The 247,001-nt window shown below is 43.3% G+C and overlaps 2 protein-coding genes across 8 annotated transcripts; one reads left to right on the top strand and one right to left on the bottom strand.

The window, feature by feature from the left end:
* Window positions 1-11,696: 11,696 nt before the first annotated feature.
* LOC141148862 (lysosomal dipeptide transporter MFSD1-like) lies at window positions 11,697-44,121 on the bottom strand. 2 transcript variants are annotated; one of them, XM_073636676.1, is made up of 14 exons: window positions 43,896-44,121; window positions 43,705-43,742; window positions 30,522-30,622; window positions 29,209-29,330; window positions 24,747-24,802; window positions 23,953-24,096; window positions 20,925-21,083; window positions 20,116-20,231; window positions 19,397-19,497; window positions 19,199-19,310; window positions 17,841-17,978; window positions 16,654-16,793; window positions 15,894-16,005; window positions 11,697-14,478 (listed from the first exon to the last, which is right to left on the bottom strand). In XM_073636676.1, the coding sequence occupies exons 2-14, from the start codon at window positions 43,724-43,726 to the stop codon at window positions 14,362-14,364; spliced, it is 1,440 nt and encodes a 479-aa protein (XP_073492777.1). In that variant the 5' UTR covers window positions 43,727-43,742; window positions 43,896-44,121; the 3' UTR covers window positions 11,697-14,361. The 2 variants fall into 2 exon arrangements, with proteins under 2 accessions (XP_073492777.1, XP_073492776.1); XM_073636675.1 differs by having other exon boundaries at window positions 43,831-44,120.
* Window positions 44,122-62,188: 18,067 nt separating this feature from the next.
* On the top strand, window positions 62,189-231,760 carry MAPK8IP3 (mitogen-activated protein kinase 8 interacting protein 3). 6 transcript variants are annotated; one of them, XM_073636674.1, is made up of 32 exons: window positions 62,189-63,585; window positions 119,686-119,806; window positions 121,212-121,282; window positions 122,665-122,760; window positions 130,621-130,758; window positions 135,790-136,024; window positions 141,948-142,050; window positions 142,150-142,268; window positions 144,309-144,320; window positions 149,722-149,739; window positions 153,141-153,198; window positions 158,421-158,573; window positions 165,867-165,921; window positions 168,142-168,290; window positions 171,813-171,869; window positions 177,736-177,906; window positions 180,878-181,004; window positions 184,883-184,978; window positions 185,089-185,247; window positions 186,536-186,701; window positions 187,915-188,100; window positions 188,972-189,155; window positions 191,985-192,104; window positions 193,295-193,375; window positions 198,033-198,100; window positions 198,193-198,341; window positions 198,979-199,150; window positions 200,243-200,356; window positions 210,293-210,331; window positions 217,426-217,608; window positions 219,542-219,688; window positions 226,544-231,760. In XM_073636674.1, exons 1-32 carry the CDS (start codon window positions 63,277-63,279, stop codon window positions 226,666-226,668), a joined length of 3,981 nt encoding a protein of 1,326 aa, XP_073492775.1. In that variant the 5' UTR covers window positions 62,189-63,276; the 3' UTR covers window positions 226,669-231,760. The 6 variants fall into 6 exon arrangements, with proteins under 6 accessions (XP_073492775.1, XP_073492774.1, XP_073492770.1 ...); XM_073636673.1 differs by lacking the exons at window positions 62,189-63,585; window positions 119,686-119,806; window positions 121,212-121,282; window positions 122,665-122,760 and having other exon boundaries at window positions 130,601-130,758; window positions 180,845-181,004; window positions 187,915-187,983; XM_073636669.1 differs by lacking the exons at window positions 62,189-63,585; window positions 119,686-119,806; window positions 121,212-121,282; window positions 122,665-122,760 and having other exon boundaries at window positions 130,601-130,758; window positions 180,845-181,004.
* The last annotated feature ends 15,241 nt before the right edge of the window (window positions 231,761-247,001 follow it).

Raw genomic sequence — 247,001 nt, 5'->3', positions numbered from 1 at the left:
AAGAAAAAGTAATATCTAGGCAGCGCAGGAGTATTTGTGTGTTTTTTAGTTTAGGGAGGGGAATGATTTGTGTGTGTATGTAATACACACGGAGGAGTTGCACAGATAACTGGGATATCTTCTGGATGGATGCACTGGACCATGGGAATATGTAGAATTCTCTAGACAGTGTTGCAGGATCTGGAACCGTTGGGAGATGTAACTACATGCTGGTCATGATTAAAGTCTTTGGGAAAACTTTTTTTTTTCAGTTCAGAGTGACATGGGGGAAGGGTTGGATCCTCTGTCAGGCTTTTATTGCTGTGCTGGGTCCCCATTGGGAAAATTCACCCCTCTCTTTATCCTCATGCCTGCTGTCAGGGAAAATGCAAAATGCTAGAGTTGTCCCCAAAAACTAAAGGTAAAAGACATTTTTCCAAAGGAGGCACCTGTTCCTGGGACATCTGTCTAAGAAGAGAATTATCCTTATTTGGGGAGATTTCCTCTAACTTCCTGTCTCTGGAACAGGAAGTGAAGGGAAATCTGACAAATGGTATACAAACAGCAAGAAAATAAAAAATAACTCGGGGCTTTTAACTAGAGGTCGACCGATATGGGTTTTTCTCTGGCCGATGCCGATATTTAGAAATCTCGGTGGCCGATGGCCGATATGTGATGCCGATTTTTTGGGCCGATATATTAGGCCGATTTTTTTTTTTTTTTTTTTTTTTCCTTCATCTCATAAAATTTAACAGTTAGACCCCTTTCACACTGGGGCATTTTTCAGGCGCTTTTGGGCTAAAAATAGCGCCTGTAAAGTGCCTGTAAAACGGCTCCCCTGCAGTCTCAGTGTGATATCCCGAGTGCTTTCACACTGAGGTGATGCGCTGGCAGGATGTTAAAAAAAAGTCCTGCAAGCAGCATCTTTGGAGCGGTGTATACCACCACTCCTGCCCACTGAAATGAATGCGCACCACTGCCAAAGCGCCTGCAAAGCGTTTCGGCAGTGGCGCTTCAGGGGCCCATTTAACCCCTTCCTCGGCTGCTAGCTGGGTTATAAGCTCCCCGCTAGCAGCCGAATAGCGCCGCTAAAATGACGGTAAAACGCCGCAAAAACTAGCAGCGTTTTACCGTCAACGCATGCCCGCTGCAGTGTGAAAGCAACCTAAAGTGATACAGAAAATTTTTTACATTTAAACATTTATTAAACAAAACAAACCTCCAATCAGTTCACTTGTATGTAGAATTTAGATAAAAAAAAAATATAAAAAAAAACTATATCTTAAAAATAAATACACAAAAACAGGTAATCAAAACTTTTGGACGAAAAAAATGGGCTAACTTTACTGCTTATTTTTTTTTTAAATTTATTAGTGTATTTTTTTATTTTTTTAAATTGCGTTTGAAAGACCGCTGCGCAAATACCGTGTGACATAAAATATTGCAACAACCACTATTTTATTCCCTAGGGTCTCTGCTAAAAAAATATATAATGTTTGGGGGTTCTAAGTGATTTTCTAGCAGAAAATACAGGATTTTTACTTGTAAGCAACAAATGTCAGAAAAGATTTAGTCTTTAAATGGTTAAACTGAGAGCTTCTACACACAGAGTTCAGATTTGGCAGGCTGCCCAGAGAGGGGGAGAAGTCGCTTCACAGGAGAATACAGGCAACTTGTATTGACTTCAGAAGTCATTTGCAAGTCGCGCTGAGTTATATCGTTTTATCAGCACAATCAGCCGATGCCGATTAAGAAAAAAACACCAAATATCGGCCGATATATCGGTCGACCTCTAGGCAGAGGAACAAAGGGAACTTGCAGAATAATTATTATGAAAGGGACAGTCCTTTGAGTTGTTCTGCCAGCTATCGTTGGGGCCCTTTAAGATCATTGGTGCACTTAATAAATGTCACAGTTAACTTGCATGCAGTATAAGTATAGAATAGGTTATGGTATAGTCTCAGCAACCGTGCAAGGTAGATGAGGTTGAGCAGTGGTGTATTTAGGTTTTGTGCTGCCCTAGGCCTGACTAAACGCATGCACCCCCCTAATTTAAATACGACCCACCCCATCCTGCCGAGGCCACACCCTTTCCTGTTTAAGACCCACCCTATCATCTGTAAACAACACCCCTTCCTCTTTAGGCTCATTTGGCACCTTTCAGGGGGGAACGGGTACCTGTTTCTGACAGGTACCCTTCCCCACTTCCGGGAGACTGCGCTGTCCCCTCTGAAGTTTGCCCCCCCCCCTCCTCCTTCCTCCACTGGGCCATTCAGAAAGTGCAACGCGCTTCGCACATGTGCAGTAGGGAACCGGTCGGTTTCCCTTACCATGAATGATAGTGGCAAAACCCGAGAGCCAATCCGAAAATCGGCTGAGGTGTCGACATCGCTGGATCCCTGGACAGGTAAGTGTCCTAATATTAAAAGTCAGCAGCTACAGTATTTTTAGCTGATGAGTTTTAATGCTATCATGGGGGGGGGGGGTCTCACTGTGCCCCATCAAATGCTGCCACTGTGCCCCATCAAATGCTGCCACTGTGCCCATCAAATGCTGCCACTGTGCCCATCAATTGCAGCCACTGTGCCCATCAATTGCAGCCACCGTGCCCATCAATTGCAGCCACCGTGCCCTCAAACGCAGCCACCGTGCCCTCAAACGCAGCCACCTGTGCCCTCAAACGCAGCCACCGTGCCCTCAAAACGCAGCCACCGTGCCCATCAAACGCAGCCACCGTGCCCATCAAACGCAGCCACCGGGCCATCAACGCAGCCACCGTGCCCATCAAACACTGCCAGTGCCCATAACACTGATATACTTTATTAAATCATTGTACCTGCTGTCCTGGGGGTTTCCCTCATGCTCCTCTCTCTCCTCCTGACGTCACAGCCCCAGGGCCGAGGAGAAGATTCACTGCAGGAAAGCAGGGCAGGGGAGGGTAGGCGGAGCTTAAGGCTCCCCCCTGTCACCTGTTGCTTCTGGGGGCGCGAGTGACACACGCCGCCCCCCCGCATGAGAGAAAGCCCCCCCACCCGTCTTGGCTGATTCCCGGCTCCCGCTGCCGCCTCCCGCACACATGCAGCCCACGGCGGCCGGCTTTCTGTAGCGGCGCCGTGGTGTATTGGCGTGCTTGTCAGAGAGTAGGGGGGCGTGACATACACGCCCCAAACCTCTGCCAAGCACGCCCATATAGTGCAGTATGGTGGCTGAGTTGTTAACGCATTTACCCTGTGGCTCTAGGATCCTGAGATAAATATCCACCAAAGATGCTATCTGAATGGAGTATGTACATTTCTCCCTTTGTATATATCAATTTCCTCCTACAATCTACAATACAATATACAATCCCAAAATAATCATACCCCTTGAAATTTTGCACATTTTTGCCATGATACAACCAAAAACATAATTAATTTTACTCAAAGCCTCTTTTGGCAGCACTCGACTTCCTCCCCATCAGCAGAACAGGGAATTGTCAGTGAGAGAGAAAAAAAGTGAAAAATTAACTGCGCATCAAAAATAAATAATATTGACCATCTATGCTGCAGAGTCCTATATGTGACACAAACACACAGAAATCAAGTGAGAAAAATATCAATATTTTTCTCAATTGTCAGTGAGACACTAATGTGTTCCAGTTTCAGAATTCCCCACGCCGTACCTGCACTGAGGGGGAGGCACTGTGCCCCCACACATTGTAAAAGATGGGAAACATTGTTTGGTTCTCTAACTTTGCTGTAGCTGCAATCGTCAGCTTTTGTAAAGGGGAAGAGATTAGGTGCAGTGAGGTACAGTGGTGGGGCAGTTGAGAAAGGGGTACATTGATGGGGCAGATAAGCAGCAGGGTTACAGTGGTGGGACAGAAGAGCAAGGAGGTACAGTGGTTGGGCATATGTGCAGGAGGTACAGTAGTGGGAGGGATGAGAAGGGGGTTCAGCAGTTTGACAAAAAAGCAGGGGGGTACAGTGATGGGGCAGATGAGCAGGGGGTTACAGTGGTGGGACAGATGAGCAGGGGGGGTTTACTGTCGGGGCAGATGAGAAGGGGGTTCAGTGATGGGACAGATGAGCAGGGGGGATTCAGTGTTGGGCCAGATGAGAAGGGGGTTACAGTGGTAGGAAAGATAAGCAGGGGGGCTTCAGTGTTGGGGCAGATGAGAAGGGGGTTCAGCGGTGGGACAGAAGAGCAGGGGGGGTACATCGGTGGGGCAGATGTGAACGGAGGTGCATTGGTGGGACAGATGAGCAGGGGGTTACAGTGGTTGGTCAGAAGAGCAGGGGGCACAGAGGCGGGGCAGATGTACAGGGGGTACTGTGGCAGGGCAGAGGAGAAAGGAGGTACATTGGTGGGACAGATGAGCAGGGGGAACAGAGGTGGGACAGATGTGCAGGAGGTACATTTTGGTGGGGCAGATGAGAAAGGGGGTTACAGTGGTGGGGCAGATGAGAAAGGGGGGAACATTGGTGGGGCAGATGAGCGGGGGGGGGGGGTTGTTACAGTGGTGGGGCAGATGAGCGGGGGGGGGGGTTACAGTGGTGGGACAGAAGGGCAGGGTGGTACAAATGTGGGGCAGATGAGCAGGGTGGTACAGTGGTGGGGCAGATGTGCAGGGGGTTACAGTGGTGAAACAAATTTGCAGGGGGGACAGTGATCTGAGGTGTGAGTGCAGGATGTTAATTTCTCACTACTACTCAAGTAGTTTACAGCATTTACTTTATAAAAAAAATCCTTTTCGTGATGGAGAGTGTGAAGTTAACATTTTTTGTTATAAAATCGGCACTCTCAATTCCTTTGAAAATATTTTTCGGCACACTGTGCTCAAAAGGTTGCCTACCCCTGGCTTAAGCAATAAACTTGCCTTTCCTGCTGCTGATAAAGATTATTTATGAAACAAGATTACTTTAAAAGGGACTGTCACATGAACTGTACCTAAAACTCAAATGGAAGCCATGGTTCGCAGACTTCAAGATAAGTTATGGGTCAGTGATCTTATTGACGCTTCACAATTACAGAAGCTTGGTTTTAAAAAATGGCTCCATTTGCAATCAGAGCCCTGTCTCTTATTTTATTAGCTGATAATCTCTAAAAACATTATGTAGTTACATAGTAGGTAAGGTCGAAAAAAGACACAAGTCCATCAAGTCCAACCTATGTGTGTGATTATATGTCAGTATTACCTTGTATTTCCCTGCATGTTGTCGTCGTTCAGGTGCTTATCTAATAGTTTCTTGAAAGTATCGATGCCCCCCGCTGAGACCACCGCCTGTGGATGGAAATTCCACATCCTTGCCGCTCTTACAGTAATGAACCCTCTACGTAGTTTAAGGTTAAACCTCTTTTCTTCTAATTTTAATGAGTGGCCACGAGTCTTGTTAAACCCCCTTCCGCAAAAAAGTTTTATCCCTATTGTGGGGTCACCAGTATGGTATTTATAAATTGAAATCATATCCCCTCTCAAGCGTCTCTTCTCCAGAGAGAATAAGTTCAGTGCTCGCAATCTTTCCTCATAACTAATATCCTCCAGACCCTTTATTAGCTTTGTCGCCCTTCTTTGTACTCGCTCCATTTCCAGTACATCCTTCCTGAGGACTGGTGCCCAGAATTGGACAGCATACTCCAGGTGAGGCCGAACCAGACTCTTGTAGAGCATGAGAATTATCGTTTTAGCTCTGGAATGAATCCCCTTTTTAATGCATGCCAATATTCTGTTTGCTTTGTTAGCAGCAGCTTGGCATTGCATGCCATTGCAGAGACTATCATCTAATAGGACCCCCATGTCCTTTTCCATCCTAGATTCCCCCAGAGGTTCTCCCACCTGTGTATAGATTGTATTTATATTTTTGCCACCCAAATGCATTATTTTACATTTTTCTACATTGAACCCCATTTGCCATGTAGTTGCCCACCCCATTCATTTTTTGTAAGGTTTCCACATCCTGCAGAGAAGTTATTGCCCTGCTTAGCTTAGTATCGTCCGCAAATACAGAGATTGAAATGTTTGCCCCATCCTCCAGGTCGTTTGTGAACAAATTAAATAGGCTTGGTCCCAGCACAGAACCCTGGGGGACCCCACTACCCACCCCTGACCATTCCGAGTACTCCCCATTTATCACCACCCTCTGAACTCGCCCTTGTAGCCAGTTTTCAATCCATGTACTCACCCTATGGTCCATACCAACAGACCTTATTTTGTACAGTAAACGTTTATGGGGAACTGTGTCAAATGATTTTGCAAAATCCAGATACACCATGGCTACGGGCCTTCCTTTATCTAGATGGCAGCTCATCTCCTCATAGAAGGTTAATAGAGTAGTTTGGCAGGAATGATTCTTCATGAATCCATGCTGAATGTTGCTAATGATACCGTTCTCATTACTAAAATCTTGTATATAGTCCCTTATCATCCCTTCCAAGAGTTTACATACTATTGATGTTAGGCTAACTGGTCTGTAATTTCCAGGGATGTATTTTGGGCCCTTTTTAAATATTGGTGCTACATTGGCTATTCTCCAGTCAGCTGGTACAATTCCAGTCAGTAGACTGTCAGTAAAAATTAGGAACCATGGTCTGGCAATTACTTGACTGAGTTCCCCAAATACCCTCGGATGCAAGCCATCTGGTCCCGGTGATTTATTAATGTTAAGTTTCTCAAGTCTAATTTTAATTCTGTCCTCTGTTAACCATGGAGGTGCTTCCTGTGTTGTGTCATGAGGATAAACACTGCAGTTTTGGTTACTGAAGCCCCCCCAATTCCCTTGTGAAGACTGAGGAGAAGAATAAATTCAATACCTTTGCCATCTCCCCATCCTTTGTAACCAGATGTCCTTCCTCATTCTTTATGGGGCCAATATGATATGTCCTCCCTTTTTTACTGGTTTACATACTTAAAGAATTTTGTGGGATTTTTTTGCTCTCCTCCGCTATGTCCCTTTTATTTACATAGCTGTGAATGCTGGTAGTAGGGATGAGCACAGGCATGCTCAGATCCTAGTCCAAACCCACCTGAGTGAGCCAGGCAAAAAGCTGTCACTATACTGGACCAATCCATAAGTAGCCAAGGCATTCCTGATCTCACAACTGCACATATACACACCCCTTGTATACATACAGCTACGAAGGGAGGAATGCCCTGGCTGCAGATGATTGGCCCAGTACAGGTGACTGCTTCCTGGTGGGTTCGGACTAGGATCTGAGCACACCTAAGCCCTGCTTCACACTGATGCAATGCGGGAAACTCACAAAATTTGCTGTTTCGCCGCATCGCACTGCATAGCAATTGCACGGCGTCCATGCGATCTGCAGCAGGTGTCCATGTTAGATTAACGACACCCTGAAACAGATCGCAATACGCAGTGTGATTGCCAGAATCGCATCTCACAATCGCAATAAATGCGATTCAGGTTCCTGCCCCATTTGTGTGGATGTGATGTGATTTGAGCTATACAAAATGTATGGCTCAAATCGCACCACACAGACATTGCATGTGATGTGCATAGGAATGCGGTGTGATTCCTGTGTGAATCACATGCGGTGTTCCGCACACACTAGTGTGATTTCAGGCTAAGATCATCCCTAGTTGGTAGCTTTTAATATAAGCCAAGTGCAAGATAGATTTGCTGAATCAAATCATGACACTATACCCTGCCCATATGTCTTCATTCAAATGATTCTCAATCACTAGGAGAGGCTATAGGTAGACCAAGTCACACCTTTTTATCAGGCATACTACAGCAATGCAAATGTTTGTTAACTCAAGGTAGCCAATTAAATTGTATTTTGCAAATGCTATTAACCGTGAAAGTGCCTGAGTGTCACTGTGTGATGTGATATAGCAATTCAGACCAGTACCTGCATAAAAATTTTAAAAATGGATGTAATTCACCTCTATACCTGCAGTATTTGCTGTCCTGCAAACTTCACATAGCAGTCGGAAATCTGAATCTGCATTCTCAGTTATCTGATCATAAAGCACCACCTACTGGTGCCATTGGACATACCCGTTTATCAGAGGCCTTAGTCTTGCTGGGCATGTATTATAGTCTGTTATTTTGCTGTATACTGAATGTACAGGTGCTGCTGTTGTGATATTTTTTGCATTTATCAGCCTGATGCCATTTATACTGTTACCATAATGCACCTATTAATAAACAATGTATTTTTTTTAATAAAATGTGTGTGAACTTTCTTAAGACTCCAAAACAAAAACACATTTAAAGCACCTTTTATTTAGTAAAAAAAAAATCCCTTTTTTCTAAGTAAAAAATCACTATAAAACCAAATATTTCCCCTTAGAGGGATATAGAACACTGAATCTAAAGAGGTGAAGGCACTGCCTACAGCAGAGTTCCCAGCCAGTGATATTTGGACCCCAGAGGAGCAATTCTGTATATTGTAGTTAATTCAACACAACGGTAAGTTTTGTAAACTGGTAAACCATACAAAACATATCAATTACAGTAAGATAAAAACATAATGGATTATTTGGAAAACTAACACAGGATACTGGTAGTACATATGCACATGTCAAAGTAAACCTATGCTATCTATGCAGAGCATACAGACTGGTTTACTTTAAAATATATGTATTTACAAAACATTTTGTTTTGGATAGAGTAGGGGGGGGGGGATTAGAACCCATGCAAGGTTTTTATTTCTCAGAAAGTAGTAAGAGTGAGGTGCTGGGCACAAACTTACAGATGATAAAAGGGATCCTTGCTTGATCCTGATCATTCATATTTGGCAACTCCCCACCAAAACAAGGAGGTGGCCCCAGATAAATCAAACAAATGAGAGCACCAAACTGTCTTGGGAGTCCAGTGATTTTAGTAATTAAACCAGCTACAGTAAAAATAAAAAAGGAGGTATCAAATGCATTTTGGGCCCCCCCCCCCCCCAAAAAAAAAAAAAAAATAGTATACAGGAGTGTTTGGTGGCCTCAAAAATAAGGCAGACCAATCTGTAGCAAGAGCAGAACTAGCAGTTCATGATTATGCCAATGTCAGTGGGCGAATGGTAAAATCAGAGGTTGTGGTGTGCCGATCAAGCAAGACAAGATACATGTGAAAAGGGAAAGAGACGGGAGAGCCTGAGATACTCCCAGACCTGATAACATCATCGCTCAAAGCTGAATATGCTCGTTTACACCCTGAACTGAGAAAGTGATGCAAATTAAGCCAAGAACACACATTTTATTTGGTCAAATAAAGAAACTACCGTATATACTCGAGTAGAAGTCGTTCCGAGTATAAGTCGAGACCCTAATTTACCACAAAAAAATTGGAGCTGTATACCTCCCTGTGCATATGTACCTGTGTCCTGTGCATATGTGCATGTACCTGTGTCCTGTGTATCTGTCATGTGTATATGTACCTGTGTGCGTGTCTGTGTGTGTGTATCCTACCTGTGTCCTGTGCATCCTCCGTGCGCCGCTCTGCACCGATCACCGTGTAGTATTCGGCGGCCATTCACTGTTCAAAAGCCGCGCCGCCTCCTCGTCCAAAAAAATCAATTTCCCAGCAGTCAGCGGTCAGCCAATCACGGACATTCTCTCATCCTCATACCACAGACGAGGATGAGAAAAATGTCCGTGATAGGCTGTACACTGACTGCCTATCACAGACAAGGAGGCGCGGCTTTTAAACTGTGAGAGCCGCTGCCGAGTGCTATGTAGCACACGCTGGCCGCCGTCTGCCTGCATGACACGCTGATCATGTAGGCAGACGGCGGTGACTCGTGTATAAGTCGAAGGGGGCACTTTCAGCCCCAAAAAAGGGGCTGAAAAATTCGACTTATACACGAGTATATACGGTATCTGCTCAGTAAAGCTGAAAACTCCTACCTGTTTTTACAAATCTTATTCCAGGCGCCTTGGCCGATCGGACTACCGAGGGGTTCCTTTTCCCAAACTCCTTTTGCATACAACCGATGGAATGGTAAAATCACTGACCGATCGTTCTGCAAAGTCCTTGTTAAAGATTTACCTGTGTTTCATCAGAATCGGCGAGCCATCAGAAATTCTAACCACCATCTTGCTACACCCCACACTTGGCCACAGGAAAACATACAATGAGAAGGCGGGAAGCGGACCTCTCGTTACGCCCAATGGAGTTATACATTTCACTGTTATTTTTAACAGTTAAGTCACACGGAATTGTAAATACTATATTTCACAATATAAGCTGAGTTTGCTGTTAAAAATACACATTTCACTGTTGACTCCATTAGGTGTAACAAGATGTCTGCTTCCCGCCTTTTCACTGTGGCCGAGTGTGGGGTGTAGCAAGATGGAGGTGACGGAACGTCACTTCAGTTACAATTTCTGACAGGTCGCCAATTCAGATGAAACACCTGCCCAGGAGGATTTTCCAGTCCACCAAACACTTCAGTTTATTGTTCTAAGCCCACCTGTTGAGGGATATTTTCTGGCCCCCAAAATGAGTTGGTTTAATTTCATCTTTTTAAATGTAACTGGTTTAATTATTGACCTTTCAAGACATTGGTTTGCTGCTCTCAATGGATTGATTACACAAGGTTTTTTAATGCTATCCATGTCCCTGCTGAAGGGATCCACCCTACTGGTCCTGGTGACCATCCATGATCTCCAGTGCTGAAAACTGACAAATCCAAAATATTTGTCACAGGAATTGGGGGGACATTTCTCAATGTTGAAAATTCTTCTCCCTTCGGGTAGAGGTAAGGCGAGAAGTATAAGCTGCTGCAAGTGCTGGCTGTAAACTGGACCTGTACTGTTGGCAAAAAATAATAAGATTAGAGAGATTAGAGGACTCTCACCTCGGTGGGGGGGGGGGGGGGGGGTTACTTTGTAAACAAGGGTCTGTAGCAGCCAACAATGAGAAGCCTTTCACCTCTTTGTTAAAAAAAAATATCAACTGAATTAGTTGTTATAAGATTGAAGATAGGACTCATCCTTTGCACAGGTTGTTCGACAAGGTTGATCTTAGTGCAAGAAGTGCACCTAGTACATAAAGTGATGAGTGAATTACAACATATTATGGCCAAAAGCAATCATGCTCCTCTAAGTTTGGCACTCACTCCAAACACTCTGATCACTTTGTGGCTGAAATGCCTTATTCTTTCACCTTTTTTTTTTTTTTTTTTTTTTTAAGAGGACAGTTCCATCCAAAACAAATTTAATTATGGAATGGTTACACTTTAATACCAAAAGTATTGGGACACCTGCCTTTACACACACAAACTTTAATGGCATCCCAGTCTTAATCCGTAGGGTTCAAATTCTGAAATGCCTTATATAATGGCTACATCAGATGGCTGCTACTGCTATCTTTTTTTTTTTAGAAGAGAATTCCACCCAAAACAAATGTCATTGAGTGGTTGCTCTTACATGCCAGCTGCAATATAACCAAACAGAATCCCAGATATTGGCCAACTGCTGGATTAACCACAATGCGGAATAACCAATATGGCTTTGCAGTAGAAGACAGAGGCAGAATTACTTTAACCGCTTCAGCCCTGGAATATTTTATCCCCTTCCTGACCAGAGCACTTTTTGCGATCCGGCACTGCGTCGCTTTAACTGCCAATTGCACGGTCGTGCGACAATGCACCCAAACAAAATTGACGTCCTTTTTTCCCCACAAATAGAGCTTTTGTTTGCTTTTGGTGGGGTATTTGATCACCTCTGCGGTTTTTATTTTTTGCGCTATAAACAAAAAAAAGTGACAATTTTGAAAAAAAAAAAAAAAAAAAAAAACGCATTATTTTTTACTTTCTGCTATAATAAATATCCCCCAAAAATATATATAAAATTTTTTTTCCTCAGTTTAGGCCGATATGTATTCTTCTACATATTTTTGGTAAAAAAAAAAAAAAAAAAAAATTCGCAAGAAGCGTATATTTATTGGTTTGCGCAAAAGTTATAGTGTCTACAAATAGGGGATAGTTCTATGGCATTTTTGTTTTTTTTTTGTTTTTTTTTTTTTTTACTAGTAACGGCGGTGATCTGCTGATTTTTATCAGGACTGCGACATTATGGCGGACACATTGGACACTTTTGACACATTTTTGGGACCATTGGCATTAATACAGCGATCAATGCTATAAAAATGCATTGATTACTGTAAAAATGTCACTGGCAGTGAAGGGGTTAACACTAGGGGGCAATCAAGGGGTTAATGTGTTCCCTAGTGTGTGTTCTAACTGAAGGGGGGAGGGGACCGTGCAGGGGAGATGACAGATCGCTGTTCATACTCTGTATGAACAGACGATCTGTATGTTCTCCCCTCAGAGAACTGGACACTGTTTACACACACAGATACCGGTTCTCCGTGTGTCAGTGGCACTCGCATCAGCTTGGGGGGGGGGGTGAGCACACTGCTAGTGGCCACAGGGCGAAGCGACGTTACATAACGTTGTTTCGCCCAGCCGTGACATGCTGCCGCAGTACAACTTCGGCGGCTGGTCGACAAGTCGTTAAGCATGGGTGCTCTGTGGCTTTCCAGCTCTTGGGAAATTACAAGTCCCATGAGGCATTGCAAGGCTGACAGTTACAAGCATGACTCCCAAAGGCAGATGAACCCATCAATTTCAACTGTAACCTTACGATAATCAAGCCTGCTAGAATGTTTTATAGTAGGGCCCTTGCTCTGTGTGGGAGCAGTGTTCTCTCTGCAGAGGTGCAACACCAACCAAGGTTGTCAAAGGATAATAAGTTCACCTTTACAAAAAGAATAAAAAATGCATTTTTTTTTTTACATGCAAAAAAAAAAAAGGCATTTATTTTTTTTGTAATGGATACGTAAAGCATTGTACCCACAATCAGAAAATCTTGGGTGTAATGCCACGGTCCTGCAGACTGTCTGTGTATCTGTCTGCCCGTACCTCCGTTATGGTCAGGCAGTTACATTGTGACAGGAAAACTTCATGAACTACCACAGCGCTCAACAGTGCCCACAATGGCTGTCTGACCTTGTAGTTTTCCCATTCACAGAAAACTGTGCATGGATGATGTAGCCAGAGCTCCGCAAATTGTGACAGCTAGCAGGGGGAGGGGTGGGAGCGAAGAAGATCCCCCCACTACCTCTCAGAACAAGGGAGCGGGGGCTGGTGCATCTGTAACATGTTACACCCTGAATATGGGTGTAACATGTCAGAAAACGTGAACTTAGCTCTTACAGTTCACTTTCTTTAGAAGGCAGCCACAACCTGGATAGAAAAGATCATCCCCTGCTGGCATTCTGCAGAGAAGGACCTTTGCTTTCTAGTGGAAGCAGCAGTTTCCCTGCAGAGCTGCAGCCAAACAGGATTTGATCACCTGCAAGGTTTTCATTGCTACCAACATCACGGTGGATTTCCAGAAGAATATATGAACAGTGGACACCAGAAAATGGGCACAATCAATCCAGCTGACAGCAATACCCTGTGTGTCAACGAGACAGGAAGTAAAATGGAATAGGGAAGAAAATTACAGGCCAGCTAACTCATCCCACTCCTTTCAATCAAGCCGTACAAAATGTATACACCCTGCTAATAGTAAACGTCTCTAGCTAGCCCATCCAACCACAACACTCATTCAGCAAAGGTGCAATTTGTACTGACTGTAAAATTTGTAATTAATATAAGGATTCTAGGGGGCAAGTTAAAAAGCAGCAGTACGGCCATAAAAAAAAAAAAAAAAACAAACAAAAAAAAAAAAACACACAACACACTGCTTTACAGGCTGTGGGGATCAATATACAACAGAAAGTAGTGATAGCGTCAGGTTTCCTGAACTGTAAAGTTTTTGCTGGCACAAACCCAACTACGTTGGTGACAGTGGTGGTTTGTAAACAATTTCCCGGCCGCTACAGCAGCCGGGAATCTGTTTACATTTTTACTCCTGGCTCCCAGCTTTGTAGTAGAAGTGTGCAGCCTTCCAGTCACTTCTACGTGGCACTGGCTTACAAGTGTCATTATGGTAAATACAGCCCGGCACATGGATGGGAGTTGTGTCTACTGTTTCCTCAATTATTACACCTAACACTTCTGCGAACTTGTATAGGGAAATGATAACTGATTTGCTGAGCAATACTATCACTGCCCTGCCTTATGTATTGTTGATTAAAAAGGAGCTATGGAGGCATTAAATGCACCGGTCATGTGATAAAAGATGCCGGCTGCCATTGCTGGTCCTTTTCTGCAAATGCTAATTGTCTGTTTTTAGCACCAATGCTTCCATGACCTGGGCCAGCAAGGCAGCAAATGATAATCAGAAATCCTTAAACCCATACTTGTTTCCAGTCTGTGACTTGAAAGAGTGAAGACCAGGGTCAGCATGAATCTAGGGAACTAGCATTTTCAGGAGATATCCGCAAAAGCAACCTTCGTATATATCTCATAGCGGGTTTCCTTTACTGTGAGACTAATTTAGTTGATAGAGTTGCGATCATCCTCATCATTCAGGAGAGATGTTCTGTCAGTGTCATCTCTAGATTCGTGCTCCATCTGAGGTCTTCGCTTTGACATCTTGTTCAGTGTGCCTCCCTGGTGACATGCAGAAAGGAGAGATCAGCAAAAGACTTAATACATGGTTATACTTGTCACGAGTCACTCAGCAGTGCAGACTGCTTGCCTTATGCCTCGTACACACGTTCCGATTATCGTACAACGTATCGGTCGCATTTTGTTGCATAAAACTAATATCGAATACAACAGTGCAAAATCTGCTCTACAAAAAGTATGATTTTTGTCGTACGATTCTGGAAAAACCTTCTGCTGTGCATAGCTACGTATTTGAAATGATGTCAAATACGTGTGACCCATGTGTCCTTCTGTTTTTTTTTAGTGTTTCTGATCATGTGTGGTGTTCGTCTCTCGATCTTTAGCAGACGCACACTGTACTGATTAAAATGATTGTCGTATGATGGGCTGTCGTCCAAACAAAGTTTTCGTGTTTGTCCCTTTGGATTTTGTTGGACGGACTGTCGTGATCGGCTGTTGAAAGCTGTGTACTAACAATCAGATTATCGAACGATCAATCCGAAAGCGATTTTTATCATCCGATAATCGGAACGTGTGTACAAGGCATCACAGTTTCTGTTGCCAAGAAAACAATAAACCTCCCTCAATGAAAGGTGTGTGTCACCACGACTACAGCATTACTGCCCCTGAGCCATCGGCTTTTTGCACACCTGCTCCAGTACCTGATCATGTTATCAAATGCAACTTTTCATGATTATATCATACCAGTAATCTGTAGCTGTATAAAGTATTGTAGCCAGCAGTAGACTGCCACAGAAAATAACCCAGAGAGAGACAAAACTGCAGGTGTGAACGGACTCTAATGCTGACCATGTGCATAGATACATTCATCTGATGTAATGATCAATTAGATCAAACTGTCATAACTTTCAGAAATCAATTAGACCAACACATTCTTTGATTAGTACACAAAATCAATTTTCTATGCAGGTATTGGTAGATTCCCTGTGTTCTATACAGTGGCTGGTTGCGCTCATTTTCCTATATAGTGTCTACTTGCGCATATCATTCTATAGAGTGTTTCAGAGTTCTATGCAGTCATGAATCGGCGGTCTAACTCTAACAGCTACTACCTGTTTCTTCAAAGCAGAAAGTAAGCCGGCAACTCGATAACTCCTTGGTAATATCCTTTGACTACATCATATACACAGGATCAATACTGACATGTTTGGCTATTACAGCCTTATTCATAGCACTCAATGCTAGGAGTAAAGCTGTAATAGCTGAAACAGGTCAGCATTGATCCTGTGTATATGATGTAGTCAAATAAAGGATATTACCAGGGAGTTATTGAGTTGCCGGCTTACTTTCTGCTTTGGATGTTCGAACATGGGAGTGGGGATTCCCCAGCCTAAGCACAGAATCTCAGCAAGTATTTCTTGTGCGGTTGAGCTTGGGTATCTTCTACTTGTAATTACCTGTTTCTTATCCACTATGTTTAAAATCACAGAGGTCACTATACAAGCAATGGTATTCGCCAACATGAATATCATCATATGCTGCCAGCGCCACAATGGGATTTTCGCTTCACTAGAGACAGAAGGAAATCGAATAATTAGAACTGAACAATTTCCACCATGACTTTATCAACATTGTATTTACAAAACCCCTTTACCCTTATGTTTATACAAACTTCCTGGGCAGCACATTGGCTAAGGGGTTAGCACTTCCTCCACCTGGCAGCACTAGGGTCATTGGTCTGAATCCCAACTATGGCACTACCTGCCTGGATTTCGCATGTTTGGCATGTTCTCCATGTGCCCGCGTGGGTTTCCTTTGGGTATTCCAGTTTCCTCCCACACTCCAAAGACATGCTGGTAGGTTAATTGGCTCCTGTCTAAATTGGCCCTAGTATATGTATGTATGTATGTATGAATGTGAGTTAGGAACCTTAGATTGTAAGCTCCTTGAGGGCAGAGATTGATGTGAATGTACAAAGTAAAGCACTGCATAATTTGAACAGCACTATATAAGTACCTGTAATAAATAAAATAAATACGTCTTCCCTGCACCAATAAGATACAGGTACAGTAATTGACCTCTTCACAAACAACACCTACCGCCTATGTGTGTATGATGGTAGCAAGATTGTTAAAGTATAAGCTACACATGGACAGGGACTGATGTGATGGTTCTATATAAAATATCAATGCCATATATAGATATTTTTGGACACACCTGGATTTAGTTCCAAGGATTCTGCCAACAATAAGATTAGAAGTTCCAATACCAATCATCTGCACAGAGGTAGCCAGGCCCATGGCTGTTCCGAGGGTCGCTTGTGGGACCACAAGAGGGATAGAGGGCCACATACTGGCCTGAGGGTAGAAAACAAACATCATCAGCTGGGAAGCAGGTGAACGCTGGATGTAGTAATATATTAGGGTCATAAAAATTAACCAACACTCATTTTAACATAAAGCTGTACTACCAGTCTTTATGGACCATCAAATTAAGAATAACTAGGAAACAAAATATTTCTTGGAGAAATGCAGCTCCAGGTCCCTTCTTGTACCACTCAAATAACCAACAGTCTAGAAATTGGGTCATGCAATCTCTGTGAAAGGGTTAATTTAGCCAATCTGACCTATACCTTCCACAGCGATCACATGACCAAATTCCTAGTCATTTTAGATGCATACCGTCAATAAGTGCAATACAGTATGAAACTAATCCTGTAACCGATTTATCTTTGCAATATTTTCAGGATCCACCTGGCTGCCTGACTGACAGCTGACTCCGCCTTTCACCGCATCGCAGAGAGCCAGAGCTAGACATGCCCCCCTTTCCAGAGTTCAGCATTAAAGTCATATAATTTTTTTTAAAAAAAAACAGGTTTCACAATTATCTGCAATCCTAACACCATCCCAAAAAAATTCAATCATGTAGGCTGACTTGGGATCAAAAACTACCCTTTCGTGGACTTTGCCAGAAACCCATAAGTCATAATTTCACCTTTGTCTTCCAAATTCACTTAGGGTTGAGATCCAGCTCTCCCCAAAGGGTCCTATCCCCACTACCAGCCAACCCTATCCCCTCTCTACCTCTCTCCCTTATCTTATATCCCCCTAATTGTATTATTCCCCCTTGATTTCTCCAGTTAAGGTAAACTTCCTCTCCACTTGCCAGCAATGACACTCCACTCCATCGATTTGCTTTACACCCAATACCCTTACACACTGGATGACTGGCTGATTTTAGGAACTTTCACATTTCCCAGAGCTACCTGTCCATGATACCTTTTGACTTGACAGAATTTACCCTGATATTGTCATCTGGTACAGTAACTAAATTACACCCACAGGCTTACTTAAATTGTCCTTGTGAATGGCATGCTGTAATTAGGGGAACCATTATAGCCTTACCGCAGCAAAGGAATATGTCACCCCGAGCCACAGGGTAGAGACCAGCGGAGGGACAAAGGTAAAAGCCAGGAGAGCAAAAACTGGCAACGTGAAGACCGCACAAAGGACAGCCAGTATCCCTCTCATGCCCACATAGTCCTGAAAGAGAAAAACACTCTGATGTAGGCCAAGCAACAAGGGCACAGAACCTGCATGTATAATCAATGCAATGGCAAAAAGGTTTACTAATACCAATTCCCTTGTTTTTGTTCCTGCAAAGTACATATGAAGAAGTACAGTGGATAAGTGATTAGCACTTCTATCTAGCAACACTATGGTCTTTGGTTCACATACTGACTATGGCACTACCTGCCTGGAGTTTGCATGTTTCCCTTTGCCTGCATGGGTTTCCTCCCACACTCCAAAGACATGCTGGTAGGTTAATTTTCTCTTGTCTAAATTGGCCCTAGTATGTGTATGTATGAATGTGATTTGGGGACCATAGATTGTAAGCTCCTTGAGGAGAGGAACTGATGTGAATGTAAAATGTACATGTAAAAGCGCTGCTAAAAATTGACAGCGCTACATAAATACCTGTAATAAATAAAATAAATTATGGATCTTCTTTAATGCGTCCAATCACAAGTCATCTTTGTGACTTTAGAAACCGAATTCCATATTGGTTGCTATAAGTTGCAGCACTGTGCCATCATTGCCATTTTCTGCACTGCTATAAAATTTCAGAATTAAAGTGAATGTAAAGACAAAATCTTTAGCTCTGGAAGGAAAGGGTTTGAAACCCTGTCACGTTTTTATTGCCGTCTGTGTTCCATCTGGGAGGATACCCCAGTCTATTCATCCTGGTGATCGTTGTCTATGGTACAGAAAATTATGATTAAATCAAATTTTTTGAGCTGGCACAGAAGAGAGGGAAAATCTTCCAATAGAGACACCTCTCCTAGGGACAGCTAGCAAAGTGAGAATCCCCCCTCGCTTTGGAGACACAACCTTTTACTTTCTGCCATGTCTCTGGGACAGGAAGTAAAAGGAAATCCCCCAGAAAATACACAGACAGGAAAATATGAACCTGACAAAAAAAAAAAAGTTGGCTTTACATAGCATTTAAAAATGAATCAATACATTTCAAAATGATGGAAAGCAAAAGCTATAGAGATTATAATGAACATTTCCGATTATGTAATTCAGAGTCAACTTCCAACCACAGCATTAGGGGCACTATGTTCTGATTACCGGTATGTTGACAAAAACCACATGGTCCAAATATGATCTACATGCAGGTTGGGTTGCAGCCACAGTGCAAATATGACAACACAGCCCTGTATCAGACAGCTGCATAAAGGATATTACACGACACTTACAATCAGTATTCCCACAATTGCAGATAGTACCAGAGAGCTGTCATATACAGCTCCCGCAATATAGGACGCTGTCTGCTGGTCATATCCTGGGTATTTGTCTTGAATGAATTTGCTGGGGAATTAGGGAAAACAAACAGTGTTAGTCTTTAACAAGGAGAAGCGCTCACAATCTAGAGATATATGCAGCAAGGTATTTACCTGGCATCTGCCACAAATGGAAAGACCCCATTATAGAAGAACATAATGGTAAGGACTAGCAGCCAGTATCGTAGTGGTAATCGCCGAATGTCCTGCACTCGCTGTACAGTGAGAAGAAAAATAAATGTCACTTTCAGTTATTACTACCACCTAATACAGTAAAATCAACATGCCATACTGAAAATTATAAGCTTAGCTCCTACTTTAGAGTTTTCCTCTGTTAGAGAGGTTGAGACATCACAGTGGTCCTCTATCCTTTTACGGTTTTCTTTCTCCTCTTCTAGCCCATTTTGGGTATTTTTCTTTTTATCACTTTTTTCCCCCAATTAATGATACTTTGCACTACAATGCTCCAGCTGCTTTTCGATACTTGAATATCTGCATTATATATTGTCAACGTGTACTCTATGTTGCCTATACTACTGGCCTCCGTTGAGGCACCGCTTCATGGACTAGGCCTGATTGTCAAAGTTATTCAGCATGTCCTTCATATGCTAGGATTACAACCTGTAACTGCTCCTTGTAAATGAAAAATCTAATAATCTAATAAAAATTGTTATAGAAAAAAAAAATACTAATGTTAGCTAGCTGGATGTGGGCTGGAACAAGACAGTGGGCCTGGGAGAAACCAGAAGTAGAAATTTGGCCCTAAACATAGGTGGTGCAAAGGTTTGTGGGAAATCCACATAAATACCTGGATTGCGGGAACTACTACTTACAACTTTTTTGGACGCTTCTTGGATGGTTCCATCAAGACCCAACTGTTTCATGCCCACTTTATCTAATACACTGACAGTGACAGCGGAACAGAAACCCAGGACACATAGAATGGTTCCTGCAAACAAACACAGCTAAATAAGCACTGCAAGAAATCTCCTATGTTGTGTATGCCACAAAACAAAGCACCTGTGCCAATATGGTGAAAGTAGCTGCTTTTTGACAGAGGGATGGCAAGCCAAGTTTGGAGCAGTGTGGACAAAGGGGACACCAGCTGGATCAGACCACGTCAGGGGTCACCAGCTGGATCACACCGGGACAGGGGACAGCAGCTGGATCACACCGGGACAGGGGACAGCAGCTGGATCACACCGGGACAGGGGACAGCAGCTGGATCACACCGGGACAGGGGACAGCAGCTGGATCACACCGGGACAGGGGTCACCAGCTGGATCACACCGGGACAGGGGTCACCAGCTGGATCACACCGGGACAGGGGTCACCAGCTGGATCACACCGGGACAGGGGTCACCAGCTGGATCACACCGGGACAGGGGTCACCAGCTGGATCACACCGGGACAGGGGTCACCAGCTGGATAGGACTGAAGAAAGGGCACCAACTTGATAAGACAGAAAAGAGGCACCAGATGGATCAGACTGAGACAGGGGGCACCTCCCTGTCCCAGCCTGACCCGGCAGCATGACCGTTCACTGTAGTACTGAGCTTGAATTTGCATTCAGTTATTTTATCTTAATAAAAAACAAACAGACTCAAAACAATTATAGGTTACCTTTAAAAAAAACACTCACCTCCCCAAAGTGTCCACTGGATTCCAAAGTGAGCTTCAAACCTCTGTGTGAGGAAGAAGTTGAGAACACTACCCAAGCGGGAGAATGACAGGGTCAAACCAAAGGCCAGTGCCAGCTCTTTGCCTTTGAACCAAAAGGCTGTGATACGATTCTGTACAACTGAACATATCAAAGAAAACCAAGTTAACATTGGTGGGCATTGGGTGCAACAAAAATCATCTATTGTCCATTTATACATACACCGTCATGTGAAAAATTAGATACACTGCATGAAAATTGTTGACTTCTTCAAACACACTTGAATAGGCAAGCATTGGGTCTTTTATTCAAACAGTGCCTACGGATGAACAGTTGCATGACCAGCCTGTTTCAAAATCCTCTTACAAAATGTCAATGGAAATCAAAATCACAGCTTTGACTAGGGCAGTCTGTAATCTTCTATTTCCTCTTTTTGAGCCATTCATGAATTTGCTAGCGTGCTGATTATAATGTTGAAAGACTCATTTCCACTTCAACTTTTGCACAGATGGCATCACATGCTCATTAAGCACACTTTAATATGATGCAGAATGTATAGCTGACTCAATGAAAGCAAGATGCCCATGTCCTGAAGAACCAAAGCAACTCCAAACCATAAAACATTCCCACAACCATGTTTTGCAATGGTTATAAGGTTCTTCTCTTAAAATACTGTCTGTGGTTGGCATGTCTACTGTTACTGAGACCAAACATCTATCATTAATTGATCATTCTTCAACATACTGAAGAAGGCCTGGTTTCAGCCTATATGTTCAATTGTAAACTGTAATCTTGCCTGTTCTTTTTGGACAGGAAAGGCTTTTTCTTAGCACAGCTCTCATGCAGGTTGAATTGGTGCAATTTAATTGTGACTGTAGATGCATGTACTTTGACCCCAATTGTTGCAAGTTACCTAAATACCCGCTATGAAATACTGGGGTTCTTGCAGACTTCTTTAGCAAACGTTCAGCTCTTGGGCTTACTTTGTTAGGTTCGCCAACCTTGGACAAATGAGCAATTTTGTTACAATCAACATAACTTAGATTATTTTCCCTACAGTGGAATGATCAGAATATTTGGCAATCTTTTAAAATCCTTTGCCAGACTCACAGGCATCCATATTCTTTATGAAGAGCCTTGGAGAGCTATATTAATCTCGGCATGATGACACCACACAGATGAATAGCAAAGAAAACAACAGACCCTAGATTTATTACAGGTACTTATATAGCTCCATCAATTTATGCTGCGCTTTACATACACAGTGGGGACGAAAAGTATTCAGACCCCCTTAAATTTTTTACTCTTTGTTACATTGCAGCCATTTGCTGAAATCATTTAAGTTCTTTTTTTTCCTCATTAATGTACACACAGCACCCCATATTGACAGAAAAACACAGAATTGTTGACATTTTTGCAGATTTATTAAAAAAGACAAACTGAAATATCACATGGTCCTAAGTATTCAGACACTTTGCTGTGACACTCATATTTAATTCAGGTGCTGTCCATTTCTTCTGATCATCCTTGAGATGGTTCTACACCTTCATTTGAGTCAAGCTGTGTTTGATTATACTGATTGGACTTGATTAGGAAAGCCACATACCTCTCTATATAAGACCTTACAGCTCATAGTGCATGTCAGAGCAAATGAGAATCATGAGGTCAAAGGAACTGCCGGAAGAGCTCAGAGACAGAATTGTGGCAAGGCACAGATCTGGCCAAGGTTACAAAAACATTTCTGCTGCACTTAAGGTTCCTAAGAGCACAGTGGCCTCCATAATCCTTAAATGAAAGACGTTTGAGATGACTAGAACCCTTCCTAGAGCTGTCTGTCTGTATATTATAGATTCACACCAGTCCCTGCCCTAATGGAGCTTAAAAATCAAAATGGTCCCAACTCACATTCATACATACACATACTAGGGCCAATTTAGATAGGATCCAATTAACCTACCAGCATGTCATTGGAGTGTGGGAGGAAACTGGAGTATCCGGAGGAAACCCACGCAGGCACAGGGAGAACATGCAAACTGCAGGCAGGTAGTGCCGTGGTTGTGATTTGAACCCAATTGCTACCAGGTGGAAGTGCTACTACCACTTATCCACTGTGCTGCCTAGATATCTGAGGTTTAAATAAGACAGGTTCCACCTGCATACTCCCTAAAGAGGTACAAATCATTGGCACCTATCAGATTCTAATTTTATGGATTTTAAGTGGTGCTAAATGAAGGGGCCTACTTGCATTTCCATATGACAAATCTACATTTTTGTTAAAGGGGTTGTAAACCTATGTGTTTTTTCACCTTAATGCATCGTATGCATTAAGGTGAAAAAACACCTGGCAGTGACCGGCCCCCCAGCCCCCCCATTTTACTTACCTGAGCCCTAGAACTTGACCCACTGGGACATGCTGTCTCTCTGCCCGGGGTTCTCGGCTCTTGATTGGATAGACTGATAGCAGTGCAGCCATTGGCTCCCGCTGCTGTCAATCAAATCCAATGACGCGGGCACCGGGGGGCGGGGCTGAGTCCTGCATTCAACCTCTATGGACGCCGAATTCTGGACTCGGGAGCGCGCTTCTCCCAGGGGGTTATCCGATGTGGGGAGGAACAGCGAGAGCCGCCGAGGGACCCCAGAAGAGCAGGTTTGGGGCCACTCTGTGCAAAACGAGCTGCGCAGTGGAGGTAAGTATGATATGTTTGCTATTTTTTTTTTTTTTTTTTTTTAAACGAACCTTACAATCACTTTAATTTATATCATGGAAATGAGTATAAAGAAATATTATGTGTCATTTGTTCAAGTAGATCACATTTATCTGTAGGCACTATTTGAATGAAGGAGCCAACATTTCCATGGGGTGTATTTACTTTTTCACGAGTGTAAATGTTCTCTCATCTTGTGCCAGGAAACAAACAAGAAATGTCACCAAAGCATATTTTTTTTAATTTTGCATTTATAAGGACAATACTAGATCTGTACGGCCTGGGAGAGTTTTATAGCACCTTACTTGTCAGTGATCCATTCCCGGAGCCAAACAACAAGCGTCCAGTTAACATCAGAGGCAGCAAGTAGGGGGTTCCTTTAAAGTGTGATCCCAGCGCAAAAATAGAGGAGCCCAGCACAGTCAGGAAGGAAAAGAGGAAAAGCCCAACTAGAAAAAGTCAAAAGCACACCTTTTTAAAAAAGAAATGTAAATGGCTTTGTTTCTTTTATAACCCTACACATTCAGCTATCGTTTCAGTTAGCAATCGCAATAAGTAGAACATCTGATTTGTTAAATGTTGTCTTTTTTTTTTTTTCTTATGGCCTCCTGTATTTGAATAATTATTCAATATGTCTATTCCATCCTGGAGCAGAATGAGGGCACAGCAGATTTTAGGAATATCTACCAGGCATTCATTCTTGGTAGAATAAAATTGAAGCCAAACTCCAGGCATACAGCTAAATACACTTGAATTACATATACAGGAGTGGATATACTTGTAGAGGGTTTGTAATTCTGTCCATTTAGTTTGTAGATTTACATAGATGTGCCACACAGCGCAACCAGGTTGGCCAGTGGGGTAACACAACTAGGTCTGTGATTGGACTGTTAAAATGTAATTGGGCAGTTAAAATGCTGCAACTGACTAATAAGCTCTTGGCATGTTGGCACACATGCATGCAGCACACCTGATTGGCTCTCAGTGCCTCCCTCAGCTGCATGTGTGTATGTATGAATAATTATATTCCATAACTGAGATTTAAATTTACAGAAGAATCAATATAAACATATAAATAAATAAATACTTTAGAACTCACATCTGTTCCCTAGCTTGTCGATGAGAAACCCCGCCAGGATCACAACCAACGCATTGCTGAGAAATAAGAGAAAAAAAAAAAAAAAATCATTGAAAAAGCTGAAATGTGGAACTTTGTGAACAAATTTTAGAACCATGTTTGTTTCAAACAAGATTTAGCTGGTTCAGAGTATAAATGTAGAGTGAAGTTTTCTAGATATTGTGCGGTGTCCAGTGTGGTTCAGCCTTACCCCGTATAGCCTTTTATTGCCATTCACATGTATGCAAAGGACAACGTATTGTGCAAGAGTTGGCCTCAAGCTACTCCCAGTGCAGGTACATTACTAGCAATGGTCCCGAATGTTTCAAGGCACCTGAAACACTTTGAATCAATCTATTAGAGAAGCCTGCTATATTGACACAGATGTGGGGTACATTACAATCTGTCTCCTGGGCATAGAATGGTACAAAGCAAGACAGATCTGCATTGGAGTATATTAAGCATTAGGCACAATAAAGGCTCCAATCCACAACACAAAGAATGAGCATTGTTTGTTATGCCCCATTCACACTTGGGCGAGAGGTGCGTCGGCAGGAAAGCGCCGCTATTATTAGTGTCGTTTTAGTGGCGGTATTCGGCCGCTAGCGGGACGGTTTTACCCCCCCCGCTAGTGGCCGAGAAAGCGTTAAAAACCACTGCAAAGCGCCTCAGCAGAGGCGCTTTCCCGGCGGTATAGCCTCGCTGCCCAGGGGCGTAACTACCACCATAGCGACCCATGCGGGCGCTATGGGGCCCGCAGCCGAGTGGGGCCCAGTGAGGATAAGAGCACCGCCGGCACAGTCTCCCAGCCAGGGGAAGAGAGAGGAAAGGAAGAGGCGAGCTGTCCGTATCAGCAGAGAGCTGAATTGCCCGATGTAAGAGCTTTCATTAGAACTTCCAGTGTTCCTGGGGCTCACGTCACATAGCTCCACCTTTTGGCCCGGCGCCTTTGATAGACAGAACGCCGATCCAATGCGGGACGTGTGACGTCATCAAAGGCGTCGGGCCAAGAGGTGGGGCTATGTGACAATGAGCCCCGGAAAGACGGGAAATTCAAATGAAAGCTATTACAGCGGGTAATCCCGCTCTCTGCTGATCTGGGTGGCTTGCCTCTTCCTCTGCATAGGTGGGGCTGTATGGGGCACAGGCAGACCAGGCTGTATTGGGCACAGGTCACGCTGCATTGGGCACAGATCACGCTGCATTGACACTAGGGCAGCTGTGGGGGGGGGGGGGTTGTTTGCAGGGGGGCCCCATACAACATTTTGCTATGGGGCCCTGCTATTTCTAGTTACGCCCCTGTCGCTGCCCCATTGATTTCAATGGGCAGGAGCGGTGTATACACCGTTCCTTCACTGCTCCGAAGATGCTGCTAGCAGGACTTTTTTCCCTGTCCTGCTAGCGCACCGCTCCAGTGTGAAAGCTCCCGGGCTTTCACACTGGAGACACAGCAGCTGCTGTTTCGGGTCAGTTTGCAGGCGCTATTTTTAGCGCAATAGCGCCTGCAAACCGCCCCAGTGTAAAAAGGGTCTTAGGGTACAGTGCAGGGGAAGTGTCAGACCACTGGAGATCAAGACTGCTCTGTGTGAGAGCAACAGTCCAGATCTTCACCATACTGCCAGCAGAGAGCAGATTACTCTCAATTCCATGGAAACATAGATCTCCACATTATATCCCTTTGAAGCTGCAGTGGCTATCTTGAACCTTCACTTAATGCCCAAATGACATCAATCATTAACAATCCCAGGCTCGTCCTGATCTATTCTGACTTTGCCCACTTCTATCAGCTATTGGCATTCTCTGCCTTCATATTGTTCCTGAGCATTATATGAAGGAAAGTATCCCCAGCATACTTTGGTGCCTTCTCAAGCAACTGAACATCAGATTACACAGTCTTCAAACACTGAGTGGCCAGCAGAAAGGAGCATGCACATCTAAAGGGATACTAGAGAGGTGTTCTTTCATATAACACTCTTCAAAGAAGATCCGAGACAGCATGCTGTGGAGTTTACAGGAGCCGGTCAGCCCTTTCCACCAAACTCTGAACATTGACCAGCAAACAGAGCCAGTGATGGCATCACTGGGTCTCAAAAGAGATATTTATTAACCATTTACCCACTGAGTACTTAAACCCCCTTCCTAACCAGACCAATTTTCAGCTTTCAGTGCTCTCACATTTTGAATGACAATTACGCAGTCATGCAACACTGTACGTATATGAAATTTTTGTCCTTTTTATCACACAAATAGAGCTTTCTTTTGGTGGTATTTAATCACCGTGGGTTTTTTATTTTTTTGCGCTATAAAAGAAAAAAGACTGAAAATTCAGTAAAAAAAAAAAAAATTATTTTTCTTTGTTTCTGTTATAAAATTTTGCAAATTAGTAATTTTTCTTCATATATTTTGGCCAAAATTTATACTGCTACATATCTTTGGTAAAAAATAACCCAAATCGGTGTATATTATTTGGTCTTTGTGAAAGTTATAGAGTCTACAATCTATGGTGCCAATCACTGAAATTGATCACACCTGATGCACTGACGGCCTATCTCATTTCTTGAGACCCTAACATGCCAGAAAAGTACAAATACCCCCCAAATGACCACTTTGTTGAAAGTAGACATTCCAAGGTATTTAGTTAGAGGCATGGTGAGTTTTTTGAAGTTGTACATTTTTCCCACAATTCTTTGCAAAATCAAGATTTTTTTTTTCTTTTTTTTTCACAGAATTGTTATATTATTCTCCTACTCCTGAGTACGGCGATACCACATGAATGAGACTTTTCCACAGTGTGGCCACATAGAGAGGCCCAACATGCAGGGAGCACCGTCAGGTGTTCTAGGGGCATAAGTTTCAAATCTAATTTGACTACCTATTACACTTTTGTGAGGCACTCTAGTGGCATGGATGAGAACTGATGTGGCATGGATGAGCATGAATGGGGATGGATGAGCCATGGATGGGGATGGCCGAGTATGGATGGGATGACTGAGCATGAATGAGTATGGCGGAGTATGGCCGGGTACGGCTGAGTACGAATGGGTACAGCTGAGTATAGATGGGATGGCTGGGTACGACTGAGTATGGCTGGGTAGGGCTGGGATGGCTGAGCATGGATGGATGAGTATTGCTGAGGATGGATGGAGGAGTATGCTGAGTATGGATGGCTGAGCATGGATGGATGGATGAGTATGCCGAGTATGGATGGCTGAGCATGGATGGATGGATAGAGGAGTATGCTGAGGATGGATGGATGAGTATGCTGAGTATGGATGGGTGAGCATGGATGGATGAGTATGCTGAGTATGCCAAGTATGGATGGCTGAGCATGGATGAGTATGCTGAGTATGAATGAGTATGGATGGGTGAGCATGGATGGATGAGTATGCCGAGTATGATTGGCTGAGCATGGATGGATGGATGGATAGAGGAGTATGCCGAGTATGGATGGCTGAGCATGGATGGATGGATGAGTATGCTGAGTATGGATGGGTGAGCATGGATGGATGGCTGAGTATCGATGGGTGAGCATGGATGGATGAGTATGCTGAGTATGCCGAGTATGGATGGCTGAGCATGGATGAGTATGCTGAGTATGAATGAGTATGGATGGATGGATGAGTATGGATGGGTGAGCATGGATGGATGGATGAGTATGCTGAGTATGGATGGGTGAGCATGGATGGATGGATGAGTATGCCGAGTATGGATGGGTGAGCATGGATGGATGGATGAGTATGCCGAGTATGGATGGGTGAGCATGGATGGATTAGTATGCAGAGTATGGATGGGTATGCTGAGCATGAGTGGATGAGTATAATTGGATGGATGGAATGGGCACATATCAGCGCTGTGGGCACTACACATCCAGCCCACAGTGCTGCTGCCACTGATCTCTCCCCTCTCACTGTACCGATCGGTACAGAGAGGGGAGAGAGGAACCGGACGTGACGTCGGTTTGTTTACAAGTGGAACTTCGTCATTTGACAGAGCGATCAAATGGTAAACGCCGTTTGCGGACACGACAGGGGGCGCGCAAGAGCGGGATTCTGGGAGGACGTCAATGTACGCCCTCCCAGAGTTATCGAGGCGCACTGTAGCCATCATTCGGCTATAGCGCGGTCGGCAAGCAGTTAAAAAAAAAAAGATTATATAATTTGAGTAATTGCACATTTCATTTGAAAGGGGGCTTGTGGGACAAGAGAAGATATTAAATGTGTACATTACACACAGGTTTAAGCACTTGCCCATGATTAAAAAAAAAACACATGTTATTTACTTGTTATGCAGTCTGACTGCATAACAATAATGAAAGGCAAGACTTCAATAGGGCTTTAAGGCAAATTGATTGCCAAGTGAACCAAACTATTTCCTTTCCTCTGCTTTTCATCCACAAGCCTGATTATTAAATTCAAAGCAGTGTAATAATGTTCAGTATACTCACGTCCAGGCGTATATAGCGTACAGCAGATTATACTGCTCTGGAGTCATGCCCAGTCCCTCCACACAGCCAGTGCTGCCATTATGGTGCGTGCCATTTGGCTGACTACCATTACATGTCAGATTCTGGAAACAATGCAGAGATGTGAGACAACAACGTTACTGAGAGTTACAGGAATGGCAATGTATACATAAACATCCATCCAATATGTCATCTAATGTGCAATGGTAACATTCAAAGTGCAACGAAACTCTGGCTGTGTGCACATGTGTTCTTTCGGTAATGTCAAAATGTAAAGATATGCTGGCCATACACACTTCGATAAATCGATTACTTCCCCAATCAATCACATCCAATATGAATAATTGATCTATAGTCATCAACCCATTTAATCGATATGAACACACACAGCAAAGTGGATTTTGAATGGTTGGTATGGTCCCATTCGTAACTTACAAATGTAAGTCATAGATCACATCTCTGTTCCCACCATGCATTCTCATACTCTGATCAAACAAGGTATATGAAAAAAGTATCTCAGTGCTGCTGATCAACGCAAAGCAATTGATAATATTCGGTCTTGACCAATTGATTTCGTTTATTTAACCTGATCTAAATTGAGTTTATAACGTTCGGAAAAGAAAATTCTGGCTATTTAATGGCTTAAAATCACACAACAATCTGATAATAAAACTGAAGTATGTATGACCACCATTAGACAGATTTACCCTAACTGCTTGTCCTGCTCATGTTTTACGAGACAGGAAGTGAAGGGAAATCTGCAAGAGAAGCACACACAAAATTTTAACAGGGGTTCTAGCCTTCCTATCTTTTTTCAATTTGTGTTGTTGTAGGAGAGTTCCGCTCACTTCCTGTCTGATAAAACATTAGCAGGACAGGAAGCGAGGGGAAATCACTTTAACAGAGTCCTCTATAGCAGTGAAAACCAGACAGAAGTCTGGTTTTTAAGCAGCCCATAAATGACTTGATTGTTTTTCCTTCAAACACGAGTGGAAGGAAAGAAAATTGCTTAATTCCGCCATCAACACTGGCCCCCGCTGCACTACTGTATTCTGACAATGGGGAGCACAGGGAGCCTTCCCGGTCGGCAGTAATCAAATGAAAAGAAAAAAAAAAAAAATTCTACAGGCCAGTTGTACCCAAATCAATCAATAGATCGGACTTGTGTTACAATCAGCCTGCCCATACAGAGATTGGATCTCAGCCGGTCCAATGTATCTACAAGTTTTGGATGGACACTCACATTAATGTTAGAATAGTTTTATTACGTCTTTGAAATGAATCTCAACACTTACCCCTTGGAATTGGTCCTGCAGAACGCTGGGAATATCAAAGCAGAAATAGGAGCCAAAGGTGAGCATGCAGTTGAAAAAGAGAACCACAAAGCGGTAATACCCTGAAAAAGTGAAAGGGACAATTTTATTACTGCACAGACTACACCAACTGAATACAATTCAGGGATCTGATCCATGCACTGGTCCTGCTCAGATGTACACTGCAGCTGTCTGTCTATCATTGGTTTCAGAAGGCTGCCTGCACAGAACACCTGTGCGGGTATACACGGCCCTTTGCTCGGGTATAGGGAACAGTACCCCTATGTGAATCAAGCCTTAAAATAACGGAGAACTATTATAATTTCTATCAGGTTTTTACTGCTGTCCAGGTAAGAGGATGAGAACATGGCCAACGGTGGTAGAGTCATGTATCACAGGAAAATAGGGTTTTTATAACAGCTTACCTGTAAAATCCTTTTCTTCGAGTACATCACGGGACACAGAGCCACAGTATTTACTGAAGGGGTTATATAGGCACCACTAAGTGATGGACACTGGCACACCCTAGACAGGAAGTTTAGCCCCCTATATAACTCCTCCCCTTACTGAGTACCTCAGTCTTGTAGCAAAGCAATACACGTGTATTAGAAGAGGGGAGGGACCTCTGTTTCCCATGATGTACTCGAAGAAAAGGATTTTACAGGTAAGCTGTTCCAAAAATCCTATTTTATTTGTCGTACATCACGGGACACAGAGCCACAGTATTTACTGTATGGAATGTCCCAGAGCAATGCTATCTGAGGGGAGGGAGACACAAACAAAAGTAGGATGCAATCAGACCTGAGGAGCTTTTACCACTGCCTGCAGCACACTGCGCCCAAAGGCGATATCCTCATGCCTGCTTACATCCACCTGATAGAATCTGGTGAATGTAAGGACTGAAAACCAAGTTGCTGCCTTGCAGATTTGGGCCATGGAGGCCTGGTGATGCACTGCCCATGAAGCACTAACAGCCCTGGTGGAGTGCGCTTTGATTTGAAAAGGTGGAACTTTCCTCTTCAAACTATAAGCTTGAATAAATACCTGCCGAATCCACTTAGCAATAGTAAATTTCAACGCTGCCTGTCCTTTTTTAGGACCTTCAGGCAACACAAACAAAACATCTGTCTTGCAAACCTGAGTAGTCGCCTCCAAATAGGTTTTGACCGCTCTCACTACATCCAGAGAATGTAGTGACTTTTCTTCCCTAGAACAGGGTTCTGGAAAAAATGAAGGCAAAACAATACCCTGGTTTCGATGAAAACCTGAAACCACCTTCAGTAGAAAGCTAGGATGAGGACACAATACTACTCTATCCCTATGAATAATTAAATATGGCTCTTTACAAGAAAAAGAGCCACCAATTCTGATACCCTTCTTGCAGAAGGAATGTCTACCAGAAAAATTAGCTTCCTTGTCAAAAGGACCAAGGGAATACGTTGTATTGGCTCAAAAGGCTGTTTCTGTAATGCCGATAGAACTAAATTCAAGTCCCAAGGGTTCAGGGGAGCTCTAACCGGTGGATTAAGCCACGTTACCCCCTGTATAAAGCTTCAGACCAAAGAATGCGAAGCAAGTGGACGTTGAAACAATACTGACAAGGCCGAGACCTGGCCTTGATAGTACTCAAGGCCAGCTTCATCTCTAAACCCATTTGCAGAAAAGCAAGGATTCTCCCTATGATATACTTTCTGGGATTCCAACCCCTGGATTCACACCAGGAGACATATGCCTTCCAGACTCTATAATAAATGACTCTGGAAGCTGGTTTCCTTGCATTAATCAAGGTAGAAATCACTGAGCCTGAAAGCACACAATTCTTCAGAATGTGGGTTTCAATAGCCAAACCATTAAATTTAGCATTTGTAAGGTAGGATGGAACACTGGTTCCTGCGATAGCAGGTCTGGAAGTGGTGGTAGGGTCCATGGGGGCCCTACCGCCATCTTTACTATTTCTGCATACCAAGATCTTCTGGGCCACCAGAAGCACAGACTTCTTTTCCTGCTTGATCCTGCGAAGAAGTTGTGGTAGCAGCAGAATAGGAGGGAATGCATAAATCAGTGAAAACTGATCCCACAGAGTCACCAAAGCATCTGTCCCGCATGCAAGTGGATCCCTTGTTCTTGACACAAAGTTGTCGATCTTGTTGTTGAACCTGGACGCAAAGAGATCTACGTCCGGGATCCCCCATCTTTGGCATATAGCCAGGAAGATGTCGGGGTGAAGAGACCATTCTCCTGGGAACAACTGCTGCCCAGATTAGGATCCGGTTTACCTCTCCCTGTGCTGCATGACTCCTGGTGCCCCCTTGGTGATTAATATAAGCCACTGCTGTGGCATTGTTGGACTGGATCCTGACAGGACAACCCTGCAAATAAATTAGTGCGCTGCACTTATTTATTCACAGTTTTTGCTTTTTGGCTACAAGCTGTGCTGGCTGCTAGGTTGCAGGTTCACAGCGCAGTATTCCTTTAACTTTATTTTTAGGACAACCCTGCAACCTGAATGTCCATGCCTTTAGGGCTAGATACGCCGCCCAAATCTCTAGAATGTTGATGGGTAAGGTCCTCTCGGTTTTGGACCATTTCCCTTGGACAGTCGTCTCTTCCAGAACCTCTCCCCAACCCGAAAGGCTGGCATTTGTTGTTACCACCTTCCAGGTAACTGGTAAAAAGGATTTCCCTTTCCCCGCAGATTCTCGGGTACCAACCACCAACTGAGGCTTTGACGTAATATTGGCGACAAACGCATCTGAAAATCTAGCGCCTGGATTTTCTTGTTCCAGGCAGACAGGATACGGTTTTGCAGCAGTCTTGAATGAAACTGAGCATAGGGAACCGTTTCAAATGAAGCCACCATCTTTCCCAACAACCTCATACAAAAGCGAATAGAAGAACCCTTCTTTGCCCTGAGAACCTTAACCAGCTCCTTTATGGCGCTGATTTTTGCCTGGGGTAAAAATACCCTCTTCTGGGTTGTATCTATAACCAGACCCAAGTACTCTAGTCTTCTTACTGGTTTTAAAGAAGACTTCTCTAGGTTGAGGACCCATTCTAGGTATTCCAGGTAGTTGATTGTGGTGACCAAGCTTTAGTCTAAGCGGGCTACCGACCGGTCTATTAAAAGCAGGTCGTCTAGGTACGCTATAATCGTTATACCCTGGGCCCTTAATCTGGCCAGAGGAGGAGCCAGGACCTTTGTAAACACCTGAGGTGCAGTAGCTAGACCAAAAGGTAGAGCTACAAACTGAAAATGACGTTTTTCCACTTTGAAACGCAGATATTTCTGATGAGCGGGGAAAATAGGTACATGCAGGTATGCATCCTTGATGTCTTTTGATGCCAGAAGTTCTCCTTGTAGAATGGAGACTACTGATCGGATTGATTCCATGCGAAAAGATCGAATTTTTAGGAACCGGTTTAGATCTTTAAGATCTAGGATGGGTCTGACATCTCCATTTGGCTTTGGCACTGTGAAAAGATTTGAATAAAACCCCAAACCCTACTTTTCCATGGCAACTACCATGATTACTTTTTGCGACAAAAGACGCTCCAATGCTTGAAAGAGAGACTTCTCTTTCTCTGGGTCTTTGGGAACATTTGATCTGAGGAAACGAGGAGACGGGAATTCTCGGAACTCTAGTTTGTAACCTAGAGTTATTGTGAAGACCACCCATCTGTCCTGAAAATCCTCCTGCCAGATTCTTGAGAACTGTAGCAGTCTTTCCCCCACTCGAACGAGCGGGGGCGCCCCTTGATAAAGAGGCTTTAGCATTCTGTCTTGTAGATTTCCTCCCCCAGGACTTCTTTTTGTCCCTAGGTTTGACTCTAAATTTTACCTCTTGAACCTGACGGTGGAGGCCGTCGCGACTGCCTGGAGGCTGATGCCTCTGGTACTAGAGAAAGAGCCCATTTAAATGAGGGACGTTTACTCCTTTTCTTAACTGGCAAAAGGGTACTTTTCGCACTTGAGATTTTTTGGATAGAACTGTCCAAATCATCCCCAAACAGCCTTACACCACGGAAGGGGAAACTAGCCTGGAGCTTTTTGCATGGCGTTTCGGGTGACCAATTTTTCAACCATAAGATTCTACGCATACGCACCAACCCAAGCGTAAGGCGAGAGGTCTGAGTATAGAATCTCTGATTGCATCAGTTGCAAAACACAAAGCCGCTGGCAGGTTGGCTAATTTCTGGGCCTGCTGTTCAGGGAAAACCTTGAGCACCTGCTTCAAGTGATCTCTCAAGGACTGACATACCCCAATTGCTGCCACTGCAGGTTGAGCTACTGAACCTGCCAAGGAAAAAATGTTTAACAGGAATTCCAATTTTTTATCGGTTGGATCCCTAAGCATTTGAGCGTTGTCAACCGGACCAAACTTTTATTCACAGAGGATATAGTGGCGTCAATTGCCGTCTTTGTGAATTTTTCCTCAATAGGATAAAGTGTTGAAAACTTTTTAGGAGGGAAAAAATGTTTGTCGGGTGATCCCACTCAGAATAAATAAGCTTTTCCAGCAAGGAATAAACAGCAAAAGCATGCGTAGCTTAAGGGGACTTTAGTGAACCCAAACAAGACGTGGGCTTTTCAACCGACTCAGTTACGGGTAACTTAAATGTGGAGTGGACCATTTCAGTAAGAGATTGCACCAGTAATTTCGAAGATGCGACTAATGCCCCGTACACACGATCGGAAATTCAGCCAGCAAAAGACCGATGAGAGCTTTTGGTCGGAAAATGCGACCGTGTGTATTCTCCATTGGACTTTTGCTGGCAGAATTCCAGCCAGCAAAAGATTGAGTGCAGGTTCTCAATTTTTCGGTCGGAAAAAGTTACAATCGTAATTCCGATCGTCTGTACACATTCCGTACAAATTCCTACGCATGGTCGGAAGCATTGAACTTCATTTTCTCGGCTCGTCGTAGTGTTGTACGTCACCACGTTCTTGACGGTTGTAAGTTCAGCAAACTTTTGTGTGACCGTGTGTATGCAAGCCAAGCTTGAGCGGAATTCCGTTGGAAAAACCATCCAAGATTTTCCGATGGAAAACCCGCTCGTGTGTATGCGGCATAAGACCATTAATCTTTCCTCCACTTATGGTTGAGGAAAAAAACTCCTGAGTAATATATACAGGGGCTGAAATGCCAGATGCAGTTGCAGCTCCTGACCCCAACGGCTCACTCTGACCAGCCTCCCTAGGTCTTTCAGGGGGAGATGGCATTGCAGAAGGGGGTCCTCAGAGCCTGAGGGAGATCCCTTTGAGCCCCTAATTTTCGGGGTATTTGTACCTCCCCTTCTGCCCATAGTGCTAAGCACAAATGTAGAGGTACTATCAGAAATGCACCCACTGCTGAGCAAAATAGTCCAGCAACTGCCGCTGTTATCAAGGGTCAATCAGATGCTAAGTAAATGTTGCCTGTGAATGCCTGTGTCACCCACACTCACATGCCATCCATCTGCTCTGGGTCCCTCCTTGAGCTGTGTGCACCTGCAAAAAAGTGCACCTTTATAGCCGTGTATAGCCCGCGTTAAACCACGCCGACGTTGCGCTAATGCTCCCCCCTCCTCAGACCACCCCTTACAACCCCCCCTCGTCTTTTTTTTAAAAAAGGACAGCTTTTCCCGCGCAAGCCGAGGGCTCCAATCGGATCGCACATGGAGGGGAGGCTGGGGCGGAGGAAAGAGGAGGGCCAGTGGATGAAGAGCAGCCGTAATGGCGGCGGGAGGCAGTGCGGCATACCGCCGACTAACACATGGCCTCTAGATTGAAGGAAGCTGTGGGGGGACATTTCCGGAAAGAACCCCCCCCCTTCCCACCTCCTACCTGGAGCATGGGCTCGGAGGAAGCATGCGGCTTGTGACACAGAGAGGAGACTGACAAGCATGGAATCAGGTATGTGCTCTTGACAGCCCCCGGTGGCGACTTTGGACATAGCAACATTTACTTAAAGGAGAAACCCCACAAGAATTAGAAAAATACCTTAGGAATCTCCCTTACCTTATCCAACTGCAGGGTTCTGTGGTAACAGACCCGCTCATGGTGGACTCTGTTAAAAAACCTTCAGGAACCGGGGCCCCTTGTTATCGGGGGTTCCACTCTCCTGGGCCTGTAAAGCACCCGCCAGGAAAACATGGCTAAAAAAAAACAAATACTGGATCCCGGGGTCCAGCTCTCTAAAAAGAGAAGCATTGCAGGCAAAACCTTGTTTCTTCGGACACAAGGCCCGGGTACCATTCAATTCGGCCTCGAAAAGGCACTTTGGATGGATCCGGTTGCATGGCCTGCCCCAGCAAAGATTTCTCTAGCGGAGCTCAGCACAGCACATGTTTACTCGTGACCAACATCTTAGACACTGGTGTAAAAACTGAGGTACTCCCAGTAAGGGGAGGGGTTATATAGGAGGCTAAACTTCCTGTCTAGGGTGTGCCAGTGTCCATCACCTAGTGGTGCCTATAACCCATTCAGTAAATACTGTGGCTCTGTGTCCCATGATTTACATTTTTTTATTTATTAAAAGAAAGACCAGAATAAAATTCAATGCTTCTGCTTCAAACGGCACCTTCTGTTTTCATCAGCAGGGCATCTGATTGGACCACAGCAGGCGGATGACAGGTCTGTGTCTGCTCAGTTTATGCAGAGCGGACATGGACAGAGTCAATGTTGCTCTATGGACAGCCGGGAGTAAACAGAATCCGCTGTCCATTTACACGTGACTACCTCCGATCCAATCTGCCTGCACAGAGGAGAACAAATCGACTTACGTTTGTTTTTAGCAGACCGGATCGAGGAAGGCGGGTGTATATGGACGCAAGCTTATTTACACCTTCTGGTCCATAGGTGTGATTGGACCATCTGATCAGGTCCACCTGAAAAACTGACAGGTGGACCTGATTTGAACGGTCATGTCCTACTTACATTTGGGGCTCTTTTTAACTTCATTAAAGTGATAGTAAACTCTGTTACACCACTTATGCCTACAGATAAGCTTATAATAAGGCTTACCTGTAGATACTGTGAATATCTCCTAAACTTGCACTGTTTAGGAGATATTCAGAGTGCATGCAGCCGATGATGCCATCGGCACATGTGCTCTGACGGTCCGGCATACCATGCCAGAACTTTACAGCTGGGGCCAGAAACGACAGCTCCTGTGCACATGCGCAGGAGTGACATCATCGCGCCCCTGGCCACTCATGTAGCCGGATGCATACTAGCACATTATGACATTGCCTTGCAGGTTTTTATCTTTATTTTTCACTAACTGCGGTTTACTACTGCTTTAATTTCCTTACATGCCCAATGGATCTAGCTTTGTCCTCTCAAACTGACATCTTTTTTACATCACGGGGAGCGGTCTGTCTCTTCCTGGTTCTTGCAGCCGACTCCCAATGATACGGCACCAGATCTCAAACATGCACAGATAGAGATCTGGAGCTGTGTTTATTTACATGTTGTTCTATGAATACTTCTGGCATACCAATGTCCCAGGAATAATGACTTTCCGCCATTCATAGAACAACAAGCAAACAGACGTGGCAGCAGATTTGCCTGCACAATTGTGAGATCTGGCACTGATAGGATTTTCCGATGGAAAATGTGTGATAGGACCTGGTTGTCGGAAATTCCGACCATGTGTAGGCTCCATCACACATTTTCCATAGGAATTTCCGACACACACAAAGTTTGAGAGCAGGCTATAAAATTTTCCGACAACAAAATCTGTTGTCGGAAATTCCGATCGTGTGTACACAAATCCGACGCACAAAGTGCCACGCATGCTCAGAATAAATTAAGAGACAAAAGCTATTGGCTACTGCCCCGTTTATAGTCCCGACGTACGTGTTTTACGTCACCGCGTTCAGAACGATCGGATTTTCCGACAACTTTGTGTGACCGTGTGTATGCAAGACAAGTTTGAGCCAACATCCGTCGGAAAAAATCCATGGATTTTATTGTCGGAATGTCTGATCAATGTCCGACCGTGTGTACAGGGCATTACTGTTACCATGTTTTTTGAACGGTGAAAAGTAATGTGATTGGTGATGCCAATTTTCACCCAGGTAAAAATAATGTATTTTATACATTGGAGGATGGAGGATTAGAATGTAATTTTTCAGTGAAGGTCTGCATGATAATCATATGAACAATGTTTCAGAGACATGCAGAGTAGGTCCTCCTTCTCAAGGTGACATGGACATTAAAAATTGTGGGCAGCAGAGTCATAAAAATCCTTCCTTTGCAGTAAATTACTAATATCACGGTGAACCCAGTCAATCTATGAATCATTATCTATGCAATATATGAGCCGTAGAAATATTAAAAAAAAACAAAAAAAAACACCCAAACAGGGCTGGCTGAAATCAGGATGATGCTAAGGTAATCAAACATGACCATGTTCGAATCAGTGCTCATGATTGTTGCCAAGTGACCACCACACTCTATTAAAGCGGAGTTCCACTAAAAAGTGGAACTTCCGCTTTTCCATCCATCCCCCCCCCCCCCCCCCGGTGCTACACTGTTTTTGACAGGTATCGATCCCCACTTCTGGAAGACAGGGCTGCGGCCCGGCCTCTCGGAAGTTCGGCCCCATCCTCCTTCCTCAGCCGCTGACTTAATTTTTCGTGGGAGGGCTGGACCTTCTCTTTAAGTAAATGAAGGACTGAATTAAATTCTGGTTTTCTGGCCTTTTTTCGCTGCATGGTGCAAGAGACACATGGGAAGGCACCATCACACTTCCCTTTCCCAATCAGGATCTTCCCTATGCAGATCTGCCAAAGAGATCTTCCAGAAAAAATTGAAGAATAGCGCTGGAACATTAAAACAAGTGCCTTGATTCTTGTCAGGTTCCCTTTAGTGGGGGGTAGATCTCTGTCCCTGTCCTGGGTTCCACAGTTCAAAAGACACAAGGGTTACATCTCAAAGGAGCAGCAAAATCAGCTTTTAAAAATGCAGATTTTACAAAAACCAGCAAAGCTTTTCTGCCTTTGACCTGTCAACACGACAACCAGATGCCGAGGCAGCAAAATACACAGGAAACCCGTCTGCAGGGTGATCCTGCTTCTAAAAAGCACTTTACATCAATATACATGTATGTACAATAAGAACGTTGGTTTAATTGGTATGAGAACACAAAACACTGACAGCTGAAATCATTTTAGTGCAGAATATAGATGAATGGGAATATTAGAATATCTATTACATGGGCAATACAAAATTAGTAAGGGCACTTTCACACTGACAGCGCGGGGGCATCGGCGGTAAAACTAGCGGCGCTTTACCATCGTTTTAGAGGAGCTTTTTGGCCACTAGCGTGGGGGTTAAAAGTGCCCCGCTAGCGGCCAAATAAAGGGTTAAAAGCGTCCGCAAAAATCTGGAGGGCAGATTAAAATGTTAGTGCAATGAGAATATTTTAGATATATTTATATATCTATACATCAGATCTAAAATAGGGACATCAGAGGGTGGGGAGAGAGGACTTTGATTCCTAAAGAGGGGCTGTCTTGCAAGCAGCATCTTTGGGGCACTTTAGGAGTGGTGTATACACCGCTCCTGAAGCGCCCCAAAGATGCTGCTTGCAGGACAGCTCCCAAGACAGCCCCTCTTTAGGAATCAAAGTCCTCTCTTCCCACCCTCTGATGTCCCTATTTTAGATCTGATAGATAGATAGAGATATATATATATATATATATATATATATATAAAAAACACTTTCTGTTAATCATCTAAAATATTCTCATTGCACTAACATTTTAATCTGCCCTTCAGATTATTGCACTGGTTATTTTTTAAAGCTGAACTTCAACCAAAAACGATATTATGACATGTGCAGTGTAAGAATAAATCCACACTACTGAAGGGTGTCCCATGTGTCTAGGTGGAGGTTACGTATAACTTGCTTTAGGCTGGCCATACACTAATAGAATTTCCTTCAATTTTTTTCATTTTAAGAGTGTTCTTTTGATTTTCTAATTTTTAGTGGAGTCCAATCAATGTTCGTTTTTGACCGCAGTGACAGGAAATTCAAAAAACTTGGAAAATTTTTCTCAAACGATCAAATTTCTAACTATGTTGTTTTCGTTTAGAAAGGCCCATTAATGTCAAAATCGAATGTTAAAAGCAAACATTCTGAAGTACTTTTGAGCGACATTAGTCAAGTAATCAAATGCACGAACAACTATCATACGAATATCCGTACGAACATTTGTTTAAAAGTCTTGTAGCGAATGGCCATCTTTACCCTCACCCCTGGTACGGTGCATTCAGCGCCTAATGTTGGGTGCGAAGAGTTCCTGTTCCAGTTGATGTCCTCGGATCACATCAGACTGCTCACACCTCAGAATGTAAAGCACTCTGTGATTGGTGGAGGGAGATCATGATATTCAATCACACTGCACCTTGCATTCGTCGCAGCTTAGGCACACTACAGATCCCCCATTCAGTAAAGGTCTCATTTTCAACAAATGCAAGGTGCAGTGTGATTGGAGGAGGTGCTGATGAACGTCACAACGTCCCCTCCTCCAATCACAGTGTGCCTTGCATTCATAAAAAAAAAAAAAAAAAAAAAAAAACCACACAGTTTACAGAATGGAGGAGCTACAATGAAAGTACCCTGCTGTGATCTGCGTACTCCTGCCAAAACAAACTAACTTTCATTCAACTTGTACAAAGTAATCAGCCCCAACTGCACTGTACAGGTGAGTGGAAGTCAGAGTTGCACGTGGCACTACAGCCTAGAGCAGCCTTACCCAACCTTTTAAACACAGGGGAGCCTTTGAAATAACTTTCTGGTCTCAGTGTGATGGTAAGTGGGAAAAATACTCCTTACATGTGTGGTCATTGGGAAGAATTACCCAATCGCAGATAGATAAAAAGATCAATGGTGTCAGTGGGAACTTATCTGAGAGTCAGAAATTGCTTATTGTTTAAGGAACCCCGAGCAACCTCTGGAGGAACCCTGGTTCAGAAACCGTGGCCTAGACACATGAATGCCTCCTGGGATATGTAATGTGCATATCTCAGGAGCAAAACGTGTCACTCACCTAGGCGGCAATGCAGGATGAGGTTTGGGTGCGTAACATACAAACCATAAAAAAGGTAAACAAAAAGGGGAGGTCTTCATGGAGTGTTCCTGTGCAGTACAGCTTCAGCAGCCCATTAAATTCTTCTTGATTGCGGAGCCCCGAGAGCGCTGGGATTGGTGGTGATGTCTGCACTACACAGAGAGGCCGCTCTGTGACCCCTGAAAACATAAGCGACGAGGATTTTTGTCACTTCCGGCTTTTTGTTTACCTGGCTGTTGGTGGCGAGGAAAGCAGCCGATCAGACCGATCTGTGCCTGACTGGCTTCCTGGTGGGTGCGGGCACATGGAGTTGCGAACACGAGCTCTTCCTTCAAGAGGACCTGTCACAGCCCATGCTGTCACAAGGGATGTTGCTCATCCCTTGTGGTAGCAATAAAGTTAGTAAGAAAAAAAATGAGTGAAAAAAAAAAAAAAACACGTTTTAGATAAAAAAAAAATAAAAATGAAAGCGCCTCTGTCCCTACACACAAATGTGAACGCATAAGTAAACGGTGACAGCACCACACTTGTGAGGTATTGTTGTGAACGTCAGAGCAACACGTCTAGCCCCAGACCTCCTCTGTAATTCTAAACTGGTAACATGGAAAGGTATTTAAAGCGTTACCTATGGAGAATTTTAAAAACCGTACTTTGGCACCATTCCATTTGCGTGCAGAATTTTAAGTGTGACAAAATTAATCAAAGTGTTTTTTTTTTCCCCAAACAAATTGTGGTTGAAAAAACGCTGCACAAATACACAGGTCAATAAAGTGACATGACATTAAAAAAAATTGCAACACCCACCATTGTATTCTATAGGGCCTCAGCTAAAAAAAAAAAATATATATATATATATATATATATATACACACACATACACACACACACACACATATATATATATATATATATATATATATATATTAGTTATGAGTAATTTTCTACTAGCCAGGCCTCAAGAGTTACTTGCCACCAGTTGCCCCAACCAACCCCTACCCTGTCCCGCCCTTAATTCCACCCCTAAACACGCCCTCATAAATTATCTCATGAAATGACACTTAAATGTTTTATGCAGAATTAAGCAACTTTATCCGTGTCAACCAATGCAGCCTCACCGTGTCCATCATGCCGCCTACCTGTGTCCATCATGCAGAGGAGAGGAAGAGCATTGCCGGCCGGATGATAAGAGCGCGAGTGACATCTCTGAAACAGCTTTGATTTCAATTGCTGTGTACCCGCCGCCCCATACAGTCCCGTCCACTTGCCCGGGGTACTTTGATACACGTCACACGTCCTGGGATTGGATGGGTGATCTGTCTATCAAACTCCCCAGGACCAGGGGAGTGCAGGGAACACTCGGCTATTGAAATGAAAGCCGCTAGTGATGTCCCTCGCACTCTGAATCATCCAGCCGGCTCTCTCCTCCCCTCCACGAGCGCTGGGAGAAGGACTCCTATACAACCGGCCCACGGTGCTCGTCCCCCCCCCCCCCAGGCAGCCCACCCTCGCCAGCCCTCAAAATCCACTTGCAAAATGTGAGCAGGCAAGTGGAATTTTTGAGGGGTGTGTGTGTGTGTGTGTGTGTGTGTGTGTGTGTGTATATATATGTGTATGTATGGATGGATAGAAGTAATTAAAAAATAAGTAAAAAAAATATAGGTTTTGTACACGTATGTGAGAAGTGTCAGAAATGGTCTGGTAGGGAAGTGGCTAGAAAGGTAGTGGGATTTGGCGCACATTGCACCACTTTTAGAACCTATACGAGACACCTTTTGGTAAATCTGTCGGTGTCGGTCTTTAGGGACGGACATTGCGGACAATCTGCCATTGGAATAAACTTGTGATGAATACTATGATATGGTGAATACACTTTTAATGTCTCCATCACAATCCAAGGAGATGGTGGGAGTCCTCTACTATGCAGATCCTGCCAGCCCAATATTCCCACCATCATCCTATCACTACAATATAAAGCGATCCCCGGATCCCTCCCTCCACCTTCTCATCAGCCACACTCATCCAGCTCACGTGACTATAGCCATTTGAACTGATCACATGACCGCGCAGTCACATGGCCTGAGTTCTGCTGAAACCCATCACTAACCTCTCTCTGCTGGTACGGCCATGGCTTCTCCGTCCTCCCTGCACACACAGAACAACACATCAATTATAGATCAACAACATTGGAAGTCTCATCACACTATATACAATGTCCTCCCATCAGTCTCACCCCGACACAGCCAAACCAATCACTTGATCCCAGCAGAATGCCCGGCCTATATCCCACAGATGCACCTCTACTCCCTGACTCCGCCCTCCTGGGGATGATAGACAGGCACAGAGTCTCGCCCAGGGCGGTGTCACTCTGATCACCCCGCCCTCCTCTCCTACATACAGACAGTGAGAGCGCCGTACTGAGCATGGCCACTAGAGGGCCAAGGAGACCATTCACAGCCCGCTGTACTATACATGTCCTCCTGAGGGCGCGACTACTTCGTGACCATTCAAAGTCAGAGGAACTTAGCAATGTCCACCAGAGGGCGCGCCTGAGGTAAAAACGCTTTATTATGTGTGTGGCTACTGGTATAGCTAGTCCAGCCGAACGTGTCCACCAGAGGGCGCACATGCTCTTTATGCTATTAACCCCTTCACACCTAAGGGGAAAAGAAATCTAAAAACCTAAACTCAATTTTGCAACTTCACATGTGTTAGTAAAACTGTACACAGCTACTTAGTGTATCCAGGTGGATTATACCTTTTTTTCAGGGCAAATTGGGCTTTCTTTTTTTGGTAAATGGTAATGGATTTCCCCTGATTTTTTTTTTTTTTATTATCAAAGGAAAACTGGCCAAAATAGTAAAAATAAATTAATAAATAAAATCAAATTAAATTTAGTTGAATATTTCTGGCTTTTATGATAATTTACCAGCAAAGAACAACCCCAAAAGAATTTTTCTGCTCCTGACGATCGCAGTGATATCACATATGTGAATGTTATTTGTTGTTTGTACCTATACAGCCCAGAAACAATGGTGCGCATTTAGCATTTTTTATCCCGTCTAGAACACACTGATACAGAGAACAATTTTTTTTTTTTTACGCTACACAAAATAAGCTGACCGTGACCTTTGACCCCAACCTCAACCTTTGATCCTGACCTTGACCCTAACAATAACCCTGGCAACCTTGATTTTGTTTTTTTTTTTTGTTTTTTTTTTTAATATATTTTTTATTCTTTATTGTTATTAGATTTTTTAAATTTTTTTACACACTTGGATTGTTTACAATTCCTCTCCTGCAAGCAGAGGAAGATACAATGTATCATTCTCTTCATTCAGAAAAGGAAGAAAACCCAGGGGCTGGCTCACAGTGGCTGATGACTGTGATAGCCAATCAGAGGCTATCACAGCGATCATGTGACACAGTCCAGAGTCCTGATCATTAGTACGAGACCCGTGGCTCTCGGTGAGACCCCGGTGCTATGTGGTGCGCTCTCAGCACAAAGGAAGGTACGCACATATATGCTGCCCCATGGAAAAAAGCCCCCTTCAGTGAGGCCGCATGTATGTGTGTGGTCAGCGCGAAGGGGTAATTATGGCCGATGACGCAAAATGTATTTTTGCAGTGCCTGGTGCACATTATGAGATTATCGGACGAATGATCGTACTTTACTGGTTTACTAAAGTTATGAAAATTCTCATACACAGAATAAAAATCCAGACGTGATGTAATGTGTTGAAGTGTATTTGTATTGTGTATTACAAAGACAACTGTACTGATTAAACGAAAATCATACGATCTCGTGCTTGTCCGATTGGATAATATCGGATGAACTGTCGTGATCGGCTCCCAAAAGCTGCGTACTAACGATCAGATTATCATATGATCGCTTCAAAAGCGGTATTTTTCGTATGATTTTCTGATCGGCAGTATGGGTCTTAACTGCTTCAGATCCGCGCTATAGCCGAATGACGGCTACAGGGCAGACCTACTTTGCCGGGAGTACGTCAATAGACGTTCTCCCGTGCCCGAGCAGCCTTGCAGGGCGAGTGCGGTGCGCTCTGTGATCAGCGAGTCTATGAGACTCGGTTGATCACAGATCGGAGTAAGGGGTCGATCTCAAACCCCTTACCACGTGATCAGCTGTCAGCCAATGACAGCTGATCATGTGATGTAAACAGAGCCGGTAACTCTAATAGTGTGAAGAGAAAAAAAAAGCCGATCACGGCGGCTCTCAGAGGGACATTAATCCCGATCAATGAGAGCTCCCGCCAGCTCATCTGTGCCACCTGCCAGTGCCACCTACCAGTGCCCACAGTGCCACCTATCAGTGCCCATCAGTGTCACTTACCAGTGCCCATCAGTGCCATCTATCAGTGGTACCTATCAGTGCCATCCATCAGGGCCCATCAGTGCCACCTATCAGTGCCCATCAGTGCCATCTATCAGTGGTACCCATCAGTGCCACCCATCAGTGCCATCTTATCAGTGGTACCCATCAGTGCCACCAATCAGTCTCACCAGTCAGTGCCTCATAAACAGTGCTGCCCATCAATGTCACCTACCAGTGCCCATCAGTGTCACTTACCAGTGCCCATCAGTGCCACCTATCAGTGCCATCTATCAGTGGTACCTATCAGTGCCATCCATCAGGGCCCATCAGTGCCACCTATCAGTGCCCATCAGTGCCATCTATCAGTGGTACCCATCAGTGCCACCCATCAGTGCCACCCATTAGTGCCATCTTATCAGTGGCCATCAGTGCCCCCTTATCTGTTCCCATCAGTACTGCCTTATCTGTCCCCATCTGTGCCTATCAGTGCCGCCTTATCTGTGCTTATCAGTGCCCATCAGTGCAGCCTATCAGTGCCCACCAGTGCAGCCTATCAGTGGCCATCAGTGCCGCCTCATAAAAAGAAAAAAATTACCTGTTTGCAAAATGTTATAACAGACTATGAAACATGATTTTTTTTTCAAAATTTTCCATCTTTTTTTGTTTGTAAAAACCCCAGCTGTGATTAAATACCACCAAAAGAAAGCTCTATTTGTGTGAAAAAAATGAAAAAAATGTAATTTGGGTACAGTGTTGTATGACCGTGCAATTATCATTCAAAGTGCGTCAGCGCTAAAAACTGAAAATTGGTCTGGGCAGGAGGGGGGTTTAAGTGCCCAGTAAGCAAGTGGTTAAAGTGATATTAAACCAAGAAATGTAATATATTGCAGCTTACCAATCCTTTAGGCCCCTTTCACGCGATCGGACTGTTCAGGTCCGCCTGTCAGTTTTGACGGCGGACCTGAACGGGCGCTCCATGTTAGTCTATGGAGCGTCGGATGTCAGCGGAGACATGTCCGCTGACATCCGACCTGGTCCGATCCGCAAAAAGCAGACGGATGGCTCTACGTCCAGGTCCGTCACTGGCGGATCGGATCGGGTGAGATCTGATGAAAACGGACATGCTGTCCGTTTTCACCTGATCCCTCCATAGGCGGCAGCGGCGCCTGACAAGCCCCTCCCCACTCAGTGAGCAGAGAGGGACCTGTCATCCGCCGGCTCAGCGGAGATCAATGGAGAGATCTCCCGCTGAGCTGGCGGACCGAGGCGGACTCCGTGGAAACGGAGTCCGCCTCGTGTGAAAGGGGCCTAAATGTGGTGGTGTCATCACTACTCTTTTTTAGGCTTTTTCCCTCTATTTTCACCTGGTGCTCTGGCCAGTAACACACCTCCTGTATTAGAGCGCCTCCATTCTGGATGAAGGAGCAATAGACCCACCTTTAAACAGCAGCAATGTTATTCTGGGGGGAGGGGAGTGTCACACTTTGAATAACAATTGCGTGTTCATGCAACACTGCACCCAAACAAAAAAACCCCAAAATGTTGAAAAAAAAAAGTTTTTTCTTAGCTTCTGTTATAAAATTTTGTAAATAGGTAATTTTTCTCCTTCACTGATGTGCGCTGATGAGGCTGCACTAACAGGCACTGATGAGGCAGCACTGATGAGGCTGCACTGATGAGCACTGATGAGGCTGCACTGACCGGCAATGATGAAGCTGCACTGAGGGGCACTGGTGAGGCAGCACTGATGAGGCTGCACTGATGGGCATTTATGAGGCTGCGCTGATAAGGCGGCACTGACGGGCACTGATGAGGCGGCACTGAAGGGCACTGATAAGGTTGCGCTGATAAGATGGCACTGACGGGCTCTGATGAGGCTGCGCTGATAATGCGGCACTGACGGGCACTGATGAGGCAGCACTGATAAGGTGGAACTGACAGGCACATATTAGGGCAGCACTGATGGGCACTGATGAGGCAGCACTGATGAGGCTGCACTGACGGGGAATGATGAGGCTGTGCTGATGAGGTGGCACTGATGGGCACTGATGAGGCTGCGCTAATGAGGCTGCACTGATGGGCATTGATCAGGCTGCACTGACGAGCACTGATGAGGCTGCACTGATGGGCACTGATGAGGCTGCACTGATGAGGCTGCAATGACGGGCACTGATGAGGCTGCACTGACGGGCACTGATGAGGCTGCGCTGATAAGGTGGCACTGACAAGACTGCACTGATAAGGTGGCACAGACAAGACTGCGCTGATAAGGCGGCACTGACGAGACTGCGCTGATGAGGCTGCACAGACGGGCACTGATGAGGCTGCACTGACGAGCACTGATGAGGCTGCACTGATGAGGCTGTGCTGATAAGATGGCACTGACGAGACTGCGCTGATGAGGCTGCACTGATGAGGCAGCACTGATGAGGCTGCACAGATGGGCACTGATGAGACTGTGCTGATGAGGTTGCACTGACGGGCACTGATGAGGTTGCGCTTATAAGGCGGCACTAACGAGCACTGCGCTGAGGCTGCGCTGAGGCACTCACGGGCACTGATGAGGCAGCACTGATAAGGCGGAACTGACAGGCACTGATGAGGTGGCACTGATGAGGTGGCACTGATGGGCATTGATGAGGAGGCACTAATATGCAGCACTGATAGGTGGCACTGATAAGCAGCCCTTTGGGCATCACTAGTGAGCACTGACAGGCATCTCACTGATTACTGTGAGGAAAGCCGCTTATTGGCTCTCCTCTCCTCACCTGTCAGTGGCCTACTGTACATCATAGGCTCTTTTTCGTGATCAGTGATGCAATGTTTCTGAGTGACACACCACATCATGGATCGCCGCGCACACGAGCGTTCGTTCAGAAGGACATGACATGGGATACACTAACAAATTGAAGCCAAACTCCAGCTCACATTGCAAGTACACAAGCAGTTACAGCAGCAATATTTTTGTTCCTTTTGGGATAAAGGTTTTACATAAACAAATAAAAACTGATCATTGTAAGCACCCCATCAGTGGTAAATGGTTTGTCCCAACCCTCTAATTGCTACATCTGCAGGACAGCTTGTTCTGTTGAAAAACAACAGACTTACTAGCCAGATTACCAGGTAAAAATAAAAGAAATAGAGCCTGAAAAGAAAAGTAATGCAGCCATCACATCTAAGAATTGGTAAGCTGCAATAAAATAAATGTTTGATTTGGGGTTTTATACTACTTTAATAGGTAGGATTCTTGGTAACGTCTTTGAGACTTCTACCTAGCTGTCACATCAATCTAATGGCTTTTGTTACTCTCAGTCGCTGACCCATAAAGAGTAAAGACCCCCAACATTCTAGTTTGTTTTTCTCCAATTTTCATTGTGTACATGCTTGTTGTGGTTCAGTGACCTGGAAGAAATGGGGTCAGACAAGTATGTTCATATTAGCTATACCAACACCCAATATTTACAGACTTGATTTGGGTCAGGAGCACCTCAACGTCATTTTCAATCTCCCATATGCCTGTACACCGTGCTTGTGTTTACCATAGTATTCAGGAGTACAGCAGTGCACAGACATTCATGTAAATGGCAGTCTGCTGTACTCTGAGGAAATACCATAAGAATTACACTAAACAGGCTCAGCCAGCCTGTGTGCAGGATCCCTTAACCACTTCAGCCCCGGAAAAGATTTGGCTGCTGAATGACCGGGCCATTTTTTGCGACACGGCACTGCGTCGCTTTAACTGACAATTGCGCGGCCGTGCGACGTTGCACTCAAAGAAAATCGACGTCCTTTTTTTCTCACAGAGCTTTCTTTTGGTGGTATTTGATCATATCTGCGTTTTTTATTTTTTGCGCTATAAACAAAAAAAAAGCGACAAAAAAACACACACAATATTTTGTACTTTTTGTTAGAATATACATCTCCATTTTTTTTTAAAAAAGATATTTTTTTCTCAGTTTAGGTCGATATTCTTCTACAAATTTTTGGTAAAAAAAAGGCAATAAGCATTTATTGATTGGTTTGCGCAAATGTTATAGCGTCTACAAAATAGGGGATAGATTTATAGCATTTTTATTATTATTATTTTTTTTTTACTAGTAATGGCGGCGATCTGCGATCTATTTTTATCGGGACTGCGACATTATGACGGACACATAGGACACTTTTGACACATTTTTGGGACCACTGGCATTTATACCTCGATCAGTGCTATAAACATGCACTGATTACTGTAAAAATGTCACTGGCAGGGAAGGGGTTAACACTAGGGGGCAATCAAGGGGTTAACTGTGTTCCCTGTGTGTGTTTCTAACTGTAGGGGGATGGGACTGACCTAGAAGAAGTGACGGATTGTGGTTCCTAGCTATTAGGAACTCAGGATCTGTCTCTTCTCACAGAACAGAACAGGGACTTGTGTGTTTACACACACACATCCCTGTTCTGCCTCTCGTGCCCGCGATCTCTCGTGGCCAACAGTCATCGCAACCGTCGGCCACGAGCATCGGCACCCCCCACAGTGCAGCGGGCGCGTGCGCCTGCTATCCCGCTTAAAGGAGCTGACGTATAGCTATGGCTGGCGGATCATGCTGACCTGCTGCAGTATAATGACGGCGGGTGAGACTTCTCGGATCCCATGGTGACGCTCTGTGACATCACCAGTGTCTACAGAAAGTGTATTTGAAAAAATGTTTTTATTTATTTTTAGTTTGGAAGGGTCAGTTTTTATTGCTGTCTGTGTCCTATAGAGATTCATCCCTGTGCAGAGGCATTTCTAGCATAGTCAACCTCACCATTGCAGCTGTATTGCTGGGACTAATGAGAGGGCATTGCTGTCATTAACCTGTTGCTGCTAGTAGAGATTGGGACATATAGGGACCTCGCATTTGATTAGAAGCATTTACAACTGAATACAGACTTACTAGAACTGTACTTACATGCACCGTCATAAAGACTAGGCCCCAACGCTAGCTGGCTGAAGAACTAGGGCAAAAGGCTGTCTCCACAGGTAGCTGCTCTACAAGGACTTCAGCACGAATATTTATTGCCATTACTGTCACCTGTGTTATTGCTTAATACAGGTTTGGATATTACCATTGACAGATATAGTACCTTATTCTAAATTGCTGCCGTATAGTAATTCCTTTGTCAGAAATTGTGTTTTAGACAAAGTCTGACAGCTCTTTATGAACCTCAGCACAATCAATTTTACATATGCTTTTATGCAACACTTTCTCTGAGTCTACCTTAAAAAAGAACTTTATCAAAATAGTTAGGGACTGCTTAGCAACCAGCAACTGTGGAGACAATGAAAACTTTGGTCAGAAGTACGTCATGCACAGTATAGTGTATATCGTGCAGGAGTTTGTATTGCACAGAATGCTGTGGTCAGTGCCAGGTTTGGCAGTACATAATGCACAGAGTGCAGAGGTCAGGAGTATGTAAAGCACAGAGTGCAGAGGTCAGGAGTATGTAAAGCACAGAGTGCAGAGGTCAGGAGTATGTAAAGCACAGAGTGCAGAGGTCAGGAGTATGTAAAGCACAGAGTGCAGAGGTCAGGAGTATGTAAAGCACAGAGTGCAGGGATCAGGAATACATAACTCACAGAATACAGGGGTCCGGAACATGTAAGTCACAGTGAAGGAGTCAGGAATACTTAACGCTCAGAGTGGAGGAGTCAGGAGCATGTAATGCACAAAATGCAAAGGTCAAGTGTGTATAACATCATGTTCAGGGGTCAGGAGTATGTGATGCATAGAGTGTAGTGGTCAGGAGTACAAAAGAAAGAAAAGACAGGAGTTAAGGTTGTGCAATGTACAAAGTGCAGGGGCCAGGAAAGTACAAATCCCCCCTTGCAAGCAATACTCTCCCCCACTTTCCCACTCAGCAAAAATTCCCCCTCCCCCAAAAAAAATCCAGTACTAATATGTATATTCACCCCCTTACCCACGAGCACAAGTTCCCTCTGCAAGCCAAAATTCTCCCCAAACAAAAATACTAAAATTCCACCCACCTCTCTACAAATCTCTCTGCTGGTAACAACACAATTTAGCATACAAAGTGATTAACAGAAAGGACTAGGCATTAGATGACATTTGGCATCCAGATCGGCATGGACGGTAGCAAGGCCACCTTAAGTGCAGCAGTGCGCAGAAATTAAATCTACAGTGTTCTGGAACTATACTACCAGAGCGCATTTATGGCAGCAACGCTAGTCCTAGACCGACTGGATATGCACTGTCCAAAATAAAAGGAGGATGGTAGAGGAGGGGGGCAGGGGAACAAAGGGAACTTGCAGAATAATTATTATGAAAGGGATTTTTCAATTTTATTGTGATTTTATGTGATAGGCCAACACAAAGTGGCACATAATTGTGAAGTGGAAGGAAAATGATAAATGGTTTTCAATTTTTTTTTACAAATAAATATCTGAAAAGTGTGGCGTGCATTTGTATTCAGCCCCCTTTACTCTGATTCCCCTAACTAAAATCTAGTGGAACCAATTGCCTTCAGAAGTCACCTAATTAGTATACAGAGTCCACCTGTGTGTAAATTAGTCTCAGTATAAATATAGCGGTTCTGTGAAGCCCTCGGAGGTTTGTTAGAGAACCTTAGTGAACAAATAGCATCATGAAGGCCAAGGAACACACCAGACAGGTCAGGGATGAAGTTGTGGAGAAGTTTAAAGCAGGGTTAGGTTCTAAAAAAATATTCCAAGCTTTGAACATCTCACGGAGCACTGTTCAATCCATAATCCGAAAGTAGAAAGAGTATGGCACAACTGCAAACCTACCAAGACATGGCCGTCCACCTAAACTGACAGGCCGGGCAAGGAGAACATTCATCAGAGAAGCAGCCAATAGGCCCGTGGTAAGCCTTGTGGGGACACAGCAAACATGTGAAAGAAGGTGCTCTGGTCCGATGAGACTGAAACTGAACTTTTTGTCCTAAAAGGAAAAAGCTATATGTGGCAGAAAACTAACACTGCACATCACCCTGAACACACCATCTCCATCATGAAACATGATGGTGGCAGCATCATGTTGTGGGAATGTTTTTTTCAGCACGGACAAGGAAGCTGGCTAGAGTTGATAGGAAGATGAATGGAGCCAAATACAGGACAATCCTTTAAGAAAACTTGCTATGCCATGTACACACGAGCGGAATGTCTGACAGAAAAAGTCAGACGGGAGCTTTTCATCGTATATTCCGATCGTGTGTATGCCCCATCTGACTTTTTACGTCAAAAATTCTGACGGACCTAGAAAGAGAACATGTTCTAAATTTTTCAGTCGGAACCAATTCCTATCAGGAAAACTGATTGTCTGTATGCTGTTCAGACGTACCAAAAACGACGCATGCTCTGAAGCAAGTACGAGACGGAAGCTATTGGCTACTGGCTATTGAACTTCCGTTTTCTAGTCCCGTCGTACGTGTTGTATGTCACAGCATTCTGGACGGTCGGAATTTGGTGTGACTGTGTGTATGCAAGACAGCTTGAGCGGAATTCCGTCGGAACTCCGTCAGAAAAACCTTCAGAGTTTATTTCAACGGGAAAACCGGTCGTGTGTACACGGCATAAGAGTCTGCAAAAGACTTGAGTCTGGGATGGAGGTTCACCGTCTAGCAGGACAAGGACCCTAAACATACAGCCAGAGCTACAATGGAATGGTTTAGACCAAAGCATATTCATGTGTTAGAATGACCCAGTAAAAGTCCAGACCTAAATCCAATTGAGAATCTGTGGCAAGACTTGAAAATTGCTGTTCACAGACACTCTCCATCCACTCTGACAGAGCTTGAGCTATTTTTCAAAGAAGAATGGGCAAAAATGTCACTCTCTAGATGTGCAAAGCTGGTAGAGACAGCCCCAGAAATACTTTCAGCTGTAATTGCAGTGAAAGGTGGTTCTACAAAGTATTGACTCAGGGGGGCTGAATACAATTGCATGCCACACTTTTCAGATATTAATTTGTAAAATAATGTTTAAAACCATTTATCATTTTCCCTCCACTTCACAATTATGTGCCACTTTGTGTTGGTCTATCACATAAAATCCCAATAAAATACATTTATGTTTTTGGTTGTAACATGACAAAATGTGGAAAATTTCAAGAGGTATGAATACCTTTTTAAGGCACTGTATACAGGTAGGTTAATTGTCTTTCATTTTAAATACTGGCCCTCTATTGTATATATAATGTGGTACAAGTTACATTAGACTGTGAGCGTCTTATGGAACAAGGACTGATGTGAAGCAGTGAGTTAATCTTAATGCAGGATCAGGAGCTTGTGGGAAGGAGACAAGACTTGTGACATCATCATCAAGCTGACGGTGACTAAATTCCTCCTTAATTGCTCCAGACCATCCCTGAATGGAGAATGCAGAGCAATATTCATCTGTTACAGACAGGGGCATTGCTAGGGGGTGGCTATTGGGGCTATAGCCCCGAATCTGGAGCCCATAGCCCCGAGTCTCATGCTGCAGGCTCCCTGCCTAACCAGCGGGTTGCGGCTGCTGTGGCGGGCAGGCTGGCTGCATGAGAAAGGCAGGGGAGAGGAGAAAAGCGGGAGGACGAGCAGAGATGATATCTCTCTCCACCCGCTCCACATCAGCGCTCTTCACAGCCTGGCCTCTTCAATCTGAGAGCGAGGTGCGGCGAGTGGCAGAGAGATGACATCATCTCTCACTGGCCGCCACACATCAGCGCTCTTCCACCCTCACAGCACGGTGGAGTGGAGGTCACATGCTTCCTGTCATTGTGGAGCTCCACTTTGCAGCCAGACCTCTTGCTTCAATGTCGGAGGTGCGGCGGGGAGCAGCGAGATTACATCATCTCTCACTGCCCACCCCACATCACCGCTCTCCTGCTCTCTCTAAATGGACCAGTGGTGTCAGCCTGCCACCAATGCAGCGTCAATACACATTTGGTGGAACTGGCTGGCATGGCAAGTGACAATCCACATCAGTTGGCAAATGCCAACCCACATCTGGTGGCCAGTGACGTGGCAAGTGACAATCTGCAAATGGTGGCAGGAGATGTGGCAATCTGCAAATGGTGCCAGTAGACATGGCAATTGACAATCTGCAAATGGTGGCAGGTGACGTGGCAATCTGCAAATGGTGGCAGGTAACGTGGCAAGTGGCAATCTGCAAATGGTGGCAGGCGACATGGCAAGTGACAATCCACATCTAGTGGCAAGTAACACGCTGCATCTGGTGACAGGAGATGTGGCAAGGGCTCCCACTGATTCTGCAGTATGGTGAGTTGAACCACTTTATTATATATTAGAATGTAACAATAGAAACAATGCACTTCAATCACCCTGACACAATATCAACCATGGTACCATGATGATTAAAGCTCCAACACCAGCCATCGCCCGTGAAAAATTGCTTACCACCTCCCCCCCGCGGGCATACAAAAAGGTTGGTGACCGCTGCTATATGCTCTAGCTCCAGATCTTTTGCAGACCTAGCAACGCCCCTGGTTACAGATAAGCCTATTGCAGCAGTGTCTCTGTTATCTCATAATTGGCACAGAGTAGATCTCTTACAGCCTGTGTGACCTTGAGCTGGACCATAGAATGAAATTGGTACTAGACAAGACATCATCTGTTGCGTCCTATACTTATCCTTTAGCAGGCTTTGTTGTGGATGTTTAAGCCATCCCCACAATGTGAGTTACACACATATGCTTGATATAAGACATTCTCTAGCAAAGAGATTTACTTTCAAATGAGTGTCAAGATTTAGGATTGAGCATTAGTGCCCAGCTGCTGGAGGAAACCTTGCCTTACAGTAAGTTGTTTGGCACTCCTATCACTGGACCATTGCACCCCACCAGGCCTGCATTAATATTTCCTGGCCTCCCTAGGCCAGCTATATTTTGCCCCTACCCCAGTAGACTAGCTCACACTAACAACACTGGACATCGTAGCCACACAAGGCATACTAAGGCTGGGGATTAAGAGTCTGAAAAGACAGTTTGCCCACTGTGCATCACTGTACTTAGAACTAATAACTAGAAGATCAAGCTATCACCCTACTCTGATAGCAGTTCAGTTATAAGTGCTCAAATCTATTCTACTAACAAAAATTGTGTAGTGGCGGAAATAATGAATCGGCTGGACTGCACTGGCACAAATGGAAGCAATCCGAAATCTTGTATTATACAATGGAATGTTTTACTGGGTATATACTACACCTGGTTGTCATGTCGCCTTAGGTTGCGGCCTATGTTGGCTATTCAGAAATATAGACTTGCTTACCACGTTGACATTTGCCTTAGTTGGAAAGCCATTGCCACTGGTTCTATCTACCACCAATTGCCCAGAAGGTTTACTGAACTGTCACCTGGCATTCTGGGTGCAGTGGCTTTTATAAGAGCACCTTTCAAATTGCAACTGCAGTAGCTCCAACCTCCACATGAAGGCTGGAAATGTCTACCAAGAGGGTCAGTGTTGCCCCATTTATAGGACAGGCAGATTAGGTCTCTCCATATCCATAAGAGCTTCCCAGTAACTGGATACCTGTGTGCTTATTTAGGATGAAACCAGATCAGAAAGTATAATTTTCTACTTTTCAAAAGAAAAGCAACATCTGGGCATTTCCTTCTGCTAGTATTTATTCCACCAGATCACCCCAGTTCACTGTAGCCAGACAAGGGGTTATTTACGAAAGGCAAATCCTTTTTGCACTACAAGTGCAAACTACAATTGCAAAGTGCACTTGAAATTGCACTGAAAGTAGCACTTGGAAGTGCAGTCGCTGTAAATCTGAGGGGTAGATTTGAAATAAGGGGAAGCTCTGCTGATTTTATTATCCAATCATGTGCAAGCTAAGATGCTGTTTTTTATTTACCTTGCATGTCCCCCTTGGATCTACAGCGACTGCACTTCTAAGTGCACTTTCAGTGCAATTTCAAGTGCACATTGCAATTGTAGTTTGCACTTGCAAAGTGGATTTGCCTTTCGTAAATAACCCCCTATGTCACTATTCTGTTGTGTTTTGCCTATGTTAATTGTTATAGTATAGAAGTACTTTAAATATTTTGGTTGATCTCTGCAGAGGTTGGGTCATGTGTGACACATCTCCTGTGCAGGTACGTCACTTCCCCTTAGAAGGGCATAAACGCAGGGGAGCCGACCTCATGGGAGAGTCTGGTATGGTAAATAGACCTGTGAGGACTGGTGCTATGATGTATTGCATCTTCTTCTCTGTAACCCCTTCAGTAGGGATCCACGTTCTTTATTGCTAATGGACTATTATCCATCTAAGGTATGAGCTGCCAATGTTCTCTTTGCACCTACACTGATGCCGCGTACACACGAGCGGACTTTTCGACCGGACTGGTCCGACGGACTTTCGGCGGACTTCCAACGGACTTTCCCAATGAATAGACTTGCCTACACACGATCACACCAAAGCCGACGGATTTGTACCTGATGACGTACGACCGGACTAAAATAAGGAGGTTTACAGCCAGTAGCCAATAGCTGCCCTAGCGTCGGTTTTAGTCTGTGGGACTAGCATACAGACGAGCGGATTTTTCAACCGGACTCGAGTCCGTCGGAAAGATTTGAAACATGTTTTATTTCTAGGTCCTTCGGACTTTTGGGAAAAAAAAGTCAGCTGGAGCCCACACACGATCGAATTGTCCTACGGAGTCCGGTCCGGCGGACCTAGTCTGCTGGAAAGTCCGCTTGTGTGTACACGGCATAAGTATACCCATAAGGGCTACCGAATGTAGATGGGTTTACCAGCTACAGTCCGAAATGGGCCAATGGACATTACAAAGAGCTTCAGCTATTGGGGGGCGGGGGGCGGTGGAGGAAACATGGAGTCACGCTCCTGAAGCACATTTTTGCTGACGGGAAATTGCGTCCTTTCTCTGCATTGAGGGAACAGTTTTGCCTCCCCCACTCAATGCTCTTTTGCTATATGCAACTGAGGCATGCAGTGGCGGCGCAGTCAAGCGGGGCTCCGTGGGTCCTTTCTCCGACGCCGGTTTTCCATTATATGGAGGAGGTGTCTTTGTTCAGAGGCTTTATATCTAGATGCTACTCCATGATCCATCAAACTCATTTAGAGAGCTTCCCTCAGGGGGCAGCGAGTTCATGGGAAAAAGACGTGGGCACCTTCGAGGAAGAACAGTGGGAGGGGGCGTTACAGGCTGTACAGCTTTGCTAACTCAACGTGGCCCAACGACTGTCCCAACTGTTCTTTGTCCTTAGAGTCCACTATACATCGGCCAGGCTATTCAGAATGGGGGTGAGAGCAGACTCAAACTGTCCTAGATGTGCGAGAGACCATGGTGACCTTATACATCTGCTATGGCATTGCCCCAAACTGCATCGGCTCTGGACAGTGGTCGTGTCCACGATAAATAGTGCCTTTCAGGTCACGGTGCCGATGTACCCGAAGCCCTGTCTGTTGGGGGTTGTGGATGACATCCTCACAGTTGATGATCAGAAGCAGGCCATTGCTAGAGCCTTGTTTCAGGCTCGCAAATTAATCCTTAGTCACTGGAAGGCCTTACGTAGGCCTCCATTATGGAGATCTATGCCTGGTCACTTAGTTAACGGAGTGCAGAATCTGGTGCAGCTCTGCATAGAAACCAATCAGCTTTCAGTTTTTTTTTTTTCAAAACTTAATTGAACAAGCTGAAGTTAGAAGCTGATTGGCAACCAGGCACAGCTGCACCAGATTTTGCACTCTCCAGTTTTAGTAAATCAACCCCTCAGTGTAGGAGTGTTCTGGAGCTGTCAGAGTGGGGAGCCACCTACCACTGTGTCTGGTCAATCAGAACGCTTTTCGAAGTAACGGCCAGGCCTCCTTCCTCAGCTGATCTGGAAAGCACCTACCTTCACTAGCATTATGTAAGTGCACCTTATTAAAGTAGAAATTGTTGAGAGTATAAGGTGCACTTTTATAGCGCTAGTGAAGGTAGGTGCTTTCAAGATTAGCTGATGAATGAGGCTTGGCCATGCCTTCGAAACACGTTCTGATTGGCCAGACAGAGTGGTAGGCAGCACCCCACTCTGACAGCTCCGGAACACTCCTACATAGAGGGGTTGATTTACTAAAACTGGAGAGTGCAAAATCTGGTGCAGCTGTGCCTGGTAGCCAATCAGCTTCTAACTTCAGCTTGTTCAATTAAGCTTTGACAAAAAAAAAAAAAAAAATGGAAGCTGGTTTCTATGCAGAGCTGCACCAGATTCTGCACTCTCCAGTTTTAGTAAATCAACCCCTATGTTACACAGCCGGCGTCCTCCCCAGGTCCTTTGAGGCTTGAGCTTCCTGCTGAAACACGGCGCTTGTGGACTCTTCAACGGGGACACCCCGGCGGCTCTTCTGTGATGCTGGATCTGGAAAGCACCTACCCTCACTAGCACTATGTAAGTGAACAGTACCGATCCTGACCTCCCTGGGGCCCTAAGCAAAATTCTGCTTAGGGGCCCTCTACCTGACCCGTGATGCCGTGATCCCCAGAGAGCCTCCCCTTACATCAGGGTCCCCAGAGAGCCTCCCCTTACATCAGGGTCCCCAGAAAGCCCCTGCTTACATCAGGGTCCCCAGAGAGCCCCCCTTACATTAGTGTCCTCAGAGAGGCCCTCTTTACATCAGGGTCCCCAGAGAGCCTCCACTTACACCAGGGTCCCAAGAGAGCCTCCCCTTACATTAGTGTCCCCAGAAAGCCTTCCCTCTTACATTAGTGTACCCAGAGAGCCCCTCCTTACACAGGGTCTCCAGAGAGCCCCCCCTCTTACATTAGTGTCCCCAGAAGGCCCCCTCTTACACCAGTGTCCCCAGAGGGCCCCCTCTTACATCAGTGTCCCCAGAGGGCCCCCCCTCTTACATTAGTGTCCCCAGAGGCCCCCCTCTTACATCAGTGTCCCCAGAGAGCCCCCCTCTTACCTTATTGTCCCCAGAGGCCCCCCTCTTACATCAGTGTTCCCAGAGGGCCCTGTCTTTACATTAGTGTCCCCAGAAGACCACCTCTTACGTCAGTGTCCCCAGAGGGCCCCTTCCTTACATTAGTGTCCCCAGAACCCCCCCTCTTACATCAGGGTCCCCAAACAGCTGACTCCCCCCTTGCAGAGGTTCCCCTGTACCTGGCTGGTGGAGGTGGGAGGCGGCGATCGACAGCTCTATGGTGTCCACAGGCAGGGGACTCTCACTGAGGCTAGTAGTTCTATCTCCAAATTTATACAGCGGAGAGGGGAGGGGCCTCTGACCCGCGCATCAGCAACAGTGTTCAAGCAGAGTGAAAGTGAAACTGATACCTGCCCGGGTCAGAGGCCCCTCCCTTCTCCTCTCCACTGTATACACTGACACTCGAGAGAGTACTACAAGCCCCAGTGCGATCCCGCCGCCCACACAGGCACCATAGAGCTGCCAATCACCGCCTTCCACCTCCTCCCACCTCTCCCCACTGCACTCTAAACGGCACCCTATACCCCACAGCGGTACAACGGAAGGGCCCAGTCGCAAACGCGACTGCAGCGACCCCTAAAGTTCCGCCACTGGATGTTGTAAACATTAATTGACGCGCTATGACACGAGGGGGAGGCGGGGCCTCAAGTCATTTGCGGGGCCCTACTCCGCTTGCGTAGTGTGCGTATAGAGCGGATCGGCTCTGTAAGTGCACCTTATACTGTCAACAATTTGTATTTTAATCGAATAAAAAAATGCTGCACTAGGATTTGCCTGGCCCTTCTCTTCCTTTTTTGCCTTCCTTTTCCCATAGGGATTGGCTCCCCAAGCCCACGCCTGAAGCAGCCTCGCTCCCTTTGCAGCATTTGTTTCAGAGACTCGGAGTTGACAGGGGCGCACCCCTAGAACGCTATGTTCAACTCGATTATTTCAGGACTTTGATCGATCAATTTTTTTTTACAAAAACTTTTGTTTTTTATTTTTTTAATTCTATTTTTACCTCTACAATATATTTTTATTGTTGCTATTGATGAACCAGCATACTTATTTTATACATGTTCTCCCACTATTTTTTTTAAATCAGGAGTTTCAGCGCTGAGCGTTACACCAGTGATTGATGTGTGTGTGTTTTTTTCTAATGTCTATATGCGCAAAAAAAAAAAAAAAAAAAAAAAGGACAATCATTCATCCGATAATCTCATCGTGTGTACCAGGCATTACATGCCCCTTTTTTTAGTAGTACAAGAAACTAGTGATAGATGAGAAAAGTAAAAAATGCTACATAGACATAAGCGGATCGGACGTAAATGGATGTAATTTATTTACATTTGTCTGTGTCCACAAAAATAGAAAAGGGCGCAAACCTTTTCCATTTTTTTTCTGTGGCCAGAAACTGACGTAGGACCGTTTACATCATCCCGCCAATAGACATAAATGGCGATTCAGTCTAGATCCGTCAGGTGGGTCCAGATCGTGTGAAAGGGGCTTACGGAGAATGGAGTTATGCTCCGTACACACGGTCGGACTTTGTTCGAACATTCCGACAACAAAATCCTAGGATTTTTTCCGATGGATGTTGGCTCAAACTTGTCTTGCATACACACGGTCACACACGGTTGTCGGAAAATCCGATCGTTCTGAATGCGGTGACGTAAAACACGTACGTCGGGACTATAAACGGGCAGTGGCCAATAGCTTTCATCTCTTTATTTATTCTGAGCATGCGTGGCACTTTGTCCGTCGTATTTGTGTACACACGATCGGAATTTCCGACAATGGATTTTGTTGTCGGAAAATTTTATATCCTGCTCTCAAACTTTGTGTGTCGGAAAATCCGAAGGAAAATGTCCGATGGAGCCCACACATTTCCAACAACACGCTACGATCGGACATTTTCCATCGGAAAATCCGACCGTGTGTACGGGGCATTACAGAAACCTATTTCAAAGCCAACGTCCTATGAGCAAACAGTGATCTGGAAACTGCCAGGAATGTACGGTCATCAAGGAGGGATGAGTCTTCTGTTCAACACTTTGAATATTATTTTACATTTTGGCCACTTAAAAATTTTATTTATTTTTTATTTTTTGAACAAGATGCAGCTTCCTGCATTCTTCATTAGTGACACTTGCATAGCTAATGATGCATGTGATGGTATCTGAGGCTGCACAGGGAAGGATCTGGTTAGGTACCAGCAGCCAGCCTCCCCCCTCCCTCCTGTCCCTGGCCTCCAATAGTAAACAGGCAATGGCTTTGCAGTGCGGGAGATGCTGGGAGTGAATCAGCTGTATTCTTTACCCATAATGCAGACAAGCCTGACGTCAGATCAGCAGCCTTGTCAGAGGAAGGAGGGGAGAGCCCTGCCTCCTATCCCTACACACAGCAGAGCTGGGAGGTGCCTCTGTTTGCTGGGACCACCATCACCTCTATAATGAGATGGAGGGGTCCCTGTGACACCTAGGCAGCAACATCATCATCATCAGCAGGATCAGCCCTGGGACCGCTGCAGGTGTGTTCTATCCATTTTTTACAGACAGAAATTTGCATCCAGGGTGGGGGAGGGAGAGGAATCAGGTGCACGGATCCTATACCAGAAAAGGAAGATGCATCTATTTCAGGGCTCTGCCTTGGCGACCATCCATACCATGGACGTAACCTCTGTATAAACAATTACCCTAATTACCAGCAGGGATGGACTGTTAGGATCTGCCGTCAATCAAGTACTTGTACGTAGGCAAGGATGCCCTAACCCCCCCGCTGATTCATAAATCTTGCATGTTCTTGGTGGGTAAATGATTGCACTGACTGTATTTGCAGAAAATTGGTGTTCTTGCACGTCATCTTGGCTTGTTGTTGCTGCTGCCGGGCCCATCAACAAGACAGCTATGATTGTAAAGGGTTCTGAAGAAGAGGAACGATAAGAGATTTGCACAGATTTGGGGGCAGCGAAGTCAGATGGAGAGCGGTCCTGCAATACCTTGGCGCAGATATAAACCCTTATAGCAATAGCAGGCCACGTCAAGGTTGCTTGTATATACTGTACATGGAGACGCGCATGTAGCATTTGATGTAGACATTTGCCTAAAGTATCACCTTAAGTGAAAATAAGTGGACTGTCCTTTCAAGAATTTAACCTTTTATTTATTTTTTATCTTATATATATTGCACTAATAACAAGAAGAAAAAAAAGAACAAGGACACCCCAATTCATTGATAGACAGTCAACTCTGTACTGATTCCATATTGTCTTAAAAAAAACAAATCAATGCACCTGATTCCTTTTTTAAGGAAAGGATAGAATAATCTAAAAAGGGATTTATTTCCCTGGAAATCAAAGGGACAGATCTAAAAGGTGGTACACTTCTTTTATTGGGTGCTATACCTGGAGTACCAGACCAGCTGCCAAGATGATGGAGATACAGATAGACGATGGGGTGGTGTACCAGGATGACTACTGTTCGGGGTCGGTTATGTCAGAACGGGTGTCGGGGCTGGCCAATAGCATCTACAGGGAGTTTGAGCGTCTGATCCAGTGTTATGACGAAGAGGTGGTCAAAGAGCTGATGCCCCTGGTGGTCAACGTGTTGGAGAACCTGGATGCTGTCTTGACTGAGAACCAAGAACATGAGGTGGAATCTGAGCTTCTGAAGGAGGATAATGAGCAGTTATTGACGCAGTATGAACGGGAGAAGGCTCTCAGGAAGCAGGCGGAAGAGGTGGGTGCAGATCTTCTAAATGGCCAATGTTGTATCGTGACTGCTGAGTCACTGGTCTACACAGCTTACACTCTACTGTGCTTGTCAGAGCTCTCTTACCTTTGTTGTAAGTTTCGTGATTCACAAGATAACTAATCTTTTGACACCCAGAATAACTTTGTTAATGGATAAGTAAGCTTTTGAGTTCTTGGTTGTGTCAGATTTCAGGATTTGGGGAAAATAATGTACAATGATGTTGAATCTTCGCTATATATATGATTGTATAACTCAATATAGAGCAACCATTCTCAACCAGGGTTCAGTGGAACCCTAGAGTTCCCCCAGAGCAGTCTTTCTCAACCTTTCTACCCCAAAGGAACCATTGAAATTATTTTCGGGTCTTGGGAACCCCTTCTAAAACTAAATCATTTGGGGTCAATGGGAAAATTGTCCCTTGGTGACTAGTGGTCATAATGCCACCCTTATAGACAGTTATTGGTGTCATGTAGTTGGCTCTGCCAAGGAACATTGGCCCTAGAACTATGCCGGCACCATCAAATAGGAGGTTTTACAGCTACAATACAAGGAACCCCTATCAACCTCAGGTAGAACCTTAGGGTTCCATGAAACCCTGGGTAAGATTGGCTTCTCCCAAGGTTGCCAAGGGTTCCTTGAGCTGTAGGCCTCACACTTGAGGGTCCCTGCATATTTCTGGGGCCAACACCAGCTGGCACAGCCAGGGAAATGACACCAATGAACTACTAGGGCTTGAATGGTCACCTTTCATGGCACACAAAGCTTCTGATTGTATAATCATTCTGGTTGCCATAGAGAACATTCTATAAAACTGTAGACCGCACACACTCAGCCCCTCTGATCTATTATAATCCTCATTCAATTAACTTAATCAAATTGTATGATTGACCTGGTATGTTTGTGAACCCCACACACGTAAAGATTTCTGTAGAAGTCAGTCTAAACGTATCACTGTGTACAATGAACTCATAACATGATTGTAGTAATTTGGTTTTACTTATTGACCTCTGATGTTCAGATTTATATAGATTCAACTTACATAGTAAAATTATAGTCTGATTGCAGTGTTTATGGCATTTAGGTCAAAGTGTGCGAAATCTGTGAGCACACACATGATATAAGTCAATTGGAGATATGCAATCGTATTCTGTAAAAAAACGATTGCATGACTTGGAATCTTTGAAATTTGTTTGATACAGCCGTAATGCAATGTGTGTGTGTAGTTGTAGAACTTTATAAATAGATCCCTGTAAAACTCAGCATACACGTTACAATCTGACTGAAAAATATCTGTAAAATCTCATTTGGTTTACCAAAACTGTAATATAAAGACCTATCTAGACTAGCCAATCAATGTATATCCAATCAGGCAGGCTCTTTTATTGGTAGATACATTTGTGTGATGCAGGTGCTGCTAATTCTTGATGGCACCCCAACACAACTGGCTAAAATTCTCACTGCTGTGCGATTTTGCCCGTAGGCCCGTTTGCACATCTATGCACACCTGCATAGATGTGCATGCAGCCTTAACCTGGCCATAGATGGTTTGAATCTCGGTTGGTTCAGCGGGGACTGGCCAAGATTTGATCCATCTATGGGCAAGTGTACCTTGATTGTCAATCCATCGATCAACTTGGATACAACCAGCATGTTGTATTTTCTAGCATGCAAATATTGCTAGCGGCTTTAATATCATCGTGTTCTCCCGGCAGGGGTGGCTCCCTGCCACCCTCCACCCCTGCCGGGAAAACACAATAGCTCAGTGGGAGGGATTGCAGGAAAGAAACAGACAGTGTTGATGGGGGAATCAAGTGATTTTCTTTCCTGCAACCTGTGGTTGCAGGAAGGAAAATCGCATAATCTATGACCAGCTTTAAGGGGATTGTACAATCGAATTGTAACGTGTGTGTTGAGGCTCCTTTCACACAGATGCTCCGATCGTGTCCATCTGTCAGTTTTTCAGGCGGACCCAATCAGAACCTCCATTCTTCTCTATGGAGCGACAGATGTCAGCAGACGTGTGTCCGCTGACACCCGCCGGGATCAGATCCAATCCTGTCTGGTGAAAACCGACCGATGGGGGATACGTTCCCCATCCGTCCGGCGGATCAGATGTCGGCCGGATGGAAACGGACAGGCGGTAAGTTTCTATCCGACCACCCCATAGAGAACAGCGCGCTGTGTCCGTGCCCGCTCTGCATGAGTAGAGCGGACACGGATCTGTCATCCGCCTGCTCAGCCGAGAGATCCTTTGGTGAGCGGGGGGATCTGCTGCCGGCGTCTGACCCACGCAAAAGGGGCCTTACAGGGACAAGGATGTACAATCACAATTTGTGTGTGTATGGGGAAATGTTTTGCTCTTTAGATATAATCCTTTTAAATGATTATCACTCTAAATTCTGTCTTTATTCTCTCTGGAGGATTAAGCATACAAATGAAATATAGACATATGCATGTATTATTATTTCATGTGCGTACCTAAGTAAGACTGAAACATGGAACTAGCATTAAAGGAAACTTGTAGGCAGCTATTGCTGGGCTCCTGAAAATGCTAGCTGCCTGGCTGCCTCTATGAGCCAAAGACTGCAATACTTTTGGTCAATGACAGACCCAGCATGCAGATCAGATGATCAGACTTCACTTGCTGCATTGCTGGTTCCAGGTCTGTGACTCAGAATGTACTAAAGCCACAGACAGCCAGGTATCTAGCATTTTCAGAAGAAGGTCAGCAGTGAGGCTTTGTTTATTTCCTTTAGGACAGGTTTTTGCTTTAAAGATATTGATGGCCTCCAGCTTTATAGCTGTCTTAGGACCACAGGTCCCAACATGACCTGCTGGTGACCCTGTCACTAACTACACTGTATAATTTGGGCATAGATCTCAATTAAATGACAGATCACTAGCAGTTGGGTGGGTTGGGGGTGGTAAAACCCAGTGGTTGAGCTGCAATTTTACAGTCTCCTTTCTCACCTTTTCAGATGCAGCATATGATGCGGCCGTGAGGCTTTGCTTTGCGATTGCTGCAGGAGTTATACCCCCTGCCGCTTTGGGTTGATCGCGACCCATTCCAATGAATAGGGCCACTGTGCAAGCAGTGCAGCGTGCTAGTGCAAGAGGTTCAGGGGGTAAAGCAGGAGGTGATGAGGCGATACAACACCTCCTCGCTGCCTGTCACCTCTAAAGAGCGATCTGAGCGTGGATCCCTTTTCAGGGTAGCGGCACATGTGAACGAGCCCTTATGGATTTTCAGATTTTTGAACTCCAACTTGATCTAAACTTGATATTTCAGTTTTGTGTGGATGCCGGCAGAGCTATTTTAAATACGCATTCCACCTGTAAGAGCATATTCCATGTTACACCCATATTTAGGGTGTAATGTGAAACACGGTGAAACACGGTTGCACTTCCCAACCCCAACCACCCACACGACTTACCTGAATCATGGGGTGATCTCTCTGCAGTCTTCTGTTTTTGTTTGAATATGGCACAGCTGTGAGTAGCTCCACCTGTACAGCCGTGTCCTTCATTTAGATCTTTGATTGGGAAGACTACAAGTCCCATCTGTCACCAGGGCACAGGGACTCACAGATCTCATTGGAGCATCACTGTACTTTCAAGCTGGCCATAGATGGATCGAAATTCGGCTGGTTCAGCCGGGAGGATTCCTCCATCCAGGGCCGGGGCAAGGGGTGGGCAGGAGGGCCGGCTGCCCTGGGCACTGTGGTATCATGTGAGGTGGGGGGGGCGCCACAAGGAGATTGTGGGGGAGGGGATTTGTGTTAGAACTGGGATTTTGGGGGGTGGCACAGGCTAAGTATTGCTCTAGGAGGGGTGTTAAGAGTGGTGATCTAGGGGGATTTGTGTTTGGGAGGGGGGATGGTGGGAGGACGATTTGTGCTAGGAGGGGGGCTTTGGGGGAAATTTGGACTGGGAAGGAATTTAAAGTGGGGGGGGAGGTGTAGTAGGAGGGAAAGTTTTAGGGACAGAGGATTTGTGCTGGGAGGGGTGACTTTTTTTTCGGAGGGGGGGGGGGGTTTTGAGCTGGGGGGGATGGGTGGGGGCAAAGATTTGTGCTGAGGGGGGATTTCAGCAGGGGGCGGATTTGTACTGGGAGGAGGAGAAATTTATTCTTAAGGGGTAAGCATGCAGATTAGTAGTCAGTGTTTTTGTGTGTGTGTGTGGGGGGGGGTATTTTGCTGACACAACGTTCATACAGTACATATTGGGGGGGGGGGGGGGTGTAGTTTTCCATGTTTGCCCTGGGCTCTACGTGATCCTGACACTGCCTCCATCCACTTCGCTTGTGTGGATAGAGGAATCCATTTTTTTTTTTTCGATCAGCCCGCTGGCAAATCAATAAAAAAAAAAAGAGTTGTCTATGTCCAGCTTCGGTCCATTAGTTATTTCCACCTGCCCTAGGGCTCATTCACATAGGCAGAAAAATAAAATGCTGCGTTTAGAGACGTTTAGAGACTGCAGGATCTTGCGTAAATTATACGCCTAAAGTATTCTTGTTTATGTGCGATTAAACGCCTATAAGCGTGTTTATACACATATGTGCGTATAATCTGCAGATCTACGTGTGTAAAATCTGCGGCTGTGTTCTACATGTTCTGTGCACCACTAAACGCAGTGCATTTTTTTCATATGTAGATGCAGCTGTGTGCACGGGCCTGTTGATTATTATAGTGCTGCTTTTAGGCTCGGTTCACACTGGTGCGATGCGGGAAACCCTGCGATTCCCGCATCGCACCTGATTCCCTCATTCCAGGCAGTTTACATTGACATCTGCGTGTCAATGTAAAGTTAATGACACCCCTAAATCGGTTCGCATTGCCAATTGTGAAATGGTACAGGAATCGGATTGCATGGGTATGAACACCCATGCGATCCGATTCCAGTACGGACCAAAAAGAGGGGCCTGTACCATTTTGGTGCAAATGTGATGCATTTTCAGCTATACATTTTGTATGGCTCAATTTGCATCGCACAGACCCCCGCATGTGATCTGCACAGCAATGCGATGTGAACAGTGGCGGTGCGTCCATAAGGGCGCACGGGCGCTGCCCCCTCACTCCTGCCACCCCTCTATCACCAATAGATAGATTCATGCATTGCATGAAACTATCTGCGGCCACCGCTGCCACCCCCTATTCAGGTCCCCGGCCCCTTTTTGGGCGCAGGGTGCCTAAATTACAGCGGCGGTGGGGGGGTGGTGGTGTTTTTGAAGCACCTGATTAGAGCCATAGGCTTTAATAGGCGTCAAAAAAGGTGACCTGCGAGCGCCATGCTGAACACTTGCAGGTCACTCAGCTGTGTTAGAAAAGCGAATGAATATTCGCTTTCCTAACACTAAACCGCCTCTCCGCCAATCAGGTGCTCAGATCTGTTACCCGTCACCTGATTGGCTGAAATGACAGGCGGTGTGATTGGACGCCAGGCCAATGTTTTGGCCAGGTTGCATGTTTTGTGTTACAGAGGAGATCTAGGGCTAGAATTATTGCTCTCGCTCTACCGATTGTGGCGATGCCTCACATGTGTGATTTGAACACCATTTTCATATGCGGGCGCTACTCATGTATATGTTCGCTTATGTACGCAGGCTCGTCGGGACAAGGCGCGTTTAAAAAAAAATAGTTTTTTAAAATTTCTTTTACCTTTTATTTTTTAGTTTTACACTGTTCTTTAAAAAAAAATGGTGTCACTTTTATTCCTATTACAAGGAATGTAAACATCCCTTGTAATAGAAAAAAAGCATCATAGGACCTCTTAAATACGAGACCTGGAGTCAAAAAGACCTCAGATCTCATATTTACACTAAAATGCAAAAAATTTTGAAAAAATAAAAAATAAACATCCCTTTAAGGTGGAAGTGACGTTTTGACTTTGCTTCCGCCCTGTAATGATATGGAGATGGGTGGGGGCCATCTTCCCCTCAGCAAGAGGACGCGATCGCTTACCGGAGCTGTCGGTAGCGGCGGAGGGCACCCGAGCGTGGCAGAAGGGGGGGGTCCTCTTCCCGCCGCCGATAAAAGTAATCTTGTGGCGAATCCGCCGTAGAGACCACTTTTATCTGAAGGCGGACCGCCCATTGAAGAAGAGGATACCGGGGTTATGGCAGCTGGCTAGCTGCCATAACAGCGATATCCCTCTTCAAAGTAGTGACGTAAAACGACAGCGGGAGGTCCGTAAGTAGTTAAAAATAATCAGCTTGGACCAGAAAGAACGTCATGATGTCGTTCCGGTCCTCCAAGGCCATTCATATCTACTCTTTGATCGCCTATGGGAGCAGCCAGCCGCCCCATCAAATCATTTCTGGGACGAACCGGTGGAAACAGTAAGGAACATCCCCTCCCTCCGCTTCAGAAAGCATTCTAGCGGTTCATGAGTCGCTCAAAATACTTTCATGAGAAAACCAGCCGCCAACTGCAAGAAACGGTTCAAGGGTTATGCATAGCTCCCAACTGTCCCCTGATTTGGAGGGACTGTACCTGATTTGTAACAATGTCCCTCTGCCCCTCTTTCCTCCTCATTTGTCCCATTGCCAAAACTAAACTTCAATTTTGCATTGCTGTGTGCAGAGGTATTTTTGCTCTATAAACATAAGTTTGTAACTTCAAACTTTCACTCTCTGAATTGACTTTTTTTTATTCTTCTGCTGCTACCAATAGTAAATAGATAGGAAATTATATTATATTTACTCCTTTTAACCCTTTCATGAATAAGCCTATTTTTGACATTTGGTGTTTACAAGTTAAAATCCATATTTTTTGCTAGAAAATTACTTAGAACCCCCAAACATTATATATATATATATATATATATATATATATATATATATATATATATATATATTTTTTTAGCAGAGAATCTAGAGAATAAAATGGCGATTGTTGCAATATTTTATGTCACACGGTATTTATGCAGAGGTGTTTTAAACGCAACTTTTTGGGAAAAGGGACACTTTCATGAATTAAAAAAAAAACGAAACAGTAAATTTAGCCCATTTTTTTTGTATAATGTGAAAGATGATGTTACGCCGAGTAAATAGATACCAAACATGTCACGCTTTATAATTGCACGCACTTGTGGAATGGCGACAAACTACGGTACCTAAAAATCTCCATAGGCGACGCTTTCAATTTTTTATTACGGTTACCAGGTTAGAGTTACAGAGGAGGTCTAGTGCTAGAATTATTGCTCTTGTTCTGACGATCGCGGCGATACCTCACATGTGTGATTTGAACACCGTTTACATATGCGGGCACGACTTCCGTATGCGTTTTCTTTGCTGCGCGAGCTCGCAGGGACAGGGGCGCTTTAAAAAATTTTTTTTTTCTTACTGATTTTATTTATTTTTATATTAATAAATTGTGTTTTAAAAAAAAAATTGATCACTTTTATTGCTGTCACAAGGAATGTAAACATCCCTTGTGACAGTAATAGGTGGTGACAGGTACTCTTTATGGAGGAATCGGGGGGTCTAAAAGACCTCCAATCCCTCCTTTGCACTTCAAAGTATTCAGATCGCCGTTTTCGGCGATTCTGAATACTGTATATTTGTTTAGAACCGGCGCCATTGGCAGCCGAGTAAACGGGAAGTGACGTCATGACGTCGCTTCCGTGTTTACATTCAGGAGACTGATACGAAGCCGTTTCTGGCTTTGTTCCAGTCTGTGGCTACACGCCGGAGGCAGCGGATTGTTGATCGGGTCTCCCCGTGGTTTGGGAGGCCCGTTGAGAGCGGCTGGAGGCAGCAGGAGGGGGGACGTCCCCTCCCGCTCCTCCGGTATAACAGCTGAGCGGCTTTTAGCTGCATCGGTTGTTATCCCTGGAAAGCCGATCGCCGGCTCTAAAAAATGGTACCGGGATGATGCCTGCAGCTGCAGGCATCATCCCGGTATAACCCCTGAAAGCTGAGGCCGTACATCTGTGTACGCTCAGCGGGAAGGGGATAAACATTTTTTACCTCAGTTACTTCCTGGCCTAGGTAAATGATGTCATCCATCCCAGGAGTCTTCAGGAGGGGAGGAGGGGCTTTCTCTTGCTTTCTCAACTAAGCACATCCTCCTGCCTATGTTCTATCAGATCAGCAAATGGAAGTGACGTTCGGTCAGCTACGCATGCGCTCCACGGGTTCGTGAATGAATGAATGATTTGTAAAGCTCTGCAAATGCGAACCAAATCGCCTCAAGGCGCTGATGCGTTTGTGTTGTCAGCTTCATTAGAAGAGGTAAGTCTTGAGTTTTTTCCTGAAGGCCAGATGGTTTTCTTCCATGCGGATGTGAGTCGGAAGAGAGTTCCATAGCCGAGGTCCCTGCACTGCGAATCTTCGTTCTCCCCTTGCTTTGTAGCGGTATTTGGGAATGAGGAGGAGGTTTTTGGCTAGATGATCGCAGATTGCGATTCGGTGTGTAATGTTTTATTTTCTCTTGGAGGTATTGAGGGGTATTACCATGTATGCATTTGTGGGTGAGGCAGAGGGTCTTGAATGTGATCCGATTCTTTACTGTTAGTCAGTGTAGGCTCCTCAGGGATGGGGAGATGGACTCCCAGGGTTTTTTTCCTGTTAGCAGTCTTGCCGCTGCGTTTTGAATGGCCTGTAGGCGCGCAAGCTGATATTGGGGTAATCCTATGTAGAGTGAGTTTGCATAGTCGAGAAGGGAATTGATGATTGTTCCAACTACTGCTGCTTTGTCATCTTCTGGGATGAAGGGGATGAGTCTGCGTAACAGGCGGAGGAGATGGTGAGATCCGCTAACTACTGATACTATTTGTGCATCCATTGTCATTTCTAGTCAAAGATAACTCCAAGAATTTTGGCTTTGGTGCTCAGAGAGATGGTTTGTCCAAAGATGGCGGGAGGTGTCCATGGAGTCTTGGTTTTGGGATTTTGGTTTGCGTGTAGGTAGAGAAGTTCTGTTTTTGACCCGTTGAGGTTGAGGGAACTAATGGTCATCCAGTCATCTATTAGAGTGAGGCATTTCTCTAGTTGCTGATGGTGGTCTTTTTGTCCGGTGATCCGAAAGTAGATTTGGGTATCGTCAGCGTATGAGTGGAAGCAGAGGTCTGATTTTTTGATGATTTTGAGGAGAGGGCGGATGTAGATGTTGAATAGCACTGGTGACAAGGGTGAACCCTGAGGGACTCCATAGGAGATTGCCTGGGTTTCCGAAGTGAATGCTCCTAGTTTCACTGTCTGCGAGCGATTCTCTAAGAAGGATGCGAACCATTTTAGAGTAGAATCTGTGGCTCCTGCTACTTCGTTAATCTGATTAGAACAGGGGCATCGGACATCCTACTACACCCAGCTACGGCTTGAATTTCTATATAAGTTTAGCAATAAAGTGAGCGTATATAAATAAATATATTGCATATTGGCATCTGTGATGCTGTTTCATTTTGAAAGGCTAAAGGTTTAGCCTTACCATGTTGTACCAACATGGCCTCCACCACCTTCCTACTGCTGTCGTCTAACTTCTTTCAAAATGTAACATCAAAACAGCATCACAGATGCCAATATACTATATTTATTTATATACGCTCACTTTATTGCTAGAATTACTCTGAAATTCAAGACGTAGCTGGGTGTAGTAAGATGTCTGCTGCCGCCTTCTGGTTTCAGGTGTTCTGTCAGGTTAGCAAACCTGGTAGCGGTGGAAAGCATGCGCAGCTGACGGAACGTCACTTCCGTTCGCTGATGGGCTCGCTAATCTGATAAAACATCTGCATGCCTGAGCTAAGGGCAGATGGATTCCAGGAAGTAAGTGCTACTGTATATGCATCTGCCCTTACTCAAGATGGCCATGGCCAGAAACGCTAGGGCAGTGGTTCTCAACTCCAGTCCTCAGGACCCACCAACAGGCCAGGTTTGCAAGATAGCTGAAATACATCACAGGTGATATCACTTGCTGCTCAGTGATTGCAGTATTCTAGTCTGCAACTCCCCAAGGTAATACTTAAAATCTGGCCTGTTGGTGGGTCCTGAGGACTGGAGTTGAGAACCACTGCGCTAGGGGGTGACTTCTCAACAAAATAAAGCATGGAAATATGGGTGGATGAGGGAGTTTGGACCACTTGCCCACCAGCCACCGTCATTATACTGCGGCAGGTCGGCTCGTTCCCCTAAATCGCCATAGGTGTACGTCGGCTCCTTTAAGAGCCATAGGGGGCACGTGCCTGCTGCACAGTGGGGGACCCGATGCACATGGCCGGCGGCCACGATGTCTGCCGGCCACCTGCGATCGCAGGAAAGAGAGCCAAATTGGGGATCTGTCAATGTAAACAGATCCCCGTTCTGACAGGGGAGGAGAGAGAGATCTGCTGTTCCTAGTGATTAGGAACAGCGATCTCTCTCCTCCTCCAGTCCGTCGCATCCACCCACAGTTAGAAACACCTCCCAGGTAACAAGGTAACACATTTAACTCCTGGATCACCCCTAGTGTTAACGTTTTCCCTGCCAGTGACAGTTACACAATAATATAGCACTGATCGCTATTTAAATGTCAATGGTCCCAAAAAAGTGTCAAAAGTGTCCGATCTGTCCACCGCAATGTTGCAGTCCTGCTAAAAATCGCAGATCGCCACCATTACTAGTAAAAAAAAAAAAAAAAGAAGAAGAGAAATGCCAAAAATCTATCCCCTGTTTTGTAGACGCTATAACTTTTGCGCAGGCCAGTCAATATAAGCTTATTGCGATTTTTTTTTTACCAAAAATATGTAGAAGAATACATATTTGCCTAAACTGTTGAAGAAATTAGTTTTTTTGGGGGGGGGATATTTATTATAGCAAAAAGTAAAAAATATTGTTTTTTTTTTTCAAAATTGTCGCTCTTTTTTTGTTTATAAAAAGTGCAGAGATGATCAAATACCACCAAAAGAAAGCTCTATTTGTGGGAAATAAAGGATGTCAATTTTTGGGTACAGCGTTGCACGACCGCGCAATTGTCAGTTAAAGCGACGCAGTGCTGTATTGCAAAAAACGGCCTGGTCATGAAGGGGGAAAATCTTCTGGTCTGTAAGTGGCTAAGTATTAAAAAAGGGAGTTGTGGTGCTCAGATTTAGTGTAGTTCTGCTTTAAATATAAGCAAATTGATTCTAAGAATCAAACAAGACAGCAACCTGCAATTTTTTTGGATGTGACTGAACATATGGCAGTAGATGTGTCCAGTCAGCTAAGATTTATGTTTTTTTGGCTGAGGATTGTATTCAAGCCTGGACCGGCAGACTGTCTTTGGACCAGACGGTTCTTCATGCAGATATCCAGAAGAATAGAAAAACTTGTCATTTGGTTATTTTTTTGCTGATTGGATCATCACTAATTGTAATAAATTGTCACACTCCATTTACTATGCTGCAACTATTTGCATAATGTATGCTGAATTTCCCCAGACAGTGACAACTTATAATCCGATTTACAGTACTTGTAATATAGTCTTTGAAGGTATTTTTGGAATTGCGGTCTATCCTGTGTCTCCTTTTTGCCTCTCTGGGGACCTTCCATAGACAATAGAGGTGGACACGAGAGGTTCAATCCTGCCCCCATTAGGCTCCATTCACACATATGCGGGTCAGGGAACGCTGATTGCATGCATTCCCTGACTTGCAGGCAAAATACACTGCTCTTTAGCAGACACCTGGGGGTTCCATGAATTCTTCATGGAACCCGCAACGCATCGGAAAATGTGAGTTTTCAGGTGAGCTGCAGCACCTTGCGGTTCCTTGTGGCTGTACCTTCGTGGACTTTCCTTGCAGGTACAGCGGTCCATTTAAACAAATAAGTTACTATGCCCTGCGCAAACGCAGCATGCAGGACCCGCATGTGAATCTAGCCTGACCCTTATACGAAGATGGGCCATCTACCGCTTCCTTAGGTGGTAAAAATGAGTGCTTCTGATAAATGAAAGGGCTTAATATTTTTCACAAAGGTTTTACGCTTTGTTGTATGTAGCTCTAACCCCCTAAAGCTGGCCATACACTAGTAGAATTTTGGTCGAACATTTTTGTTTTCTAGAAAATTCGAAGGAGCAAAATAGACATTTTTTTTTAAACACTTTTCTAAGGGTCCTTTCACACTGGGGCGGTTTGCAGGCGCTATTGCGCTAATAATAGCGCCTGCAAACCGACCTGAAACAGCCGCTGCTTTAATTCCAGTGTGAAAGCCCTGAGGGCTTTCACACTGGAGCGATGCGCTGGCAGGACAGTAAAAAAAGTCCTGCCAGCAGCATCTTCGTAGCGATGAAGGAGCGGAGTGTATACCGCTCCTTTACCGCTCCTGCCCATTGAAATCAATGGGACGGCGCGGCTATACCGCCGGCAAAGCGCCTCTGCAGAGGTGCTTTGCGGTGGTTTTAACCCTTTCTTGCCCGCTAGCAGGGGGGTAAAACTGTCCCCGCTAGCGGCCTCATACCGACGGTAAAGCGCCGCTTACAATAGCGGCGCTTTACCGCCGACAACGCCCCCGCCCCAGTGTGAAAGGGCTCTTAAACTGTGACTTTCATTTGGGAAATTGCATTCTTTACAAAATCAAATATTAAAAGAAAACAAAATTTTGAAGTACTTTTGAATGACATTTCTCAAGTTTCTGATGGCATTATCGAATGTACTGATGACATTTCTCGTACCAAAGTTCGTACATAAATCTACCAGTGTATGGCAAGCTTAAAAGAGAAGTATTGCATTTTTTTTTCTTTTTTAAAGAATTATACTTACCTAGGTGGATGCTGCATTGATCCGACGCTGCATCTGACCCCCGCCGGATCTAAGACTGAGAACCGAGCGATCAAACGCCGCTGATCGCTCAGTTCTTAGAGCTCCATGAGCAAAGAGTTGGTGACTGTCAATCACTGCTGTCTGCTCTGCTCCCCCTCCCCCCGTGCACCCACTGGAGCGCTGGGCTGTGGAGGGGGCAGGAGCGGCTGGCTCATGCCCTTGCTGAGAGGTTGAGTCAGGTGCCGGTCCAGGGTTGTGGGTGGATTCCAGCCATATTGTCTTGATCTTGCTCCAGCCTGGACCGGCTCTGTGACGTCAGCCGACAACAGGCCTCAGCCCGCTGTCTGCTGAAAACGAGTCTGAGTTTTGGCTGTGATTCACCTCAAGTGCTGAATTTTATGAGCCTTCCTAACGTTTCCACCAGTGACGTCCCACCAACCTACAGGCAGACTTCCTTCTCTATCCAAAATGAAAATAAAGCTGCACCAACTCACTTTTCCTTCACTCCTCCGCCAATCTGCTAAGCCTACCTAGTAATTGTAGCTTTGGAGACTAAAGACTACAGTGACTAATGCTGATGGAATGGCATCAGGGCAACTCTCTGAACTATTACACATTGTGAATGCTGGGTGGGGTGGTGGGGCCCCCTCAGGAGGAGGGTTCATGATGCCCTGCACTCGCAATGTGCTCTCAGGAAAACTGAGGACATCTTGTGGTTAAAAGAGATTACTGCGGGGACAACTCCAGATTGAAGGTAGTAGAGCCAGAGCTGATTTTGTTTTCACCTACTTAGGGACGTTCAGAAAACAAAAAATTACAATAGAGTTGGGATTGAAAGTTACTGGTAGTCATTAGGAGTCATGTTGTGTCTGTACGCACACCCAATGGCATCTTTGAAATGCTGAGGAATTGAAACATCCACTCAGAGTATCTTACTGCCTTAGAAAACTCAGACTTAATAAGCAGAAATAATCAACAGCATTTATTTGTTGAAGAGGGAGACTTTTTTTCGTTAATGATGTTGAGGATCTGTGACAGTTTGGATGCAGAAAGAGCTTAGCCATTTGTTTTCTGTCTCCTGTTTGGCATTGCCACCTTTTTGCACCAGGGTTGGCTACTTATCAGCTAGAGGCAGATAAGGATGCCAGCAGCAAAGCATTTCCATTTGATCAAAAATCTGGCAACCCGAAAGCTTCTTCATTATGGAACTTAATTTGAGCACTTACAGCAATTGCAACATCATTAAAATGCTAACGTGTGAGTAAAGCTTCGGCCGAAACGCGTTCGAATTTTAATGATGTTGCAATTGCTGTCAGTGCTCAAATAACGTTCCATAACGAAGAAGCTTTTGGGTTGCCGGCTTTTTGATCTCATGAATTTGCATTTAACGTTATAGCCTGAGCACCGACACTCCACTCATATATCTTCCAGTACCAACACAGCGGTAGAGCTTGGGTGAGTTTTCTTTGTATTTCCAGGCTTATGTTCACAGTACCAGGGCCTTGGGAAGATGATAGTAGTCATGACGTTTCAACAACTTTATTTTCCTACAACAACAGAATAAAAAATAGGATTTTCCTTTCCAGGAAACTGTGAACTGAAATCAATAAAATGTCCTTCTGTGGGCGTGTGACATTGATGAAATAGCAATATAGATAATGTAAGACAACTGCTTTACACTGTTGTATTGCCTAGATATATTTGCAATGGTAAATGAAGCTGTCTAGTCCTATATTGTCTTGTCGATGGTTTCTTAAAGTGTATGTTAAAGTGTTTTTAAAGCCCAAAAATATATTTTTTTAGTGGTGGATATAGTAAAAAATGATTAAAACCCCATCATGTTTTTTGTAGTTTTTTTTTTTTCAATCTGTCTGTGTACAGTAGGGGTGATTTCATTCACTTTCTGTCCTAAAGATACAGCAAGAAGTAAGGGAAAATCTTTCCAAAGCGATAAGATACTGTATATACTCTTAGTATATGCATTCTAAGCATGAAGGTAAAAAACCTTCTGTGTGCAGCAGCCCCCCTAATACTTACTTGAGCCCCCTCTCGATCCCAGGATGTCCTCAAGAGCCTTGCCTCTCTGGGGACTCACACTCCTGATGAGCTTTTGGTAGCAGCGGGAGCCATTGGCCAGTGAGCCATTGGCCAATCACAGCCATTGAGCCAAACATAAGATGTAGGGGACAGGGCCGAGCCGCGGCTCAGTGTGTAAATGGACACACACGCAGCCATGGCTCGGGAGCGCGCCTGCTTGGATGCCCCCACAGCAAGCTGCTTGCTGTGGGGGCACCCGGCTGTAAGGAGGGACCAGGAGCACTAGTGTGGGATCCGAGAAGAGGAGGATGCGGGTTGCTCTGTGCAAAACCATTGCACAGAGCACATAGGTATAACATGTTTGCTATTTTGAAAAAAAACAAAAAAACAAGGCTTTAATTTTGCTTTACCAGGGTGCAGTGTGCTTATTTATTTTAAGGAAATAATCTAGCAAGGTCACATTAAAGTGGTTGTAAACCCTTACACACCACTTCTCACTACAGATAAGCTTATAATAAGGCTTACCTGTAGGTACCGTGAATATCTCCTAAACTTGCACCGTTTAGAAGATATTCACTGTATTCGCATGTGCCAACGCCATCGGCACATGCGCACTAAAGAAACGGCTCACTGTGCCATGACCGGGTCCGGCCAATCACAGCGCCGGAGCCCGTGAACCCAGAAATAACTCCAGAGAGACATGTCACCGGTCACAGCGGTGTACGGGGACCGCTGCACCAGCTTTGATCTAAGGTAAGTATTTCATAATGAGCTAATATGCGATGCTCAGTAGTATCTAAGGCTAGTATGCGATGGTCAATAATATCTAAGGCAGAGTTGAGGGGTCAGGACTAAGTAACACAAGGCTCAGCAGTCTGTAGTATGTAATGAGGAGTGCAGGAGTCAGGAGTACGTACCACAAAGTGCAGAGATCAGTAGTATGTAACTTACTCACAGAGTAAGTAATGCAGAATGCAGGAGGTCAGGAGAATCTAACACAGTACAGGGGTATGTAATGCACAGTGCTGGTTTCAGTAGTATGTAATACAGATTTCAAAGGTCTGGAGTAGGTACTGCAGAAGACAGGGGTCAGCACCACAGCAAAAATTCCTCCCTCTCCCTGTAAAATTTAATTTACTAGATGTTAGATGCAGCAGCAAGCGCCAAAGTGAAGAAAGTTCTCCAAGGTCTCCCCTCAGCTGTATTATATGAGATGTCAGAGTTGAAATGGAGCCTAGGACTTACCTTGGCTCTGCATTCAAACTGTCACTCTGACTTGAGGTCTGAGAGGCAACAAGCAGGATCAGGAGCTGGCGGCACAGCAAGATTGGAGTCTATCTATCGCATAACCTCCAACGATTGACTGGCGGCTTACGCCCCCCGATTAGAACAACATCTATTGGCTGACGTTGAAGAATGACCAACAGTTGAAATGTGAATTTCCAACCTTTGATAAGAAGCGTTTAAAGAACGCTGCACCGATATAAATAAGTAGGCTGTCACTGCTGACTTCCTTGTAAATATACTACTTGACAGGTTGTGACCTTTATCAATACTTTCTGAGACACTTGTAGGATAGGGTGCAGCGTGGTGTGGCAGCAATAATTCACACAGTCAGGTGCAATGGGAAACTTGTATTGAAGTAATACAGCAACAGCTTACAACAAATCTGCTGGGACAGATACCCAGCCGGGTGCACTCACAGTTCCAATAATGTGAAGAAACAGGTACCAGCTGAACTGACAGCGTCTGTTGAGAGGGGACAGAATGTGGCCTGGGCATTTCGTGCTCAATCAGGAAGGTATCCAGAGAGATGCGACCCTACGCTTTCCCTCCTCGTCAGGAAGCTCCCCCTATCGCTAGTACTGTCCCCCACAGACAAAGTATCTTTCCCTACTCTACAAACTCGCACAAAGCGCGACAAACCCAGGGGACAGGGTCTTAAATAGACTCTGCCACACCTAAGATGGCTGCCAGAGTCACATGGGTGGCCAGCATCCAATTGGATCGTTACCCCAGTGACTCAGGAAACATGTACAGTATCTCACAAAAGTGAGTACACCCCTCACATTTTTAAAAATATTTTAATATATCTTTTCATGTGACAACACTGAAGAAATGACACTTTGCTACAATGTAATGTAGTGAGTGTACAGCTTGTATAACATTGTAAATTTGCTGTCCCCTCAAAATAACTCAACACACAGCCATTAATGTCTAAAGTGCTGGCAACAAAAGTGAGTACAACCCTAAGTGAAAATGTCCAAATTGGGCCCAATTAGCATTTTTCCCTCCCCGGTGTCATGTGACTCATTAGTGTTACAAGGTCTCGGGTGTGACTGGGGAGCAGGTGTGTTCTATTTGGTGTTATCACTCTCACTCTCTCATACTGGTTACTGTAGGACACCTCATAGCAAAAAACTCTCTGAGGATCTGAAAAAAAGAATTGTTGCTCTGAATAAAGATAGCCTAGGTTATAAGAATATTGCCAAGACCCTGAAACTGAGCGGCAGCACGGTGGCCAAGACCATACAGCGGTTTAACTCAGAACAGGCCTCGCCATGGTCAACCAAAAAAATTGAGTGCACGTGCATAGCGTCATATCCAGAGGTTGTCTTTGGGAAATAGACAAAATAGTGCTGCCAGCATTGCTGCAGAGGTTGAAGGGGTGGGGGGTCAGCCAGTCAGTGCTCAGACCATACGCTACACACTGCATCAAATTGGTCTGCATGGCTGTTGTCCCAAAAGGAAGCCTCTTCTAAAGATGATGCACAAGAAAGCCTGCAAACAGTTTGCTGAAAACAAGCAGACTAAGGACATGGATTACTGAAACCATGTCCTGTGGTCTGATGAGACCAAGATAAATTTATTTGGTTCAGATGGTGTCAAGCGTGTGTGGTGGCAACCAGGTGAGGAGTACAAAGACAAATGTGTCTTGTCTACAGTCAAGCATGGTGGTGGGAGTGTCATGGTCTGGGGCTGCATGAGTGCTGCTGGCACTGGGGAGCTACAGTTCATTGAGGGAACCATGAATGTCAACTGTGACATACTGAAGCAGAGCATGATCCCCTCCCTTTGGAGACTGGGCCGCAGGGCAGTATTCTAACATGATAAGAACCCCAAACACACCTCCAAGACAACCATTGCCTTGCTAAAGAAGCTGAGGGTAAAGGTGATGGACTGGCCAAGCATGTCTCCAGACCTGCACCCTATTGAGAATATATGTGGCATCCTCAAATGAAGTGGAGGAGTACAAGGTCTCTAACATCCACCAGCTCCATGATGTTGTCATGGAGGAGTGGTAGATGACTCCAGTGGCAACCTGTGAAGCTCTGGTGAACTCTATGCCCAAGAGGGTCAAAGCAGTGCTGGAAAATAAAGGCAGCCACACAAAATATTGACACTTTGGGCCCAATGTGGACATTTTCACTTAGGGGTGTACTCACTTTTGTTGCCAGCGGTTTAGACATTAATGGCAGTGTGTTGCGTTATTTTGACGGGAAAGCAAATTTACACTGTTATACAGGCTGTACACTCACGACTTTACATTATAGCAAAGTGTAATTTCTTCAGTGTTGTCAAATTAAAAGATATAATAAAATATTTACAAAAATGTGAGGGGTGTACTCACTTTTGTGAGATACTGTATTACAGAATTCGGAGTGGTAATTCTAGACACAGCAATACAGAAGAATAAAAAAAAAACAGACAAAAAGAAGAACTACAGTAGATATTCCACAGAAAAGGGAGTAAACAACAGAAGTCAAGGGGTGAAGGTCACTGCAAGGATAAGTAATACCACTGAATTAATATGAGATACATATTAACAACCTAACGTCCATACACAGCCAGATATAAGTGACAAAGGGCCGCACCCAGAAAACCAAGATAAATGATCAGTAGTCAGGAATCAGTGCAACTTGGCCATCAATTTCTAAAGAATAGTACATCCAGCTGGACCAGATATCGTAAAATTTCTCATGTTTATTTTTAACAGTATAAACCTATTGCTCTGCTTTCATTACTTTATCTACCTCCCGCTTCCAATCTTGTAGAGTAGGGCAATGGGTTTGTTTCCAAAATTTGGGTATTAAGCTTTTAGCAGCATTTAGAAGGTGCTGGGTGACACTATTCCTGTAGGACTTAAAAGAGGAAGGAGTGGCATGAAACAGATAATGAAGAGAAGTAAATTGTATTGATTTAAGCGTAGTTTTTTGGACCCAAAGAATCAACATACTTGAATGAGGTTAGAAAAATTATTGAAGATATTGGCAGAATGTGACAGGCATATTTAGTCATCTTTTAGAGCTACTCTTTTTTTAAAACAATATCTTGATTTTTTTAGTCTACAGTTCTTTAATAGCCTTTTTCTCAAGAGTTCTTTTCTAGTAATCTGGATGAGGGTTGCACTAACTAGTTAATAGTATAAAGACTTCCTTGACTACTAATTAAAGTGGGATGCCCATCTTGATTAATATATACTATATGGTCAAAAGTATGTGGATACCCAAGCAAATTATTGAGTTCAGGTGACTCCAGTGAAGTGTACTGTTAATGCCACAGTGTGCAAAGAAATTTTTGACAATTGTGCTCTTCCAACCTTGTTTGGGGAAGGCCCTTTTGTCTTCCAACATGACTGTACCCCTGTGTACAAAGCCTGAGTTTTCTGTGGAGGAATTCAAGTGTCCTGCACAAAGCCCTGACTTCAACCCTAATGAACACCTTTCCGATGAACTGAAACGCTGATTGAGAGCCGGGTCTTTTTGTTCTTTATGAGTACTTGATCTCACAAATGCTCTTTTGATTGAACAGGTAATAATTCCCACAGACACAATCACAATCTTGTGGAAAGCCTTTATGAAAGAGTATAGACTACTGTAGCCATAAAGAGGGAGTCAACCCCATAATATGGTCTATGTTCCCGTTAGGTAGATTGTGTTCTGGCCCTAATCACTGTCACTTGACGGACCGCCTGGCACCCAGCATGGGTGCTTTCCTCAAGATACAGATTCCTCCACTCTGGAACCTGGAACCAGGCATTATAGCTGAGAATTGCACCCAAGAACTAGACGACACTAGCTTAGGTACAAACTGGAACTGACTTTATTGTAAATTCACAAGAATGTATAATACACAAAATCAGGTAGGAGCTTGATCACATTACCCTAAACAATGCTAACTGTAAACAGTAATATCATCAGTACATCGGAAAGTACATCTAATAAACAGTTAACATAAACAGTAATCTTATTAAACAGTAAGCTAATTAACGACTAGTCACCTAGACAAGCCTAGGTGATTCAGGTCAATGTCCACCCAGACAATTCGGGACCCGTGCCCCAGAAAGAAGACCCAGGGCTGTCCAAATCTCATTAACCAGATTTCACTTGTGTAATCTGTCCACTAGACAAGTCATCATTAGACAAAACTCATACAAAGTTCCAGCAGTCTGAAAAAGTGGAATTAATCTATATTCATAGATTTCTTTAGGGATATTGGGGGTTATTTACTAAAGGCAAATCCACTTTGCATTACAAGCAGGGCTTTTTTTCTCAGAGAATAGGTGCAAGAACTGCCCCTTCTGAGTCACTTCTTCTGAGCACCGTTCCTTGGTTTCATCCCCTACCCACCTCTCAGTACTGCCCCTTTTAGAGAGTACAGAGCCAAGTATAATTTTGTGGTGCTAAATAATTTGTATGAAATTTGTTAATGAAAGCAAGAAGTAGTAAAATAGATTCCGCACAGCCAGCAGCAATAGATTTACTCAGAAACAATAGACCCCCCCTAGCAATAGTGGACCCCTACAACAAAATACCACCCAGCAGCAACAACAGATCTCCCAGCAGCCAGCATCAATAGACTATCCAGCAGCCAGCAACAATAGACCCCCTCCATCAATAGTAGATCTCTTCTAGCAATAATTGACCCACCAGAAACAATAGACCGCCACTCAAAAATAGATCCACTCCAACAACAATAGACCCTCCAGCCCACCCCAGCACCCCTTGCCAACTGCGTTCCCCACGTTCCCGCTGAAAAAATGCCCTGATTACAAGTGCACTTGTAAGTGCAATCACTGTAGATAGCTGTAAATCTGAGGGGAAGTTCTGAAATGAGGGGATGCTCTGCTGATTTTATCATCCAATCATGTACAAGCAAAAATGCTGTTTTTTATTTTCCTTGCATGTCCCCCTCAGATCTACAGCCACTGCACTTCCAAGTGCACTTGTAGTGCAAAGTGGATTTGCCTTTAGTAAATAACCCCCACTGTCTTTATTATTTTATTCGGAGAATGAATCCAAGCCTCATTCTCTGCGTTCATCGTGTTGTCCATCATTAGAGAATGATCTGCTCTCTCCATGGAATCAAAGGCTAAACTGAGCTCTTTTCCATGCTCTGACTGGGAGAAGCAGACAAAATCCCCAGTCTCCTTCATGGTCCATAATAGGTGGGTAGAAGGCTAGCCCCTAGTCCCCTCCAAAAGCCCCTGTCCTGGTTGGGTTTGTCATAGTCACCATGATCGATAAGTGAGGGAAAATCCAACATTTTTAGTTGCCACCAGAACGGCAATAGAGGGGACACCTTCTAATGAAGAAAAGTGTTCTGGTGACAACTGTCTAAGAGGAAAGTTTCCTCACTTTGGAGAGATTTCCTCCCACTTCCTGTTGTGTCTACAGGACAGGGTGTGAAGGAAAGTCTCCCAAATTGGACAAAGATGGTAAAATGTCTAAAAGAGGTTTTAAACATTTCATATTCTAAAACAAGGGAAAAAAAGGGTTGGCTTTAGATATACTCCAGATTTGCATATAACAAAAAGTATAGCTATAGATAGAGACACTGCCACCTTGTCAATTCAAGGGCATGGTGACAGTGCAAAAAAAATAAAAATATACATTTTGCACACTTGATATTTATTTATATGATCCAAACAGTTTGATGAGAAAAATGATTGAGGGATAAAATAACGAGCCTGGTTAAAGCAGCCTTCTGCTCTAGGCACCCGGGAGACTATTCCTATTCTTTTGCTCTCAGCCTGGGTTTTGTGTGTCAGAAATTGTATTGACTTTTCCCACAGGATTCTGCATTTAAATATTCATCGGCTGGGTAATAATAAGTAAATACCTGGCAGTGCTTGTATTTGGATTAATCCCCATCCCTGTCATTGTGGATTACTGAAGCATAGGCAAATCTAACTATATTGGCCATTTGCCAAATCCTAGGCAGGTGATGGGGGGATTTAGTTTTCTGATGACCCCTGTATGTGACCAGGGTAAAGCCTGTGTCATGCCGTGTGGCAGTCTGTGTCTTCTTACTATTTGCTCTACTGATCATTGTCACCAGAATTGATACCAAGTAAAAAAAAAATTAGTTGACACCAGAACAAATTAATAGAGTGGTTGTCAATTTATGAGCTAAAGGAAACCTCAAATGCAGCCCCCGACATCACCAAAGGAGCGCACATAATGTTTAGTATATGTAATGCTTGTGGGGACTGTCAGAAACGGCAGACCTAAGAGAGGAAATGAGGGTCAGAGAGTATGGACATGCTTCATTTTTGGCTGGAGATATGCTGCATATAATATTACATGAGGCTAGTAGAGATCAATGCTATTATCCTAATTAGTATTCCCACTACAGAATGCTGCACATCATTTAGCAGGGGTTTTTTAAATACTTATATGAGAGCTGTTTGACCTCCCAAAGTATTTGTATTTCTGTCCATCCAGTCATGATATTTACACAGCTCTACCACATAGCTTAGTCCTGTCTTCCAGGGCAGGAAGACCTGATATTATTCTGCTGCAGTTGAGTAACACTTACAAGTCTTGTCCCTCCCCCAGTCTGTGACTGGACAGTGAAAGGAGAAGCAGCAGACTGATGAGCTTTCTCGTCACTCTGCTCTCTCTTCTTGTCAGAATATCCCTTGTTAGCACATGATCACTGCATCACAACTTATTGGCTTTTAGTGCCACTTCTCTTGCATTTACAAGAATACATTTAATGAACGTATTTATTGGTGTACAACACACACTTTTTCCCCCTGAAAATAGGGGCAAATCGTGTGTGCATGTTATACGTTGATATTGTATCTGGCTGCCTCAGAGGGGAAGGGTGGGGTGGGGTGGGGGGGGGGGCAGCGTGATCTGTGCCAGATTACACAGAGGGATCTCCTGTGTACTCTGCGCTCGCAGTCACACACAGTCCCACCTCCTGGACCGGCTCTTAAGATAGATGTCACATATCCCAGCATTGGACCAGTGTTCTGTCTATCATAAGAGCGGGTCAAGGATGTGGGACTGCGTGGGACTGCAAGCGCCGAGTACACAGGAGATCCCTCTGTGTAATCTGGTACAGATCAGGCGGCAATGATGGACAATGGTGGGGCTGCATATGGGCACAGATCTGGCTGCATTGATGGGCAATGGTGAGGCTGCATATGGGCACAGATCTGGCTGCATTAATGGACAATGGTGAGGCTGCATATGGGCACAGATCTGGCTGCAATGATGGGCAATGGTGAGGCTGCATATGGGCACAGATCAGGCTGAAATGATGGGCAACTTCCCTAATAAAATTAAAGTGTGTGTTATATGCCGATAAATACGGTATTTGTGAATATAGAGTTGTATTTTGTGTCTTTAATATTTGCCTGGAGTTCAGTTTTAATAGTCACATTATTTTTCCATTTATTACCCATTTTATTTTCTGTCAACCCTGTTTCTGGTTAAGAGTGCTGACAGATGTCATTTGGCAGTAAAAAGCCAGAAAATGTTAACTGATGGATGTGAAGGGTTTAAGTGCTGTTTGAGCGATTTTCATCAAAAGTCGATTTGTTTGAGGGAAATTAGCTCTGTGGTTTCATTAAAAGAAAGCTGGACTGAGCAGACAGTATAGACTGCCATTTTTCTGCATGACAGTTGCGGTGATTGTTTGTCTATATTTTCAATCCTCTTCAAACTTTAAATGTACCTAAACCCAAGAATAATTTTTTAAAATATTTTTAGCTCACCGGTCCTTAGATGTGCTGGCTGCTTTAGTTCTTTCAGCATTTTTTCCTTTATTTTTATCTGGTGATCCTGCCAGTAATACACTTCCAGTCCTAAGACAGGATGTGTTTTATGACTACTGAACAACTCCCCCTTTTCTCTTCTCCATTACATGGGTGGCGTTCTATAGTCCACCAAGAGAGCTGAGAACAAGGTTAAAATACAGTTATATACTTGTAGCGCTCGTAGATTTTTGATCTACCATCTGATAGGTAAATTTAGTGGGCTGCTTGTTAGAGGAAGTTAGATTTGCCTCTGTTCTTGCGTGTAGTTCCACACTGTGCCGATGGGTGTCGTTGTTACCATTAGCTGGTGTCCCGGAGACAACTCGGCGGAGGTGGTTCTCCGAGTTGCATTCTGGGAGGGGGTATTTATGGGGCAGACGCCATGTTTTGGGGTTCATTTTCAGCCACCTGCTGGCCCTCCTGGCCGACAGGTATGCGTTAGAGTACCACCTCGTGGTCCTCCATTCCGGAGGCCCATGTCGGTGCGGCGCTGGGTGGGCCCAGAAGCCTGTCTGGGGCCTATCACGGCAGCAGAGGAATGGTCCTGAGCTGTCTATCCAGAGTGAAGAAGCTGGACAACCAAGGAGATCCCAGGGGAGGACCCGTCATGGAAGGATCATGCAGAGTGCTGGTCTGGAGAGGGGCCTGGTGACTCGGTTGGAGGACGTATCCTGAAGTAGTCTTACTGCATAGTACTGCCGGGTTGGCTTAGAGGTCCAAGTACTGTGTCTGACATTCACCGCAAACCAATACATCCTGTGGCAGAGGATCGTACGGGTTTTATTCCAAGCAAGTCTGTGGCAGAGACTTTTGTTCGTGCTACATACTGGCTTCTAGGCAAGTGAGAGAGGCCTATCCAGGCAAGCAAAGATCGTGTCGCAAAAGGGGATTGCATTCAATTACAGTGTTCAACTCTAAAGGACGTTATAAAGAATCCTAAAGAAAGGTATTTGAGCTTCCCTGCAGCTTTCCTCCCGCCTCTTTCCTGCTACTTCCTTTGTTACTTGGTTCATTAAAGCATTGAAAACATACTCAAGTGTTGGTGCTTATGTCGTCCGGAGGTAAACTCAACTGAACCCTAGACCCGGTGCCGGTGAGGTATCGAGAGTGAAGGTAACAAGCCCGTATAAACCAGCAGCTCCACCGAGAGTTATTGCTACATACTGTATACCTAACTAAAAAGAAAAAATATATATAAGCGCGCTTGTGCTAAAAGGCCCCTTTCACACGGGCACCGTGAAATGGGATCCTCTTACTTAGCGGAGGGATCGCCACTGATCCCTGCTGAGCAGGCAGATGACAGGTTCGTGTCTGTTCCGCTATGCAGAGGGGACACGGACACGGTCCGCTCTCCTCTATGGGGCAATCAGATGGAAATGAATCGCCTATCTGTTTCCATCCGATGCCATCCGATCTGCCAGACGGATGAGGAATAGGTCCCCCATCCGTCTGTTTTTGCCGGACAGGATTGGATGTTGGCGGGTGTCTGTGGACATGTGTGGAGACTGGAGGGACCGATCAGGTCCACCTGATGAACTGACAGGCGGACCTGATCGGATTGCCCGTGTGAAAGGGGCCTTGGTGAACAGCAACAAGGATATCAAAACAATAAAGTTCATATGGTGTAAAGCGATCCACTCCAGTTGTGCAAATTACATCCATACCCTTGCATCCAAAATATCTGGATTATATCATCACTCAACAACTCTATCCAAATCAATCCAGGAACCTGGGATCCAAAGGAACGCTGCCTAGGTTTACACTTGTATAGCCACTCCAACCTCCAGTATATATTCTCTCAGAGGAAGGAAAACACACTCCATAGTGTAAAAACTTTTAAAACCTAGCTTTAATAAAAAGTATTGCACTTACGCTCAACTGTAGATAATTGCGCATTGTATAAAAAGCAATCCAGACAGGGAAAGAAAACGAGAGATTGTTCCCTTCCGATTACGCAGTGACGTCAGCAGGGGGCTCCGCCCGACGGATTTCGTCATAAATGACTTATGGGGACTCCGGGGCACGGAAGAAGATGTAATTCATCCTGAAACACGTCGGAAAGAGCCCCATGTTGACGTCACTGATCGGAAGTGAATAATCTTTTGTTTTGTTTGCCAACTGGATTGTTTTTATTTTCTTGTTGCCGTTCACTAAGGGTATATTTTCTTTGCACATTTTCTTGTGATATAAATCAAGTATTAATCTTATACTTAGTGCAACAGATTTATTTACGATATGTTTCACACTAAAATATGAACTTTATTATTTTGATATTCTTGTTGCTGTTCACTAAGATGAAATTTTCTTTGCACATTATCTTGTGATATAAATCTAGTATTAACCATGTAATTAGCGGAACAGATTTATTTACGATTGTATATCTAACTAACCTTAAAGGATAACTTCATATTTGGGAACATGTTACCTGTTCCACCCATTTTTAAGGTGAAACATGTAACATGGTCCCACTCCTGCAGCCACTCCCCTATCCACTGCATCTAGTGACAGCAAGCTGGTGATCTTCTCCCCAAACTCGCTGTCAATATATATAAAAAAACGCATCCGCCGACTGCGTCATTCATTCACAGAGTTCTGTGAATGGGAGAACTACAACTACATACAGCCTTTGCGGCTGTCGACTTGTAGTTCTCAGTGGATTACCGGGGTGCTGTTGAGGGCTCTAGGTAGTTCATTGTCTTTTCCTGTCAAGGTGTAACTGCCTGCCCGTATGAGGTACTTATTTAGGGGACATTTTAAAACAAAGTCCAGAGTTTGGCTATAATTGCAAACATACCTTGCTTTTTAATGTAGGTGCTAAAATATGCCATTGCAGCAATTGCAAGCTAAGTGTGTGTGTGTGGGGGGGGGGGGGGGGCGGTTGAGCCTGCTGAATTTACATGATCAATCTCAGAGTTGCAATAAGGCCTCATTCACACAGGTGTACCAATTTGTATCCTGTGCAAAGGGCCATCTTCACCTGCTAGGGATGCACAGGTGTTCCATGCAGCCGCGTGCAGGCAGCCTGTTGAAACCAATGGCCGACGGCTGGCTGCATGGACCTACACTTATCTTCCAGCTTATTCCAGCAGTTGTTCATGCATGCTGGACTGATGCATGGATCACAACACAGTCTATCTTTATGCTGATCGGTGCATTGGACCCACACAGATGTACACATCAGGATGCACTTAGAGATCCATGCAGGTCTGTGCAGCTGGCTGCCCATCATTGATATCAACAGCTTCCCAGCAAGCAGCTGCACAAGAAAACCATGCATCCTGCCCATGTGATTGCGGCCTAATAGAAGCATGTCATCCTCAGCACCCCTGTTCATGAAGGGGTTGTAAGCAGGTTGAAATAGCCAGTTAGCCCGTATGCAAAAAGGTAAAGCCCCGGGCCCAGACGGATACTCGCTGACATACTATAAGACGTTCGGGGGTATCCTGACACCACACTTTCTTGCGGCCTATAATGACACTGGGGAGGGGACGAGTCTCCCTCAGGATTCATTGCGGGCATTCATTTCGGTGATTCCAAAGGAGGAGAAGGATCCATTGCACTGCCAGAATTATAGGCCTATATCCCTCCTTAATGTGGATCTAAAGATCTTTACCAAAATTCTATCCATGAGATTATCGGAATGGATCCCGTCAATTATCCACTCAGATCAGGTCGGATTTGTACCCTCCAGAGAGGCGAGGGATAACACCACGAAAGCAATCAACCTTATTCACGCAGCACGAACGAAGGGAATCCCGATGCTACTTCTCTCTACCGACGCCGAAAAGGCGTTCGATAGGGTGAACTGGCCCTTCTTGACCGAGACCCTATATCACATAGGATTGGGACAGAGGATGATGAACTGGATGTTAGCTATATATTCCAGACCATCGGCTCAGGTGAAAGTAAACGGACTGTTGTCCTCCCCTTTTGATATTGCCAATGGGACAAGACAGGGGTGTCCCTTATCCCCTTTAATATTTATCTTAGCATTGGAGCCCTTTCTCCGTACAGTGAGAGACAATCCCAACATATCAGGGATACACCTGAAGGACTCCTTGTCTCCCAAAATAGCGGCCTTCGCGGACGACCTGCTCTTTTTTATATCTAATCCCCTAATCTCCATACCTAACTTGATGTCAGAGCTCAGGGCATACGGTAAATTATCTAATTTTAAAGTTAACTTCCAAAAATCGGAAGCCCTAAACATATCCATGCCGAACTCATTGGCTACACTGCTGCAAGCAGACTTTCCCTTTAAGTGGGCGGATTCCTGTATCAAATACTTGGGCATCCGTTTACCAAAGAAGGTGGAAGACGTATTCACTTTTAATTTTCCCCCCTTGCTGAGAGACATTAAAAAAGATCTGCAGAAGTGGCAGTCGGGTTTGTTCTCCTGGTTTGGTAGATGTAGCATAGTAAAAATGAATGTTATGCCCCGCATTTTATACTATCTCCAGACTCTACCCATTAGGATCCCAAAGGCTTTCCTAAGAGCAGCAAATAGGGAGTTGACCCTGTTTATTTGGGCCAGAAAGCCCCCGCGGCTCGCTCAATCAATCCTACGGTTGCCAAAAATGCTCGGTGGAATTGCTCTTCCAGATGTGGCTCTCTATCATTCAGCCTGCCATTTGACAAGAATAGTTGACTGGTGTCGCCATGGGACACTAAAACAATGGATTCAAATTGAGAAGTGCTTGACGGGTATGGAGCTAGAGGGATTGCAGTGGTGTCAGCAGAATCTACCAGTCCGCATAACGGATCATCCCACAGTGGGTGAGACGTGGCGAATGGCCCAAAAAATATTTAGAGAACACTCGTTTGTGCCCGCTCCCTCACCACTAACCCCAGTAACGGATAACCCTGCCTTTAGCCCAGGAGTGAACGAATCCAGATTCCAAGCTCTTAAGGGATGTAACAGATCGCAGCTCCGTCACTTCATTAGGAATGGGAAATGGATGACCAGGGAGGAACTAATGGATGATCCCCTCCTGGCGAGTCTTTCTTTTTGGCAAAAGGTCCAATTAGCGCATTTTCTTAGAGCACAGCACTCACCGGCACCTTTCTTGCGAGCATTGACAGCATTCGAACTTCTTTGTTCGGAGCAGGAGCCGTTGCGCCATGCCATTTCATTAACTTACCAACTCCTCATCTCACCCCCCGAGGGATTTAGACCTCCTTATCTAGCTAAGTGGGAACGTGTCTTGGGAATAAAGCTAAACGAGAGACAGGCAGAGAGAATATTTCTCTTTACCTATAAGACTTCGATCTGTGCGGCCCAACAGGAAGCGGGGTTCAAGGTCCTATCACATTGGTATTTCACACCAGACAGAGTGCATCGGATGTTTCCTCAGAGCACGGATATTTGCTGGAGATGTGGGGAGGAAGAGGGCTCTCTTCTTCACATATTCTGGTCTTGTAGGCTTCTTGCACCTTTCTGGTCAGAAGTACACCGGATCACACAGAAGTTTACAGATAGGGAGTTGCCCAGGACCCCCGAATTCTTTTTATTACACCATCATGAAATACCAAGCAAAGCATACAGGAAATCAATCCTGCCCTCATTGATTACGGCGGCGAAAAGTTGTATTCCCCTATTCTGGAAAAAGACGGAACCCCCGGGTATTGCGGTATGGTTGAAAAAGATAGTGGATATCCACAAAATGGAGGACCTGGTGGCCATTGACCAGGGACGTAGAGAACAGTTCTCTAAGAAGTGGTATTACTGGCTCCAGTTTTTCTACTCAGAAGAGTATGCAAGGCTGACGGCCTAGATATTTAGTAATTTGGAGAAATTGAAGGTGGAGACACTGCGGGTGTGGCTGGAGAGAGGGTGCTCTCCCACTTCCCCCTCCCCCCCTCCTTTTTTTTTTTTTTTTCCCTCTTTCCCTCTCCTGCTCTCTCCTCTCTTTCTCATCCCTCTTCCCCTTGCTCTCTATACTTTCCTTGTCCCCTTCTTTTTCCGTTCTTAGTCTTTCTTTGTTCGCATACTACGGTATGCAGATAAGGGAAAAGGAGGGAGAACATAAAAAATTAAGAAAAGAAAATACAACAAGAGGTAATACGTAATAGTAAACCTGGCACAGCGGGCCTCCTTGAATTGTAAACCGGTCAACTAGGGTGAAATTGTATAGGAGTATACACGTTATCAGGTTATATTGCTAGTCAGTAAGGATTAATCAGTAGAACTGTATGTAAAATGTGGAGAATTGATGTGCCCGTACTATTGATGTTTGTATATTGCTGTTTGCATGCCTCTTTGCAAATAAATAATTTAAAAAAAAAAAAAAAAAAAAAGAAATAGCCAGTTAGGGGCTGTATGGTTCTGATGATCGCCCGGTCGTGTACCATATCCAAAAATCCCACCCCACCCCTATTATGTTTAGACTGTGGCTATTGTTATGTGTATGTTAAAGCGGGGTTCCACCCAAATTTTGAACATTATCTCTATGCATTCTCTTCCTTGCCTAGATGCTGACATGCTGTGTAAAAAAATTTAAATCGCCGTAATTACCTTTTTTTTCTAATCTTCTTTGCACTTCCTGATTTTCCTCCCATGGGAGTAGGCGTGTTTCTAGCCTCTCCCAGACCTCCCACAGTCCCTGGGAGCTAGTCTCAGGCTTCCCAGCATGCATTGTGCAACAGCGTCATCACAACATCTCTGCTCCCAGCATTCACCGCATCCAGGAAATACATGCTTGTGGGCTTCAAATGCCCACAGTGAAGATGGAAACCGCCTTCAGTGAATTTTATAAGTTATTCTTTACAACGAAATCGGACACAGGCGGACTTATTACACAGAACATGTGAGTAGATAATCATGAGAAGAAAAGTTTGTGAATGAACTCCAAAAAAAAAAAAACGATAGATAGGTGGACCCCCGCTTTAAGGCACTTTTATTGCCATGTTACTGTGGGGATCTCTGTCAGGCTTTGATGCAGCCAAGACGGCTTGCGTCTAAGGTGGGAGGAATGTAAGCAGGTTGAAATAGTCAGTTAGGTGTTGTTCCAGATGGGAGGGTAGAAGTTATTGCCTTTCCTGATTCTTTGGTCTTTTGGTGGATTCTTCTTTAGGTCCAGCCCACTAATCCTGTGATATAAATATAGGACAGTGGTGCAGTATGAGGAGTCCCCCAAGAGAAGCCCAGCAAGACAATCACATACAGCTAATTTCTGGGCCATTCTGTCATTAAACAGTACAAAAAAATGAACGTTTTTTTTGCTGTAATATAAAATCATATGTAGCTACAGAATAAAAATGAAAAGGTATTTTTTAAAAATATTATTGAATAACGAAATGGAATACTGTATATACATCATATATATTGTGTATTTTTTTTATAACATACTGTATAATAAGACATGATGAGCTACAGTATTTGATTCTATAATTATCCTTCTTTTGGGTTTCCTTCCTGGCCTGCTGTGTGGATGGTCTCTGTAACAACAGGTCTGGTTAATGTATATTGTATAGATTTGTTTTGCAGCAGCAGTCAGTGGTGCGCCACCTGCTGCAGAGCATTCTGGGAGTGAAAGGGTTGCAGAGAGCAGTAATATGATACGATGGGAATAATGCATGAAGGTCGATGCATCAGTCCCTGGAGACACTCTGGGCTGGGTCTGTCCATTAATCCACTTTAGAGCAGATTTCCAGTGTATCAGGCCTCAAGCCATTGTGTTGGACAAAGTAATATCCGGATACGATTTTGTTCATATGGATGTTTCTCAGTTAGGTTTAATTGCCAAATATTGATGTTAAAGAGTGGAATGAATTATATGTAAACCCAATCACTAAAATCCTCATATAAGCTTTAGCATGCTAAAGTCATTCAAAAGTCATTGTTCATTTTTAAATTAGCAGCTTTCATTGAAATAATATCTGTTGATCCTGCCATGTGACAGCGCTCTTTTTACTGTTTTGCAATTGTGCTCCCGCGTTTTCGTCCTTTCTCATACCTGGAGACTACAAGTGACTTCTCCAACACAGAAAACACAGCTATGTTTCATTATTTATACCATCCAGAAACCTGCCCTGAGAAATGATATGCAGACATCCCAACCTGCAAAAACTCATTTCAGGGAGGTGGCAAGCTCATTGCTGGGAGGTCACGCTCCGTGCCGACAACCCCCCTCCCCCCTCATTCATAATAAAATACTATAATAAAATAATACTTTTAAGATAATTAATAATATAATGCCATAATAAAATAATACTTTAAAAGATAGTGTTGTGTCACACTCACCAACAATGCACCCTCACTGTGCCCATTTGCAGCCTCATCAGTGCCAACAATGCAGCCTCACTGTGCCAACAATGCAGCCTCACCATCTACAGCCTCACTGTGCCCATCTGCAGCCTCACTGTGCCCATCTGTATCCTCATCAGTGCCCATCTGCAGCCTCACTGTGCCCATCTTCAGCCTCACTCTGCCAACAATGCAGCCTCACTGTGCCCATCTGTATCCTGATCAGGGCCCATCTGCAGCCTCACTATGCCCATCTGTATCCTCATCAGGGTCCATCTGCAGCCTCACTGTGCCAACAATGCAGCCTAACTGTGCCGATCTCTATCCTCAGCAGTGCCCATCTGCAGCCTTACTGTGCCCATCTGAAGCCTCACTGTGCCCATCTGTATCCTCATCAGTGCCTATCTGGAGCCTCACTGTGCCCATCTGCAGCCTCACTGTGCCCATCTGTATCCTCATCAGTGCCCATCTACAGCCTCACTGTGCCCATCTGCAGCCTCACTGTGCCCATCTGCAGCCTCACTGTGCCAACAATGCTGTGCCCATTTGTATCCTTGTCAGTGCACATCTGCAGCCTCACTGTGCCCACCTGCAGCCTCACTGTGCCCATCTGTATCCTCATCAGTGCCTATCTGGAGCCTCACTGTGCCCATCTGCAGCCTCACTGTGCCCATCTGTATCCTCATCAGTGCCCATCTACAGCCTCACTGTGCCCATCTGCAGCCTCACTGTGCCCATCTGCAGCCTCACTGTGCCAACAATGCTGTGCCCATTTGTATCCTTGTCAGTGCACATCTGCAGCCTCACTGTGCCCACCTGCAGCCTCACTGTGCCCATCTGTATCCTCATCAGTGCCCATCTGCAGCCTCACTGTGCCCATCTGCAGCCTCACTGTGCCCATCTGTATCCTCATCAGTGCCCATCTGCAGCCTCACTGTGCCCATCTGCAGCCTCACTGTGCCCATCTGTATCCTCATCAGTGCCCATCTGCAGCCTCACCGTGCCAACAATGCAGCCTCATTGTGCCCATCTTTATCCTCATCAGTGCCCATCTGCAGCCTCGCCAATACCTTGATTACACACAGTGGGTTTCTCCCTTTGTGTCATGCAGCTGCAGTCTTAACTGTTCGGTGGCCGTCCATTGTAACAAAGCCCCGCCTCCTTATCCATGATAGACAGTCAACTGAACACTGATACAATGCTGGGAAATTGAATCAGTGTTCCACCTATCATGGATGAGGAGGCGGGGCTTTGTTACAGTGGACGGCCGCCGAACAGTTAAGACTGCAGCTGCATGACACAGCGGAAGACACCCGCTGTTTGTGATTACTCCAGGCTGAGTGGCAGTGCAGGCTCAGCCGGGAGATCGTGCCGAACTCAGGGGTGTCCGTAAGCCCGCCGTCAAATGCGGGAGACTTGAGATGTCTGGACATGTAACTTTAACGCTTAGTCCCTTCCCTCCCGCCCTGGCATTACTTTAAAGCCCCGTACACATGGGCTGAATGTCGGGAGACATTGCCGACATTCTGCCCATGTGTATGCCACCCTGTCCTACAGAAGCCGGCCTTTCGGCCAGCTTCTGTTGGACGAGCATGCTGGAAAACCAGCAGCCGACCGACTCCGATTAGCGCTCTCAGCCAATGGCGGGGCCAAAGGACCATACCCCTGTCAGAGCACAACAGCTCAGCAGAGGGGATTGCTATACTAAATTTGCATAATTAGTACAGGGGCTCTGACCGGAGCTGATGGGTTTGAATGAAAAAAAACTCATAGTGTGTACCAGGCTGTAATGGTTTGGACGACCCAGGGGGGCGGGAAGGATCTGCAATCATGTGACTACTGTCACATTGGTCACATGATCAATAGCTGGTTCCACTGGCTACTGATCTCTAGTCTGAACCGAGAGCTGTCTTTGACAGCTTGGTTTTTGTGCTGGGATGCATATGTGCATTAAGGCCCACCTTTTTGCTACCGCACATATGTGTTGGGTGGTTGTAAAGGACCCCCAAGGAGCTGCTGTGTTGATCAGGTCATCTGTCCTGTACCAATAGTGACCCACCTAGAACTGACCCAAGACTCACTGACACACTTCATGGATTTCAATAGGCTTTATTAATACATAAAATCCTGCAAGAAGAAGTTTGGTTAGAGCAATGACAACAGTATAATAGCACAACATATAGCAATGTAAATTAAAGGGAAAAACACATTATACTGTTATACGGGCTGACTAAAGAAGACAAAGTCCCTGATTACGTTACTGGCCAGTAGTGCTGAAACCTAGTCCTGCTGGCATTAAGGCCAAAGCCCTTGGTAGGTGCTCTATATTAAAGTATTTTTGTAATCCTAAATGGGGGAGGGTGTTGCCAAAAAAAAATGGGTCCAAGGTAATCCCTGAGAAGGGGCAACACTATTCCACAGGGAGCAGAGAAATTTAGTGGCCAAGAGGCCTGTCACTACTGTAATTGGTCCCTTGGTCCCATGCAATCCCACGATGTCCAGTGAAAGGCCCCCCCCCCCCATGACCCCCTCTCAAGCGTTACTAAACCCACAACAGTAAAATCAGTGTGTATATGCAGTAAAGCATGCTTGTTATACTCACTGTGGAACCTAAGGGGTTAACCTCTCTGATCCTCCCCTTCTATCACTGTCCCCAATCCATCGACTGGTAAGACAGAGCCTTTGGGGTCACTCTGCACATGCTCAGTTTGGTGCGTATTGCTAGAGAGTTTTTTTTTTTTTTCTTGGGAGGGTGCATGTGATCGGCACAGGGCCAATCAGCACTGTCCAGATAGAGGGTCAGGGGTCCTGCAGCCTCATGAAAACTCCGGTGTAGAATGAAAACTCCTCCTACAAGCTTTAACCAGACATTTCCATGTTCTGTGTACTGTGGGAGGCCAGATATAGTGAATGCAGGGTCCTGGGTTTAGGTAACAGCAACCACTAGCAGTCGCCTAATTGATTCAGACATGCCACGGATTTTCCAACACATCACACTACTGTGAGATTTTGTGTGTTGTGACACACTTCAACCAATGTGTCTTGACTTAGTGCATTGAGGTGCTGTTCAAAATTAATTTCACTAGTGGAGAATTGCCCCTTATGCCGTGTACACACGATCGGAAATGCCGCCAGCAAAACTCCGATGAGAGCCTTTTGTCGGAAAATGCGACCGCTTGTATGCTCCATCGGTCTTTTGCTGGCGGAATTCCAGACAACAAAAGATTGGGAGCATGTTCTCTAATTTTCAGTTGGGAAAAGTTCCTATCCGAAAATGCGTTCGTCTGTATGCAATTCGGACGCGCAAAAAAATCACGCATGCTCGGAAACAATTTGACGCATGCTCGGAAGCATTGAACTTCATTTTCTCGGCTCGTCGTAGTGTTGTACTCCACCGCGTTCTTGACGGTCGAAAGTTCAGAGAACTTGTGTGACCGTGTGTATGCAAGGCAAGCTTGAGCGGAATTCCGTCGGAAAAACCATCCAAGTTTTTTCTGACGGAAATTCTGATCGTGTGTACGCAGCATTAGGGTTTATGTCTAATTTAATAGTAGTGGTAATTTATTTTGTCTGCTTATTTCTCTTTAGTAATAGAGTGTTGTACTTTTTTTTTGCTGATCTAAATCTTATTGCACCACAATCCAACTGCTGACAGAGTTTTTTGGTAGAGAAAGATAGATAAACCTGTACATTGTTATTGCTCCTCCCTTGCTTCATTACTTAAAGCATGACTCTAAACATTTTTATTCTTTGTTTTGGATAGAGTGGGTAAGAAATAAAATATCTGTCAGGGTTTTAGACACCAGTCTGTGACCCCTTGTGAGATTTTTCTTATAATGTGATGATCATGTAATGTTTGAATTGGTCTAAAGTGCCACTCGCTTCTTCTGCATTCCAAGTCTGTGAAGGAAACTTGTGATGAGAGGTGTGGCTGTTACTCATCTCTGCCAACACAGGGCACTGCAGAGTGGGCAAAAAGCAGTATTTTCACTGAAATCACAAAATGTAGGGGCTCAGAACTATAGGGTTATAAAAAAGCATTACATTTTTAATTTGACTTTTAAAACACACAGGCAGGACTTGTAGCTTTCTGCAGGATGTGCTACAAGAATTGCTTCTGAACAATAAAAGTGCATCTGGCTAAAGCATAGAAACAATATTGCTCCCTATAAATGATTTGACGATTGATGGAAACATGGTTTCTTATTGCTAGTGATGCTTGAATCGTTCACATCATGTATGACCTTACTAAATCAATAATGAGGTGTAAAAAAATCATTAAAGATGACCTTTCTGGAGGTAAAAAGGTTATTCTATCTAGCAATTAGCAGCAGGCTGTGGGACTCACTGTAAAGCCTCGTACACACGATCGGATTTTCCTGACGGGAAAGCTGTGATGACAGGCTGTTGGCGGAAAATCCGACCGTGTGTATGCTCCATCGGACAATTGTTGTCGGATTTTCCGCCAACAAATGTTGGATGGCAGGTTTTAAAATTTTCAACGGACGAATGTCTGTTGTTGGATTTTCCAAGGGTGTGTACACAAGTCCGTCAGACAAAAGTCCAAAGTACAAACACGCATGCTCGGAAGCAAGGATGAGCCAGAAGCGGTCGGTCTTGTAAACTAACGTTCGTAATGGAGAATTAACATTCGTGACGCGGCAAATTATGAAATCTCGAAATGCAGCGCACAATTCTCTTCTTCTTTAATGGGATAATAATGAAGCTGCTTTGCTGGTGATACTGATGGAGTTATTGCAAACACATTTTCAAAGGCTTTTTTTTCTAGTGATATCAAGAATAATATTATTATGCTTTTTTTTTTTTTGGGCAAGTTACCACAACACCATTATCCTGTAGTTTTTAAGATCAAGGATACAACAATGTTGGTGTCCCTTGTCAATTTTTATTTTTTTAAATGTAACTGCCTACTCCCAAACTGTCATTTGAAGTAAAACACATAGACAAGAATTATTCTACACCATTTTTTTATTGTGCATTAAAAAAAGAAAACAAATAAAATTAGACATGCTATCTGCCAATAGAACTTAACCAAAAAGTGCATTCTATGCATCCAAAAATCTAGAAAATATTCCAAATAAAATCATTATTCAACTAACAAAAATAATGTCAAAGCAATAACTCCAAGGCCAATAATACATAACACGTTATCTCCTCCGATTCCGCAACATGGCTGGTTGACGAACGGCCGTTCAGAAACGAACTGAAAAGCGTGAACTGAAAAGTGTGAAATGAAAAGTGCGAAATTAAAAGAGCAAATCAACATTCACCAAACTTCAACTAACACGAAATTAGCAGAAGGAGCCCAAAGGGTGGCAATAAAGAGCTGAAAAACAACGTAGTACGTCACTACGTTTGTATTTGTTGGCCGACAATTCCTTGCCGTTTGTATGCAAGACAAGTTTGGGCCAACGCCCTTCGGACAAAAGTCCACGGTTTTGTTGGCCAACAAGCCGATCGTGTGTACGATCATGTGTACGAGGCTTTATAGTCATTTTTTTTAATTTCATATAGGGAGAGTCCACCCAAAACTGATATTCCAGCTACACCACTAGTGTTTTTTCAGGAGGGGGGGGGGGTTGTATTTAAGGTAGTTCATTTTATTTTATGTTTGTTTGTTTTTTTTTTGTGTAATTTCAAATTATTAGAATTTTTTTACATTTACTTCTGTTTTCCTGGCCTTTTTTCTGGGGAAAAAAACCCATAAAAGGATAAAGGTAATTAATTATCAGGCTAGCAAAGGGGGGGGGGGGTTACTACAAGAACTGGTACTGGTTAGCAAAGAAGACCTCTCTTAACTTGTCTTCCCTCTTAAAGTGGTTCTAAAGCCTAAAGATTTTTTATCTTAATGTATTTCACCCCCCCCCCCGTTTACTTACCTGAGCCCTCATTCAATCCAGTGCTGTGCACGTTTGCAGCTCTTCTCTCCTCTCACTTCCGGGTCTTGCTGACTTAGCTGGGGCATCGAGATCCATTGGCTCTCAGTGCTATCAATCAAAACCAGTGACGGGGGGGAGGGGCCAAGTCCCGCTGTCTGTATCAATGGACGCAGGAGCGGGGCTCGGCAGCAAGCATGCATGAGTGGACAGAGAGGAGGCGCCAGGTGCGCCGGCGGGAGACCCGAGAAGTGGAGGTTCGTGGCTGCTCTGTGCAATTCCGGCAGGCAAGTATAGACATGTTTGTTATTTTTTTTTTTTTATTCCTACCTTTATAATCGCTTTTAAGCCTAATGCACTTTGCTAAAATGGTGACATTTGCCAAAATCTTCCTATGTTTACCAAAATTAAAAAAAAAAACTTCCTATGTTTACCAAGAGCTAAAAACTCCCTATTTTGCTCATTTCTACACAGCAGGTGGCTGAGCACCATTACCATAATATCATAGGGAATATTTTGTTGATCTGTGCATATGGCAGATGTTTCATATAGAAATAGTTATATACTTTAATTTACTTTGTGATCTAAATGAACAAAAATGCAGATTTGTCATATTGAAAAAGTAAATACACCCCACCACATCAAATCCACAAAAGCAGGGATATACAGACAACCACTATAGTCATCTCAGCATATACAAATTTACATATAAAATAATCAAAATATAAAATTGCAAGCAAGTAAAAATTGGGAATGTCACCAAAAATTAAATAAAGTCCATCTTACCACTGCTGATAAATATATTATTTTATTATAATAGGGGAAAGGGGTTTTAATCATTTAAAATGTGCCCTTCTGGAAAGCTCAATTTAAGTGGAAGTGTAATGTCAATCTGTCCCCACCCATTAGTCACTACTGATACTCAGTAAAGCAAGTAAGGTCAAACATGTCTTATGGGGCCCCATTACTCCATGTCTCCATTTATTACCCTCCAGTCCACTTCTATTCAGTCCCCAGCCCTCAGCACTGCCAGAAATTCAATTTGTAGTTTGGCCATTACAGAATTTTAGTAAGCAGTGTTCATACATGGGGAGCAATGAGAAGCGATGTACGGGGGTCAGTTTCATGAGTGGAAACGAGTGCAACAGCAGACCCTCCATCATCCTATAATGAACAGCTGCATTTCATGTTGCAGTAGCTTCAGGCTACATATCAAAAATGAGTGATGGTCCTGGAATGTTTCACTATCTGCAAAGCCTAAGGAGGGCTTTTAACAGGCTGCAATTACGGGAGTCCAATGGAATGGCAATTCTTTTATAAAGAGCACCTGTCAGCAACATAATGGTTGTGCTAAAATTTGGGTTAACAAAAGTAATTGTACTGTTGGTTTCCTTGTTTGTCTAGCCCAGTAGTTGACTAGCTTTATAGTAGGTAGCAAATGGATACACATACTTCCTAAGGTGACTATACTCCCCTTTCTGTCCATAGTAACATAAACAGAACTTTGTAAGGCCTTGTAAGACCTCCGGCAAAGAAAACAGATTACTTATATGTTTTATAAGATTAAATGAACTCTGTAAGCTCTGCCCAAAAAAATGTGGGTAGAGTACAAAAGACTAGTCACCAATATTCCATGTGGTCTCATTGCAGCTGTTTTTTCCCCTCTACCCACTTACCATGTTTAGTTCTGCAAGGTATCTCTGTACGGAAATCTTGGTAGGGGCAGGGGTTTGCTTCCTTGTGTCAGGACCTCCAACACTGAGCAGCACAGTAGTGACATCACCAAATGTCATTCCAAATCTCCTGTGAATAGGAATCAGAGGCAACAGTGCCAAACTTGCACTGCAGATATGAAGCTGTAGACGCAGCAGAGCCTAGGCACCCTCACATAGTTTGGTTTTAACCCTAAAAGAGACATTTATTAAAACTGAGCTTCCAATAGACAAAAGTCGCTTTTATAACTGGGACTCCAGTGGTATGTTTGATGCCATCAGTTTGCCATGAATTTAAGACACTTCTGAGATAATCTAGAATTCATTGACAAGCGTAGTTGGCCTGCTTTAAGTGGATTTTGAGACTTGTATAGAAACTCAAAACCCATCTGAAGCATTGATACATGTTCTAAAGATGACAAAATCTCAATTTGGGGCTCCCAGTGCCCCACATGGACCTCAGGACTATTGCATTTTATTCTTGGGCATGTACAGGCGTATCCAAATGAGTCCCTTTCCTTCCTGGCAGGTCAGTAGTAGAGACTCCTTTTGCACACAAGTGATGACATTCTCGCAGATTCAGTGTAATGACATCATTGTTCAACAATCATCATTACACCAGCCCTGAGTGTATATGCATCTCACCCTCCTCACCACCTATCAGATACGGCTGAACTGCCCCCAGAAGCAGCTGTGTCTGATAAAAGGGTGTAACCCCCTGCTCCCCATCCCCCTATTCCTTGCTCTCCCATAAGACAATGCCGCCCCCCTGCTCCTCACCCCCAGATGCTGTTGCCCCCCCAGTGGCATCAGATGGGGAGGGGGGCAGCAGTGCCTGATGAGGACAATGACTAGGGGGCATCCCCAGCTCTGCACCCCACTGTTCCTCGCCTTCTCATCAGACACTACTGCCCCCCTCTCCTCAACCCCTCAGATGGCACAGCCCCCGAGGGTTCAGCAGGGTCTGACTGGGGATGAGAAGTGAGGGTGCAGCTGTTGCCCCCCACTCCTCGCTCCCTTATCAGATCCTGCTGTTCCCCTTCTCATCATCCCCCAGCAGACACTGCTGTTCCCCCCACTCCTCACCCCCCAGCAGACACTGCTGTTCCCTCCACTCCTCACCCCCCAGCAGACACTGCTGTTCCCCCCACTCCTCACCCCCCAGCAGACACTGCTGTTCCCTCCACTCCTCACCCCCCAGCAGACACTGATGTTCCCCCCACTCCTCACCCCCCAGCAAACACTGATGTTCCCCCCACTCCTCACCCCCCCAGCAGACACTGCTGTTCCCCCCACCCCACTCCTCACCCCCATCAGACACTGCTGTTCCTCCCACTCCTCACCCCCCATCAGACACTGCTATTTCCCCCACTCCTCACCCCCAATCAGACACTGCTGCTCCTCCCACTCCTCACCCCCCATCAGACACTGCTGTTCCCCCCACTCCTCACCCCCCCCCAGTAGACACTGCTGTTCCCCCCACTCCTCACCCCCCCAGCAGACACTGCTGTTCCCCCCACTCCTCACCCCCATCAGACACTGCTGTTCCCCCCACTCCTCACCCCCCCCCCAGTAGACACTGCTGTTCCCCCCACTCCTCACCCCCCATCAGACACTGCTGTTCCCCCCACTCCTCACCCCCCAGCAGACACTGCTGTTCCCTCCACTCCTCACCCACATCAAACACTGCTGTTCCCCCCACTCCTCACCCCCATCAGACACTGCTGTTCCCTCCGCTCCTCACCCCCCCATCAGACACTGCTGTTCCCCCCACTCCTCAGACATCAGACTCCACTCCTCACCCTATTCCTCCTCATCCTCTCTATTCTCTTGCCCTGCCCCCCCCCCCCCCCCCCACCGCCACTTTCTCACCTTGACCACCAACTCCCTTATCATGGCCTCTTCGCTCTTTGTCTCCTCTCCTCTGCTTTCTTCATTTTTTCCCCAGTTCTGCTGCATTCCTCTCCCTGTCTGGTTTCACCACTTGTAGTATGTGACAGTTCTTCGGAACTCCACCACTAGCTTCTCTCTGTCTTTATTCACCACCCACCTCAGCCTTTGTTCCGCTGTCTGTGGCATTCTCCTGTTCTCCGGTCTCCCCTGTCTCCTCCTGGCCTCTTCCCTCCTTCTGGCCTCTTCCCTCATCCTGGCCTCCTCCCTCATCCTGGCCTCCTTCCTCATCCTGGCCTCTTCCCTCATCCTGGCCTCCTCCCTCATCCTGGCCTCTTCCCTCATCCTGGCCTCCTTCCTCATCCTGGCCTCCTTCTCCCTCATCCTTGCCTGTTCCCTCATGCTGGCCTCCTCCCTCATCCTGGCCTCTTCCCTCATCCTGGCCTCCTTCTTCCTCATCCTGGCCTCCTCTCTCATCCTGGCCTCTTCCCTCCTGGCCTCTTCCCTCATCATGGCCTCCTCCCTCATCCTGGCCACTTCCCTCCTTCTGGCCACTTCCCTTATCTTGGCCTTCTGTTTAATCCAGGCCTCCTCCCTCATCCTGGCCTCCTCTATTATCCTCGCGTACTCCCTTCTCCTAGCCTCCTCCCTTGACCTTGCCTTCCACACTATGTCCTCTCCCTTTAAACTGGCCTCCTCCCTCATTCTGTCCTCCTCTTTTATCCTGGCGTCCTCCCTTTTCCTGGCCTGCAGCCATGACATTACCTCCGTTACTATGTCATCCTCTCTTATCCCGGCCTCCTCTCTTATCCTGGCCTCCTTCCATTCCCTGGCCAGCTCCCTTGACCTTGCCTTCCTCACTATGGCCTCTGCCTTTATCCTGGCCTCCTCTTTTTTCTGTTCTCCTCCTTTATCCTGGCCTCGTCCCTCATTCTGTCCTCCTCTTTTCTGACTTCCTCTCTTATCCTCTCCTCCTCTCTTATCCTGGCCTCTTCCCTCATCCTGGCCTCCTCCTCCCTCATCCTGGCCTCTTTCCTCATCCTGGCCCCCTCCCTCATCCTGGCCTCTTCCCTCATCCTGGCCTTCTGTCTAATCTAGGTCTTCTCCCTCATCCTGGCCTCCTCTATTATCCTCTCGCACTCCCTCACAATGGCCTCTTCCTTTATCCTGGCCTTCTCTTTTTTTCTGTTCTCCTCCTTTATTTTGGCCTTCACCCTCATTCTGTCCTCCTCTTTTCTGTCCTCCTCTCTTCTCCTATCCTCCTCCTTTATCCTGGCCTCCTTCCTCATTCTGTCCTCCTCTTTTCTGTCCTCCTCTCTTCTCCCCTCCTCCTCCTTTATCCTGGCCTCCTCCCTCATTCTGTCCTCCTCTTGCCTTTCCTCTTCCTCCCTATGTTCCACTAATTTTGCCCTTTCATCCTCGGAACCAAATCTGCGCCTCTATAAAGAAAAAAAAAGAAGGTAAGTTAAAGTACAGATATTAAAGTGAAACTCCACCAATTTCTTTATTTTTTTGGATAGAGTGGGAAAAGAGTTCAATCTTTTCCAAGGTTTTTTTTAAATCTTTTATGTCTTCTCACTTCCCGTCATCTCAGGAAGAGAGGAAGTGAGCGGGGGGCTTCCCAATAGGTATTCATTAAACATTTACTCTCCCCCAATATAAAAAATGGATCTATTTACATATCTTTAGATACACTCCTAAAACCACAAATCATAAATCATCTCCCATCAGGGCTCTGCCAGCATCTGCTGTACTGTATGTAAAAACCTCTTCTGGGTTATTATCGCTGTCTGTGTCTCCATATGGGAGATTTCCCCTCACTTCCTGCCCCAGTGTCACAACAGAAAGTAAGTCTGTCTCACCAACAGGGATAACTAGCACAGCCTCCTCACAGAGTCCAGGGGTAAAGGGTTTACTACAATCCTAAAGCTAGCCTTATACCTGTAGAATTTTGTTCGAAATATGTTCGCTTTCGGAACGGTTGCTAGATTTTAATGCGGATAAATCGGTAAAAGTGTTTCTAATGCGCACTACCAGACATATTGAAATTAACCACTTCAACTTTTATAGGTTATAGGTTTATAGGTTACCACTTTAGATTTACAGAGGAGGTCTGGTGCTATAATTACTGGCCATGATCCGACGCTCGCGGTGATACCTCAAGTATGGGGCGATCGCTGTTTTAAATATTTATTTTTATACTGTCGCTTTCAAAAAAATTTTTTAGCACTTTTATTGCTGTCACATGGAATGTTAACATCCATTTTGACAGCAATCGGCACATGACAGGTACTCTTTATGGAGAGCTCTGGGGTCTATAGGATCCCAGATGCCTCCTCTGCCCTTAAAAGCATTCGATCACAACAAGATCGGTGTTATTAGATGCTTTCTCATTTTAAAAATGGTGCTGTTTACATCCGGGTAACCAGTAAGTGGTGAACATCGCCTCCCACTACTTGTAAAAGCAATCCAGAGGCTAGTTAGCTGCATGGATCGCTTTTACAATAGAGCCGACCGTTGGCTCTAAAAAACAATACCAGGATGCCTGAAGCTGCAGGAACCATCCCAGTATAATCACTTGAAGTCTATCGATCTACCAGTACATCGCCGGTCGGCAAGTGGTTAAAATTCAACACATTGACATGGAAATCGAAATAAGTGTCATAGAAAATTAGTCATATAAGTACCATTTAATGCTCTGATGAATGGGTTTGCTACCTCTTCGAAGATAATTCTACAGGTATAAGGCCACCTTTAGAGCTCGTTTACACTTGCAGTCAGGGGGTGGGAAAAATAGGCGACTGAGTTGCAGTTTTACCGCCCCCTTACACAGCAAAGGTGGTTAAGGTTGCAGAAATGATACTCCCCATCACATTTGGTAAATGAGGTCTCAATAAAACCACCACATGTGACTGCAGAGCAGTGGTGGGGGATTTTAAGTTTAAAGCAGGCACTAAGAAGGTGGGTAACGCCTCCCGGTTGCATGTCAACCACCCTCTGAAAAGCAACCCTCCATAGATCGCTTTTTAGAGGGATGGCAAGGGTTGCTGCATGCACATGTCAACCACCCTCTGAAAAGCAACCCTCCGTGGATCGCTTCTCAGAAGGACGGCAAGGGTTGTTGCATGTGTAAAGGAGCCATAATACAATTTTATACATCACCAGTCACATATGAAAAGAGTAGAAAAAAATACTTACCACAAGCCTCAGAGCTCCCTGAAGCAGCTCATTGATAGCGTAGGTGTAGGACATCATCTTGTCAATCTGTATCTGAAAACTTTATGAAATTTCTGAAAGTAATCCACACCTGCAAAGAGAAAAAACAAATGGTAATTTTTCAGTTTTTACTTAAGTATTGCACAAAATGAATTACAACTAATGTCAATGACATTGGACAGTAAGGGGTCTATTTATAAGACATTCGTTGGATGAATGTCACATTGCTGCAGGTTGGAGGAATTTCGCCTGTATTTTCTGTAATGAGTGTCAGCTCCATCTAGTGGCTAAAATGCAGTATATTTTTTCTGAAATACATCAATGAGAAAATATACTGTATACTAGATGGCATCATACCAATTAATCTAATTATATGAGGAAAATGTGTCCAGCTTACACCAATGTGTGGCATTTCTCCAACCAATGTTCTATAAATAGATCCTCCCTAACAACTGATCTCTGATCTCTAAGGCTGAAATAACTGTCATTTTGAAAATAAAAATAAAAAAGGGTTTGTTATCCCATTGGTTAGCTGTGTGAATGGAGAATATTAAGCTGATCACATCTGTTACAATCTACAACTAATATTAATGTCATTAGATGATAAGGGGTCTATTTATAAGACATTTGTTGGATGAATGTCACATTTCTACAGGCTGGATGAATTTTCCCTGTATTTTCTATAATAGATTTACTTCCTAGGATTGTCAGCTCCATCTAGTGGCTAAAATGCAGTATATTTTTTCTGAAATACATCAATGAGGGGTCCGTACTGAGGGAGGGGATCTATACTTAGTGGAAGGGGGGTCCGTACAGAGAGAGGGGGTCTATACTTAGTGGAGGGGGGGGTCCGTACTGAGGGAGGGGGGTCCATACTGAGGGAGGGGTCTATACTTAGTGGAGGGGGGTCCGTACTGAGGGAGGGGGTCTATACTTAGTGGAGAGGGGGGTCCATACTGAGGGAGGGGGATCTCTACTTAGTGGAGAGGGGGGTCCATACTGAGGGAGGGGGGTCCGTACTGAGGGAGGGGCGTTCTAAACTTAGTGGAGAAGGAGGTACATACTGAGGGAGGGGATCTATACTTAGTGGAGGGGGTCCGTACTGAGGGAGGGGGTCTGTACTGAGGGATGGGGGTCCGTACTGAGGGAGGGGATCTATACTTAATGGAGGGGGGGGTCCGTACTGAGGGAGGGGGTCTATACTTAGTGGAGGGAGGGTCTGTACTGAGGGAGGGGGGTCCGTACTGAGGGAGGGGTCTATACTTAGTGGAGGGGGGTCCGTACAGAGGGAGGGGGATCTATACTTAGTGTAGTGGGAGATCCGTACTGAGGGGGGGCGGTACTGAGAGAGAGGGTCTATACTTAGTGAAGAGGGGGGTCCATACTGAGGGAGGGGATCTATACTTAGTGGAGGGGGGCCGTACTGAGGGAGGGGATCTATACTTAGTGAAGGGGGGTCCGTAATGTGGGAGGGGCTCTATACTTAATGGAGGGGGGGGTCCGTATTGAGGGAGGGGATCTATACTTAGTGGAGGGGGGTCTGTACTGAAGGGGGGGTCTGTACTGAGGGAGGGGGTCTATATATAGTGGAGAGGGGGGTCCGTACTGAGGGAGGGGAGTCTGTACTGAGGGAGGGGGGTCTCTATACATAGTGGAGAGGGGGGTCCGTACTGAGGGAGGGGGTCTATAGTTAGTGGAGGGGGGATCAGTACTGAGGGAGGGGGGTCTATACATAGTGGAGAGGGGGGGTCTGTACTAAGGGAGGGGGGTCTATTATTACAATGTAATAATAGAAATACATTTCAAGCATGGTGTTGGGATGATATAAGTGATGATATAAGCAGGGTGTTGGTGTTGGGATGATATAAGTGCTAAAACCAGCCATTTACCTGACAAATCACTTGCCGCCGAAATCCCGTCAACCCCTGAGACTACATTCAACACAAGCCAAACCCCCCCCCCCCCCGGTCCTTGGCAAAATTGTCCCTGAATGTCAGTTTGGAAATGTGGTCACCCTAGCCCTGTACCTAAGAACACAGGCAGTGTATAATTGACATAACCATCTTTGCATCGATAGATCAAATCCCACCCTGTGTCAGCTTCAGGGATCTGACTCATCACTTGCTGGCATTAGAAAAGGCCAGGAATGAAAAAAAAATTACAGGAAGTATGAATAAAATAATGTTCCCATATGCTTTAATTCTTCCTACGTCTTTTTGTTCAGCAACCGTCCTGGATCAAAGTCATTACACAATAATTGAATTTCGCCCAAAGCCAAACAAGATCCCTTCCCGACTCTCACTAGTGATGGGAAATAGCTGAGCCAGCAGTTGATAATCGACAAAAAAGCGGAGAAGATAATAGTGGCACCCAGTGACGGAGCAGTGAAAGTGCAGTCATTTATCTGTTCTGGATAAACAGCCTGGAGGAAGCACTTGTGATACTTATTCCCGCTGTAAATTATTAATTTCCAGCAGTTCATATTACCTCACTGTGCTTATCCATCATGTTGAGAAATCTGGGCTCCACTGCTGTCTTATACACGTTGTCTGCTAGCTATGGATATTGATATCTAGAGCTTCAACTCCCAGAGGATTTGTCCAAGAAGATGGATTGGTACCCAGACTGAAATTATAAAGGAAAATGTCTTATACCAGTTCAACTTCAGACACACCTAGTGTTTTCCTCTTTCCCTGTTACTGGGCCTTGATTTTTTTCTTTCTGTCATCATAAACTCAACATAGTCATTTTCAATGGTACCCAAAGACCTAGGATGACTGTAGTTTGATCTGGCCATTTTGGGCTAGAATAAGCAAAGAACCCCGAAAGTTGGCCTCTGCTGGGGGAACAAAGAAATGATCGTGGTAGAAAGCCTTTCCTTATCACTGTTGTTCCTCTCTTATAAGGCAGTGTCTTTCGGGAGTTTCTCCCCTTTCTTCTTGGTTCATACAGACACAAATGTGCACCATCTGTAACAGCGTATTTAATTAGCTTGCCTGCATTTATTAAAGAAGTTAGGATGTGCAAGCAAAATGGTCAGCCAACCCAAACCCGATATTTGTTGCACAGGAAAAGCTACTGACATATTCTTCTAGCTCTCATTGACTTTATTGGTGAGATTCTTATACTCAGGTTCCTTGGTCTGCTGTCACTGTTGTGAAGAGTCTCAGTCCCCCTGTTGGATTATTAATTTGTTTAATATTATGAAAAATGCAACAGGAGGAGCAAGAAAAAAAAGCAAAGGTGAGCCTGCACACCCAAGACTCCCAGTCAAATAGGAACAAAATCGGGAATTATGGCAGGCACATGCCGCAGGTGGAGTAATCAGGATGTGTAAGAGGCCAGCAGGGGCTGCCTCAACCCCTGGGCTCTTTCTATAACTAGCCTTTCTCAAATCTTTTATTATGAAGGAACCCTTCAAAAACTTTCGGGCCTTAGGGAACGCCTCACAATAATTACTATATCTACAACTCACAGTACATTAGCATGGTGATCAGTGGGAAGATTGCTCTGTACTTTGGTGGTCAGTGGGAAGAATGCCCTCCTTACAGATATCTAAAAACATTATTGGCATCAGTGGCTACTTATCTGAGGGGCAGAAATTGCTTATTGCGCAGGAAATCCCTAGCCACCCCTAGAGGAACCCTAGGATTCCACAGATCCCTGGCTGAAAAAAAGGCTGAACTACAACATCGTTTTTTATGAACTGACCTGTCTAGGGTTACGCAGGCATTTTTAATCACAGGGTCTGAAAAGAATTGGTGTTAAAGTCAGTCACTTGTTCTACTGTGCTACTGGAGGAGATGGTTGGGTAATTTTTAAGGCATTAGTCTCATGACATTAACTTCATATTTGAATGGGAAAAATCACCCAAAATCCTTCTAACTTAGAAACTGTTAAGTGATCGGTATCTTACCTATGGATGTGATTATTCGTCGTTACCCCCCGCCATTAAAACGCCCCCATCTTTAAAAAAAATCTTGTTATTTGGAGTCTTCCATGCAGTTGTGTGACATCACAGGTTTTTATCACTCTCTTCTTCCGCGAGCTTAATTACATGGCAACGCTCCCTCCTTTGAACTCACAGAGGAGGGTTTTGCTCTTAACAATCTGGCGTCACAGTCACCAAACATTGGGATGAGGATTGGTGGAGCAGCACTGGATCTGTGAGTCTGGACAGAGCCAGAGAGGAGGTGAGTATTGCAGCCGGAGCTGGAAAGAAGAAACACAGGTACCTTTGAGTGTAGATTGTAAAAAGGTCTGGAGATCGCTTCTGCTCCCCCTAAGAAGGCTGGCCCTGATCTTTTGACTATCACTCCCTGGGAATCCAAACCTGGATGAACTCACATTTATATCACATCTTTTATGGACTTTTTTCATACAAATTGTTGCAAATCAGATAAAAATTATTCTTTTTTTTTTTCAAATATAAATTTTATTCAACTCCAAAGAGGGGGTGAGGATCCAACAGTACAAATAAGGGTGTGTACAGTACCGAGGCTATACAGTCTATGTACATTGTCTATGGTAATTGCTTCCAAAACATATTACAACATAAATGTTAACATGCAGCAGTGAGCCAGGTATTTATCCTTGGTTGGGCCTACACCCTCCAGTAATGCCGCGTATACACGGTCGGACTTTTCGTCTACAAAAGTCCGACGGACGCCGACGGACTAAAGCTGGCTGACAATCCGATCGTGTGTGGGCTTCCCCGGACTTTCAGCGGACTTTCAGCTGAGTTTTCCAACCACAAATCTGATGGACTTTAGATTTGAAACATGCTTCAAATCTTTACGTCCTAACTACGCCGGACCCAGAAATCCGCTCATCTGTGTGCTAGTCCGACGGGCAAAAACCCACGCTAGGGCAGCTATTGGCTACTGGCTATCAACTTCCTTATTTTAGTTTGGTGTACGTCATCACGTATGAATCCGTCGGACTTTTGTGTGATCGTATGTAGGCAAGTCCGTTCGTAAGAAAGTCAGCCGCAAGTCCGCCAAAAGTCCGCCAAAAGTCAGTCGAAAGTCTGTCGGACAGGCTGTCGGACTTTTGTAGCCGAAAAGTCCGACCGTGTGTACGCGGCATAACAGTTCACTTGTAAGTAACTAAGGGTAGGGCTTCTCTCCTCTAAATTTTCAACCTTTTCTTAGGGAGGAGAAAGGAGGGAGTGTAGTGGGAAGGGGGGGGGGCAGGGGGGGGATGAAAGAAGACATGACGGTGGCTAAAGTTTATGGGTTTAGTGGAGCGGACGGGGTGCTCTGTGTCCCCACGAGACGCTGTCCCTCCTCAAAATAGAAAAAGGTGTTCCATATGTCCCAAGTCTTCTTATAGGTCTCTTGTCTATTTTGTGCCGTGAGGATTAAATCCGCCATTTTCTTCACCTCCTCTATTTTCTGCATCCAGTGTGCAATGGTCGGAGGGGAACGCTACTTCCAATAGAGGGGTATGCACGGATAAAAATTATTCTTGCTTTGCGCTAACTCCATATACTTTTTATTTACTTTTTATTTAAGATGCTGAGGACTACACTTTTAGGTTTTTGCCCAAGCTGGAGTTGTGCTTTAATGTATTTTTAGAAAAGAATTTGGATTTAGAAAGGATATATGCATTCTGTATGTCACTGGTAAGATCCATATGTTCTGAATACATTTCTAGACAATGATGTGATTTGGGAGTAAATAAATTAACTAAGTTGAAAATTCTGCAGGTGCATGAGCAAGAATAGATTATTGTAGATCATTAATGTGGACCTTGCACTAATGTGATTGGCTCTCAAGCCTCCAACCCCAACTCAAATTGCCCCATGTTAGCATGCAAAATAAACTTAAAATATAAGACTTTTATACACCTTCCACCTGGCTTCTGCCCATTGAGCCTAGGTGAGAGTGACATTACAATGCTTGGAATTCACAAGAAGATGCTCCTGCAATGTGTGTGAGAGTAAATGTCTACCTTAAAGTGAAACTGTCAGGGCCCTAAAAGTTTCTCAGCTAACAATATTGTTAACGTGCCAGCAACTTCCTGTGCCTTCAAGATCTTGCATTGAACTGCAGATGAAGTTCCCAGTCCTTGTGGTACTCCAGGCTGTAAAAAGGGTGTCTACTTTTGCCCAATAACAGGCTAAGCCCCTCCTCTGCCATTCAGCAGTCCATTGCCATGGCCGCTACTTCATATCTACATTCTGGTATTGGATTGATAAATGACAGGGGGCAAAGATTTACGTCAGAAGAGAGCAGGACTTAATGCTGATTTTGATAGAAGTGGCAGTGTGTACCACTGGGATATTGTTCCTGGTTCTCCACAAGGGCAGAAAAATAAGTTTGAGGATTATACATGTATATGCAGACTTTTACTGAAATACGTGTACATAGCAGAGACCCTATCACCAACCTAAAAAAATGCAGGTAAAATCATAGAGAAATAAGGTTACACCCAAGATGGTGGTACCCAGCAGCAGTTTCAGGAAGGCTTTTACAAGTAAATACCATTTACAAAATATGTTAAATACATATATAATCTTATGGGAAGATTTTTTGTTGAAATTATTGGTCTGGTGACATGGCCTCTTTTTAAAGTCTATTCAATATAAGTCGGAAGTGCATGCAGTCCAGCTGGCACTAACGTACTTTATTTTCCATGTATGTTCCTCTACACAAAAACACGTAGGGAATGGCTGAGGTCAGTGGCGTCGCTAGGGGGTGGCTTTTGGGGCTATAGCCCTGAATCTGGGGCCCATAGCCCCGAGTCTCTGCAAGGGTCCCCAAGGGGAGGGGAAGCTCTCTGGGGACCCTGATGTAAGTGGGGGATCTCTAGGGGCCCTGAAGCAGGGGGAGGCTCTCTGGGGACCCTGATTTAAGGGGGGGGCTCTCTGGGGATATATACACACATACACACGTATATTTCTGTATATACATGTGTATGCCCGCCCAAGCGTATGACTTTCTTTACTACGCTGCTATGGGCTCTAGCCCGAGATCTTTTGTAGACCTAGCAACACCCCTGGCTGAGGTATTGGTTAGTCCTAGAACCAATATGAAATGATATTCTTTTCTGTATGTTTTTGTTTGATAAATGTAAATTGCACATTATCCTTTGTCTCTGGACTGGGCATTTTATACTATTTGATAGGTATCTGTGAGTGAGGTAAACATTTTCCTGCATTGTCCCCCTCATTCATTTGCGTTGCGTTTATATTATTAACACTGTATTGTATTCACATGGATTTTTATTGCCTTATTAGATGGAGAGAAGCTGTGTGTCTGAGACTATACAGACTCTGTTTCTGATGAGCAGTAAATAATTATGGTCCTGGCAAAGCAATGAAAGTGCTGTGGAAGGTTTTATGGCTTTGAAATCTATCATTGTGTTGCTGTGAATACATTTCATGCTACTTACCTTGCTATCATGAGTGGTCTGGTATTGAAGAGATGCAGCTGGCTGTAACTTGAGTTACGATAATTGAGTACATTTTTAGCAGCTTTTTATGGGAATGAAAGTCTCTCCCACGCCTTCCAATAATTAGTAATATTTAAAACTGTCCACCCATTCTATTTTTGTTGGAGACGCTTGTAAATACCCCAGCTCTTTTGGGTGCCACGCCTTTTCATTAAAATGGAGACTATTGATAGGTCTAATGTCATTTAGCAGAGCCCAGTTCTGACCATATTTTATATTATTGAACTTCTTCGAATAATCTCTTCATAACTCTCCTTCGCTTTATATCCAGCTAAATTCATGTTCATAAATTTAGGAGTAACAGTGAGGCACATGCAATATTGCATAAGAAAGTTGCTGCTTTTGTGTCCACTTTTTATTTTATGATAAGTTTCCAAGTCACAGATCCTATCTGTTTGGGGTTTATGGATTGTACTTTGGTTGATCTGTTGTGGTAATGGTAGCCTTGTATGTCCTTTTCCTTCTATTCTGCAAAGAGGGCTACGTCTTCAGTGAAGGAAGTCAAGGTTGGTTTTCATCAAGTCAAACCTGAGAGTTGAATATGCAATGAAACAAAAAAACATGCTGGGCAATAAATATAAATTATAATCTGAATTAACAATGACAATGACAATGATTTAATAATGACATTTTAAATGATAGGGTGATAGGGTTGGAGGTCTAACAAGTGCCTGGAAGTGAGTCGGTCTGTGTGCAGCTCATACCCCTAGTTTGGAGGACCCCAGGGTGAAAGGAGTAGGTAGAAGGGAGTGCAGGCACCTTTAGGTGAACTCTGCTGAACAGAGTATTTCCACTTGAATAGATAATATTACGTACAGTATTTATTTGAAAAAAATAGTAGCCCTCACTTACTGTTAACAGGATCCCAGTTTCTCTAAACAGCAGATGAACATAGAGAAGGTTAACCACTTAAGCCCCAGACCATTTGGCTGGCCAAAGACCAGAACACTTTTTGTGATTCGGCACTGCGTCACTTTAACTGACAATTGCGTGGTCGTGGTTCCCAAACAAAATTGACGTCCTTTTTTTCCCACAAATAGAGCTTTCTTTTGGTGGTATTTGATCACCTCTGCGGTTTTAAAAAGTGCGACAATTTTGAAAAAAAAACGCATTATTCTTTACTTTTTGCTATAATAAATATCCCCCAAAAATATATAAAAAAACATTTTTTTTCTTCAGTTTAGGCTGATACGTATTCTTCTACATATTTTTGGTAAAAAAATCGCAATAAGCATTTATTGATTGGTTTGCACAAAAGTTATTGCGTCTACAAAATAGGGGATAGTTTTATGGCATTTTTATTAATAATTTTTTTTTTTACTTGTAATGGCGGCGATCAGCGATTTTTATCGTGACTGCAACATTATGGCGGACAGATCGGATACTTTTGGCGTGATTTTGGGACCATTCACATTTATACAGCGATCAGTGCAATTAAAAATGCATTGATTACTGTGTAAATGTGACTGGCAGTGGAGGAGTTAACCACTAGGTGGCACTGTAAGGGTTAAGTGTGTTCTAGGGAGTGATTCTAACTGTGGTGGGGAGGGGCTATGTGTGACACGACACTGATCACCGCTGCCAATTACAGGGAGCTGTGATCAGTGTCATTAGGCAGAACAGGGAAATGCTTGTTTACATTAGCTTTTCCCCGTTCTTCCTCACCGTGAGACGATTGCGGGTATCCCCGCGGTATCCCCGCGGACAACGATCACGGAGACCCCGGCTGGCGCACGCGCACGCTGTCTCCTAAAGGGCAACGTACAGGTACGTTAATCTGCCTCTACGTGCCCTTCTGCCGCAGTATATCTGCGTGAGGCGGTCGGAAAGCAGTTAAAGAATGTTACCGTATTACTCTCTTTACTCCTCAATAGCTAGTAAGTACCAATCAGGTACAAGATCTTAAGAGGATAGCAGAAAATGCCAATAGTCCTTTGTAAAACATATCCTCAAATAACCATGCAGCATGGTCAAGGGCACAATTCTTTACATGCTTTGGTCATGCAGTAACCTTAGCAATTTCTGGTCGAAAGTAGGAGAGTTAATTAAAAAACTGTCCAACGTTGATCTTGGAAGTAGCCTGACAGCATGTCTCCTCCACCTTTGGAACCCTTTTGCCCTACCCTTGTCCCATCCCCACACTGACCCTAATCCATTTTTCTATTTGTTCCTTCTTTTCGCATGAGACTTATTTACTTTTCTCACTAGAGCTATTTTTTACTAATTTGTTGAACACCAAAGATGTGTACTATAGACTGACATTTATATTGCTGTTCTGTATATAAGGACTTTCTTGTGACTTTATTGTAGATCTCCTTTGAGACCCACAGACAGTTGACCAATTTCCTATTCTACAAACTATGTTGTTGTATTATACAATGTACACTGTGATACTAAGTCCATGTCCTTGAAAAATAAAAAATAAGAAAATTGTAAAGAAAAATGTTACCACCACATCATAGCTGAACAGCTGTGAAGCAAATAAAAAGTTCAGCATGCAAATAATATTGAACAGAAAGAAATAGTTTGTGGGGTGTTAGGCAGTGCCCTGAAAATTAGCTAACTAATGAAGTTGTTATATTTAATTAATCGTTTCAACAACACTTGGGGTATGATAATGGTACTAAGCTGGCCCCAGGCCTAAAATGTGTATATTAATATGACAATGGTACTATACTGGCCACACGCCTATAATGTGGGGACCTAGCTATGCCTGCACATACCTTTGGACCTCTTCTGTAAAATTTTATACTTTCTAGCACTGTCAAGAGCTATCCTGACACCTATTAGCCAGTAAGGCCATATCATACAAGCAATCCTGACACTGGCGATAATTCAGCAGCAGTAGGATTTCTATTAAGAACAACATCTATTCCTATAGTGTTGCCTCCTAGGCAGTCCGAAATTATGTAAAATCTTGCATGCCCAAACATCGTCGTTGAAAGTGCTATCGCAGGTCTCATTGCTATTACGGATATGTGTTTCAAATGCTGGACACATAGCCTGCTGTTATAGTATTTACCCATGTACGTTTTCTGTTATGGGTTTCATTGAGCTGTACCTTCCCTGACATTTTTCTAAAAACAATAAAAATTTCATATTTGAAAAAAAAAAAATCTTGCATACCAGCGGGGAGTACAGGATAGCAGAGGTAGAGCGACACCTCAATGGTTCAGGCAGCGAAGGAGCGACAGAGTAAGAACAGATAAATGTTCTGTTTGTTCTGTTGGGGATCCTGTGACTAGTGAGTTGACACCAGTGGCAGTATCACTAGTGTGACATAACCCTAAGGGCTGAAGAGGGCTACTAACCTTAGATGTATGCTATGTGTAGCCAAAGGTAGGTCAGCAAAGTATTTGTGTTTCAAGTTTGAAATCATTTCTATATTCTAGATCAGGAGTCTCAAACTGGTGGCCCAGCCTTTGCCTGTGGGAGTCATGCTTGTAACTGTCAGCCTTGCAATGCCTCATGGGACTAGTTTTGCAACAGCTGGAGGGCCTCCAGTTTGAGATCCTTGATCTAAATGGAGCAATGAACAAAGGGGGAGGTAGCATTGTTCTGGTAAGGCACAATGCTGTGTCCCATAGGTCCCATAGGCAGGTCAGGAAAATATTTTATACTTCAAGTTTGCTTTAACGAAAATCTGTCATGAAAGATTCAGAAAATGTTGGTTGCCTGGTTTTCAGGCTAATCCACTTGCTTCATAACTGACAACAAATTTGCAGATAAGGCCTTCAGACTTCTCACTGACTTTCCTGACCTGCATACTTATTTTTAAAAGTAAAACTATTGAAATAACTTCTTTGTACTTATCATATAAATTGTCTCTAAATACAACTTATAAAATATTTGTGTGTCTTTTTACAGAAATTTATTGAATTTGAAGATGCTCTTGAACAAGAGAAGAAAGATCTCCAATACCAGGTGGAAAGCTTGGAATTTCAGTCCCGGCAACAGGAGCTAAAGACCAAAAATTATGCTGACCAAAGTAGGTGACATTAAAAATTATTGGAGATTCCTTCCACTAAAGATCCTAACTGCTTTTTCACAATGTTTACCTGACATTGGTTAAAACTGAAAAACTATATGTAAATCAATTATGAAAACATGTCTTAGAAACATACTATAATACTGGGTACATACTACAATGTAGCCAGTATCTGGTTACTATGATTGTAATCCTTTAAAAAAAAAAAAAGAGAAATGTAATGGTTTGGATTCCATTATATATATATATATATATATATATATATATATATATATATATATATATATATATATATATATATATTTAAATTTAAATGTGTATGTCTTTTAAGTATATATAACAGGGTATACCCACACCTCTTGAGTCAGAGAGCATGATCACTGACAGCTGCTTGCTTGCAAACTGTTATTGAAAGTCTCTAGAACACCATACAAAGGAAGGGAGGATTTGGGAGGGGGGGGGGTCACTTCTCTGACTCAACTGTATATGTAACCAGAGCTTGAGCTATTGAGGTCTTTAAATATATTATTGTTCAGCAAAACAATCCAACTCCAGACACGTTTTTGGTTTTGGATAGAGTGGTAGAGTTAAGATTTCTGACAGTTTTTTATTTTACAACTTACTGCTAGAAGATGACATGCTCTAATCAGGAGTTTTCCTACAGAAAAACAGGGGTGTAGATTATACACTACTGATCAACTCAGAGGAAGGGTACACCTCCTCCCTGCTTTCGGAGACATCCTGTATAGCAGTCAGTGATCATGCTCTGTGACTCAAGAGGTGTGGGTATACCCTGTTATATATACTTAAAAGACATACACATTTAAATATATAAATATATATATATATATATATATATATATATATATATATATATATATATATATATATATATAATGGAATCCAAACCATTACATTTTTTTTTAAAATGCTGCCCACTGCATATTATAAAGCCTATTGTGGATACTAAGGGGTTGATTTACTAAAGTCAAATAGGTTGTCCACTTTACAAGAAAAGTTGCACTTTACAAAGTTATTTCCCTTTAGCTTAGTGAATGCGGTCATATTTTACTTTGCAAAGAATAGCCAATCACCTGCAAGTAGAAAAAAAACGCATTTTACTTGCAAATTCTCTTGCAAAATGTAAACAATCTATTTGCCTTTAGTAAATCAACTCCTAGTCATCATACAATTTTTTTTGTAAAATTCTTATTTTGTTAGTGTAATTAAGAATTACATAAGTTTTTAAACTGCATACTTGTAACTACAAAAAAAGAAAAATTGATAAAAACCATAATATGTATTTATTTTATAATTTATTTTTTTCCATTTGTGGTAATATGAAATGTAATGTGTTCTAAATAATAAAATAATGGTATTAATGAAAGCTTTCACTTTGTTCCAGTTTCCAGATTAGAAGAAAGGGAGTCAGAGATGAAAAAGGAATACAATGCCTTACACCAACGGCACACAGAGGTAAGTTAAAAAATGTTCTTTCAATGATAGAGAAGTTTAAAGCAGTACCAAATTAAGAAACTGGTAGACTGAGGGTAAAACTTTTATTTGTGGGTTCCTTTCCCTTCACAACTTTATTTTTCGTATCTATAAAAAAAAAAAAAACAAAAAGCAGAAACCTTAATAACTTGAGCATGCACAGTTTACAGATTGGGTGGTCAGGAGTATGTAACATACAGTACAGTGTACAAAGTAGAGCGGTCTGCAGTATGTGAAGAACAGTGCAGCATACCGAGTGGGGCAATCCAGAGGCTATATAGAATAACCAGGGCTTTTTTTCTTAGAGAATAGGTGCAGGAACTCCTCCTTTCTGAGTCACCCCTTGACTCCGCCCTCTACCCACCTCCGAGCACTGTTCCTTGGTTCCACCTCCTACCGACCTCTCAGTGCCACCCCTTTTAGAGAATACAGAACCAAGTATCATTTTATAGTGCTAAGTATTTTGTATAGAATTTGTTAATGATAACAAGAAAGGCAGTAAAATGGATCTAGTAACAATGGACACCCCAGTGACAATACACTCCCAACAGCCAGCATCAATCGACCCCCCAGCAGCCAGCAATATTAGACCCCTTCCTCAACAGTAGATCCCTCCAGCAATGACTGACCCCCAGCAACATAAGGCCCACCACCAGCAACAATACAACCCCCACTGGCAACCTTGGGGAACAGGCCTCCACAGCAAAATTAACCCCCCCCCTGCAAAAATAGGTCCCCTCCAACAACAATAGATTCGCCAGTAGCCAGCATCAATAGACCCTCCAGCAACCAGTAACAAAGACCCCTTCTTCAACAGTAAATCCCTCCCAGCAACATAAGATTCACCCAGCAACAATAGATACCCCATGAACATCAGAAGATCAACCCAGCAGAAATAGACCCCCTTCTTCAGCAAATAGATTTCCTCCAGCAATAACAGATTCCTCAGCACCAGCATCAATAGATCCTTCAGCACCCCTTGCCATTACATATATTCAGTTCTGGAGGTGCCGGAACTGAGACCTTTCCGACGTACAACCTTGGGTAACATGTGCCACAAAACTCTGTAAAAAAGTTGCCGTTATGGGTGTATAGCTATACACAGGCCCATATGCATTGTACTATATTCCACCGGTACTTAATTGAGGAGTACATTTCCAATATTGTTGGAGTGGGGGAATTACAAGCAAACATGTTAAAAAGTATATCAATGCCTTATTTTTCTAGGGTGACATTTGATAATATATATTTTAAGAATATAAAGTTTGAGTTTCTTTCGGCTTCTTCAGTCTTTGTTCCCTTGGTATTAGGTTTAGTCATATTTTTTGTTTGACTTAATCGGTCATTTTGTTTTCCCCTCACAGATGATCCAGACGTATATGGAACACATCGAACGATCAAAACTGCAGCAGGTAGCTGGAAACAGTCAGTCAGAGGGTGGCGTCACAGGCAGAAGGTTGGTGTTGTTAAAATATCAATATTCATTTATTAATTCAGCTATGGGTGGATTCTGGTAGCTTTAGGCATCTGCTGAGTTTTTTGTATGCCCAAGTGTTATCACATGGGTTCAGGATGTGTCTCTTGAACCTTGAGCTGGTTTCACCTTGCAGAAAGTTGAAACTTATAAAGCAATTTCGGAATGTCTTGGCAGCAAATGATGGTGATCATAGTCAGACCCTCAGCTTGACCTCTAGAAATGATGTAGATCTGGGAAGAGACAATGGGGTGGATTTACTAATGGAAAATCGACTGTGCACTTTGCAAGTGCAAGTTCAGTTGGAGTCATTTTCTCCATAGCTTAGTAAATTAGGTAAAGCTATGCTAATTTTCATCATCCAATCATACCCAACCAAAAATGTTTTTTTTATTTTTTATTTTTCTTAATATTAATGATTGGGTGTTTTTTACAAATTGAAGCTTTACCGTGTTATTTAATTAAATGTTATTCATTTAATGTTGTATTTTAATAGTTTGGATGGTTTTGTACAGTATAGTTTTAATTTAATTTTATTTGGTACTAATTGCTGTTATCAATAATTTTATTTTGGTATTATGTCTTGTTTCATTCATTATTGCGATTTTGTGCTGTCTTCATTGAATGTAACTGTATTTAATAATTTCCCTTTGGAATTAATAAAGATTTCTGAATCTAAAGGGGATTTACTAAGCTTTGGGGAAAATGAGAGGGAAAATACCAGTGCTGTGTCTTGGCCTGGGCACTTTTTGGGGGGGGTGAAGGAAAAGCTGCTCCCTAGCACGAAAAAAATCCCCCTTCTCCCGAATTCCGGCTCCCACCTCCGCCACACAGGGCCGCACCGACTATTAGGGCACTCAGGCTGAATCCCAGAGCCCAGTACCACAACAAGTTCTGGCACTGAGCTCCAGTAACTGGCCTGACAGGGACGCGCTAGCGTGGGCACCTGGGACATCTGCTGCCCGGGGTCCCAAACTTGGCGATCCGATCGCCTTTCTGTGGCAGCCAACACCTCTCTCCCCACTGGCAGCCACACACAGATCACTGAGGATTCTCCTCCTTGGCTCAAAAGTTCTCCTGTACATAGCCAGGAGGAGGAGGAGCCACAGAGAAGGGACATGATTGTACTGCAAGAGCCGCGCTGCTGTTCTGAGGTCTAAGCATTGTTTAGAGTGGAGGGGGACACAGTAACTGTGAAGAAACGGGGACCAGGTAACACAGATGCACAGGAGGAGTGAGGGGAGGGGGTAGAGCATATGTGCTGGGGGTGCTTTGGGAGGGAGGACTTGTTGTGCTAGTGGGGGTATATGACCCCCCACACTAGCACAAGTCCTCTCCACTCTCAAAGAACCCCCAGCACATATCCCCTCACCCCCCTCTCCCCCAAATCAAAAGATGCCGCGTCCTTCTCTGTCCTCCTCCTACCACGTCCCTCTGTCCTCATCCCACGGCATACCTCTGTCCTCATCCCACGGCATCCCTCTGTCCTCATCCCACAGCATCCCTCTGTCCTCCTCCCACAGCGTCCCTCTGTCCTCATCCCACAGTGTCCCTCTGTCCTCCTCCCACGGCGTCCCTCTGTTCTCCTCCCACGGTGTCCCTCTGTCCTCCTCCCACGGCGTCCCTCTGTTCTCCTCCCACGGTGTCCCTCTGTCCTCCTCCCACGGCGTCCCTCTGTTCTCCTTCCATGGCGTCCCTCTCTCATCCTCCCATGTTGTCCCTCTGTCCTCCTCCCAGGGCGTCCCTCTGTCCTCCTCCCACGGCGTCCCTCTGTCCTCCTCCCACGGCGTCCCTCTGTCCTCATCCCATGGCGTCCCTCCGTCCTCATCAGACAGCATCCCTCAGTCCTCCTTACAGTGCATTCCTCTGTCCTCCTCCCATGGCATCCCTCTGTCCTCATCACACAGCATCCCTCTGTCCTTCTTACATGGCGTTCCTCTGTCCTCCTCCCGTGGCATCCCTCTGTACTCATCCCACGAACATGACAGGGTGGATCTTAACCTGGAAGGGTTGTAGCCTTGACAAGAAGTGGTGGGTCATATTTAAATTAGGGGGTGCAAGAGTTTAGTCAGGCCTAGGGCAGCACAAAACTTAAATACACCACTGTACACAGCCTTTAGTAAATCCACCCCAGCAAATCCCTAGCTCTGACTCTGCAGTGGGCATTACAGATCTCTGCAGAGAAACCACTGCTTCCACACAAAGACAAAGAATTTTTCTTTACTGTTCACTAGAAAATCACGGTTTTCTGCTCAGGCTATGGCTGCTTTCTAAAAAAACAGAGATTTGATACCCCTTTTGTTTTGATGCACCTGGATTACATTTTGATGATTTAAACTGAAAGTTTAATTGTGCTTTAATGAAGAGGATTTTATTCCTTCATATGCAGATATGGGTTTGAGATATATTTGCTTTACGCCTGTTATTATCATATATGCCGTTTTATTGCTTCATGATTAAACATTTATACTTACAATATTAGTTTTTATGCTAGTATAACATAGAGATCCCAATCCCAATCCAATTTTGCAGTATAACGTTTTACCATACCTAATGGTAGAAGCTGCAGGGAACTGGATAATTTTAGTCAATTTAGCATTTATGTGATTGCTGTCTATTAAAAGAGCTGAAGTGTTTATCTCACATTCATTTAAATGAAGAAGTAAAAGCAAAGCACCACATTATACAGCTCAAGCAACCATTAACAGAAGTGGGCAATGCTCCATAAGATCCAGTTCAATATCAAACTTCGCATTCCATAACCTTTTCGAAACACAGCAGTTAAAGCCTAGGTTCACATACATGCAGTGCGATTTTCATGTCAGTTTTCAGTGCCATTTTTAGTGCGAGTTGTTAAGCGGTTCTGGCGCGATTCAGATGTGGTGGAGAGGAGGGGAGGTGTAGGAGGAGGAGGAGAGCAAACTGTGCTAAAATCATATTTACAACTGAGGAGATATGCGATTTGGACGTTTTCCCATTGAAGTCAATGAGCTTGGAAATCGCACCATACTCGCACCCGGACCCTTTTCAAAATCACACTGCGAGTGAACCACATGTATGTGAATGGCCACAGTAGAAAACAATGTTAATTGACATGTCTTGTGATTCAATGCATTTTAAAACAATCAGAAATCGCATATGTGAACCGAGGCTCAAACTTATTAAAAACACGCTATATGTTTTCTATAAGACAAATTACAGATGTGTGTACATGTATGTGTATATATGTATATATTGTGTCTGTATGCACTATTGGCTGTGACTGGCACTGTGATAAATCTTGTCAGTGATACACATGCATGCTGCTAGCACCAATCTCTGTAGCATGGCATACCTCTATCTACATAAATTAAGAATTATGTAACCTTTTATTACCATTTGTTTATAAACATATGTCCATATTTGAAGATAAGAAAGAGATTTTTTTTTTATATTGATATTGATATTTGATATTTTGAGTGTGGAAGGGTTGTCTTTGCTCCCTTATGTGCTTTGACCAAGGGTTCAAAGAGAGGAAAAAGTAACTTTATTAAAGACGGAGACAGCAACAAATACACTCTTTTTAGTTTAGTGATATAAAACCACTGCCGTTTTTTCAGCTATTTTATGTCAAATGTGGACAAGTGGGAATGGAGGTAAGGAAGAGGGGCACAGCCTTTGATTTAGAACCCACAATCTGTGTCTGGAATCCTAGGATTGACACATTTGGTGCTCCAGAACCATGGCACAGTGACAGCTGGGAATCATCTTGACAAAGGTGGAGATACCCTGCCAAACTAGATCAAGGAACAGCCATGACTGTGGCTCATATTGCTGTTGTGAACGCTTGTTGTATTTTTTTTTTTTTGGCACACTTTTATGCATGAACGGGCATCTAACTGCTGTTTTTCTGTCTTGCTTTTCGTGCTGTGGCCGCTGTGTTTTGGGTGTCTTGTCTGTGAATTGTCCCTTCAGTCACCGCCATACATGGAGGAAGAGGTAATTGTCACTGCCACTGTATCAATGTAAAGAAAGCTTCATTTATCAAGACCTGATAGCCACTTAGGCTGGCCATACATTCTACAATTTTCCTTTAGATTTACCAAAACCATATAATATGATGTCAAACCTAAACACTTTCATTTTTTATACAATCAGGCAGGCCCTTGCACTACATAGCTGAAGGTAAATCTACAGGAAATTGAATAATAAAATTGTATAATGTATGGCCAGCTTTAGTCCTGCCTTAAAGAAACTCTGTTGCCAGACCTACCATTTCAATAAAAATGTTCCCATAAGATTATATTATTAAGCTGTAAAAACCTTGATCATGTTGACATCAAAAATACCTAAAACCTTTTGTAAACCTTGTAAAATACTTAAAAAGTGACACTTCTTAGTACTCACCTTCTCGCCTCTCTAACAGCTACATAATCATTTATGGAATAGAGAAACACTGAAAGCTAGCATTTAAAATGCTTAATCATGGTTTTGCATTTTTACCTAAAATGTTTTAAGCTGGTGACAAGGTTTCTTTAAAGAGTTACTCAATTGTAAAGAGTTACAATTACTCAATAGTCTTGGCCTTATCTAGTCTTGTATAATATGGAGAAGGTAACTTCCCTTAACTGCTTTTAAATTATTATTTTTTTATTTATTATTCTAAATCATTCATCAGACTAATTTAAGAGGAGTTTCCTAGAGTAAAATAAAATGGTCCATTGCCCTGTAGCTCCTTTTATGCTGGATACGCACATCCAAAAAAGGTTGGTTGGGCAGGAACTGGACTACTTTCAGCCTGCGTGTACAGCTCCTCGTCCTCCTCTGTCAACTGCTGGAAAACCAGAATCCGATGTGCAAGCGCTGATCAGTGGGTTCTGGGCCCCCCCCCCCCAACCCCCGTCAAAACACAATAGCTCATCACAAACATCAGATGCGTTAGAACAGTGATCTGTACGTTTTTCTTTTGTTCAGCCCACAGGGTTGAACGAAAAAGAAACCTATAGTGTGTACCCAGCTTTGGACAGTTATAACCAAATCCAGAGTCCCATTGGAAGATTGCTCCTCCACTCTTGTTCTGGTTCATTTGCTGTCCTGGTGATCATTATCACAGAGGGGACCACAGTAGTTACCTAAGTGGGTTTGCAAAAAGCACTAGAAAGCCTACCAAAAATTAAAAAAAAGTTTTTACTAGAGATAAACTTTAAGATAATATTCCACTTTGCGTTCTGAACTGTGCAGAACATTGCCTCACCATTTGACCACTTCAGTGGTGTGGACAGAAACCATTTGGGTGGGTTAGTGACTGTTCTATTCCGGGTTGATCCGCTGCTTCTGGCTGCTTAGGACAGGTGAGTATGTGGCCAACAGTGGTAGGTCAGTGCCTTTCAAAAATGAATAAAGTAAGTAAAGCCATACTTGTAACCTCCAACTGCCTTGAAACCCCCGTAGTGGGTATTTCATTCTAATTTGAAATTCTGCTTTAGAGGGCAACTCTAACCAGACAAATAAAAGTCATCCCGTGCTTAAACACACTATTAATATAAATGTGTTTAAAATACTGTTAGTATTGTAATCTTAATTCACTTAAAGTGTATGTATAGCCTTAGTTGAAGAGTATTGTGCAATTACACCAGAATATTTTTGTGAGAGACATTGTTTATGGCCTGAGAAAATGTTAAATGGATGAACCCATCTACCTCTACTGTAGTCAAATCATTTCCTATGAAAATGTAGGTATGGGAATAGGAAATGTCCTCTTTAATTCCTCAAAATTTGGGATCCTATTGTATAACTCTAATCTCACCATAGCCTACACTATTCCAAAAGTCACCAGTATTATAATTAATGTATGTCTGCCTCTTTGTATTAAGTCATATGTATATAATGCATGTACCTAACAAAGACTCACAAGAGACTGTCAGTATTTCTGTCTCTTTATTTTATGCTGTATATCTGTATCCAGTTAACTTTGCATCCAGGACAGAAAATGATATAAAAAAAAAAGGCTCTTTAACAAAGCCCCAGATAGCAGTAAAAAGCATACATAAGTTATATTTTTCCCCCACTCTATCTAATCTAAAAAAAGTTTTGTGTCCAGAGCCTTGTAATTGGCCAGTATGAATGTTGTGTGTCTAGCTTATGCTTGCTGTTGAATGGCGTCCCCCTGTTGTCCTTTGTGCCCACAGTTGTGTTGTCAGTCTCCTAAACAATCAGAATGGCTGTGTACCTAAATTACATTGGGATTTTACTGCCTTTGTTTATAGGCCATTGTATGCTTTCTTGAAGTTTTAACCAAAAATTACATTTTTTGTTCTATTCTCTTCCAAACAATTGGAGATTCTTTTAAAATGTTAAAATAGAGTACACTACTTCCCCCTCCACCCACTGATGATATAACAAAAAAGGCTGAAAGGCACAGTAGGAAGCTGGGAAAATAAAGCAATGTTTTATATAAAAAAACTATTTCAAAAGTTGGAGGTGTCCTGTATCCTGTATTAGACCCCATACACACTATTCGATTTTCTGCAAATATTTGTCTTCAGATTTACCAAAACTATATAATATGAGGTCAAACCTTAAGAGTTTCAATTTGTATGCAATCAGGCAGGCCCTTGCACTACATGGTTTTGGTAAATATGGAGACAAAAATCTGCAGAAAATCTAATAGTGTGTATGGGGTCTTAGGATCAGTTCACACTGCTGTGATGCAATTTCATGTGCGATTATTTAGGGTGACTATGATTCAACTTTGGATGTGGTTAGAATAATCAATGGAGCCAAATCGCATTGAAAATGCACCAAAGTAGCACAGGAACCTTTTCTAAAATTGAAACGCACAGAGTATTGTATTGATGTATAAACAGGCACCATTGAAAATAATATAAAGTCACATTAGTGAACCCACACTAACAAAGTTATTGGGTACAGACCCCATTGAAGATTGTACAGATTGTGAAATAGTTGGGTTTATTCAGAAAACCACACAAGAATGGTGCTGTATGTAAAGTCCAAACACCCATTTAGATTAGTTAAGTAGTCAGACCAGTTAAAAATATCTAAATGGATTCTATGTAAAAAGTAGCAAACTTTTGAAAAGTGTGATCAGCTGTGGTTTAGCAGATTTTTTTTTGGAGTTCATTTTTGAACTGGAAGTTCCATTGTAGTTAATGGAAATCCAAACAAGGCTCCAAAAAGTGTGTATTACTGAGCAGCAAATGGTGCAGAAAGGTTTGGAAATATACTAGCAGCTCTGCCTAATCATGGGGCCGAAATCAGTCTTAGACACTTCTTTTAAAAGTTGTATCAAGGATATAAGAAGGGGACCTGGTAGTGCTGGCAGTCCAGCTAAGGGTGCCTAGGCAACAGCAGAACCAGATACTGTAAAAGGCAGAAACTGCACTTGGAGCAGCCTTTTGTCCCTTTCTCCTAGAAGCCTTTTGGGAATCTGAACTGCCAAAAATAAAACTGAATTTCAGATTATCCTTGGGACATTTGAATTTACGAAAATTCAGTCCAAATCTAACAGCGTCCAAATTTCAGGATCAACCCTATTTCTAGGTCTTCCTACATTATACAGGACATTGTTGAAAGATTCTATTATTGATGAGCTGCATTCTTATAAGTCAAGTCCAGACAACAAAATACCTTGTCTCTCTGAGTGTAGACTGGTACACTATAGTATGATGTTGAGCAAGAAATATGCTGGAGCTGATTTACAAAAAATAAAATAAAAGAGACATCAGAAGACAGTGCTCTTTTTCTTTGCTTCAATTTTCATGAAACACTTTTAGTGTGTGGTTATTGATGCTTCAATTCTTTTATTGTCACCAAAATACTAATTTGTTTTCTTTTTTCCACCTGAAAGGAGCGCCCTACTTCGCTAAATGTCTTTCCACTGGCGGATGGAATGGTACGTGGACACATGGGTGGCAAGATCACCCCAAGCTCGGACCACTGGCACCTGAGTGACCTCAGCCAGCTAAAGTCCAGCTTCAGCTACAAGGTTGGCTCAGACAGTCATGGGAACCCAGTTCCCGCCATGTGTCTCCATCACTGAACCCATCTCACTCATCCTGTTTATAATGCTAGCCAAACACATGGTACTTATTTTGCCTTCAATCAGCCTTAACCCCTATATGTTTTTTAATAGTCTCAAACAATCAAAAGATAAAAAATAGGGTTTGAATCAAAAAGTCCTTTCTAGGTATCATTGAGGTGGCTTTAGTAATTTTTTCCCCTGACTGAATGTTGACCAAGAACCACCAAATGACCACAAACCTGCCTAGTGTATGTGATGTGCTCTCCATACCTGAAACTACTGGGTGGTTTACATCTCTCTGTAGAGTGAATGGAGTGCTGGGGTAGTGAAAAGAAAGTGATGATAAATAGTGAGGGCAAGTAAATGAACCTGTTGGTTGGATCCATGTGGACATAGCACAGGTTTCAATAAATTACTTTAAAGGCTGTACCATCGAATCAGGGCCATTGGTGGTGACAACGCTATAGAAAGGGACTTTACTGTAAAGGCCAACTTTGGGAAGCAGCACTTGAACCATGATCATTACCTGTATCCTCATTTCATTGTTTACACTTTTCATCCTTTATAGTATGTGGCTTTATTACCTACTAACAATCGATTCTATGCCTACATAGTGCAGATAATAAGGGAGCTACCCTCGATGTTATAATAGCTATCCATGGGGACAACTATTTTGCGAGATGAACCATTATTTGTGAGAATTGTAAAATGGCACTTTCTTTAGTGTAGAGCCAAAATAGTAATGGGGAAAAACATCTAAGACTGGTGCTGCTTTGAAGCTTCTGGTCCTTGAATCTTGGCTGCTTATCTCTAATATTGCTACAGTGCTAAAGTCTAGAGAGCCTTATAATGTACAATCAGCTCCACTGAGCATACACGTTTAGGACCCGAGTTGACGGATTCTTGTTTCCTTTACTTGAATTTTGCATTTCTCTAAAAGTCTATGAAAATAAAAAACCCGCTTGAACTGGGTCAAATGCAGGTCAGAATGAGGTCACCTTCAGGTCAAATGCACCTGTCAATAAATTCAAAATAATCTCAGAAGGGTCTAAAAATGTCAATTTAAATGCAATCAATACAAGCCCAAAGCCCATCAACACAAGGGAAGAGGAAGGAGTAATCGGCTTGGAATCATTGCTCAGATTATTAGATTTTCTCATTGAAAGCAAGGCTCAGCTACATTTTGGCACAACACTCTTATGATTATTGGAGCCATTAAGCTAAGTTAGGAGTTGACCTGGCAACAGGAAGTACTGTAGGTTAAGGGTGAAATGGTTAGCTTTTTAGGGTTGCTGCCAAGGTTTAGGTGGCTTGTGTACAGCAAGCATACTTAAATCTACTAGCTAAACGAAAGCTCCCAGGGGATTAGGTTAAGGGATAAGTGTAAGGGTTAGATTAAATGTTAAGGATTTGTTTTAAAAGTTGGGTTAAGTTAGGCAGGGGTTAGGTTACCAGTTACATTTTGTTAAAGGAATAGGCTAAAGCAGGGGTAGGCAACCTTAAAGAGGTGGAGATCTACTTGAACAACATGGGAGAAGTCAAAGATCACTGGGCACAGTGTCGCCTCCTCACACCTGATTTAAACCTCTAATTGCCTTACTACAGTGTTGCAATTGTGCACATTGCACGCCAATCATGGGTTAAAATACGTATCGCTTCCTCACCACCTGTCAAACGCACTTGGATCACTTTTCAGAGAAGCAGCAGTGCCTGCTGCACTTGTGAATGAGCCCTTACTTGCATTCCGCAGCAACGCACCCTTAGGCTTCCTTCACATGCATGTAAACTACAGCACATCAGTGTGAAAGTGGCCCTATACTATTATGCCCAGTGTATTACATCACACTGACCTGAAGATCTCTTCTTTCCTGCTGCTGGCACCACTCTGGAGATCGCTAGCTGGGATAAGATGTGGAGTGCAGCTGGTATCAATCCGCATGGAACAGGAGCAGCACTACAGAGGAGGCATCGGCTTATGCAGCTCTTGCTCCCTACTACAGCTCCAACTTTATAAGCAGTCCCTCTGCATTGCACTCTGTTTGATGCTCTGGAATGGCGGGTCAGTAAGCCCAGACCACGATCTACCAATCACCTGTCCACGATCTACTGGTAGATCGCGATCTACAGGTTGCTGACCCTAAAGTGTTAGGATTAGTTTAAGTGTGTAGGGATAATTTTAGGAGTTAGGTTTAAAATTTAGGTTTAAGATTAAGTGTCATGGTTAGATTTAGTCTTAACCTCCCTGGCGGTATGATTCTTTCTGATTTTAGGTGCTGAAAGCGGTACAATTATTTTGCATGGAAATTTGGCGTTTTATATTGTAGGCCTGTAATTCTTAACCGCTAAGCCACCGCCCACCGTCATATGACGGCTGGACGAGGCTTCTGTTGTTCTGGGAGGACGTCATATGACGTCCTCGCCCTCCCGAGCCACTAGGGGGCGCGCGCGCGCGTGCCCGCTGCGTCACTCGGGACCCGGTGCACGTGCCCGGCGGCCGCGATGTCCGCCGGGCACCCGCGATTGCCGGGTAACAGAGCAGGAGCGTGGATCTGTGCATGTAAACACAGATCCATGTCCTGTCAGAGAGGAGAGGAGACCGATGGCGTGTCCCTTGTACATAGGGACAGCGATCGGTCACCTCCCCCAGTCAGTCCCCTCCCCCCACAGTTAGAATCACCTCCTTAGGTCATACATTAACCCCTCGAGCGCCCCCTAGTGTTAACCCCTTCCCTGCCAGTCACATTTACACAGTAATCAATGCAATTTTATAGCATTGATCGCTGTATAAATGTGAATGGTCCCAAAAATGTGTCAAAAGTGTCTGATGTGTCCGCCGCAATATCGTAGTCACAATAAAAATTGCAGATCGCCGCCATTACTAGTAAAAAATAAATAAATAATAAAAATGCTATAAATCTATCCCCTATTTTGTAGACGCTATAACTTTTGCGCAAACCAATCAATATACGCTTATCGCAATTTTTTTTTACCAAAAATATGTAGAAGAATACGTATCGGCCTAAGCTGAGGAAAAACTTTGTTAAAAAAAAAAAAAATTGGATATTTATTATAGCAAAAAGTAAAAAATAGTGTGTTTTTTCAAAATTGTCCCTCTTCTTTTGTTTATAGCGCAATAAATAAAAACCGCAGAGGTGATCAAATACCACCAAAAGAAAGCTCTATTTGTGGGGAAAAAAATGATAAAAATTTAATTAAGGTGCAGTGTAACATGACCGCGCAATTGTCATTCAAAGTGCGACAGCGCTGAAAACTGAAAAATGGCTTGGGCAGGAAGGGGGTGTAAGTGCCCTGTATTGAGGTGGTTAACAATAACACACTTAAATCTGTCCAAACAAGAGTCTAGTAGATATCCCGGGTATGATAAAGTTTGAAACACAAAAACATAAATTATAATATAATAAAAAAAAAAAATAATAATTAAAAAAAATAAAAATAAATAGTAATAAAATAAATTTCCACACGATTCACTATCGCTCAATTCTGCAAGTGTTCTAATTTACTATCGCTGTTTTCTAGCTGGTCTAAAGCCATTTTTGACGTAAAGGGACACTTTTTGGTTGCTATGGACAATCTCCAGTTTCCAGGCAGAAAGAACAGTATATGCAATATAAAACTGCATGCAGGGCATGGGCCAGAGCACTGGGGACAAATGGGATGTGAAATGATTTCATACAGTACTGTAATCTGTAAGATTACAGTACTGTATGTGTTATGCTTTTTACATTTTTTTGTATTTGCCGCCAGGCTCCGCACCCGTGCGTCGCGACGCTCGCAGGGAACGGAGCCTGGCACAGAGAGGCTTCGGAACAGGACACAGCCCGCGGACACTGCGGGGGACATAGCAGGATCCCGGGGACAAGGTAAGTAAGGAGGCACCAGGATCCTGCGATGCAATCCCGAGTGTGGCTCGGGGTTACCGCTAATGGTGCTGAATTTTAACCCCGAGCCACACTCGGGAATACCGCCAGGGAGGCTACGGGTTTAATTTTAAGAGTTCAAGTACGTGTGAGGGCAAAATAGAAATAGAACATATTCAGCATACCTCTGTAATACATATACATTTGTCTCTTTAAGGGCTAGTTTACACTTGCTTCAAAACAAGCCTTCGAACGCGCTTTGTTTAAGCTCTCTGAACGCCAGTCAAAGTGCCTGTCACTAAATAAAATGGTTAGCTTACAGTCCTGTTTACACCTGCTTTTGCTTAGTGCTTCGATGAGGCTTTGATGGGGCTTCAGTGGAGCTTCGATGGGGCTTCGGTGGGGCTTCTTTGAGGCTTCGGTGGGGCTTCAGTGGGGCTTCAAGCAAGCTTTGCCATAGACTTCTATGGAGGCTTTGAAGACGCTTTGAAGCACCACTGAAGCTACATGGGGTATCATTTTTGAAGCGAAGTCGAAGCAAAGCAAAAGCAGGTGTAAACAGGACTGTAAGCTAACCATTTTATTTAGTGACAGGAGCTTTAACTAGCGTTCAGAGAGCTTTAACAAAGCCTGTCCGAAGCCTTGTTGAAACCGAAGTTAGTGTAAATGAGCCCTAAAACACTGCAAGTATAGAAAAATACCAGATGATCCTGTAAAAAATCCAGTAAGCTCTTAACTTCCTGTTTGAGCTGACAAATCTACCTCTGCGGCATTGAAACCCCAGACAGTGTTATCAGCATTAAATGTAGGTTAAACATTAAGGGTTAAGTATTAGGTTAAAGGTAAGTGTTTGGGATAGCTATACTGTATGTCCAGGGCTTTTTAGCAATGAAATTTTGGTGTACTCTCAAAGGAAGATTGATGTTTTCCCCCTGAAAGCAGTTTGGTGGCTGTGAATACAAATTGTCCCCACTTTTCCCATTACCGCCACTTAAGAATTCCTAGTTCATTGTAACATTCTCTCCAAGGAAGACAGAAATGGGGCTCAAACAAACCAAATGTGTGTGTGACAGTCATCCAGCATTCTGTTTGTATTACTTCTTTATCCATTTAACAGGATGAGATGTCAGAATCTGGCCAGTCCTCAGTGGCAGCAACACCAAGCACCACAGGTACAAAATCCAATACCCCAACTTCATCCGTCCCATCGGCCGCCGTGACCCCGCTACATGAGAGTCTCCAGCCCCTTCAGGACTACAGCTTGGCTGGAAAAAGCAAGAGGTCTCGAGAGAAACGACACAGCCATAATATGGAGGTGCAGGTGACCCAGGAGATGAGAAATGTCAGCATAGGTAATTTCAAATTGTGCTTTCTCCTGGATGAAGTGAAATCATTTTATAGTCCCCTGCTTCATTTTTGTTTGCTGAGCCTCCTTTATCATTGCAAGTAAATCAGACGGATCTGATTAAAAAAAGAACATACACCTAATGATTGATAGCTGGAGACCATGTGGCCTATGCTGCCTAGGTTAAAAGTAGGTGTTGCACCGATACGAGTATTTGCACAAGTATCGGTACTCGTTACCTGAAACCGATACTTTCAGGCTTGGCTCTTTGAGCTGACAGTGGATCTCCCCACTGTTAAAGAAGTCCGGTAATTGGAGCTGTCAAAAAAAAAAAAGCAGCTGACAATGTTTATTAACAACATTGCTCAACCCTGAAACACTAAAATAAAAAGAAACATTGTTTCTTTTTGTATATTTCTGTTTCTTCGTCTGCTGATCAAAGGGATGAACAAATGTTCCTCTGTTTAACCCCTTAATAACCCTTAATTGACTCTTGACTCTTTTTTTCTTTTGTTCACGTCTATTTTATAAACTATAAACAATTAAAACTTTTTTTTTTGTTTGCTTTGTTAGTGAATATTTTTACACATATATATTAACATATATTTACACATTTCACATTGAAAAAGCACTAAATTAAAAATAAATCAATTTATTTCATTTGTAAAAAACTTTTCAATGCTTTGTACCATTGCTGATAGCTGAAGTGAAAACAAAACAGTTGCGGTAGGAATCGGTAATTGGTATTGGCGAGTACTAAAAAAAAACTATAGGTACTTGTACTCCTTGTAAAAGAAAAATGGTATCGGTGCATCCCTAGTTAAAAGCTCTTTTTTTTTTAAATTGCAGCATAGGATACTTTTTGTACTTGGATTAATGTTCAGCACAATTTGGAAATGCTGACTTGTATCCTATTGGTTTATTTAAAGTGTAAGTGATAATGAAAACTAATCAACTGGATTCCTTTATTAATTCGATACTTGATTGATTGATTTTCCAAACAATCGCTGCCAAAAGGAATCATTGATCTTTAGTTGGCAACCCATTCGATTAATATGCCACACACTCTGATTTTGACATTTCATTCTTGGGTTTACACTTTAATTAACTCTGTAAAGGTCACAGTGAATGAGCTTGTGTAAAATTATTCTTGTTAAATTGCAAGAAATAGTTGTATGTTTTTAATTTAATGCGTAGATCCTATATGTGGTCATGCTATATCTGTTTAAAGGAAACCCATGCAGAGGCAAATGTACAAGCTAATGTTCCTGGCTTCTCTTGAAAATGCTAAATACCTGGCTCTCCTGCTGATTTAATGGCGCCGCTCAAGCATTTCCTGATATACAAAACCAGATCAAGTATGCATATCAGGAGTTGTGGCTTCTCTGGTTGTATGCTTGTTTGGTTGAGTGGCAAAGGCAGTATCAACAATTGAAAATAAACTGTAACTAACCCTGACTAACCCTGCCAGAACAAGCATCTGGATTCCATACATGCGTAGGCTGGAAATGCCCTGCATTTTAGTGGCAAAGCAGAAGTGTATTTATAGGCAGGCCTGAAGACAGGCAGTTGTGACTTGAGTTTCAGTTTACGTGATTTTGACACTACTGTCAAATGATTGGGATTTCCTCCACCGCTGACATTAATTACTGAGTATATTTCAGTAGATGATTAGCACCAGTGTCAGTCTCATTTACTGTGCGGTAAAGATTAACATATGTCATTTATTATACAAGATAATGCACTAGACTATAGATTGTTTAATGTACTCTTTATTATTCATATACAGAAGAATTTTAAACATGTGATGAAAATTGATAAGACATTAATCAAAATGACTTCATAAAATGTTTGCACAGGCACTTTTTACAGGTGGCCATTCACAGCTAATATATAAAGATCATGAGTCTAAAATATAAAGCCCATCATTTCCTTTTCACCTGGTGACCTCTTTTTCTAAAACACCCAATCAGAGGGGTGACAGTCTAATCATTTTTGACTCCTAAGCATTGGGTTAATGAATTAGTAAACTGGTGAGGACAGAATTATGGGAGCTGTTAGCGACTAATATTTTAAGGGTTATCTTCTTGTTGGCTTTATTGACCCGGAAATAGTAATGCCGCGTACACACGAGCGGACTTTTCGATGGACTACGTCCGGCGGACCGGACTCTGTCGGACAATTCGATCGTGTGTGGGCTCCAGCGGACTTTTTTTTCCCCAAAAGTTCGACGGACCTAGAAATGAAACATGTTTCAAATCTTTTCGACGGACTCGAGTCCGGTTGAAAAGTCTGCTCGTCTGTATGCTAGTCCGACAGACAAAAAGCGACGCTAGGGCAGCTATTGGCTACTAGCTATGAACTTCCTTATTTTAGTCAGGTCGTACGTCATCACGTACGAATCCATCGGACTTTGGTTGATCGTGTGTAGGCAAGTCCGTTCATTCGAAAGTCCGTCGAAAAGTCAGTCGAAAAGTTCGCCAGACCTAGTCCGTCGAAAAGTCCGTCCGTGTGTACGCGGCATAAGTAGGATGGTATGGTAGACTCTTCAGATTTTAATGGTTGTGTACTTGTTCCAGATCAATAATTTAAGCCCCATACACACTATTAGATTTTCTGCAGTTTTTTTGTCTTCAGATTTACCAAAACCATGTAGTTCAAGGGCCTGCCTGATTCAATTACAAATTGAACCTCTAATGCCGCGTACACACAATTGGAATTTTCTGCAACAAAACCGTGGATTTTTGTTTCGAAGGTTGTTGCCTCAAACTTGTCTTGCATACACATGGTCACACAAATGTTGGCCAACAATTACGAACGTGGGAACGCGGTGACGTATAAGACGTACGACAAGCTGAGAAAAGGGAAGTTCAATAGCCAGTGCGGCTCCTTCTGCTTGATTCCGAGCATGCGTGAACTTTTGTGCGACGGACTTGTGTACACACGATCAGACTTTCTGACAACAAAGTTTTGTTGGTGGAAAATTTAAGAACCTGCTAGCCAACATTTATTTGTTGGCGGAAATTCCGACAGCACATGTTCGATGGAGCATACACACGGTCGGACTTTCTGACAACAAGCTCACATCGAACATTTCCCGTCAGAAAGTCCAACCATGTGTACGCGACATTAAGGCTTGACCTCATATTATATGGTTTTGGTAAATCTGAAGACAAAAATCTGAAGAAAATCTAATAGTGTGTATGGGACTTAAAGGCCCGTACACACGATATGAAAATCGGATGGAAAAATTCGTAAGACTAGCTGTCTGCCCATTTTTGGATCGTTAGTACTGTGCTTTTTCATCCGACAGAAGCTGGATGTGCAGACTATAAAATTTTGGTCGGATTTGAACTAAACATATGATTTTCGTTTCATTAGTACGGTTTTCGTACGAAAAAAATCGTAAGAGCAAGACTACGCATGCTCAGAAACGAAAGAATACATACAAATATATTCAACACATTACATCACATCTGACATTGTATTCTGTCGTATGAAAATTTTCGTATGGTGAGTAATCTCTTCACTTTCGACATGAGGCTAGCATGCCACAAAAAACGGACGTTCGGTTGTCTGAAAATCCGATCGTGTGTATGAGGCTTTAGGATCTATCAGGATGACTTGATCCAGGAGTGGAGAGAGATTTCTGTAACTTGTACCTATTAAAAAACATCATCAATTTTTAATTCCCATATTTATTACTTTACTTTAATTGTCACTGTTGTGCACAACATTTTTTTTTGATTGGGTCTTTTTTAAAGAATATATTTTATTGAAGTTTTTAAGACCTATAAAAAGAAGATGCACACCACTCTTCAAGATCTCTGAGGGGTGCAATACATGATACAAAATGCATGTAAAGATAAAGTACAATAGTATTGACTATGAACACGGTGTGACCAAATAAATGTAGTGCTTAATGGATACAGAGGTGCTGAGTGCTCTTTTACACACCAGATGTAGACAGAGGGGGTAATATACAAATACCGGAAGGGAAAAGGGAGCCTGGGCAGGTCTGAGGACTTGTCCTCAATTTACAATGGTGATAGGACATGTGAGAGTTTAAAAATGGCTATGGTAGAGAATGCAATCCAGGTGCTCTATGTTTCTATGAAGCTTGTGTACCAGTCATGTTTTTGCTTAAGTTTATTTCCATTATCATTGCTAGTCATTTAGATGCAATTTACTATTCTGCTCCCAAACATTCTACAAGATAACGTGTAATTAGTATGTTCTATTTCATACTGGTAGGCAGGGATGAGCTGCGAGTTTGAGTCGAACGTAAGTTCGACTCGAACATCGGATGTTCGCCCGTTCACCGAGCAGCAAATTTTATGGAGCATTCGCTGCAAATTCGAGTGCCCCATAATGTACTGCGAGACCTCAGTGCATTGCTGTATGATGATTGGCCAAAGCATACACCTGACCTGCATGCTTTGGTCAATCACAGCGTGCTCCTCAGCGAGAGCCATAATTGGCCAAAGGCAGGGTGCATTTGCCCAATCATGGCTCAGGGGGACTAAGTCCACGCCCCATACTATATAAGGCTGCCTACACAGCGTCGTATAGTGTGTTATAGTGGACGGAGATAGAGAGATGGAGCTAGATTAGGCAGGCAGGTTAGTTAGTTAGTGGCAGTGTATTTGTATATATAATCAGACTAGTGTATATATATATATATATATATATATATATATATATACTCTGCATTTAGCGTAGCCTATATATACAGTGCATTTGGCGGTGTACAGTTTCTAATACAGTGCAGGTGCTGTACACAGTATATAATACAGTGTGTACAGTTTCAAATACACTTCAGACGGTGTACACAGTATATAATACAGTGTAGTGCGGTGTTAAAAAAAAAAAAAAATACCCATCATGTCCAGAAGGCCTCCAAGGAGAGGCAGACGCTCACAGGCCACTAAAAGAGGGCAAGCAGCCTCTGAAATAATACCTAACAGCAGGGATCGTTCCTGCACCCAACAAGAGCAACTGTGAGGGGTTACCGTGCTCTGTCACCACCAACACCTAAGGCCCAATTTTTCAGCAGAGTATATAGTGCAGTCCGTATAGTATATATACTGCAGTTCAGAGTATATAGTGCAGTCCGTATAGTATATATACTGCAGTTCAGAGTATATTGTGCAGTCCGTATAGTATATATACTGCAGTTCAGAGTATATAGTGCACTCAGTGTAGTATATATAATACAGTGCAGGGTATATAGTGCAGTGTACAATATATAATATAGTGTATTGGGTCTGGTATGGATTTTTTTTTGGGGGGGGGGGACACGCCATTTTAAAAACATTTTTGGCATGGAGTTCACCTTAATATCCATACCAGACCTTAAGGGCCTGTTATGGACTGGGGGGGGGACCCATGCTGTTTTTTAAAATGATTTTCTATGTATATTGTCGGGATCTGGCAATACATTACAGCTGTGAGCAATTTTAAATGACATTTTTCCTTTAGAAATGTAATTTTGCTGTGGTACTTTTCTAAATATGGGGAAAATGCCCAGGCATGATATTTATGGAATATTTAATTTTTATTATTTCACTTTAAGCATTCTTAAAATCACTGCTCCTGAAAAAATGCACATTTTAAAAACTTTTTTTTGCATTGATACATGTCCCCTGGGGCAGTACCGGGTCCCCATACACTTTTTTATGGCAATAACTTGCACATAAGCCTTTAAAATTAGCACTTTTGATTTTTCACGTTCGTGTCTCATAGACTTTAATGGTGTTCGCATGTTCGCACAAATTTTTTGTCTGTTCGCAAGTTTTGGTTGGAACCGAACCGGGGGGGGGGGGGTGTGGGGGGGGGGGTGTTCGGCTCATCCCTACTGATACAGTAGGAGAGTTTCTAGTTTTTGTATGTTTCTAGCCTCATATGATAGTATGGTTCTCCACACACAGGCATGGGAAGCAGTGATGAGTGGTCTGATGTCCAAGATATTATTGATTCCACCCCAGAACTGGACATGTGTCAGGATCCAAGACTAGAACGTACAGGAAGCAGGTGAGATCTGGAGATATCATCATTTCATATACAACCATTGACCAGACTATTCATAATGTCCCTCACCTTCTAACATGCTCTTTATTATGTATTGTCCAGTCCAACTCAAGGCATTGTAAACAAAGCTTTTGGGATCAATACTGACTCTTTGTACCATGAGTTGTCCACGGCAGGGTCAGAAGTTATTGGTGATGTTGATGAAGGAGCAGATCTACTTGGTGAGTAGGTTTCATTAGATTCGAACAACTGGTTAGAAATATATTATGGGAACTGTATGTGCTTAGTATTTTTTTCTCTGGTCTTTTAATAGTAGTACCTTGTCCAGAAGACAGACCCTTTCATTTGACATTCTGCATGGAGGATCATTGATCTTTTTACTTAATTTGCTCTTTAATGGTTGCCTGCTTTGCCTTCTCATCTCTTTGTTTGCAATCATGAAAACCCTTCGTAATTCACCAGCTGAAACTTGTGCTGTGTTAATTTTAATATTCACTACATATAATAGGGGGGATCGTGAGAAGGAGTTTCTAACATACTAGTGGACAAATGTGTACACAATTTCAGGCACTTATTACAGCAGAATATATTTAAATAGAAGTAAAATACCTAATTACCAACACTGAAGACTTCCTGTTCAGTAGACTCCAAAAACAATACTATAGCTGTCATGTTTAAAGAGAACCACTCGGGAATGGGCAGTTGTGAGAATCTGGATCTTTACACCTTTGTTGTACCTTTTCCTGCCTTATGTCCCTGACCCAACTACTCCCACCACCATCACCAGTATTATACTCACCTGTCCTCAATCCAGCGGGATAGAGACTCTTGTCAAAACCTTGTGACATAACCCACACAAGCTCTGTGCATCCTCCATTCATAGATGGTTTTGATAAACAGTTGAGCAACTTTAACAGTGATATGTCACCAGATCAGGAACAGGCTTGTATAACACTGGCATGTTATGCTCAGGAGCTACAAATCCTGTAGCTGCCGACTTTTAATAAAATTACACTTACCTGTCCATGGGTTACAGTTGCCACCTCATCCCTTTAAAACCAAACACATATTATTTTACACAGGTTCTGTGGCTGATTAAGGTTGTAATTAATCTCACTTGCTGCCTTACCTGCATTAAATTAGCCTCAGAACATGTGTAATGAATATGTGTTTGGTTTAAATGGGATAAGGTGGCAACCCTAGTTACAGCTCCATCCTAACCTCTGCTAGTGCTTAAGTAGCTTTCGGGATCCCGGCGCATGGGCGAGCCACGCTGTGCCCTGTGAATGGTCCTGCAGTCTTCGGGGACCTGTGATGTGTCCCAGAAGGCTGTGGGGAGGGAGGGAAGGGGGGGAAAATACGCTCGGATCGCCTAGGTGATCCAAGCAGAAGTGGGAGTGGGTACCTGTCAAAATTAGGTACCCCCCCAAAAAAAATGATATGCTAAATATGGCAGTACGGGGGGGGGGGGGGAGAGAACTTAAAGCAGAGTCTCCCCTTTTGAGTGGAGTTCTGCTTTAAGTGTAACTGGACCAAAGGCACTGTTACAATTTAGCTGTAGAGATTCACATTCTTACAAATGCCAGCAATGGCAGTTCCCATATTTAAAACAAAGCACACTTATCCTCTTTGCCCCTTTCTAAAACTAAACAATTCCACCCTCAGATGCATACCTAACTCAATCCTGTAGTTTCCACCTCCATTGTTTGTTTACATCTCAAGCCAAACATCTTCTGTGCATTGGCCACTTCTATGCAGTAGCTTCCCCTTAATGTCTTTGGGGCTATCTACTGATCATCTGTGGCCTCAAGGAAAACCCTTATAGAAGTTTAAAGGTAAGTATGCATCTGGGGAAGGTGGACTAGTTTAGGAAAGGGAAAGGGGCTAAAAAGGATAAGTACACTTTAGGATTGCTCAGCATTCCTCACTTACCTTTTTACGTGAACTTTTTTGTCAATTATGCATTGAAAAAAAAAAAGCTACACAAAAAAAAGGTATAAAGTGTAAAATGAATGAAAGGATTGATTTGATGTACCTGAAGCCCAAGCCTATGGATTTAATGTTCACAGGTCATAGTGATAACCTACATTTTCTATCTCTAATAGTTGTATTTCATCAGGTAGGAGTACCATAAACTTGCATGTCCTAGCTAGTATTGGTGTGACTTTTGTTGGTTAAAAGCATTGACTGACCCTATTTTTCCCTCTGTTCCCTTCTCTCCCTATACCCCCCCATGTCACATCGCTGGACGGTCTACATAGGAGAGTTCTCAGGTGTGTATCCCGCCTCTGACATCTGACCTCCTCTTCATTTTCTCGCCCTTTTTCCCAGAATCCTGCCTTACTCCTGAATGAATGGCAAGCTACCTTTCCTGGCTGGTCTGTCGCCTTTAAATAATCAGCCTGCAGGGCATACTAAATATTTGGTGCAAAAAACCCATTTAACGTTCCGTCAGGCTTTATCCACTCTTTATTAGTCACAGTTACACACCTTATTATTGTCACACGCGTCTAGGGTTGCCGCCTTGTCCCTTAAGGCCAGGTTCACACTGGTACGATAGGATAGTCATACCACTTTGGATCTGACTTTGCTCTGTGACTTGAAGTCCGACATGCGTCCGACTTCAATGAACAGGGATCCGACTGTGTCTGGTATGAATCTTTAAGGGGAACTCCGTGCCAAAGTTTTAAAAAAAAATGCCATGGGTTCCCCCTCAAAGAACATACCAGGCCCTTCTGTCTGGTATGGATTTTCAGGGGAACCACCACGGCAAAAAAACGGCGTTGAGGTCCCCCCAAAATCCATACCAGACCCTTATCCGAGCACACAGTCCGGAAGGTCAGGAAAGGGGGTGGGGACGAGCGAGCGCCCCCCCACCTCCTGAACCGTACCAGGCCGAATGCCCTCAACATGGGGGGGGCCCTGCGCCCCCCTCACCCCAAAGCACCTTGTCCCCATGTTGATAAGTGCAAGGGCCTCTTCCCGACAACCCTGGCACCGGAGAGGGGAGAAGAACTGAGAAAGGCAGAAAACGTCAGCGGAGGACACAGGAGAGCCGGAGAGGGGAGAAGAAGTCAGAAGAGACGACGGAGCTGCCTTAATAAATTACTTTAAAAACCTGTGTAATGTGTTTTATTTTTGTGTTTTTATTTTTTTTTTAGGTGAATGGGTAGGGGTACAATGTACCCTATACTCATTCACATAGGGCAGGGGGCCAGAATCTGGGGGCCCCTTGTTAAATGTGGCTTCCAGATTCCGATAAGCTCCCTGCCCGCAGAAGCCGGCAACCAATGGCCAGGGTTGTTGGGAAGAGGCGCTTCTCCTCATCAACATGGGGACAAGGTGCTTTGGGGTGGGGGGGAGCAGGGCTCCCCCTGCCCCAAAGCACCCACCCCCCCATGTTGAGGGCATGCAGCCTGATATGGTTCAGGAGGGGGGGTGTCGCTCGCTCGTCTCCACCCCCTTTCCTGACCTGCCGGGTCGTGTGCTCGGATAAGGGTCTGGTATGGATTTTGGGGGGACCCCGTGCCGTTTTCTCGGCATGGGGGTTCCCCTTAAAATCCATACCAGACTGAAGGGCCTGGTATGCTCTTGGAGGGGGAACCCATGACGTTTTTTTTTTTTTAATTTGGCGTGGAGTTTCCCTTCGAGATCATCAGAGCACAAGTTGCATGCCAAAGTTGGATCAGTCAAGACAGCGATCCGACTTTGATCCAACTTCAGTGATATTCAATGGGCTGAAGTAGGATCAAAGTCGGACCAAAGTAGTGCAGGGAGCATTTTCAAAGTTGGACCGACTTGTGTTGGACGGCTCCCATAGGGAGACATTGATTTTCGTACGTCATGCGTCATGAGCTCCCAATGTCGGGGCGTTTGTTGTACCAGTGTGAACCCGGCCTTAAACCCGAACTCATGTTAAGTGCACAGGTTCTGTGGCTGATTAAGGTGGTAATTAAACTCCCTTGGTGCCTTATCTGCATTAAATTAGCCTCAGAACCTGTGTAATTCATATGTGTTCGGGTTTAAAGGGATGAGGTGGCAACCATACACACATCACATAATAGATTACTTGTTTTTCAAAGTGTTTGATGTAAAGGATTGCTTTCATTAGCCATATAGCAACCAATCAGATCCTTTGATTGTCACATACTGCTGTGGGATAATGAATTGAGGAACTTAATTAACTGCTGTAGACACAAGACAATTCTCACTTCAGACAACTTGGTCATTAAGGAGCCATTGGTAATGGAGAGTGGATATTGCTATCTGCTATACTCCTCAGGGTTATGCTCACCGCAGCCATTCATAAAATGCAGGCTGCAATGTGAAGCCTGAGATGCCCCACGTAGATCTTTGACCAGGCCCCCCGACTTTGTTTTTTTCCCATTCATTTTTATTACGCTCCTCTGGCTTCAGATTCCTGAAGCCAGCAAACCACAAAGCACATTTATAATGCACACTGCTGTGCTTAATAAATGTGCATTTTATTTTCTATAGCAGAGGTACAGTAAGGTTGCTTTTTAAATTGGCCCCCTAAGACCCAGAAAGGGATACCATTTTTTTGGGCTCTATTGTCACTAAACTTCTATTGGCGCAACACCAGGATGGGCTGCCTTACTGCCCAAAAGGAATGCACAGAAAGCATAAAAGGGTGGGCCGCGGGCCCTGCCTGCCTGATAGATTTTCTTTTACTTTGTGTGGTAAGGTACACTTTAATTGGTAGTCAAGTCTTCTAGGGTGTAACATAAAATATTTGACTTATTATTTAAAGTATTTATTTAAAAACTAGCTAGTAACTTTACAAGTCTGCATAAATAAATTCCTGACATGTCACAATATACACCAACAATATAGTAAAAAAAAAGTACTGTGATTTTTTAAACCACTAAACATAACATTTACACATTAAAAAGGGATGAATAATACATAAATTACAATAAAAAAAAAAAATAACAATAATAATGTATATATATATATCTATATATCTATAGATATATATATATCTATATATATATCTATAGATATATAGATATATATATAGATATATACCTATATCTATATATATATAGATATATATATACAGTATATATATATATATATATATATATATATCTATATATAGATAAATATATATATATCTATATATAGATATATATATATATATATACTACATTACCAAAAGTATTGGGACACCTGCCTTTACACGCACATGAACTTTAATGGCATCCCAGTCCTTGTCCGTAGGGTTCAATATTGAGTTGGCCCACCCTTTGCAGCTGTAACAGCTTCAACTCTTCTGAGAAGGCTGTCCACAAGGTTTAGAAGTGTGTCTATGGGAATGTTTGACCATTCTTCCAAAAGCATGTTTGTGAGGTCAGGCACTGATGTGGGCGAGAAGGTCTGGCTCACAGTCTCTGCTCTAACTCATCCCAAAGGCATTCTATCGGGTTGAGGTAAGGACTCTGTGCAGGCCAGTCAAGTTCCTCCACTCCAAACTCGCTCATCCATGTCTTTATGGACTTTGCTTTGTGCACTGGTGCGCAGTCATGTTGGAACATGAAGATGCCATCCCCAAACTGTTCCCACAAAGTTGGGAGCATGAAATTGTCCAAAATGTCTTGGTATGCTGATGCCTTAAGAGTTTCCTTCACTGGAACTAAGGGGCCAAGCCCAACCCCTAAAACAACCCCCCACCATAATCCCCCCCCCCTCCACCAAATGATTTGAAGGGGTGGCCCAATACTTTTGGCAATATAGTGTGGATGAGCGAGTTTGGGGTGGAAGAACTTGACTGGCCTGCCCTTAACCCGATAGAACACCTTTGGGATGAATTACAGTGGAGACTGGGAGCCAGGTCTTCTCATCCACATCGGTGCCTGACCTCACAAATGGGCTTCTGGAAGAATAGTCAAACATTCCCATAGACACACTCCTAAACCTTGTGGACAGCCTTCCCAGAAGAGCTGAAGCTGTTATGGCTGCAAAGGATTGGCTAACTCAATATTGAACCCTACGGACTAAGACTGGGATGTCATTAAGTTCATATGCGTGTAAAGGCAGGCGTCCCAATATAAAAAAAAAAATTATATATATATATATATATATATATATATATATATATATATATATATATATATATATATATATATATACACATACATATATACATATATACATATATATTATATATATATATATATATATATATATATATATATATAAATAACATAATAAAATTATTATTAAAATAACTGTGTCATGAAGTGATGGTAAGATGAAGTAGCACTGTGTTTTTTTAAAACCAGTAATCATAAAATTTTCACATATCTTAAGTGAATCTAGTAACTAGTGTAATACTTCAGCAATGTACAGCATAATTTACCGGTAATAGATTTTCAGATTCACTGACAACTCTTACCCTTGCTATCTATATAAACTGGACATATACTGCCTTACAACCTCATAAATTTGCTTAAATGAGAGAATGTACAATTACTACGATTATATTCAGGTTTATACCTATGAACCTACTTCCATTTAATGTTAACAACATGCATAAACTGTCTGTAAAGCCCCTAAAAGGAAACTGGTTTTGGTCCACTTAGTAACCATTTGAAAGTGTATTTGAACCCAAAATCAGAATGTAATATATTGCAGCTTATCGGTCCCTGGATGTGGTTGTTGAATTTATTTTCTTTTTTTCAGGCTTTTTTTCTTTTATTTTTACCTGGTGATCCTGCCAATAACACACTTAGGTTGACAGCACTCCCTCGCTGCACTGTAACCCCCCCCCTCTCCTCAGCTCCAGAACATAGAGGGGAGCTGTTTTGTAGTTCTCAGGAGATAGCTGGCAGAGCTAACAACATTGTTTAATAAATCAGTCAAGTAGACAGAAAGTTACAAGGAGATTGGATTTCTGGCAGGGGTGTTTTAATTTTTCTGAACTTGCAGTAAATGTACTTAGCCTGAAAAAAAAAAAGGAAAAGAAAACGTATACGGCCAACACATGTAACACCCCTTTCACACTGGGGTGCTTTGCATGCGCTACAGCGCTAAAAATAGAGCCTGCAAAGCGCCCTGAAAGAGCCGCTGCTGTCCCGAGGGCTCTCACACTGGAGTGGTGTGCTGGCAGGACGCTAAAAAAAGTCCTGCTAGCAGCATCTTTGGAGCGGTGAAGGGACACCGCTCCTAAACCTCTCCTGCCCATTGAAATCAACGGGGCAGCACGGCTATACCGCTGACATAGCGCTGCAGCAGCAGCGCTTTGCGGTGGTTTTGACCCTTTCTCAGCCGCTAGTGGGGGGTAAAAGTGCCCCGCTAGCGGCCGAATAGCCGCGAAATTGACAGTAAAGCGCCGCTAAAAATAGCGGCGCTTTAGCGCCAATGCACCCATCGCCCCAGTGTGAAAGAGGCCTAAGACTGGTAAGCTGCAATATATATAATTCATATTCTTGGGTTTGGATATACTTTAATGTGACCCTTGGAGGAGGTGCCATGGGTTCAGTGTACACTTTCTTCCTAAAGGTCCAGAGGGCATAGGTCACTTAAGAGTCTTAGTGCATGGCAATGGTTGCTATATTGGCTGATCTCCAATCACTTCTTAACTGCTGCTGTTTTTTTTCTACCTTTCCTCCTGCTGTCCCCTTTTCTCTCCCCATGTGGCTGCGCTCCTAGTGAGGGATGATTTCTTTGGTAAGGCTGAGGCCTACATTCCTGTCAGTCTAGGCCTCATGTACTTTTCTTGCAGCTTCTGTAATTGTTTATTGTGCAAGGAATAAAATGACTAAGTTGGCGTTCTATGATTTATTGTGTGTGCAGGGCCGTCTTTAATATTGATTGGACCCTGGTCAAACATTTTCTTGGGCCCTCCCGAATCCACTTATCAACTATTTGCTGGCAGTGTGGGCTCAAGGGGCAGCTGCTTTGGGCCCCACAACAATGAGTGGGCCCAGGGCAGCTGTCCCTTTTGCCCTGCGTTAAAGATGGCCCTGTATATGTGTGTGTGTGTATCTGTATGTGTGTGTGTAGGGGAGGGTATTATAGTTTTACATTTTGTAACATGTATCACTTGGATTTCAGGAATGCTTTCTACAGTCATTTCAAAGACAACTATCATGCAAATATCCCTATGTACATTAAAAAAAAATTTGAACATGCAAAAATTGCAATATCTTAACCAAGGGGTCTCCAAACTTTTTAAACAAAAGGCCAGTTTACTGACTTTTAGACTTCAGGGGTGCCGGACTGCGGTCAGGAGGAGTAGAAAATGCCCCAGCCTCAGTGGGAATAAACCATCCCCCAGGCTTGGTGGTGAGTGGGGAAAAAAATAATTACATAGTTCCTGTAGTACATACGATAAGGAAAAGGGTCCCATCATTTGTATTAGTGGAAGGAATAGTGCCCCATTGTTGGTGTCAGTGGGAGAAATTGTGTTCAATTGTTGGTGTCAGTGCAAGGAATTATGCCCCATTATTGGTGTCAGCGGGAGCAATTATGTCCCATTGTTGGTGTCAGCAGGAGGAATTATGTCATTAGTGTCATTGGTGTGTGAGGAATAGTGACCTGCTCAGGCTTGGTGGTCAATGGGAATAAAAACACTACATAGCACCTGTGGTCAGTAGGAGGAGAAATAGTGCATCATCATTGGTATTAGTAGGAGGAATAGTGCCTCATTGTTGGTATCAGATGGAGAAATAGTACCCCATTGTTGGGTCAGTGGGAGAAATAGTGCCCTGCTTATGCTTGGTGGTCAATGGGAATATAAAAATTACATAGCACCTGTAGTCAGTAGAAGGAGAATTAGGACCCCATCATTGGTAGTAGTGGGAGGAATAGCACCTCATTGTTGATGTCAGTGGGAAGAATTTTGCCAAATTGTTGGTGGCAGCGGGAGGAGTTATGCCCCATTGTTGGTTTCAGTGGAAAGAATTGTGTCTGATTGTTGGTGTCAGTGTTAGAAATGGTGCCCTGCAGATCAGGTAAAGGGAAGAAATGGGCTGCATCTGACCATGATGAGGGCTAAAAAGGTTGAATCGGCTTTTATGCAAGTGGGTAGTATTGGCTCTGTAAAATGATGGTTCTTACATCTGTGCTATACACCAGTGCTTTTCAATGTACTGATGGCTAAAAAGAGCAAAAATGAATGATTTGCATGACTCTGCCCACCTACCACTAAGCAAAGGCTGACCTCCTTGTATTTGGCTTTTGTGCAGGAAGTGGGGTTGTGTAAATAGTTATAATAAGGCAATTACCCTTATAGCTCTTGAAATCTTTGTGATACATTTATTTGTCACTTGTCTGTTTTTTATTTTATTTTGGTCAGTGTTTGGGAACTTTATTACCTCTGTTAGCATTTTATTGCCATTTGTATCCCTATTTGGGAGATTGCCCCCTCACTGTTTTGTTGGGGACACTCCAATTCTGTTAAAAGGATAAGGATAGGAAACTCTTCTTAAAGTGGATCTAAAGCCAAATTGTTATTTCGTTTTTAATCGAATAGGAAATGTTTAGAACCCCTGTAAGGTTTTTTTTTTGTCCCTCTGCAAGGCTTTCCATGGTGAGTACCCAGAATATGACTCAAAATGTAAAGACTCAAAAGGAGCACCAATCCAAATGGTGAAAGAGACCAGTCCTATGCCTGGTATTTTATGTGATTATTCATTTTAGTTCAAAACACATTTTATGTAGCTTGAAACACTTCTATCATCATGTTTTTTTTAAAAGCGGGGCTCTACCTAAAAGGGGAAGCTCCACTTATCCCCCCCCCCCCCCATCCGTCCGTCCACTGCCACATTTGGCACCTTTTGGAAGGGTGGAGGGGAGCGATTACCTGGTTTTGACAGGTAATTGCTCCCACATGCGGCTGATCCCACATGCGGCTGATCATCCGGAAGTGCGGCCCCCCTCCTCCTTCCCCATTCATGCGTAGTAGGGAACTAGCTGTGAAGCTGCAAGACTTCACTGTCGGTTTCCCTTACCCGAGATCGCGGCAGCAGCACCCGAGAGCAAATTGTCTCAGGTGAAGACACTGCTGGATCCCTGAACAGGTAAGTGCCCTAATATTTAATGTCAGCAGCTACAGTATTTGTAGCTGCTGAATTTAAATTTTTCCTGAAAGAGCCTGGAGCTCAGCTTTTAATTTATGCATTTTAAAGAGGAGCTCCAGTCTGCAAAAAAAAATAAAAGTCAGCAGCTACAAATACTGTAGCTGCTGACTTTTAATATTAGGACACTTACCTGTCCATGGATCTCGCGATGTCGGCACCTCGAGACGATTCGTCCATCAGGTTCGGGTGCAGGCAATGTAAGTAAGGGAAACTGGCAGTGGCCAGTTTCCCTTCAGGCTTTACAGTCGGATTCTTACTGCACATACGCGAGTCGCATTGCGCTTTCTAAATGGTCCAGCCGTCTTCTGGGACCTGTGTATGTCCCAGAAGGCAGCGGGGGGAGGAGGAGGGGCCGGAAATGTAGATCGCCAATCTTACCCGGAAGTGAGAGCGAGTACATGTTAAAGCCAGGTACCCGCTCCCCCCCAAAAAAAGTACCAAAAGTGGCAGTGGAGGATGCAAACAAGCGGAGCTTCCCCTTTTAGGTGGAGCTCCGCTTTAATACCAGTTGGCCTTATATGCATGTATGTGTGTATGTATGTGGATACACAATTACACATCCTTTTTATATATATATTTAGCCTGATGAATGGGGAGTGCATTGGTTCCTGAAATGTGTTTGCAGTTCTACATGATCTTATTATGAATCATTAAAGTGATTGGTTTGGCACTCTTTTTGTGCTTTTACTCTTAAAACGGACAGGGGTTGTACACTTCCCCGCTCCATTAAAAGATAGAAAACATTTTTGGCTTTAGATGCACTTTAACGGGGACACAGAAATATAAAATATAGAAGTATAGGGAAATCTCTATAACAGAAATACAGATAGTAGTAAAAACCTGACAGAGCTTTTTAGCCTTCCTCATTCTGACCAAAATTATAAAAAGGTTTGCTTGGAGGAATGAAAAATTATTTTATAATGAGAATGCAAGTTTAATAATCACTGCTTGAGTGTTCAGAGCACTAACTGTGCATTGCTTTTTCAGGGATGGGAAAAGAAGTGGGCAACTTACTTCTAGAAAACTCCCAGCTTCTTGAAACCAAGTAAGATTTTTTTTTTTTCTGTATTTTAAAGTGCAATTTAGGGCTGTTGCTAGATTTGATAGGACCTACAAGGCTCCTAACAAGTAGACTGGGAGTCCACTCTGTTGAGCAACACTGCAGACTCTTCCTCCCTGGGATGGGGTTTAATAGGCGCAAGAGCCAATCATACACAGATATTGCAAATGAGATTGGGAGTTTTAAAGGATTCCTAAACCCAAAAACAGAAAGGTAATATATTGCAGTTTACCAGTTCTTAGATGAGGTGCTTACTGTTTTTTTCAGCAGGTTTCTCTTATTTTCACCTTCTGATTCTGCCAGTAAAGCTGGCCATACAGGTTCTTTTCATTCAGCCAGTGGAAAAATCCCCCTGCCAAGCATTGTATTCTGACAGTGGCACCCACTGCTGCCAGAATACACTGATCAGCAGCTACAGTTCATTGGCTGCAGCCACCAATCAAGAAACATTTTCCAACCCGTCTATTTCCGAAATTCTTCGACAGAATTTGTACAAACGATCGATTTATATCGATTTGAGAGGGCCACACACTGTTCTAAAGTCCGCCAGTCCCCGTGAATCATTGTATGGCCAGTTTAACACATCTCCTGTCCCCAGGATAACAACATTAATTCACTGTACTTTGTCAGGACAAAGAAACAAGATAGAACTATAGAATCCTGTCCCTTTACTAATCTTTAAAACATAGAGAAGCATGGTTCCATGGACCCCAGAGATCCCTAAGAACAAAGTATTTGATAAGAGTCATCACTGGCAAAAAGCACAGAATTTCAGACAAGATCAGCAGATATCAAACTGATATGATTAAATGCTTTTCACTGTATATTTAACAAACCATAGGTGTGTACACAGGGTGTGCTGGGTGTGTCTGGGCACACCCTAATCACCCTGTGCAGTGCCGATTCCCCTGCTTCCTGACACTCCCCGGTCACCCCCCCTGCAATGCTGCCAGCCTCTCCCGCTGGCTGCTGGGGATGTTTCAGGATGGAGAGCAGGGGAAGGGACTGGTAAATATTTAATTTGCTGATCCCCTTCCTTTTCTGAATGAACACAGTGAGTGATCTGTACTCGTTCCTGTGTTCATTCTTAACGGAAGCATAGCAAACAACGTTTACTATGCTTCAGTTTGTGAATAAACAGGTAGCCGTTCAGCACAGAGCACTTCCCATTAACTCACTGTCCAGTGCAGCTGAGGCTGCAGTCTAAGGGACAGGGGAAGCTCTGTCCTCAGTCCCTTTCTCTGTCTCAAAAGTGAGGGTCTGTTTAGAACCTTAATATTTTACTAAAGCCCCCCCAACAGGGCTCCTAAAAAAATTGTAAAGAAATAATAAAAAATAATATTGTAAAAAATTCTTTGAAAAATTAATATAAATTAATATAAATAAAAACTACTGACACCAATCTCTGCTCAACTGACACAGTCCACTGCTCTGCTGATTTACACGCATGTGTGTTTGTGCTCTGGGGTGCACACCCTAATGCACAGCAAAGGGAACAAATTTTAAATTCTTCTTGATCTTGAAGAAACAAACGTAGAGGTCTGGGAAAATCCATTTTGGATGTTTATTTAATCCAGAGTTGGTCAGTCAGGTGTTTTCTGCTGCAGTATAATCATAGACATTTTATTGGTTCCTAATCAGACTCTACAGTAGGGATGAGCTTCAAGTTCGAGTCGAACTCATGTTCGACTCGAACATCGGCTGTTCGCAAGTTCGCTGAACAGCGAACAATTTTGGGTGTTCGTGGCTTATTCGAGAAATCAAAAGTGCTAATTTTAAAGGCTTATATGCAAGTTATTGTCATAAAAAGTGCAATAACTTGCACCCTCCCAATGTTGAGGGCATGTGGCCTGGTACGGTTCAGGAGGGGGGGTTATCTCGTCCCCCCCTCTTTTCCTGCGGCCTGCCAGGTTGCGTGCTCAGATAAGGGTCTGGTATGGATTTTTGGGGGGACCCCACGCCGTTTTTTTTTTAAATTTTGGCGCAGGGTTCCCCTTAATATCCATACCAGACCTGAAGGGTCTGGTATGGAATTTAGGGGGACCCCTCACGTCATTTTTTTTTTAAATTTTGGCCGGGTTCCCTTTAATATCCATACCAGACCTGAAGGGCCTGGTATGGAATTTAGGGGGACCCCCCCACGTCATTTTTTTTTTTAAATTTTGGTTCGGGGTTCCCCCGTGGGGAATTCCCATGCCGTTTTTATCAATAAACTTCTATGTGTATTGTTGGACCGGCAATGCAATAGCCGCGAGTAGTTTTAAATGACTTTTTTTCCTTTGAAATGTCATTTTGCTGTCAGACTGTTCTAAACACGGGAAACATGCGCCCCTTTACAGGCATACTATAGACACCCCCCAGGTATGAAATTTAAAGGGCTATTACACTTTTATTGTTTGACTTTAAGCATTATTAAAATCACTGCTCCCGAAAAAACTGCCGTTTTTAAAACTTTTTTTTGCATTGATCCATGTCCCCTGGGGCAGGACCCAGGTCCCCAAACACTTTTTATGACAATAACTTGCATATAAGCCTTTAAAATTAGCACTTTTGATTATTCATGTTCGTGTCCCATAGACTTTAACGGTGTTCGCATGTTCGAACAAACTTTTTTCCTGTTCGCATGTTCTGGTGCGAACCGAACAGGGGGGTGTTCGGCTCATCCCCACTCTAGAGCAGTGGTTCTCAATTCCTGTCCTCAGGGCCCACTAGCAGGCCAGGTTTGTAAGATAACTGAAATACATCACAGGTGATATCATTTGCTGCTCAGTGATTGCAGGATTCTAGTGTGCATGTCCCCAAGGTAATACTTAAAATCTGGCCTGTTAGGCTGGATTCACATCTATGCATTTCTTGTGCTTTTTGCATTTTGCAGATTTGCACTACAGATCGTGTTCCATAGGAAACAATGTTAAATGGACTATAGTGCAAATCTGCAAAATGCAAAAAGCACTAAAACTGCATAGGTGTGAATCCAGCCTTAGTGGGTCCTGAGGACAGGAGTTGGGAACCACTGGTCTAGACAATGATCAACTCCAGTCTGCGGCAGCTAAACCACATTTCTGGGCAACCTTATGCATTTTCCCCAACCTATTCTGTGACCATAACACAGATTAGCAACCAATCACAATTTTTGGTTTGATCTCATGTTTGTTGGTGGGACTTTCATAAATAAACATGTAAAACACAACAGGACAAATCTCCTGCTCTCCAAAGACCAAAGACAATTCATACTCTTTAGCAGATCCAATTTTTTCACCGGTTTTGCTGCCTCCTGCAGGCCAGGAAAACTCAAGGGAAATACTGCAAAAACAAGAAACAGAGGGAGCACCAACCTAGTGCATTACCTTTGTGATAGCTGTATTAAAAAAAACCAGATGCATACTCACAAACAACATCGGAAATTAGACCCCTTTCAAACTGGGGCGGTTTGCAGGCGCTATGACAGAGGCTCTGCAAAGGCTCTTTGCGATGGTTTTTAACCCTTTCTTGGCCGCTAGCGGGGGGTAAAACTGCCCTGCTAGTGGCCGAATACCGCCGCTAAAACTACGGTAAAGCGCCGCTAATAATAGCGGCGCTTTACCGCCGACGCACCTCCCGCCCCAGTGTGAAAGGGGCCTAAGGCACACAGACTGACACTGAGCTGAAGTGAAAACATCAATTAAGGTATGTGCACCAAAGTCCACAATATACTTGAAGCAGCTTGGTCACCTAGGCAAGTCCCAAACATGAGAAGACCATCCAAGTGGCTGAATAATCACATCACAGAGCAGGTAGTGCAACGTTTCGGAGTCATGCAGGACCCCTTCGTCAGGCAGGTGACCCCTCTTCTTCTGAGACCCTCAAAATGCGTCAGTGGCTTGGACGGTCTTCTCACGTTTGGGACTTGCCTAGGTGACCAGGCTGCTACAAGTATATTGTGGACTTTGATGTGCCTTATTGCCGATTTGTTTGTAAGTATGCATCTGTCTTTTTTACATAATAAAGCTATCACAAAGGTAATGTGCTAGGTTGGTGTGCCCTCTGTTTCTTGTTTTTGCAGTATAAATAATCATGTGATTTGTTGTTGCAAATTACAGCTCACATGTTCTATCCTTGTTGTATGAACTATAACTGTCATTATTAGGTCCATGTCATGTGATGGATCCTGTTTATGGCAACAACCATCTTGTCATTAACCGGTTGCTAACACCCCACTTAACTTTTGCTATGGAGTCCCCTGCTAGCTGGACCAGATGTTGCTTTCCCCCTAGTAAGTCAGATTTGGTAAAGTTTAGGTCAGAAAAGGGACACAATCCAATATGGCAAGGTATAGTAACTCTTCTTCATGATTCTGCTGCTAGCAAGGTCTTGCCAGTGGTGGAATTACTCATATGTCATGACCCTAAAAATTATTAGCTTGTTTGTAAACAGTTTAATGCCCTTCACACCTTTCCACTGCCAACCCAATTAATAATTAAAAAAAAACAAAGTCACATGTCCCTTGTCAGCACCAATTCCACTAATGGAGAACAGTGATCCAGTGTCGCAGTCTAAGCCCACCACCAAGCTTGTTGCCGCCCCTCATCTTGATATCACCACACTGCTGTTGAAGTCATCAGTATATGTGTAAACCCTGTCGAGGGACAACCAATGAGAAAATGTTCACGTCACGGGGCAGTGATATAGACACCCAAAGAAGGACTCTCCCACTCTATGGTGAGGAGAAGACGTGAGACCACACATGACCACAGATAAAGGCAAGTATTTGGAACACTTACTGTAAATTAGGATTTAATTGATTCGGTCACTAGCTACAGAGGGTGGAGGAGGTATTGTTTATGGTGGAAGGTGGAACTTCCTTGGCCAGACTTTAATTTATACAGATATAGATAGAAAGATAGAAAGGTAAATTGCACACCTCATTGAAATATTTTCCCTTGCATTGGATACTTCACCCAGGCAGAAATAAGAAGAATATGTCTTCTATGTCCACAAGTAACCTGCACCAGTGGCTTTAGAAAGAACTGATATTGGTCCAAAATTTCACTGTATAAAAGTATGATTTGTATTTTATTCAGCTGCTGACATTTATGCATTAGAAGAGCTATATTATGTAAGTTTTTTATTTGGAAGTGCCACAGTTACTTTCAGGTCACTTGTGGAAATGATCACTTAGCTCTTATGTTCATACAGTATGTTTTATGTGTTTAAATTATTTTTTTTAGGAACGCATTAAATGTGGTTAAAAATGACTTGATCGCAAAGGTGGATCAGCTATCAGGAGAACAGGAGGTTCTTAAAGGGGAGCTGGAGGCTGCTAAGCAGGCCAAGGCTAAAATGGAGGCACGCATTAAAGAGCTGGAGGAGGACCTTAAGAGGTATGAATGAAAATAAACCCTTTTTAATGCAGGTTAAAACCAACACCAGACAAAATGTTTATTTTTATATAATTCTTTATTCAAGTCATATACCTCTTGCTTTCGATAGGGCAGGTGTCTCTAAATTTTATATACAAAGGGCCAGTTTACTGTTCATTGGGGGTAGAAAATGTCCCGGCATCAGTGGGAGTAAACAATGCCCCTTCTTTGGTGTCAGTGAGTGGAACTGTGCCCCATTGTTGGTGTCAGTGAGAGGAATTGTGCCCCTATCATTGGTGTCATTGAGAGGAATTGTGCCCCATTATTGGTGTCATTGGGCCCCATTGTTGGTGTTACTGGGAGAAACTGTGCCCCATCATTGGTGTCATTGGAAGAATTGTGCCCCATCATTGGTGTCATTGAGAGGAATTGTGCCCCTTCGTTGGTGTCAGTGGGGGAATTATGCCTTATTGTTGGTGTCAGTGGATGAAATAGTGCTCCAAGGGCCAGATAAAAGCAAGCAAAAGGGCCGCTTCCGGCCACAGTTTGAAGACCACGGCCATAGAGCATGTCAAAACAGTAAACAGCTTCAAATCACTTCCACCTGATGCAGTCCTATCATGAAAGACTATCAACATACATGTCAAGTGGAGAAAGAAACAAACCTCTACTCAGTCTATACTGTTTCAAGATATTTTTAATTTTACGTGACCCAGAAGGTCACTACCCTCAATGACTTATCTATTGCGAGGGCCTTCTGGAAGTCAGGGGGTGCTGGCAGAGAGAGGCCAGAAAGAGAGGGGAGCAGCCAAAATGTTTTATTTCTTTTTGGATAGTGGGGATGGGTTAGAGAAGCCTTTTTCAATCAGGGTGCCCAGGCACTCTGGGGTGCCTAGAAGTGTCTTTAGGGGTGCCTTGGCAAAATACCTAGATATTGCCCAAAAACTGTATACAAGTCAGTGGGTGGATCAAGCCTTCCTATTAGTTACACAAAGCCACAGGTTAGGTGTCCTAACAACCAATGATGTCATCAGCTGATAAGGAGGATGTCAGGCACCTGCACAGCATCCTTGTTTGACCCTTTCTTTCAGCACCATGGTCATATTATCTGAGTGAGGGAGAGAAACCAAGGTAGAAGAGAAAAATTGGATTAATAATCAGTACCAGTGTGCAAAGGTGTATTTGCTTTGGAAAAATAAATCACCTTTAATGTCGGGTGTCCTACACATGTGGATGTTGCTACATTATGCAAAATTATTAGTTTCGTTTTTCTTTTTAATTTCGAAAGGGGTGCCTCAAGATTGTGTGGAATTTTAAAGGGTGCCTTGACTGAAAAAAGTTTGAGAAACACTGGGTTAGAGTTTTGGGTTAGTACTTTTTATGATGGTGTCTTATTGGCTAGACTTTCTCACTCTTTGTCAGGACAAGAAGTAATAGGAGATCTTTTGAACAGGGACACACACACACAGACAAAGACACATTTTCTTTATCGTACATCATGGGACACAGAGCACCATAGTAATTACTATTTGGGAAATAGACCACCTTCAGGTGATGGACACTGGCACACCCTAAACAGGAAGTTGCCTCCCTATATAACCCCTCCCATACTGGTACCACCTCAGTTTTTTTCACCAGTGTCTAAGGTGTTAGTCGCGGGTGAAGATGTGCTCTGAGGAGCTCCAGGAGGGATCCTTGCTGGATTTAAATAGCCTCCATAGACCGGATCCATCCAAAGTGCCACTGAGGCCAAGGTGGATGGTACCCGTGCCTCGCATAAGAAGAACGAGGTTTTGCCTGTAACACCTCTCCTTGCAGGGCTGGACCCGGGACCCAGGGCTTTGGTCATGCTTACATTACCTAAAGTTTTTCCTGGCGGTGCTAATACAGGTCCAAGGGAGTGGAACCCCGATAAAAAGGGACCTGGTCCTTAGATGTTTGCTAACGCAGCCTGCCGTGATGGATGAAGTTTAGATCTGTCTATTACAGCAGTATCCTGCAGCGAGGATAAGGTACGGGAAGAAGCCTAGGAACTGTAAAAGTCCACCTATGTTTTTTTCTTCCTTAGGGAAAAATGTTGTCATGCCCTAAAATCTCCACTAGAGGGAGTATATGCACATACCTTAATTGATGTTTTCACTTCAGCTCAGTGTCAGTCTGTGTGGATCAGCAGCAGCTTGCACAGAGATTCCTCTTGTAGGTAAGAGATCTGCCATCCTGCATTTCTCCCCCCCGGAGGGACCAAGAGGGTTAGGGAAATCAGCGGTGGTTGCTGCCCCCCTTGCAATACCCCCCTTCTCCCGCAGGGGGGTGCGAAGGTCCTGGTTTTTGGCTCTAAGGTCTCCCCCTGTTCGGCGTCATTGTAGGCTTTGCCCCCCCCCCACGAGGCCACCCGCGTGCACGTGGGAACATTTTAAATTTCAAATGAAAGAGGGGGGGCGGGTGTGCAGGGAGGGGTCGGGGCCTAGGCACGGCGCCATGTGTGGGACGTAGGTCCACGAGGGGGAGACAAGCGCAGGGGGAGATATTATACTGAGAGCAGTCTCTCCTCGGCTGTGTAGGCTGTCCACTGGGGACACAGGAGCGGTGGAGCACGTAAGGGCTGCAAATGGGCATTGCCAATATGGAAAGGACATTTTTCCCAGCGCTAGGCTGAACTTGTATTAGCGGCATTACACTGTCAGACTATTGTTCAGCGATTAGTGCATTTAAATAGTGCCTCTGCTTTTGTGCTTAAGACTTTGCCTACTAAAAAGGACACCACAAAGACCTCAAAAAAAGTAGCAAAAAATTCACCCCTAGGTACTGAGAACTCCAGTCGTGCCTCCACACTGTCATCTTCTCCTGAAATACCAGATGTGGCAAGCCAGGGTAAGTCATTGGAATCAATTGGTGGTGCAGCTGCTTCTCACATCTCAGCCCCTGTATACGTGACTGAAGATGCCCTGTTGGGGCTAGAGGGAAGATTAGCGGCTTTAATCGCATCCTGCATCCAAAGTAATAGGAAGCGGTGGATGAACCCTTTTCAGCCTCGCAATCTGAGCAATTGCTGGTACAATCTCTTACGGAGATGGTTCGTTCCACTTTTAAGCTACCCCTAACTGAGTCAGCTGAAAGTTCAGTTTCTTCTTTGGGTTCCTTAAAACCTTCACAGCCTTTGCATGCATTTCCTGTCCATGCATTACTAGAAGAGCTTATTTTTGCTGAATGGGATAAGCCTTTTCTCCCTCCAAAGAGATTCACAGTACTCTATCCCATGGAGGAGAAATTCACCAACAGATGGAATGTACCAGCAGTTGACGCTGCTATATCCAGTGTGAATAAAAGTCTAACTTGTCCAGTAGACAATGGACAAATGCTTAAGGATCCAACAGTTAAAGGTTTGAATTCCTGTTAAAATCCTCTTTTTCTTTGGCAGGTGTGGTTACTCAGCCTGCAGTCGCTGAAATAGGCATCTGTCAATCCCTAAAGGACCAGTTTAGACAGGCCCTTAAGGAGGTTCCTGTACAGCAAGCCTGGGATTTGGCCGAACTGCCAAGGGCATTATGTTTTGCCATAGACGCCATTAAAGATCCTATTCACCAGGCGTCCCGCCTTGCGCTTGTGCTAGTATACATGCGTAGAATCCTCTGGTTAAAAAATTGGTCAGCCGAAAGGACCATGCAAAAAGCTTGTGACTCCTTTTCATGGGGATTGGCTATTTGGGGATGATTTGGACAAATACATCCAAAAGATTTCAAGTGGGAAAAGTACTCTTTTGCCAGTTAAGAGAAGGAGTAAACGCCCTTCATTTAATCGGATTCCTTCTCCTGCGCCAGGGGCATCCACCTCTAGGCAGTGGTGACGGCCTCCGCCATCAGAGTCTAGAGGAAAGCCTCAGGGTCAAGCCCAGGCAGAAAAGAAGTCCTGGGGCCGGAAACCTGCAAAACAGATATCTAAAGCCTCATTATGAAGGGGCGCCCCCCCCTCGACAGGGTGTGGGGAAGACTTCTGCAGTTCTCAGAAGTCTGACAAGAGGAAATTCAGGACCGATGGGTCATCTCCACGGTAACTCTAGGGTACAAACTGGAATTTCGGGAGTTTCCACTGTCTCGTTTTCTGAGGTCAAACGTCGCCAAAGATCCAGGGAAAAGGCAATCTCTGTTTCAGGCACTAGACCGATTACTGGCTCAGGGGGTGACCATACAAATCCCCACGAAAGAACAAAGTTTTTACTCAACCCTCTTTATGATACCAAAACCGAATGAAGATGTCAAACCCATTCTAGATCTAAAGAATCTAAATCAGTTCCTGAAGATCCACTCTTTTCGCATGGAGTCGATCAGGTCGTTGGTTTCTATCCTACAAGAAGGAGAACTTCTGGCGTCTATCGACATTAGGGATGCATATCTGCATGTCCCTATTTTTCCCGCTCACCAAAGGTTTCTGGGGTTCGAGGTAGAACAGCAGCATTTTCAATTTGTAGCCTTGCCCTTCGGGCTAGCTACAGCACCCCGGGTGTTTACAAAAGTTCTGGCCCCACCTCTAGCCTGGTTAAGGGCACAGGGCATAACAGTCTTGGCGTACCTAGACGATCTATAGCTAATAGACCAGTCCGTGGCTCGTTTGGAGCAAAGCGTGCGCATTACAACCAGTTACCTGGAAACTCTAGGTTGGATTCTCAACCTAGAGAAGTCTTCCTTAAAACCGCTAAAAAGGCTGGAGTACTTGGGTCTGGTCATAGACACAGCCCAGAAAAAGGTGCTCTTGCCTAAGGCAAAGAGCAATGCCTTAAGAGAGCTTGTGCAGGTGGTCAGGTCAAAAAGAGATCCCTCCAGTCGCCTTTGCATGAGGTCGTTAGGAAAGATGGTGGCTTCATTCGAAGCAGTTCCCTATGCCCAGTTCCATTCGAGACTGTTGCAAAACAGTATCCTGTCTACTTGGAACAAGACGGTTCAAGCTCTAGATTTGCCAATGCGGTTGTTCCCAAAGGTGTCCCAAAGCCTCAGTTGGTGCTCGGTATCCGGGAATCTGCAGAAGGAAAAATCCTTCATACCAGTTACCTGGAAAATGGTAACGACAGATGCCAACCTTTCAGGGTAGAGAGCAGTACTGGAAAAGACAACTGTCCAGGGACAGTGGTCCTGAAACAAAAGAGCCTTGCCCATCAACATCCTAGAGATTAGGGCAGCTTGTCTGGCTCTGAAGCCCTGAACATTCAGGTTACGGGATTGTCCTGTCAGGATCCAATCCAACAATGCCACAACTGTGGCCTATATCAATTGCCAAGGGGGCACTAATGCCGCATACACACGAGTGGACTTTACGGCAGACTTTGTCCTGCGGATTTTTCGACGAACTTTCCGACGGACTTTCCGAATGAACGGACTTGCCTACACACGATCAACCAAAGTCCAACGGATTCGTACGTGATGACATACGACCGGACTAAAACAAGGAAGTTTATAGCCAGTAGCCAATAGCTGCCCTAGCGTTGGTTTTTGTCCGTCAGACTAGCATACAGTTTTCACAGATTTAGGCTTTTTTCCCTATTCAGTTGCTGCCATGGCTTCTTTGCAGGATCAAGCTGGAAAGAAAGCCAGTAATTCTTGTAGCCGCAGCATGGCCCAGAAGGTCCTGGTATGCAGATATCGTAAAGATGGCGGTCGGGGACCCATGGACCCTTCCACTGCATCCAGACCTACACTCACGGGGGCTGATATTCCATCCTACGTTACAAACTCTAAGTTTGATGGCTTGGCTATTGAAGCCCACATTCTGAAGAGACGTAGTCTCTCTGGGTCAGTGATTTCTACCCTCATTAATGAAGCCCGCTTCCAGAGTCATATATTATAGAGTCTGGAGGGCTTATGTTTTCTGGTGTGAATCCAAGGGTTTTTACCCACGGAAATATAGCTTAGGTAGAATTCTTGTTTTTTTTACAAGTACAAATGAAGCTGGCCTTGAGTATTATTTAGGGCCAAGCCTCTGCTTTATCGGTCTTATTTCAAAGACCGATTGCTTCGCATTCTTGGTCCATTGTTTTTATACAAGGGGTAATGCGGTTTATTCAGCCAGTTAGATCACCCTTGAACCCTTGGGACTTGAACCTAGTTTGTTGCAAAAACAGCCCTATGAACCGTTACAGCATACTCCCTTGGTCCTTCTGATAAGGAAATTAGTGTTTCGGGTTGCTATAGCCTCTGCAAAAAGGGGTATCGGAGTTGGCTGCTCTTTCCTGTAAAGAAGCCATATTTAATTATTTAGGAGGACAAGTTTGTGTTGGGTTCTCATCCAAGTCTTCTGCCTAAGGTGGTTTCAGGTTTTCACCTAAACCAAGATATTGTCCTACCGTCGTTTTTTCCAAAACCATGTTTTGGGGTAGAGAACTCACTACATTGTCTTGGTGTAGTGAGAGCGGTCAAGGTCTATTTAAAGACGACTGCTCAGGTCCGAAAGACTGATGTCTTATTGTGCTGCCAGAAGGTCCTAGGAAGGGACAGGCAGCATCGAAATACACTATTGCTAAGTGGATTTGGCAAGTTATAATTCAGGCCTAATGGTTAAAAGGTAAGATTTCACCTTTTCATGTCAAAGTGCACTCTACTAGAGCAGTTAGTGCTTCTGGGGCAGTGCATCACCAAGCTTCCATCGCTCTGATCTGCAAGGCCGCAACTTGGTCTGCAGTCCATACATTCACCAGATTTTATCAAGTGGATGTAAAAAAGGGCATGCAGATATCGCCTTTGGGCGCAGTGTGCTGCAGGCGGCAGTATAGGTCATCAAGTCTGTTGAGCGCCCTGCTTGTTGTGTCTCCCTCCCCTCAAATAGCATTGCTTTGGGACATCCCACATAGTAATGACTATGGTGCTCTGTGTCCCACGATGTACGATAAAGAAAATAGGATTTTTATAACAGCTTACCTGTAAAATCCTTTTCTTGGAGTACATCACGGGACACAGGGGTCCCTCCCCTCTTTGTATATGTATATTGCTTTGCTACAAAAACTGAGGTGCTCCCGGTATGGGAGGGGTTATATAGGGAGGCAACTTCCTGTTTAGGGTGTGCCAGTGTCCATCACCTGAAGGTGGTCTATAACCCACATAGTAATTACTATGGTGCTCTGTGTCCCGGGAAGGATTTTACAGGTAAGCTGTTATAAAAATCCTATTTGAACATCTCCCTACTCCCAAAATGAAAAATGATGGCTGGAGTTGGGCTTTATGGTACATGGCACAAGAAAAGTCAAGGAAACATTCTTATTTTCTTTCATTTTTCCTTTCTATCGTTCTGCTTTAATTAAAAGTAAAATAATATTTTTGCTTTACAATTAAGGGTGAGGTCGGAAGCCATTGTGGCCATGCAAGAACCCAAAGAGGAGGTGGATGAGGTAAGTGATTTTGCAGGGTGGTGAATAGTCATCATTTGTGAGAATGCTTCTTGTCAGATTAAATAGAAGCAACTGCTTTTATTCTGTATTGATGTAAAGTACATATTTGCTAACAGTACCAGTTTTCCTATGGTTCGTATACACAGGCTTCAAACATGGAAGCAAATACATTCACTATACTTTCAGGGGTTTTGAGTGGATGTAATTTGCTCCTTACTTGCTTCTGAGTTATTTTGATTTGCCTTAAGCCTTGTACACACAATCTGATTTTCAGCAAGGAATTGTGTGATGACAGACTGTTTGCCTAAAATCCGATCGTGTGTACGAGGCTTTAGAATGCTCAAGGAGTTTATTCGATTGATTCGTTCGGGCTACTGGAAGCTGCTTTTGCATTCACATCTATTGGGAAGAAAAGCAGCTCAGAAGCAAACAAAAGCCTCTGTATAGGGGACCTTAGGGGTATTGCATTATTTAAAACCAATACATTTAGAAATAATATTTGCTTTTCTATTCATTTTTTATGCATCAAAAAGATTCAAAATGTTGCACAATTTTCAATGTTTCAGTAAAACTGTAATTCTGCTGACCATACAGAAGAACAAAATGTCCCGTGAATCATTCACGTTGTGGTTCCTCTTTGACCTTGATGCTGAAACCATGGTCACACGTGCCATATATATTTCCATGTAATTACCACATACTACTGTGTGTTTAATTTATCAAAGAACATTTTTAAATACTATTATTAATTAATGACTTCCATATATTGCTGAGATCAGTTGTAAATTGTGTAGCTTTTTTTGGTCTGACACTGCTTCTATCATGTTACAAGGCCATTGCTTGACCTTAAACTGATTCCATGATAAGAGTAGTATAGGGGCTGCCATCGTTAATCTTCTTCGGAATGCTATGGGGGTTATTTATGAAAGGCAAATCCACTTTGCACTACAAGTGCAAACTACAAGTGCAAAGTGCACTTGAAATTGCACTGAAAGTGCACTTGGAAGTGCAGTCGCTGTAGATCCGAGGGGGACATGCAAGGAAAATAAAAAACAGCATTTTAGCTTGCACATGATTGGATGATAAAATCAGCAGAGCTTCCCCTCATTTCAGATCTACCCCTCAGATTTACAGCGACTGCACTTCCAAGTGCACTTTCAGTGCAATTTCAAGTGCACTTTGCACTTGTAGTTTGCACTTGTAGTGCAAAGTGGATTTGCCTTTCGTAAATAACCCCCTATGTGCCTTGCCGCATCTTGCTTCAATATTTTGTGTTATTGACCTTAAAAATGCATGCAATGTGGTCATACAAAGGCCACAAATGGCAGCCCCCCAACATCTCATAACAAAGTCCCTTTAAATTGTTTTGTTTGTAACTGTATGCCAGGGAGGGAGTTGGTCTCACTGTCATACATTAAAGTGTTACTAAACCCAGGACCCTGCATTCACTATATCTGGTCTTCCACAGTACACAGAACATGGAAATGCAATCATTTTAGTAAATATAAACTGCTAAATGCCTTTTATCATCAGCAGTATATAAAAGTATTGTGGCTTCTATTAGAGTCTGGTTTAAAGCTTGTAGGAGAGGTTTTCATCCTCCTCTGACTGTCCTATGAGGCTGCAGGACCCCTGACCCTCTGTGTGGACAGTGCTGATTGGCCCTGTGCTGATCACATGCACCCTCCCAAGAAATAAAAGCACAAAACTGTGCAGAGTGACTCCAAAGGCTCTGTACTATCAGGAGATGGATTGGGGACTTTGGAAGAAGGTGAGGATCAGAGATGACAGAATCAAACAGACTTTTTACACAATGCGGAGGATTAACCCCTTAGGTTCTACAGGGAATATAACAAGCATGCTTTACTCCATATACAAACTTATTTTAATGTTGTGGGTTTAGTAACACTTTAAGAACATTGTCCTATATATGTATGTAGCATTTCTGCAAAAATTGCGTTTTAGGAAATTTAGGGTGCCCTTTAGCTGCACATCCTTGGACCAGGAGGTAAGAGTGCTGATATTGCCTGCAGTGCCACCTGTTTATGCCTCCTCAGTCTAGATTTGCTTTCTGAGTATTATATAAATTACCACTGGTTTATAAGAAGTGTCCAAAGCAATGCCCACTTTTTCTTTTATTTTTTTAAAATTATTTCATAAATCCTCTTTAAATGGAATTGACTCTGTGTAATGTTCTTTTTCATATCTTTTTTTTTTCAGAGCTCTTCCCCGCTGCAGGATAACATCCCTATCGCTCAGCGCAGGCGCTTTACCCGTGTGGAGATGGCTCGTGTCTTGATGGAAAGGAACCAGTACAAGGAGCGTCTCATGGAACTGCAGGAGGCAGTCAGGTGGACAGAGATGATCAGGTGATGACCGTGCTGATATCTCTTTCCAATCATATCAAGTTTGAACTTTTATGTGATAGAAATTTTGGCATCACAAACAAACACCATCTCTTCAAAGCAACATACAGTTTTTTTCAGTATTTTTTCTTGCTATAGACCATCCCTTTAAAATAAGAAAATTAAATATCAATCAATAAAATAATTCAATGAATAAAAGTCAAATGTTTGTAATTAAATCCACGTCCCTGCATTTCTTCCACCAAACAGAGGAACCAAAAGCAGCGGTGTGTTATCATCACGTAGCTCCGCCCCTACACGTTTTGTGCAACAGCGTGTCTTCAGGGGACATTGCCATGCTGACGTGGGATCCCTGTCCTATAAATAGCCTACTAATTGCCATGGAATAGCCACAAAAGGACCAAGAAAACATCAGGCGCCGGTGGCCATCTTTCCTTAGTCTATTACATAGACACCAGGGAAGAAAATACCAGGCGTCATATTATTAGAGGCCAAGTTCAGATTGTGAAAAACAGCAGCCATGTTTCCTGATCAACATAAATCATATTAATGCAAAAGAACAGTGAAAACCCGGTTGTCTTTACTGTGACTTTCTAAATGTGACGCTAACACATTTTTTAAAAAGTGCAGTCTTGCAAAAAAGAGTTAAATGTATGTAAACTCCAACAATACACTCTTCTTATTTGCTATTTTTTGGTCTGTTAAATTTACCATGGGAAATGTTTTTAATATCTGTATGATAAGCGCAAAAGATATCAGTTGACCTTGATGGAAATCTAGTGAGCTGAAAACCTTGTGTGCCTTGTGCTGCAACCTATTCTGTTAGCATTGTTCCCAGCTTTCTATATTAACATCTATGCTGAACTACAACCAACCACGTTGTGGAGAACAGGAGAGCAGGAAGTGTTCTGTAGTTCTAAATGCTTCATTTCATAGGATGACAACACTGCTCCTCTATACAGATAGAGAATACCTAGATAGAGTACAGTAAATGAGCATTGTCACCCTAGAATGGGAAGTGTGTTATTGGCAGGATCACCAGATGAAAATAAATAAAAAGATTAAGAATATAAAAAAAACTAATGTAGCCACTACATCTAAGGACTGATAAGCTGCCATAAAAAATGTTGTTCTTGGGTTTAGATATATTTTTTCACGTGCCACACTGCCAACTTTTCTTTGCTCTCTTGTGAAGGTTAGTAAAGATTCTTCAGCATGCATGCTTTCTCGCATCATCCCCAAGGTCACTACTGTGTTCTTTAGGGGCTGGGGGATGGAACTGCAGTGTGCAAAGGGGGACCAGGCATCAATACACCTGGAAGTGTGTTGGATTGTGAAGATATTATTACCAACATAGCCTAGCAAAAGAATGAAAATCAACAACATGGGATATAGAACGGATAATTGTCACGTGTTTTCTTTACAGGATGCACTTTTTTAAACATTTTATCCTTAAAAGATAATACTCACCTAGGTGGATGCAGCATCGGTCCGATGTTGCATCTGTTCCCCGCTGCCTCTGACCACTGATCTCTCAGTTCTCAGTCTTCAGTGAGCAGAGAGCCAGTGATTGTCAGCCACCCGCTCTCTGCTTTGCCCATCCAGTGCTCACTGTAGTGCTGGAGTGGCTGTGGAGAGGGCAGGAGCGGCTAGTTTGGGTGCATCTCTCAGGACACTTATAATTTCCAGTATCATTCGGAGCATAGGCAAACTCTCTTCCCTGCCAACACTCTCAGCGGCAAACACAGGACTTTCTATACACATTCTGTTTCTATACACTACATGAGCGGTTTACACACATTTCTTTGGCTCAGGCTCTCAGCAACATTAAAGAGGTTAAAAACCTCTGAAAAAAATTCCCCCAAAAAAACAAAACCTGCAAGACAAAGGCATAATAAGCTAGTATGCATCGCATACTAGTTCATTATGAAATACTTACCTTAACAAAGCTGTTGCAGCGGTCCCCTCACACCGCTGTCACGGCTGACATCTTTCCCAGAGCTTCTTCCAGGTTCGCGGGCTCCAGTGCTGTGATTGGCCGGAGCTGCGATAACATCACTCCCGCGCATGGGCACAGGAGCCGCCATTCACGGCACCAGCTTGGAAAGGAATGGCACCCGTGGGCCGTTCCTTCAGAGCCCATGCGCCGGTGACGTCACTGGCTGCATGCACTGGAAATATCTCCTAAACTGTACAGGTTTAAGATATATTTTCAATACCTATAGGTAAGCCTTATTATAGGCTTACCTATATAGAAGTTAAGGATGTTTACTTCCTCTTTAAAGTCGATATCCCTTCAGAGCATGTACCACTTGAATGAATACGAGAACAAAGTGCACTCCTGTGATCTACAGGAGAAGTAGGGGCAAAAGAGGTTTTGGCCTTACTTCTCCTTTAATTCCAGGGCAATGACTTAGGAGGTACTGAGACTGGTCGGTCAACATAAAAGCCAGGCAAATAATATTTTCAGTAGGATGTCGGCAATTAAAGACTCCCTGTTTCTCTTGTGATTTTTTTTTTAAGTGTTTGTAAACCCTAATGCCGCGTACACACGACCGGACTTTCCGCCAACAAAACCGTGGATTTGTGTTCGAAGGATGTTGGCTCAAACTTGTCTTGCATACACACGGTCACACAAATGCTGGCCAACAATTATGAATGTGAGAATGCGGTGATGTACAAGACGTACGACGAGCCGAGAAAAAGGAAGTACAATAGCCAGTGCAGCCCCTTCTGCTTGATTCTGAGCACGCGTGAACCTTTGTGTGTCTGACTTGTGTACACACGATCGGAAAGTCTGACAACAAAGTTTTGTTGGTGGAAAATTTGAGAACCTGCTATCAAACATTTGTTGGCAGAAAGTCCGACAGCAAATGTTCTATGGAGCATACACATGGTCGGACTTTCCGACAACAAACTCACATCCAACATTTCCCATCAGAAAAACTGTTCGTGTGTATGCGGCATTACAGTGAACATTTGCTCCATTTTGGTCTGTTGAATATACCATTGAAAGTACAATGTCTGCAAAAAAAAAAAATACCCGTTGATCTTTTTAGAAATTCAGAGCTGTCCTGTGTCTTCTGCACATTTTCTGTGTTATCTCAAGGACCTAATCAGACCTCCTGGTTCTTATTATGGTGCTGCAGATTAGCTACTGCTCATGTTGTGGAGATGAGAAGAGTGGAAGGGATTCAGTAGTTTGACACAAAACACCAGGGCAGGACCTACACCATTCCTTACAATTTCAGTCCAGAAAAGGCATGTGTTGGCAGTCTACAACAGGAAATTAGGAACTAAGGGCATTTCTGGAAAATCAACATGCATTTCTCTGTGCTGCAGATAGAAAACATAGAACAAATGTGCATGCATTGCGGAGAGGTTCTGTATATATTTTTTCCCAGACATACACTTTAATGTCACAACACACCAGGCTGTTTTATAGTACAGTAAAAACCTGCACATTGCCTCATTGTCAGACCCATCGTGTCGCTGTCAAAGATTATAACGTTTATCTTGTTTTAGGGCCTCCCGGGAACACCCGTCCGTCCAGGAGAAAAAGAAGTCCACCATCTGGCAGTTGTAAGTAATAATGTCACGTTTTTTGACAGTCAATTAAATGTGGATACTGTGTGATTCTATCCCTCAGGAGCCGTCTAGACAGGTATTGGGATCAGAATAGGACATATGATTTTTTTCGATGTTGCTGTTTTGAAAATGCTGCTGATTACAGTGTAACGTTTTGGGGGGGTGACTTGGACATTGAGTTCTGCAAGAAACCTACCCACACAGTCCAGTGTCTGCTTTTTTGACTCCCACCATCCACTGTAACACAAACTGGGGGTTGTTAGAACTCTGAAACATTGGGCTGAATTTGTGGCAACCCAGACTACGTTTTAGATGAAACATCTGCAAGGGTAAACAAAAACACAAGACCATCGAACAGAAGGGAGAAGCTGAACACACATATTATAGTCATGCAGTATATAGCTGGATTGTTGGAAACACTCAGAAGAATCCTTAAAGAAGAACTCCGGGAATTTTTTAATTAGTTAACAAGCAGAAGGATTTGCCCCCTTAATGACCAGGCTTTTTTTTGCGATACGGCACTGCGTCGCTTTAACTGACAATTACGTGGTCAGGCGACGCTGTACCCAAACAAAGTTTATGTCCTTTTTTTCCCACAAATAGAGCTTTCTTTTGTTGGTATTTGATCACCTCCGTGGTTTTTATTTTTTGCGCTATAAACAAAAAAAGACTCACAATTTTGAAAAAAAAAATAATATTTTTTACATTTTGCTATAATAAATATCCCCATAATTAAAAAAAAAAAATTCTTCATCAGTTTAGGCCAATATGTATTCTTAAACAAATTTTTGGTAAAAAAAAATCGCAATAAGCGCATATTGATTGGTTTGCGCAAAAGTTATAGCGTCTACAAAATAGGGAATAGATTTATGGCATTTTCATTATAATTTTTTTTTTCAACTAGTAATGGCAGCGAGCTGCGATTTTTTGCAGGACTGCGACATTGCGGTCTACAGATCGGACACTTTTGACAGTTTTTTGGGACCAGTGACATTTATACAGCAATCAGAGCCAAAAATAGCCACTGATTACCGTATAAATGTCACTGGCAGGAAAAGGGTTAATACTAGGGGGCGATTAAGGGGTTAACTGTGTTCCCTCAGCGTGTTCTAACTGTAGGAGTGATGGGCTACTTAGGACATGACAGAGATCGCTGTTCCCAATGACTGGGAACAGAAGATCTCTGACATGTCACTAGGCAGAATGGGGAATTGCCTTGTGTACATAGGCAGCTCCCCGTTCTGCCTCTGTACACCGCGATCGTGGGTCGCCAGCGGACATCGAGTCCGCGGGACACGCGGGCACGCTCCTGCGCCGGGCGCCCGCTAGCCTCCCTGCACAGACCAATGTACACCTACAGCGGTTTGCGCAGGAGAGCCAACATGCCGCTGTAAAATGGTCAGCAAGAGGTAATTGCTCATTTTTGTCTAGGGGTGAGGTTAGCAGAGATATAGTCACCTAATACCCCAATCTTCTGAGCGCAAGGCCAATCCCTGCCCCTCCTGCAAACCCGGCATGCTAGCAGTCTTGTGCATAGACTTTTCCTGATGTCATCACGCCCATAGACTGGCTCTGGGCATGAGGATGGCAGGAACAGTCAACCCAACCCCTGGATGTGGGGAATGCTGTTTTCTGTAGGATCGAAGGATCAGGCAAATATATCCTCTCTGTGTGCCCCTGGACAAAATGAGCAGTTGACCCATGCAGTCGGGCACAACGCCACTGCATGGGAATTTTTTTACCCCTGGAATTCTTCTTTAATAAACACTGCATTTTTGTGTACTTCAAGCCCTCAAGAATACACTGAGACAGAGGATGGTACGTCGTAAGGACCCAACACCCAAACATAAGCAAAGTGGCTTGGTATATGCAGTGCAGTGTAGAAAGGAATGCAAAGACGTGTAAATTGGGGAAACAAGTCATCCTTTTAAAAAACTAATTACCCAGCATAGGAGGGCAAATTATACAGGCCAAGACTCAGCAGTTTTCCTACACCTTAAGGAAAAGGGCCCTTTTTTTCAAGGAAAGTGAGGTGCACATTTTGGATAAAGAGTAGGTTTGGCAAGAAGTGGGAATAATGCCATCAAACTAGAGCAACTAATAATTAGATGAGGTGAAGATCTTGACCTCATCAACCACACCTCCTATCTTGTTCTTGGACTATCAACATCTACACCATGGATGCACAACCTGTGGCCCTCCAGCTGTTGCAGAATGACAAGTACCATGAGGCATTGCAAGGCTGACAGTTACAAGCATGACTCCCAAAGGCAGAGGCATGATGGGACTTGTAACTCCACAACAGCTGGAGGACCACAGGTGGAGCACCCATGATCTACACATTCCATGGTGATTGGATTAACCACTTGCCACCCAGGACATTTCTCTCCTACATGTACAAATCATAATTTTTTTTGCTAGAAAATTACATAGAACCCCCAAACATTATATATGGCGGCTGTTCCAACTTTTTATCTCGCAGAGTATTTGCGCAGCAATTTTTTGAACGCTTTTTTTGGGGAAAAAAAACAGTTTTGTGCTTAAAAAAAAACAAAACAGTAAAGTTAGCCCAATTTTTTTGCATAATGTGAAAGATGAAGTTACGCCGAGTAAATAGATACCTAACATGTCACGCTTCAAAATTGCACATGCTCGTGGAATGGCGCCAAACTTCGGTACCTAAAAATCCCCATAGGCGACGCTTTAAAATTTTTTACTGGTTACATATTTTGAGTTACAGAGGAGGTCTAGGGCTAGAATTATTGCTCTCACTCTAACGTTCGCAACGATACCTCATATGTGTGGTTTGAACACCATTTTCATATGTGGGCGGGGCTTACGTATGCGTTCGCTTCAGCATGCGAGCACACGGGGACAGGGGCGCTTTAAATTTTTTTTTTTATTATTATTATTAATTTTACTTTTTTTTTTTTTTAGTTTGACACTTTTTTGCAAAAAAAAAAAAATTTTATCACTTTTATTCCTATTACAAGGAATGTAAACATCCCTTGTAATAGGAGTATGGCATGATTGATCCTCTTTACAGTGAGATATGGGGTCAATAAGACCTCACATCTCACCTCTAGGCTGGGAAGCTTGAAAAAAAAAAAAGATCTCAGCCGAGGCGGTGCCGTTTGTTTGAATGCAGAGGCCGGGCGTGACGTCATAACATCGCACCCAGCCTCCGAACGATCATAGGGACTCCGGCGACCATCTGGTCCGCCGGAAATCTCTATGGTAAACATCCGGGGCCCGCCGATGGAAGCGGTGAGTCGGTAGAAGCACCGGAGGGCAGCGGGAGGGGGGGGAGTCCCCTCTCACCGCGCATAAGAACGATTAAGCGCTGGAGCAGACGCTATTATCGTTCTTATGGTGTAGGGAATCGGAAAAAGACGATTTCTGAATGATGCCTGTAGCTGTAGGCATCATTCAGATATACCTGCACAAAACGTCACATGACGGCCGGCGGACGGGAAGTGGTTTTTAAGTTGTCGGTGCTACCTGAGTGGATATAAATGCTGAAGTATCTTCCTGAAACTCACTAGAACTGAAGAAGTGGCAACAAAACATCTTCAACGTTACATACGAGTCCAATTATGTAATGTTGAATGTTGTTACTAATGTTGAGTTAACTTTTTCTAGATCATGGAAATCCTCAAAAGTGAGTTAAGAACAAAATAACTTAGATAATCATCCATGCAAAAAGAACAAGCCTTGCTAATGAAAAAGTAGAACTCTTGGAGAGGACCTGTAGTCCCTGGATCAAATAACTGCAAACATAATGAGGAGCAAATTCTATTGTAGGATTGACTTAAGAGTCAAAAAACATAGGAGGGAGGATAAGCCCGGGGGGGGGGGGCAACTTATAGTTATGAAGTGTTAGTGGCTCTTCTGTTTACCTCAGGGGTGTCCAACATTTTGACCTTTTTGGGCCACATTGGAAGAAAAGGAATTGTCTTGGGCCACACATAAAACACACTAACAATAAGGATAGATGATGAGCAGAAAAAGTCAGGCAGATCACAATTTACCGATCACTGATATAGATAATGTACCTTCATTTTTTTGTATTACTTTTTATTGTAAAAGTAAGAGGGCAACATAAAACAAGTGACATTTGACACTGTTTTTGATAAAAAATTAGTATCTGGTTGTACCAATTATCAATGAATTCTTCAGGTGCTCATTAGATATTTTGGTTCTAATTTTGCTCTTCGTGTGCTTCGTCCTTGAAAACAATTGCTCACAAATATCAGTGCTGCCGAAAACTGATGACATGAATAAGGCGTGATTATGAAAAGTGAGAACATTGTCTTTGGAAAGATAAAACGTATAAAAGTCCGGAGACGCTGTCAATTTTTTCTTTGGTCGTATGTGTTCGCTGAGTGTAAACACATTTTTACACAAAATTCCCCCCCCCAAAAAAATCAACATTTTTAAGTAAGTTTCCAGTTTTGTGTTGGGCCGCATTCATAGCCATCTTGGGCTGCATGCGGCCCGTTGGTCACAGGTTGGACACCCCTGGTTTACCTCTTCAAAGGTCACTCTTTCCTATTCCAGTCTAAGAATTCTATACAGAATGGCTATCATTCTATTCTAATCTTTTTCTCTTATTCTACATTCTTGGTTACAATAACTGATGAGGCTTCTAAAATACGAGCAGGAGTCCCAGGGCTTGGGTCAAGCTACCCTAAACAAAACATCAATGATTGGCTTACACATGCATTTTGTTGTAATAATAATAGAGAATTGTACTAAGTTGAAGCATTAATACCTGAATGAAAATGCAAACTGGTCTTCTCATAACACGTAACAACTGTATCAAATGTAATCTCGTAGATAATACTATCTTGTTTCTGGTGTAAGCATTGGTGTGCCTATGTACAGTATAGTATATTATATGAATGCATATATATTATATGAATGCAATCTATACACTGGGGGGAGAACCTCTGGGGGAATCTAGGATGGAAAAGGACTTGGGGGTCCTAGTGGATGATAGGCTCAGCAATGGCATGCAATGCCAAGCTGCTGCTAATAAAGCAAACAGAATATTGGCATGCATTAAAAGGGGGATCAACTGCAGAGATAAAACGATAATTCTCCCGCTCTACAAGACTCTGGTCCGGCCGCACCTGGAGTATGCTGTCCAGTTCTGGGCACCAGTCCTCAGGAGGGACGTACTGGAAATGGAGCGAGTACAAAGAAGGGCAACAAAGCTAATAAAGGGTCTGGAGGATCTTAGTTATGAGGAAAGGTTGCGAGCACTGAACTTATTCTCTCTGGAGAAGAGACGCTTGAGAGGGGATATGATTTCAATTTACAAATACTGTACTGGTGACCCCACAATAGGGATAAAACTTTTTCGCAGAAGAAAGTTTAATAAGACTCGTGGCCACTCATTACAATTAGAAGAAAAGAGGTTTAACCTTAAACTACGTAGAGGGTTCTTTACTGTAAGAGCGGCATGGATGCGGAATTCCCTTCCACAGGCGGTGGTCTCAGCGGGGAGCATTGATAGCTTCAAGAAACTATTAGATAATCACCTGAATGACCGCAATATACAGGGATATGTAATGTAATACTGACACATAATCACACACATAGGTTGGACTTGATGGACTTGTGTCTTTTTTCAACCTCACCTACTATGTAACTATGTACAGTATGTAAGAACTAACTTTGTAACGAAGTATTACTTCCTATTAAAAAAAATCAAAACTATAATAAGAATTATTATTGTTGAGGGTAAAAGAGATGCTGAACCGACCTCAAAAATATTGGGGAAAATAAAAGTGCATTTATTTCCCGAAGCAAAAGACTATTCTGTGATGACTTGCTCTTCTTTCTCGGTTTTCAGCTTCAGCAGACTGTTCAGTTCATCATCCAGCCCTCCTCCTGCAAAGAGGACCTACCCCCCTGTCAACATCCACTACAAGTCCCCAACACCAGCTGGGTTTAGCCAGCGTCGAAGCCACACCATGTGCCAGATATCCACAGGGGGGCGCACCATAGAGTTCTTCCCCGATGAGTAAGCACATTTTCTGTTATATTATGGTTCTGTTGTGCAGTTGGTTTTAAAGGCCATTTTGCTTTGGATGGACTGAAGAAAGGTTAGATTGGGTTTCAATCAGATATTGATACCATCTCTCCTCGGATACTCATCTCACCTATCAAACCCAAAAACATGCTGGAGTTTTGTTTTATAAACCAGAGCTTTCTGTTTAAATAAGCTAAATACATTGCAGGTGCAACAAAGAAAAAGGTGTGCCAAGTCTTACATTTCCTTTTCTTTAAAAAGCAGCCCAGCCTGAGTGGAGAAGCCTACACCCTGCCAGCATGCTGCAGAGGAAGAGCCCTGCTCTCTTTGTGGAAGCAGTGGTCTCTCTCCAGAGGTCTGGCACATTCCCTACTTGGTTGGAGCTCTCCAATCACTATGGAGCATGAACTTTGCTGATTCTTGTTTGTTCATAGGATATAATCACCCTGTGTAGCCCTTTCCTAATAAAGCATACAAGAGTACCAGCAAATTAACTAGTATTTTCATAAGGAAATCGGCAACAGTAAATTACATATACTGTATTTCTCATGACAAATTCCTTCATACTGCAACATATTCCATAATGAATCTATTATATGAAATCAAGTAGCCTGTAAGTCTGCATAAGTTACCTTACTGGTAAAACAACTCTTTAGGGCCAGTTTACACCTGAATCGTACAGGAACACGGTCCACATTCCTGTACGATTCTTGTGCGATTCAGTGAAGTGGGATTTTAGCCCATTCATTTGAATGGGCTGAAATCCCACTGGATCATACCAAAGTAGTGCATGCACTACTTTTCAAAAACTCATTGCACCGGATAGCATGGTTTCGGTGCAGACAAACATACTGCGTTTGGGGTGTCGTTAGGAATACATTGGCACCCACAGCAGATGCGCACACCCAGTGCATTTTAAATGTGGTGCTGGAAACGTGCACAGAACATGAGTTTCCTGCACCATGTTGTGGTGTGAACGAGCGCTTAAAGTACATTTCACATGCTTCAAAATAAATACTGTATGTGTATTTTCCATGTGTAATTGTGATAAATCAAAATGAATATTCATAATTGTGACCAAAGCATTACCTTTCTTTTTTTCTAAGCAGTCTTTTTTCTGTGTTCCCATTTAACTAACTATTCATTCCTTTTAAACCTGCAATGTGTATGCTATTAACAAAAAACTGAAAAAAGTGTGCCTTGGTTTGTACGTAATATCTCTAATCTAACCCAATCAGTAGGGCCACAGCTAACAGGGTTTCTGATTGGTCCATGCCACAGCCTTTGCATTTGTACCCCACTGCTTGCCAATAGCTTGAGCATACTAATCCTACTAATCTCAGTGATGTGGAGATTTATATTTTTGGGTGAACCTATTAGTTCCAGGTTCCATAAGTAATGCCTGCTGTTAGCAATATTCCTCCTGCTCTGTGCACCTCTCTAACTTAGTTTTAATTGTACTTTGTTATTAGTGAGCTTCCCTTTTTAGATATTGTGTTTAGTGTTCTGTCCCCCAGTAGACAAGGTACAAGTTCAGACAGGTTACCCCCACTCCCCCTGCAGCTGTCCGACATATTAGTGGCAAGGAGAAGGCCGCTCGATAACATCCCGGCTTGAAGCACTTGAGAGGAACGTCTCTGGTCCCTCTGCATTTCTTTTGCTGCCACTTGTCTCAGTCAAGTGCTTAGAGCCGAGGCAGTAGTGCTAACCACTAAGCCACTGTGCATCCCCAATTTTAAAGTTTTTATGCCAACATGCTGCTTAAGGGTGGAATGTTATTTGGTGGACCTTAGCCATTAAATTAGGAAAGTCAGGCCTAGTAAAAAAGTGAAACTAATGCCGCGTACACACGAGCGGACTTTACGGCAGACTTTGCCCGGTGGATGGGATTTCGTCGGACAATTCGATCGTGTGTGGGCTCCAGCGGACTTTGTTTTCTCAAAAGTTGGACGGACTTAGATTTGAAACATGTTTCAAATCTATCCGACGGACTCGAGTCCGGTCGAAAAGTCCGCTCGTCTGTATGCTAGTTTGACGGACAAAAAGCCACGCTAGGGCAGCTATTGGCTACTGGCTATGAACTTCCTTATTTTAGTCCGGTCGTACGTCATCACGTACGAATTTGACGGACTTTGGTTGATTGTGTGTAGGCAAGTCCGTTTATTCACAAAGTCCGTCGTAAAGTCCATCGAAAAGTCCGCCGGGCAAAGTCTGCCGTAAAGTCCGCTTGTGTGTACGCGGCATAAATCAGAGAAGGTCACAGAAGAGCCTCTCCTGATTAAGTAAGGGTCCATGCTTGTGGAGATTACAAACAAATTTTAGAGGCCTGGCAAGAATATGGCCATGTGCAGCCATTCATTTGTATGGCAGGCTGTATGTGGTAAATGTTTCTTCCTGGGTGCAGAAAATTACGCCAGGCATCTAGAATGCTTGTGTAAGCCTCATGTGCAGGAAACGTTAGGTTAGTAGTGGGCAACATAGGTCTGTGTAGACGGGGATTTGCACATTGCAAATGGTTTTGCATTACCATACAAGTCTATTGGAATGCAAGAACCACTTGGAGCAGGTCAGATGCATCTATCAAAGAAATCTGAATGATCTCAGAAGTGTCTCCACCTAATTGACACGAGTCCAAAGCCCGTTGACACAGACACTTATGATGTCTGCTCTTAGGCAACCTGTTTTCTTTTACAAGTCGAAGACTGAGTAGAGGTCACATTAAAAAGTCTGACAGGTTCACTTTAAAAAGAAAGGTTGCAGGGATAGGCAGACCAGCAATGTAGATCCCAATAATCATTTGATTCTTCAATTTCCAGGTCACTCTGTTTACTAGGAACATTGCCCTTGCACTGCCTGTAACCCTTGCTGCTTTGCTTTCTGCTCTCCCCCTGACGCTCTGCACCCTCTCTCCCTCTTTCTTTTTTTCTAGATTGAGAAGTAACACTGTAGCTTCTCTCCTCAGCGACTGCGCCTCCTCAGCTCGCCGTGAGCAAAAACGGGAGCAGTACCGCCAAGTGCGGGAGCACGTGCGCAATGACGATGGTCGTCTGCAGGCCTGTGGGTGGAGTTTGCCTGCTAAGTATAAGCAGGTTGGTGACTGAAGTCTACTTCAATGGTTGGGGTTTACTTTGGCTACAGGGAGTGAAGTCAGCAATTTTGTATATTAAAGCAGTATCTAGATATCTTGGATCCTCTCAGGGAAGTAGAAAATAATTATGAGGTTCTTATTGATTTCTTATGAAATGCTATTTCAGCCTTAAAATAGCTGTCTAGAGTAATGGGGAATTGTGCAGCTGTTACACTTCTACAGACATATCAAGAATGGGAAAGAGGGGGGGCGTGATCTTGGTTCTGCCAGCATGTAGGACAGACAGATAACAATAGAGAAGCCTTGTTGCTGGCTGTCTATCCACTGCTGATTTCATTGGCCCTTCCCTAAAGTGGATACAAAAAGTGTAACGCTATGCAAAAACTTTTAAATTATAATGGTGGGAAACTCTGTCTGTTTGTGTCTTAATCAGTCTCCAGAGACCCCACAGCAAGTAAGTGGAAATTTCCTCAAAATTAGGTAAAATTCCACCTTTGACAGCTGTCACCAGAACAAGTGCCCCATTGGAACATTTCCCCTCTATTCCTGTTCCGGTGACAACTGTAACATTACCCTTACTCTCGTTCCCAGAAGTAATGGCCTAGATCAGTGGTCTCCAAACTGCAGGCCCAGGGGCCAAATGGGGCCCTTTGCTAGGCTTTATCTGGCCCTTGGGGCACTATTTCATTCACCAATACCAACAGTGGGGCATAATTCCCCCCATGACACAAATTAAGGGACACAATCCGTCCCAATGAAACTAACAATGGGGCCCAATTCCTCCCAGTGACACAAACAATGGGGCCCAATGAAGGGGCACAATTTTTTCCAATGACACCAATGATGGGGTGCAATTCCTTCCTTTGACACCAATGATGGGGCACTATTCCTCTCAATGACACCAATGATGGGACACAATTTCTCTCAATGTCACCAAAGATGGGGCACTTTTCGTTCCACTGACACCAAGGATGGGGCATTGTTTTTTCCCACTGACATCAGGACCTTTGACCAATGGCCACAGTCCGGTGCCCCTAATGTTTGAAGCACTGTAAACTGGCCCTTTGTTTCGAAAGTTTGGAAATCCCTGGTCTAGATGATAAACAATTAGGTTAGATCTCCTTACATGGGCATGCAGACATCAACAGAGACCTAGTGTATAGAAAGGAAAGCATCAGGAGTGGTTTTTAAAGTTTATCAGTAGATTGCATTAAAAGCCACATTTATGCAAACGCTTTTCGGGAGACTTTTGTGGTCATGATATCCAATCTTGTTAGCGTGATACTTATGCCCTGTACACACGGTCGGATTTTCCAACGGAGAAAGTGCGATCGGATTGTGTTGTCGGAAATTCCGATCGTGTGTGGGCTCCATCGGACTTTTTCCATCGAAATTTCTGACACAAAGTTTGAGAGCAGGATATAAAATTTTCCGACAACAAAATCCGATCCTTTAAATTCCGATCGTGTGTAGACAAATCCGATGGACAAAGTGCCATGCATGCTCAGAATAAATTAAGAGACAAAAGCTATTGGCTATTGCCCCATTTATAGCCCCGACGTACGTGTTTTACGTCACCGCGTTCAGAACGATCGGATTTTCTGACAACTTTGTGCGACCGTGTGTATGCAAGACAAGTTTGAGCCAACATCCGTCTGAAAAAATCTGATTGATTTTGTTGTCGGAATGTTCGATCAATGTCCGATCGTGTGTACAGGGCATAAGGCTTTCCATGGAACTGGGGTAGGAGAGGATGACAAAAAGCAGTTGGCCAAAAGGCAGGAAGTATGTGGGCCCATTTCAACTTGTGCAATCTGTTTTGGTGTGTTAATGCTCATGTATTAGCTTGCATTATGAAAAAATGTCTGATGAAGGGGTCTTTTGAGTCTCCAAAACGTTGCTCACTGCTGTAATTATGTGATCTTTATCAAAGCTCTGGACCCATTTTTGAAGATCCTTGGTGTGCTGGTGACATTTTTTCATTTTGATTTTGAACAGTTCCAGCCGTTGGTCTTTGCAGCACCCACTCATTTGCACAGCCACTTCAACAGGAACGTGTGTGTTGGGATTAGTACGCTTAGCTTGCATTATGTTGCACTTTAGTGTGCATTGTGTCAAGGTAGCCCGTTCATTATGAATAGGCTGCCAATGCACAGCAATGGACAAAAAAACAATCATACTTATTTTTTCTGACACAGCACACCGCAGCACACATGCTATACATTGTGATTTGCTGCAGTGTGGGTGTTTTGTGTTAGTTCATTGGGGTACCATTCAAAATGTAATCTTGTTGTTAATCTCAGGCATAATCCTTATCACTGTTCCCATTAAACATTGTCTTGCTGTGCCACAGAAATTATAAATATCTCCCACAAATGTATCCATCAGCTGCTTTAAAATAGCACTGTGACAGAATGCAACCTGACCCTGGCCACTTCTCAACTATGCATCTGCTTAGAGTGAAAATCTGTCTTCTCTTCAATGACCAATCTATCACAGCTGGCTGCCCATGATTACAGTTGTACGGGTCACAAATATACAAAACGACTGTCACATAGACTTTTCTACGTGAGAGACCGACTGATTTGCATCTAACAGTGTTGATTTGCTTAATAAATGTCTCCCAATGTGTTTTGCCTCACATTCATCCTCAGATATGATCAATAAAAACATTTCCAAGCACTCATCTCATAGCAAATGGAACAGAAAGTATTGTGTAAGCTGCAAGTCACTGGACAGACTAAAGCTACACTGGGCAAATTTAAGGTGCTTTTTGATAAACCAGCCAAAATTCAGGTCATAGGTAGCACTGTCAGCCCCCTTCCACCCAAAATCCTTCCACTGAAAAATCAAAGGAGCCGGACAGAAAATTGTTGGCTGAACAGAGTTTTCATCCAATCAGATGCCGCAAATAATTGGGTATTTTGACCGCTGCCACCGTCAGAGTAAAATAGCCCAGCAGAGAGATTCTTCCATTCATGCTGTATAATGTGGATAGAGGAACCTGTAGGTCGAATGAAAAAAATTGTATCAATGTATAGCCAGCCTAAAGCAAACATGTTTTCTTGCAATGGATGGGCAAAACACAGGTTTGCTTTGAATTTTGGGAAAATAAAGAGAAATCCATCCTTGCATGGGATACCTGAATATTCTAATGCATCCTTTCTCAATTTTTTAACCTCTGAGGAACCCTTGAAATATATTTCAGGTCTCTGGGAATACCTACTAAAAATAATTATACTTAAAGTTTTTTGGTACATTAGTGTGATCACTAAATTGTAGAACATTTTATATATAAGAACAAAGAATATGGCATACCTAGTATACTTTACCCCATAAGATGTTAGTTTTAAACCCTCCTGCTCTGTACAATATAATTTTGAAATGTAATTATTATTATTATTATTATTATTATTATTAATAATAATAATAATAATAATAATAGTAATAACAAATTTAAGAATTTGTGGTATGCCCTAACATTAATGATTGCTTAAAAAGTGCCTCCTTGCACTGGTGGTCAGTGTAGGTAGAAGATCATTTTGACATGCTCAGGCTTAAAGGAACCCAAAGGTTCCCCTAAACCCTGGTTGAGAAATGGTGCACTAATTTGTGTGTGTATCACACAGTTTGTGTTTCTGACAAAACACACTGTACCAGAACATACAACTGATGCAAACCACTAGATTTTCTGATGTTTTTTTCTGGTTTACTTGAACTTTTGCTAGAGGTGTTTCCATCTGGCTGAGCACCCCAACTGACTACTCAACAAAAGTGCCTGTGTAAACTAAAATGGTACGCTTTACACTTCAGTTACCCTTTATGCAAGTTCTGAATCCCCAAAGAATTTTTATATGTCTTGTCTTGATATATTTTCAGCTGAGTCCAAATGGAGGCCAAGAGGATAATCGCATGAAGAATGTTCCAGTGCCTGTCTACTGCAGGCCTCTTGTGGAGAAAGACCCCACTATGAAGGTAATAGCATTAACCATCTGTTTGTACCTAGTCCTAGTTACATCTGAGATATTCAAGGCTATAAAACACTCTGTTTTGAGATGATAAACACTCCTTGTTGTCTCTCACAGTTGTGGTGTGCAGCTGGAGTGGATTTAACTGGTTGGAAGCCAGTTGAGGAGGAATCTGCACTTGGAGTCAAAGCAGTAACTGGTCGGGATCCTCTGACAACTGAATCAGAAGTGGAAGGGGAGAGCAAGAGCACACATACATCACCGGAGAAGAAGAAGGTAAGAACAAAGCAAATGACTCAAATGATATCAGTCACTTGAACTTCTAAAATCCAATCTGTTTCCACATTAAGAGGAAACAGATTGGATTTTAGAACTTCAAGTGACTCAGCTCAAGTTTTTCTTTGCCCACCTGACCTCTCCAGTGACTTAGCTGGCTAGCCACCCCCTTAACATGCTAGATTATTCTTATCACTGTAATACTTAAAGTCATTGCCTCTTCACACAAGGAAATAGTGAAGATGGCTCTTACGTGCAGTTGGGCTCTCCAATTATTTTTCTTCATTATGGAGAATTCATTAGAAGTATGTGACACCATTATTTGGCTTTGTAACAGCTATAACATTTAAACAGGCCATACATTATGCAATTTTCTTTTCTTTCAAGCACGGGTTGAAGCTAAAAAAATTGCAGGATTCACATAGTGTTGATGGGTGGATCCCTCCCCCAGCACTATTGTGTTCTGCCAGTGGGGAGCATGGGGAGCCTTCCCCACTGACAGAATATAATGATCACTGCTGGCAGCTATAGCTGTTGGCAGTGATTGGGCAAAGAAAAACAAAAAACTTTGTCTGGTTGTACTGAAGTTGATCAATGGATCGACTTAAGTACAACCAGCTTGCACATAGATGGATTAAGATTCGTCCATTTCCTGCTAAACTGGCTGAATTTCAATCCGTCTCTGGTTGGCATTAGATAGATTGGGAGTTCTAGTTTAAGACTGACGTTCCTAAGGGATAGAAGAAGCAAGCATGTGAGTGAACTTCCCAGGAACCGTTCAAATGTCAGCTTTTAATAAAGTTGACCTCTAACATGCACATTTCCCTATAAGTATATACAATTATTAGACTGACATTGTAACATTACTTTCTTATAGTTTTTTGGAACAACTGATATTGTAAGGTAAAACATCAAAATAATCAATTTAATGAATAGTATTTATTATCTTGTTTGTTTGTGACTGTGTAAGTTTTCAAAGTATCCTTTGTGTCCATTCAAATTTTACTTGCTGTGGGGTGACTGTAGCATGTAATAAGCAAACATTCTGTTATCACTTATAGACAGAGCTGTAAAGACATAGACACACAAATTGTGGCACTTTGGGCATTTCAATTTAGGACAGTAATAAACTTCATAGTCGGCACAGACAGAGTAGAAAAAAATAAGTTATGAATACTGTTCCCAAGGTTTGCCTTGCTTAACAGTATCAGATTTGTGAAAATGGTGGTAGGAGTTGTGCTTTAAATAGTGTGTCAAGTGTCTAATAGTGGATCAATTCTATTTTCAGACTAAGGAGCTTCATGAATCTGATGCCACTTCCAGCCGTGTATGGATCCTTACCAGCACTTTGTCTACAAGCAAAGTTGTCATCATTGATGCCAATCAGCCTGGCACCCTGGTAGATCAGTTCACAGTCTGCAACGCTCATGTGCTGTGCATCGCCAGTATTCCTGGTATGATAATGCTTCAAGAATAAAATTAATTTTCACCTGTTTAATAACAATCAAAATTTATATAAAAAATAATCCAACCTCCAAGTACTACTGCATATAATACTATGATGTTCTACGTGGATGATGAGGTCAGTTTCGAGCTTGCTCACTAATGTGTCAAATCGGCCACGTGTATATTTCCCTATTGTTCAGAACAAACTAGGAAGGAGACACCTTTACTGAGGTTTTTGGAAATTTTGTTCAGAGACAGATTCCTATTTAATTGGATTCCATTTCAACAGCCTTTTGGTCTTGTGGTGACGGCAGCAGTTTGAGAAGCTTCTGAGATTGTTCAGAATCCATTGACAGGTGCATTTCACTTGCAGTTTGCCTCCTTTTGGAGCTGCACTGACCTGCTTCAAGTGGGTTTTGCATTCTCACAAACTTTTGCAGCAAACAAAAGCCTAGAAATACAAACCCTTATACTTTTTAAGGAAAGCATTCAGCCTATGTCATGCTTGTTTTAAACAATGCTAAATTGTCAGAGCTACCAAACTGTAACATACATTCTTAACTGATATATTCTGTAAGGAGGCAGTGCAAATTTTCTTAAGCAATTTGGAGGGAGTTCATAAGAAACACATATGCTTATCCTAATATTTGTTGTCCATAAAGTGTGTTTTATATGTATATTAGGTACTATTACATTACACTTACCTGCTTATTTTAAAAACTTCCATACTCCTTTTGTTTAAAAAAAAAAAAAAAAACATAAAACGCTCCAAGGGGTTCATCATTGTTCTCTACAGCCGTGGGATTCTTTTGGTCAGTTTGGCCTAAAATTATCGTCTGTCCTCCATTCTAGCAGTATGAGATGTTCTAAAGTTACATCTACCATTGGTTAATCCCTGTTCTGAGATACCTCACATCAAACTGTAATAAGAAGTGTTTGTATACTTACTTGCTTTTGAAGCTCTTATGAAGTTGGTGGAGGGAGGTCCCTGGATAGCCATAGCCCATGATGTATTGATGTATTTTTACTGATCACCAGCAAAATAAATGCGTTCTGAGATGAAGAGGGGAGTGAGTAATAGGATGAAAACCGGAATCCTCTAAAACTTTGCACCCTTATATTTTGGCACATTAGAAGTTAAAGACAACATCTAATATATCTACTAGTAGATCTGTAAAAGTCATTTTGCTTCTTACTAACCAGTAATTTTGTGTTCTGCAGCTGCCAGTGACATTGATTACCCACCGGGCGAGATATTTCTGGAGGCAGATGTCAACCCCGAGGACTCAGGTGACACTGACGGGGTCCTGGCAGGAATCACCATTGTAGGGTGCGCCACTAGATGCAATGTGCCACGAAGCAACTGTTCCTCTCGGGGTGATACCCCAGTACTGGACAAGAGTCAGGGTTAGTGGTTCCAAAATCTCCACATCCCAGTACAAAATTACTGCCAGTTTCTCAAGAATTGATTATGGCTTTAAGGTTTGTACAGATAGATAAGCACAAGATTCAGTATCTCATATGCTAGAAGCAGCTGAGTCTGGTGATATTTGGAACATGTCCAGGCATCAGAAAGGCCAAAGAAGTATACTAAATATCCCCACAATTATGTCATTTTTTTTGTTTTGCTACTTGAGGTTTGGGTAATGTTTTAAGTGGGAGGTGCAGAAAAAACAGAGGAAGAGGGAAGGGCAAAAAAATAAATGGGGAAGAAAAAATGAAAATGCCAGAAGGAATTAAAAGACAAAAAGGGAAAGAAGAAGCAGGAAAATGTATGGGAAAAGAAAAGATGGAAAGGCAAAGAAAAAACAGAACAGAAAACAAAGAAACAGGAAGAGAAAGGAGAGGGAAGGGTACAAGGGAGGGAAAGAGCCAAGTCATGGAAAACACAAAAGCGAGTGCCTGGGAAAATTAAGGGAAAGAAAAGGGAAAAGCCAGAAAAGGAAAATAAAAAGAATAGGGAGGGTAATTGAAAGAGAACAGGAAACGAGGAAAGAACAGGAAAAAATAAAAGGTTAAAGGCAACTGAAAAGAAAATTGTTTCAAGAGTCACAGTGATCAATATTGCTACCTAATAGTCAGTGTTGTAACACTGACCAGACATAAAAATATAGTAAACTATTTTCAGAACATTCATCCCTACCAAAATACTGTTTTAGACTCTTAAACCATAAGGGCACTCCACTATTCATGTGTAACCTCTAGATTGTGTTTATCAGAACCTTAAGGTTTATTCAGCAGTACTGTGATAGTAGTGGTAATGCCATCTGTCCCTCAGGGGAGGTCTCCACAACCAGTAATGGTAAACTCAACCAGCACCAATCAGCGGAGGAAGCCACAGAAGCCTTGGAGGTATCAGAAACCACTACCAGTGAACCAGAACCGACGCAGGTCCGACCAGGAGCCCTCACAGAGCATGTTTTCACTGACCCAGCACCTGTTGCCAATGGCAGGCTGTGCAGGTACAGACAATGGAAAAATGTAACGCTATTTAAAGTCCATCTAAACCCTTTTGTTTTTTTCCCCTCTTAGAATGATGAATAGATCTTTTTATTGCAAGTTGGCATGTTGAGTATTCCTAAATTAAGTGTTATTTAATTAAATGTCAATGGTAATTGCAGCTGGGAAGCTGTATTTCTCCTGCACCGTGCTAGACAAAGCTGGATTGGTAGGATGGACGGAGCAGAGATTTGACATAATTTCTAAAAGCTCCAGCAGATAGAGCAATATTTGCCAGCCTAAATGGTGGAGGCAGGGATAGGTGTGGCTAATCCTACAGCAACAGCAAGGGGGGCAATGATGCTGTGATTTTACTGCCTAAGAGGGAGGGTTGTAACCCTATCAAAGGATGTGCCTATTTATTGGTTCTACTGGCAGCATAGGTGTGCGCAGCCTATTGTATTAGGGTGTGCACCTCGAAGTTCCAACACATATGTCTTTGTGACATATTAACCGGCCTCTTCCCCACTCGTCATCCTAAAACAATGGGGGGGGGGGGCAGGTGAGCACACGTGGGGACCTGGGCAGCAGAAAAAAAAGGAACTGGGACAAGAGGGGTGGCATACATTGGTACCAATCCCCTGTATTTTCCTCCCCTGGCAGCTGAATATCAGCGAGAGGAAGAGGAGGAGAAGCCTACTTTCAGCTGCTGCAGAAGAAAATACAGATCGGTCCCTTAATTTCTACTCCAGCCGACTATCCTGTCCAGGTTCTGGGGGTAGGCAAGTAAGGATCGCGGCTTACCTGTCACCTGCCCACAATTGATGGGTTGCCAACTCCAGGATTAGGGTGTGCCCAGGCACACCTGGCACACCCCTTGCGCACGCCTATGACTGGCAGGATCAAATATGTGACTCTTTTCTGTAATCTCTGGCATAGCATGTGGGGAGGTGCAGCACGGCAGTAAATATGCTGAGTCCAGTTGTAATTAACAAAACTTTTATTTTGACGGAATGGTCTAAAGACACAAACAATCCAGCAGGGAGGCATTAAGCTGGAAATACTCACAGTTCTGTGCAAACTTGTAGATTGGAGCAGGTTCTGATGCACCGACAAAGCTTGCATCCGAGGGCAGAATGTGGCCTGGCCAGTCTGAGCCTAATGGGGAGAATTCATCCACAACCTTTCCCTACCGCTATTCATTCTCCCTGACAGACAGGTGAACTGTCCCTACGCTATCCACTCGCAAGAAAGCACGCCAAAGCCAAGCACTTAAAAATGCTCTGCTGACCCAAGATGGCCACCAGGGTCACCTGAATGCAGTGTAGCCAATTGGAACGCTGCCTAGAGGACCAAGGAAATCGAAGAGGAACCAGGTTTCTCTTGACTTCCTCTCCAGCTGCAGTACCACTCTGGCCAAGCGCCATCTACAGTGGAGAACAGAGACATTAAACCGCCTACAAACAGCATTCACACTGGAAGAGGAAGAGCAGCTCACTGAGCCAATAAGACTATTTTCTTAGTATACTGAAATCTGCAAACATGCTTGTAGTAAGAAGAGCAGAGTGATGATGTCATTGGTGTGCTGCTGCTCCTTCATTATTCAGAAAAGGGCTAGGGTGGGTCCAGGACCAGGCTGTATTGTGGTTTGCCTATATTTCAGCTTACCAGTCCTTTAGATGTGGTGGCTGCCTTAGTTATGTTTTGTTTTATGTTTTTTTTTTTTGTAACTTTGAGTGATGGAGGAACAGTATCTTTACCCTAGGAAAAGCCACAGAACACCTCTCTCTTTCCATTTTCCATAATTTAGGGGAAGTGTATACTAGTCCACAGAGATAGCTGGAAATAAGAAAAAAAACTAGTAATAATGTAGCTAGGGTTGCCACCTGTCCGGGATTCACCCGGACAGTTCGGGTTTGGAATCATGTGTCTGGGTTTCAAACTGCCTGAAACCCAGACACATTATTCAGACTGGACTCTGGCCTCCCAGTAGGGTTGCTGGCTGCAGTTGTCTAAGCTGAGAGTATCTGTTACACTCCCTTTCACACTGCCCAAAGCCAGCACTAACGGTTTCCCCCACATACAGATGGGTGAGGAGAGAGGGCTCAATCTTCTCCTCTTCCTCCTGCCCCTACCCCTCTGTGTCTGCCCACACTCCAATCCCCGGCGCTGTACCTCAGAAAAGGGAAGTGGGGGGCCGGAAATTTGAAGTCCAGCAGCCTCGGATACATTTGGATGAGAGGTGCTGACTGCCAAGGGGTAAGTGAGCTCATCATCCATCCCTGTCTGTGACTGAAGTGTCCCCCCCCCCCCCCCCACTCTCTCCTGCCTCTGAGTGAGTACACTAAGGTAAATCAGGATTCTCAGAGCACCCCTTATATCACAGTTCCCCTTTACACCAGAGGCCACAGTGTCCTCATCGTGCATCAGAGTACTCAGTTTTCCCCTTAAATCAGGGTTTCCAGAGCATCCCTTATATTAGAGTCCCCAGAGCTCTCCCTTACATCAGAGTCTGCAGAGTCCCCCCTTACAGTGTAAGGGAACTCTGTGTATTCAGATGTAAAAGGGGAACTCTGTGGACTTTGATGTAAAGGGGGATTCTTGTGATTAACTTCATATGATTAGAAATGTTATTTAATTGCAAAATATATGTATAGTTTATACTATAAGAACAAAAGGGCTGTGCACCGCTAAAGTGAGGGCAGGAATATGGAAATATTTATGGAAATATTTACTAGACAAAAAGATAGAAAATAAAAAAAGTTATCCTTTACTTTCACTTGAAAGAAGAATGTGTTACAATGTTTTGTGAAAAGACGTAACTGTTTTTTGCTTTTTATCCTTATTTCTAGTGAAAATGGACATCTAAAACCAGAAGTCAACACAGCACAGCAAGAGACAGAGCCAAGCAGTGAGACCCCTGCAGTCACAAGTGCGGCACCCACAATGTGGCTTGGAGCACAAAATGGCTGGTATGTCAGTGTTATTGCATTATTGTGTTAATGCATTTCATTATTATACTTTGGATTGAAAAAAAGAAACCAATACTTTGCTAAAACATTGGTATCTATCTTTTAAGACTGTCCTTCCATTTGCATGAAGATCTGAAATTTCATGTTGGCACTTCTCTGCTTAATCTGACAGCCATAATCTGCGGTCCTGCATACATCCTCCACAATGTACAGGGGTTACTGCAAGGCACAGAAATTAACACATCAGCAAATAAGCAATTGCAGCAATTGGCACATCAGACAAAAAAAAATGCAGTTGTAAAAAAAACCTGAAAAATAAAAAGATTGAAATATAAAAATGCAGTTGTATACATTCTTTTCTATAGATGTGCAGACCCGCACTGTCTTGCAATGTGCCCTGCAGTACTTCCAACAGGTATCCTACAGAGACCAATTGTCTTTCATTGTTCTGACTATCTACATGGGTAAAAAAGAGAAAACTGGTTTGTTGCATACCACTGTTTTTTTGTGCTGTCTTGTTAATAATCCTCGAACGTGCACTGATACAAAAGTTTAAAGCCGGGTACACACGATGAGATTATCGGACAAATGATCATCTGTTTGTTTTTTTTTTAATGTATGCTAGTCTCCATATCAAAAACGAATAGGTTACTAAAGTATGAAAATTCTCGTACGACAGAATAAAAATTTGGAAATTATGTAATGTATTTGTATTGTATTTTCGGACGAAAACTGTACTGGTTAAACAAAAATAGTACGAGCTGGTATTGTACGAGAAAATTTTTTGTTTTTGTCCTTTCGGAAAATTTTCGGACAAAAGCTGTGTACTAACGATCAGATTATTGTACGATCGATTCAAAAGCGATATTTTTTGTACGACATTCTGATGCTGGGATGCGTGACTGACCTACTTTAAACCTGCCTCAAAAGGGATCTCTCTTTTTGCCCCAGTATACCCCATATATTTCTTTATATGTATTTGTACATTGGATGTGGCACTGCCTCACAAACCTAGGGGAACCAGTCACCCCATATATTTCTTTATATGTATTTGTACATTGGATGTGGCACTGCCTCACAAACCTAGGGGAACCAGTCACCCCTTATTTTGATCGCATGCACCTGGCTTAACACTTGATAAGAGCTTATGGTGTATAAACCACTGATGAACAATACCTTTTACTTTTCAGGCTGTATGTTCACTCAGCAGTTTCCAACTGGAAGAAGTGTCTGCATTCGATAAAGCTAAAGGATTCAGTATTAAGTCTTGTGTAAGTACATACTAGTCCCTTTTTTATCAGTAGGGTATTGGTGCTTATCCATGATAAACACATTGATCTGCTACTCAAAATATTGCTCTTTCAAATACATTACAATACATTGCTACTTCTAAATTTCTTAGTCTAACCTTTTCATTTGACCTGAAGCAATGGGTACAGGCTTCTACTCACTCTGATGGCAATACCCTTGACCTTGTATTCTCCTACCTATGCACTCCATGCAACTTCTCAAACAATCCTTTTCCTCTCTGCGACCACCATCTTATTAGTTTCTCTCTCCCCCTGTCTTCCACCACCTTTCCCTCCAATCGCCTAACCATCACCCGTAGAAACTTTCGCAACTTCAACTCCTCTCTCCTCTATTCTGCTACTTACCACCTCTATGACAAAATCTCTCCCCTGTCCTGCCCCAACCAAGCCACATCCATCTACAATAAATCTCTGTCCACCACCCTGGACAAGCTCGCTCCCCTCACTACACACAGAATCAGGCCTCGACCCCTACAACCCTGGCAAACAGATGACACCAAAAGTCTCAAAAAACGTAGTCGCGCTCTTGAGCGTCTGTGGCACAAGACTAAGTCTCTCAAAGACTTCAATCAATACAAATCTGCCCTCCAAAAATACTATTCTTTCCTCCACACTGCCAAGCAAACCTATTTTACAAATCTTATTAACACCTTCTCATCCAATCCCCGTAAACTCTTCTCTACCTTCAACTCTCTACTTTGTCCTCCACCGCCTCCACCCACTGACTCACTCACTGCCCAGGAGATTGCTAATCACTTCAAAAACAAGATTGATACAATCCGTGATGAAATCCCCATTCTACAGGTATCTCCCCCAGCTAAGACCCCATGTCAGCAGGTACAACTGACACTCCCCCTATTCAAATCTGCTACTACAGATGAAGTTGCTAAACTCCTTTCTATCGCCCACCTAACCACCTGTCCCCTGGACCCTATTCCCTCCCAAATGCTACGGTCACCCTCTGACCCCATCCTACACTCTCTAACCCACATCTTCAATCTCTCCCTCACCTCTGGCATCTTCCCCGACGCTCTAAAACATGCACTGGTCACCCCCATACTCAAAAAGCCGTCCTTGGACCCTACAATCTTAACAACCTACGCCCAATCTCCTTGCTCCCCTTTTCCTCTAAACTCCTTGAACGCCTGGTTTACAACCAACTGAGTGACCACCTCATTAAAAACAACCTTCTTGATCCCCTTCAATCTGGATTCCGCCCTCAACACTCCACAGAAACTGCTCTTTTAAAACTCACAAATGACCTACTAACTGCAAAAACCAATGGACACTATTCTGTACTCCTACTTCTGGATCTTTCAGCTGCCTTTGACACGGCTGACCACCCCCTCCTCTTCAAAAAACTTTACTCCCTCGGTCTCCGTGACTGCGCTCTTCAGTGGCTCTCATCCTACCTATCCCAACGCACCTTCAGTGTCACTTACAATTCTACTTCATCCACTCCTCTTCCCTTCTCTGTCGGGGTCCCCCAAGGTTCTGTTCTTGGACCTCTTTTATTTTCAATATACACCTCTTCCCTGGGTCAGCTGATAGCCTCTCATGGCTTTCAATATCATTTCTATGCTGATGACACGCAAGTCTATCTCTCCACCCCTCAACTCACTCCATCAGTCTCTTCACGCATCACTAACTTACTAACCGACATATCTGTATGGATGTCACACCACTTCCTCAAAGTCAACTTGTCCAAAACCGAGCTTATAATATTTCCTCCCCCACGTGCCTCTTCCCTTGACTTATCTGTCAAGAGCAATGGCACAACCATCCACCCATCCCCACATGTCAGGGTGCTAGGTGTTATCCTGGATTCTGAACTCTCCTTTCAGCCCCACATCCAATCACTTTCCAAAGCTTGCCGCCTCAACCTCTGTAACATCTCTAAACTACGTCCCTTTCTAACCAATGAAACCACAAAGCTCCTGATTCACTCCCTGGTTATCTCTCGCCTTGACTACTGCAACTCACTCCTCATTGGCTTACCTTTAAACAGACTATCCCCCCTGCAGTCCATCATGAATGCTGCTGCCAGACTTATCCACCTTACAAACCGCTCAGTGTCTGCTACCCCTCTCTGCCAATCCCTCCATTGGCTGCCACTCGCCCAACGAATTAAATTCAAAATACTAACAATAAGTTACAAAGCCATCCACAACTCTGCCCCCAGCTACATCACTAACCTAGTCTCAAAATACCAACCTAATCACCATCTCCGTTCCTCCCAAGACCTCCTGCTCTCTAGCTCCCTCATCACCTCCTCCCATATCCGCCTCCGGGACTTCTCCCGAGCCTCGCCCACCGTCTGGAATTCCCTACCCTAATCTGTCAGACTGTCTCCAAATTTATCCACTTTTAGGCGATCCCTGAAAACTTTCCTCTTCAGAGAAGCCTATCCTGCCTCCATCTAATAACTGCACTATTTTCTCCATTAGCTCATCCCCCACAGCTATTACACTTTTGTATAACTTGACCCTCCCTCCTAGATTGTAAGCTCTAACGAGCAGGGCCCTCTGATTCCTCCTGTATTGAATTGTATTGTACTTGTATTGTCTGCCCTAATGTTGTAAAGCGCTGCGTAAACTGTCGGCGCTATATAAATCCTGTATAATAATAATAATAATAATAATAATAATTTAAAGTGGATGTAAACCCTCACATATACCCAGTGAAGTGAACAGCCTCAGATGATACACAAAGATGAAACAAATCTCCCTACGTAGGTTTTACATGTATATCTGCTGTCTTCAGCTTCATATACTGTTTAGAAAGTGCACATTGTGTTAGATTTTTCACTTCCTCATTCAGCAATAGCAGTGTAGTGTTGGACTACTCTGAGAGACAGCTGATTGGAGAATAAGCACACACCCCTCCTCCACATAGGCAGAGACTTTCAGAGCTATCCTGTGATAAGAGCAGCTTTCTGCTAATCTATTTATAGCACCCACCCCGACACAAATTTCAGGCTGATTTTTATCATATGTGTTGGAGAACTTGTCAGAAGTTATCATGCTGATAGCAGAAGAACGGAGCAGGAGAATGCCATAGGACTTAGTGCTTTGAAGAGAGATAAGAAAACACTGCATATATACAGTATGTGCCCAGCTCAAATTTCATATATCGGGTTTACATCAACTTTAAAGCAGTGCTGGTCAACTTACTTTATATAGGGGGCTCAAGTGGTGTCTAACATTGCTGAGGGCCACACATAATATTCAGTGAATTCAATTCTACAAAAGCTGTCAAAGACTGGAGACATGCAGGAGGAGATGGTCAGAGACCTTAGACATGCTATAGGAGATGTTGGCGGCTAGATGTTGGAGACACCTTACATGAAACTGCTAGAGATTGCTGTTATTACAACCCCTTTTGCAAATCACTGCTTCCATATTTAGGCTCCCTACAACCCCTTTAAAAATTTCTTGTGCCACATTCCATTAATTCACTCTAGATCCATTACAGTATTTTTTTTAAAAAAACACACAAACTAAACTAGTGTAAAAAAATAAAATAAATCATTTATTTACTGGGAGCCATTCCACAGAATGCTTTCCCTTTGCTTGAGTAAGCATCTAGGTAAGAAACAGGCAGATTCATGTCTGCAGGGGACCTAAGGGACTCACAGTAGGTGCCAGCACTGCTAGTTGGGCACCATGGATCCAAAATGAGTCTGACTTTGTATATTTTTAAGTTTACAACAGTGCTGAGTTTTCAGGTCTAAATCAATTTTTTTATCCTTTCGAATCCCACTGACATCATGGCATTTGACAACTAAATGACAGTGGGCGGTGGTGTTATGGATTACAAAACATTTGTGCAAATTTGCTATTCACACATGTACACGTTTCAAAAAAATGTGGCAAAAGGAAATGTTATTTTATTAGCCCATTTATAGCACAAATTATAATTATTTTCTAAACTACAGGAAAGGGAAATAGCTATGCTATTCATAGCAACCAATTGGATGATAGATTTCATTCTCAAAAAGGAAAAAAACATAGAATTGAGTTGGTAGATGGGAGCATTGGCATCATTCTCATGTATGTCATTCCATGGGGCTTCACACTAAACGGAGGGTATGTTGCCTTGCGCACCAAGGCCACTGGTATTAAAACAAACCTTTTATTCACAATTATAGAAAATGTGTCTGGACTGTGTGTACTGTATACTGTATATATTCATAAAGGGTGGATTTGTGTTTATTGATTGGCGAATAGCATAGGCAGTGATTTGGTGAAAACTATAACCAAAAGAAAAGAAAAAGAAGAGGAGGGAACCGTCCTTACTGAATGTACAATATATAACTTGAGCTGCTCCCAGCCCCAATAATTAGGAAAACAAGATAGTCTGGCTGTCCACTAAAACTGTTGCACCGATCAGACCCTATTCAGGTCTTGACGGGTGTCTGTAATCAGAACTCCTCCTATGTATACTAAGGGTAACCCTTACTGATGATAACTCTGTCCTGACCAACAACTATAGTGATTGAAATCTCAAACTCATTCCACGGGGCTTGTATCCGGTAACATTGTTTTAAAACTAGAAAAGGCTAATGGCAATAGAACTTTGCATGGATTTATTTATCTCCCAATTTTCCTTTTCTCAGGCATGTCAAAGGACGGGTTTTAGTGGCTCTAGCAGATGGGACATTGGCTATTTTCCACCGGGGAGAAGGTAATAGCATTTCTCTACTGTTAAATTTTCACTTGTACTCCTAATAACATTGCTGCTTGAGTATAATTTTATCTTCTTTTTATATTGAAAAGACCGACAGTGGGACCTCAGTAATTACCACTTGATGGACCTCGGACACACACATCATTCCATCCGGTGTATGGCTGTAGTATATGACAGAGTCTGGTGTGGATACAAGAACAAAATACATGTGATTCAGCCCAAAACCATGCAGATAGAGGTAACCAGAGAATGCAACCAAAGAACCTAAGAAATCATGGTGGTATATTGGGTTATTGGGTTATTCAGTCAGTCACAGAATTTTTCTTCTAATCTGGATGTATTACCTGAACATATATTGTATATAGACTGGGATGGGGTTTCCTTTAGAATTCAGGGTTTTTTTTGATCAAGAAACTTTTGTAATGGAGTATGAAGTTTAGAGGTCAAAAGGGTCCTATAGGGGCTATTTTATTTTTTGGCATTCTTAGACATGCAGATGATATTTAAGTAGCTCCTTCAACCCAGATGGGTTACCCTAGTTTTTGCCTAAGCCTTTGGTTCACACTGCTGTGATGGAAAAGTTGTATGACTTTATGCCTGCGACTTCCTTCCGACTTGATCCGACTTGGATGCTATTTAGGAGCTTGTACAAGGACAGACCAAAGTAGTACAGGAACCTTTTCCAGAGTCTGAGCCACTTGTGTAGCATCAGTTAAGATGGCTCTCATAGGGAAACATTGAATTTGACATGTCATGCGATGCGACTTGGTCGTAGCAGTGTGAACCAAGCCTAAATGTGTTTATATAGAATACTTTTTCAACACATGATCAACAAATATTTATTAACGAGTCGTTTTCTTCTCTCTGGCTTGCAGAAGTCATTTGATGCTCATCCTCGAAGGGAGAGCCAAGTGCGACAGCTGGCCTGGATTGGGGATGGAGTGTGGGTATCGATTCGGTTAGATTCCACACTCAGGCTGTACCATGCACACACCCACCAACACCTTCAGGATGTGGACATTGAGCCTTATGTCAGTAAAATGTTAGGTGAGTGGCCTAAGGTATGGAAGTACTTCTGACAGTGATCAAAATTGATCAGCTCATGTTGCAGCGCCATAGGAAAGTAATCAATCAGCACAGTGCTAATCCCTTGCATACAAAGTCTCTATTTTGCCAGTAGGGAAAGAGACACTCCACCTCCTACCATCTCCTACCACTGACGCATTTCACTTGCTACTGGGTCTAAATCCTAGAGCTCTGTGATCAAGCCCCAGTTGCAGGTCAAACGCATCAGAGGGAGGACAGGGCTGGAGTGTTCTGCCACTGCTGACAGAATAACATTTTTGTATGCAAAGGATCAGCAATGTGTGGATTTATTACTTTCATTACTTTCCTATGTAAACAGCGCGAGAAAGTGACAGGAACATTTATTTTTTTAAAGAAACTGCAGGGAAATCGGTGGTGCTAGGAAGAAAGTAGGGGAACTGAAAGCACAGTGAGCGGGAAGAAGAAGCCGTGTCCCCTCATTATGGTTCATGTGATGTTTTGCCACTGCTGCATCCATTAAAAATCTGCAGCTGCAATAATTAGCACTGTTTATTTGAATTATTGACCTGTAAAATCAGTCTTCAAAGACTGAACCCTACACACTGTACAAAACACACTCATGACCCCTACACACTGTACGAAACACACTCCTGACCCCTACACACTGTAGGAAACACTCCTAACCCCTACACACTGTACGCAACACACTCCTGACCCCTACACACTGAAGGAAACACTCCTGACCCCTACACACTGTACGCAACACACTCCTGACCCCTACACACTGTACAAAACACATTCCTGAGCCCTACACTCTGTATCTTTCACACACCTGACCCTTACATTCTGTATATTACTTTTAATCCTGACCCCTACACTCTCTATATGGTCACAACTGCTTTTCTAAACTAGCGGAATTGTTTTTTCGACTGGGTGCCTCGAGATAGAAAATACTTTTAAAGGGTGCAGTGACTGAAAAAAAGGTTGAGAAATCCTGTATATGTTGTTTAATATACAAGAAAAATAAAGAAATTTGTATCCATTGATGCTGTTTGGATCCCTCCAAGTCATTCTTTTCTCTTTCACTATCAGGAACTGGAAAATTAGGGTTCTCCTTTGTGCGAATCACAGCTCTGCTTATTGCCGGCAATCGTCTTTGGGTGGGAACAGGAAATGGAGTGGTCATCTCAATTCCCCTCACAGAGAGTAAGTTGTGAAGGATATTTCTTATAAAGTGGCAAAGTCTAATTGTTTATGGTTTAGGTTAGAAGGTTAACGGGATTACATGGCAAAGGTGTATATAGACAGGTGAGGAAAATATGAAACCATTGCAGCTAAAGTAAACCTGTATGCATTTTTAATGTGTTAAAGCAAGAGGGCCTGCTTGGGGTTGATATCAGAAGCTATTACATTTATCAGCAGCAAAAGTATCTTCTTTGTCCCCCTTTACTTTGTGGCAAGGGCTTGACCTTCCCCGACTTTATGGCTAAGCTCTGCCAGCTGCCATTCTACTGACCATTCAGAGTTGGCTCCATGCAAGCTCCTAGAAGCTGTTATTAGCATTTTTTCTGCTCTTAGAAGCTAAATAGTGTTATCCTATGTGTCCATGCACACTACTTTAGGCTATTAGCATTTTTTGAGCTTCAGCTTCTAGGAGTAGTGCCTTGGTAATCATTAACATCACACCACAATCCCTACTTTCAGGCTTGGTCCACACCTATGCAGTTTGCATTTGATCCATTTCTGCAGTGCTTTTTGCGGTGCATTTTGCACACGCATTTTTGCCCCTTTTTTTTGCATGTTTTTTTAATACGTTTTGCATTTTTTATGTTTTTTTTTTTTGTTGGGTGGATTAAAAAATGCAAATCGCTGCAAAATCGTGGCAAACACGCACTACATGCTTTTCTGCAGCTTCTCTGTTGAAGTCTATTGAACCACAAACACACCGTTTTGCTTTTTAACAAAGTCCCAGACCCTTTCCAAACACACAGCAACTGAAAAAAAGCATAGATGTTAATGTGTCCGATAGGAAACTATGTTAAATGGACTGTAGTGTGTTTCTGCAAAAAGTATTAAAAAACGCATAGGTGTGAACCGAGCCTCAGTGTGCTATTTCCCTGCATTTTTTATGTGTTTGTAATGCTTTTGTTATGCGCTCCAGTGCATTTTCTTTTTTTTTTCCTCCACTTTTCTAAATCTTTTTTTTTAAAGGGGTATGCTAGCATTTTCCTTGGGTCACTTTTGCCTCTTCCTCGGGATTCTCCAGTGTTTGGTCTGTTCATTAGTGTGAAGAGTGCTAAGAATGTCTGCCCTTATAGGCAAATTCATGGTGCTGGCCATTGGGTTCCAATGCCTTTACACACATTCTGGTGCAAAAAATGCATACTGCTGTAATTTTTTTGAATAGTTGAGGAAAGTGGAAAAATTGTGCTGGACATATGAGGTTATCTCAACGGTAATGCTAAAAAGTATTGATATTGATGTACGTAATTTGGTTCCCAGGCAGGCAAATACACCCCACAAAATCTCCATGGTCTACTTGGCTTGTAGCGTAATGTATGAAAAATGTAAATTAAAGCTCCACACGACAGCTACGAAGTCCATATATTACATTAGTCCAATAAAAGTCAGGGAGACAATCCAAAGAATTACCAATGTGTTTCAGGAGCCCAAAAACTCAATTTTCATCAGGGATAGAAAAAAGATATGTCTATATTAAGGCAATATCTATAAAATATCCCACTGACTTTTTGTTAAAATAAAAGCATATCTGAACCTTTCAACAGTTGTGTGGTGCTTCATTGTATTTTTGGTACTCTTTTTATCGCACAGGAGCTAAATGCAATGGAGTGAACTAGGGTGAAAAAAACACACATGAAAGCATCCTGTGTGAATAGGCCCTTAGGGGATGGCAGTCGATTGAAACTATCCATTAATTTATGGGAACTCATGCATTAAAATGGAAAATTGTATCAAATGCTTACTGTAATTTTCCTTTCCTGACGCCAATACATGGCAGCATACATATGATATATCCATCCACAGGACCTGTTTAGCTCTATAAAAGTCTGACTGAAAGCTACCTCCCCCATTCTTCGTATAAAGCACAAAGATCAGAGGGAGGGTTTGTGTGCTGCTATGTATTGGCGTTAGGAAAGGAAAATTACAGTAAGTATTTGATTAAATTTTCAATTTTCCTGACGCCAAACATGGCAGCATACATATGATACATAATGAGCTTTTGAGAGGGAGGGTTTAATGCTACAAACTTAGTCTTTATTTGACAATAGACATAAAAGCTTGGATGGTTTTCCTCCCAAACTCTACTGTATAAAGAACTGCTGAATCTACCCTGTAGTGTTTTATGAACTTATGATGTGATGACCAGCTAGCCTCTCTGCAGACTGTCTCCAGAGACAATCTTGCCCGTGCCGCCCAAGAAGTCGACATCGCCCTGGTTGAGTCAGCCCTAACCACCTCTGGAGGATCCTTCCCGGCTGCTCTATATGCCCGGTGAATATTTTTTACTATCCAGGCCGAGATGGTTCTGGCCGAGGCCTCTCTCCCTTTAAATTTTCATGATGATGAAAAAGTCTGTCAGAACGTCTGAAGAAGTAGCCTGGAGATAGGCTTTGAGGACTTTTGGAATGTCCAACTCGTGCAGATCAGCATCTGATTCTGCTAGGAAGGCTGGATGCACCCATTCACTGGAGAGATGAAATATCGATGCCACTTTTGGGACAAAATGATCCAATGGTCTCAGCCCAACCCTCTCTGGGAAGAACATAGAATAAGGTTCTGCTGCCCCCAATTCTTGGAGTTCGACACCTATCCCCCCTGAAGTTATCGCTAATAGGAAAGCCGTTTTTAAGGTGATATCCCATAATGAACAGTCTTCTGTCAAAGTACGAGGAAGGTTTGCTAGAAAATTGAGGACTACTGCCAGGTCCCATTGACGGAACCTATTTCTCTTGGGAGGGCATAGTCTAAGTACCGCTCTCATTAAGTGCTCTACCAGCGGGTTTGCTGCCCATTTCTTTTGGGTAAAAGATGAGATGGCTGAAATTTGCACCTTAAGCGAGGTAGAATGGGGGAGGTAGCTTTCAGTCAGACTTTTATAGAGCTAAACAGGTCCTGTGGGTGGATATAGGGGCGGAGCTATTTTATATGTATGCTGCCATGTTTGGCGTCAGGAAAGTGAAACTAAACCAGGGAGGGATATAGAAGAGTTTTTTTTTGGCTAATACAGTTAATAGCAAGCATTTTGTGGTGTCTACCTGGAGTATAGAATCATTTAAAAAAAGACATGGAGTTGAATGATTTAAAATAATGGTGACATCACTTATCTCAAATGTAAAGGTAACCCTTTATTTTTCTTCACTGTACTAAAATACATGCCTGCATTACTTTTAAGCAACACTGGATACCACAATGCACAAAGCATTCACATCTGTATATTTTGGTTGCATTGTAGGGCAGTTGCTTTTTAATTTTATTTTAATTTATTTTTATTTTTTTACTGTATATGTGCATTGGGGTGCCATTTGGAATCACAACACACATTATTAAAAATCCATGAACTGTGGCCATGAACTGCCCGGTAATTGCAAGCAATATTTTTGTGTCCTGATAAACTGGATGTAAAGCACAATTAAATTATCTCCTTTGTACCTACTGTAACACTCATTTTATCATTTCCTTTGGGCAAAATGAAAAAAGCATTTTTTTTCTCTTACTTATGCCTTTAATTTATAAAGGAAATTATACAGGTCTTGGAAAACAATATTACCAAAAGAAAACCTTATTTGTCCCAAGAAAACCAATATGGGTATAACTTCCATGTCGTATGTAATTACAAAGTGAAAGCCAAAGTCCTTAGCTGATCAGCTTTCCATTTGAACTTCATGGAGGCCGTTACATGCATTCGCAGTACTGTTTTGCACCAGTAATGTCATGTAATTATAACGTTTCTGGTAAATATGACCTATTATAAATTAAAGAAAACCAAAAACATGTACAGTGCAATTCCCCATTGCAAACCAATTGGCAATCATCCTTCTTTATTCTAGCTAAATTAACTTAAAAACGTTAAAAGTTTTTAAAAGTTAACTTTAAGGCTGGGTTCACACTAGTGCGAAGTGGATGAAGTAGATTCTCCGCATCCACTTCGCAATAGCAGGAAATTGTGACCGGCTCTCTATGGAGCCGGCTCACATATCTCCGCTGCGGCTCCGGTGCTAATTTGCACCGGGTCCTGTGCGTGTTTTGTACCGTTTCAGGTCCAAATTCAGCCAAAAATTTTGTCTGAAATCAGACCTGAAACAGTGACCGGGGACGCATCTGCTGTGAGCCGCATGCGGCTTAGATGTGAATCCAGCCTAAAAGTTTATGTTCAGTCAAAACTTTTTTCTTAACCTGAAAAATGTGGGGGAGGGTTAGAACCCCTAATAGTTTTTACACAGTATCTGTTTCTCTGTTGGGTTGACCATACATTATACCATTTTCAGGTACAATTTTCATTTAGATTTACCAAAACCTGAACACTTTCAGTATGTATGCAATCAGGTAGGCCCTTGTACTACATATTTTAAGGTTAAAGTTATAGTTAAAGGAAATTGAATAAGAAAATTGTATAATGAATGGCCAGCTTTAGAGAGATTTACCCCCACTCCACTTTCCCCCTGTATCCAAAACTAGAAAAAAAAAGTTTTGGCATGACATACACTTTAGAAAAAGTACAGTTTTTTTGCTCTGTTCCACCCCAAAAGAACACTACCATTTGCAGGATCTAGGTAATAAATGTACGTTCTATATAAAAGTAAACCAATGAGAGTATGCAGTACTGATTATGGTAACATTCTAAAACATGTACTGTATATAACAAATCCACATTTGTGCACAAGAACCCTATGATATTAGTGTAATGGATTACTGCCTGTTATCATTCTTTGCAATGCAAAATATGCCTGAATGTATAAAAATATAACACTAAGGGGGTATTTACTAAAGGAAAATCCACTTCGCACTGCAAGGGCACTTGAAAGTGCACTGAAAGTGCAGTTGGAAGTAAAGTTGCTGTAGATCCGAGGGGGACATGCAAGGAAAATAAAAAACAGCATTTTAGCTTGCACATGATTGGATGATAAAATCAGCAGAGCTTCTCCTCATTTCAGATCTACCCCTTAGATTTAGAGCGACTGCACTTCCAAGTGCACTTGTAGTGCAAAGGGGATTTGCCTTTCGTAAATAACCCCCTAAGAATACTTTGATAAAAATATTAAACATTGTATTGTGAACCTGTGCTTTGCCCATGTTGGCCCCTGTGGTTTCTTTGACTTTGCATCCCCCCGCCCCCCCTGCCATTCTGTTTGCCCGGTGAAGGGAAGCGACTCAGTACTTTGAGGAGCACCCAGTGCTGTTACAAGCAAGGACAGAGAGTCCTCAGCAATATTTTCTGCGACAAAATTAACAATATTTTAGTCGACTAAAATAGACTAAAACAATTCAGATGACTAAGATACAACTAAAACTAAAATGGTATTTTAATCGAAAGACTGCCTAAAACTGGATTGAAATGTGACGTCAAAATTAACACTGGTTATATATCACAACTGCTAAATCTGTGTCTGAAGTGCATGTTCAAACCTTAAAGCGGAGGTCCTGACAATTTTTTTTTTTTTTAAAGTCAGCAGCTACAAATACTGCAGCTGCTGACTTTTCAAATATGGACACTTACCTGTCCAGGGCGCCCACGATGTCGGCACTCAAAGCCGATCTGTCTCTCGGCTCTCAGGTGGAGGCGCCGCCATCTTCAGTAAGGGAATCAGAAAGTGAAGCCTTGCGGCTTCATAGCCTGGTTCCCTACTGCGCATGTGCGAGTCGCGCTGCACGATCCCACAGGTCCCTGCTGTCTTCTGGGACCTGTGTGTCTCCCAGACGACAGCGGGAGGTACGGAGGAGGCGCCGGATATGGCATAGATATGATATGCTATGATATGCCCGGAAGTAGGAGCAAATACCTGGATTATACATGTATCTGCTCTCCCCTCCCCCCTGAAAGGTGCCAAATGTGACACAGGAGGGGGAGGATTCCGAAAAGCGGAAGTTCCATTTTTTGGGTGGAACTTTGCTTTAAAGCTGTAGTAAACCACATAAAAAAAAAAAAAAAAAAATATGGCACTGGGCAGTTTAAGTCATAATGTGCTAGTGTGCACCGCATACTAGCACATTATGACAAACTTACCTCAAAACGAAGCCCTCCAGTGGCACGATGTCACCACTGAAGGCGCTTTGATCTTCACCCAGTTTTCCTTCCAGGTTCGCAAACTTTGGCGATATGACTGGCCAAGCTGGTGATGACTTCACTCCCACACATGCACATGGGAGCCACTGTTTACGGCCCGGCTCTGAATGAACCCCACGGGTATGCCATTTCTTCAGAGCGCATGCGCCAGTGACGTCACCGGCTGCATTTACATGAATATCTCCTAAACGGTGCATGTTTAGGAGATAATTACTGTACCTATAGGTAACAAACATAACAGGGAGTTTACTCCCTATAATACCATCAATAATAACATGTTATTAGATTTTTACTCCAGGAGTATATAAAAAGTTAGAGAAATGCTTAAATAATGCATTATATTTTAATGAAACCCATTGATTTTAGTCGACTAAAATATGACTAAAAGTAAAAGAATTCAGAAGACTAAAATATGACTAAAAGTAAAAGAATTCAGATGACTAAAATTAGACTAAAGCTAAAATGGCATTTTAGTCCAAAGGCTATGACTAAAACTAAATCGAAATTTGATGTCAAAATTAACACTGGTCCTCAGCTGTAGGGGCAAACTTGTGACTGGCCATAAATGGGCTCAAATGTTGTACGATTCCTGATGAATTGGCTGAAATTCAAACTCTGATTGGCCCTGCCAGCACACACAGCTTGACAAAATCAATTTAAAAATTGACTAAGCTAGGTGGGAAATGATCAGCTGAACAGCAATTGCATCCTCTTAGATGCAGTCACTGTTCAAGTATTCAGGAAGCCGCAAATGCTGCGACTGCTTGATAACAATAGAAAGCAGTAGAGATTCTTCCATCCACAGTGCGCAGCATGGATGGGGGATTCAATTGAATTTTTAGTCCAAAATCGAGTCATTTATGGCTATCATTTCACAGGGTTTCTTCTCCCCACTTCTCCATACACTCATAGGAGACTGGAACAGTAGGGAAGTATGGGCAAAACCCAGGTTCACTTTCTTTATGCATAATAAACTTCCACTGGATTTATGGTTCTCGAATAAGAGCTGGCACTGACACTGACCAGGGAGGGCTGGGTGTAAATTCCATGGGTGGGCACGCATTCCACGGAAGAAAGAATAGGAATTGCTATATGTGAACAGGAAACAAATAATTATTTTTCTGGGACATTGCCGCCTTTTTACCCCCATAATGCTAATTTAAAGCTGAACTCTAGACCTATATACTTAAAAAGGTACAAATTAATAAAGCTCTGTAATCAATAATACATCATTGGATTTTTTAAAAAGCAAGCAGTGTAAATACCTGAATCTGACGTATTATCAGTCTATTGCGCAGTCTGCACAGCAGAGCTCAAGGTGAAGGAGAGAGAAGCAGCGTAAGAAGCTAATCAGGTGTGCTGCAGTGCAAGGAGCAGTAAAATAGTAGAAGAAAGTGACAGAGAGAAATTAGCTAATTACCATGCTGCGTCTCCTTTCACACTCTAACCACAGGCCAGGGAGGGAGAGGACCAGTGGCGGCCGCTCCATTAGGGGCACAGGGGCACAGGGGCACCGCCACCCTAATCCATGAGCCTGGACCCTAATCTACATGCAGGGACACATGGATTTCAATGTTTTTTTGGTTTTTTTTTAAGCACATGATTTAGAGCCTGAGGCTCTAATTGGCTTTAAAAAAAGGTGGGCTTGGGGCGCAGAGCACTGCACCCTGAGCCCACCCAGTTGTGTGACAATAGAGAATTAATATTCACTAATGTTTTCCTGCTTCTCCTCATGGCCAATCAGGAAGCGGGTCCTGAGACCTGATTGGCCAGGGAGTCTTAGGACTTACAGTATTTAATGGCTGCTGCTTATTTTTGTATATTCAAGCCTTTGTCCCTGTTCTCTCCTATAGTTATAATTAAGGGAACAAAGTCAGGTTTTTGTGCAGGATTGCTGCGATTACTCTCTAAGGTGGGCAAGGCTATAGTGCAGTTCCTTGCTAAATCCTGAGCTTTGGGTGCTTTATGTGGACTGTAACAATCATACTCAGCAGGGAAAGGGGGTGGAAAGGTCCATCAGGCAGATCCAGAAAATTATGGCAAGATTATATTTCCTAGTTGGCTGGCTACGAGTATGTAGCTGGGAAAAAAATGCCCAAGGAAAAGAGAGCAGAGAGGCGGGAGAGCCCTTATAGTCTAGTATGTATCGAAATGTAGTTATTTCCTCAATTACATTTTTGATTAGAGAGAAACCAAAGAAGTAAAGAAAAAATTACTTACATCTGTTGAGTTTGTGGTGACCCAGGCAGGTAGAATGAGTCAACCTTGTAAACACAGGGAGAGAAAAGGCCCTATCTCCATGTGGGGTGATGCTACAGGGGTCCCAATCTTGGATCCTCTATGGCAGGGATATGCAATTAGCGGACCTCCAGCTGTTGCAAAACTACAAGTCCCATCATGCCTCTGCCTCTGGATGTCATGGTTGTGGCTTTCAGTCTTGCTATGCCTCATGGGACTTGTAGTTCTGCAAAAGCTGGAGGTCCGCTAATTGCATATCCCTGCTCTATGGGTTCTCAGATGGGTATTGCACCAGTAGGATGAGAGGAGAATTTTAAAAAAAGCCTATCGGTGAACCAAATGGCAGAGGTGACCGATGTGGTGCATCTAAGGATGGGTCAGAGTCATCAAGTTGTATGAACATCAAATAGCTTTATTTCATCAAAAGAAAAAAATATTTTTATTCAATAACAGCTTTATTTATAGTTTATTTAAAGTTAACAAGTTACAAGCATAGCACACTGGGAACATGCTGGATGGCATTGATGATATAAAAGAAAATATCAGTAGAATCAGTAGAGAAATGCCTCAACAGAGGCCATTAAAACAGGCAACAGAAGGCACATGTTAACATCTTATAATGCACAGCATGCAAGCATTTGAATATCGAAAAAAGGCTCACTGTCATGACTTCAGCGCAACTTAAGGATGTTAGTGCAGAGTATTCCAAAATTCTAAGAAGAAAATAATAAGAGAAAATAAAATTATACCCAAAGTAAGCTGGGAGAAAAGGAAGGAGAGAGGAAGGAAACCAGTGGAAAGATAGGGGACAACCACAACGTCCCATTTCTGTGATGGAGATCCAATAACCAGAAGGGGAGCAAAATTAGGAGGGGCCCTCAGGATGGGTCAGTTCCCAGGTGAGTTTATGGGCCTCTAACTTATCCTGGATTCTAGCTATCAATTTCTCCATTAATTCTACCAAAATAAATATTTCATGGCTATAACTTGCCACTTCAGTTTACAGTGATACACGAATGTTTGACATTTCTCAGTTTACTCTTTCCTGGACAAACTAGAGTGGAAGAGTAAACCAAGAGATACCAAACATTTGTGTATCACCATAAACTGAGGAAGTGGAAAGTTATAGCCACGAAATGCGTCTTCTAGTGAAATAAAGCTATTTCATGTTTGGATGACTCCAACCCATTCTTAGACAAACCACACTGGGCGGCTCTGCCATGCGGTTCACCATAAGGCTTTTTACTCCTCTCATCCTACCAACTCACATATTTGTCTCCCGACAGGTTCTCTTTTAACAAGCTTGAAACACAGCGATGGTGGTGATATACTGTTTATTTATTATCAAGAGTCATATAGGCATTTATTTTTCAGAAAACAAACTGTATCTTGCTGTATGTTGTATTCCCGATATATTATCATTGTCAAGTAATAGAAACCTGGGAATGTTGCATCTTAATCCCAAATTGAGTTTTTACACCCTGAAAGTCCTACCAATAATTTATTTTTGTGTTCTTCATGCTTTATCCCTTTCCTTCCCCCAATTTTCCCTTTCTTCCTCTTTTCCTTCAATCTGCTCCCCACCCTTCCACCTCCACTAGCGGTAGTCCTACATCGGGGGCAGCTGCTGGGGCTGAGGGGTAAGTCCAGGACCTGTCTCTGTCTCAGCTCATCCCATCTTTCTCCATCCTCATCCATTCATTGTTGGTGTTCACAAGGCCAATGTGCCGCTTATGTCTGTGGTTTTTGGTGATGGGATGTCATTCATTAACAGCGACTGTGTTATATTACCTGTTGTCATAGTCAACCTGCTTCTCAACAGTAACAACTGACATTGCAGCACAGGATGGCAGCACAAGATGGCAGCACATACATTTTATTTTTCAGGCTGAGCCCCCAGAGTGCTCTGGGCTTCCTCCAAGCTTCCTTTACAATTTTCAAAGTAAAAGCTACCATGGGACTTTGTGGGAAGCAACACAACTGCTTAATATATGTCAGAAAATCTATATATTTAATAATGCTTTATTAAAAATTCATAATATTATTATAATAAAAGATAAGGCTGGTACAACTGCTGAAAATATATCATAAACTCTTTATATTTATTAATGCTTCATTAAAACTTCATAATAAAATATATCCACATCACATTGCTACAGCATCCCCTTTAAAGCCCCATCATATAATCAAATAACAACATTCAAGTCATATGAGCCCAGTTTCCTACATGTTAAATAATGATTGGGTCAGCGTGATACCTGAGCGCATGGACATAAGAAGCCACTTCTTCAGGTAACTAGAGGACAATCTATAAAATGTATGAACTCTAAGTTCAAGGTATTTCCTGGATAATTTGGTGAATATAAGGCATATGCAATGAACATGGTTGTAACCATGTGTCAAAACAATGTCTACATTGTTATCCCCTAAGTCTCCTGAAGAAGTGGCTTATGACCACGAAATGCATCAAGACATCCCCCTGATAGAAAAGAGACTCATAACTTGAATGTTATTGCTAGCTGACTATATGATGGGGGGGATGCTGTAAAAATCTGATGTGGATACATGTATTGCAAGCAAAGAATTTCCATACTTCTACCCATACAAAATAATATGAATGTAGCTTACAGGTGCTTGATCCACAGTCGTTTTTCTGAGAAGGTAATCCATAAAGATGATCCGCACAACCAATTGTTGCTCTTAAAATATCTTCATATTTATTCAGAAACCGCAGTGTACAAATGCAGTTGACGCGTTTCAGCCTACAAGCCCTCAGTCATATGATTAAGGCCTTGTAGGCTGAAACATGTCAACTGATCTTATCTGCTTTGTACACTGGTTTCTGAATAAATTTGAAGATTTTAGGACAATTGGTTGTGTGGATCATCTTTATGGATGTGGAAACATGTGCCGGTGTTGTATTTTATTATGATTTTTTTTTTACGAACCATTATTTAATATATATATTTTATTATATATTTTCAGCAGTTGCTTTAGTACCCGAAAAGTTTGTAGTTTTCCTTGACATACTGTATGACTATGTATAATGGATAAAGGTATGAGGGCTGAATGCACTCTCAGGTATAAATATTAGTAGGCTTCCTTTTTAACTGGCAACTAAGTTGGGATATAGGCACGCTAGCTTTCATGCATCCCATACATCTGGGTCTCTCAATAGATCACTATACATCAAGTTTAGGATTGTACGAATGTGGGGCGGGGGAATGCCTTTGCACCAAATTTTAGGACATTTATGCCTTGCCTGGGAAGTTGGGTGAACTATTGAGCACTTTTGAGGTTCAGTTTGAAAGACAGATGACACAAGCTTGTATGTCACTGCTACTTTATACTTTTTTGTAAAGGCAGATTTTTTTTTTTAAAGTGCACAAAACAAGCAGCCATTTTGTGCTTTTTACTTGACCACATTATTGTAATCAAAATAAAATTCTGGCAACATTTAGGAAAAAACACACCAAGGTTATAACTGTGTAACTGATGGGTGAAAGAAAAATGCACCTGTCATTATGTAATAAACATAATAATGTGAAGGAGAAAGGTAGGTTGTAGTTGCTGCGGTATCCTGTAATATCTGTTGCATGGTTACTATTTTCTTTTAATTTTTTCATTTTATTTTAAAGTTTCTTTCATTCTATTTATCCCATTAACTTGCTTGGGATGTCTCACTACTTGTTTAAATTTAGCCTGTCTGTTTCTGCGCTGTACCGTTTAGAGCACAACACAGGGCCAAGGGGCCTGAATACGGCCCTTCAGGCCATTTCCTGTGACCCTCGCACCCAGGGGGAGGGGTGGAAGTGAGATGTGAACAGCCTGTAAAAGAGAGTTGATTCCTGCACACTGTGCATAGCAAATCCCTAAACCGTCAATGTAGTGCACTCCTCAACACTGCACTCTGTACACAGCGCACCTCTGAACTCTGTAGTGCATCCTTGAACTCTGCATATAACGCACTCCTGGTATTTATTGCCCCTTTAAGATCCTCCCACTGTTTCCTGCAATTTGGCCACACCCATCATTTAATGTGGTTCGGTGGGGGCGTGGTTGAGTTATTGCACCTATTCTCTGTAGAAAAAAGCCCTGCATAAATTTATATAGTCTTACAGATACAACTGGCCCTTTGAGGACCACCATAATGCTGATGCGGCCCACAATGAAATTGACTTTGACAGTTCTGGTTTAGAGAGACATGTCAGCAGACCAAGAATGAGAAGAAGTAAGGCAGCAGGGATCCTTGTATTTTACTTTTTGCAGTTAAGTATTTGTAGTCACAAAGGATAGGGAGGGCTTACCTAAAGCTCACACAGTGGCTACCTATTTTAAACAACGTGGCCTATTTCGGGAGTGTTAGAAGTACAGTTTAGAAATCATAATTTGTGTCTCCCCTGCAGTGAAGGAAAAACACAGCCTCTCTCCCTCTCCTGTAAAGACAGCGCCATCTAGATCTCCAGTCTGCAGGAGCAGGCAGCCAATACGAAGCTAGTGCTGGGCTTTCTTATTAGAAAATCCAGCATGCTCTAAAAACCATGAAAGTATTGTTATGTATTTAAAAGATTGTGTATATATAGGGGTGGGTGGTGCTGCCCATCACCTGAAGAGTGATCCTCTACAGTGAGTCACTCCTCCCAGGTGAATATGAAATAGATGGGTGATGGTTACTTCAGGTGGCGCTGCCCGTCATCTGAAGAGTGATCCTCTACTGTGGGTCACTCCTCCCAGGTAAATATGCAATGGATGGGCGACTACTCCCGTCACCTGAAGGGTGATTCTCCAATAGGTCACTCTTCTCAGATGGATGGTGAGTAATTTCCCTATATATGAGGTAGATAGCATAAAAGGTATTCTCACTCTGTGACCTATATCAAATAGTGTATTAATGGTGCTCTATTAATTGTGCTGTTTACAACCATATCAAAGTAAACTCATCAAATCTACAAAAGGCAATCAAATTTCATCCTAAATAATTCATCCCAAACAATATGTAGTAAATGTGCAAAATAATATACAATAAAAAAATATGATAAAAGATTAGTTATCATAGAAATAAATAAGGTTAAAGTCCAGTGAAAAAAAGTATAAAAAATGGAAAAAAGTAAATCAATTATAAAGATCAATCTCAAATAGTGCAAAAAATGGCAACATGTCAGGTGACTCGTGCTTGTACAAAGTGACTCGTGCCTAGGTTTAGCCACAAGTGTGCAGTAAATCAAGTGACTTCCGTGCTCCCCTTCGGTTCCCTACTCACTAGATTCTTGCACCCACTGCAGGGTGAATCGCTTCCACTAGATGAGGTTACAGTAATCACCTCTTCCGTATCGAACCATAGGATGTCCAACTGCAATCAACAGGTGAAAAAAGAAGGTGTTCTTCTTTTTTGGTCATGCTCCAGGCCACCTGTTGATTGCAGTTGGATATCCTATGGTTTGATACGGAAGAGGTGATTACTGTAACCTCATCTAGTGGAAGAAATTCACCCCCGGAGGGGCAAAAGGATCTGGGTACCCCAGTGTCTGCTGGGGTATCAAGCACTTGTGACAAGCACAAGTCACCTGAAATTTTGCCATTTTTTGCACTATTTGAGATTGAACTTTATAATTGATTTACTTTTTTCCATTTTTTTATACTTTTTTCACTAGACTTTAACCTTATTTATTTATATGATAATTAATCTTTTATCATTTTTTTTATCATATATTATTTATCACATTTACTACATATTGTTTGGGATGAATTATTTAGGATGAAATTTGATTGCCTTTGTAGATTTGATGAGTTTACTTTGATATGGTTGTAAACAGCACAGTTAATAGAGCACCATTAATACACTATTTGATATAGGTCACAGGGTGAGAACACCTTTTATGATATATACCTCATACAAGGCTTTTTTTCAGCAGGAACTTGGGGAACACAGTTCCGGCACCTACAGAACTGAATGGCAAGGGGTGCTGGGGTGTGCTGGAGAATCTATTGATGCTGGCTGTTGAGGAATCTATTTTTGCTGGAGGGGATCTATTTTTGGGAAGGAAGGAGGTCTACTGTTGCAGGGGAGGACTTCTGTTGCTCTTGGGGGATCTATTGTTGCTGGGTGTGGGTCTTATGTTGTAGGGGGGTCAATTATTGCTGGGAGCAATTTACTGTTGAGGGAGGGGTCTTTGTAGCTGGCTGCTGGAGGGTCTATTGTTGCTGGCTGCTGGAGAATCTATTGTTGCTGGATGGAATCTTTTTTTTTCAGGGGGGTCTATTGTTGCTGATGGGGGATCTATTGTTGCTGGGGGTGGGTCTTATGTTGCAGGGGGTCAATCGTTGCTGGGTGGGATCTACTGTTGAGGGAGGGGTCTAATGTTGCTGGCTGCTGAAGGGTCAATTGATGCTGGCTGTTGGGTATGCATTGTTGCTGGAGGGGATCTGTCTATCGCTGGGCTGTCTATTGTTGCCAGATCTATTTTATTGCCTTTCTTGTTATCATCAACAAACTCCATATAAAATACTTGGTTCTGTATTCTCTAAAAGGGGCAGTACTGGGAGGTGGGTAAGGGTTGGACCCAAGGAATGGTGCTCGGAGGTGGGTAGGGGGCAGGGTCAAGGGGTGACTCGGAAAGCGGGGGGGGGGGGTTCCTGCACCTTCCCTCTAAGAAAAAAAGCCCTGACCTCATATATTAGGAAATTACTCACCATCCATCTGAGAACAGTGACCTGTTGGAGAATTATCCTTCAGGTGACAGGAGTAGTTATCACCCATCCATTGCATGTTTACCTTGGAGGAGTGACCCACGGTAGAGGATCACTCTTCAGGTGATGGGCAGCGCCACCCACCCCTACATATACACAATCTTTTAACACAGGAGCTTCAATTGAAGCATTCCAGGGGAGGCAGCAGTCTGGCCTACACCTAAGTGCAGAATATAACAATTTATATATTGTTAAGTATTTGTGTGCAAAATAAATGTTTATTGTAATACAAATTCTAACATTTCAGTTAATAATCATAAAAAAGTATAGCCATAAATCAGCGGATACTCTCACCCACAGCAGCCACACAACACAACGTCATAACCATTCTGTATTTTTTGGTGTTTGAGTAAATTTTGATCTTTTTTTTTTGTTACATATTAATGTGGAAGATTTTGCTCTGGTCTAAAAACTAAACTTGTGTAAAAGAAATGTATTTCTCAGTAGGTTTGTCTAGCCTTTTCAGGTTATTATATGTGGAGAGGCTTTGCATTAGGTTAGGGTTAGCACACGAAGATCCTAGGGCAGTGCTAGCCCTTTCATGTTGTTAGAAGAATGCTGGAGTATTTTCTAATGGACCAAATTACTTTCCTTACCTTTTCTGTGACTTTACTGTGTCAAATGTCCCACTGTATGAACAGCAGCTTTGAATAAACTGCTATTTTTTTTTGGAAACCATTGCTGCATTCCAACCCTGAAAGGAATAGCTTTACCATAAACTCTTATTGATGCAGTCAAGGAAAAGGTGCCTGCATTTTATACCAGCAGTTTTTGTTTTCTTGACAGATTCTCTTTAAAGATGGAGTTTGGTGCACCTATTGTCTTCATATATCACTGAGGGGCTCCAACGGCAAAATGCCATAGTTAATGGCTTTATTTTAATCCACCTTGAAGTTTTGGATGCTCCCAACCACTTTAAGGTGGTCTGACACTTTTCAGGGCATCCTAGGAACAGCATTTTGGGTGGCCTGACACATTCCAGGGCATCCTAGGAACGCCATTTTGGGTGGCCTGACACTTTTGAGGGCATCCTAGGAATACTATTTTGGGTGGCATGACACTTTCCAGGGTGTCCTGGGAACACCATTTTGGGTGGCCTGACAATTTCCAGGGTGCCCTGGGAACACCATTTTGGGTGGCCTGATAATTTCCAGGGTGTCCTGGGAACACCCTTTTGAGTGGCCTGACACCTTTGAGGGCATCCTAGGAACACTATTTTGGGTGGCCTAACACTTTCCAGGGTGTCCTGGGAACACCATGTTGGGTGGCCTGAAGCTTTACACGGTGTCTTGGGAACACCATGGTGGGTGGCCTGACACTTTGCAGTGTGTCCTAAGAATACCATTTTGGCTGGCATCACACTTTCTAGGGTGTCCTGGGAACACCATTTTGGGTGGCCTGATCTTTCTGACACTTTCCAGGGCATCCTAGGAACACTATTTTGGGTGGCCTGACACTTTCCAAGGCATCCTAGGAACAGCATTTTGGGTGGCCTGACACATTCCAGGGCATCCTAGGAACGTCATTTTGGGTGGTCTGACACTTTTGAGGGCATCCTAGGAATACTATTTTGGGTGGCCTAACACTTTCCAGGGTGTCCTGGGAACACCATGTTGGGTGGCCTGATGCTTTACACGGTGTCTTGGGAACACCATGTTGGGTGGCCTGACACTTTGCAGTGTGTCCTAAGAATACCATTTTGGCTGGCATCACACTTTCTAGGGTGTCCTGGGAACACCATTTTGGGTGGCCTGATACTTCACAAGGTGTCCTAAGGATACCATTTTAGGTGGCCTGACACTTTCCAAGGTGTCCTGGAAATACTATTTTGGGTGGCCTGACACTTCAACAATAGCTTGCAGTAATTATACTATGGTAGTTCTCTACAAATAGAATTTTCCTAGAATAGGACAACCTGTCTAGTCAGCCGTTCCTAGTATTGGGGGGACCATTTTCAGAGGAACTAATGACTAATCTGTATCCTTAGCCAACAAGACATCTCCCACTTCTTCTGGAGAGGGAGCAAGACCTGGAGGAGTAATACATGTGTACAGTGATGAAAACAGTGACAAGACTGCTGGGAGCTTCATCCCATACTGCTCCATGGCCCAGGCACAGCTCTGCTTCCATGGCCACCGTGATGCTGTCAAGTTCTTTGTATCGGTACCAGGTAAGTCCATAATATACATCTATTCATGAGAAAATAAAGAGGTTGGTGTTGATCTTACCAAGATAATCTATCATATTTTGGATATATACATATTGTGATGACATTTTTCTCCATCTCTCATTATCCCCTATAGGTTGAAAGGGACTTGGTTGGAACATCTTGAATGGTGTATTGAGCCCCACATGGTACAAAATCAATGTCCTCAGATAAAGCACAGAGTGAACATTCTGTTGGCTTCCAACCATGCTCTTTTCTACACTGGTGGCCTCACTCCTCACAGAGCAATGCCTATAGAGGTCCCACGCACCACTACAATATTGTTGTGGGATTTCCAAATTCGCTGTTTCTCTGTGTCCTCAAATTATAGAGGCTCTACTAAAAGCCAAAATAATAATTGGTCTAACCAAGTGACTACCCAGAAAATCATTCTGGGGACTCTTTTTAGCATGTAAAGTAGCCTTGTTCCAGATCCAGTCACTGCTTGACAGAGAATAGATTTTGATGGTTGTGTCAAGTTGTACAGTATATACTTTTACTACATTTTGGATGCAGAGATACAGTACGATACAGATATACAATCATCTGAGGCTATTCCCTTCATTGGGTATAGGAGAGGGTTTACAACCACTTTAATTCTGGTACCTGAGCAACTCTTTCCAATGTTCACAAATGTCTAACACAAATGAGCCCCTATTGCAGCCTCTCACCTTCACAATCTTATCAGTGGTGGAGAGGAGAGTGAAGAAATTCTATTCCTGCCTGCAGTAGACCAATGACATTGTCAAAACCAAGTCAGGAGCTGAAGAACTGCTTTTTATTGATAAAAGGTGCAGTTTTTGTGCAAAATGTTATTTTGCTACATATTGTGACATGCCAGAAATGTATTCATGCAAACTTGTATTAGGCTAGGTTCACACATATGCAAATTGGTTGCATTTTGAACTGCATTCAAGTCACATGACACGTGAAAGGACATTGCTTTCTATTGTGCCTGTTTGCATATGTCTGGTGCAGAAAGCGTGCAGATTCAGTGCAAATTGAAAAAGAGTCCTGTCAGTTTGCTGAGCAATGCGGCCCGACCCAGGTCTGAATTCAGGCTTTTATAGGAACGCTTCTAAATCGCACGTCATTCAGTTGTGAACAGGATAAAATAATGACCTGATCCTGATGTAAACCTGACCTGAAACTGATGCAATCCTGACTTGATCATGATCAAACACGTGTGAACCTAGCCTTAGCCCTTGTTCATATTGGGCCGATTTGGCATGGGATTTGACATATCAAATCCCATGCCAAATTGGCGGCTATTGCAATAGCACCGTCCGAATTGGTGCAACGCCAACTTTGTGGCGCAACACCGATTCCCAAAAGTAGTTCCTGTACTACTTTTGGCGACTTTGGGGGTGATTTGAATAGACATCTGTGCAGCAACCCACATAGATGTCTGCCAAATTGCCCCCAAAGTCAGACTGCATTGCCGTTTTGAAATCCTTCGAGTTCAGCTGAACTCGCACGATTTCTAACCTGAAGTCAGTGAGAACCTACACTAAATGAAAGGTCCCCTGTTCTGGCTGCACTGCACCACTCTTGCAACCAAGTGTTGTAGGGAATCTATCCATAATGACACATTTTAAATAAAGTGCTGAGCAACATTCAGAAATGTCAGCAATCATGGTGTCACAAAGCCCCGCTTCCTTGCATTTGCCCCACACCATTTACTGAAGTATCGCAGTCTCAACATGAAAAATTAGTGACTGATGGTGCTTCTTGCTGCAGGGCAGACTTCAGATCCATCTTCAGAACAGAAATTTGGAATGTACACAGACAGAAAATAAATGTCTGTCCTGCGTGAGCATCAACCAGTTTGTATGGTAATAGAAAATCAATAAAACTATATTCAAAAAATACTAAGCTTCTTCTGTATGTTTCATAGGTAATGTTCTGGCCACACTGAACGGCAGCATCCTGGACAGTCCGTCTGAGAACCCAGGCACCCCATCTGCAGAAGTATCCGAGGAGCAAAAACTAAAGAATGTGCTAGTACTAAGCGGAGGAGAGGGATACATTGACTTCCGTATTGGTGAGTCCAAACTAATGAGTGTGAAAGAAACATTTTCTCGTGCTGAAGGCTTTTAAGTTTCTACATGACATCAGTCTATTACCTTGAGCCCCAATCCTGTTCTGGATTCTAAACAGTTTACATCTTATGGATATCTCTCAGGAAGCATTATAGCCGACAAGCCTCAGATGGAAGCTACAGTTCTCCATCTCCTGGACTGCTTTCTGGTTTTGGAGCAATGGTTCTTCAGTGAAGCTGAATATATTTAGGGAATGACTACTTCTATCTGGGCATCCTTTTATAGGTTATTTGCTTTTTGACAGAATGCCTCTAAAACAGGTCTATACTCCGTTTTGTGTTTCAATAGTGTTTATTTGGTTATTACATAAAGGTAACATGCAAAAGTTCCGCCTGCCCAGGGGCTAGCTTTAACAACTGTAACAAGCGTTAGTTTGCAAAAAAAGGCAAAGAAGATACAATATTTAAAAAAAAAAAAAAAAAACCCTCCTGGGAGCGGGTATATTAGCACAGATATGCATGGTCCAGAGGCCATAATGGCAAAGGGGGGGGCCTAAGGAGGTTCCCAACAATAATGAGGCATCCCCTGGGCCCTGCAATATCCATATAGTGGAAAAGTATACATCTTATATAAGTTCAAAAAGGGAAGGACCAAGTAGAAACCAAGGGGTAGTTTTGGATGGGGGGTGACGCAAATGAAAAAAGGGTTGCGCACCCAGTGGGTGAAGAAGTAAAGAAAAGCCATAATAGAGTAGGGGGGAAGGGAGATCAAGAGGTTAGAGGCCTAGAGAGGGGGGGGGGATAAGGGCTCGGGAGATTTGAGGCCGCTCGTCATAAGCAACCTAGGCTGTCAGGGGGGAGAGTCGAGAAGGCATATAACATCCACGGTTCCCGGATCTTGAGGAACTTGCATTAGAGTCGTTGCGGATGTGGATTTTTCGTTAAGCATCAACGCTATATTCCATTTATAGTACAGTTGGCCTGTCTGCTTCATTGTGATAATAAACCCTCCTTTCTTTAAGCACTTTCAGCAGCTTATTTAATCACTTACTGAGTATGCAGCTTTTTTATGTTTTAAATTTAATATTTTTATCTTGTAAGCCTTGAATATGTTCCAGTTTAACCACTCCAATACCGGGCACTTTCACCCCCTTCCTGCCCAGGCCAATTTTCAGCTTTTGGTGCTGTCGCACTTTGAATGACAATTGCACGGTCATGCAACACTCTACTCAAATGAAATTTTTATAATTTTTTTGAGACAGAGCATTTTTTTGGTCATATTTAATCACCACTGGGTTTTTAATTTTTTGATAAACAAACACAAAAAACCCCAAAAATTAAAAAAAATAAAAAAATAAAAAAAATGTTTTTCTAAAAAAAATTTTGCAAATAAGTAATTTTCCTCCCACACTGATGTGCACTGGTGAGCAACATTGATAATCAGGACACTGATGATCAGTGCCCAAATTATCTGTGAAAATGTCCCCTGTAACAATTGCTGGTTACTGACTCTCCTCACACTATGACAGTGCGTGAGGAAAGGCGTGCCGATAACTGGCAAGTTTGTTTACATGTGATCAGCTGTGATTGGACACAGTTGACCACATGGTAAAGGACCGCTTTACCATGATCAGCTGTGTCGAAAGGATATAGCGATCACAGGGAGTGCGGAGTGGGTGGCTCTGGGAGGACATCCATGGACACCCTCCCGGAATGAGAGAGCCACGCTGTATCCATCTTTCGGCTATAGCGTGGGTCTGTAGTGGTTAAGCTGTTGCCATGACCACTGCCCCAGATTTCCTGTTTCAGGCTGGCTCCTTTCTCTTTCAGCGTCATATGGAGCCACCCTTACATGCAAGGATTAGAGATGTGTCTCCCTACACAGTGTGCATCAATAGAAACACACAGCCCCATAGCCTGGGATGGCATAGCCCTCCCCTGCTCCTTCTTCCTCTCCCTTGCATACTTCTCCAAGCTAAAAGGCTGAATGGAGACTACACTGTCCACTATTAATTCTTTCCTAGTTAGTTCAGGCAATACTTAGACAGCAGGAGCCATTAGTAGTAAGAGTTATAAACTGTAAGTACTGGAGTAAGAATTTTACCAAATAATTTATAGGGCCAGACTGCTGGTTGGAAGCTAAACAGTGAGGACCTTGAGTGGAGAGTGTGAACAAGTTTTGTTATAACAGGGGTCAACTATCTGTGTAGGGTGAGTGTGTACCTGTGTATTGTAAGTACATGAGCGCTGCAAGTGCACGTGGGCTATATTGAGCATTAGTGTCAGGTAATACCTGTGTATTGTGAGTACCTGAGTGTTGTCTGAGTAGTGCGTGTGGATCGTTAGTACTTGTGTATTGTGTGTGTGTGTGTATGTGTGTACATTGGTCTGCGAGTGCATGTTGGTCTGCGAGTACCTGTCTAATGTCTTGTTGAGTACCTGTGTATTGTCTTGAGTATTAGTGTCAGGAAGATAGTTGTTAGGTAATTTGGACAGGGTATAATCCCCAATCCTCATTAAATTAGTAGGTACGATGCCCGGTGGGTGTGGAGATCATCTGATCGAGGGTGAATACTGCTGTGCAAAATGTAAGCACATTGTTTCCCTGGAAGCCCAGGTTCTGAATCTGGGGAAGCAACTGTCAGCACTGAGAAGACCCTCCATACTAAAGGAGAGCCAGGAACGAACACGGCAGGTGCCGGCAGGGGCCAGCACAGAGGCGAGTGGAGACAAAGAGGTGCAGGCACTAGGAAAGAGTAGGTGGGTGACAGTCAGGAAGAGTAGAAGGGGAAGTGCCAGGGAGGCCGATCCAGGGGTGGAGCATCTGAATAAGTACGCTCCATTGAGTGACACTGGTGAAACCAGTCAGGGACCAGCACTGCTGGAGCTGAGGGACTCTCCTAGCTGCCGGGGGAAGAACTCCTCCAGTGAGAATGGGGGGTAAGCGAAGGGAAAGGAATGACAGATTCTGGTGGTAGGGGACTCAATTCTTAGAAGGACAGAGAGGGCAATCTGTAACAAAGACCTGAAGCACCAAACTGTATGTTGTCTACCGGGCGCTCGGGTTCTAAAAAACGATTTTAGGAACTTGGGAGCTAAATTGAGGAAAAGGACCTCCATGTTAGTATTCTCAGGAATACTACCAGTACATCGAGCCACACCAGAAAGGCAGAGGGAGATTAGGGAAGTAAACAAGTGGTTGAGGAGCTGGTGTAATAAGGAGGGGTTTGGGTTCCTGGAGGACTGGGCCGACTTCTCAGTCGATCACCAGTACTATAGAGGGGACGGACTGCACCTAAATGAGGAGGGTGCAGATCAGCTGGGAGTAAAGATGGCCAAAAAGTTAGAGGGGTTTTTAAACTCGGCGACGCGGGGGAGGGCCCAGAGGTAGAGATAGTCAGCGCAGAACATATTCCAGAGGGTAGTATTGGGGTAGGTTAACTAAAGCACATAAACCCAAGGTAAGTATAGTAACAAGTCCTAGTTACAATCTCAGAACACCCAATAAGAGGATAGTATGCGACCGGTCTAAACTACGTGGCATGTTCACCAATGCCAGGAGCCTGGCAGGCAAGATGGGTGAACTAGAGGTACAAGGAGGATTTAGATTTTGTGGGAATTTCAGAGACCTGGTTCAAGAGCTCTCATGATTGGCTGGCAACCATTCAAGGGTATACCCTTTATCGCAGGGATAAAAAGGGTAAAAAAAAAGGGGGGGGGTATGCCTATATATCAAGAATAATGTACAAGTGAATGTGAGAGACGACATCACTGAGGGAGCTAGGGAGGAGGTGGAATCCTTATGGGTAGAGCTCCAAAGAGATGAAGCTAAGGGGAAAATAATACTGGGAGTATGCTATAGGCCCCCTAACCTGAGGGAGGAGGGGGAGACAGATCTCCTATCGCAAGTTGGATTAGCAGCAAGGATGGGAAGTGTTATCATAATGGGGGATTTTATTTATCCAGACATAGACTGGGCGGAGGGAACTACGCATTTGTCCAAGGCTCGCCAGTTCCTAAATGTCTTGCAGGACAATTTTATGGTTCAGATGGTAGATGCACAAACTAGAAATAAAGCGTTACTGGATCTACTGATTACCAACAATACAGACTTGATCACGGATGTGTAAATATGGGGCAATTTAGGAAACAGCGATCACAGGTCACTTGGCTTCAGTATAAATGACACAAATAGGAAACATAAAGGGAATACAAAGACACTGAATTTCAAAAGAGCCAACTTACCTAAACTACGAACCTTGCTAGAAGGCATGAATTGGGATAAAATCTTAGGAACAAAGAACACGGAGGAGAGATGGGTTTGCTTTAAGAACATATTAAATAAGGGCATTAGCCAATGCATCCCATTGGGTAATAAATTTAAAAGAGCGAACAAAAGTCCTGGATGGCTTAACTCCAATGTAAAAATGCATATAAAAGCAAAGGAAAAGGCCTTCAAAAAATACGAGGTTGAGGGATCATCATCAGCATTCAGACTTTATAAAGAATGCAACAAGAAATGTAAGGGTGCAATTACAGAGGCTAAGATAGAACACGAAAGACACATAGCGGAGGAGAGCAAAAAAAATCCCAAGAAATTCTTTAAGTATATAAACAGTAAAAAAGGGTTAGACAGACCATATTGGCTCCATAAAGAATGAGGACGGACATCTGGTTACAAAGGATGGGGAGATGGCGAAGGTATTGAATTTATTCCTCTCCTCAGTCTTCACGAGGGAATCGGGGTCTTCAGTAATCAAAACTGCATTGTTTCTCCTTATGACACATCACAGGAAGCACCTACATGGTTAACAGAGGACAGAATTAAAATTAGACTTGGGAAACTTAACATTAATAAATCACTGGGACTAGATTGCTTGCATCCGAGGGTACTTAGGGAACTCAGTCAAGTAATTGCCAGACCATTGTTCCTAATTTTTACTGACAGTGACTGGAATGGTACCAGCTGATTGGAGAAAAGCCAATGTAGCACCAATATTTAAAAAGGGCCCAAAATACATCCCTTGGAATTACAGACCAGTTAGCCTAACATCAATAGTATGCATGCTCTTGGAGGGGATGATAAGGGACTATATACAAGATTTTAGTAATGAGAACGGTATCATTAGCAGTAATCAGCATGGATTCATGAAGAATCGTTCTTGCCAAACCAATCTACTAACCTTCTATGAGGAGGTGAGTTGCCATCTAGATAAAGGAAGGCCCGTAGATGTGGTGTATCTGGATTTTGCAAAAGCATTTGACACAGTTCCCCATAAACGTTTACTGTACAAAATAAGGTCCGTTGGCATGGACCATAGGGTGAGTACATGGATTGAAAACTGGCTACAAGGGCGAGTTTAGAGGGTGTTGATAAATGGGGAGTACTCAGAATGGTCAGGGGTGGGTAGTGGAGTCCCCCGGGGTTCTGTGCTGGGACCAATCCTATTTATTTTGTTCATAAACGACCCGGAGGATGGGGTAAACAGTTCAATCTCTGTATTTGCGGACGATGCTAAGCAGGGCAATAACTTCTCTGCAGGATGTGGAAACCTTGCAAAAAAATCTGAACAAATTAATGGGGTAGGCAACTACATGGCAAAATGAGGTTTAATGTAGAAAAATGTAAAATAATGCATTTGGGTGGCAAAAATATGAATGCAATCTATTCACTGGAGGGAGAACCTCTGGGGGAATCTAGGATGGAAAAGGACCTGGGGGTCCTATTAGATGATAGTCTGTGCAATGGCATGCAATGCCAAGCTGCTGCTAAAAAAGCAAACAGAATATTGCCATGCATTAAAAAGGGGATCAACTCCAGAAATCAAACGATAATTCTCCCACTTTATAAGACTCTGGTCCGGCCGCACTTGGAATATGCTGTCCCGTTCTGGGCACCAGTCCTCAGGAAGGATGTACTGGAAATGGAGCGAGTACAAAGAAGGGCAACAAAGCTAATAAAGGGTCTGGAGGATATTAGTTATGAGGAAAGGTTGCGAGCACTGAACTTATTCTCTCTGGAGAAGAGACACTTGAGAGGGGATATGATTTCAATTTATAAATATCATACTGGTGACCCCAGAATAGGGGTAAAACTTTTTCGCAGAAGGAAGTTTAACAAGACTTGTGGCCACTCATTAAAATTAGAAGAAAAGAGGTTTAACCTTAAACTACGTAGAGGGTTCTTTACTGTAAGAGCAGCAAGGATGTGGAATTCCCTTCCACAGGCGGTGGTCTGAGCGGGGGGCATCGGTAGTTTAAAAAAACTATTAGATAAGCACCTGAACGACCACAACATACAGGGATATACAATGTAATACTGACATATAATCACACACATAGGTTGGACTTGATGGACTTGTATCTTTTTTCAACCTCACCTACTATGTAACTATGTAATAGGGGAATGTTTATTCTGTTGTGCTGCATGTGCTAAGCAGAAAAACAAAACAAAAAAAATACTGAGGTTTTAATATTACTTTAATGAGCCCTAGATGCACACTTACCTGAATAGGTCAGTTGCAACTTGCTGCCAGCTTTAGACCCTAGCGAAATAAGATTTCTTTACTCTGGTCATGCCTACTCAGTCGATCCCCATGGAAACAAGAGGAGTTTAGGAGACATCTCCATAGAGGTTTATGGGGATTAACTACACAGGCAAGAGCAATGCTAGGAAAATTATGGCCTTAGTATCTGAAAATTGCTACAAACAGCACCTGTCCAACTGGGGTAAGTATGTATATCTTTACCAAAACAAAAAGTTTTGACTTTAGATACATTGTAATACAAATAATTACTTATCGTTATTACACAGGTTGGAATGAGGAGATAAGAGGCAATTGTTTTTTTTTGTTTTAGGGGACGGGGAAGACGATGAGACAGAAGAGCACTCGGGAGATGGTAGCAACCAGAACAAACCTGTGCTTTCAAAGGCAGAGAGAAGCCACATCATTGTGTGGCAGGTGTCGTATGTCCCGGAATAAACACATCCTTCGCCTTTTTTCCCAGAATGCCAAGACGCCTCCTGCTTTTCTGCACCCGCTGGAAAAAAAAAACTGAGACTTGGACCCAGCACTGCTGTAAACTCCCGAATTTCCTCTTACATCTCCTATCTCATGCTCCCAGCACCTCCCTCCATCCCAGAGCCCACTGAAGCCACCACCAAGTCCTGGAAATGCCATCTATTTCTACTCCATTCTGATTGGATCCTCCCAGGAGATGGTTTACTCAGTGACAGACATGATACAACAACTATTCTCTGCACAGAACTGTCCTCCCAGTCCTCCTGGGTGTCTTTTGTGGCATTATATTGAAGATGGTCACCATCTGTCTTACTGCTCAAAGGATCTGGTGTGGGATGGACTTCCATGTTATTTATGAGACTTTCTGCTTTGATGCCAGATCATTTTCTATACTGTGTTTTATTGATGTTCATCCCAATCTAATCTACAGATTATCATACAAGGCTCACCTTTTCTCATACATACACCCGGGGAGGTCTGTTTATAAAGGGAAGCATTATACAGTATATACATATAAATATATTTGGCCACTATTTTTTTTTTTCAAGTTCAGTTTTTCCCCTTTGAAAATAGTGAATTATTCTGGGCTTAAATAGAGCAATCATCAAAATTAAAGCAGAGCAATGGTCTCACATTTAAAAAAAAAGTGCTGCAGAGCTTAATTATAAGGGCATCTTCACCTACAGATTTTTCTTATGCCCCCTGCAAAGTCCCACAAATACCTGTTGATCCTGCTATTGATGTCATCCTAATGCAGATTCCTATGATGTTGTGGCAACAATGCTGCACTGCTCCTGAATTCAGAGCAGAGTTGCCACTCTCATAAGGCTGTACCTGCTTGCACTACAGTGGGATGAAAAAACCTAGGCTATATTTGTGTGCCTGTCTATGCACTGTGTAGTGAACCTTAAATACACATATGTGAGCTATTTACGTGCCAATTGATTTGCATTTCTGTCCATCCAATTATAAAATTTACAGAGCTCTGCTACACAGGACAGTCCTTTCTGGCAGGGAGGAGACCTACATTTCCTTTGCTGTACTGAAGTAACACTTAGAGACAAGACCCCTAACCCCCCCCCAGGCAGTGACTGGACAGTGAAAAGAGAAGCTGCAGACAGATAAGCTCATCTTTCTGTCAATCTGCTCTCTCCTCCTATCAGCATGTCTCTTGTCAACACCTTTGCATGCACCACAACTGATTGGCTCCCAGTCCTGCCCAACCCTTCTTCAGTACTGTTGTGTGATCAGTCTGTTCAGTCATATGCAACTCTCAGCAATTCTATGGCGGTTTTTCTTATAGGGTAGGTTGCCAGGTCTTTCCTCAACCCTCCCAAATTACTTTGCTTGAGACGGGCTTGCAGAATTTGATAACACTGGTGCATAGGCAACTTGTACACACACATACTAACCTGTTTCCCCGAAAATAAGACCTAGAGTGATTGTCGGTGATGGCTGCAATATAAGCTCTACCCCCCAAATAAGCCCTACCCTATTTCCCCGAAAATAAGCCCTACCCTGAAAATAAGACCTACAAGGACTTTAACTAGGCCTTATTTGGGGGGTAGGGCTTATATTGCAGCCATCACCGACAATCACGCTAGGTCTTATTTTCGGGGAAACAGGGTAGGACCAGTTTAGGCAGGAGCCAATTAAACTACCAGTATGGCTTGGAATGTGAGAGGAAACCCATGTGAACACAGGAAGAACATGCAAACTCCATGCTGCTGTTTAGGGGAATGCAAGAGCCTGATATCAAATCAACTTCAGAAAACTTGTAGGGCATTTAAAAAAAAAAAATGTAGACGTATCAACCAATTGAAGACCGTATATTTACGCTGCAGCTTTCAAGTGGTATACCCGATTGATGCCTGCAATTACAGGCGTCATCCTGCTATTGTTTTTTGTCTGTGGGCGCCTGGCTTTTTTGTAATTAGCGGTGCCTCTCCATCCTCCCGGAGAATCTGGAACTAAAGCCGGCGTTTCCGCCGGCTTACCATAGAGGTTTTCAGCCCCTATGGTATAGGAAACTGGAGGCGACCTGTACTTTGTCACTTCCAGTTCCCCCTGATGTAAACAGCACCATTTTTAAAATAGGAAAGCATCTGATCACACTGATCTTGGTGTGATGAAATGCAGAGGGGACAGATCTCTCTATAAAGAGTACCTGTTACTGCATATTGCTGTCACAAAGGATGTTTGCATTCCTTGTGATAGCAATAAAAGTGTTTTTTTTTTTTAAAGAAAGTGTAAAAAAAAAATGAATATTAAAAATAATAATAATAAAAAAAAATTTAAAGTACCACCGCCCTCCTCCCCCCCGTGCTCATGCGCAAAGGTGAATGCATGCGTTGGTCCCGCATGTATACATAAACGGCGATCACATCACACATGAGGTATTACCCCGAACGTCAGAACGAGAGCAATAATTCTAGCACCAGGCCTCCTGTGTAACTCTCCACTGGTAACCTGTAAAGGCTTTTAGAGAGTTGTCTATGGAGATATCAATAAATACCTTAGTTTGGCGCCATTCCACAAGCGCGTGCAATTTTAAAGTGTGAAAGGTTAGGTATCTATTTAATTGGCATAAACCCATCTTTTTATATTTTACCTAAAAAAAATGGCCATTATATTGTGTGCATTAAATTTCATTAAGGTATATTTTTTCCCCAAAATCTGCTTTGGAAAAACGTTGCGCAAATATTGTTACATAAAAAAAAATTCAAAACCCACCATTTGATTCTAGGGCCCCTGCTAAAAATATATATATGTGTATATATATATATATATATATATATATATATATATATATATATATATATGTTTGGGTTTCGAAGTAAATAAAAAAAAGAAGACATTTTTACATGTAAACAAAACGTGTCAGAAAGGCCTGGTGTTAAAGTGAAAATTACCTTGTGTCTTTTATATCTGGAGTTCTGCTTTAAGATGTCTTTGCCTGCCTACAGCTAAGGGCTTTTTCACACTGCAGACCAGGCAGGCATTCCTTAAAAGAATTGTGATAGGTTACAACAGCACGGAGAAGTGTTCATTGGGGGTTATTTACGAAAGGCAAATCCACTTTGCACTACAAGTGCAAACTGCACTTGAAATCACACTGAAAGTGCACTTGGAAGTGCAGTGGCTGTAAATCTGAGGGGTAGATCTGAAATGAGGGGAAGCTCTGCTGATTTTATTATCCAATCATGTTCAAGCTGAAATGTTGTTTTTTTTAATTTTCATTGCATGTCCCCCTCAAATCTACAGCGACTGCACTTCCAAGTGCACTTTCAGTGCAATTTCAAGTGCAGTTTGCACTTGTAGTGCAAAGTGGATTTGCCTTTGCACTAAACGCCTGTGTCCAGGCGTTCCTTGGCCCTACTGAGCCTGAGAAAAGCGGAGTGTCCTGTGTATCTCCCCGGAGCTTCTGTCATGTCAGGCTCACTGAGAATGAAAAGATCACATTGCACAGTTCTTAACCCTAATAAGTAATAGCTCTTTGCCCTTGTTTTTTACCTTTGCGTCTTCCAAACGATTGATGCACAATATGCAAATTGGTATAAACTGAGCATACAGGTTTATGCAGGAAACCACAACTGGGCACCAGCACTACAGAGAATGCATTAAAGGCATCTCAGGATCTCTTCAGATGACATGACCTCAGCCCCATGACCTCCACATGTTCTCCCACACTGTAATAAAGGCATGCACTGTACAGAAAGCATCATTTTATGGTAACTGGCATTAACTCAACCAGGTATGAGGGGAGGGGGACATGACATTTTCTCATAGAGATGCACTTAACCTTTGAGGCTGTCAGAAGGCCCTACTCTGAATAACACTACCATTGGATACCCACCACCTGCTACACAGAGATGATGCAGAAATCATTGCTGAGGCGTTTCAGAAATAAAATAAAATCACAGCCATTTAGATTTCTCATGTGATCTTACTCTAAGGTCCCATTACTGCTATAGAATCAAGAGATATACAAATTGGCAAATAAAATAAGATCTGTACCATGATTGTTGATGGAACTGTTCTCATTTTTGCCATTTTCAGACTTCAATAATCTGAACCAAAAATGCACAAGATCATTCAAGGATTAATAATCCAGCATACATAATGGCTGACCGCCCTTTGAGTGACTAAATGCACTTTAACCTGAAAAATTACCCTCCAAAATGTACTTCTCATCGGCCAAAATCTATTTTTTCCCCAAGAAATTCCAAAGTTTGCAAACTGTCAAACAATGACTTTAGGCATATGGGCTGAAAGGAGTATCAAATTATGCATGCTGCACTGCTAACTTCCCTTCTAAAAATGCTAGTTGCCTGGCTGTCAAGTCTATCATATGGTTTCAATACTCGAATCAGGAGCTTGCTAATCAGATGTTGATTGCATGCTTATTCTGGTCATAAATTCAGAAACCGCTGACACCAGAGGCAGTAAAGCAACCATTATTTTTCTAAACTCACGTTTTTAAAGAGAAAACATGGGGGACAGTGAAGTGTACCTTTTCTTTTTTTGGACCAGACACACTTTAACCTAATTCACTGGAATCAGAGCCCTAGAACAGCATGAAAAGTCTCATAGTAATACTCCTCTGGCTAAGGGCAGTGCTGGGACAGAACAAATTTAATCCACAAGTGCTATTTCCCTAGATGGCTTCCCTGCATGTGATCCTAGAACTCCCGCACTGCCAGACTGCTTTCAGTACCAGATGCTGCAGGCCTTTCTGGAGTTCAGGGGGGGTTATATAACTAAAAAAAAGCACATTCTGACCGGCCAGCAAAAGTATTCCAAGCTTGGCTCTAACGCCTCATTCTACCTACAGCGGTGACGTATGTAAAGAGAGTGTCACAAGGGGGCGCTCCAACGTGTCTCTTCAATAAGGCTTGTAAACTCCGCATTGTGTGTTGTCTGTCCTCTGGTTCTATTGGTGGCATTATGTAAAGACTGCTGTATCAATAATGCTCTCTGCTTTCTTGCTCTCCCCCTTGTGACATGAACACCATGTAATTGTTATGTATGTAATAAATGTACTACAAAATGACATCATAGGCTGAACCCATGTGTGCTCCCATCTCTCTCTCATGTTGCTATGGTCTTGGGAAACCTGTATGGTTGTAACGTCTCTTTGGGCCCTGATGCACTGATGATGGCCAAAGAACCTGAAACAGCTGTATGCAATATGAAAAAAATAGCTCTATAATATTGGGCTATATTTGCTCTATACACCAGCGGTTCTAGATGTGCTTCTGGCAGATTGGGTGTAACACAATGATTTGCACGGCCCTGCCCAGTGTCCTGAAATGAGGAACAATCCTGTTTTTGGGATTTGTGATAGAATGAGACACGTGAATACCCTGTTTTAACCCTTTCGCTGCTGGAACTATTTTCGCAAACATTTAAAAAAATAATTTTAGGCCTGAAGATTAGGAACCCCCCCCCCCATACATTGGGTTTGATTTACTAAAACTGAAGAGTGAAAAATCTGGTGCAGCTGTGCATGGTAGCCAATCAGCTTCTAGCCTCTTTCACACAGTCGATTCCATCAGGACCCTCCAAGTCTCTTCTATGTAGCAGCGGATGTCAGCAGACACATGTCCACTGCCGCCATCCAATCCGATCCTGTCCACCAAAAACAGACCAATGATGGTCCTATTCCCCATCTGTCTGCCGGATCGGATGGTATCAGGTGGAAATGGACAGGCGGTCCGCTTCCATCCGATTGCCCCATAGAGGAGAGCAGGATTGAGTCTGTGTCCACTCAGCATAGCAGAGCGGACACAGACCTGTCATCCACCTGCTCAGAGGAGAGATCCCCTGCTGAGCAAGTGGATTGTGCTTAGCAGAGGCTCCCGTGTGAAGGGGGCTTTAAACTAGCTTGTTCAGTTAAGCTTTGACAATAAAAAAAAAAAACCTAGAAGCCGATTTGGTTTGAAACAAACAAAGCCAAGAAATAAAAGCGTCTGCATCTACTTTCTCACTCTAATTCAAGTAGTTCCACTTCAATAACCTCTAGCACACCTTTGGCGATATTGCTGAGATCACAATTTGGATACCTGACTGCCAGTGTTCCTTGTCAACTACTGATCAGCTCCTAGTTTGACATAGAGCCTGCTTATCACCGTGAGTCGGTAAGCACAATCTACAGCCACGGTGGTGGGGTTTTTTTTTCACTTCCCTCCCCTTTTTTTTTGTGGTTGTTCCTGTGTGTTCACCAGGGTGTTTGGTATGTTTGTTTGTCCATGCTAAGCATCTGATATACTACACTATGGCCAGTTTTTTTCTGTTTGTTTCTTCTCCTGCATCCATTGAGGGGACTTTAATCTGAAATCGGAAGGTGCTGACTGGTTTATTATCCCTAAGGCCCTGGCAGGGTTTATGCCATCCGCTCATTATCACTGAAGTTCTGGTAAGGGCAATCATAGCTTATTTTGGACTGTTACCTACAATTAAGCTGAACATCCTACTATCTTTGAAGATTTGTACTTTTTCTGTGTTTATTATTGCTTCTCATAGTTCTATCAATATTTGCTGGTGGTAGGCAACACTTCCACCTTACCTAATATTTTTTGTTTAGCGCAGTTTATAATTTTTCTTTATTCTGATTGGTGTTGTCGCACTGTTTACTGCTGCCTATTTATATGTGTTTCTAGCGCGGAATTTTTTTATATAAGCCAAGAAATATCCATGGCGATAAAGGGTGTTTCATGCAAATCCGAAGTGCTCTTGAAACCGTGCTAACACCTCTCGCCAGTCAAACCGCTCACCTTGTTAAAAGGACCCCTGAACTAACAGGAAGGTCTCATAAGCGTTCACCACTTATTAGTGGTCAGGGTTAAATCGATACGGATCGGATTTATCCCTAGAGACGTCACTGCAGCCACCTTAATATCTTCTGTCATCTTTTAAATACATGCAGAAAAAAACACAATATGAGCCCAGCGCCAATGGTGGGCTACCTGGAGTGTTCTGTATAGAACGTGTGATACGTGACTCATCTGGATCTATCGTGCCAGGTGTCAGACATTATAGACACCATAATCTATACAGAAAAGTGGAGGGAAGAAAAAACGAAAAAAAGAAACGGGACACCCCGTGCAGCTGGACCAACCGTACCTGGTGGATACAGGTCATAATAAGCAAAGAACAAATACAGCCCAGCACTCAGGATGTGTTAAAAGACTAGCTACTGTCTCCTCCTCTCCATTGCCCCTTTCTGTGGGGGTCCCCCAAGGCTCGGTTCTTGGACCCCTTCTCTTCTCTATCTACACCTCCTCCCTTGGTCACCTAATAACTGCCCATGGCTTCCAATACCACTTATACGCTGATGACACCCAAATCTATCTGTCTACTCCTCACCTCACTCCTTCAGTCTCCTCTCGCATTACTAACTTACTAACTGACATATCAGCATGGATGTCGCACCACTTCCTTAAACTAAATCTCTCTAAAACTGAGCTATTAATATTCCCCCTCGCCCGTGCCCCCCTCCATGACTTTTCCATCAAAATCAACAATGCAACCATCAGTCCCTCCCCTCACGCCAGGGTACTAGGTGTAATCCTAGATTCTGACTTGTCATTTCAGCCTCAAATCCAATCGCTGTCAAAAGTTTGTAGAATTCACCTCCGTAACATTTCTAAAATTCGCCCTTTTTTAACAAATGAAACCACCAAGCTCCTCATTCACTCCCTTGTTATCTCTCGCCTTGACTATTGCAACTCCCTTCTCATTGGCCTACCGCTCCATAGGCTATCCCCTCTTCAGTCTATCATGAATGCTGCTGCCAGACTTATCCACCTTACCAACCGCTCAGTGTCTGCCAACCCTCTACTTCAATCCCTACACTGGCTCCCAATCACCCAGCGAATTAAATTCAAAATTCTAACCACAACATACAAAGCCATTCACAACTCTGCCCCAAGCTACATCACTAATCTTGTCTCCAAATATCACCCAAATCGACCTCTCCGCTCTTCTCAAGACCTTCTGCTTTCAAGCTCTCTCATCTCCTCCTCCCATGCTCGTCTCCAGGATTTCTCCAGAGCCTCTCCCATCCTCTGGAACTCGCTACCTCCATCTATCCGGCTATCCCCTACTCTTGCTACCTTCAGGCAATCCCTGAAAACTCATCTCTTCAGGAAAGCCTATCACGTCTCCAACTAATCTCCTACCACTTCCACCAGCTCATTCCCCACAGTTACAACCTTTTGTACCACCTGCCCCACCCTATTAGATTGTAAGCTCTTCTGAGCAGGGCCCTCTTAATCCTATTGTATTGTATTGTATTGTATTATAACTGTATTGTCTCCCTTTTATATTGTAAATTGCTGCGTAAACTGTTGGCGCTATATAAATCCTGAATAATAATAATAATAATAATAATAGCTACTACAACAGAACATAAAATATGTATTGATTTATTAAACCAAAATATAATTAAAAGGTGGTAACTATTGAATAATAAAACCACCATGTGTACAAAAATATGTAGAAAAGCTGTTGTAGAGAGCACCACAGTAACACAGAATTAAAAAACAATAATAATTATGAAACAATAACCAAAAATTAAAAGCAGTGCATTACAGTAATAACATATAAAAAGCACTAGCAATAATGGACAGACAGCTCTCTAACGACAGGAGACCAGCACAGGAGATTTAGTCCAGAAAAAACTATATGTAAAGCAATGGGTAATATGACACAGTTGAAGTGTAGTACTTAGAGCAGATGGCAATGGGTAGAGTGATAAAAGTAAAAAACGTGGAGAGAAGACACTGACAGCCTACCCGTGTTGGAGGGAGTCTGACCTCATGTGGGGGAGCTCGCCGGCTCCAGTGAGCTGTCGGGTGGCTGTGATGGTCAGGGAGATGGAGGGACTGTAGGCTCATGCAGGGGGGCTCGCTGGTTCCAGTGAGCTGTCGGGTGGCTGTGGAGATCAATGAGCCGACGCTCTGTCATGGGGAGAACAACCCGACTGGAGCTCCGGGGCGACGGCTGATGACGTCAGCACGGGGAGAGCCGCCGGGATGTCAGCAGGTGAAACACTGAACCGCTGCGTCTCCGGAAGGTGTCTCCACGAGGGTAAAACACTTCTCAGTAAAACTTGGTGTCACTGCTCAACAGCCAACGCTGGACATGATGAAAATGATGCGGGGAAAGTGGAAGAACAGGCAAGCTGATGGAGCTCGCATCAGCCTGGAGGACCTCAGGCTCCCCAAAGAAGTGCAGAGTCAGTGAAAAAAATTGTATGAAATAATATAAAAAGTAAAACAAAATAAAATAAAAATTGTCAAAAAATCATATGCCAGGGGAAGATGCGGAGGAAGAAGTGGCTAGGGTAACCACTGCTAGCTATAGTGAAAGCTACGCAGGGATGATGGATGGATGGACGGGTGAATCAATACCCACTGTGACCAAGTCCTGGCAAGGGCTGCTGTCCTGGGGTTGCCTTGACGACGTGTTTCGCGCACAGCGCTTTGTCATAGTCAAGGGAGTAGGCAACTCACGAAGTTTAAATAAATGTGTATAATTTAGGGGAGGGAACATCAGGGGAGGGAGAAAAAAAAAAAAAAGGAGATCTTAACCCATTGTGGGGGAAGGAAACAAAATCTCCAATGTTAACCCCCTGTAGTTCCGGCTACTAAACAATGGAGAAACATACAATGAACCAATACTGATATGTATCTATATATAAAACTCATAAATGAACATATAAATAAAACATATATATATATATATATGAACATGTGAACATATGTGAGTTGATAATCAAGACAAACATTATATTGGGTTGTCACTCAACACTATAGTTTCAAAAGAATTCTCTTGGAGAGGTTACATCAAAACAAATATTCACGAATACAAAAATACTAAAATATAAACAAACATAATATACAAATACAAAAATACCCAAATGTACAGATGAACCAATATCCAATGACAAAAGATTCTTATTTGGGCATATCTTATTAAATAAAAAACAAAACAAAAAAAAAAAAAAAAATTTTTTCAGTGTATTCTCAACCAAATTCACCCTTATCCAACTCTACACAAAGCTACGTGTTTCTAGTTCTTCATTCAACCCCCTAGGGGCAAGCGAGTCAAACATGTAGATCCAAAAAACCTCACGTTTACATAGCAAGGAAAATCTCTCGTTATTAGTTAGTGTGCCCTTAGGGATCGTTTCGATCACAAAGACCTCCAGAAGTCTGCCGTCCTTGCCATGAAAGCGTAGAAAGTGCCGAGGCACACTGTGTTCGTCATTTCCTTTAGAGATAAGTCGACGATGGTCACCCACTCTGGCCCGTAATGCCCGAATGGTCCGGCCAACGTAGACTAACCCGCATGGACAGCGCAAAACATATATAACAAACTCTGTGGAACAGGTGATGAATTGCCTGATCTCATATTTTTTGCCTGTGATGGTTGTAATAGTTTTGGTGCCATGGGCAATAAACTGGCATGTCAAACAACCCCTCTTTTTGCACTGAAATATGCCCTTTCTATCATGAAAGTAGGATCTGATATCAAGGGGGGATTTGAATGTTTTGTCTATTGTTTTGCTGGGTGCTAGCAGGTTCTTTATAGTACGAGCTTTACGAAACGTTACCTGCGGGAACTCAGGTAGAACTGGAGCGAGACGTTGATCCAGACGTAAAATTTCAAAATGTTTTCTAATAATTTTAGATATTGACTTGTAGTTGTCATTAAAAGTAAAAATAAATCTCACTGTCTGGTTAGTTCTTGATTCGTCTACTGGACCCTTAGCTCTGAGGGGGAGGTTCATGTGGGACAGGAAGGCGTCATTAATGAGGTCATATGGATATCCTTTCTCCTGAAATTTCTTTTTCATCACTGCCCCCTGTTCCACATAGTCCTCCATCCTTGAGCAATTACGTCTGAGTCTATTAAATTGACCGCTTGGAATATTGCGTTTCCATGAGGGATGGTGGCAGCTCCCAAAGTGTAGGTAGGAATTGCCACTAGTTGGCTTGACATGGTTTCTAGTAAAAATCTTATGTTGGTCATGGAATAACACTAAATCTAAGAACACAAGTTCCTGGGGATCTATGACGTGAGTAAATGATAGGCCAAGAGAATTGGAATTACAGTGGACTACAAATGAGGAGAACAACTCTGGACTCCCGCTCCATATGATCACAACGTCATCAATATACTGCCCAAAGAAAACGATGTGCTCAGCGAACGGATTGTTGGTCCAGATGTTTTGTTCTTCCCAATATCCCATGGTGAGATTAGCATAGACTGGAGCAAAGTTCGCTCCCATAGCAGTTCCCCTACGTTGCAAATAGAATTGCTCTCCGAACGTGAAATAATTACGTCTGAGGCAAAAATCAGTGGCCTGAATCAAAAATTGAGATTGTAGCGAATTAAAATCCCCACTTTTAGTCAAAAAGTGTTGTACAGCTCTTAGGCCTATTTCATGGGGTATGGAGGTATAGAGAGACGACACATCCAGAGATGCCCACCAATAACCCTCCTCCCATGAGTAATTCTGAAGGGCTTTTATTACATCATTGGAATCCTTGATATATGAGGGTAATTGACACACCAGGGGCTGTAAACAGCAGTCAATATACATGGATAATCCATTGGTAAAGCTGTTCGTGCTTGCCACAATAGGTCTACCGGGAGGGTCCACCAAAGATTTGTGGACCTTGGGGAGGTGGTAGAAATAAGGAGTGCTGCATTCAGATGGTAAAAGAAATTGTCTTTCTTTATTGGTGAGCACTCCATTCTGCCATGCTTCATGTATCAGTGTCCTTAGTTCCAATTGAAACGCCAGAAGAGGGTCAGACTTTAATTTTAAGTACGTATTGGTGTCTGCTAATAATCTACTGGCCTCTTTGGTGTAATCTGTGCGGTTTTGTATCACCAAACTGCCACCCTTATCTGCCTGCTTTATAATAATACCAGTATTAGACATTAGCTCTTTTAGAGCCGCATTCTCACATCTACTCAAATTGTGGTGTTTTCGCTTCTTTGAATCCTCACATAGTGATAGAAAATCTTTGTAAACGGCTTGATAGTAAGTTTCAATATAAGAGCCCTTTGAATTGGTTGGAAAAAAGGTTGATTTTGGTCGGAAGGGAGTGTGTATTACTGGTGGTTCTAGGCTGGCAGTGGGAACGTAACCCTCTGTGTGGCCCTCGATCCATAGTTCTTCTAGGGCCTGTAGTGCAGCTTCATCAAGTTCTGTGGGGGGTCTACATTCTATTTCAGGGACCAGTATAGACATAACCTCTTTCCTATCTTTTTTGTATTGGGCCAATGGGTTGGGGGCATAATGACGTTTTAATGTTAATAGGCGTATAAACCGGTGTAGGTCTTTAAAAAGACCAAACTTATTTGGACCTATAGTAGGAGAGAAGCCCAGACCCTTCTGAAGTAAAAGCTCTTCAGACGGAGTGAGAGTATGTGAGGACAGATTATATATTTTTATTGTACTATTATTTATGTTGGTTCCGACCTCTCTTTTTTGTTTATAAAGAATGTCTGAGAACTGACCCCTAACATAAAACACCTCCATCCCTAATATCAAAGAAAAAGCAAATGAACGTCGCCCACGGGACTTTAAATGAGGTGTAAATGGTGATCAGAGGGTAAGCAAGTATAAGAGTACAAATATTTATTGAAAACAACAACATAATCCAAAATAGGACATGAGCATGGGTGAACAGGTTCATAAAACAGTAACATTGCAATGTAGTCCTAAAACATAGCCATCATATAATAGTAATACATATAGTACAGGTATGCAGGTGCATCTCTAACCCGACGCGTTTCGCGAGCTTTCCTCGCTTCATCAGGGGCTGATGTGCATAGCTGCTGTCTGTAAATACAGATTAAAGTAATTAGAGTATCGGTTATGATAGGGTAAAAGCAAGAAGCCAAACCTGGTCATCCCATACTTACTTGTAGGACCAAAGCTACAGACACATAGCCCAGGCACGGGTCGGCGGAGGGCATCTCCCCCCCCGGAGCTGAAGGGGCCGAGGACCCAACCAGAGGACCGAGGCCAGGCGTGGGGGACAGCATGGCAGAATAAGAGAAAGAAAGAAGAGCGTGAACCCAAATTGATCCCAAATGCAATGCAGGGCGACTCACTGTATGGGGATATAAATATAAGATTAAAGGGTTTGGAAGTATAAGATGTATGTAGTGACATGAATGCAAGGTATATTGGTAAACAAGGTCTAAAGTAATGTCATTGGTATTATCATAGAAATACAAAATATGTGCTACTTGCATAGTATGCACAAAGTGTCCCGCAGAGCAGAGAGAAAAAGGAGGGTACAGGATAAAAGAGTGAATGAGAAAGAAAAGGGGAAGGGAAGGAGAGGAAAACAGGGGGAAGTGAAGTGAAAAATAACAGAAAAAGGACAAAGAAAGAGAAGAGACATGAAAAGAGGGGGGACGGGACCAGGGGGAAAGAAAGAAAAAGTGAATGAAGTGAAGGGAGGAGAGGCACTGTGAAATAAGAGACAAAATAACTATTGGTATGATGAACTGGAAAAGTACTTATGTGTGAAGGAGCAGAGTGTGATTGAAGGAGTCAGTCAGAAACAGCAAGTGAGGATAGGTACGCTGTGAGGTGCAGGTATTCATATTAGAGTAAATAGACAAAGTGCCTACCAGTATAGTGCAGCGTCCCGACTGAGTGTTGGAGAGGTAGTGAAGGAAAGGTTGCCATACTGTCACCCCCCGCCTTATACCCGGACATCCGCCGAGTTCTCCGCCCCTAACGTCATGCGTCAGGCGGAGCACAGGAGATCGCAACGCACCCGCCGCATAGGGCAGGCACTCGCGATCCACAGCCGCCGCCTGGATGACACATCCCGCCCATCGGGGAGGGGGATACCGCTGGATTGCAAGCATCCCCAGGTGGGCGTGGAAAAGCATGACGCCGATGCGCTGGTGGCCCCGCCCCTCCGGAAAAACCAGAGAAGCGGGGACAGCTGGGGAAATGAATCCCCATTTGTGCATCGCAGCTCCCAGAGGGTAAACAGACCACCCAGCCCAAACATGGGTGCAGTGAAAGAGCTAGGTCTGCAAGTAGATAGGAAATTCAACATGATCATATTAGAAGGTATGTTGGTAAAGTCATTAAGGTTCAGTAGTAGCCGAACCAATATAGCCCCTAAGATCTAGGGTCAGCATCAGACGAGGGCATTATGGTGTTTTCCACCTGGGTACAAATTATAAAGAATGTCTGAGAACTGACCCCTAACATAAAACACCTCCATCCCTAATATCAAAGAAAAAGCAAATGAACGTCGCCCACGGGACTTTAAATGAGGTGTAAATGGTGATCAGAGGGTAAGCAAGTATAAGAGTACAAATATTTATTGAAAACAACAACATAATCCAAAATAGGACATGAGCATGGGTGAACAGGTTCATAAAACAGTAACATTGCAATGTAGTCCTAAAACATAGCCATCATATAATAGTAATACATATAGTACAGGTATGCATAGTGCATCTCTAACCCGACGCGTTTCGCGAGCTTTCCTCGCTTCATCAGGGGCTGATGTGCATAGCTGCTGTCTGTAAATACAGATTAAAGTAATTAGAGTATCGGTTATGATAGGGTAAAAGCAAGAAGCCAAACCTGGTCATCCCATACTTACTTGTAGGACCAAAGCTACAGACACATAGCCCAGGCACGGGTCGGCGGAGGGCATCTCCCCCGGGAGCTGAAGGGGCCGAGGACCCAACCAGAGGACCGAGGCCAGGCGTGGGGGGCAGCATGGCAGAATAAGAGAGAGAAAGAAGAGCGTGAACCCAAATTGATCCCAAATGCAATGCAGGGCGACTCACTGTATGGGGATATAAATATAAGATTAAAGGGTTTGGAAGTATAAGATGTATGTAGTGACATGAATGCAAGGTATATTGGTAAACAAGGTCTAAAGTAATGTCATTGGTATTATCATAGAAATACAAAATATGTGCTACTTGCATAGTATGCACAAAGTGTCCCGCAGAGCAGAGAGAAAAAGGAGGGTACAGGATAAAAGAGTGAATGAGAAAGAAAAGGGGAAGGGAAGGAGAGGAAAACAGGGGGAAGTGAAGTGAAAAATAACAGAAAAAGGACAAAGAAAGAGAAGAGACATGAAAAGAGGGGGGACGGGACCAGGGGGAAAGAAAGAAAAAGTGAATGAAGTGAAGGGAGGAGAGGCACTGTGAAATAAGAGACAAAATAACTATTGGTATGATGAACTGGAAAAGTACTTATGTGTGAAGGAGCAGAGTGTGATTGAAGGAGTCAGTCAGAAACAGCAAGTGAGGATAGGTACGCTGTGAGGTGCATGTATTCAAATTAGAGTAAATAGACAAAGTGCCTACCAGTATAGTGCAGCGTCCCGACTGAGTGTTGGAGAGGTAGTGAAGGAAAGGTTGCCATACTGTCACCCCCCGCCTTATACCCGGACATCCGCCGAGTTCTCCGCCCCTAACGTCATGCGTCAGGCGGAGCACAGGAGATCGCAACGCACCCGCCGCATAGGGCAGGCACTCGCGATCCACAGCCGCCGCCTGGATGACACATCCCGCCCATCGGGGAGGGGGATACCGCTGGATTGCAAGCATCCCCAGGTGGGCGTGGAAAAGCATGACGCCGATGCGCTGGTGGCCCCGCCCCTCCGGAAAAACCAGAGAAGCGGGGACAGCTGGGGAAATGAATCCCCATTTGTGCATCGCAGCTCCCAGAGGGTAAACAGACCGCCCAGCCCAAACATGGGTGCAGTGAAAGAGCTAGGTCTGCAAGTAGATAGGAAATTCAACATGATCATATTAGAAGGTATGTTGGTAAAGTCATTAAGGTTCAGTAGTAGCCGAACCAATATAGCCCCTAAGATCTAGGGTCAGCATCAGACGAGGGCATTATGGTGTTTTCCACCTGGGTACAAATTATAAAGAATGTCTGAGAACTGACCCCTAACATAAAACACCTCCATCCCTAATATCAAAGAAAAAGCAAATGAACGTCGCCCACGGGACTTTAAATGAGGTGTAAATGGTGATCAGAGGGTAAGCAAGTATAAGAGTACAAATATTTATTGAAAACAACAACATAATCCAAAATAGGACATGAGCATGGGTGAACAGGTTCATAAAACAGTAACATTGCAATGTAGTCCTAAAACATAGCCATCATATAATAGTAATACATATAGTACAGGTATGCATAGTACATCTCTAACCCGACGCGTTTCGCGAGCTTTCCTCGCTTCATCAGGGGCTGATGTGCATAGCTGCTGTCTGTAAATACAGATTAAAGTAATTAGAGTATCAGTTATGATAGGGTAAAAGCAAGAAGCCAAACCTGGTCATCCCATACTTACTTGTAGGACCAAAGCTACAGACACATAGCCCAGGCACGGGTCGGCGGAGGGCATCTCCCCCGGGAGCTGAAGGGGCCGAGGACCCAACCAGAGGACCGAGGCCAGGCGTGGGGGGCAGCATGGCAGAATAAGAGAGAGAAAGAAGAGCGTGAACCTAAATTGATCCCAAATGCAATGCAGGGCGACTCACTGTATGGGGATATAAATATAAGATTAAAGGGTTTGGAAGTATAAGATGTATGTAGTGACATGAATGCAAGATATATTGGTAAACAAGGTCTAAAGTAATGTCATTGGTATTATCATAGAAATACAAAATATGTGCTACTTGCATAGTATGCACAAAGTGTCCCGCAGAGCAGAGAGAAAAAGGAGGGTACAGGATAAAAGAGTGAATGAGAAAGAAAAGGGGAAGGGAAGGAGAGGAAAACAGGGGGAAGTGAAGTGAAAAATAACAGAAAAAGGACAAAGAAAGAGAAGAGACATGAAAAGAGGGGGGACGGGACCAGGGGGAAAGAAACAAAAAGTGAATGAAGTGAAGGGAGGAGAGGCACTGTGAAATAAGAGACAAAATAACTATTGGTATGATGAACTGGAAAAGTACTTATGTGTGAAGGAGCAGAGTGTGATTGAAGGAGTCAGTTAGAAACAGCAGACCTAGCTCTTTCACTGCACCCATGTTTGGGCTGGGCGGTCTGTTTACCCTCTGGGAGCTGCGATGCACAAATGGGGATTCATTTCCCCAGCTGTCCCCGCTTCTCTGGTTTTTCCGGAGGGGCGGGGCCACCAGCGCATCGGCGTCATGCTTTTCCACGCCCACCTGGGGATGCTTGCAATCCAGCGGTATCCCCCTCCCCGATGGGCGGGATGTGTCATCCAGGCGGCGGCTGTGGATCGCGAGTGCCTGCCCTATGCGGCGGGTGCGTTGCGATCTCCTGTGCTCCGCCTGACGCATGACGTTAGGGGCGGAGAACTCGGCGGATGTCCGGGTATAAGGCGGGGGGTGACAGTATGGCAACCTTTCCTTCACTACCTCTCCAACACTCAGTCGGGACGCTGCACTATACTGGTAGGCACTTTGTCTATTTACTCTAATATGAATACCTGCACCTCACAGCGTACCTATCCTCACTTGCTGTTTCTGACTGACTCCTTCAATCACACTCTGCTCCTTCACACATAAGTACTTTTCCAGTTCATCATACCAATAGTTATTTTGTCTCTTATTTCACAGTGCCTCTCCTCCCTTCACTTCATTCACTTTTTCTTTCTTTCCCCCTGGTCCCGTCCCCCCTCTTTTCATGTCTCTTCTCTTTCTTTGTCCTTTTTCTGTTATTTTTCACTTCACTTCCCCCTGTTTTCCTCTCCTTTCCTTCCCCTTTTCTTTCTCATTCACTCTTTTATCCTGTACCCTCCTTTTTCTCTCTGCTCTGCGGGACACTTTGTGCATACTATGCAAGTAGCACATATTTTGTATTTCTATGATAATACCAATGACATTACTTTAGACCTTGTTTACCAATATACCTTGCATTCATGTCACTACATACATCTTATACTTCCAAACCCTTTAATCTTATATTTATATCCCCATACAGTGAGTCGCCCTGCATTGCATTTGGGATCAATTTGGGTTCACGCTCTTCTTTCTCTCTCTTATTCTGCCATGCTGCCCCCCACGCCTGGCCTCGGTCCTCTGGTTGGGTCCTCGGCCCCTTCAGCTCCCGGGGGAGATGCCCTCCGCCGACCCGTGCCTGGGCTATGTGTCTGTAGCTTTGGTCCTACAAGTAAGTATGGGATGACCAGGTTTGGCTTCTTGCTTTTACCCTATCATAACCGATACTCTAATTACTTTAATCTGTATTTACAGACAGCAGCTATGCACATCAGCCCCTGATGAAGCGAGGAAAGCTCGCGAAACGCGTCGGGTTAGAGATGTACTATGCATACCTGTACTATATGTATTACTATTATATGATGGCTATGTTTTAGGACTACATTGCAATGTTACTGTTTTATGAACCTGTTCACCCATGCTCATGTCCTATTTTGGATTATGTTGTTGTTTTCAATAAATATTTGTACTCTTATACTTGCTTACCCTCTGATCACCATTTACACCTCATTTAAAGTCCCGTGGGCGACGTTCATTTGCTTTTTCTTTGATATTAGGGATGGAGGTGTTTTATGTTAGGGGTCAGTTCTCAGACATTCTTTATAATTTGTACCCAGGTGGAAAACACCATAATGCCCTCGTCTGATGCTGACCCTAGATCTTAGGGGCTATATTGGTTCGGCTACTACTGAACCTTAATGACTTTACCAACATACCTTCTAATATGATCATGTTGAATTTCCTATCTACTTGCAGACCTAGCTCTTTCACTGCACCCATGTTTGGGCTGGGCGGTCTGTTTACCCTCTGGGAGCTGCGATGCACAAATGGGGATTCATTTCCCCAGCTGTCCCCGCTTCTCTGGTTTTTCCGGAGGGGCGGGGCCACCAGCGCATCGGCGTCATGCTTTTCCACGCCCACCTGGGGATGCTTGCAATCCAGCGGTATCCCCCTCCCCGATGGGCGGGATGTGTCATCCAGGCGGCGGCTGTGGATCGCGAGTGCCTGCCCTATGCGGCGGGTGCGTTGCGATCTCCTGTGCTCCGCCTGACGCATGACGTTAGGGGCGGAGAACTCGGCGGATGTCCGGGTATAAGGCGGGGGGTGACAGTATGGCAACCTTTCCTTCACTACCTCTCCAACACTCAGTCGGGACGCTGCACTATACTGGTAGGCACTTTGTCTATTTACTCTAATATGAATACCTGCACCTCACAGCGTACCTATCCTCACTTGCTGTTTCTGACTGACTCCTTCAATCACACTCTGCTCCTTCACACATAAGTACTTTTCCAGTTCATCATACCAATAGTTATTTTGTCTCTTATTTCACAGTGCCTCTCCTCCCTTCACTTCATTCACTTTTTCTTTCTTTCCCCCTGGTCCCGTCCCCCCTCTTTTCATGTCTCTTCTCTTTCTTTGTCCTTTTTCTGTTATTTTTCACTTCACTTCCCCCTGTTTTCCTCTCCTTTCCTTCCCCTTTTCTTTCTCATTCACTCTTTTATCCTGTACCCTCCTTTTTCTCTCTGCTCTGCGGGACACTTTGTGCATACTATGCAAGTAGCACATATTTTGTATTTCTATGATAATACCAATGACATTACTTTAGACCTTGTTTACCAATATACCTTGCATTCATGTCACTACATACATCTTATACTTCCAAACCCTTTAATCTTATATTTATATCCCCATACAGTGAGTCGCCCTGCATTGCATTTGGGATCAATTTGGGTTCACGCTCTTCTTTCTCTCTCTTATTCTGCCATGCTGCCCCCCACGCCTGGCCTCGGTCCTCTGGTTGGGTCCTCGGCCCCTTCAGCTCCCGGGGGAGATGCCCTCCGCCGACCCGTGCCTGGGCTATGTGTCTGTAGCTTTGGTCCTACAAGTAAGTATGGGATGACCAGGTTTGGCTTCTTGCTTTTACCCTATCATAACCGATACTCTAATTACTTTAATCTGTATTTACAGACAGCAGCTATGCACATCAGCCCCTGATGAAGCGAGGAAAGCTCGCGAAACGCGTCGGGTTAGAGATGTACTATGCATACCTGTACTATATGTATTACTATTATATGATGGCTATGTTTTAGGACTACATTGCAATGTTACTGTTTTATGAACCTGTTCACCCATGCTCATGTCCTATTTTGGATTATGTTGTTGTTTTCAATAAATATTTGTACTCTTATACTTGCTTACCCTCTGATCACCATTTACACCTCATTTAAAGTCCCGTGGGCGACGTTCATTTGCTTTTTCTTTGATATTAGGGATGGAGGTGTTTTATGTTAGGG

This window comes from Aquarana catesbeiana, linkage group LG06, assembly GCF_042186555.1.
Source record: "Aquarana catesbeiana isolate 2022-GZ linkage group LG06, ASM4218655v1, whole genome shotgun sequence".
In the NCBI taxonomy this organism is placed as follows: Eukaryota; Metazoa; Chordata; class Amphibia; order Anura; family Ranidae; genus Aquarana; species Aquarana catesbeiana.
Note: the sequence above shows the minus strand (reverse complement) of the source record. Positions and strands in the feature narration are given on the sequence as shown.

Coding starts and splice junctions, on each gene's coding strand:
- MAPK8IP3 (XM_073636674.1), top strand. CDS start 63,277: ATGATGGAGATACAGATAGACGATGGGGTGGTGTACCAGGATGACTAC. Junction 142,051..142,149: donor CTAGAACGTACAGGAAGCAG/GTGAGATCTGGA, acceptor TGTATTGTCCAG/TCCAACTCAAGGCATTGTAA. Junction 168,291..171,812: donor AGGTGGACAGAGATGATCAG/GTGATGACCGTG, acceptor ATCTTGTTTTAG/GGCCTCCCGGGAACACCCGT.
- LOC141148862 (XM_073636676.1), bottom strand. CDS start 43,726: ATGGCCGTACCAGCAGAGAGAG. Junction 29,331..30,521: donor TGCAGGACCAATTCCAAGGG/GTAAGTGTTGAG, acceptor CATTGTTTCCAG/AATCTGACATGTAATGGTAG. Junction 19,311..19,396: donor CCATTTGTGGCAGATGCCAG/GTAAATACCTTG, acceptor CTAATTCCCCAG/CAAATTCATTCAAGACAAAT.